At 34.8% G+C, this 207,586-nt stretch overlaps 5 protein-coding genes, 1 long non-coding RNA gene and 2 pseudogenes across 11 annotated transcripts; 2 read left to right on the top strand and 6 right to left on the bottom strand.

Moving 5' to 3' along the window:
- Positions 1-9,851: 9,851 nt before the first annotated feature.
- On the bottom strand, positions 9,852-30,759 carry LOC138336793 (methionine aminopeptidase 2-like). The gene is made up of 12 exons (XM_069286357.1): positions 30,580-30,759; positions 29,895-29,999; positions 29,414-29,473; positions 29,071-29,176; positions 22,914-23,019; positions 22,279-22,334; positions 16,427-16,608; positions 13,673-13,767; positions 13,260-13,356; positions 12,758-12,861; positions 12,136-12,251; positions 9,852-11,932 (listed from the first exon to the last, which is right to left on the bottom strand). Exons 1-12 carry the CDS (start codon positions 30,728-30,730, stop codon positions 11,680-11,682), a joined length of 1,431 nt encoding a protein of 476 aa, XP_069142458.1. The 5' UTR covers positions 30,731-30,759; the 3' UTR covers positions 9,852-11,679.
- Positions 30,760-30,944: 185 nt separating this feature from the next.
- LOC138336792 (protection of telomeres protein 1-like) lies at positions 30,945-59,866 on the top strand. Of its 2 annotated transcripts, none has more exons than XM_069286356.1 (18): positions 30,945-31,110; positions 35,907-36,067; positions 36,467-36,539; positions 36,941-37,029; positions 37,609-37,719; positions 38,428-38,532; positions 38,952-39,078; positions 41,852-41,997; positions 42,927-43,067; positions 44,969-45,088; positions 46,018-46,088; positions 46,281-46,416; positions 52,427-52,976; positions 53,669-53,834; positions 54,116-54,184; positions 54,967-55,034; positions 56,979-57,073; positions 59,345-59,866. In XM_069286356.1, exons 2-18 carry the CDS (start codon positions 35,951-35,953, stop codon positions 59,534-59,536), a joined length of 2,376 nt encoding a protein of 791 aa, XP_069142457.1. In that variant the 5' UTR covers positions 30,945-31,110; positions 35,907-35,950; the 3' UTR covers positions 59,537-59,866. The 2 variants fall into 2 exon arrangements, with proteins under 2 accessions (XP_069142457.1, XP_069142456.1); XM_069286355.1 differs by having other exon boundaries at positions 54,964-55,034.
- On the top strand, positions 49,660-51,738 carry LOC138336478 (uncharacterized; annotated as a pseudogene).
- Positions 59,867-79,766: 19,900 nt separating the features above from the next.
- On the bottom strand, positions 79,767-121,317 carry LOC138336790 (serine/threonine-protein kinase TBK1-like; annotated as a pseudogene).
- A 3,484-nt stretch (positions 121,318-124,801) lies between these two features.
- LOC138336789 (uncharacterized) lies at positions 124,802-167,909 on the bottom strand. 4 transcript variants are annotated; one of them, XR_011210469.1, is made up of 3 exons: positions 167,111-167,909; positions 127,862-127,968; positions 124,802-124,969 (listed from the first exon to the last, which is right to left on the bottom strand). It is a non-coding gene; the product is annotated as an uncharacterized lncRNA (long non-coding RNA). The 4 variants fall into 4 exon arrangements; XR_011210468.1 differs by lacking the exon at positions 167,111-167,909 and adding an exon at positions 146,494-146,833; XR_011210470.1 differs by lacking the exon at positions 167,111-167,909 and adding an exon at positions 142,349-143,027.
- Positions 167,910-194,978: 27,069 nt separating this feature from the next.
- Positions 194,979-195,404, bottom strand: LOC138305031 (uncharacterized). Its single transcript, XM_069245443.1, has one exon. It carries the CDS (start codon positions 195,402-195,404, stop codon positions 194,979-194,981), a length of 426 nt encoding a protein of 141 aa, XP_069101544.1.
- Positions 195,405-198,255: 2,851 nt separating this feature from the next.
- LOC138305030 (uncharacterized) lies at positions 198,256-198,681 on the bottom strand. The gene has a single exon (XM_069245442.1). It carries the CDS (start codon positions 198,679-198,681, stop codon positions 198,256-198,258), a length of 426 nt encoding a protein of 141 aa, XP_069101543.1.
- Positions 198,682-202,110: 3,429 nt separating this feature from the next.
- On the bottom strand, positions 202,111-206,081 carry LOC138304705 (uncharacterized). Of its 2 annotated transcripts, XM_069244936.1 has the most exons (4): positions 205,907-206,081; positions 205,762-205,864; positions 204,861-204,935; positions 202,111-202,616 (listed from the first exon to the last, which is right to left on the bottom strand). In XM_069244936.1, exons 1-4 carry the CDS (start codon positions 206,015-206,017, stop codon positions 202,132-202,134), a joined length of 774 nt encoding a protein of 257 aa, XP_069101037.1. In that variant the 5' UTR covers positions 206,018-206,081; the 3' UTR covers positions 202,111-202,131. The 2 variants fall into 2 exon arrangements, with proteins under 2 accessions (XP_069101037.1, XP_069101036.1); XM_069244935.1 differs by having other exon boundaries at positions 205,762-206,081.
- Positions 206,082-207,586: the final 1,505 nt, after the last annotated feature.

Here is a 207,586-nt window from a genome sequence, read left to right as displayed (position 1 = left end):
AAGGAACTACGATGTCGGCTTAAAATTACCATAGACAGTCTTCATCATCCCTTTTTCGTCTTCATTTTCTCGAATACATGTGTTGTCAATTTCGAGCAAAGAACTTTTCGGCCTTTTGTGAGAAATTCAAATGTATCAACCTATGTTTAAGCTATGATAAATGATAATTGAACCTGCATATTTTAAGTATTTTTTACTCGAATAGTTTATGATAAAAATAGTTGTGTATTAGCCATGCACTATGTAGGCAGTAGCTAAGCAGCATATAGCAAGAAGCCGTAAGATGATAAATGAGTACCAAACTTGACAAGTCAAATCCCCAAATTATATAACCAGTTTACAAGTGTTTGTTTTGAGATTTGTTTATTTCTATTGCATAATAAAATTGAGACAAAATCATGCATATCTAATTTTGAAATTGACTTGTGGTTTCCTCTATCCTGTCTGCATATGTCGTTATGTATCTGTTATGTAAAACCAGCAAATTTAAGAGTAAACCTTGAAACATAATTTTGTTTACACATCCTCTTTCCTATAATCAATACATAGTACTGGTACACATCTAATTGGCCAAATTATTAACTGTAATAAAAGCAAATGAAAACAAAGATATTTGTTTTCTTTTCTACAATATTTGCTGTTTTATTATAATGACATCACTTGTATACTGTATATACAGATATGAATTTGGTGAAAATAATTACAATTATACTTAAGCTTTATGCAACCTTATCAATTAAAAAAGTAACGTGTGTGAATGCAAGTTTTGAAAATTAGAAAGTACTCTGTGGGAATGTAAGTGCAAAGTGATATGTGAATGTAAGTGTATGGATGAATAAAAGTATTTCTTTCATACCTATGGATGTAATACTGGCTAGTCTAGGGCAATACACTCATGTCGCCTGAGGCTGTATTGCATGGCTACCCATGCAATAAAGCCTCGTGACGTCACGGCGTCAACAAAATTTCTACTTCCACGGTAAAACTTTAACATTTTTTTCACAAATTTGACTGGTTTAACTATAAAAGATGCAAACAATGGTTTTTTTGTTGAAAATATCACGTAATTTTTCATATATGGAAAATTGACTTCCAGTCATGAATTTCTTCGAATTTTTATCAAAATGGGGGATATTATTGTTGTAACATTGCAATAAAACGTCGAGGTATGAAAGAAAAATACTCTTTCATAAGTGGATATGAAGGATAGGGATATTCTACCCTCGGGATCACAAAATGTTGCAAAACCCTCGGCAAGCCTCGGGTTTTACTACATTTTGTGACCCTCGGGTAGAATATCCCTATCCTTCATATCCACATATGAAAGAGTCTTATAATATTTACTAAGTAAGAAAGTGTTGCATGTTAATGTAAATGTATGGATGGATAAAATGTTATACTTAAAAAAAATAGAAAGTGCTGTGGGTATGTGAATGCAAGTGTAATGACCAGAAAACAAAATCAAAGCAAGTAAGAGAGTGTTTTGTGTATGTATATTGATAATCTACAGCATGAGAAAGTGCTATGCATGAGTGTAAGGGTACATGTATGATTACACACGTGAGAAAGAGTAAATATATATGAAGTATGTATGATGATCATTGATCACAGCTATCTTGTGTACATTACAATGATTGATGAAAAAAAAACTGAATAAAATGTAAATAAAAAAACCGCATTGTTTACACATGTTTTATTCAAGTTACAAGGGTGTGAAGTAACAATGTGCCTAGCGGTTCAGTTGCCGATTCCCTTCTTTGAGATTGTGGTCAGTGGTCAATGGTGTCAATACACATTTGTTGGTTCCTACTTTGAGTGATGAGTTTGTTGTATATGTCTAGATTGGGACGACTGGTTCGCCCGTTGTCAGTATAATGTGACCGGGTGGGGTGTGTTGCTTGGTGTCTTCGGCGGTATGCTTCAGTGATATAGTACTATGAAAAGGGCAACAGTTCCACTATACAAGAAGACACAACATGAATATACCGCAGTCTTCCAAAACACACACCTCGCACAACATACACACAGCACATCACATACATGGGAGGCCGCCCTTACATGACCATAGCTGTTAATAGGACGTTAATTAATCAAACAAACAAACAAACAAAGTATATGTCTAGATTATTTTTCGGTCTCCACAAGACATCCATTTTTTTCTTTTACCGCAGATGGTTTTTGGTTCGCAAGGTATCTATCTTCGCTTCATTTTGCTCTAGGGAAATCACCCCGTATTTATTAAATCCCTCTGAAGATATCTAGACTACATCTGTATTCGTTTTATCGTCATGGGCAGACGTTGGCGATATTTTCTGAAAGTCTCGCGAAATAAAGAATTCACAAAATCGAATCTATTTAGAGTAATAAAAATCTAGTTAACAGAAAGAAAACATTTAGGGGACAGTGGTTCTTTGATGGCATTGATTTTAAACCAGACTTATAAAGTCGTCTTGGTCTGGACAACGTGTTGTTAAAAATCAAGATCATATTAGATATAATTATGGAGGAACAATATCATCAATATCATCAAGGTCAGACGTACGATAAGATTGCTATTTTGAGTAAAGCTCGATGTGTTGAGTGTTTCCTTAATGTTCGAGACTTCATTGTTATCCGATGGAGATTGTATAAGTGGAAATGAACAGATCTGTTGTTGTTTTTACAGCTGCCTCTTGATTCCAAGGCTAACTTGGTGTGATGTGGAAATATTACCCCGGTAAAAACAATATCTAGTTATCCTTAACTTCTACAGGAGCATCATCTGGTCAGGACGTTAGCATTGTTCCATAGAATTTTATGTTATCACAAACAGAGATACAACACATTAACAGAATATTCAAGTTTAGTTGAGAATGTCTTCCATTTAACTTAGAATTTAGTAACAAGTCTGATGTTAGCAATGTAACGAAACGAATTTCTGCCACAACAGTTTGGCGTTCTTGATTTACAAATCCCAAGGCATCACATTAAACTGTTTCGCGTATGATGCGACCGAGTTGCTTGATGTATAGTACTATAAAAAGGTCAAGGATTCCACTGTACAAGAAGACACAACACGAATATACCGCAGTCTCCCAAAACACGCACTGCGCACTTCATACACGCTACGCACCGCATGCACGGGAGACCGTCCTTATACGACCCTGGCTGTTAATAGGACGTAAATTTAAAAAAACCAAACAAACAATATTGCGTATTTTGCGTTAATGAAAATAATAATAAAATTTGTCCCCAATAGAAGTTGACACAAGACGGAACCAACTTCGAATTGGCGTTATACTGTGGTGGTAGGAGTAGCCAAAAAACTCGTGGTTGTTGTAAATGGTATTTGTTTCACTCGTTCGCGTGTTTACATTAGTCATATTATTCATTCGCAAAGATATATGATTTTTGTAACGTTTGGAAAAAAAATCGCTACTAATCATAGAGTTCTGCATGGATTGTAACCAAATTTGGCCACAAACATCCTTGGGGGAAGAGGGTAAATCCTATAAATCGCTACTTGTCCTAGAGTTCTGCATCGATTGTAACCAAATTTTGCCACAAACATCCTTGGGGGAAGGGGAACAGAACTTGTATAAATTTTGGCTCTGACTCCCGGGGGCAGGAGAGGCGGGGCCCAATAGAAGAAATAGAGGTAAATACTATAAATCGCTACTTGTCCTAGAGTTCTGCATGGAATCTAACCAAATTTGGCCAGAAACATCCTTTGGGGAAGGGGAACAGAACTTGTGTAAATTTTGGCTGTAACCCCACGGGGGCAGGAGGGGCGGGGCCCAATAGGGGAAATAGAGGTAAATCCTTTAAATCGCTACTTGTCAAAAAGTTCTGCATGGAATGTAACCAAATTTGGCCAGAAACATCCTTGGAGGAATAAGAACAGAGTTTGTATAAATTTTGGCTCTGACCCCCGGGGTCAGGAGGGACGGGGCCCAATAGGGGAAATAGAGGTTAATATCCTTGAAATCGCTACTAGTCATAAAGTTCTGCATAGAATGTAACCAAATTTGGCCAGAAACATCCTTGGAGGAATAAGAACAGAGTTTGTATACATTTTGGTTCTGACACCCCCCCCCCCCCCCGGGGGCAGGAGGGGCAGGACCCAATAGGGGAAATAGAGGTAAATCCTATAAATCGCTACTTGTCGTAGAGTTCTGCATGGATTGTAACCAAATTTGGCCTCAAACATCCTTTGGGGACGGGGAACAGAACTTATATAAATTTTGGCTCTGACCCCCGGGGGCAGGAGGGGCCCGGCCCAATAGGGGATGTAGAGGTAAATATTCAAATTCCTTCAGAAAAGAAACAATGAACATGTATTCAGAACATTACTTGGCATTACAAACCAGGTGAGCGATACAGGCACTCTGGGCCTCTTGTTCATATTACAGAGTTAGCTCCCTTGCGGGTAGGCATCGATTGTTGCGTCATTATTTTGTGAGCGCAATTCACGTCACTTTCTCCGAAAAATATGACGTTACACTCGCAAACACGTGACGTCACAATCAATATCTGCTCGCAAGAGCAGATAACAATGTAATTATATACAAATACAGGATATAAACATGTAATAACGTTGTGAAAGCTACACTGCTATAGCATGGTGACGTTGATATGCATATTTGCTCTAATTCATAGACGGATGACATATGTCTCTCTCTCTCTATACTTATATCACTAAATATCTCTGCCGTAGGTAAGTGTAGACAAAGGTCTGGGGTTCGTGCCTATCCTTGTCAGCTCGTCAAATGAAAGGTTGAAATGTCATTTTCAAGAGAACACAGTTAATGAGTCCTGACTATCCTTGATAAACTCGGTAAGGCTTAGGACAAACATTGACTCTAGTACGAATCAATATATGATGTAATCATGTTAAATAGTCACATAGCACCCGTTGCCTAATTTCTAAATCTATTGCTACAAGTTGCTTAAAGAGACAATTCACTCAGGCTAATTCTTTTATATAACTAAGAAGCAAAATATAGCATTATTGTATTGTTCTACATTTCTTATGAAACATATAACATAAAACATTGACAAATTCCACGACATTGTTAAGTATTTTAATTAATATCGTTGAAATATCAAATCGTTGATCAATACGATTAAACAGGTACAATACAGACGCTGTACCCATACCCGAGCCAAAGTCACGAACGTTAAACAAATAAACTACATAACCACTGACAAGGTGATAAATGATTTTAAGGCAAGATAATTCATCTAATAAGGTAAAAAAAACTACTGTCATAACGATTTGAGCAGTTCTAGACAAAAGTTGCATTACTCTACGAGCAAGGGACAGGGTTCGGCATACAAGAAGTTTGACCACAATGTGTAATGGCGGACAGCGAGCGAGTTTGAACATCTACACACATGTCACAACCATGGGCTTTTCAGGCATATCACAGTAAAACCGACTGATCTAATTTCCATAAGAACTGGGTTTTTTCCGATATATGTACAAATTTTAATGTTCTCTTAGACTGAAATGTCCCTTTAAATGTAGGCAAATGGTTAGTAAATCTATCATCAACATACTAGGAACATAGTTTTAATCATGGATAAGATTAAAAGTAGTAGCATACAGGGATGACCGGGCGGTGTGTACTGGTTTATGTCTTTGCTCTTACACGAAGACACAATACGAATATACCACAGCCTCCCAAAACATACACACAACACGTTGCTTACAGGGATGAACGTCCTTAAATGACCTTAGCTGTTAATTGGAATGTAAGGCTGATCAACGCAATATCATTTGGTCTGACTTGTCCGCTGTGTGTCTGTAACATTCTAGTTCTGCAAACGTGGAACGGGTTCTCTGAAATAATACATTTCATGACGAACCAATCGCGTTTTAAGCATGCAAAATCCAACATGTCGGATATCAACGATGCGCCATCCAGCGACTTATTTTTTGTCCGAACCGTTAAACCCAGTCTTAAACTCTTCAAACAACGGTTCGCCTGGCACGTCTGGCTTAAGGACTCCAATATGGCACTAATGATGACAGCCATAAAAACATCTTCGAATTCTGTTTTCAAAATGTGAATATAAATGAAAAACTGTTACACAACACACAACATCCTATTTCCTTGTTTTATGGAACCCACATTTGGGAATCATAATTGTTTAGTATGGCTCGAGACAGAACGCTGATGCTATGGTGCAATCATGTCCGCCATGTTGGATTATACATGCTTCAAATGTGGCTGATTCGACATGCAGTGTAGTGTATTTGTTTTGTAGTTAAGCAACGTTGAGCGAGCCTTTCTCTAGATAGATGATCGCTCCGTTGTTGTACATTGAACAAATATGTATTAACCTTTAAAACTTTATATTTGGGAACATATGGTTGAAATTCCCAATAGCTTTTGAAGTGCTCTAGGAAATTGTTAATCCAAGTCCATTGTTTATACACTAATTAAAAGTGTATCCCAAAACATAAAAATAATTAACTAGATGTTTGTCAAAATAATGTAATTAGCAATATTTTACCTAGTTATCAATGATTAGTTGCCTTTATAAAACTATGCTCATCTTAGTGGTAATAATGCAAATGTGTTTGGTTACATTAAACTAAACATTTCTATGATAACGGTATTAACACCTAAAGCAATTTCAAGTTCAACGGAACATTATCATCAGATACCAATTTATACCTTTGCAAAAATGCAACACGACAACGCCTAAAGCAAACACGGGGGCGTTAAGAATAGCCACATGGCATGCACTCTGTCAACAAAATTGAAACGGTGAGAGATAACTTCTGTTGTATATATATGATTTATTAAATATTTTTTTTGGTGACCAAATCATTCCTTAGCAACAAATCAAATATTTATTTGCATACCGTAGGATGAAACAAGTTGTGAATATGCATCATGCAGAGCTAGCTGATTAGGCTTATCACAGTTTGACGACAATTTTTTAAATCAAGACAAAATGATTTCTGGTAAATTATCTTCTTTTTTTTTTTTTTTTTTTTAATTTTAATTAAGTTCTGAAATATTCCATTCTCTACCTACTCGGCCATTATAGAGAAGATATACTCGCAGGTTTTGTAGGTAATGATAAATGCAAATTTCATTAATCATGCGACTAAATCATCTTTTTATATATAAACATTATTGGCTGGTCTAAAAAATCGTAATTAGATCTTCAATATGTTCAATAGATGTATTTGGTGAATTATGATTTATTAGTATATTCTAGTAGTTCTTGTGATCAATACATATCTGTAATTTTGTTGTTGATCCTACTGAGCAGAGAAATGTCTGTTTTGATGTCATAGGCTAGATTAAGTAGTAGATGTATACCGAAACTGACAGGTAATAAATTACACCTATGTTCCGCGTTCGACTTTCGCCCGAATATTTCAGCCAATCAGCGACGTTTTTGGGAGTAACCACCCATTTTCTTCTAACTCCGCTGGAATGTTACCCAGATAAACGTTACTGTCCCTACGTCTGGCGTTGTTTACCTAACCTACCTGTGTCCAAACCTACCGAGATCTATCTTATCAATATCGGGTTAATTTGGAAATTAAAATGTACTCTTCACACACCGGAGTAGGAATTGACGTCCTTCTCCTGTTGGTGAACAAACAGTGTACAGACATCGGAGCGACATCAATCGTAAACACTATGGTAACTAAAATACACGGTTCCACTTTAATTATACAACCGAAATTTTTCAGTCGGCTAGGAACAATCATTACATAAATCTTTATCTCATTTAAAGAAACTAGGTCTGTTGTAAGGAATCTCTACGTGACCAAATAAAAAACTCAACTTTATAACCTCCAATAAACAACCCCCCCCCCCCCCCCAAAAAAAAAAATATCAAATAAACCCACATATCGTGTTTTGATTTTTTATCTTAACACATTATTTAAAACATAACCGGGTTAATTTTAATACTTCAATGTTCTATCTACTTTTCTCTTTGAAATAAACATCAATCAATGGAACCCCTCGTCTCTGATTCAATGTCCCTGTTGACCTTTGTCTTTAAGGAAATCGTGATATGGAGAATAAGCTCTGGAATGTCGTACTGGTTATGACATGCATACACTATAAGTTGTATGATGTTTCGATACTGGAGCTCGAACTAACGGAGCGGTCACCATTCCAAGAGCAAGTTTCGCCCAACGTTAGCGTATCGCTTCAACTTGGCAGCTTGCAGGTTTACAACGTACGATAAAACAAGGTCTTTGAGCTTAAAGGGACAATTCACTCAGGCTAATTCTTTCAAATTACCAAGAAGCAAAATATGGCATAAATGTATTGTTCTACATTTCTTTTGAAACATTTAACATAAAATATTGACAAATTCCACGTCATTGTTTAGTATTTTAATTGATACCGTTGTCATTACAAATCGTTGATCAATAAGATTAATCAGGTACAATATGTACGCTGTACCCAAACCAGAGCGAAAATCACGCTCGTTAAACAAATGAACTACATAACCACTGAGGAGGTGTTAAAATGATTTTTTAGGCAAGACAATTCACCATATAAGGTGAACACACACTAATGCCAGAGCAATTTGAGCAGTTCTAGACAAAATTTGCATTACCCTACGAGCAAGGGACAGGGTTCGGCATACAAGATGTTCGACCACAATTTGTAATGGCGGACAGCGAGCGAGTTTGAACATTTCACACGCATTTTACTACCATGGGCTTTACTAGCATATCACAGTAAAACCGATTGATCTAATCTCCATTAGAACTGGGATTTTCCGATATATGTACAAATTTTAATGTTCTCTTAGACTGAATTGTCCCTTTAATGCCATTGGCTGCCATGATATTCCTTTTAATTTTTCTCAGTGTTGTTCTCCGTTCCACTGAAGTTTCATCATACCTGTGACAACTTTGTCCTAGTGTCTCCAGTATCTACCAAAAGCTTCACGTTAATATGTTGATTTCCTACATTTATACATACATACTCCGATTATTGCTGACTGCTTACCCCTACGCCTTCTTGTTCTAGCTCTTACTAGCCTATATAGCTAGCAACTCCATTTCCATTAAATTTCTTTTTGAGCTGAGGGCAGTCATTGTGAAAATGTCGTTTTGTGACACTTAAAAAACAGCGTAATATCAAGTTTGAATTCTTCCCATCTTGTCTTCTAAGTTCATATTGATTATTTTTCCTTCCAGATTGTAGTAGATTGATATCTGATTGCATCTTTTCCAACTTCTGTTGGGTATTGCTTAACATGGGTCCATCCCAGACTTCTCTACTGGATGTTTGGTACAGTGCCTTCAAGTACTTTCACTAAGATAGGCATGATCGTGGTATGAGTCTGTGCGTGTAACTTAGTCTATAAATGTATATTAGAGTTATACTATTAATTATTGGAGAAAATTACTAATGTATTAAAATGCATACATATTAAAGATGCTCCACCGCCGACAGAGCTTTAATGATATTCATCATTTGAACAATAATTGGTGTTTAATCGTGTATATATATATGTTTAATTACTACTATTTCTCAGAAAATACTGAAAAGGTCGGTTTCATATTTTTTTTGTAGGTTCCCCTAGGGACCTTTGTGCAAATGGCACTTTGGACCGATCGGTAGATATTGTATTTCTTGTATTTCTTCAAACACACAGGGTGTCTTTGATGCATTATCTTATAAATATATACAAAAGACATGATTTAAGCAAATTGTGTTGTGAGTCGATAATCGAAGGAATTGTTTTTCAATATTGTCAATAAATTGGTAATTAGTAAAATGACTTTGTTTTTGAGGATTGTGATGGAAGACTTGTTTTTTGAGAATTCACTACTGATGGTTAAAGGTGAAGGAACCACAATAACCCACACAAGGATGTGACCGTTTATTGGGAAGGTAAGCTAAAAATAATTCCATTCATTGTATGACTTTTTTTCTTTAATAATGAAGAACATGTATAAACAGAGGCAGACAGTATTTCTCTTCCGAGGAAAGTGATATCAAACACCAATATTGAACAGCAGCTCTGAGAAACTGTCATTTATTCTCTCTAACAGTCATTCTTCATAAAGTAATAATTTTTATTTCATAACAAGAACTACATGCATATGGGTTGCCTGTTCGCTTTGTCAACAAATCTTGTATTTGACAAAGCATACATGATGAATATGCTCTATTCAAATCAAAGAAATAACCATGACATTTCCAGAAGTTCCTTAAAGCTTTTCGTTCACAAAAAATCCTGAAAATGTTATTTACTAAATGTGTAATGGATTCAACTAGGCATATCACAATACTTCATTGATCCAAATGTGACAGCTATAGCTTTTATACTGGGTCAGAAACTGACCTTAAACTTTCCTTGACCAAAATGTGACTTTGGAATCCAATTGTTCTATTTAGTGTGATGAGCGTGTATACTCCATATAACATTACATCCATTTACCACGTCTGACGGGCCTACCTCTTATAACTTTTGTCAGGAACAAAGGTTGACAATGATATTGACTTAGTTTGAGAAAATCAATTGCAATGTATATATACTGCCTATGCTACTCTGTCACAGGCAACAAATTAAATACCAGGTAAATAATTCTTAAGGTAATAACATAAGGCAGGCTACCTTCAATGTAACACTCCAGATTTGGTTAAAACATTGGTTCAATACCTGAACAAATACCTGGTAAGCCAAGGCAGGACGATTATAAAGCTTACATTGGATAGGTGAAGAGATAATTGATGACAATATCAAATAAATTTTAAGTAATAAACCCACTGTCTATATGAGCTAGTGTTTCTGAGCTTGAATTTTTTTAAAAGTTTCAATACAATATGAAATTATTTTTAAAAAGCCACACCATTTGTCTTATAGCTAATAAACATTCAAATAAATCATCATTTTATAATTAATCTCATTCTGAAAGATCATATTTTCATAATTGATCTCTGAAATGTAAACAGAATAATATCATATGTAACAATACATACATAATTTACAATATTTCTTTTAATTTAGTCATTATTTTCAACAAGAAATTTTAATTTCACTGAATTACAAGTAAATATATTGATTACTTCATGATTAAGATTTACTTAAATAGTTTCACTAGGCACAACTCAAAAATTTTTCAGCACAAGTAATTTTCTGAACAAGAGTGAGACACCAAAATCCAATGCTATATCCTGAAGAATAACGGATCATTTGATACCGCGTAAAGGAAAGTTGTTATCCGAGGTAATTGCACTGACTACATAAAGTGTCCATTACACTGTAAATCGTGGTGTAGTCACCAAACATCTTTTTGAAGAAGGTTATCCGTCTTGTCCAAGTCAAATGAAGCAGAGGTCTGTTGAAACACTTCTTATTATGTATTTGCATATTTAGTATTGTTATTTGCCCTTGTGGGTAGGTATTGATTAGAACGTCATAAGTTTCAGAGAAAACAACATCATTTTCACCCAAAACTAATGACATCACACATTGGTACCTTCTTACAAGGGCAGATAACTCTGTAATATGTGAAGATGAAATAACACTTTTGAGAAATTGTGTAAGCAGGATCCCTACAAACGTACACAGTGGCTGCTTGATTTTCTTCATCTTGTAGCACTTTCCAGAAGTTGTATAACATTACTGGTCTGTTCTACCTCAACCCCAACATAAATCGGCCACAGCACTTTAAATCATTTCTGTCTTAGTTTAGTAGTCTGGTCCTCGACTAAGGATTTCCTTACATGTTGGCCTTAACAGTATCGTGTGTTCAAACTGGGCAGTGTAGCAGCCCTTAATGTCACACAATGGTGGGTAGGCATCAATGATACCAACGTCACAGAGGTTCTTAAGAGCTATCAGATACTTGGTCTCTCCTAGTCGGTCCAACCATCTACGACAAAAAGCTAACGTACTGAAATTCTGGTTGATCACATTTAACAGGTGCTTAGACTTCTGAACCCTGAAATTATAACAAAATAACATTGATAAGAATTTCAAAACATGATTCAGTTTAGGACTTACAGCCCTGGCTATACAAAATAAACTACTTCACAATGCTTTAAACTGTTCATACCAGGGAATTATTGAAAAATTAAGCTGATAAATAGAAATAGACACCTTTTGTATATATTTACTTTTGAAATGAATCATTCAGTTACAAACCTGAGAGGGACATGTCCAACTTCGAAGTTTTTCATGTAATGTGAAGTTTCCATGTCGTCGTGAACCATCCCCTTCCCTGTACTTCCAAATGTCTCTATTGCATAGAACTCCATCTCCTAAAATGCATAACATTGAATTCAATTATTTTTTTCCCATCTTACAAAATTACATGACCTGTTCATTTTAATTTATGATATATTTCATAGCAGTCTGGACCCAGCTGTTAAAAATGATTTAAGGCATATTTTAACGACAATTTTCAAATCAAGATTTTTTGTAATAGAAATTTTTCATTCTTTTTTTTGAGATTCTAAAAAAAACACTGTTTGTAACCTGCTAGCTGATTTAATTAGTGACGATAAAATTACAGGTTTTGCAGCAAATGAGAAATTAAAAATTTCACTAAGTGATTAATCTAATCATCACCTTTGGAATAATGCAGGTCCTGATGTTCGTTTACCATATCAATTTTTCACCACACTAGATTCCAGAATTTTAATTCGTTTATTGTTTCAATCTTTCCTTTCTATCAAAGTTCATTCATAAGCTTGAAACCAACAGTCCATCACACTGAATGACACCGTGACCAACACTGTAACTTTATCTTTTTCGTTTTACATACCTCCATTTTTGTTGCCTCTCCTCCTTTCACTATTGGTACTGTTTTGCCTGCATGTATTCTGTATGGTCCTATGGAATGGCCGTTTAGGTTTCTGATAGCTTTCACTGAAAAAGAAACAACGGAACGTGAATTAATTTGTTTTATTACATTTACATTCATATCAATAACAACAAAGTGTATCTTTTGTGTATGAATTAAGAGAACAGTTTTCAATTATAATGAATAAACAATGGAAAGTGTACGGTACAGCAAGAAATAGTCGTGTAGAAAATGTTTCATAGACTAATGTTTTCATCAACAAAATATTTCTATCAGTAAAATAATTTGAAAGCCTCAAACCATGAAAAGTAAGTATATTATACATAACCTTGCGGTGAAATATGGTAATTTTTTATGAAAAATATGAGTAAACATGTTATCAAGCCTCTTTAGTGGGTAATGAAGTAGATGGTACCTTTAAATAATTAAAACTATAGATACTTAATGACTGTATTATACCTACCCTGGTACGTCTTCCCATCCAAATCAACCTCGTAAGATTCCATCACCTCCTGGATTGACTCCCCAATATCACAGAGACGGACATCAATTCCAGCTTCCTATAGACAGATAACAGTAATCGTTTACTTATTATGACAGGTCACACAAGGGTGTCAATGCACAGTTAGGCTATTCACCTTGCTGGCCAGTATTTGATTCCAAGCTCAGAGGTGAACAGGTCATGGGTTACCTGCCCGATTACAGGTTTCCTCCCAACTTAAGACCTTTAGCATACTGACATCTGGCTGCAATCAGTGTAAAAAAATTTCATTTTATCTTTTAAAATGTTACTGAAATAATTTTTTTTTTAAATTCTAAAGAAGTAACAGCTAAATTGAAAAGTGGAAGGGAGAATGTTAAATAGGAAGTGAATACCTTTATTCCTGTGTTAGTTGCATCTTGTACAGCCTGTTTTAGCCGGTCATACTTGGGATTGAATGTGAGAGTGAAAGCACAGTCAATGATCCTCCCTATTGGAAACAGATATTTGAGAGACATCAACAGATTGAGACAAGATAAACAAAACAATATAATAAAATACTAATACTGTTATTATGTACATTTTTACTGATATAATCTTGTCTCTCTGCTGATAAACTGTAAGGTTCAAAGTAATATAGAACTGAAATTCACTGCTCTTTAGCAATGTGCCCCAACTTCTATTTGAAATTCATACAAGATGGGACAGATATGGATAACACTATCTAGAACGAATAATCATACCCTACCTCCACTCCGTTCCCGGCAGGGTATGAATTCCACCCCGTTGCCGCTAGTGTTGCAAGCCCCGATGTGATCCACATCGGGCACTTTGAGACTGATAAAAAATATATTTTTCGGGTATTATCCTTATGTAACTGTATTGTTCTGACAACTATGATCAATATTCAATTCACAAACCTTTCGATTATAATCTTTCATCAACTATTAGTGGTAAAATCGACGGCAAACACAACACATGTATAATTCTGTTCAAATACGCCGCCATGTTTGATTTACCGGAAACCGTGACGAAATGAAACAAATATGTTTAAAAGTTTTAAAAAGCCAACAAACTAAGAATAAATATGGTGAAACTGAACAAATGTAAGTATTATTAAGAATTAAGCAAAAAAGAATTTTTAAAGTTAATTTCTTTCGTAGTGAAAATTTGTAGGTCATTCCATATATGGTACTAGGTGCCATATTTGGAGCGCGAGACTTTCTTACGAGAAGCATCATGGCGGCCAAGTGAGCCGTGTCGGAGATGCGAGCCATTCAAAAGTGCTTCAAAACATAATTTTGACAAGGAGGTGGGTAAAGAAATAATCATTTTATGTTAAAAATGTTTGATATTGTTGAATTTAATTAAAAAATTACATGACACACATGAAATGCAACATTTTCACCGCTGGATGTTTTGCAACACTACGGGCAATGGGACGGAATCGTAGCTCTGACGACGACCATCTGTCAGAAATCTTCCGTCCGTCGTTCAGAGCTACGTCATCGCAGCTAAACACTATCATACTCCCTTATTGGTATAAACATTGACAGTCAAAACATACACTTTATAGCTTTATCTTTAAAACTGGAAATATAACAGATAAAATGGAAACCCTACATAGGGCATTTCTTTATGATTAAAACAAGAAATATTCAACTGTAACAATTCTGTCTTTGCATATTAGAGTTACTTCCCTTGTGTGTAAGTATCTATTGTGACATCACTAGGGATGTCACGGTTCATGTTTTTTCAGCTCGGTTCGGTTTCAACTTTTTTTGATCAGTTTTTCGGTTTTTTCGGTTCGGTTCAGGCAAATCTCAATTACACTTTTTAAGTCTATTTTCTATCAAAAGCAAGTTCTGCTTTAGATTTAAAGATGGTATATCACTTAAACAAATGGTTTTTTTTTTCTTTATCAAGATTTCACTTCTAATTAAAAACATATAATTTATTGCGCCCTGAAAAATAATCCACAGCACTATATCCTATATACATTGAAGTTCTAAAAGTGCATGCAGCAAAGAAATTCATTAATTATTCTATATCATTTTGTGTCTTAATTAGACATATAACACACGATTAAATACCAATTTTTGTTCAAATATTGAGTATCATTTATGATCTCTCAGCAGTGGAACATCTTTAAAAAAACATAATTGAACATTTTCTTATCTTTTTAACTCTTTCAGTACTATTGACACATTAATCAGTCACAGAGAGATATATGTCCTCGTATCCTTTATGATACATTATTTCGTCACTAAAACTTTTCTCGTATCCTTCATGACGCATTATTAATATTATGTGATGATTGACATGTGAAAATCGTAAGTTTTACCGCAAATCAATACATCGGTATTATCCCAGAAAAAGTGTTTTTAAAAAAGTATTATGCATTTGAATTATAATAGAGATAAAACATTATTACGTACCAGGTGCATGTTCAATCGTAAAATGGTTTAATTCACGGAATATTGGCCGACGGAAACGCGATTGTTTACAATCGGCAACACAATGGCGGCTTGATTTAGCTGCCGATATTCTGCGGGATTAATGTTATCGGAAAAATACATAATAAAAAATTATCAATTATAAAATATCAAACATTTAGTGAAATATATCATTTAGATATTATGTATGTGAAAAATCATGTCCGCAGACAGCAAATAACGATCTTCTGAATGACTGAACTTGCACACGTGTTACACATAAGCTTATATGTCGGTCAACAGGTGTATTTCTCGGGATTCTGACAAACAACTTCGCCGTATTTTCAATGAAATAATCTGCAATACAGTTTATACACGTAAATTACAGGTATTATAGGACAGTTATTTTTTTAATGAACCGAACCGAAACTTAGAATTATCGTACCGAACCGAACCGTACGGTTGAATTTTTCGGTTAACCGTATTTTCGGTTAACCGTGACACTCCTATCAGACGTTACTATTGTATAATTTACTCAATATGTTTACTTTAAAAAGTATGACATGATGCAAGCAAACACATGACAACACAATCAAATTCAATACCTTCTCACAAGGACAAATAACTCTGTAATCTGCAAATACAGAATCTATGAGTCATCAACAACCATAATAATATTCAAGTCATAATCATTAAGTCAGATTGCTGACTAACCGTTGATGTGTGTGCCGAAGTCAATCTTACACACATCGTCGTACTGTAGAACTGTCGGGTCGCCAGCGTTAGGAGTGTAATGGGCAGCACAGTGGTTGATAGAACAGCCGGTGGGGAAGGCCAGTCCTGCCTCCAAACCTTTCTCATTGATTAGCTTTCTTGCCATGTTTTCTAGTGTTTCGCTACAAAGAAATGATGTACACCAAATTACTACTAAAAGAAATGATGTACGTCAAATAAGAATTTATAAGCTTTCTATGATAGCTATTCAAATTAATTTGAGAAGTGATTTTGGTATAATTTTGCCGTATGTCAACATTTATGAGATAGCAGATATTATGAAATTCAATTTAAGAGAGCAACTAGACACACATGTACCAAATAACACACATACAAAATAAAGAGTTACCAGACACACACATACAAAATACAGAGTTACCAGACACACACATACAAAATAAAGAGTTACCAGACACACACATACAAAATACAGAGTTACCAGACACACACATACAAAATACAGAGTTACCAGACACACACATACAAAATAAAGAGTTACCAGACACACACATACAAAATAAAGAGTTACCAGACACACACATACAAAATACAGAGTTACCAGACACACACATACAAAATACAGAGTTACCAGACACACACATACAAAATAAAGAGTTACCAGACACACACATACAAAATAAAGAGTTACCAGACACACACATACAAAATAAAGAGTTACCAGACACACACATACAAAATAAAGAGTTACCAGACACACACATACAAAATACAGAGTTACCAGACACACACATACAAAATACAGAGTTACCAGACACACACATACAAAATACAGAGTTACCAGACACACACATACAAAATACAGAGTTACCAGACACACACATACAAAATACAAAGTTACCAGACACACACATACAAAATAAAGAGTTACCAGACACACACATACAAAATACAGAGTTATCAGACACACACATACAAAATAAAGAGTTACCAGACACACACATACAAAATAAAGAGTTACCAGACACACACATACAAAATACAGAGTTACCAGACACACACATACAAAATAAAGAGTTACCAGACACACACATACAAAATACAGAGTTACCAGACACACACATACAAAATACAGAGTTACCAGACACACACATACAAAATACAGAGTTACCAGACACACACATACAAAATAAAGAGTTACCAGACACACACATACAAAATACAGAGTTACCAGACACACATACAAAATACAGAATTACCAGACACACACATACAAAATAAAGAGTTACCAGACACACACATACAAAATACAGAGTTACCAGACACACACATACAAAATAAAGAGTTACCAGACACACACATACAAAATACAGAGTTACCAGACACACATACAAAATACAGAATTACCAGACACACACATACAAAATAAAGAGTTACCAGACACACACATACAAAATAAAGAGTTACCAGACACACACATACAAAATACAGAGTTACCAGACACACATACAAAATACAGAATTACCAGACACACACATACAAAATAAAGAGTTACCAGACACACACATACAAAATACAGAGTTACCAGACATACACATACAAAATACAGAGTTACCATACATACACATACAAAATATACAGAGTTACCAGACATACACATACAAAATACAGAGTTACCAGACACACACATACAAAATAAAGAGTTACCAGACACACACATACAAAATACAGAGTTACCAGACACACACATACAAAATAAAGAGTTACCAGACACACACATACAAAATACAGAGTTACCAGACACACACATACAAAATACAGAGTTACCAGACATACACATACAAAATACAGAGATACCAGACACACACATACAAAAAAAAAGAGTTACCAGACACACACATACAAAATACAGAGTTACCAGACACACACATACAAAATACAGAGTTACCAGACACACACATACAAAATAAAGAGTTACCAGACACACACATACAAAAAAAAGAGTTACCAGACACACAAATACAAAATACAGAGTTACCAGACACACACATACAAAATACAGAGTTACCAGACACACACATACAAAATACAGAGTTACCAGACATACACATACAAAATACAGAGTTACCAGACACACATACAAAATACAGAATTACCAGACACACACATACAAAAAAAAGAGTTACCAGACACACACATACAAAATAAAGAGTTACCAGACACACACATACAAAATACAGAGTTACCAGACACACACATACAAAATTACCAGACACACACATACAAAATACAGAGTTACCAGACACACATACAAAATACAGAGTTACCAGACACACACATACAAAATACAGAGTTACCAGACACACACATACAAAATACAAAGTTACCAGACACACACATACAAAATACAGAGTTACCAGACACACACATACAAAATACAGAGTTATCAGACACACACATACAAAATAAAGAGTTACCAGACACACACATACAAAATAAAGAGTTACCAGACACACACATACAAAATACAGAGTTACCAGACACACACATACAAAATAAAGAGTTACCAGACACACACATACAAAATACAGAGTTACCAGACACACACATACAAAATACAGAGTTACCAGACACACACATACAAAAACAGAGTTACCAGACACACACATACAAAATACAGAGTTACCAGACACACACATACAAAATAAAGAGTTACCAGACACACACATACAAAATACAGAGTTACCAGACACACATACAAAATACAGAATTACCAGACACACACATACAAAATAAAGAGTTACCAGACACACACATACAAAATACAGAGTTACCAGACACACACATACAAAATAAAGAGTTACCAGACACACACATACAAAATACAGAGTTACCAGACACACATACAAAATACAGAATTACCAGACACACACATACAAAATAAAGAGTTACCAGACACACACATACAAAATAAAGAGTTACCAGACACACACATACAAAATACAGAGTTACCAGACACACATACAAAATACAGAATTACCAGACACACACATACAAAATAAAGAGTTACCAGACACACACATACAAAATACAGAGTTACCAGACATACACATACAAAATACAGAGTTACCAGACATACACATACAACATACAGAGTTACCAGACATACACATACAAAATACAGAGTGACCAGACACACACATACAAAATAAAGAGTTACCAGACACACACATACAAAATACAGAGTTACCAGACACACACATACAAAATACAGAGTTACCAGACACACACATACAAAATAAAGAGTTACCAGACACACACATACAAAATAAAGAGTTACCAGACACACACATACAAAATAAAGAGTTACCAGACACACACATACAAAATAAAGAGTTACCAGACACACACATACAAAATACAGAGTTACCAGACACACACATACAAAATACAGAGTTACCAGACACACACATACAAAATAAAGAGTTACCAGACACACACATACAAAATACAGAGTTACCAGACACACACATACAAAATACAGAGTTACCAGACACACACATACAAAATACAGAGTTACCAGACACACACATACAAAATAAAGATTTACCAGACACTCACATACAAAAATAAAGAGTTACCAGACACACACATACAAAATAAAGAGTTACCAGACACACACATACAAAATACAGAGTTACCAGACACACATACAAAATACAGAATTACCAGACACACACATACAAAATAAAGAGTTACCAGACACACACATACAAAATACAGAGTTACCAGACATACACATACAAAATACAGAGTTACCAGACATACACATACAACATACAGAGTTACCAGACATACACATACAAAATACAGAGTGACCAGACACACACATACAAAATAAAGAGTTACCAGACACACACATACAAAATACAGAGTTACCAGACACACACATACAAAATAAAGAGTTACCAGACACACACATACAAAATACAGAGTTACCAGACACACACATACAAAATACAGAGTTACCAGACATACACATACAAAATAAAGAGTTACCAGACACACACATACAAAATAAAGAGTTACCAGACACACACATACAAAATACAGAGTTACCAGACACACACATACAAAATACAGAGTTACCAGACACACACATACAAAATAAAGAGTTACCAGACACACACATACAAAAAAAAAAGAGTTACCAGACACACACATACAAAATACAGAGTTACCAGACACACACATACAAAATACAGAGTTACCAGACACACACATACAAAATAAAGAGTTACCAGACACACACATACAAAATAAAGAGTTACCAGACAAACACATACAAAATACAGAGTTACCAGACACACACATACAAAATAAAGAGTTACCAGACACACACATACAAAATAAAGAGTTACCAGACATACACATACAAAATAAAGAGTTACCAGACACACACATACAAAATAAAGAGTTACCAGACACACACATACAAAATAAAGAGTTACCAGACACACACATACAAAATACAAAGTTACCAGACACACACATACAAAATACAGAATTACCAGACACACACATACAAAATACAAAGTTACCAGACACACACATACAAAATACAGAGTTACCAGACATACACATACAAAATACAGAGTTACCATACATACACATACAAAATACAGAGTTACCAGACATACACATACAAAATACAGAGTTACCAGACACACACATACAAAATAAAGAGTTACCAGACACACACACATACAAAATACAGAGTTACCAGACACACACATACAAAATACAGAGTTACCAGACACACACATACAAAATACAGAGTTACCAGACACACACATACAAAATACAGAGTTACCAGACATACACATACAAAATACAGAGTTACCAGACACACACATACAAAAAAAAAGAGTTACCAGACACACACATACAAAATACAGAGTTACCAGACACACACATACAAAATACAGAGTTACCAGACACACACATACAAAATAAAGAGTTACCAGACACACACATACAAAAAAAAGAGTTACCAGACACACACATACAAAATACAGAGTTACCAGACACACACATACAAAATACAGAGTTACCAGACACACACATACAAAATACAGAGTTACCAGACATACACATACAAAATACAGAGTTACCAGACACACACATACAAAATACAGAGTTACCAGACACACACATACAAAATACAGAGTTACCAGACACACACATACAAAATACATAGTTACCAGACACACATAAAAAATACAGAATTACCAGACACACACATACAAAATACCGAGTTACCAGACACACACATACAAAATACCGAGTTACCAGACACACACATACAAAATAAAGAGTTACCAGACACACACATACAAAATACAGAGTTACCAGACACACACACATACAAAATACAAAGTTACCAGACACACACATACAAAATACAGAGTTACCAGACACACACATACAAAATACAGAGTTACCAGACACACACATACAAAATACAGAGTTACCAGACACACACATACAAAATAAAGAGTTACCAGACACACACATACAAAATACAGAGTTACCAGACACACACATACAAAATACAGAGTTACCAGACACACACATACAAAATAAAGAGTTACCAGACACTCACATACAAAATACAGAGTTACCAGACACACACATACAAAATAAAGAGTTACCAGACACACACATACAAAATAAAGAGTTACCAGACACACACATACAAAATAAAGAGTTACCAGACACACACATACAAAATACAGAGTTACCAGACATACACAAAATAAAATTTGAGTTACCAGATGTGAATCATGGTCATTCCTGGCTTGATGTAGTTCTGCATATACATTCTAGTCTATAATACAAAGGGAGAGAATTTAAATAACATTGTTAAATGCATTTTTGCACCATTATTTGAATATAAATCATGGTGTACACTGATCACTATGAATTGAGATGTTGCCAGAGTGGATGACTAATACCACCCGCTGCACAAATTTAGTAATAACTCCATTAATAGGGGTCATTGTAGAACCCTATATAGTTTACTCAATTACATTTTATGTCAGGGTTATGTGTACCAAAAATCTGTTGAGTAGTTTAGGAGTTCGCCGGACAAAGTTGTGTCTACATACAGACAGACTGACGGACGGACAGATGGACGGAGGATCTGATTCCAGTATACCCCCTTAACTTCATTGTGAGGGGCATAATAATTACCACAGTATTGTTCAGTTTGTTAGGTTAACTATCCACGTTGTCAGCGTTATGTGTATATATCTCCCAGAACTATCATGAACAGGTGCTTTTCTATCTATTTTTTATTTATATTCATATTTTGAGTTAAATGCTTTAAATGAAACAATAATTTCATTTGTCCTTATAAGAACACATTAAAGTTAAATACACTTTAGGAATATTATTTAATGTCTACCTGTCGGTGTGCCTCAGCTGCCTGCCGTATCTCCTGATATATATCAGAGTTCGCACGATCAAGTGCCTTTTTCTCTTCGCTCGTAAATCGGTCTTTAGCAGTACGACTGAAACATTCAAATTTTTATAAAAAATAAATAAATAATATTTTACATTATCCAATTGTCAAATACTCCGACTACCACATACAATGGGATTCATTTTTTTAAAAACCTTTTTGAGTAACTTTATTTTTGTAATATTTCCAATCTCAGGGACAATAGTCTTATTTCAGTGGAAACTCTTATTAGCAGTTGAAAAATGAGGATAATGCGAGCAGGGGTGTAAAAATTTATTTCAAAGCACTAGCCCAGGGCTAGTAGACACCAAAATTTCACTAGCCCGGCCTAAAATATCTACTAGCCCAGCCCAAAATCAAAGTACTGAAAGTACTGAGAGCTTAAGGCAAGTGAAGAAATTTAATTTGCAGGTATTCAGATGAGTAGACATAAAAAACAAGTGTTAGCTACCCAAAAAGCTAAGAAGGCTACCATACAGTATTGTTTATTAGGAAGCAATGATAGAAAAGCTTGACAAATTGTTCTTTTCACAGTTACCTAGGGTAGCTGCCATAGTTCTTATTCTCATTTTTGAATAATGATAATTCAAATGCTTTCACATTCAATGTAAAAGATTATCAACTTCATGATATTCATGAAAGGGCCACTAGGCTACCTTTCCGAAACAAAAAAAATAAAAATCTTTTTATAACAATTATAATATAATAAATTGAAGTTTTGCCTTGTGGCGCAGAAATGGTCAACTAACCCATTGTAATTATGACGACGCCAGGAACATAATACAACCTGCGATATGAAACTTAACCTTTTATTTATTTCAATAAAGTTGTTCATAATGTGAAGAGGGCCTTTTCCTTATGCTAACAAGTTTTCCGTCAAATATACACTATACTGATATACATTTACATGTACTTGGACAAGTTGGTGAAATACATAGTATACAAGCATAACTTTTCGGTTAAAACTGTACTTTACTTTAGCGCATACAGATCCACAAATATCCCCTAAGTAAAGCCTAACTTTGTTTCAGCATCTCCCATGTAGCGACAGTTTTTACAAGTAGGTCATGGCCATCTAGCGTACAGTACCAGTTAGGCTATATCTAGATGCTCCACATGCTCCCGGCAATGTTTCTATTCAGTACGTGTAGCGACGCCTTATGTGATTTCTGAGAATAATGTCCAACAACCAGAAAAAAACATTCAGACTTCTCTGGGTTTATCTAATGATAATTTGTTTGCAATGATTTCCCCACTGTTACCCCTTACACACATGAAATCTTCAACAACAAGTAACCAATTTTTTGTTGGCCCTGCAGGTAGGGCGTTAGAATTGTACCTGCTGCCCTTATTGCATGATCGTAAAAGGTGACTAAATTTAGGATCTTATCTTTTCTATTCTTCCTAACTTACTTTATCTTTCCCAATGCCTCCATTGGCACCGCCTCACTTTTGGCCTTGAGATGAGCGTTCGCCCCTGTGAGGAAGGCTCTGGGTTCTGTCCCCTGGCCGAGACAGACCAAAGTCTATAAAAGTTGTAGTTTCCGCTCCTGCTTAGCGTTCAGCATAAGGGGGGGAGTGGGAGGACTGGTTTGCCCGTTGTCAGTATAATGTGACCGGGTGGGGTGTGTTGCTTGGTGTCTTCAGCGGCATGCTTCAGTGATATAGCACTATAAAAAGGGCAACAGTTCCACTATACAAGAAGACACAACATGAATTTACTGCAGTCTCCCAAAACACGCACCTCGCACAACATTCACGCAACACACTGCATACATAGGAGGCCATAGCTGTTAATAGGACGTTAATTAATCAAACAAACAACACACGTAAATCATTTGGGAAAGCCAATCAAAGTGTAGTGATAGGGAAGGCCACGCGCCCTGCGCCATACGCGCATTTGTTGGATAAATGACGCATCAAAAAACATACTTAGACATTTTGATTGATCATCGGTAAGATATTATGGTTTTTGAGACGGACCCCGGTTTCTAAACACGATGACGTAAGGTCTTTTTTTATTAGTTCCCCACCCGCTGATTTGTCAAATGTATACAGAGGTTATATGACATGTATTACAAACCACTAATGCATTGAAATATCGAGTTTTTATCATCGTTTTTTAAGAAAATGTAACTATTTATCGTGTTCTGCCTTCGAGTGTAAGCGTTTTTCATCTAAATAAGCGACTTGTCACGTGACACTCAGCAATGGTATAAGCGGTCCGATGTAAACAAAGATGTCATAACGCAAAATCTGATACTGTTCAGGGAGTTCCCTGCGTTAGAACCTAGATGTAAATCTGATACTGTACTTGCTGGTCGAAATCATCTATGAGAGATAATTTCCATTCTTTTCACTCAACAGCTTGAAAGCGACAGAGACAATTTCTTTAGCATCCCCCCGATGTGGTCGATCACATTCACGTAACTTTATCTGAAGAACACCTGAACAACGCAACCACGTGCATTACGCTAGTAATCTTCAACATCCCTTCCGTATTTGGAGACAGAAACAGTAAAATTCGTAAGCGTTCATTTCGTTTTGTTTCTACATTAAATAAATTGGTCTTTGGGTCGGTATATGAACTACATACCACTTATGTTTCTGATTTGGTATTTGACAAACAATGACGCATGAAGTGAACTAGGTAACATGTCTGTGTATTTCTGCTAACATACATATAATCAATGTTTTGTTTTACAACAAGAAAAAAAAAGTTTAATATTACTTCTAATTTTGAAGCAGTTTCTGGTTAAATTATCAGTTAACAAATTCATCTGCTAGCATTATTTACTTATTTGCTGAATCAACAGTACACTGACTAATGAGTGACTAATAAAACATTGATGATACATGCTGATGTTAATTTTTGTTTTCGCCTCAATATCCCTAGAAAATGTTGTTTTGGCGCATTGTCTGATCAAATGTCCCATCGAAATTTTATTTCAAGGGGACATAGTCGCATAGTAACAAATCTCCTTCCCTATCACTGAAGTGAACTGTGTTGAATTATGTTTATTCAAAAATACTTGAATAAAATAACATAGCATAACATAACAAAACATTATTTTTATTTTACTCTTTAATGATACATGTCCATCTGAACGTATGCTTTTTGATATGTTTTTACATACCGTAAATCTGTTCAATTGCAAATTTACTTGAAACCTGCAGTCCGCTAATTATGTCATGTTCATCATTAGATGTTTTGCAACACTACGGACAATTAGACAGAATTGTAACCCTAGATCTGACGACAAAGTTGTCTGGAGCTTTATATATCTGCCATTGCAGCTAGTTAATATATGCCCGGTATTATTTCACTGCTTCTTGATAATCTCAATTCTTCAACATTTTGAGTCTGCTGTGGATGGCTAGCAAATATTGGGTCCTGTTATTTTAGAATTTAACAAAATATGCAATAATTTCAATAAAAAGTTATAGAGTCCTCTAACATAAACTTAAAGAATTTTGTTAAGTTCAAGTCAGTTGTGGAGTCTTGCTTACAAGTAATTTGAGTTAATATGTTAGCATCATTTTTAATCTTTTTATTTTTAATTTTCATCAATATTTTAAGCTCATGTTTCCAGTTTTTAAACCAGAGATAATAATTGTCTTAATAAAATCTAGCCTTATTACACTTGTCTCTTAAACTCCATATATACACATGTATGTACATATGTACATGTACAAATGTATTGTGTATGCATGATTGTGTAACAGGAGAGGAGAAAATGTAGCGGCCAGACCGGGATTCAAACCCGGGACCCTCAGAACACTAGCCGAGTGCTCTACCGACTGAGCTACCTGGTCACTATACAAAATCCTACATACTGTTATGTTTTGTGATGTGACACTCCATTACCACGTACGGTATCAATATGGACAATTTGGCAAATTAAATCTGTTACACCTACTGAATTAAATGCATTAAATTGTATGTCATAAAATTAGAAAATAATGCTAGCAGTTAATTTTTGTCAACTTCGAATTTGAAAAGGAAACTGCCCCAAAATATAAAGTAATGTTCTTGTTCTTGTAATAAAATAAAACATCTATATCACATACGTTAGCAGAAATACACAGAGACACGTAAGTTCACTTCATGTGTAATTTATTTACTGTAGACAGGTATAAGCAAAACGAAATGAACACTTACGATTTTTGCTGTTTCTGTGTCCAAATACGAATGGAATGTTGTAGGCCTTGATTATTGCCACACGGGTCGTGTTGGGGAAGTACCCGGGTACCCGTCAAAATACACGTAGGAACCATGTGTAGGCTTCCCGGCCGGGCATCCGTCAAAATACTGACGAAACATACTGATACTGAGTGTTAGATGTCTGTGTAAACGTAAAATTCAGTAACAATAAGTACAAAATAGCACTCTTTTGTTCTATTTTACTCACAAAGGATGACACTTCATCTGCTAACGACATGTTCACAAGCAACATTGTTGCAATTCTTATTTCCCATGATCGGAGAAGTGATCATGAATGGCGCACATGTTTACTTTCACTATCGGTATGCTGTATATGACAACACCAGAGGCTATCCGAATGAAGACTACGTCACTCTTTTGTACTTCCTGTTGCGCATGTGCGGTAAACAACATCTGTCACGGACATTCTGGGCTCTGTCAGCTTGTTACACTACGATTGTATGATGTTACCGATTGATATTAAATTGATATACCAATGCCATTTGCAGTATTGGAGAATAAATCTCTCACATTTCATTATGATTACATTGAAATTTGCTCCATCTGAAGATCGCCCCAAACAACATCGGTAAATTGTACCACTAAGCTAACTCACGAAGTTGATACGTTCACATAGGAATACGTTCACATACTGTAGGAATACATGTCGAGTATCTAGGTACGGATCGGATACTTAAATTCGGATACACGAGGACAAAATTTAGTACCCATACCAACCCTACTTATACATACTTAAATCCTGTCAATTCCTTTATTTAGTGTTATCTAAACTAGAAGTTCATCATATATGCAAATGATTGGCGAGAATTTAGGTCATCGATCGCTATCATTCATGCAAATTATTCTCACTGTTTTCCATTAATAGACAATGATATTATAGCTTTGGACACATTTTTGAAACTATAACACTTAAGGAAATACTACAGATTTTTTTCATGCAATCATAATTACACCATGACAGCATATTTGCTTTAGAAAGCGGATTTTTTGGACCTGAGGTGTAGTACTTTTTCACGCTAGGTGGTGTCGTAGTCGAAAAGGCATTTCCAGTATTTCTGGTATCGCAGGCAATGACAATACGCTGTAAGGCTATATAGCCTTAAGCGTAAAAACAAAAATAGAAAATTTATAATAGGGCCAGTATTTTTTACACTGTATAAATTCAAATATTCTTTAATTGAGCGAGTTTTTTTTATTATTTGCATCTACTTTTTTTTATTTAAATTCAAATAAACATCAAGAAAATCTTTGATCTGTGATATTTCTAGAACATAATTTTTAGATTTTTTTTTAATCCTGAAACCGGAATCTGGATTCCCGACCTTTGACCCGGATATTAGAATAACCATGACAAATATGGCTGCTTGCTGCAGGAATGGCTTTGCTGTCGACTTTTTAAGGAATAGATTCCAGTTCTTTAACATCGTTTTTGTAACTACTAAAATTTACTGATCTGATAGCTGAGATGACTTATTTGATGGTTTGTATATTGTTTGTCTAGAACTTGAGTTGCAAATTACGTAACTTTCACATGAAATGCTATGCATCACTATATACACTGTGGTGATCGGGAGGTCTACAGTCGTCAACAAATTAGACAACATGATTCCAGATTAAGATTTAAAGAGAGATACGAATATTACATAGAATTGCAATGTTTTAAAGTGTTATTATGACTTAATATTGATGTTTTCGTTTTGAAATATCTTTGAAAAAAGTCACTAGCCCCAGGCTAGTATGGCTAAAATTTCCACTAGCCCAAGTTGAAAATTTGGTAGCCCCGGGCGTCGGGCTAGTGGATTTTTACACCCCTGGCAAGACTGCAAATTGAGGCTATACCAGTCTGTTGCTAGGTGACATCTTTTGAAAACTTACCCATCCTTAAGTGGTGGATATTCTGTCACTTCTCCCTCTGGATAGTTACCATCTGGGTATAGTTCAGATATTGGTATTGATGGCGGATCCGTCTGTTGTTTTCCTCCTAACGTTATTTAAAATACTCTTTAATATGGCAATTAAGGTATGTTTGATGTCTATATTGTTTGTTTTCTTCTTCATTTTGTTGAATATCTTTATAAAAACAACCTTAAATTGAATGCATTTATATGAAATTGTTACAATATCTTAAATTTCATGAAAAACAACGAGTTTGGTATTTCAGGCAAATAAGCCTAGTTTCACATATTGATGATTCACTACAGTTAGGATTCTATATTACCTTTCTTCTTCTTTTTCTTCTTCTTCTTTGAAGCAGATTCTCCAGCTGGTTGTCCCTCTCCTTTAAAAACCAATACCTAGACTTTATATATCAGTGTACACAAAAGGTCTGAAGAGCAGAGGTAAAGAAGCAACCTTTGACCTTGAAATTGCATCAACCTTTAGTGGCTAGAACTTCTTACATAGAGTGCTTGACATAAAAAAATCTTAATATACTTGGCTTTGTGATGTAAAATATTTAATACCCCTATGATCATTGTTAATGAGAGGATTTGAAGGTAAAACAAAATAAAACATGTGTTAAAAATGAAAGTTTATGTATTTGTGTGCTATACATGTTAATGTTTGGAAAATAAAGATTTGTATATTAAAACATTTTTTCTAATATCTCTTAATTAACAACTTTTAAAATTTTAACATTTCCATTGGATTATATAATATAGTAGTCTAGTTTTACCAATGATTAATCCCTGATTACAGACCTTCAGCAGCTTCACCATTGAGGGTTTGTCCCTCAAGCTTTTCTGTGATGTCATTAACAGACTTTGACGTCCCTCCTTCCTGCTCTATGTCTGGAGCCTCAGCATCTGTTATCAAAAACAACATGGCAATTACATATTGAAATCATATACATAAAACGTATCTGCTGAAAACAATGCCAAATGATTGCTGATGTTTCTATAGCTGTATTTATCACAGCCTTATACGCAATCAATACAGTTGTAATAGCCAAATAAGGACTCTCCAGGATCCATGTACCTGTCAATCACGATCTTGGATTAGATTATCTGTGGTACTATGCCAACAAGACATCTGTGTTTTTACATATGTTAGTCTGGCGTAGCTAATGTACAAAGTTATCAATATGCTAGTTTCATCACAGGATTCTTTCAAAGTCTTTTTATTGCAAGTACACTAACAGTGAAGGCTAGCATGTTTAAAAGCAAAATTAAGACCTTGTTAAATGCCTGTAATAACACATTGTTGCATTTATGTGATATATGTATAATTTTCAACGACAGTTAATGAAGCAGAGTGTCGATGAAGTCATTCGATAACACTTCACAGACTCACTGTAAAAGATTAAGCCTAATCATGATTCATGGTAGGTAAGCTAAAGAGTCTGGACATTGCACGTGTTACTGTGCATACAAGATCTTTCTGAACCTGTTTTTTTCTTTTTCTTCTTCTTTTTCTTCTTCTTCGGAGCGTCAGCTTGGTTATCCTCCTCTATAATGTCATCGTTATCGCCTGGCAAAGCAGCATGTTCCTGCTTTTCATTTTCGTTTTCTGCTACAGACACTTCAGCGTCAGCCATGCTGGTTTTTATAATCTCTAAGTAAACAAGTAGAAAAGTTAATGTAGTTGTTTCAATCAAGCATCGAATCTTACTTTATTGAAACCGTGTAAAATATGTTGAACGTAATAATAATTTCATAACTTTTGTTTCGAATAAAAAAAGATATACAACATTATATTTTTTTAGAGAGTACAGTATGGAACGGGAAAATGTTTGATTTTGCCGAAAGATGGTCAAGCGTCTCAGTGAAATAGAAAATGGCGCTACAGAGTGTATTTTTGTATGACGTTTCGTGGTGTAAAAGTGCTTCACATTTCAGCGATCGACCTACAGAATGTTGTAGCAGTGCTAAAATTATAGAAGTAGCCTAAATACTTCTTGTACATATGTAGAACCTGGTAAGCACTAAACAGTATCGGCATGATCTTGACATAACAGATTGACGGAATCCCATTTGAATTTCATTGACGCGAGATCTAGAGTTTTGTCTTATTTTGATGATTGTGTCTGCGGATTAGGCCTAAACACGACGTACTCTTTCTAACACTACCATATGGGCTTATATTTAACACTGTATCATTGGAGTATTCAGACAATGTACAGTCTCTTAGTCATTTCGGCCAAAATCAAGTTCGCCCTCCTACACAAAGGAGTAGGCATATTAAAAACATCTTGATATACAATACCGGTACGAGATCTTGCCCACATAAGAGTTTCATTGTGACAGCAAGGACCAAAGATTTGTTTTTAAGTACCATCCCAAAAATAAACGGTATTTTTTCAGTTTACCAAAAATAAACAAAAAACATCGCCCTTACCCCTTGTTGGAACTGGAAGTAAACATGACACACAATCTTGCGCAGTACACTCAGAAACATGTAAAAGGAGAGGGTTGGTGTGGCTTGTATAATATGAATTTAAGGCAAAGCCTCAGAAGAGCGCCGCTACATGCAAAAGATTATAACATCATAACTCTATATTGTCTATATTTTTCTACGAGATTAACTGAAAATTTTGCACTAGCCCAAGGGCTAGTAGCATCAATTTTTCACTAGCCCTGATCAGAAGTCTACTAGCCCTATTTTTTGTTTGTTTTTATATGTTCATTTTACTCGATCTGGATTTTTTTACAAACCTGTACAGAACAAGTACATGTCTAACAGTGTGTTAAATACCATTCCGCTAATAAAGATATTGCACCGATTGTTCACAGGTACCAGGTATTCATTTAGTAAAAAAATTCTTGAGTTAATATTGATAATGCAACAATGCCATCACGTGCAAAATACTTTAGATTTGAAATTATGGTTCTAATTTCACTCAGATATTTCCTTTAAAACTATCGTTATATAAAGAAAGATAACATAATCAGTATATCTATTAAAGTTTAACTTTAATATTAAAAGCTTAGCTGGAAAATGTAAAGTGAACAATCAGTATTTATTATCTGTTGTTTTCATTTTAAAGGTATGATGAATTTAGTAAATAGTACTGCTCAAGAAAATTCTGTAAAAAATCTTTAATTGAAATTACTGTTTTACTGAACACTTACTTATTTTCCCTAATTTTATGAGCATTGGAAATTTTTTTTTATCTAGTAACATTTGCATGATACATTCGTATTTGAATAAAATGATGTCAATTTGTTATTGAATTTCATATAGATTTATTTTAAGAACTACACAAAATTAATTTTACAATTTACTATAAAATATTTTGTAAATGATTATTAATTAGCACTGCTGATTTTCATTTACAAGTTTTCAATATATCATAAAAATATGCGAAAGATAAGATGAAAAATATGCAAAAATATTGTACCTATAATTATGAAACCTCTCTTAAAGTTATTTTGAAAAAAACCTCATTTACAAGTTTTCAATATATCATAAAAATATGCGAAAGATAAGATGAAAAATATGCAAAAATATTGTACCTATAATTATGAAACCTCTATTAAAGTTATTTTGAAAAACATTCAGTGGGCTTATTTGTGTCAGCTGTGTTAACTAAGCATACCTATGTATCTGCAAGTGTACATGACAACATTTTGCTGTGTATTTTAATTACTTCAAAATGATCCGCTATCCATCGCACAGCAGTAGTTCTTTCTGAATCCAACCCCCATATACTCAAATTTATAACACTAAAATGATAATGATGCTAGATAATAAAAATGTCACTTCATAATTGATTCTTGTCTAGAGTCAAGAAATCTGGATTTTCCCGTTCCCTGTCTGTCAGCAACCTCGGCAAACACATGGCCATCTGGGTCACTCAAGCGCTTAACTTTCATCAATTACATAACAAAACGTTTGATGCATCTAGATGAAGAATGTTATTTATGTTTGGGAACTACCTGTGGTATGCAACGATATTGTTTGCTTCAGTTTTGACGACACATTTACTGCTAGTCGAATTCTAAACGGCAATAAAAGGCTAAACTGCTGATTTACAACTAAAATTTCAATGTGAATATAGATTTTAACAGAAATTTTCACTAGCCCACGGGCTAGTAATGATCGTGAAGCCACTAGCCCTGACCTGAAAATCACTAGCCCCGGACGTCGGGCTAGTGGAATTGTACACCCCTGGTATATTTTTCTACGAGATTAACAATAAAATATTTCACTGATATGCAAATACTATCGATAGTTAGAAAGAATTCAAAATAATCCAAATGGAATAGTTCAATATACTTCAATCTTGTTTTTATCAGATGCAGAGAAAACTTGGCAACATGCCATGCTATCAAAATACGCGCGAATCTGTGCCGTAATCTTTGGTGTCAGGTTTTGTGACGTCACAGCTGACGGTGCCGTGCGCTTGAGAACATACACAGTATATCTTGGACAACTACATTTATCGCATTGTTCTTGTATATGTGTAAATTAAAACTACTTACAGTAATTTTAAAGCGTATACTGATAACACATTTATTCTAGTACAGAAATTTCAAATCTCGTCGTGTTGATAACGAGAATTAAAACATGGCTGCCTACATAGAGGCGCGAGACTTTTCCTGCGGGACACAATTTCAAAGTCCAAGGGGTACTGGAGTGTATTGGAATCTATATGCTCACACACGTGTTATGGTTAGTAGAGCTTAGCTCTACGCGGCCTTCTGCCGCGCAGAGAGCTGCGCTATTATAATGTTAAATACGGTCTCTGTCACTCATGCTTTATGCTTCTTTGGCTCAGTCAGTAGAGCCGTAGATTTCCACGTCGGAGACCCGGTTTCAATTCCTGGTCAGGGCACTCGACAGGATTGTGCATTTTCCCTGTTCTACATTGGCGCCCAACTAAATAACCCACGGTGGTGGTGTTGGTAAGGGTCTCGTGTTGTGCCTTCTGTTGCCTCCAGTTTTACTATGAGCTAGTCCAGGGGTGGAAATAACATCAGTGATAGTAACCCCTGGGCCCAGTTTCATTAACATTCCTTAACTGAAAATTCTCGTTGGGAAAGCATTACAAAAGTTAATAAAAAAACGATCGTATGTCTTCGAGGGGGAAGACTTCGAGAAAGGAGGGAGGAGTGTAGCGGGATTGGACTGGATAGATCATCAGTGACCAGGTAGCTCAGTCTGTAGAGCACTCGGCTAGTGTTCGGAAGGTTCCGGGTTTGAATTCCAGTCTGGCCGCTACATTTTCTCCTCTCATTTTACATATACATAAAGTATGTTTCTGGTACACTATATAATCCAATTTTATATATTATCATATATGGTATTCAACTTATTAAGCTGAATAGAATATTACATGATTTGTACCAAAATTCTTGATTTGGTGCAAGACCAAAAAAATAAGGTTATTTGTTTGCTCAAGGATTTATAAGTGAGAAGGATTCGTGACTGTCTCTTTACACTACTAAAAACCACACGAGATGCTTTTGAACCGGGAATAAAAACCATTTTTCTCTACAAATACTTGTCTTATCGAGTCAAACAAAACATCAATGTAAAGTTAATTTAATTTCACAACGTTTATAACTTGCTTTAAGGATGGAAGATTTAATAGAAATGTCTTAAACTACCATTAAAAAAATACGACAGCTCATGAAATGACCGCACGCTTCAGAAAGTAAGACGGTAACCCTCGCACCCCCATGCTACATCAAAGGCTGCGCAGGCGGATATCAAAGGAAATCGGTCGTCGCCTAACGTCACGGTCAGTGCACAAACACAAAAGTGCCTGCGCTGTCTTTGCCCAAAACCCAGTGTCGCTTTTGAGAAGTAACAGATTTTATAGATTAGGGCCGGTTGGGGTACCATATTTGTATGGCCCAGCCCCTATAAGCTTGCCATCTTACTTTCTAAAGCGAGCTGCCATTTCATGAACTATCATAATTTTTTCAATGTAAATTTAAGTTAAGACATTTCTTCTAAATCTTGTGTCCTTAAAATGACGTGAAAGTTATTAAGCTTTAAAGTCATTTGTATCAAACTGTATAAACAGAATTATTTATGTTTCTGACATAAAGAAATAGATCACTTCATTGTAGTGGATTATCATCACACTGACATAGATCACTTTCATACAGTGAATGTGTGTAGATGTGCATACAATTTTTGTGTGTAAAAATTTTGATTGTCATGGTAACCAGGTCACTATACACAGATTTTGTAAAATGTTTAGCTTTTAGATCAATTTTATGTAAACTTGGCCAATTGTTGTAACATTCAGACGTCTTTAATTTCACATATCACTTGACATATCACATGCAGATTGCTTCAAAAACATTAACAGTTGCCATGGAAATATCATGAAGTAATATTTGCATGCAGTTGCCTCTGTCTGGTCTCAAATATGGGGTAGAGATATAGAGGTGTACCATTTGCTTACACTTCATGTATATTATCATATATTGTTAATAGTTTTCTGATTATGTGGAATTAAAATTTTGCTTTCTTCTCATGCACAAGGAAATGTATCTTGATGGTTCATTTGGTAAGGTATCTCTTATATAGAATCATATACTCTCATTGCATACTATTATTAGCCAGCACCATCATTGTATGGTGGGTAAAATGGGTCCTCTGTCGGACGCCTTGATACTCAGAAGTATGCAGACGAATGAAAAAGTAGGGGAAACTATGTCTGCTACCTGGATAAATCTCAAAACCATACACCTCGTGCCTGTTGAGATTGTCTCTTCTGAATCTTTATCATATTCTGATATTAATTATGTTTTTAGGTGTTTTGCTGGTGAAAAATTTATGAGGACACCAATAAATAAGCATGGAAAAGTTACGGTGCAAGTTATGTGGTATCCATTTAAATATACCCACCAACCTGAAGAAGTTGAATATTAGAGATCTGAGACTGGATACAGACCCTAGCGTATGTTACATACAGGTAAAGTACAATGTAATATGTACATGTAGTGTTTACTCTGTTTTGTAGTATGGATACTGTTGTGCTACATATACCTTTACATAGGGAACCAAGCTCTTTCAATTGGTAATGTCCGGACATTTGAGGTAGGCTGAGAAGGTTCTTTAGATTTAAACAGTATACATCGTGTATCATCATCTGATCTCAAACAATCCGGCAAGCATACCTGGTAACATAACATCATGTATCTCAACATGACACATCCACTATGTTGCAATTTTAATCACATACTTTGTATTGACATGAAAAAAAAAAAAAAAGGAACGTACATTTGTATTACTAAGTAAAATTTGTGTTTTATCTGCTTTACAAAATTACAAAAAAGTGAATAGTGAATTTATTTTGCTTAATATTTTTTAGGGAAGAGTGAAGGAGAGATCTGAACTACAAAAAAACAAATGGTACGACTACATGAGGATCGCTTTAGAGGATGGTTAGTAATTTTGATATTAACACTATTCCGACGAACTTTACTTCTTGTGTTTGAAAATCCACATTACATAGTTACCTCCCTTGTGGTTGGTATCTATTGGGTCGCAGACATGTGGCATCACAATACCTACCCACAAGGGCAAATAGCTATGTAATATGCAAATGTAGAATATGGTGATCAGATCATCTTATAACATGTCATGTCAGATACAAAATTAAAATGTACTGTGAATAAAGGAAATACTATCAGCAACTTTTCGTTTTGATTTGTAATTTTAGTGACTGTAAATTCTGTTCTGTAATATCCCATTGGAATTCTTTTTATTGTAAACATAAATAAGTTATAAAAAAATTACTTATGATAAATTTTTTTATATGAATTTAATCTAACTTTTCTTTCAGAGAAAGATGACAGTACTGCAGGTCCTTTAATGTTACCTGTTTTTGTGACTGGATCCATCGCCAAGGAGATGGACATCCTACAAAAAGATGTAAGTATGTTATGTCGTTATACTTATACTACAGAGGGATGTAAGTAATTCATATCATCGTTTGTAAGTTTAAAGTGTTTGATACAACTATGTATTAAAAGTTTTGCATCTTCCTCTCCCCTCCCCTCCAAAAGAATGAAAATTGCCCTTTATAAGATAAAATGAAGTGGCCTAGCTCAGTGACACAAAATATGGTACTAGCATTTCTTGGAAAATGTATCGGCACAAAGCTATGCTTCAGTTAAAATTTTGAATATTGATTAAAGCAGTAGAAATCCAATCAAGGAACGGCTAATCATGTTTCCACTGTCATGTTTTAACTTCATTGTGCATCTCAACTTTGTGCCGGTTCCCAATATCTCGTGTGACAGTACAATATTTCTGCAATCTGTATCATGAATTCGAAATGTCAGAATGTCTCGCTGGATAGTAGAGAGAGTGGTAGGAAGAAAGTTACTTTTTAAGATACTGATACAGAGGTAAAATTAAATAATTTTTGTTAAACAAAGTGACATGGTTTTTGGTTTGATATCTTACATGCTCCCTGATTCTTATTGAGTTATCTCCCCTGTGTTGCAGTATATTCTGGTACTTAGCGGGTTTAAGGTAACAAAGAATCCTCGTATCAAACCGTCGTTGCATCCGTGTCAGGTCGTAGTGGATGAACAAATGAGCACCCCAAAAGTTTGGGTGAGTATATTCAATAAATTTGATTAAAACTTGTATCAATATTTCACAATTTTTGCTAGAGAATCTGACAACATCCTAATAAGGTCATTGCAGAGTCACATTTAAGTGATTTTTTGGATTAGCTAATCGCGTTATAACTTGTAGAATCTTCAAAGTACATTTTAGGGGAAGAAATCTGAATTGTGTATATTGTCAGTAAGAGTAACTGTGATGAAATGTCCTTTTCAGCTGATATTCTGCATTTGCATTACTGAGTTATCTGCCGTCGCAGATAGGTATTGATTGTAACGTCAGGTTTCTGTGAGCGTAACGTCATACTTTTTCAGAGAAAACAACTTGAATTTTACTTACAAAATAATGATGTCGCAATAGACACCTACCTGCAAGGGTTGCCTCAGGCAACTCTGTAATATGCAAAGATGGAATAATAGATGAAGAATATACATTTAAAGTGAAGTACAAGGGACATATAAAAGCCATCAGAACTTGACTGCTAATGGAATGTTGTGAGATCCTTTCTGAAACCAATTGAGAACTATGTTCAAGATTAAATATTTGAGGACATGGCAATCCTAAGTGATTTACTTCTCTGTTAGACAATTGTGCTGTTTTATAAATTACGCAGGAGAAGTGGAACAAAATTGTCGCATTATGGAGTTGGAATTACTGGTAAATAATACTGTCATATACATTGTATGAAAATTTCAGTACATAGAACCAGAGCCAGTTCTGATTGATTCCCAGGAACCGTCAAATTCTGATGTAGTGAATGGTCAAGGGTCTCCGGTTACAAAATCACCAAAGACAGACAAGGTAACATAGTTAATTACTTACTCTGGTGTCAAAAAGTTAAGGTAAAGTATGTTACTAGGGTCTGACATTAGGGGAAAAAGGATTGGGGTTGGAATCCAATAATCATTGTCTTTTGGTTTGCCAAGTTAATTAATGTTGATTGTAATATTGTATTGTTAACATGTAGGTTGAGGATCAGCATATAAAAAGCATTTTTTGATCTCAATATCCTGTATTTAACTTAACAAAATTTTTATTTGTTATTCTTTTTGTCTTAAAAGGTTTCCTATCTAGGACCATAATAAAGTCCATAGAGATCTATAGAGGTCTGATTAGGACTGTACGACTAGGCTTAAAATGGAAGAGATAAACAAAATATAAAAGCTGGAATATGTTGGCATAATAAGAACGTAATTATTTTTTCTCTCTTAAAACTACAGAGCCCCAAAAAAGATGCTACCAAGGAGTACACCTATTCACAGCTGAACTCCCTGATACCTAACACAGTAGTGGATGTTTATGGCGTTGTGAAATTCTTCAGGTCTCCCAGTAAGACCAGGGGACATGGTATGTATAGCAGCCAGGCATATCACTCTGGTACTGCTTTCATATTCCGGCCATGAAATGGGGTAGGGGGAGGGCATATTCTGTCTTTAGATACAGACCTGGGAACTTCTACAGATTGTTCATATTTAGTATGGATTTCATCAAAAAATTCGGACTATGCTTTGACAAAAAATTGCTATTGAGAGCAAAGACAAAATAAAAATATTTTATCTAGTTGTCTTTCTGTTGTGGTAGATGTAAAATCTACATGAAAAATATATAAATTGAAAGTTGGTGCGTCTGTTCATTTAAAATTATTTTGGCATAAAATTTCGCGATTTCTTGTCAATCTGCATTCCTTGAGCTGTTCTGTCGAGGTCACAAAAAAGTTTAGCAAAGCAAGCGTCTGTAGATATTACAGAATTATCTCCCTTGCAATTAGGTCTTGATTTTGATGTCATTTAAGCATTGATGTCACTATTTTTAGCCCACCATCATCAGATGGTGGGCTATTCAAATCGCCTTTCGTCCGTGGTCCGTCGTCCGTCCGTCCGTCCTTCCGTCCGTCCGTCCGTCCGTCCGTTAACAATTCTTGTTACCGCTAATTCTCAGAAAGTGCTGAAGGGATCTTTCTCAAATTTCATATGTAGGTTCCGCTAGGACTCTAGTTGTGCATATTGCATTTTGGGACCGATCGGTCAACAAGATGGCCGACAGGTGGCCATCTTGGATTTTGATAGTTAAAGTTTGTTACCGCTATTTCTCAAAAAGTGCTGAAGGGATCTTTCTCAAATTTTATGTACAGGTTTCCCTAGGACTCTAGTTGTGCATATTGCATTTTGGGACTGATCGGTCAACAAGATGGCCGACAGGCAGCCATCTTGGATTTTGATAGTTAAAGTTTGTTACCGCTATTTCTCAAAAAGTACTGCAGGGATATCTTTCTCAAATTTCATATATAGGTTCCCCTAGGGCCCTAGTTGTGCATATTGCATTTTGGGACCGATCGGTCAACAAGATGGCCAACAGGCGGCCATCTTGGATTTTGATAGTTAAAATTTGTTACCGCTATTTCTCAGAAAGTACTGAAGGGATCTTTCTCAAATTTCATATGTAGGTTCCCCTAGGACCCTTGTTGTGCATATTGCATTTTGGGACCGATCGGTCAACAAGATGGCCGACAGGCGGCCATCTTGGATTTTGATAGTTAAAGTTTGTTACCGCTATTTCTCAAAAAGTGCTGAAGGGATCTTTCTCAAATTTCATATACAGGTTCCCTTAGGACCCTAGTTGTGCATATTACATTTTGGGACCGATCGGTGAACAAGATGGCCGACAGGTGGCCATCTTGGATTTTGACAGTTAAAGTTTGTTACCGCTATTACTCAAAAAGTACTGAAGGGATCTTTCTCAAATTTCATATATAGGTTTCCCTAGGGCCCTAGTTGTGCATATTGCATTTTGGAACCGATCGGTCAAAAAGATGGCTTGGATTTTGATAGTTAAAGTTTGTTACCGCTATTTCTCAAAAAGTACTGAAGGTATCGTTTACAAATTTCATATGAAGGTTCCCCAAGGACCCTAGTTGTGCATATTGTTAATTGGGACCGATCGGTAAACAAGATGGTCGACCGACGGCCATATTGGATTTTGATTGTTAAAGTTTGTTACCGCTATTTCTCAGAAAGTACTGAAGGGATCTTTCTCAAATTTTATGTGTAGGTTCCCCTTGTACCCTAGTTGTGCATAGTACCTTTTAGGACTGATGCATAATGCCTTTCGGGACTGATCGGTAAACAAGATGGCCACCATCTTAGATTTCATTGTTGAAGTTTGTTACCACTATTTCTTAGAAAGTACTATAGCGATCTGTCTCAAATTTTATATGTCATGTGTTTGAAAAAGTTTGAAAAGCAGGGAAAAGATCCCTCTTTCCATTGTCAGACATAGATCTTTCTTTGGTGGGCGCCAAGATCCCTCTGGGATCTCTTGTTTTAACTTCATTGGGTTATGAAAGAAATTTTGTTTGCAAACTATGTGAATTCTTATTTCATAACCTGATGAAGTCAATGCTTATAATTGAATTTTCAGACTATTTGATAAAACAAAATTTGTTTAAACGTATGATTCCATTGATTTTCCAATGGATTAGTTTTTCTAAATTAATTTGCAACGTCAATGTCTCTATTGTGATGTCATGATAACATTGGGTGTTTTGCGACATTCTCAGATTTTTTCTTCATAGTATACGAAGAAAAAGAATCTACCAATCAAAAAGTCGGATTTAGTATGAAACAAATAAAAATTGATTATTACTTTGTGAGTGAAAACATGTTCTTTTCTCTAAAAAATATGCACCAAAAAAAGATACACCCATAAAATTATGACATAATAATCCGAGTTTAACCTTCAAGGGCAGATAACTCTGTAAAATGCTACAGATTAGTGTAACACATGTCTGTATCTTTAAGAAAAAAAAAACACATAAATAAAATAAAACAAAATTGAAGCAAAAATGAATGATAGACTGAAAACAATGAACTAGATTACTTCCTTAAATATATTTATATACTGTTGTATAAGTGTTTTCTGTATATCTACTTGTCCTAGATTATATTACGCTGGTGCCTATATATAATCGATGATGTTGACCTCTGTTTATATATAAACTGTTGTACAAGAGATTTCTGTATATCTATGGTATACTGGTGACTATATATAGTTGACTGTGTTGACCTCTGTTAAAACATAAACTGTTGTACAAGTGATTTCTTTATATTCTCTCATATCCTAGACTATAGTATGCTGGTGACCATTGTCGATCCAAGCGTGTGTCAGTCGGAGCCGAAGAAGAAGCTGAAGTGTCTGCTGTTCCATTGGGATGAATCCAAGTTACCCTTAGTAGATGTTGGAGATATCATTAGATTCCACAGGCTGAAGGTAGCACAAATACCAAAGTCATGTAAACATTATAACTCTTAAGGTAGCAAATATATTGTATTACATTTTTCACAGTCAAATATAAGGTTTTATGGTGAAAATATACATGTAAGTGGTATTTTCACTGCAGAGAAAATATCACTTTTGTTATGCTCACAAAAATACGACGTAATAATCGCAAAGGCAAATAACTTTGTAAAATACAATGGCGGAATAACCTTTTGCGGAACTAGTAGTGATGGTCTTCTGTAAATGGAAGCGAAAAAACAAATGGGGTAAATAGAATATTCCTTTTTTTCTTGATGAATACCAGTAATATTTCATCTTGTGAAGTGGAAACTTTAACATTTTTCTCTTGTGCGTCGCACTTGTGAAAAAGAAATATAACTGGTATTCATCAAGAAACAAGAAATATCCTCTATGTATATGTTGGAGATATCATTCAACTCCACAGGCTTAAGGTAGCAAAAATTCCAAAGTCATGTAAACAAATATCATATCTGAACACTGTAGCACAAATACCAAATCAGGTAGTACAATTACTAAAAGTCATGTAAACATTATAACATTACCTTAGAGTAGATATTTGATACCACAGGCTTAAGGTAGTATCACATCTTTATAAAGATCACAAATACCAAGCATACATTAATATTTACACTTCAGGTAGCAAAAAAAAAAAAAATAAAATACACAAACATGAACTGTCTTGACTAAGGTTGCAGACATACAAAACATCTACATCATCTGTAAACATTTTGGTTACATTGTTTCTTTAAAAAGACTATTGGACTTAATTTTGACCATTCCTCCTTTTTAGGAAGATAAACAACAGTGTTTGAGAAGGATTTGTTGTTTGAAAATATGTCAATTGGCTTCTGCCACATACATGAATGTTGAATTAAATATCATTCAATTTGTTTAAACAGATATGTACGTACAATGGTGACCTTCAGGGACAGAATTGTCCGGGATTTTCCTGGTTAACTGTAAGTGGAGTAGCTGGTGCTCCTATGGAGCCGAGAGCATCATCCAGCAATTTCACATTCACAGAGAAAGACAAACAGAAGGTGAATACTTCATCTAACATATGTTTAGTCCACTTTCTATTGTCAGTCGCTATTGTCTTTGTATTTAATTCTTGTGTCACATAGGTAAGGCAATGTGTTACCCTATTTCCGGTTATTTTTGGAGATCGAACTTTTCACGATTTGAACTAAAAAGAGAAAATGATGTAAATTTAAATGGTTTTGAAATTTTGCGATTCAACTGTAACAGTATATATAAATCATGAATTTTTCATGGATCAAATATTTGCAATCCATGAAAATATCAATCCCTGCAAAAATATCTGGATATACGGTTAGTATTATGAGCTTCATATTAAACTTCTATCTACATGAAATTTACTGGACTTTCTTACTTTGGATTCTTCTTACTGAAGTGTTATATTCAATACTTATAATAAAGGTCAATACTTATAAAGGTTAACATTTATAAAGGTTATACTTATAAAGGTTAATACTTATTAAGGTTAAAGTTGTATGGTCTATAACTTTCGCTCTTTTTGTCATAGTGAAAACCGTTAAAGTGTTATACATATTTTTCTCCATCTGTCTAAGTTTTAAACTTTCTAATTATACCACTTTTCATAAAGTTGCAGCACTGGAAGTATTTTTAATTATGAAAGTAAAAAATCTTTTTAATATGTACACGTGAAAAATAGGCCCGAAAGATGCCGAATCATTCCGAACTCTTCCGAACATCGTCGCAACAATCTTGAAGTAAAACGAGAGTTGTGAAACCAAGAGAAAATTTCAACAATTTTTCATAAACAAAACACGTGGTCGACCTCAGCAGACTCTATCTACAAAGAAAATAATGCTCGCAAATTACAATATTTGATACACACAATATTTTACGGCAATGTGTAAGTTGGATGTTTCAAATACTCAATCTGTGGACATATACCAGCATGATTTGCTCATATTAGCCAGAAGGAAAACATAAACAAACACATACGCGTACGCTAGTTACCTGGCTCACCACGTGCAGGCCGTGTTGAACGTCAGCCACGTGATACGATTCGGAATCCGACAAAACCCGAAGTCACTGAACATGGCGGTGATTGAAGGCCTTTATTCAAAACAAGGAATATATGATCCCTAGATTTCGGCTCTCTTATAGGCCGACATATGCTTTTGGAAAGCTAAATCATCAAATTACATGTCAATGTTTAAATATCAAATGTTTTAGTTACATATCGTTACAGTGAAATTAGCAGCAATATAACTTTAATACTTATAAGGTCAATACTTATAAAGGTTCATACTTATAAAGGTCAATACTTATAAAAGGTTCATACTTAAAAAGGTCAATAGGTCAATACTTATAAAGGTCAATACTTATAAAGGTTAATACTTATAAAGGTTAATACTTAAAAAGGTTAATATTTATGAAGGTCAATACTTAAATGTCAATACTTATAAAAGGTTAATACTTATAAAGGTTAATACTTATAAAGGTTCATACTTAAAAAGGTCAATACTTATAAAAGGTTCATACTTATAAAGGTCAATAGGTCAATACTTATAAAGGTTAATACTTATAAAGGTTAATACTTAAAAAGGTTAATACTTATAAAGGTTAATACTTATAAAGGTCATCAGTTTATCTTTCAATTTGTTTGAAATATATATTCTACACTACTACTTAATGAGGCAACTTTAATTTAATTTGCAAAATATTCCCCTTTTAATTGCTTTATGCAAATTATAGAAAACTGGTTATCTTGCAATAAAAACAAAGTTTTATTCAATGATAGAATGACTGAACCAAATTATACTTTTTGTGTTAATCTTCTTAAAAGATCAGCTCCTGATTGAATACCTACCTCTGGACTACGTCTGTTTAAAATACAATGAGGTTAATAAAAAATCACAATTGTTTTTAATTATAAAAAAAATTGTAGATTGAAGAATTAAGGACTTGGCAGAAAAATGATGAAATTCGGTTGAGCCAGGAAGACAGAATGAGAAACAAACATATTGAGGACATTCTCCCAGGGCTGTACTTTGATTTAACATGTCAGGTAAGTATCAATGGGAAACAGAAAATCAAAATAATGACCTAATAAGGGCACAGGATCTGGTGTATGACGTGGGACGTCATCCGGTAATCTGTCATTTTATGTACTAGTCTACACCTTATCCCAGGGAAAATGAGAATCATCTATCTATATTGTCAAATCTTTTGGTAACACCGTGGTAACAATCCAAGTTATTTGAATATGGAGTGAAAATATTTGTCGGGACCAACACAATACTTCAAATTTAAACAAGGTTTTCGATTTATACAAGTTTGAGGTAACAAAGTCCAACCTTATAAAGTTTTGTAACACACGAATTACCAAACATCCATCTTTTTACAAAACTATTTTAGTTTGTCTATAAATCCTCCAACCCCTATTTTACTTTTAGGTGTTGTCATAGCAATGTATAATACTGATTCCCATTAGAGAGTTTAATGCTTATAGTTGTGTTATTTACTCATTTTGGGGCATCTGCTTTAAAGTTATTTAACAATTAAAGGATTGTTAGATTACATTTATTAGAGATATAAATGCAATCTGGATGGGAGATAAATAGAATAGCGCCCATTAGGACAACAAAATCTCAATGTTTTTCAACACCTTTTCAGTTTACTTTCAAATATCCAGACATTTAAAAGATTTTCTATGATTTCATAACCAACAAGGTTCATTCAACAACAATGTCAATTTTTCCTGTGCGGACTAACAGTAAACAAGACTCACATTCATTCATATAGATATTACTACACCAAGTCTAAGCTGCATTTATTGGCTCATAATGCAGATCATGTTTATCATTAGAGTAATGGGAGTCTCTGTGGCAAAATGTAAATATATCGCCATAGACTCAGTTCAGTTCAGAGAGAAAAAATGTAAATATGATGTTGTGAATTGCACTTTTAACTTACAGCTGTATTCATTTCTTATAGGTTATATCCGTTCAAGTTGTGGATGACACCTGTGTGACATTCCGTGTATGGGATGGTACAAAAACTGTTTAGTGAGTATCATTTTTAACTAAAATTGCTGTGATTTAATGAAAATTGGTTTTTAAAGATGTTTTGGGCGACTAGTCATTTACTGCAGCAAAGGGTCAACTACGCAAAGGCAGGGCTCCTTGTGATCATACAGATGAAAGTTTGTTTTCAAGTTATTTTATAAGACTTTGCAGGTGTCATTTGTTTGTTTTCAGTACGATCAGAGAAATGGAAGCAGAACCCAACACCCACGTCAGAAGAACTGATGAACAATTGAACGCCAGAGCAAAGGACTGGGCTGTAGATGTGGCTCTTTATGATGACCACTGTCTCTCAGCAACTAAAATACAGGTAAGGTGGATATTTATATACATGTAAGTGGATACGGGTGAGATTTATATAAGGTAAGGTGGATACGAGTGAGATTTATATACAGGTAAGGTGGATACAGGTGAGATTTATATACAGGTAAGGTGGATACAGGTGATGTTAATATACAGGTAAGGTGGATACAGGTGAGGTTAATATACAGGTAAGATGGATACAGGTGAAGTTTATCATCCCCCGCCCAACTAAGTTGGCGGGGGATATACAAATGGGTTCCGTCCGTCTGTCCGTCCACCTGTCCGTCCGTACGAATGGTTTCCGGAGCATAACTCTAAAACCAGTAGAGATATTTCAACGAAACTTCATACACACATTGGTCATATGGTCTAGTAGTGCCTTTTGCTATTTTTAGGTTTTCATTTTTTGCATTTTTTCCGTAACCATGGAAACATTGCTGAAAATATCATATTTTTGTACCAGGTTCGTTTCCGGAGCATAACTCTAAAACCAGAAGAGATATTTCCACGAAACTTCATAGACACATTGGTCTTATGGTCTAGTAGTGCCTTTTGCTATTTTAAGGTTTTCTCTTTTTGTACTTTTTTCTGTAACCATGGAAACATTGCTGAAAATAGCAGATTTTTGTGTAAGAATCGTTTCCGGAGCACAACTCTAAAACCAGCAGAGATATTTCCATGAAACTTCATAGACACATTGTTCTTATGGTCTAGTAGTGCCTTTTGCTATTTTTAGGTTTTCATTTTTTGCACTTTTTCCGTAACCATGGAAACATTGCTGAAAATATCATATTTTTGTACCAGGTTCGTTTCCGCAGCATAACTGGAAAACCAGTTGAGATATATGCACGGAACTCCATAGGCACATTAGTCTTATGGTATAGTAGTGCCTTTTGCTATTTTAAGGTTTTCACTTTTTGTACTTTTTTCTGTAACCATGGAAACATTGCTGAAAATGGCAGATTTTTGTGTAAGAATCGTTTCCGGAGCACAACTCTAAAACCAGCAGAGATATTTCCATGAAACGTCATAGACACATTGTTCTTATGGTCTATTAGTGCCTTTTGCTATTTTTAGGTTTTCACTTTTTGCACTTTTTCCGTTACCATGGAAAAATTGCTGAAAATATCATGGTAAATGGTAAATGTTACTTTGCAAAACTCCACCCATCTTTATGTATGTAGTGTAATATAAATGTCAAGGCTGTATACCTGATTCAACAATTGCAGCCCCGCACTACTTGAATTATACTCCATCTTTCTTTAGCTCAACTTCCTTTTTCCTGTTTTTTTTTTCATGCACATAAGTCTCCACAATCAAACTTACTTCAGCTTTGATATCTCCATTGGCGGGGGATCTGAATGACTATGTCCTTGTATACAGGTAAGGTGGATACATGTGAGATTTATATACATGTAAGGTGGATACAGGTGAGATTTATATACAGGTAAGGTAGATACAGGTGAGATTTATATACAGGTAAGGTGGATACAGGTGAGGTTTATATACAGGTAAGATGGATATTGGTGAGATTAATATACAGGTAAGATGGATACAGGTGAGATTTATATACAGGTGAGATGGATAGAGGTGAGGTTAATATACAGGTAAGGTGGATACAGGTGATGTTAATATACAGGTAAGGTGGATACAGGTGAGGTTAATATACAGGTAAGATGGATACAGGTGAGATTTATATACAGGTGAGATGGATAGAGGTGACGTTTATATACAGGTAAGGTGGATACAGATGAGATTTATATACATGTAAGGTGGATACAGATGAGATTTATATACAGGTAAAGTGGATACAGGTGCAATTTATATACAGGTAAGGTGGATACAGGTGAGGTTTATATACAGGTAAGGTGGATAAAGGTGAGATTATATACATGTGGGATATACAGGTGAGATTGATATACAGGTGAGATGGATAGAGGTGAGGTTTATATACAGGTAAGGTGGATACAGATGAGATTTATATACATGTAAGGTGGATACAGATGAGATTTATATACAGGTAAGGTGAATAGAGGTGAGATTTATATACAGTTAAGGTGGATACAGTTGAGATTTATATACACTGTCAGGTAAGGTGGATACAGGTGAGGTTAATATACAGGTAAGGTGGATACAGGTGAGGTTAATATACAGGTAAGGTAGATACAGGTGAGATTTATATACAGGTAAGGTGGATACAGGTGAGGTTAATATACAGGTAAGGTGGATACAGGTGAGGTTAATATACAGGTAAGGTGGATACAGGTGAGGTTTATATACAGGTAAGGTGGATACAGGTGAGGTTTATATACAGGTAAGGTGGATACAGGTGAGGTTTATATACAGGTAAGGTGGATACAAGTGAGATTTATATACAGGTAAGGTGGATACTGGTGAGATTTATATACAGGTGAGATGGATAGAGGTGAGGTTTATATACAGGTAAGGTGGATACAGATGAGATTTATATACATGTAAGGTGGATACAGATGAGATTTATATACAGGTAAAGTGGATACAGGTGCAATTTATATACAGGTTAGGTGGATACAGGTGAGGTTTATATACAGGTAAGGTGGATAAAGGTGAGATTATATACATGTGGGATATACAGGTGAGATTGATATACAGGTATGATGGATACAGGTGAGATTTATAAAGGCGAGAAAGAACTCTGAAGTATTACACAGGTTAGATTAAACTTGAAATATGATAACACTAAAGATAAAGAGATTCTTTTTTGGATTATACGTTTGAAAGATATATAGCAATATATTTCCATTTTACTTTTATTTTCCCATTTAATCTATGTTAAACCAGATTGGCAGTATCAGGCTATGAACTCCAATCTGGTTATTCGTATGAATATTTATGTACAGTAACGTAAGTACTATAAACATAGCCTAGATTCTAGCACTGAATATTTTTTCTTACAAAATCAATATTTTTTAAACAACCAATATTATATAAATTCAATAATTATAAAAATCATAAAAACGATCTGTTTTTGTTATTTTAATTAGTAAGAGGTCCCTACAAAATTAACGAAAAAAATATATATTCTGTGGACTGCGTGTGTCGTCTACTGCAATTGCCATTGGTTCGATTCCCACTAAAAATGGATGAAACACTTCCTTTGGAGTCATTGACTCCTCTAGAATCTGGTACGGTCTGAAATTTTCACATTGAGCTACCAGAGGATATCTATTACAATGAACTTTCTGGTAGCGACGAGGAATTATTGCTAAATATGACATTTGAAGAGATTGAAGATTTAGCTGCAACCGACGCTTCCAACGCAACAATTACTACTTTGGACATCATGAGACTGGAGCATGAATTAACGCGACCAGCCCTGGAAGATTTGCCATGGCCAGAAACGCCAGTATTGCCAGAAAACAGACCTAGTAATACTGCTAAATCGACAAGGTTTCCAACTGTAACTGAAGAAGAAATAGACATTCTCTTTGACAATAGGCAGGCAACAAATACTAAGAAAAACACCACCTGGGGGATGAGAGTTTTTCAAGGTAAGTGCAATTGTAACAGCAAGGCCTAACATTATTGAAGTGTACAAAATACTGTGTAACTAGAACAAAATGTTAATTGAAACTAATGGACCACCTAATTGTTTATACAAGCAGTCACAATGTTCCAATTTTACACAGTACCAACTACGTACCTGACAATATATCGATAAGGCGAATAGATGGGCATGAAACTAACGACATGTTTACTTTATATTCAGATTGGAATACAGAGAGTAGGGGCGGGCCACTTGATATGGAAAGTGCAGGGGTGGAAGAGTTATCCACAGCCCTGAAAAAGTTTTACGCAGAGGCACGACCCAAACAAAAGACAACCAACCTGGTCAACAACTTTACCATAGAAATACTCTAATAAATATAAGAGGGGCAATAAATCGATATTTATCAGACATCCACCGCAACATCGATATCATCAGGGACAAGGAGTTTCGTCATGCATATGGAGTTCTTGACGGGCTGTTGAAAGAACGTGCTCGGCCCGGTAATCTAAAACCAACACAACATAAACCTGTGATCGAAAACTCAGACTAAGACAATTTCCACTTACCTGTCAAATGGTCCTAATAATCCAATAATCCTTAGACAAAACGTGTGGTATAATCTTAGTATCCATTTTGTAACGCATGGTATGGAATTCCACAACCAGTTGTCAACAGATTCTTTCACATTTAATGTTGACGAATCGTGTGGAAGAGAGTATGTCACACTCAATCACTCTGTGCAAGAAAAGGAATCATCAAGGGGGGGATAAAATCTTTCGAGGCCCCGACTGACAGACGAATGTACATTACTAATTCCGCAAGTTGTCTGGTAAAAATGCTGAAACTTTTGCTTTCGAAATGCGACACAACTGAAGGTCCATGTTCCCTATTCAATCAATTCAGAAAAAATGCTATGGAAAATCCGTCAACAAATATTACTTGGTACATGCGTAAGCCACTTCCCAAAAAAACACTTGGCACTTTTATGTCGGTGATTTGCAAGTCAGCTAGCATGACAAAAAATTATACACCACATTGCCTGAGAACCACTGCAATCCAATTCCTAAATGACCATGGTCATGAAGCAAGACACATCATGTTTTTATCGTCTCACAAATGTGAATTATCGTTGAAGTCATATACCAGAAACGTATCTACATCTCAAAAACAAGCCCTTAGCTCTACACTCGCAGCAATAACACTTCCCACAGAAGAACGATCCAAAATCATACCAAATGTCCCCGCGGCCGCAACTGTTCAGCGTGTTGATACACGTGATTACACCGTCACTGATGACCAGCTCGCAATCCCCTTACCGGATCAGACACCTCGTAACATCCCAGTTACAGTGTCACAGATAACATTCCAGTCAAATACAGCAATGATGTCTACCCCAGGGTTTTTCAGCAACGCCACATTCTATGGTTGTACCATAAACCTTACAAAGTAATCACGATTGTTTGCCTGCAGTACTGATCGTCGCACCGCGTCACTGACAATGCATACATGTACTTCCGCTCACAAATAGTGGACTAATATTTCATTCAGTGTTTTTGATGTCCGATTTTAAATCTATACAGCATGCTTGATAGTAACCGTAATTACGTGAAATTAAAGTAACAGTCTCACAGGTTTTGTTTGTTTGTTTTATACACTTTTTACGGGGGAACTATATCGCGAGGGTGAGGATATAGGCCATTCCATTTATTGAACTGGTGACGTCAATATACTACCACGGGCGGGAAATTCAAATGTTGCTGGAGTATAGTTTTATTTTTAATGTTCGGAATGGAAATATAAGTAAAAGAATATAAGTAAAAAACTGTTACCAGATGGGGCATACAGTTGATATGGGCGCCATTCCATTGATCTTCCACCCGGATTGGCTTCATATCAACTGTATGCCCCATCTGGTAACAGTTTATTGCTTAAATATACAGGCAAAGTCTTTATATGTGATAGAAAAGACTAGTGTAATGTACAAAGTTGATACTGCGGAGATTAATACAGAGAGAAGAGAAAATTCTAGCAAATACATTTATGATAAAGTACAGCTTACAGGGTTGGGGGAGGGACTCTAGCAATATATGAAATTGATAAGAGCAATATATGAAATTGATAAGACAACACATCTGATTATATTCCATATTGACATGTTCAAAAGTTATCTGCCCATGAGGGTATGTATGTATTAATTGTGACTTCACATGTTTGTGAACATTTTCAGAGTGTGAGTTTTACTCACAAAATAATGACTCCATAATTGATATCTCTACAAGGAAGATAACTCTGTAATATACAAAGATATATCATGTCGAAACATCCCAACACTTCCCGCATAAAGAATAGTTTACATCTCAACAGCACATAGAGGTCTTCTGTTTAGTTTGATTGCATTAGCTGAGCTTTAGACTAGTAAAGCCAGAGGTCCAGAGTTCTTCTGGATAAAAATATCATGATCTTGTAGATCTTCCTTTTATTTTCACAGCCTGGACAGTTCATCAAACTCAGCAATCTCCACTCACCTGTCTTAAAAACTGCTGCAGCTCGGGACAAGTCTGTCCTGCCAACTCTAGAACTGGTTATACATAGAGGTACCTCTTATGGGCGGGGCCTCAAAATTATGGCAGCAGATTCACAGGACATTTTAAAGTTGATTGACACTTTAGATAGTGTAGCTCCGCCTCCAGAGGTTTTGGATGCGGATACGTTTGAAGGATCAATGACAGAGGGGGACAGGAGTGGAGTTGGTCGACCAAATGTTCAGGAAAATAAGGTCGATAGTTCGTCACCGCGCAGCACAAACAACAGAAAAAGGACAAGAAAGGACAATGAGGAGGACCCACAGAATGACCTTGACAATGTCTCTGTGAGCAAACGAACTAGGTCAAGTTTAAGAGGAAAAAATGCAAATCAAAATTGTGACATTTCTGACATTACTTCCGACCAGTCTGCTTTGGAATTATCCTGTGACAGCTCTTGTAACCAACCAGCTTCTCAGGATATTGTTGACAGATGTATGTTACAAACAGAGACAGGTAAGGAGATTTCTCTTTACTGTTCATCAACTTAAGTTTATAGCTACTAAATTTTGTGGTATTTTGTTCCAAATCAATAGATGTCAGAGCTTTTTCACAGATTTAAAATTGAATTTTAATGCTGTTTAATATTTTTGTGGTAAGATACAAAGTTGCGGGTATAGAAACTTGATTTAGATTTATCGTTGTCTTTTACAAGTGATTTTTGCAAATATACCATGCTTTATCACATATTCCACATGATATCCTGTGAATTCACTGATGTAATATTTTGCATATATCACTTGTTAAATATAACATAGAGAGCTTTTCATTGACTGGAAATTTATTATGTTATGGTCATGGCTTGACATCAGTAAAAAATGATGTAACACTAGTTACTAATCATAAGGACATTCTGACAAAATGACAGCCTCTGCTGGATTTTTCCAACTCATTCTGACATTGGGATTCTTTGAAATGTAAATTGTTGTTATGTGATAGGAAATATCCTAAATTTGTGTTCATTTCATATGTGAGAGTTTATGAAACTCGTCTCGAAATTTATTTTTTCTTCCCAAGGCTCGCAAAAATAAAAATTTCATAGACTTGTTTCACAAAATATCATGAAATGAGCATGCATTTAATATCCTATATATTCTAGTAGTTAAAGTCTGAATTTGTAGTTTGATATTTGTAATCTCCCTTTCCAGTCGTGTTGAATCATCCTCATGTACAAGTAACCAACATCCAAGATATAGAATCTCATTCTGTTCCGTACAAGTTCCGAGTTCTGGGTCGGATAGAGGAGTATTTTCCGTGTCCTATCCAGACTCCGGAGGACCTGGTCAGACTCTATTGTTCCCAGTGTAACTGTCTGTAAGTACACTTTAACCTGTAGTGAAGTTTACAGAACTAGAGTTATGTAGGAAAGAAAATCACTATCAATAGCTTTTGAAAAAAATAGGCTAGGTAGATATGGATTTGATTCTCTTTAACAACAAGCTGAAATGCAATTTTCAACAAAAGTTTATATATCAAAATATAAAGGATTATTTAGATAAAGGTTGCATGTAACAATTTATATTGAATGTTTTAAATTCTTAGAATTTTAAACATACTTCGAAAATCTTGTAAATCTTCTTTATTTTTTTTTCTAGTTTGAATTTCAGTGACTCTTTACCAAAGCTGAATGGTGATTCTGACCATGAACCAACCTCTTCTACAAGGTCAGTTATCTTATCAAATAAATAGAACAAAATGATTTGAGAAATCTTGTTGCCTTGAGGTAATATTTTGCATACTGCTGGTTCTGGTAGATTGCCCACACTGGGCTAATTTCAGTATTAAATGATTATCTTCAGGTTATCAGCTATACATATTCAATACGGGGGTTTCGAGATCCCAAAACGACGTGGGTTAAGTACAAGTTATTGTCGATTAGTCCCACCATCCGGTGATTATGACGTCATCATTTGACGCGAGTTTCGTGACGTCATAATCACCAGAAGGTGGGACTAATCGACGGTAAAATGTACTTTGCCAACTTCGTTTTGGGATCTCGAAACCCTCGTATTAGGGTCACCCTTTTTGTAGAATTGCAGGATGCTTTAACATGATGAGAGAAATTCACAATTGATAGAATTGTACCTTCAATTCTTGATTGAAATTTAAAAATCTGTTCAACTATATTGCTTTATGTTTTGTAAATCATAGAGTTCATGTCATCCACAGATTTCATGAGTTCAGAAAAAAAAACCACCAACAACATTATTTCTTCAGACTCCTCGTTTCATGATCAAGTAGTCTACAGATGTTTTTAAATCATGTAGTCTGCAGGTTTTTTTTTGCAAGAAGCAGCTGGATTCAAATTCAATAATGTTTGAATGTTTTATTTTGTATTTAAGTAAGATTCTCAGAATACTTTGATTAGTTGACTGGGCTATCATTACTTGTTCGTTGTATCTATGAACTTGATAGCAATGTAAATGATTCCATTTGCCTCCAGTAGCAGCCAAAGTGCTTCATTGAAGATCAGCCATGTGGAGGCGGGAGTACATTACTACAAATGTCCAACCTGTAAGTATAAGTAAAAGTTTACTTACACATGCAGTCTGTCATTTTCCTTTAAGTTTAAGTTTTTGTAAGCTCCTTATTTCAAGCTAATTTAAATACAACCTTCCTCAACTCTAAAATAGCCATCTTGAATCATCCATTTTTTTATGAGATTATAAATGATAATTAAAAAAAAAACCCATATTCTTGGCTGCAGTGGCCATGTGGTTGTAACCCATACCGACAAATTCCACAAGTCATCCACTTCTGGGGCGTGAGTTTGAATCCCCATGTGAATCCCCATGTGGAGCAATATTAGCAGGCACAGACCACTGGTCGGTGGTTTTTTTGCTGGTACTCCAGCTTTCCTTGACTACCTAAACCTGGCACATCCTTAAATGACCCTGGCTGTGAGTAGGACTTAAAAGCAACAAAAAAGCACAATTCTTAAGTTATCCATTTCTTTAAAGACCCACTACTTTTTCGAAAGGGCTTTTAATTTTTAAAATATGAATGTAAAACTAGATCGATAATTTTATAGAGTTGCAAAAGTTATTTACTTCCCCATAATACTAGACTTCTTATCACAAATTCTGAACAATTTAATTTGAATAAATCAAATGTTAATTTTTATAACGCGGGTCGTCTTATGTTTCCCACGTCGTACTAATTACCGCATGTTAGTTGAATATCACTGCACCAGATGGCAAAACAGCGCAATGAATCTGAACTGTTAACATAGATCACGCAAGAAATCTTGCATTTGTTTGGTGTGGTAACCTCATCTTTGGCCATCCATATATATTTTTTTTATGTTATTATAATTACTAGTTTTTAAGAAACTTTTTTGTTTTGTTTCAGAAAGGTAGTGAGCCTTTAAAAGCTTATTTTGCTTTAATTTTTTTCAAATGGTCATTCCGAATTAAAGTTAATGACCAACATTATACACAACCTATACAACACCATGACAGATGAAGCTATGCTAACAATTATGCTGTTTACTTTACTCAGAATACAGCTGTGTTTTATTCCTATTTTCCCGCTTACATAATGTAGGTGTAGGTATATACAGTAGTATTTTGTTTGTGATTATATTTGTAGGCCAGACTGTGGACCTGAAGTATACATTCATGTTTGTGATTATATTTGTAGGCCAGACTGTGGACCTGAAGTATACATTCATGTTTGTGATTATATTTGTAGGCCAGACTGTGGACCTGAAGTATACATTCATGTTTGTGATTATATTTGTAGGCCAGAGTGTGGACCTGAAGTACACATTCATGTTTGTGATTATATTTGTAGGCCAGACTGTGGACCTGAAGTATACATTCATGTTTGTGATTATATTTGTAGGCCAGACTGTGGACCTGAAGTATACATTCATGTTTGTGATTATATTTGTAGGCCAGAGTGTGGACCTGAAGTACACATTCATGTTTGTGATTATATTTGTAGGCCAGAGTGTGGACCTGAAGTACACATTCATGTTTGTGATTATATTTGTAGGCCAGAGTGTGGACCTGAAGTATACATTCATGTTTGTGATTATATTTGTAGGCCAGACTGTGGACCTGAAGTACACATTCATGTTTGTGATTATATTTGTAGGCCAGACTGTGGACCTGAAGTACACATTCATGTTTGTGATTATATTTGTAGGCCAGACTGTGGACCTGAAGTACACATTCATGTTTGTGATTATATTTGTAGGCCAGACTGTGGACCTGAAGTACACATTCATGTTTGTGATTATATTTGTAGGCCAGACTGTGGACCTGAAGTACACATTCATGTTTGTGATTATATTTGTAGGCCAGACTGTGGACCTGAAGTACACATTCATGTTTGTGATTATATTTGTAGGCCAGACTGTGGACCTGAAGTACACATTCATGTTTGTGATTATATTTGTAGGCCAGACTGTGGACCTGAAGTATACATTCATGTTTGTGATTATATTTGTAGGCCAGACTGTGGACCTGAAGTACACATTCATGTTGAGGCTGTTAATTCGAGACAATACAGGATGGATTCAGGCTAATTTGTGGAAAGAAGAAGCAGTAAGTTTATATTGTAGATTACATATAAATCAGTAGTTAATGTAGAGGTTGTATTTATAGTTTCATTTGTAAAGAGGTTACGGTAATGTAAATTGATTCTAAAGGAAAAATACAAAAAACGAAAAAACTCTTTGCAGTGCAAGTCCTTAACAATATTTATTGGATGAGGTGCAAAATTATGTGCCTGGCATTACAGATTTCGTAAAAGGACAATAGAGAATATAGAATGGTTTAGTATCATAGAATGGTGTAGTATCATAGAATGGTTTAGTATCACAGAATGGTTTAGTAACATAGAATGGTTTATATCATTGAATGGTTTATATCATTGAATGGTTTTGTAACATAGAATGGTTTAGTATCAAAGAATGGTTTATATCATAGAATGGTTTAGTATCATAGAATGGTTTAGTATCATAGAATAGTTTATATCATAGAATGGTTTAGTATCATAGAATGGTTTAGTATCATAGAATGGTTTAGTATCATAGAATGGTTTAGTATCATAGAATGGTTTAGTATCATAGAATGGTTTAGTATCATAGAATGGTTTAGTATCATAGAATGGTTTAGTATCATAGAATGGTTTAGTATCATAGAATAGTTTATATCATAGAATGGTTTAGTATCGTAGAATGGTTTAGTATCATAGAATGGTTTAGTATCATAGAATGGTTTAGTAGAATGGTTTAGTATCATAGAATGGTTTAGTATCGTAATATGGTTTAGTATCATAGAATGGTTTAGTAGAATGGTTTAGTATCATAGAATGGTTTAGTATCGTAATATCGTTTAGTATCGTAGAATGGTTTAGTATCATAGAATGGTTTAGTATCCTAGAATGGTTAAGTATCGTAGAATGGTTTAGTATCGTAGAATGGTTTAGTATCATAGAATAGTTTAGTATCATAGAATGGTTTAGTATCATGGGTTAGTATCATAGAATGGTTTTGTATCATAGAATGGTTTAGTATCATAGAATGGTTTAGTATCATGGTTTAGTATCATAGAATGATTACGTATCATAGAATGGTTTAGTATCATGGGTTAGTATCATAGAATGGTTTTGTATCATAGAATGGTTTAGTATCATAGAATAGTTTAGTATCATAGATTGGTTTAGTAGAATGGTTTAGTATCGTAATATGGTTTAGTATCGTAGAATGGTTTAGTATCATAGAATGGTTTAGTATCATAGAATGGTTTAGTAGAATGGTTTACCGGTAGTATCATAGAATGGTTTAGTATCGTAATATGGTTTAGTATCGTAGAATGGTTTAGTATTATAGAATGGTTTAGTATCATAGAATGGTTTAGTATCATAGAATGGTTTAGTATCATAGATTGGTTTAGTAGAATGGTTTAGTATCGTAATATGGTTTAGTATCGTAGAATGGTTTAGTATCGTAGAATGGTTTAGTATCATAGAATGGTTTAGTATCATAGAATGGTTAAGTATCGTAGAATGGTTTAGTATCATAGAATGGTTTAGTATCGTAATATGGTTTAGTATCATAGAATGGTTTAGTATCGTAGAATGGTTTAGTATCATAGAATGGTTTAGTATCATAGAATGGTTTATCGTAGAATGGTTTAGTATCATAGAATGGTTTAGTATCGTAATATGGTTTAGTATCATAGAATGGTTTAGTATCGTAGAATGGTTTAGTATCATAGAATGGTTTAGTATCATAGAATGGTTTAGTATCGTAATATGGTTTAGTATCATAGAATGGTTTAGTATCGTAGAATGGTTTAGTATCATAAAATGGTTTAGTATCATAGAATGGTTAAGTATCGTAGAATGGTTTAGTATCGTAGAATGGTTTAGTATCATAGAATGGATTAGTATCATGGTTTAGTATTATAGAATGGTTTAGTATCATAGAATGGTTTAGTATCATGGTTTTGTATCATAGAATGGTTTAGTATTTTGAATATCAGTTCTGTTCACTATGAACGGACAACACAGGATGTTGTTATAGATGGCAAATCATATAGTTTTGTGTCGCATAGGTTTCATCATTTTATGTTACCAGTTCCTTAATTCATTTTTCCATGTATACTGTCTAACAGTGAATGTACCCGGTATGTGTTTTTATCAGCTTTCTTCTTGTGGTTGCTTAAAATAAGACATGTCATTTTTTCATAGGCTTATTTTGAAGTCTTGAAAAATTTATGCAAAAGTTTAAAACCACAAAATAGTAGAAATAGAAATATCATGAAGTTCAGCTCTTGTATCTTTTTCTATCATACCTGTGTCAATTTCAGGTGACATTTTTCAAAGACATTGATCCAAGAGATGTAGTATCCAGTCAGAAGATCTTTCGTGACGTCTGTGCCCAGTTAGACAAGATTTCCGTCCCTGTAAATGGAAAGAGACCGCTGGTTGAGTGTGGGGTGATGTCCTTCAGTGGTGGTAATGGAACGGGTTATAACATATTTGACACATGTGTCGCATAGCAAACAACATTGTTTAGTAGATACAATTAATGACAGAAATGCATTTGAATATGGACTTTTGACAACAATTTCTATAATAGTTGTGACCTTCAAACCTGTGACTTGTGAAAAGTTAAAGAATATGAAACTCTAATATTCTATTTCAATCTCATTACAGTACATAATTTATTATGAACTCTTTTTAATGTTTGACTCCAAATATTAAACAACTGCTGCATAGATCATATAGAGCCTTGGAAACCATCAGTGGACAACACATGGTGTGCAATAGGTTTATATTGTTATGTTAAATATTGGTTATTAAAGATTTTTTATCAATTGATTTTGAAATTTATTTGTTTATATTTCTTTTAATGACGTTGGAAGGGAAATAAATGAGCAAAGGATGTTTAGTAATGCATTCACGGTAATTAGCGCCCATGTCTCTTAAAAAATTGTAGCAATTGGGGTGCTTATGATGAAACCAAGATGTAAGTTGTACATATTTATAATGAATAATCTAAAAAAAAAAAAAAAAAATCAGTTTTGTTTAAACTCTTTCCGTACTCATGGCACATCAATGTCAGTCCAAGTAAACAAGAATAGACTTTCTTTTCTTTGAGATACATTATTCTGTCAGTTTATGCTCATCGTGTAACATGAATTTAATGTAATATGGGATGCGTTGTAAAAATTATAAGCATAAGACAGTTGTAAAACATGTTTAATCAATGAGATTGATATAACTTCAACTCCTTCTCCAGAAGTGGTGATGAACACTTGTAGGGGACGGGCGTGTGACTCTGAAAAGGTAAGTTACTTTCAAAATTAGTTTCTTTACAATCTACATCAATCAACTGTTTTTGGTGGAAAGACAGCCATTGTGTATCACCTCGGTGTAAGTGTGCTATGTTAGTCATCTTTGACAGCCATTGATATGAAATAGATTTGAGTTCATTGAACCCAGACTGACCTACTGGTACATACCATCAGGATGGGGATACAGCAGTTCCGGCTGGAAATCCAAGAAATACTGTCCCTTAAATAGTTAACAATCCCATCAAATGCCTTGGTAAATGGTATAAAGATAGCCTCAGAAAGCATTGATTATATCGGAGGGAAAAAGAAAAAGACTGGCTATGGACTATCTGGCAAGTTCAATGCCTGGATATTCCACCATGGCCTTCGGTTGACCTGGTTGGTGATGTTGTAAGAGACAAGTGTATAAACAGTAGAAGGCTTAGAAACGGCCATCAGCAGACAGTTTAGGCGTTTGTTTGGAGTACCACCATCTTTCTCCAGTGAAGGACTGTGTAATAGCTACAGCTACCAATCACCTCATCGTAGAGGAGTTCAGTCTGGGTAAGGCTGGACTCGACGTGACAGCTACCAATCACCTCATTGTAGAGGAGTTCAGTCTGGGTAAGGCTGGACTCGACATGACAGCTACCAATCACCTCATCGTAGAGGAGTTGAGTCTGGGTAAGGCTGGACTCGACATGACAGCTACCAATCACGTCATCGTAGAGGAGTTCAGTCTGGGTAAGGCTGGACTCGACATGACAGCTACCAATCACCTCATTGTAGAAGAGTTCATTCTGGGTAAGGCTGGACTCGACGTGACAGCTACCAATCACCTCATTGTAGAGGAGTTCATTCTGGGTAAGGCTGGACTCGACATGACAGCTACCAATCACCTCATCGTAGAAGAGTTCATTCTGGGTAAGGCTGGACTCGACATGACAGCTACCAATCACCTCATCGTAGAGGAGTTCATTCTGGGTAAGGCTGGACTCCACGTGACAGCTACCAATCACCTCATTGTAGAGGAGTTCATTTTGGGTAAGGCTGGACTCGACGTAACAGCTACCAATCACCTCATTGTAGAGTAGTTCATTCTGGGTAAGGCTGGATTCGACTTGACAGCTACCAATCACCTCATCGTAGAGGAGTTCATTCTGGGTAAGGCTGGACTCCACGTGACAGCTACCAATCACCTCATCGTAGAGGAGTTCAGTCTGGGTAAGGCTGGACTCGACGTAACAGCTACCAATCACCTCATTGTAGAGGAGTTCAGTCTAGGTAATTCTGGACTCGACGTGACAGCTACCAATCACCTCATCGTAGAAGAGTTCATTCTGGGTAAGGCTGGACTCAACGTAACAGCTACCAATCACCTCATCGTATAGGAGTTCAGTCTGGGTAAGGCTGGACTCGACATGACAGCTACCAATCACCTCATTGTAGAGGAGTTCATTCTGGGTAAGGCTGGACTCGACGTGACAGCTACCAATCACCTCATTGTAGAGGAGTTCATTCTGGGTAAGGCTGGACTCGACATGACAGCTACCAATCACCTCATCGTAGAGGAGTTCATTCTGGGTAAGGCTGGACTCGACATGACAGCTACCAATCACCTCATCGTAGAGGAGTTCATTCTGGGTAAGGCTGGACTCGACGTGACAGCTACCAATCACCTCATTGTAGAGGAGTTCATTCTGGGTAAGGGTGGACTCGACGTAACAGCTACCAATCACCTCATTGTAGAGTAGTTCATTCTGGGTAAGGCTGGATTCGACTTGACAGCTACCAATCACCTCATCATAGAGGAGTTCATTCTGGGTAAGGCTGGACTCGACGTGACAGCTACCAATCACCTCATTGTAGAGGAGTTCAGTCTGGGTAAGGCTGGACTCGACGTGACAGCTACCAATCACCTCATCGTAGAGGAGTTCAGTCTGGGTAAGGCTGGACTCGACGTAACAGCTACCAATCACCTCATTGTAGAGGAGTTCAGTCTGGGTAATTCTGGACTCGACGTGACAGCTACCAATCACCTCATCGTATAGGAGTTCATTCTGGGTAAGGCTGGACTCGACGTGACAGCTACCAATCACCTCATCGTAGAGGAGTTCATTCTGGGTAAGGCTGGACTCGACGTGACAGCTACCAATCACCTCATTGTAGAGGAGTTCAGTCTGGGTAAGGCTGGACTCGACGTGACAGCTACCAATCACCTCATCGTAGAGGAGTTCAGTCTGGGTAAGGCTGGACTCGACGTAACAGCTACCAATCACCTCATTGTAGAGGAGTTCAGTCTAGGTAATTCTGGACTCGACGTGACAGCTACCAATCACCTCATCGTAGAAGAGTTCATTCTGGGTAAGGCTGGACTCAACGTAACAGCTACCAATCACCTCATCGTATAGGAGTTCAGTCTGGGTAAGGCTGGACTCGACGTGACAGCTACCAATCACCTCATCGTAGAGGAGTTCATTCTGGGTAAGGCTGGACTCGACGTGACAGCTACCAATCACCTCATCGTAGAGGAGTTCATTCTGGGTAAGGCTGGACTCGACATGACAGCTACCAATCACCTCATCGTAGAGGAGTTCATTCTGGGTAAGGCTGGACTCGACATGACAGCTACCAATCACCTCATCGTAGAGGAGTTCATTCTGGGTAAGGCTGGACTCGACGTGACAGCTACCAATCACCTCATTGTAGAGGAGTTCATTCTGGGTAAGGGTGGACTCGACGTAACAGCTACCAATCACCTCATTGTAGAGTAGTTCATTCTGGGTAAGGCTGGATTCGACTTGACAGCTACCAATCACCTCATCATAGAGGAGTTCATTCTGGGTAAGGCTGGACTCGACGTGACAGCTACCAATCACCTCATTGTAGAGGAGTTCAGTCTGGGTAAGGCTGGACTCGACGTGACAGCTACCAATCACCTCATCGTAGAGGAGTTCAGTCTGGGTAAGGCTGGACTCGACGTAACAGCTACCAATCACCTCATTGTAGAGGAGTTCAGTCTGGGTAATTCTGGACTCGACGTGACAGCTACCAATCACCTCATCGTATAGGAGTTTATTTTGGGTAAGGCTGGACTCGACGTAACAGCTACCAATCACCTCATTGTAGAGGAGTTCATTCTGGGTAAGGCTGGACGCGACGTGACAGCTACCAATCACCTCATCATATAGGAGTTTATTCTGGGTAAGACTGGACTCGACGTGACAGCTACCCAATCACCTCATCGTATAGGAGTTCATTCTGGGTAAGGCTGGACTCGACGTGACAGCTACCAATCACCTCATCGTATAGGAGTTCAGTCTGGGTAAGGCTGGACTCGACTGACAGCTCCAATCGATCGTGGACAGCTGGACTCACGGACAGCTACCAATCACCTCATCGTATAGGAGTTCATTCTGGGCATGGCTGGACTCGACGTGACAGCTACCAATCACCTCATCGTAGAGGAGTTCATTCTGGGTAAGGCTGGACTCGACGTGACAGCTACCAATCACCTCATTGTAGAGGAGTTCAGTCTGGGTAAGGCTGGACTCAACGTAACAGCTACCAATCACCTCATCGTAGATGATGTTCATTCTGGGTAAGGCGTGGACGCGACGTGACAGCTACCAATCACCTCATCGTATAGGAGTTTATTTTGGGTAAGGCTGGACTCGACGTGACAGCTACCCAATCACCTCATCGTATAGGAGTTCAGTCTGGGTAAGGCTGGACTCGACGTGACAGCTACCAATCACCTCATCGTATAGGAGTTAATTCTGGGGGTCATTCCAAACATTTGTTCAACTATAAAATCCCACCTCCTAGACCTGCTACATAGAGAATACATAGTTAGTATCTTACAATACAAGGTTTATTTTGGTGCGAGACTTGGGAAAGCCGAGATGACGAGGCTCTGCCCAGTCATCTCGGTTTTCCGTGTCGAGCACCAAAATAAATCTTGTATTGTAAGATACTAACTGTGTATTCTGTTTATCTTGCAACAATCTTGACATTCAAAACACAGGGCCTCGTTATCCTGTGTTCAAAATGAAAGCAAATTGCCAGTTATTTACTTGGTTCCGCTCGAAGCGAGACGCTTCTTTGATGCGCAGTAAAAATTCATTCACTAGGCCACACCGAAGGAGAGTGTACTCCTTTTTACTACCGTGGGAAATATATAAGCGCATTCGCAAACAGTACTAGTATTTCTATTCAGTGTGCAATACCACTGAAACAATGTGAAAATACTGAAAAAAAAACAATATTTACTCACCAAAGAGTTACTTTACAGTACATACCTTTACCATGACCAAGAGAAGACGACACAGCCATACGAGATTTTCGATATCGTAAAAATGACGTCATTCCGGTGAATGTGACGTCACTTTTTTATCGGGACTGAATGACGTTTCATTCATCATAAGGTTAAAGTTCGGGGTCAAGTTAGAAAATGTTCTGTCAGATGTGGAACAAAAAAAAATCACGTGATCGTTTTGACGGATAAGGCATTTCGTATTGACAGAGCCATACGAGATTTTCGATATCGTAAAAATGACGTCATTCCGGTGAATGTGACGTCACTTTTTTATCGGGACTGAATGACGTTTCATTCATCTTAAGAATGTAGTCTCATGGTAAGGGAGACAGATCATGATTTTTTCATACAGACGCTTGAGTTATGACAGTGCCCCAAGCTCTTCAAGCATTTGAATGACCGCGATTTGATTAAAAACCCCTTTTCTGAAGTTTGAATTTATGAATAAATTATGTTATTATTTTTAAAAATAACAACAAAAATAATCCTATCAGTCTTAAATTGCAATTGTATGGTAAATATATATTGATTAAACATTGTTAATTATTTTAAAACTAAAACTATTGACATCTAGGCTATATTGGAACAGAAAATTCTGTAGTGAATGTATAAAAAGTATATATTATAGGGGAGATAACTCTATTGTGAATCCCATCTTTTTCAATGAAAAATGAAGGTTTTTTGGTTCTAAAAATGCTCTATCTTGACAAATTGTGGTTCAATTTTCTTGAAAATTGACTGATTAAAAGCAACTTTGTCACTTTTTAGTCTGTTATTTTTCTATAAAAATTGAACTTCACAATTTCGATTTATTTTCATTTTGGTGAGAATGTTTTAGGTGATTTACTTGCGTCTTTTTTACCTAATTTCCTCCAAAAATGATCACTAGAAATTAATTATGACGAGAAGTAAAGCATTTTTAAAAAAAAAAGGACTGATATATATCACGTCAATTAAACAATATATATATCGTAGAACATTTTGTTAATTAATTTCATTTACTGGGCGGATTTAGTACAGACTAATGCTGTTTTTTCATGTGCAGAATCTACTCAAAAATGGCAAATTTGAATATTTATTTAGAAAAAATAGATGGTTCAATTTCTTCGAAACTTTGACAGAAGATGCATAACAACATATTTACTTCATAAATCAAATATGAAAGATATTGAACGACAGGAAAATTTTGGGGGATGTGAGACTACCACCTTAAGGTTAAAGTTCGGGGTCAAGTTATAAAATGTTCCGTCAGATGTGAAAAAAAATTCACGTGATCGTTTTGACGGATAAGGCATTTCGTATTGACAGATACAGTAGTTATCCGTGAGTATGTGGGGCAGTTGCAGGATAAAAACGCAATGTCAGTGTTATCTAAAGCCTAATTTAAGATAAATCTTGTATTTGAAACATTAGTCAAATGGACCAGTTTTGGCCCTGCCCGCTTGGCCTCCATGTCAGCTTCAATATCTAAGGCCTAATTTTAGATTAATCTTGTATTTGAAAAATTAGTCAAATGGACCAGTTTTGGCCCTGCCCGCATGGCCTCCATGTCAGCTTCAACATTGAGCACAATTTCCTCTCTTCAAAATTCCAAATGTCCACCTAAACTTAAGTAGTCTCGATAAGAAATTGTCATCCCGACGAATCTTTAGGGATTCTTTTTTTATGAGCAAGGGTCGAAATGTGCTCCTGAAACGACATTCGAAATCGACTCGAAGTTGTCTAAGAATATTTGTTGCTTGTTGCTATTTTTGTATGAATTGATATATTTTTCTATCGTAGTCCGCCAGGTTATTCCATCATATAAAATAATCATCGTTATATATAGTTACTAAGTGCTAGGTCTAAACATTAGTAGATAATAATCATGTCGAAATTACTTAAATAGCGTCTAGTAATTTCAGTTTTGTGGTTTGCAGGTTTTCTTTCTAAATTTCATCATTGCAGCTACTAAGACGAAATGTCAACGTCATTTGTTTTCACCGTTTCAGTAGCATTTTCTTTTTAAAACTGATAATAAAACATTCAAATATTTTCCGTTATTGGACTTAACACTGTCATATAAATAAAACAGTCCATTCTGCGTGTCCAGAAGCATCAAATTTTGCATTATAGATTGCATAGGTATTTTTTCGATTTCTTTCGCGCTTCTTTGACTTGAAATTGCCACCTATTTGTTGATGAATGGTTTCTGATTTCTGTCGCATGTTTAATCATAAACAAAGTGGCAAATCCTTTGTGTAAACATATTTTAATGAAAGTACAGAGCAGTGAACATTGTATGATTACCAATAGATTTCCAGATAACAAAATAGAAGTATAATCCTTAATGTTAATGCAAATCACATTATTTTTTCAGAGTAAGTTATCCTGAGTGAATTTGCGATCCGCATTTTGGTCCTATTCTTCCTGCATACTGTACTGAATATCTTCTCATTATGCGCAATGAAAAGATATTCAGCAATTTGCAGCAAGAATACGACCTAAAGTCGGGACGCAAATTCACTCAGCAATTTTACTTTGGCAGGATAATTTACTTAAAAAAATAATGTGTTAAATACAATAGTTATGTTGATGTAAAACATTATTTTCATTTTGATTTTAATAATTTCAGGCACATTTTCGGTAAAAGTAATTTCCAAACATTTGGTTCTTTTCAAAAAAATGCTGTTATACAAAATACCAATTTTAGATTAATTTCATTGATCAGAGTTTTTCTAATTTTAACAATCACAGTATAAGCTTACGTCATTAGTTTTGACATCACAGATAACATTGATCACAAAAAACAATATGGATGACAGTTGGTTTAAAAACAATTTTGATAGTTGCGTGGACAAAATACGAAAACACAATAATTATCACAGTTGACCCTAAATTCTGATAAAACTGAAATTCTGAATTCCATTTATCTATACAATGTATGTGGAACAGATGGAAATGCAATTACACTACAATAAATTACTAACGATTCAAATGATAAAATGTCATTATCGGATTACAAAGTGTATTAAAATGTTATAATTATAGGTGAAAATGTTATCTAGAACTTATATTAATTCTAAATGGTATCAGTGCAGTTATTCATTCGAAATATAAAAAAAGAAATATAAATAAAATAGATAATTAATAATAATAATAAAACAGTATCAGGGTTACCTATTTTTGTCTCCTCTTGTGAATAATACATAGTATTCCTTTCCTTATTACCCGCACTTTACAAAGAATCGCTGAATCGCTGTGGTCGGATCGCTGTAAGCTAGTTCTAGCTTGTGAAGATCCGTCGTGGTCATTTAAAGTGTACACGGAATGGAAAATGATATTAAGATATGTTATTCTGTTTGACCTCCTGACAAGAATGTTGAAAACCGCATCAAAATCGGCCGCTTCAGTACCGAGATACCGCCCTCCGAAGTGTTCGATTTTACCTGTATATCAACTGCTAATCAGGGAATCGGCCGCTCACGCTGATTTGGGGAATAACCGGATGTGACGTCACGAGGACAACGGCAGTGAGGTGTTTGGTAGTGGGGTTATAGCACAAAGCCTGGACATATATGTATTCCTAAAATGGGGTTACGAGAATTTAACAGATATATATACAGTTTTTGACGATTTAATTATATATAAAATAGGAAATATTGTAACTGAAATCATGCTTAATACATAAGTAGATTAGCGGAAATTATAAGTTATTTATCTCTTATCTCTGTTTAAACAGCTTACTAAATTATCAAACCTGTGGAATATTCAATTTTCATAATGTCATATAAAAAGAGACGAATTCGAAAAATGATGGTCATATTATTATCAATTTCAATATGTTTCTGTATAAATAAAAATTCACTAGGCCTATGGATTTCATGAATCAGCATAACGAAAAGAAAAGTTGTTAAATGTATTTCTTAGTTCAATACACGTAGATATCATAGACATAAATTTGGAGGGGGAGTAAATAAAAAAAAATAAACCACTTGAGAAATTGAATTTAAAATACACAATTCATTTATAGCTGTAACAAGTCTATCTTCCTTTTATAGCTACATGTACATGAACATGTATGAGAACATGTGTTATTTTAACAATATTCAACAGTACAATTATTGGTCATATAGATTATCATTATTAGTATTATATAATTATCGATATTTACCAAAATTCACAAAGAATTGGATATCCAAAATCTAGCAACTACCAGAAATATCAAAATTCTGACATTGTGCATCATATTTGCATGGTTCTTTCTCGACATGCCATTTGTAAATAATTTTGTAGTTTCTGTTATAAAAATACATATGCATATAACTAGAAACATATATACGAGACAAATATATACATTGGTCATTCTGAAATATACAATTATGTATACATCTAGTGATTTATAAACTTGTTATATGTTATGTTCGAACGGTATATTTTACTGTAAACCAAGGATTTATAAGTGTAAACAAATATGACATTATACAACAATTAAATGATGGTCCATCGCTAACTTACCTGTGATCTTACTTTTGACACCTGACGTGAGCTAATCAACGAAGCGTGACAGGTCACTAAACACCTTTCTTACGTAATCTGGTTATTAGCCCGCTCATTAGTCTCGATTGACCACGCGTTTTAGTTACGGCAGTTTACAGGTATAGAGATAAACGCAGCACGACATTGGCTATTCGGAAGTACAGTTCTGATTTTGTTCTGTACTTGATATCTGCAACTTGGATTAGACATAGACATCTTCAGTCTTTTTTTCGTCTGACTCGTGCATGATTTATTTTTTTCAATTAAAGAAGCTAATAAATGAACTTGAGCGAAATATCAACAAGTCGTCGGATGTATTGTATGATATGAAATCTGAATGTATTTCGTCAAAAAAAATGGATCGATTTCAGATGCATTTACATATATGTAAAAAATTCTGTTTAGAATCATAACTTAATTCATATGGGTAGGTTATATGAAAAAGTCAGAAATTTGTAAAGCGGGTTTGACCAGTACAACGACCCGAGTCGGGTTTTGGATAGCATAGTCAAGAATCCTTTACATACTATTCATGTATATGTGGTTCCAAATACCGTAGGTTAACAACGTACGTGGATTATTTTACACATTATATTGTGTATAATAGTGCAGAAATCGCGCAGAAATGTTCATTTATCTACCAAGCGTATTCCAAACTCATATCTGTGATTGAGGATAATATTAAATAGGTATCGGACATGTACACAGGTACTTGTGTCTGTAAAAATCGATATTAACAAACAGATACTTTATATTAGATGGCAGACACAGAAAATTGCCACTCTATCTTATGCGAGTAGAGTAGGTCCCGTTGTCCTCGTGACGTCACAGGTCAGGGGTCCCGAATCGAGGTCAATAAAACAAAAACAAAAACATTTAGGTAAAATATTTTTAACAAGACCAACTATGAAAAATCTTTCTCAGACCGCCTAAGCAAGATATTTGCATTTTTATCACAAACCGAGACCAGAACCAGATATAGGAGCTATGACATCGCAGACGATCATTATTTCCCTTTTTCCACTCAGTCAGACGGAAAGAAACGAATTAAGGGAAATAACTCTGGTAGATCATAATACAGACGATGAGAAATACCGTGAAACAATACATGTGGCAAATAGATATCCCAATTGTATTGAAATGAAATGCGATTAAAACGTAAAAAATAATATTGGAGCAAATACAAGATATTCTTAAAGATTTCCAAAATATCATTCATAATGTTATCAATTTAGATAGATCTTTATTGTAATGAACCCTGTTCAGTATAATAATGATAATAAAACAGTATCAGGGTTGCCTATTTTGTCTCCTCTTGTGAATAATACATAGTATTCCTTTCCTTATTCCTTATTACCCGCACTTTACAAAGAAAAAAACAAAACAAAAACAAAAACATTTAGGTAAAATATTTTTAACAAGACCAACTACGAAAATAGTCCAGGTGCCAACCAGAAAACCCAAAAATATAGTTCGCATAAAATGTTTTTGCTGATTATGTTGCAGTAGGATGTGCTTAATCAGAATCCGAATGATGCCACCTTGGCATCTTTGGGGAATTGAAAATATTCAAGATGGCCGCCATGAACGTTCTCAAAAACGGTATAAGTCAAATAAATTAGAGTTAAATGTAACGTACTTGCAAAAGATAAGTTTTCTTTCTTAAATTTGCAAGATAGATGCATATTCTTTGATAGAAAATAAAATCCGATAAAAACTAATTTTCAGAATCAGTTATTTTACGTCATTATTTTGTCGAAAAATGAACAATATTACTTATATTGCGCAACGTTAAACATAATAGCATATTTAAGGACGATCATCCGGGAAAAAGATTTACTACATCACACAAACTGTTTACCACTTTTACAGACTTTTGTGTGTCTCCGCCAAGGGACCAAACCCAGAACCTTTCTCACAGGGACGAGTGCTCAACCGAAAGCCCAAAGTGAGGCGTTGTCAAGGGAGACATTAGAAGTCAGACGTCAGTTAGGAAGAAGATAAAAGATAAGATCATACACTTAGTCGCCTTTTACGATCATGAAATAGGTGCAGCAGGTACAATACTAAATACTAACACCCTACCTGCAGAACAAATTAACAAGGTAAGACTGAACATGTCATCTTACCAATAATTATAATAAGATTAGTTATATTGCTAAAAATCACATGAGGTTATTCCTATATCTTTCAAAATGACTACTGAATGGGTAATTCCATTTTGGGTAGAAGAAAATCTGTAAATATTAAAAGTGTTGGTTGGTTGATTACGTATAATGCCCTTTTCACAGAAAATGTCATTTTAAGAACGGTCTACCTTACATATGTTGCTTTGTTGGATGCCTTTGGTTCGGGTGGCTGTGATATGATCAAGAGTGCCTTTTTTAATGGTGGAAACATTTCAATGCATTCTCACTGAAACATGTTGCCAAATACACTGGGAGAACATCACAGTCGGTCATATATACTGACATCGGCTACATGTATAGTAGTCGTCTCGCTCTCTTTCTGTTGAATGCTCAGCAAGAGCAGAAACAATGTACATGTATATTCTGTAAAAAAAACATACTTATTGTAGCGCAAGGCGAACATCTGTAAATTATTATTTATCGTCGCGGATATAAAATAACGCAGTTCGATGGTTCAATACCGCTAAAATAAGTACGTTTACAGTAAAGAGACGTGTCTCGTGCAAGTAATAGTTCCCAGAGCCTTTCTAAACAGTCAACTCAAGGCGGCCAAAAGTGAGGTGGTGTCAAGGAAGACGTTAGGAAGAAAAGAATATATAAAAGCCCCAAAAGTCGCCTTTTATGATCATGTAATGGGCAAAAAGGTAGAATTAAAACGCTATAGACACCGAAACCAGCGAAATGTAAAATATTGTCTTAAACAAAACCACACAAAATACCAATCTACATGTAATAACTAATGAATCAAAGCAATTTTATCATACAATAACCGATTTGAAAATTAAGTTAATTAACTTATTAATTAAACATTAATTACAAGAGTTAACTTTATTATATTAAGAATTCTGTTCAATGACGGTATGACGAATATGTACACAAAATTTTATCGAAGAGCATAAAGAATTGATGATTTTATAGCAAGAATATCAAATTAGGATTGAAATATATCAATGCTGCAGTTTGTCAACCATCTTGTCCGCCATCTTGAATATTTCAATTTCCCCAATGATGCCACGGTGGCATCATCCAGTTTCTGATGGAGGACATGTTAAAGAACATTTCTGTGCAAAAACATTTTATGCGAACTACTTTTTTAGGTTGGGTGGAAAATCTCCATTTGGCACCTGGACTAAAAATCTTTCTCAGACCGCCTAAGCAAGATATTTACATTTTTATCACAAACCGAGACAAGAACCAGATATAGGAGCTATGACATCGCAGACTATCATTATTTCCTTTTTTCACTCCGTCAGACGGAAAGAAACGAATTAAGGGAAATAACTCTGGTAGATCATAATACAGACGATGAGAAATACCGTGAAACAATACATGTGGCAAATAGATATCCCAATTGTATTGAAATGAAATGCGATTAAAACGTAAAAATAAAGATTGAAGCAAATACAAGATATTCTTAAAGATTTCCAAAATATCATGCATAATGTTATCAATTTAGATAGATCTTTATTGTAATGGACCCTGGTCAGTATCTCATATTTTAACTTTGTTATCTGAATTCGTTCATTTTTGATATAGGAAATTCTCATAACGGAAATTCGAATTCTCAAATCCGAAATTCTAACTATCACATCGAAAAAAATCGATATTAGGATTTCCGATATCCGAATAAGAATAACGTTGTCGTATGATATGAATCTGCTTGCTTTTAGCTTCTCATTTCCCTGGTACTTTATAAACTTGTTATTCTTATTCATATTTTAAATTAAAGCGAATATATGTGGGTCAACTGGCACAACTATGCGACTAAGAGCTCAATACCAAGGGCATCTGGAACGAATTTACTAGCATTGAGAAAGGTAACAGACTTACAGTTGTTTTTCCATTCTTTATCAAGCTGCGGGGATATTACTATATGTCAACATTCTATGATTTAAAGTGCTTATGGCCCGTGTCATAGGGTAGATCGTATACATTTATGACGGCTACATTATTATAAGACTCTTTCATATGTGGATATAAAGGATAGGGATATTCTACCTGAGGGTCACAAAATGTTGTAAAACCCGAGGCTTGCCGAGGTTTTACAACATTTTGTGATCCCTCGGGTAGAACATCGCTATCCTTTATATCCACGTATGTAAGAGTATTTTTCTCTCATACCTCGACATTTTATTGCAATTTTACTACTATTTCTCTCCGCCATTTTGAAATAAATTCGAAAAAAAAAGCAACTGCAATTCAATTATTCTTCTTACATAAAAATTGCATGATATTTTCAACGCAAATTCTGTTGTTTGTATCTTTTAAAGTTAATCCACCCTAGTTTTTAAAAAAAAAATGTTTAAAATGGCACCTAGAAAATATTTATTTTATTGACGCTGTGACGTCACGCGGCTTTATTGCATGGGTAGCTATGCAATACAGCCTCAGACGACATGAGTATATTGCCCTAGACCAGCCAGTATTACACGAGTAGGTATGAGAGAAATATCTAGACACGTATATTTAATTCGCATTGTGTGTTCATATTTGACTGCCCTGCTAACGAAATATACTTTGATATTATAAATAAGTAATACTGATAATAAAATAGTATCGCACTTCAAATTATAGTATTCAACTGTGTACATATCTAATATAATTACATATTGCAAAGAACCCGTCATATAACAATGATTCCAAAGGAATAGGGTGTTATAACAAGATTTAAAATTTCTCCATAATGCAAACCAACTTATTTTCGCGTACGATCAATTTTTCCATAACTACGAAAATAAACCGCCGTAAAATGTTAAAAAAAAGATAAAGTAGAAGTAAAGATCTCGATCTGGACATCAAATCGTCATGAAAATAAGTAGGTTTATAGTAAATAATTTGAAAGACATGAAATATATAATAATATACCAGTGTTTTTATCAAACGTAACAATAACTATAATAACTCACAGCCTTGATTTAAACAATATATAATAATATATAACATAATTGTTAGCACCTTTCAACATCACTGGAAAAATAAATATCCAAAAAGAATATTAAAAGCACAGTGATTAAACAGCCCTGCATCAAGATCTTGACAATCAATAAATTGGTTTGCAATAAAACACGAAACCCGGTAATTCGAGTTTCATAAAAACTAATACTCCCTGTTATCTCAGGAGACTTCTACGCCAGTGCGTACTATACACCGTTTTAATTTCAACAAAAAGAAAATTTCCGTTAATGTTTTTACCAGTGCTGAATAGCATATTTGAGTCCACCTTGATTTATAATTGTCATTTAATCAAAGCGTCCCCAACGGATGACAATAATTTCAATAAAAAGGTATTTTCAGTTCAGTTTTTTCCATTGCTGAATAGCATAGTCCTTGATTTGTATTTCTGACCAACTGTAGCACATTTATTTACATGTGTACAGGGAAAGGCGAGGACAGATCAACACACTTATTTTAGCACAGTCAAATTTTAGTGCAAATGCGAAAACACTGTGAACTATGATTTATTAGCGCGGATAAAAAATAGCGCAATTCGATGGTACAATTCTGAAAATACCTTTTAACAAATTTTACCAATGTACATCAATTAGCGCTTCGAAGAAAATGCGAAACCCACTAAAATAAATACCGCAACGGTATTTCAATAAAAAAATTTCCCGCGCTGAATAGCCTTTTAGTGCAAACTTTAAATAGCGCTATAAAGATAGTGCGAAAATCTCTAAAATAAGTAAGTTGACATTATCACGGTACGTTAAACTCAGCAAGAGCCAATTTCGCAAAATCGAATGTCCTTAATATGTAAACTGTCGTAATGACAACCTACACCCAATATTGTTCAGTTATTCTATAAAACGTTTCTTGTTTTTAAAAGTACATACATAACCGAAAAGTTTTGAATATTTTAAATGCTAATGTAAAACGAGTTTGATAATGTTGTACAGTTACAAAGTTATTAGCTTACGTTAAGACTGCACGAATATTTGCAATAAACATTTATTTCTGATTCATAGGGGTCTTTAAATCTTCCTTCATTAAATCGCCTGGAGGTTAAAAACTCATGCAAACTGCACTTACCTTGTTGAAATATCTGTTACTTGAACATGTACTCATTTCGTGATCATAGTCGGTTTTAAAAATGTTGACGACGTGTTTGATAATATATATATAATGACGGTACATGATGCACAAATCTGTGTAATAGATGAAAACGGCTGATAAAAAGTTGAATAACTTTACTTTGATTGACAAATTTGAAATAACATGTTTGTGGAGTCTGCAGTCTGAATGACAAATGTACAATTAAACCGAGGAATATCCTATTTATAGAAAATATAGCGTCTACAAGATCGGCATGGGCAGGGATGTAATTTATTTCAGATAACATACCAATGCACAGAATATCAGAACAATACCATCATACCATTTTCTAACTGAAATGGTTCAGTAGGAATAGTTATATTTATGATCCTTTGAGGTTGTTTTATAGCACAGAACATGTGTTGCCCACCTGATTATCTTAAATACCTACAATGGACATGTTCTGAGAGAGGAAGATCTATTTTTTATAAACTTTTGAATGCTCTTAACTAAAAATGGACGTAGCCCTTTTAATTCAACAAGTGAACAAGTATTTTGGCAAATACGGCTTGATCCTCAAGTCCGTGGGTGCTAGCCTGGGTCACATTGTATACACTATATTTATTAAGTCATTTGAACTGAGGAAAGCTGTCTTGATAAATGTTTAAGCTGTGGTTTTGATCTACTGTGTGTTATGTACATGTATGTTTTGCTATCGATCCCTTTTGTATGGATGTAAGAAAGCAATAAAGTTGAATTGAATTGAATTTAAACGTCCTTGAAGGGGGAAATGAATTCGGCAAACGAGGCCTTTTAATAAATTGCTAGTTTCTCCCAAATTGTTTTCTTTCTTCAGCTCCAAATGTTTTCAAATAAGGCAAAAAGATTGAATAACAGGCAAAGCCTATATAAAGTATTGTAACTGATTTCAAACAAGGTATACCCTCTAAATGACACTCTCTGTGAAATGATTTAGACATTATACATGTACCGATAAAAACAAATTATTCTTTTCTTACATAAGATCCTATTAAGCCCCTCACCTCCGATCCTTTTAGAGACCTGTTGAACGAAAACTTCCAATTCTTGAATCAAAGAATGTTTTACTTTGTATCAGTATTTAACAGGTTGTTGTTTTGATACTTCCTCTATTAGGTGTATTTCCACTGCCTAAAGTAAATGCCAAAAAGAAAATTTCCTCCGCTTCATCAAAGGAAGCTTAAGAGAATTGATGTATTCCCATCGTCTTATTGTACATGTAATGACTTGTAACCATCTAGTGGATCAGCTGGCCTAGGACGACGCGCCAAGGACCAACCACACGGACTAGGTGACCAACCACAAGGACTAGGTGAGTAACATTGAAATACGACGCCATTATACCACAGCCTCCCAATAGAAATTCACACACGCCACACACTACATACTGCTTCGCCCATCCTTAAATGACCCCAGCTTTTAATAGACGTTGAACCCAATAAACCAAACCAATCTATTGATAAATTTACTGGTGGATTTTGTTGTTCCTTCTGTGACGTAGGAAACAAGAGAGGGACAATTACTGCCAGTCACTTTGTTTTGAGTACGGGGTAAACGTCTTTTTGACCCTCTACTTTTTGGCATCGAAATTATAAAATCCTAGGCTTTTCACAAAGCATAGAAATTTTACGTAAAATATCGTTTTTTTTTCACATAGAATTTTAACGTAAAATATCGGTATTTTTTTCTTAGAAATTTTACGTAAACTATCGGTATTTTTTCATATAGTAATTGTACGTAAATATCGGTATTTTTTCAGTAATTTTGTCAGTTCCTTATATGCCAAGATCGAAATTACTTCCATTTGTTTTTGGTACAAACAAGAAAAAAAAGAATGGCTATAGAAATCTACCCAAACGAACTCAACGTTTGCACAGTGGAGTTCAAAAGTGCAATATCAATGCGTCTATGACGTCACTGAAACTAATAACAGTTAATTTTTCTAAAAAAGGAAAGCCCAAGTCCATATGCTTTGTCATACCGACCTCCACGTGGCCATAAGAAAATTTTATCTAATATGTATATATGATTTCATGTACTAACAATACATTTTGATTTCCAACAATAGCATGTAACCATAGTAACGATAGTAGTGGAGAGTATAGATAGCATGTAACCATAGTAACGATAGTAGTGGAGAGTATAGATACTCATTGGAGTTATTTTAGCAAGAGTATAGCCTACAATACAAGCAATCTTGCTTCTAATAAATTTTATGTAAAAACGTATCATGAACATGAAAATGATGTAGATGCACGGGCATACCGGAGTCGACGGTAGCTACGCGCCCGACTCTTCACGATATGTAAAGCAAGCATTTGTGCTAAAACGGTCATATGCAATTTAGTTGTGAATGTGTATTCTATGATAAGGCGTGATATCGATATTCAAATTTACGTTGTCGTGCATATTGATACATTACATATACATTAGATGCGTTTGTAAGTTACTAACAAGAGGCCGAGAGGGTCTGTGTCGCTCACCAGGTTTATCATCAAATATATTGCAATTTGAAATAGCAAAATTGACCCCTTTGGCCCCACCATTTGTAAAATTTTGAATACTCACCTTATAAGGATGTTCTCATTGCAATACGAGTGCTATCAAATGTTTAGTTTTAGAGAAGTCGTTTATATGGAAATAGCCAAACTGATTCTTTTAACTCCGCCCTCAGGCCCATGGGGTCAGCCCCACCATTTGTACAGTTTTGAATCACCAACCCATGAGGATGTTACCAATGCAATATGAATGTTATCCAATGCTTAGTTTTATAGAATGAAAACAGCCACATTGATCCCTTTTGGCACCTCCCTTGAGGCTTCCCGAGGGGCCAGCCTAACCGTTTGTACAATTGTACAATTTTACCCCATAAAAATGCTACAAGTAAAATTTTGTTAAATTCGGACGGCGGTATTGTTAACGGATGGACATACGGTGAACGCCGCAGTATCACATAAACTAATCTTGGTCCCTCGGACCTGGTGAGCTAAAAATAAGAATCCCAGAGGGCCTGTATCTGGGGAATGCCAGAGCCAAAATTTATACAAACTCAATGGATGTTTCTGGTCAAATTTGGTTACACTCCACGTGGATCTCTGTAACTAGAAGCGATTTAAAGGATTTATCTCTATTTCCCCTATTGGGCCCCATCCCTCCTGCCGCTAGGAGGTCAATGTCAGAATTTATACAAATTTTATTCCCCTACCCCAAGGATGTTACTGGCCAAATTTGGTTATAATCCATGTAGAGCTTTATGACTAGTAGCGATTTAAAGGAAATGTTGACGGACGGACGACGGACGGACAGACGACGGACGCCGCGCCATGACATAACAATGGATCAACAATAAATGTGGATGTTGTTACTTATTACATTGGTGATGACAACGATGATGTCAACAAGGACTGTTGATAAATGATAACAGCTTTGGAGTATTTTGTGATATAATTTGTGCGAATGAAAGAAATAAGCGATCCCATAAATATCTTGGCGTCCACCGTTGAATGATTTGTCAGTCAGTGGAAAGGAATCTTTTTTACTGGTTCATTTCCCTACTTCCTTTGGGATAATTAATTCACAGGGGAACTTCTTACAAAGTCTGTGTAACACTTCAATTGCAAAATTCATATTGTACTGTATAGTTTCTATCATTTCGCTTAATTCGCGGATCCATGCAGATTTGCAAAATTTATCAAAATCATAGTTTCACGAAAGATCTCCTGTCGTAAGATTGACGCTTTAGAAAGGCTAAAAGATAATTCGCGAATAAAAACCCCCCACGAATAGGTTAACACAATAAATCGCAAAATTTTACATCCGCGAAATTGAACAACTATACAGCAGCATTTTTTTTTATATTTCAAAACGGATATGGAGAACTAAGAACCAAACAGACCCCATTAAATTTAATTTGATTTAATTTAATTCTTCAGTACATTAGAGAAAGTGCCGAAATATAATATCACTGCTTATTAACCATCTTGATTCCTGATAATAACACAATACAAATGGCAGAACTATAGAGAACAGGAGGATTTTACGTTGAAATTTGAGAGATACCTTCAGTAATGTTTGAAAAACGCGATAACAAACTTCAATTGTTGAAATCAAAGATGTCTGGTCCAAGGGCAACCTACATATGGAATTTTAGACAGATCGTACCAAACTTCTATCAATCAACTTGTTTTCGGTCCTATGAACTATGAGAACTATGGACAAATGTGAGCATAGTTTCTACAAATAGAAATAACATTACTGAACACGGACGGACGAAAGGCAATTTGAATATATGCATTCCATCATCTGAAGATGGCTGGATAAAAAGAATGAATGAGTGAATGAAGAATGACACAAGAGATAGTGATGTATGCAAGTTTAATGATTCTATCAGACTGAAGTATACGACAGCAATGCAGTATAATCAATACTACATATATCGAAATCTGCAATGAGGATCGTCAAACGCATAATTTGGTATTATAGTAATGCCTTGTCTGCTAACTATAATCATATTATTAATCACGCTGGACAACACAAATCGTTCTTCGTATTTGCTAATGGAAACTAAAATTGTTTACAAAATTCCCAGCCGTACACTTTTGACTAAAAAGGACTAAATATGATATACATGTATGTATGTTCTAACTGTAAACTTAAGATCAAATAGACAATTGACATTATAGTTTTGACACTGTCCGCGACACACACGTTAACTGTTTAATGGCCTTGTGTCCCTGCGGAATTATTTCACAGTGCAATCATTAACTTGTATACTTGCGAAGACACACGGGTATCAATATCCCCGTGTTCGCGCCGAGTTGACGCCGATTTGATAGCGCTTCACTACTTCAGCTGCTAATGAAAACATGTGTTTTAAACATATCACACAATGAAAAGTACAAATCTCTTTGCCACACTTTGTATCACATATACGTGAACTTCACACTTTTGAAATAACGCAAAAGCACGTTAGCAATGTAGTCGATATATATCTGAATGCATTTAGTCAACGTACAAACGTAAAATGCTGCCTTTATAATCAATATATATATATATGTAGATGTATCAATATGTCATAATAATTACGACGTTATGTACATGGGCATCTTCAATACTCAAGATGTGAAAATTGTTTCATTAACCATGGAGTTTTTGATAGACTACTCCTTATCGTTAAATTTTTTTTTTTTTTTTTTTTTTTTTTGCTTTTTCAGCTTCCTTTCCACAACGGAGAGGTGCGATACCCTGATATAAAAGACGTTAAGCTTAAGATGTCCACGTCATACTTAGCTTAGAATGATTATCTTTAACCCCGCAAATGATATTCAACAGGTGACAATCTAACATGAAAGAGAAGAGGTACATCTACCAAGGAAAATTTGAATGGGATGAATGGGAAACAATTAACTCTTTCGTAGCCGGTCCCGTGCCGTTTAATGTCGCGAAACGAGCTAGGCCAAATTAACACCCGTTATTGGTTTGGTTTATAAGACAGTGTCCTTTAAGGACGGTCGTCCGTGTGTGCAATTCTTTGTGATGTGTGAATGCATGTTTCGGGAGGCTGCGTTGTGTAACCTTGCGATTTGCCCTTTTATTAATGCTATCTCACTGCCGCAGAAGACACTGAACAAGCATACTTGTATATACTAAAAACTGGCAAACTAGTTATTGACCCGAAAAAAAGTAGTCCAATTCAACCAATGAATGAGCATAACCACATTATGACGTGGCTTTGATATACACTATGATGAACAGGTGTGTTATACGATAATGCGTTGTCTGAGCAAGACATTATACATTTGTTTTGGTAGTGTTTGTGACCATAACAATCGTCAAGTGGACACGATAGACTGACAGACGGCATCTCTGCTTGGACGATTAAGATTTTGTTGATAGAAAAAAATGGATATCCATGTAACGTTAACAATGCGTGAGCTGTTTGGTACGCTATGTGTTATGTTAGTTGATACTGTTTTGGGGGTGGAATAATAGAAATTATTGCCACAGGTAATAAAAGACATACATTAGCTTGAACATCACATTATTAGTATATATTATATAACTCAAACACTGCAAAACGGATACCAAATCCAACTATAAAACTGCCTCGACTATGATTCAAAGGTAAAATGTTCAAGTAACAGATTTTAAAGATAATGGAGGGGGGATTTTGATAAATCTCATAAATGAGGTATTATCAATATGCATTGTAAACCATAAAGGAACACAAATGTTAACATATTAAGGTTCATTCTTAATGCAGGTTATAATAAAAAAAAATACGGTAAAGATTAATGTTTTAGTATAGACTTCTAAGTATGACATAAAAACGATCATGCTTTTTACAAATTTTGTTGATATGGACAGCGTTTTACTTTCACCAGGCAATCTATCTATCCATGAAAATATCTTATTAATAATGATATGACAGTTCTAAATTGAAAAGAAACTCCATTATCTTAAGAAAATGATCTTGGATATTCAATAATGTTATTCTTTGATTATGCTTCTTTTATCTGCTCACATAAAAACTATAAATCGGTAATGACCATGAACAGAATTCCTGGAATCGTCATTATTATACTCTGTTTGAATGTGTAAGGAGGACATTCCGCGATTTCTCTACGTGAATAATAAACGTCATGTGTTTGCGAGCGTAACGTCATAATTTTTGGAGAAAACGACGTGAATTGCGCTCACAAAATAATGATGTCATAATGGATAAATTACTCGCAAGGGAACTAACTCTGTAATATGCAAAGACGGCATAATTGTGATTTTCTAATCGTAATAAGCCATACAGTCAAGTTGTCATAAATGCGATCTTCTTGTAATTTTTCATAATTATATTTTGGTTATTTTTCATTGTATTTTGCGGGCAATACAGGGAAATGTTATCATTCACAAATAAAAATATACTGCAATGTTAAACCAACAAAAGCAAACCACATCAAAAACATCTCCCCATAATATATTCCAATCGTACAAACCATCTTTTCATGTGAATAATAGAAAAAAAAATCAAACAAAATAAGATGAATCCATCGATGATAAACGAATAATTAGTACAATCTTTGATATTCCATCCAAATAATGTATAACATGAAATATCGGTTGTGTAGAAAGGTTTGTTGTTTTTATGGTTGATGTGAAACCCAATAATAAAAGCAACGAATTTAGTGTTTATATTTACAACAAATTACAACAATGTTGATATATATATATCATCGTCACTGTTGACTGTTACTCAATCGGCTAACCAAGAATATTTCTATTCACAAAATTATAAGAATGTGCTAAACCACGAAAGAATGTACATACAAATATTTCATGTTACACATTTACAGAAGGAATTACTATCTTAAATAATATTTGATCTATTGATAGTATTCTAGTATTTCTTTGATGACCAAACTTATTTCTTCTGACCAGTATAACCGTAATGAGGGTATGTTTTGGGTATTAGTTTGCACCTTTACACGGTCATCATTGTATCGCTTTATACGTAACATGTCATTGGATTCAAGGATATGATAAATGTGTTAAAGATACTACACTGCCGACGAATGGTAATTTTATCAGTTAAAACCAGAACATTCAAAATAGTATTTTTCTTCAGTAACACAAGTTACATATTATTATTACCGTCATTCAAAAGTCTGAGCTGCTTATTTTAATTCAGAATATTTTTTAAACAACTATTTACATCCCGAAAAAAAACCTTAGTCACTTTTATGGCATATATGGAATGAGAGGTACTGATTACATAGACGAAAATGCAAAATAAATTATTTTTAATGTATTTTTGTGTTAATGATATATTAACACGCTTCAATAGCAATTTTGGTCAAATGATATTGTCTTTAATCTATCGGCGATGGGGCATCATTAAACACATACTAGTAACCAAATGTTTTAGAAAGATGGTAACTTCAAAACCAATATGTAACATAACACCTAGTTATCGACATTTATATCTTAACTTATTCACCCCTATGAAATCATAATGGCCTGTTCGAGTCTTTGCACTAGAAGATTCTAAATAAGTTTTCTGGGGTGAATAAGTTTATTCTCGCATAGCAACCATACTAACATCACAATCACATATACTATATGCTATATTACTTTTCTAAGGCATATACTCCTCCAACACACGCAAACAAATATAACGTACATGAAAATGTGACTGTCTTACTAAGTGGTATTAAAGACGCTCAAGGGAACCTTAATTGTTTTTAAAGGTGTTGTGGTTAGGTTAATTGAAACTGTAGTGTATTACTAAATCCACAATCCACAACTGTAACTCAATGTAAGTTCTGTTTAGCTTTACTTTATAATGTTACTCTACCATTGTAACTTCTTATAAGTTCTTGAGTTTTAATTTTCTTCCTTAAAATTGTACATTATAAAAAGGTCGATACGATGTTCTCATTATAGAGATAACTATTTTTTAATAAGTATTTCCAATAGTTAGTTTTTGGAAAAGCTCAATGTGTTGATTGACAAGGAGATATTTGTCTTGGATTGTTTATCATTACAGATACAATTTCAATACCTTAATGGTAACTCAAAATTGAATGTCCTCATAAGGTACTGAAAATGTTAGCAACAATTTCCCAAATAATTGTACCTGATATAGCATGAAGTCAAATGTAAAATGCATGCGATTTCAAGCCATTTTTACATTGATCTAAGGAAAAACACGACAAGAAAACCACTTGAATTTTACATTTGACAATAAACATAATTAATACATACATTGTTATTCATATCAATAACCAAAAGTTGAGCCAATATTTTTGTTTTCAATCAAATAAAATCTTAGCTCAAATCTTGGCTATCATCAATAATATTGTCATAATATAAAATATAAATATCAAACCACAAATTGAAGGTATCCTGGAAACCCTCAGAAACACTATTTTTGGAACAACTGCGAAACCGTGTCAATACTAGCTTCACATAACAAGCCACTGAATCAAACCGAGACGAATCCTTGTTGGAACTTGAATTAGGCTGTTATAGCCGGTACACAAAGGCTGTAAGGTCAGTCGGCCTTACATTGAAGAAATGTTAAGACCATTAGCAAATGGAACACAAATGCATATAATAATGCAAGTACTTCAAATAAACACAATGTTGATAGATAATATCTTATGAACAAAAATGTAGGAATAATTTTATCTTTTCCCCTGAAAACACTTGAAATGCTGACACTTCTATTCACCTCCAGCTCATCTCTTCTCGGAATTAGCACCACACATGATCATGCGCATTTCTGTTGTGAACTTTACCGAAACCTTTTGATTTCCTCGATTTTCCAATAAACCTTATCCGATTTCCTTCATACCGTTTTTTCACATTTTCAAGTTTCTTCAGAATGAAATATGTATTCCATGATTAATGAAAAATGAATACATTCTAATGATTTTTCTGTTTCCAATTCTTTTTATGTTTAACGTTCATGAAAGTGCTTATTCTTTATATTCATGTATATCGTGATGAATCATTCTAAAGTTGGTTGCCGATGATTCTTATTAAGTTTGAAGTTTCTTATTATTACATATCATTTTATTATGTATATATAAATATTGTTTCAATTTGTTGGGTCTATTCATCACGGGTGATCTTAAACATAAACATACGCAGGAAAGTACGTATATTGTGTCCAAATCACATTTCCAATGAGAAATTTTAACTCAGGTTTCTACTATTCTTGTCTTGATTAGAAAGGATGAAGTACTATCATGTCAAAAGTTTGTTTTTATCGGATTTATGGTTCAGAAAATCGATGATGTTGCATGTTATGATGTTGTTGATGATGAAGAATGGCTTTAATCCAGACGAAGAAAAGATAGATCCTTTAATACACACCACGTTCAGCCACATTTACTTCGGTGAAAAAGTTACGTCACCGCTCTATGTATCCTGCAGCTTAAAACTGCTAAGCATCACACCACACAAGTCGCTGATGTCATGATCTGTCGAGCTCTTGGATTAGCTTCATTCTTGTCTGAGGAAACTTTCTCTGCTTACTAACATGCACTATATTTCCACATGGATCAACGTTCAAACACGCACAGATTTGATATCTTGATGATAAAGTATCTGTCTAAAGATTTTTATCATATTATTTCATATTTTATAGGTTGGTATAAAGAATATGGTCGAAATGATATCTAGGAAATTTACAACTGACAAGAATTATTCTCACAAAATTATAATGTCAGGAAATTAATATCAGCACGTCTGGTAAAGGGAATTTCACCAACTAGTGTTAATGTATATAATAGATTATCATTAAACCCAAGCAGTAGTCACATCAAGTGTCCCCTTTTCTTTTATAGTAAATCATTTTGCTTTGGACCATGAACAAATTCAACAAATTTAAAAACTTTGACTAAATTTCATTACGTTATAATGTATAAATTACATTACAGCGTGATGTATTCTTTTTTTTAATTAAATCTTTTCAGATTTTGGTATGAGTTATTATAAAAGAAAAATAACAATATATGTATGTAAACAAAATCCAAAATAAAAACTGAAGAAAATGGTTTATAAAAAAGTTGAACATTAATTCAGTGCGATTGACTGATGACTGTAAACTGGTATTGCTTTTTTTCTGTGACATCCTTTGTTTCCTGACAATGCATATGCTGTAGATGTAATCTTACACATTTATACTGGATCTGGATACTAAAATAGTTTTTCATCAAGCCACAAAATAAGGTAAGGTTAGAAGATTTTTTTGGTGGCACAAGTATTCAAAAGAAAAGATTCACTATTGTATGGTTAGTATGAGATGATTCAAAAAGGTCTCAAACTGTCAACCAAGAAGACAAGTGGTTCAGCTTATTTTCTTTCACAAAATAATATACAATCTAGTAATTCTTATGAAAGTTCTTACTAAACTTTACGAGATTAGACAGAAATACTTCATTAACAAGATATCTTCTGTGCTGTTTGAACATGATGATCTTGTGAGATACTTGTGAAAACAATGCGAAGAAGACATGATATTAGATCCTTATCTGTGATATCTGTGGTCCAGATTTTGTTGAATCAGCCATCGATCTGGTGACCCTTAGTAACCTTGTTACCATGAGTACAACAAGTTCCAACCTGGTGATGTCTCGGTAACATGTTCAGGTGTCACTACACGAGGCTTGGATGGGTGACTGAAATGTGACACCTTTCTGGTGAGGTGTTTCCATTTCAGAGGGACCAGGATCTTCATGCTGTCTAGCTTCCTTTCTGTTGATAAGAAAGACAAGATATAATTAGGACTTTCAGTAATGGTTGTTCTAGTAAAACATATGCCAAATGTGAGGTTTAGAGAGCACTCTAGTGATGCATGTGACATATTAATGGTTTTAAAGAACATGAAGATTCATTTCGAGTGTCACTTCTGAGAAGACATGTACCAATAATCGATTAGGCACTCCCATAATCGAGCAGTCAATACGAAAATTTACGTTGACGTAGATTGCTATCGTAACGTTTTTACAAATATTCTGATACATACGTTTCAACAAACACTCATGTTTCTTCTGTTCTTGTTTATCACTTTGCTTAATGTTGGCATTAAAGTGTGTCATACTCCTTAGTCAGTGCGTTGTTGGGAATATATGGCTATTCTAATCATTAGGAAAAAGCTATTCCCAGCACTATTTCTTATAGAGATATCAAGCCATATCCTTTCGACGGCCGGCAGGATTCGAACTTGACTCAATTTTGATAGTAGGTTATTACAAATGCCATCTATGAAAGCAATTTGCATCTAGATTTCGGTTTGATGCCATTTTCACGATGATAACAAACAGCACACACTACAAACAAGCAAAAACAGTCACCGGAAGTCCCCTAAAGGTCACCACGCACGGGTCATGGGTCATTTTTTTTTTTGGAAATCAGTGCTATTTTCCACTTCCTCTTCCCTTTCTCTTTATTTTCTCTAACTTTGATATCTCTTCTATCGTTTAAGACCATCTGCATGTCTGTATCTTGATAATTAAGCTCACAACGACAGGTTTCCGGGCACACACTAAAATCCGGATTTCAGACCTCAATTTTTGACTTATTTGGGCATGTTCAAAGGTGATTTGTGACGTCACTAATGCAATGACCGAATCGATATTGACATGCTAAATAGGGATGAACGTCTTCTTTTCCAAAAACTAGTATTTAGTTTTCAACGGTCTCAGTGGGGCTCCAGAAGGGTGCATGAAATGGGGCAAATGAATAATTACGCATAAATACGTTATGGCCGTCCAAAGGATATTGCCATGGTGACAGAGTAACATGTAGACCATAACACATTCATGACCTAACCATCCATATGAACAAATCTCATATATTTCTACTTTCCGGTATGGACATAAGTATTTATTTATTGTATTGCGAGTTTATGACTTCCTCTCATATGAACATATCTCTGAAGTTTAAACTACATATAGAGAGGAAATTTATTGCATAATACTTAGCTACCCTCACATGAAGTTTATACTTACAGATTGAGAAGAGATTTCATTATGTGATTTGATTCCTCAAGACTGGAACTGCTTTGTTCCATTAAAGCATCTATCTCTTTCCTTCCGTCGATCAGAGATTTCATGCTGAAAATGAAACATCACATATTGATCTAAATATGGGGTCAACACAGGGTGTTCAAAAGGTAGGTGACATATATAGATCATACATGTACATCGATGTAATAGGTACTTACAGTCAGAAAACCTTCCATAACATGGATTGTCTTATTCCAGGTGGCGTTTCCACAGCATGCAAACGCTCTGCTGATCCAAAAGGCTTTACATTCCATGAATTATTGATTCACGAACGGCTTTACTTTCATTAGTAAAAAATGCTGGGTCCAAAAGGTCATTCTAAATTACCCCTAAATTCCTCTCAATAAAATGAGTATAACCAACTCAGTCTACTAAGGGATTCAAGTTATGTAGACAATACTGCATATTGGTCCACACAATACACAATAAACACGGTTGTGGTCATGTGAGCTGAACCAGGACATGCACTTATTATCAAAAAGCATGTACATAACAGTTTCTATTTAGAATAACATCAAGTTTACAAATTGCTGTAGGTCAACTTTATTATGTCATGGTAATAGCTATTTTTCATCACAACATACTTGCTGAATCCATTCTTTTAAGTAAAACCGCAAGACAACAAAATCGGCATAGCTTCATTAATAAGTCAACATGACAAGAGAGCAAACCGATCATATTGCTATTCTAAAAATGAATTAAAATCTTTACAAAAAGAAGACAGTCTACCTGAATGAAACTTTCTCCAAGCTGAAGGTGCTGAAGGGAGTACCGGAAGACAAGGTGTCCATGGCAGGCAAGGCCATAGCTGATGATGAAGCATCTGAAGTTGCGTTTTTCAGGCTCCACTGTGTCATTTCTTTGGCTTCATCAGCTATCTTCTTGCATTCCATTTCCATCTACAAAAGTATATAATAACAGGTGAACAACCACCCTTAATATAAAACAATTCACCTTAATCCATTCACCCCAGATATTCCATAATGGACTGATCAAATCTTTCATTTAGAAGAGTCTAAATGTGTCTTCAGGGGTAAATGATTAATGGCAGGACATCCATTAATGGAATATTTATGGTAGAGTATGTAGCATTCCGTAAAGATACAATAATGAGAAATACAAGGTAGTGAAAAGGAATCTAAACAGTTTGAAGATGATAGATACATATTAGGACGAACATATTCCAAGATGGCCAAAATACAGTAAGTGACATGCAGTGAGAAATAAATTGATGGATGCTCAATGATAAATATACAAACGAATGTAAAGTAGGCTAATATATATGGAATGTAAATATGTGCAGATGAATGTAAAGTAGGCTAATATACATGCCATGTAAATGGCATCATGAAAGGCCAAATTTTATAAATACAAATTATTCACAAATACGTATATACTTTGGTTACAAAGTAGACTTTGAATAAATTTGATAATGTTGGAGATATAGTCTTGCAAAGCAACAATATAACAATCCTTTTAATTTTTTAAATAATACAACTGTGGTCTTTATAAATTAATGTAAATGATCTTATTTACATATTATGGAACTTTCCAAGTTATCAGAATAAGTATTTTAATTCACAAATAAAGTTGATTTATTTTTTATGACTAAACTCTGTGATTTCAAATAATAGAGAGATTCTTGTAAGATATCAAACTATGTCATCATGCAATAGGTTGATTCACAATACATGTACTAACCTTGCCTATCCTTTCACTCAGTTTTTTACGACATTCATTAACACTGCGGATGTTCTGATCAACTTTCTTTGTCCTCTGCAAGTTTTTCAGGAGTAAGCTGCAATTCAAACATTCATTTTTTTCATAACAAGTACTTTACCAATACACCATTCAATTTCTGACAACATGTAAAATGAATACAGTAAAATGTGGTTAAAACAAACCTCTGTGAACCAACGAAATTACAAGTACTTTATAAACATAGTTGATTATAATACACATACAATAATATTATAGGAACCTAGAAAAGGAATAAATATTACTACGTTATAACCATGAATTCATGGTATTAAGCAACAAACACAAACAGAAAGAAAGATATCACATAATAGAATATTATGAGAATACTTGCTGAGAAAAAGTTATCACGAAATTCTGGTTTTCAACATTGAAGATGGATGTCTAATGATTATGCTGGGTTCAAATGGGTCTAAAAATAAATAAATGGATAACAGGTGACCAATGGAAACCTACTAACCTGATCTGTTTGGTGGTGACGTCATATGTCTGTATGACATTGATACGACAATGACCATCAAGAATGGACAGAAGTCTTGCTGAATACTCTTGTGATTTCAACCTTTATGGGAGGAAACAATTAAGACAAGTTGTGAAGGAATGATTAAGAAGTTAACAAGTTTAAGAATCACCCTCAAATCTTTTATAATAATCAAAGAAAGCAATTTTCTGTCTTACACATACTGTTATGATTATGCAATGGAAATTGCTTGTATACAACTATAAGGTGTGAGAGAATCACAACCATTTTTCATGGGAGTCTTTTGGGTACATGTATTTACAAATTTACATAACAAGTTAAATCTGAAGTAAGTTCAAGTAACCTTCAAAATTCTTGATTTAAAGATGCTCCATCACCGACAGATCATATATGATATTCATCATTTGAACAATAATTGGTGTTTAATTGTGTATATATATACATAATTAACACAAAAAATAACATAAAATGATTTATTTCGCATTTGGTGCATGCACAATCATTACTTCATTTCATATAAGATATAGTGCCACGGAATTTTTTCAGGATGCAATTAATTATTTTTCATATTTTTAATTTGAAGAAAAATTAGAAGCTCAAACTTTTTAATGGTGGTAATGGTGTAAAGTTAGTAACTTTTGTAACTGAAGAAAAATACTAAAATTGTCTGCTCCTGTTTTTGATAGTGAAAAAATGCCATTTGTTAGCGGTGGAGCATCTTTAATGATGTTTTCTTTTTTTTTTTTGTAAATGATTGTGTTTTCTGCAACTGCCAGTAACTTGTTTTACAGCTATTTATGGTATATCTAATACAATGTCACTACTAGCAGCTTTTGTAATGCCCTATTTCATGTGAAATAACTTCTTGTTTGACAGCTGCTTTTGGTAAAGCTGAGTGAGATATCTTAAATACCTATACAGAACCTATACTTACTTCTGAGTGTCATGTATGAATTCTTCCTCTGTAGCAAGCGTCCTCTGCTTTCGGTGTTTTGTGAACATTGTCCAGATCTCTGTGAGAAGTGTTACCAAGTGACTACTCTTCTGTACACTGCAAATAAACCGTCAAAATGAATATCATGTTACATAATTTGATAGACTGCAGCATTATTAGTAGTATTTTTCACCCTAAAAACCGGTAATGCGACCTATACACCAGTGAGACTTATACGCGGACAAAATCCAAAACCAGCAGACGATTTGAAGAGAAGTAACTACTGGAAAAGACCATCATCGAAACGGAACAAACTGACGACGAAAAGACACGCAATATTCACACACATTCAATTCAATTAATAAAACTGTCTGTTCCTGTGATAAATAGTTGAAATTTGGAAAATATCTCTGTCTCTTAACGAAATCTGGATCAGATAGACAGGACGGGACTGACAATAACACTATGCCATCATTCCATTTTCAAAAGAGTTTGGTTGGTTGATTGATTAGATAACTATCTATTAACAGGGTCATTGAAAGGAGGCCTCCCATGTACGAGTAGAAAGGATAGAATTAATTCACCTTTTGCGATCATGCAATGGGGCCGCAGGTACCCTTTTAATGCCCTACTATGCCATCATTCCATTTTCAAAAGAGTTTGGTTGGTTGATTGATTAGATAACTATCTATTAACAGGGTCATTGAAAGGAGGCCTCCCATGTACAAGTAGAAAGGATAGAATTAATTCACCTTTTGCGATCATGCAATGGGGCAGCAGGTACCCTTTTAATGCCCTAACTGCAGGACAGAACCGGACCTGAGAGTTCAACTATAGCAATTATGAAATCAAAACAAATGTTGACAGAATTCCACTGAAATAGATAGACACCAGGTTTCATTATTAAGGGAAATCACCCATAGATTTTTTAGGAATGTTATCCAACCTTAATGGAGGTGTTTTGATTTGATTTTAGTCTAGGATGAGGTAGATCTCGAAATGGAATACATGTAGACCGAAAACTTTTTTGTCTGCAAAGTTACACCTACAGATTTATTCCTTATTCCTTTTGTTCATATTCATTATATTAATTCAACTAGGCGAAAGAAATGTTTACTGTATATGACTTATCTTCCTGTTTTCATGCCTAACTAAGTTTTTGCGATGAATTTATTTTGCAAGTTAGAGTCATTTGGTTTGACTGTACGCAAGATTGACAGTTTTTCATATTTATTAAATTTTTGATTCCTTCTTTGTCATGATTTACACGAAATAAGTTAAGTTTAAAACATTTTGCTATCAGGTGAATCTGGGGATGGGAGGAAGGAAAAAGATAAATCATCAGGTGTTAAAAAGATTGCTACTAACCAGTGATCATCTTCTGAACATCTGGCATAACTAAACATGGCATCTCTCTCATGTTCAGCCATTTTAGTCACAAGTACTTCCATGTATACCTTGACTTCATTGCAGCGATTTACTGCCTGTAAATATATAATAAAAATACTTTCAATAATTAAGTTTACCAGAATATGCAGAGGAATAGATTTTAAAATCATTTTTGTTTCCGTGTTACAGAAATACAAAGGGTAAAGTGAGGGTTCAAAGTATTTGGCAGAGGAACCTAGGAAATAAAAATTCTATGTTTCATCAGTATCATAATCATATCTAAGCATCACTGACTCAAAGTACACATTATAATAGTATGAATTCAATAGGACAGTTTATACTGAAATCTTAAATTTTCTCCCAATGTTTGATATACAATGTGTTGTACATTCAGTACCTTCTTTAAAACTTCTTTAGGGGATTCGTCATTTAGAACTTGTCTCAGTTTGATTTTGGCTTTTTTGAGCGTGGGACCATGGCTGTGGTTCTGTTCTATAACTTGTATAAGTTCATTCAAGCATGAATAACTGGCGAAGAATGTCTTCTGATGCATTTCATTTTCGTCTAAGTGTTCCGACATATCTGGAACACAGCTGTTGATCCGTTTGATGATTTGAAAAATGAAATCCCTGAGAGAAAAACGATATTGATAAATTAATGGAACTGTTAGCAAATCACAGACACTACATACACTCAAGCAATCTATTAATAACATTTCTAGCCCAAAGGCATATACCATCTTTACCATATATTAGTATTCTCCTGCGACGAAATAAACCTAAGAAAACTGAAATGCAGGAAATAAATTTAAAGATCCTTTTGCCAGACATATATCTATTTTTTGTTGTAAACAATACTCCATCTTCCAGTTAATGCCTGATAAAACCACAAGTAGTGTATTTCACCTAATAAGAGCCTAAGGCAGCAAATAAATGAAAAATGAAGGGGTGCTTATAGCAAGATATTAATCAATTTACAAAAAGAAATCAAATGAAGAAACCTACTCTGTTTTTGTTGTTTCAGTCTGTATTAAGTCAATGTAAGTGAAATTTGAGGCATCAGAAAGGGTGAGGGGCACTGCTTATACAGGGATGTTGGCACTTAATGGGTCAGATATGGTTAAATTACATCTCAACACAAGTTATAGTTTACCTCAGGTGTGTCTCTGCCTGCTCCATCAGTTCCTGTTGTTGGATGATGTTGGATATAGATTTGCTAATGAGGCATGCGATGGCACAGATCTTATGTAGATAGTGTGAGTCCTTATCTACTATCATATGTTCTGGCATGGATGGGAATGATGCTGTAATCAAATCAGTATTTTAAGTGTATCATTAATACATCATTACCTGTCTAAATTGTCAATGTTTCAGGTAAACGGTTAACTCGTAATCAACAGAACAGTGGAATCATAAGATCTTGTCAAACATGTCTATAAAGACCACTCAAGGGACCAAGTAAAAAACCCGGTCGGTCTATATACACAGGTCGAATTGTGTTGAAATTGACCATTTGGGGCTTTGGCAAAGTGTTTTTTTCTCTGTTTTGTTCTGATTTTTATGCAATCAAACATTTATATACATTTTTGACATCATTTGTCCTCTAATAGGAGGGCTTTCATTATACACTCATCACTTACAAATATTTTTTTCATCACACATTCTATAGTGGTCTTATTAAGCAGGCGGTCTTTATAGAGAGGTGACTGATAAGGCAGCATTGATTGTATTTGAGTTCAGTGTACTTTAACATTGGGTTGGGATCAACAGACATGGTCATTGAGGTACACCAGTTGGTGTTAATGTTTAATGCTATCTTATTTTATTTCTAAACCTGCTGGTATGTAGTGTAACAATCTAATATCAAAGTGAATAGTCAACCAAAGAACACCAGTCTAAATGTGTTCATTGGTCTTCCAAAAGTCCTTACATATCAAAACGACAGTAAAGTTCTGCTTATATTGTCCAGTTTTGACCATTAAAAATATGGAAAAACCCTGTGTAAATTTTGCATAGTTCTAAAATAACTCTTTGAAAGCGAGACTCTATGGAAATGTCATCACAGACATAGCCAGTCAGGAGGACGTTTTAGGATTCCTATAATGTAAATTAATTTCTTTGCATGCAGAACAATTTTGACTGGAAATTTGCTATCCTTTGATTGCATAAGATATTAACACCATTTTTACTGACTATAGCCTTCCTTTGTCCGACTATTCAGTTTAATGATAAGGTTATTAAATGAAGTTGAAAAAGGTAAGTTCATCCTATACTTTTTTTTCTGACTTTTATTAAAATTGAAAACTTTATAAAAACAAGAGGCCCATGGGCCTTAACGGTCACCTGAGTTAGAATATATAATGAAACAAATAATGAAATAAATTAAAGACATATAAACACTATATGCTGGGCCTTGAAGTTGGTCAGTGATTTATAAATTTGACTTTTTAGACTATGAAGAGTATTTGCTTCCATCAAGCTGTGAACTTAGAGGTATTTTTTGAAATTTTAATCATTTTGACCCTGTTTGGTCCTGCCCCTCTGGTCCCCCAAGGCGTCATCGAGGACGGATATGGATGTTAAAATGCTATATCTTAGGCTAATAATTCTAATCAAATTTGACTAATTTCCTACGAAAATTGGGCAAATAATGTTCACAAATATGTTAAATGTGTTTTCCCTATATAAACTATAGTAAACTTGACCCCCTCCCCAGGGGGAAACGTGAGACCCCAGGGTCATATAATTCACATTTTTTGTAAAGGACCTTAAGACCTTTCTATTTATGAAAAGTATTTGATTCTACCATTTCCAGAATTTCAGAAGAAGATTTTTGAAGTTTTAGCCTATTTGACCCTTTTTTAGCCCCGCCCCTCTGCCCCCAGGGGGTGGGCCAGGACCAATGTGTATATGATATTAAAATGCTATCTCAGACTAATAATTCTAACCAAGTTTGACTTGTTTCCAATGAAAATTGAGCAAAACATGCTCATAAATGTGTTTTCCCTATATAAACTATAGTAAACTTGACTCCCTCCCCAGGGGGGAAACGTGAGACCCCAGGGTCATATAATTCACAATTTTTGTAAAGGACCTTAAGACCTTTCTATTTATGAAAAGTATTTGATTCTACCATTTCCAGAATTTCAGAAGAAGATTTTTGAAGTTTTAGCCTATTTGACCCCTTTTGACCCCGCCCCTAAGGCCCCTGGGGGTCAGTCATAGAAAATTTGTTAATAGGATTAAATGGCCTTCTCATACTGATAATTCTGACAACATTTGACTCATTTCCTATTACAAATGACCAAATAATGCACAAAAATGTGTTTTCCCAATATAAACTATAGTAAACTTAACCCCCTCCCCAGGGGGAAACTAGAGACCCCAGGGTCATATAATTCACAATTTTTGTAAAGGACCTTAAGACCTTTCTATCTATGAAGAGTATTTGATTCTACCACATCTGTGAGTAGAGAAGAAGATTTTTGAAATTTTACTCAATTTTACCCCTTTTGGCCCCTCCCACAGCCCCCTGGGGGGTGGGGACCATATAATTCACAATTTTGATTGGCCTTATGCCTTGGAAGGTTTGTGCAAAATTTCATTGAAATTGCTTCAGCAGTTTTGGAGAAGAAGTCGAAAATGTAAATTGTTTACGGACATACGACGCACGACGGACGATGACGGACAAAAGGCGATTAGAATAGGTCACTTGAGACTTTTATTAAAATTGAAAACTTTATAAAAACCTGAAAGCAGTCATTCTGACTTCATCAATGATACAAAACATAAATAATGATTTAATTGTAACAGGTATTAATTGCTGCTGCATAATTTTGAACATTTCAAAAGGATATATTTACGTCAATTTACAAAAAAAATAACAAACATGGAATAATATTAACTTTGGAAAAAAAATTTCACATCAATCTCAAACAATTATTACTATTAAATACACTTACGTATTTCGGGGAGAGCTAGCTTCTGCCTGTCAACTCTTTCCCTACTGTAGAGGAATAATTGTCCCGTGAGGATCCTCTTTGGATATTCCTGGATCTCCATGGTTTGCTGGACTATTTCACTCAGTTCTCTGTTATCATACAGGATCAACTGTTCAACAGCAGGAATGTCTGTTTCTCTGGCTAAAACCTCTTGGAAACTGGCATATCTGGATTTTTTGTAATCAAAATGAAATATTTTAAACTGAATTTACATTGAAATAAAATTTGATATATTTTTGGTATAAGTTATCTCCCTTGTACCATCACCTGTTTTGAGCAACATTGCATTGGTACATTTATTTCCAGCCAAAATATTGATATAATATTTGATGAAAATGCAAGCATTAACAATCTTTGCTGACAATAACCCAAAAATAAAGACTTAAGTTAGGACACAGATATGAATTGCATTACAAATATTATCAAGTATACAAATCTTCAGTCTCTATTAGAGACTCTCTAATATGTAACATATATGTAACTATTAAAATAAAGACTCTTGTCCTGGTTACACATTTTCCTTTTATTGTTTTTGTAACCAGAATATCCCTTTCCAATATAGATGAAATAGTCAAATATCAAGATTTCAATTGCCATGGTTACCTGTCGTTTTTTCCAACATAAATCCGGAGGTTACAGCCCGAGTTACATTCAAACATCTTGATGATCTTCATGTTGTTTATATTGTTGACTGCATCGAAGAAAAGAACCGATCGAACGACCATCGTAACGCTAGCTTGCTCTCCATCAGGCCCGCTAGGATTGGCACTATCAGGTTCTTCAAACACCTGTCAACAACAAAAAAATAATAAATATTGTATTGAAGATGGTATTTCAGCAATTTGCAAAGAGAAAGGACAATTTTAATTCAAAGTCTTTCATTTCAGGGCAGCTTCAAATGTGAATTTTTAAAATTTTACCAACTTTCTGTGGCAAAAGTCATGCATGAGTATACATCACAGAGGTCTTATGTTTTTTTGTTTTTTAGTTTTTGTACATGTGTGGTATAAACAGTACACAATAATGACAGTATTCTGTCTGTAATATGAAGATATTGAACTCCCTGAGCGACTAAATTTATGTCTGTAATTATTACTAATACGTATATAATTATATTGAACTTTGAATTCCCGACCAACAATTTGAAGTGTCAGTCAGTGTTCTGTAAACCAGCAAGCTTTCTAAATTCTGAAATATTTATTTCAAAACATATTCGCGAAGACAAATATTGGCAAATTTAAAATTTGAATGAATCCCTATCAATATAAACTAACCAGGCCAACGTGAAGTATATGAGGGTATAAATGACACCCAAAATGTGAACATTATGATGTCACTTATGTTGACATGGTAATGTTAATTGATCACCGTCAAAATGTCTGTTCCAACTTGTGGAGTGTTTTCCTGTTCTAACAATTTTGATGCAGAGACCCCACTATGAGTTGATAATGTTAATATAAGCATTGAACTACCTTCCTCATTGGATGTATGGTTGATATATAGATGCCAGATCTAAATTCAAAACACTCATCTAGTTTAATATAGATTTATTAATTACCTATGTAATACTTATATGAATACCTTAGACACTTAAAGGCCCACTACCTTTCCGGAGCAAAATAATAAAGGTTTCTTAAAAAACATTAATAACAAAAGAAAATATATATCGATGGCTTAAGATGAGGTTACAACACCAAACATATGCAAAAATTCCTGTCTAATATACGATAACAGTGGAGATTCATTTCGCTGTTTTGCCGTCTGGCGCAGTGATAGTCAACTACCGTGCGGCATTTAGGACGACAGCGGGAAACATGAAACGACCCGCGTTATGAAAATTAACATTTTATTTATTCTAATTAAACAGTTCTGAAGGTGATGATAAGTGTGCTATAGTAAACGTATAGTTAATAACTTCCGCGACTCTACAAAATTATTGATCTCGTTTTACATTCCTATTTTAAAAATTAAAAGCCGTTTCAGAAAGGTAGTGGCCCTTTAATTTTCAATAGATTTTTATGTATTCTCAGTAGTTCCCTCTCTCCCTCATCACTCAACTGTCCAACTGTGGTATTAGCAATTACAACTTTCATTTTACATCAGGCATAATTTTGTACCTAAGAAAAAAAAACTGAAATGAGTTGGAGGACAATAAATAAACCCTCTGATAAATAATACATTATGGAATAATTCAAAGCAATTTATGACTTTTATATTTTATATTCCAATAATGAAAGCTGATTTCAGAACAGCATTGTAAATGAAAAATCTAAAAATATGTCCTACACCTATATCATAATGACCATCTGCACAGCAACACCTGTATATTTTATATTCCAATAATGAAAGCTGATTTCAGAACAGCATTGTAAATGAAAAATCTAAAAATATGTCCTACACCTATATTATAATGACCATCTGCACAGCAACACCTGTATAAATATATAATATTGTTATCAACACCTTTATGCTGAAGTATTAAAAAATTCATCTGTCTAGACTTTGTATTCTTTAAGTATCCTTTCATTATCAGCACCTGCATGGTACATCTGCCCTTACACGTGACGTCTTAGATACTGAATTCCATAAATAGTCTAGGGTTTTTCCCTAAACTTTAATTCTATATATAGTCCTTGGGTTTTCCCTAAAGCTGGCATGTTGCCAAGGAAACAGATATTGTCTATGAGAACCAAATGGAAATTCTCTAGCACAAACAGGGTATGTATATGCTCAACAACCAACTAAATAAAAAAAGACCTTCGAAATGGCCCCTGTGTATACAAGATTGAGCCCAGGATAGAATTTTAACCCGGCCGCTGATTGGCTGGCTAATTATGAATTTCAAAAGTAAAAATGTTTTCTGACAGTGTAATTATTCCTAGATAACCATAATATCAATTTGGAAATTCATATTGAGATTTAGGTTTTAAAATATCATGTTTTTGAAGAACTGTGTGTAGGTAAAAACAAATACAAACATATAATCTTTCAAGATATTTTAGATGCAAGATATATGCCTTTGATTTCAATAACTGTACATCCTTGGTAAATGGAGTTTGAGCAGAAGGTACCCAAACTACCGACAGGTATCATAGAGTTATATGCTACGACATGTAACAAGGTCACATGCTCTTCACCTCTGGGTAGAAAGTTCAAAACCCAATAGGTGGCATGCCACTTACAGATGTAGATTAAAGAACTCTGGCTTTCCTCATGATTCAGTACCAAAATCTTGATTATTTTACAATATTTAACACCTGTAAATGGGACATTAGAATTTTAATTTACTGCATGTAAAAACACTTTAACGTAGGTATGAGAATTGGATCTCTACCAAGAGAGCATGAACGGAACCTGGCCAAGATAGAGTGTGAGTCCAGGTCTCCAAATGTCGACGTTACCAGTGAATCTAGTCCATGGATACAAAGGTAAGTCGCAAAGTTTTAGAATAATATGTGTCACTGTGACTATGCATGCAGTTTATTTAGAATTGGCCAGTATGTTAATGGTACATATAACGTAGATTCAGGTAATTAGCACGGCTGTAAACGTGTGACATGTGCGTTTAACATCAGATGGGTACGATGACATGGGTGCGCGGTGCATGGTCTCCTCAGTTGTCAGAATTTAGTTCACAGAACTGTATGCATGTTCCAGTTTAGGTGAACCAGGAATTAGCGGTCAAATCAAGAAATTGGGGGGTCAGTCATCTCTGCCATATTGGAGTGCCGAGAGCCATAAAGGTATAAAACATAAGTTACAGCTTATACATTTGAAATTGGTAACATTAAGGGGAGACAATTACATTGTATTACATAATGTCTAGTTTGGGGTGTGGTATTTAGACCTGCCAGGTATCATTGGTGGGAGGGGGGGGGGGGGTGTGGTGGTGGGGGGTGGCGGGGGGAGTCATCTCAGGTAAGCTAATTTAACTAATTGTACTGATTAATTGTAATATTAGGGCTAATTAGTTTATTAAAAGTATGCATTTTATGTTATAATGATGTAAAATACCATTTTGTGAATATTTTTTTCCTTTAATGAAACATATTAATGGTGTTTCAGGGTCATTCAAGATTTCCGGAAATATGTGTTGGTTGCACAGATTCCAGTCATGGACAAAGACATGCATCTTTTGTGCTCATTACAGGTTTGATCTTTGTTTAATTTGTTTATTTTAAACAGAAAGGCTCTGGAACCATGTTCCTGGTAAATTTGAATATGTAAAAGGTTTGGTATATCTGGTTTTCTTCCAAAATCTTGACATTTTCTATATTATAGGGGTACCTGATTATGTAATGGATTATCTCCCCTTGGCTGGCGACTTTTCCTATTTTTTCATTATATTCAGAAAGTTTAATGATGTAACTAATAATTAACTTAAACAACATTAATACTATTTCAATATTTAATACATAATTTGCAATTAATCAACACAGTGTGTAAGTTCAACATTTCATGTTTTCAGAATTACTCTGCGGGTGACTGTCCGAAGGTGAAGCCCTGTCCTGGACAAACCACTTGACCGATTAAATTCATATTACAGATTTGACACACAGCCGAAATACACTTTACATCATAGGTGAGTATTAGAATTTTAATTTCTGCTATAGGGATCAACCAACTAAATAAAAAAAGACCTTCGAAATGGCCCCTGTGTATACAAGATTGAGCCCAGGATAGAATTTTAACCCGGCCGCTGATTGGCTGGCTAATTATGAATTTCAAAAGTAAAAATGTTTTCTGACAGGTAATTATTCCTAGATAACCATAATATCAATTTGGAAATTCATATTGAGATTTAGGTTCAAAATATCAATTTTGATAATGAATAGGTAAAAACATTAGAATTTCCGGATATTTTAGTGCAAAATGCGCCTGATTTCAATAAAGCTACCCTGGTTGGAGTTTGAGCAGAAGGACCCAAACTTTTTTTTTCTATCTAGTGTTATATGAGAACCTAGACTTTAATTATAGAACACAATACCTAACTAATATTTCTTTGTTTTAATAATACAGTACAAAACTTTAACAAAGTTTAACACTGTGGTCTATGTAAAATCATTTAGTTGGTTGCTCTCTATATGCTCAATTACTGTCAATTTCTTAATTGGAACCTGATTTTAAATTTACTTACGGTGATAAGACACAGGTTTTTGGAAGCTGCTTGGAGTATTCAATTGGACCCTCTGCTGTGCGCTGGATACCTGATATGACACCTGATTCCTTCTCTTTTGTGATACGATGCCTTTATGAAATTAAAAAAAAAAGATCATCTACTTGTATGTGAAGAATAAATAAGCAACATGTTAACAAATACTAGTCAACAGATCACAGAATGAATATCTATTTTGCTATAAGTTTTAAAATTCATGTTTAATTCGACAGAAGATCACTGTGTGTAAGATGTAAAACAAATACAAACATATAATCTTTCAAAGATTTTCTGATTCAAGATATATGTCTTTATTTGGGAAACTGTACATCTGTATTGCAGAATGTATTAAGTCTACCGACAGGTATCATCAAATGATTAAGGTGCTACGACATGTAACAAGTCACATGCTCTTCACCTCTGGGTTGAAAGTTCAAAACCCATATGTGGCAGCTGCCACTTACAGATCAAAGATCAGTAGATTTTCACCAAGAACTCTGGCTTTCCTCATGATCACTGTTCCAAATCTGATATTTACTTATATGACTTTGGCTGTAAATGGGACGTAAAGCCAAATAAACACTTTAACGTACATGGTATGAGAGTTGGATCTTCCACCATGAGGCATGAAAGGAAGTCGACCTGTTGCCACATGATAGAGTGTGACGCCCAGACTCCAAATGTCGACGTTACCAGTGAAGGTTTGACCATGATCTTTAAACTGTCTTCTTAACACTGCCTGATTGTACATGTCAGGGTCCTGTGGAAAACACATGGAGTATAAGAATGGGACTATTTCACTTACCACGTGATACCCGATAATGTTCGTACGGGACTAGTATTTCCAGTGGTGATGGAACATATTAAACTCTTTGTAATCTTCTTGCTGAAATGACGTAAGTGCCGTATATCATAATTTGATGTCATTCCATCAACAATAGAAACAATAGTCCGCACAAACGTTATCAGGTATCACATGGTACATAAATTAGTCCCATTACACGGATATTCAGTTCTAAGTCGATATTTGAAATTTTCTTTTTCAGAAATGACTATGCATGTATAGTGGACTCTTGATAATTGGAACGCTTCTAGTCCAGAAAACTCTCAGTTGGGATGGAAATGTTGGTGAACAAATAACTGTAATGTAATACATGTATTACGAACATAGAATTTGATTGTCCGAAAAATTTGTAATCCTAACAGTTAAGACTGATTATGAAGGTGTCCGGATTATCGAGGGTTTATTATATATAACAATTATAATTCTTTCCTAAATACAACTCAAACGCAAGTCGGGCTAAGGAAAGATGTTTATTGGAGATTTTACTGTATTTTTGCTGCCTGCATTGCGTTGCAGAAAAAAAATCCCTGAGTCATGCTGCACCAGTCTGCTCGATGAATGTACAACCATTATGCATACTTTGACATTCATTGGCCCATCGGATACATAAAATAACCAATGGTACAAGTGTACTGCATACTGATAATTAAAACAAGTTCCTGTCTGACACAAAAAATCTATAGCACCCAGAATTATATCTCTGAATCATTCATACAGGAATGTCATAATTCTGAAAAAATGTATACCGGTAGTTAGGATCAAAATTGAACAAACAAGGAACGTTTTGGTAACTATGGACAACATCCGGCTTCCTTGGAATGGAAATTTCAATCAAAGATACCAACATAGAACAGGCTTTCTAGGGATACCATATCAAAACATAATGATATATTTCAAACACTAGGTATCTATAGCACATTGAGCGCTAATAGTTTGTAAATTTAGTTCCTGGCCATAATGTGGATATTTTGTATGGTATAAGATCATGAAACAGTCTGGAGTCCCAAACAAATCTAGATTTAGAGTTAGACAATCAAAAATGATGTTACAAAATGTTACATCATATTTGATTGGCTAAGTCTATCAAATTGTTTCATGACCATGTACATTATGTACAAAACATACAGTTAACATGGATATAAGATAGGGTTTTTTAACATCATGATCAGGACAAATTATTGGTACATTGTATTTACATGTACATGTACTAAGCATTTAATGAGATATGCTTACAAAAGAACAACATTTTACTATTTTCATGGAGTACATTACGCACCAACTACCTAGTACTTTCTTCAAGTGTATAAGTAGGGGAGAAGGAGCTTAGCTTGGAATGTAATATAAGCTTAATCAAGACTTACAATTTAGCTTGGAATGTAATATCAAGACTTGCAGTTTTGTTACTGTAATAATACTATAAATAATATTCTGCATTATTATTATCAATGCTATTTTGCTATTACCACCGTACCTGTCTGACTGACAACTATTACAACAATGACAAACAGTTCAAAAATTTAAGATGGCGACCTCATTTAATAGATAAATGTTATCAAACGGATTGTCTACAAATATGATCCCCCCCACACTCTTTTGACCTTGACCAAGTGTGACCTTGGCGGTGGTTTCTTAGGTGATATATGGTGAGTGTCAAGAGTTAATGTTTAGATAAATATAGTTCATGTCAGTGACACTGATAAACCAGTTTGACCTTGTGCCTAATGCATGTATGGTACCATCCAACTGCATGTCTAGACATTACAGCACCACTTCACTGCTGTGTAATATCTTAATCACATGTGGCTGACACTGGTAATGCTGGTACCAGGTTGGGACTGATAGCTAATGTAGGTGGACTGCACCAGTAGACACTATAAAACTATAGGAAGTGTTCTCCCTTAAGGATTTTTTTCCTGTTGGTCCTAAGGACCGACTGACCCTAAAAGTTACTGGTCCTGACTGAAAATTACTGGTCCTAAGAAAGTTACAGTTCAACCTTGTAGATTATATAATTACTAGCAAAGTAATAATTTTACAAACAAAATATATCAACATACATGTATATCCGGATTAGCATGGTGTGTTCTCAACACCAGAATATCACAAAAAATTTGTTTTATACAGTTTCATTTTCAACCATTCTACAATTCCATTGCTATTTTTTTTGTTTTGTATATCCTCTATCTGGACCAAAAGTTGCCAGTCAAAGGACCAGCCCTTACATGAAAAAATTGCCTGGCTGACCATAAAGTTGCCTATCATGGGCAGACGGACAGGCGTTAATTTTGAACGCTGACTATAGGGATGGGTAATGTGTATTCAACCCACAGCAAATAGGAACTTAAAAGGAGAAAATCAAATGGCACTTAATACCGGGTTTCGAGATCCAATAACGACGTGGGTAAAGTACAATTTACCGTCGATTAGTCCCACCATCCGGTGATGATGGCGTCATCATGTGACGTGAGTTTCGTGACGTCATAATCAACAGAAGGTGGGACTAATCAACGGTAAATTGTAATATATATTGCACAATTTTTTTCTTCAAAAATTTATATATATACAGTATCATTTGGTAAACTGCCATTTGGTAAACTGCCCTTTTGAATACCCCCCCCCCCCCCCAGAAAACAGAAATAAATCCCTATCCCTTTTTCAAAAATACATAGTACAGTATTATAATCATAACCATCTAATTGTCACACAGGTTTTGGCCCTTTAGACTTTTTTCTACAGCATTTTATTTTTATACATTTCTATCAAATGTTATTATTGTAATTGTTGAAAATCACTTTTTCACATACTTTCAGATTATCAATTAAAACCATATTTTTTCAGAATTGAACAGACTTGATTTTCTATATGATTATTCAGAAATTCATTACCGTTTTTATACCTAAAACTTTATAAATTATAATTGCGCATTGTTTATAAAATACAGCTTACTCCCAAATCCCAATTGGTCTTTATCCTTTAATGATTAATTAGTGTGGTATGAAATTTGAGGTTACGTTGGCTTGGATACAGGAATGCTCCTTATTCCTTTACGGATTAATTAGTGTGGTATGAAATTGTTCACACATGATTTAAAAAATTCATTAATATTTACAAGATAACATCTACAAATTAAATTTAGAGGTTTTGTATTTGGAAATAGAAATAATTGTAAATGCATGAATAATTATTCAATGATTAAAAGATAATATCTTGCTTTAACTAATTCAAAGATCTGATCATCGGGATATTAAAAATAGATTTTACTCATTAACATATAGCATGACTTAGCAACACAATATACTGGTACATTATTACGAAATTCCCTCAAAGTTATCACATGATCACCTCACACACAGATCACGTTCTAAATAAATACAGGGTGCAGCGTTATACATTATCAACTCACATTAAAAATAGAATATAAGAAAAACCATGTTCTTCATGGCCTGTATTGCATAATAAAATCAGATAAATAATTGATTCAAATTTTAGACATGTAATTACAAAGTTATCTTAAGTGATACGTGATTGGTGTGCTATAACACTGTACAGTACGTGTTTTCGAGAAACCAATTACACTGTAACGATTTAAAGATATGTCTACATCTTGGCTAAATATCTGTCAATTATCTAATTCTAAAATCCGCTATATGTCTATAAATGTCTCAAAATTACAGCTAATTCAATATGATTACATGATTGATTACTTCATAGAAACTATAAAACATAATTCTCAACTTGCATGCTTGTTGTGTTTTTAACTTGGCAAATTAAATGTGTACATGTTTCTTCTGATTATATATATTTTGTTGATGTAAGATATCAAAAGCATCAATTTATTTTTCCTTCACCAGTCACTTACAGATCTTCATATCACTTTACCAGGAGTTGCTTAGGGAATATATATATGGGCACACTCATATACTGAACCATTTATATGGACGTTTGTCAGATCTCAATGGCACACTGTGCCAAAGAATAGATAGTGGTTAAGATGTCTTGACGACATATTACGGTACCATTAGCCTTCCACATCTGAGTTTGTATTATAATTGTTGCCTGGTCTGTGGGACAGTTTACGGGTAGTGCATGATCATAGTTCTGTCCTTTTTTCTCTCAGCACTCTGGCTTCCCCCACATTCTAAACCTGGTATGTCAAATGGTCCTGCTTATTTATAGGACTTTTAAATAAAACAAGAGGCCCAAGGGCCTTAACGGTCATCTGACTACCTTGGCAATAGCTGCATAGGAAATTAATTAGATATGGTGTCATGATTAAACAAGATGGCGGCTGTGGCAGCCATCTTGGATTTTGGATCGACATAAAATATAACACCACTTGGTCGGGACCCTGTCAGGATAATTTCATGCAAGTTTCAGCTAAATCACACCGGTAGAACTTGAGAAGTAGTTCAAAATTCAAGATTTTGGAATATTTGACTCTCCTGACCTTAAAAGTAGGTCAAGGTCATTAATTTCCACAACTTTGGTAGTCCTTTATCTCAGCATGCTACTGGCTAAATATGAATACCCGGGACTTTTCGGCTAATTAAAAGAAGTAGTTAAAAGATTTTTGCCTAATTGACCCTTGTGACCTTGAAAGAAGGTCAAGGTCATTCATTTTTATAATTATGGTAGTCCATTATCTCAGTAGTCGTTTAAAGAATTTAGCCTCGTTGACCCTTGTGACCTTGAACGTAGGTCAAGGTCATTCATTTTCACAACTTTGGTAGCCCTTCATCCCAGCATACTATAGACCAAATATGAGTACTCTGAACCTTTCAGTTAGTTAGAAGAAGTCACTCAAATATTTTAGCCTATTTGACCCCCTGTAACCTTGAAAGTAAGTCAAGGTCATTCATTTTCACAACTTTTGTAGCCCTTTATCCCAGCATGCTACAGACCAAATATGAGAACCCTGAACCTTTCGGTTAGTTAGAAGAAGTCATTCAAAATTTTTAGTCAATTTGACTCTTATGACCTTGAAAGTAGGTCAAGGTCATTCATTTTTACAACTTTGGTAGCCCTTTATCCCAGCATGCTACAGGCCAAATATGAGTACCCTGAACCTTTCGGTTTGTAAGAAGAAGTCGTTCAAATATTTTAGCCTATTTTTCCCCCTGTGACATTGAAAGTACGTCAAGGTCATTCATTTTCAAATCTTTTGTAGCCCTTCATCCCAGCATGCTACAGGCCAAATATGAGTACCCTGGACCTTTCGGTTAGTAAGAAGAAGTCATTCAAAGATTTTAGCCTATTTGACCCCTGTGACTTTGAAAGTAGGTCAAGGTCATTTATTTTCACAACTTTGATAGCCCTTCATCTCAGCATGCTACAGGCCAAATATGAGTACTTTGGGCCTTACGGGTATTGAGAAGAAGTAGTTTGAATGAAAAGTTTACGCACGGCGGACGGCGCACGACAACAGACGGTGCATGATGACAATAGGTCATCTGACCTGATTTCATTCGTCATTGACTCACCAGATATTCCTCTGTGCCATAGATTGAAGTGAATTCTTCTTCCTCGTCTACTTTCTTGGCAGCTCCAAAATCAGTCAGTTTGTAGATCGAGCTAAAAAATATAACAATAAGTTGAACTGCAACCCCATGACCATATACTGGAAAGATAATTTAAGGTATTGGTGATATCGTAATAATTTAAAATCTGTCAATCAGCAGTGTTACATAGATTTGTAAGTAGTAAACAGGTATCAAACAAAACAGAAAATTTATAAGACCTAAGTTTCTCCATATGAAACTAGTTCTGCCAGCAATCTGAGACTTTCTCACAAGGCAAATACTACTAAGGTCTTCATATATCTAAACTAAATTCATAAACCAAACTATATGTTACTTAATCACATCAAGACATATTCTCCATAACAGTAAACTGCCAAAAAGTTTTTAACTGAGGAGAACGAACTTCCAAAGACAGCAAAGAATAGGATAATGATTAACTCCATTTGAGCATCATTTAATTCTTTCTTCACAATAAATTTCCCATTACATGTATATTCAAATCTGGATGCTGCATAAATATTTATTTTGACCATGTAATTGTAAATTGTTTTAATGGTAGAGGAATAAAATGGTAAATCAAACAGAATTCATGACCATAAACAAAATGGCAATTTTGATGCACCTTTGCTTCAGATAACAATATCAAAATGAAATATTGATGCACGTTTTAGATCATTCATAAGATTATTCCTTAGTAAGTTTCAATGATTACACTAACCTTTTAAGCATGATTAAATTAAATAAATTAACACAACAACTACACATTTTGTCCAGCATTTTCTCAAAAACTTCCAGGGGTGAGACTAATATCTACCTCCGGAACAGAATCCGGAAAGAATGCAAAGTATGGAAAGTGATATACAATAGACATGGTGTTCTTTCAAGGTTTCTTAATTGGATTTACCGGTAGTTAAAGTCCTATAGTCTTTATCAAAGTCATACCATGGGTAGTAAAAAAGACTGCATTAAAATGTGAAATCAAGTCAGCGGAAAAAATAAGTCTGGTTTACACTTATGCCCTACCATGTGCAGAGCAGATGCTACTTCACACACATCCGGATATTACAAGATTTAATTAAAAGTATAAAATTGCATCCTGTTAACAAAGCAATTTTTGCTGATAAAAGAATTTCCTGGTATTGGTTTAAAAGGTTGGTCACTTGTTAACATATTGATAAGGCCATTTGTTCATTCTATCTTGCATAGATACTGCTTGATATAAATTTTGGTGGATGATATTTTCATTATTCCCCTGGAAAATGATAAGGTTAAAAATGTTACCTATAAAATAACAGGATGCCTATGCAAAACAGATTTTCCTCCATAGGTTCTGAAATTTCTCAATAAAATTTTATTTTAATCCTTAAAATGAAAAACAATCTTATAAGTTTTGACCAGTGAAAATATAGGATATACGTGGCATTATTTCAATACGTAGAATTCCAGTACAATGTGATTTTAAACTTTCAAACTGATTTTAATAAATTATTCAGACCTTTTACACTGAGAGCATATTTGACCTTTGACACTCATGAGGTCAAGGTCACTTTGACCTTAGTAACTGCAGTGAATCTCAGAATTACTTCATATCTCCAACTCTTTATCTGCATGATATGTACAGTACGCCATATGTTAACTACATGTATGTTGGTATACCTGGCATACATGGTAAAAAAAAAAATAGCATTAAACACAACCCACAATAGTATTGAATACTTTAATTTTTCGGTGAATACAATGCAAAATGAATTTTTAGATTTCAAGTTTTAACTAAAACTAACTTATAAAACATGTGTTAACAGGTCAAATGCAAACAAAGTTCTTTTCAATTTAGAGTTTCATTTTACAATGGTGTCACTGTGGATGCAATTCCGAATTTGCATATTACAGAGTTATCTACACTTGCGGGTAGGTATTGACTGTGACATAATGTGTTTGCGAGCGTAACGTCATACTTTTCGGAGAAAATGACGTGAATTGCGCTCACAAAATAATGACGTAACAATCAATACCTACCCGCAAGGGAGCTAACTCTGTAATATGCAAAGACGGAATACTCAAATACATCTCTTGTTATCTCCAAATACCACAGAAACAAGTGGGTCTTTATTATGTTTGAAGAGGAAGTTAGGGTACAATAGCCAGATCATTAAAACCATTCAGCATTTACTGAAATTCTAATTTAAAGGCCTAACTGATATTTAAAAAGAAAAAAAAAATGAAATTGTTATGAACAGCTGTATTTATACATCATTGATTACTAAAAGTTATATAGTTCCTCATGAAATTACATATAAGACTTCATCACAGCTGCACTATTATATTTTGTGAAATTTGATAAAAAAAATGGACCATGTGGTTTGGTTATCACAAAAAGTATTTTAATATCAGAGCATTGTTCAGGTTACTATGTAAATATTGTAATACAGATATACATTACAGGATATCAACTTTTAAATAGCCCACATGGATCTACTGCTGTTGTACATGCCCAGGCTAGTATTGGCTTATTGACATTTGAAGATTAAATGACAGGAAATGCACATTAAACAGGTTTATCTTTATTTAAACAGATCTTATTTAATTCTCAGAAATCTCTGTCTTCTTGGAAAAAGCAATAGTAAAAATTCCACTTTAAACACAGGAAACAGCACAAAATTCAACCACTGCCCTGTACACTAGTATATAGGGATAGAATGCAAACCATCATTTGTTCAGTATTTTCCTGTTGTTTCAGTGAATTTATATTATTCAGTGTTAATATATAATTTAAGTTGTACGGTCTATGACTTGCTCTTTTTTGTGATAGAAAAAGCATTTAAAGTATTCTATATATTTTTCTTTGCCTCTTGAAGTTTTAAACTTTCCATATTTACAGATTTATATAAAGTTAATATTCACAAAGAAATTAAATAATTAATATAAATATTGATTACCGGTACACATTTAAAATAGCTTGGAAGTCTCCAAGCTGTTCCGATCTATTCCGATCTGTATGGGTATTGCTAATGTTGGCCACATGATACGACTCCGGTTGTTTCGATCTATACAGGTATCATCAATGTCAGTCACATAAAAGTTTTTATTGTAAACATGACGTTGATCTGTGTCTGCTTTTAAAATGCATGACATCCCTTCCGTCTATCTGAATAATGTGTTGGTGCTTTTATGGATCTGAAGCATAATATTATATCATCCATATTCACATATTGTATGTTTTGCAGCAATTTGTTTAAGTGGAAATTACAGGAAATACAATTTAACTTTATCAGTCAGTAGAGAGTTACAATCAGATGATCCTTTTGCAGCGTTTAATTTATACGACCTTGGTATAATAAACTTAAAATGACGTCGCAATGTGAGGTAACAATACATTATGCTCTTGACATTGTTCGTATATTGTTTACATGCTGACAAATGAACTTGTGACTACTTGTCTAGACAAAGGCTGGACAAGTTGCGTAAATACCATAGTTACAAATAATAAACAATATGTGAGTACCACTGACTTAAAACAGCTTAAACTGGATCAAAGTTCTGTTTACACATGATCATACATGAAAATATCCTTAACACTTTCATATTAAAATATTAAAACTTATGTAGCTTTAAACTTTAAAATTGATATTTTTTATTTTCTAAATAAATATTTTTCAGTTCTAATCCTTGATTTAGGAGAGTCTAAATGTGTCTCCATGGGTGATCAGAAGAGTTAATTAGAGGAAGTGTCGTATTACTTTTCAGTCATTCTTCCTTACTACTGTACTATTTATATTCTGGTCTAAAAATGTCTTTCAATCAACATTAAAAAGGGTGCAGGAATGACCATGCTCACAGGAAATACCAGATCTAACACATTACTGTGGTATTTACCTATAGTATTTCTTTAAAAATTTCAAAGCAATTGGAATGATTTAAGATAAAATAAACAAAGTCTTGCACGAATTCCAAACCTATGTAACATCTCAAAGTTCTTTTGTGTAAGTTGCTTTGTGTAAGTTCCTTTGTGTTACATCAGTTTTTAAGTCACAATACCTTGGGATTGGGTTTTATTAGCTTAATGTAATAATAACAGCCATGGTCATGTAAGGACATGCCAGGTTTGTTGGTGGAAGAAAGCCGGAGTATCCAGAGAAATACCATCGACCAGCAGTCAGTACTGTACCTGGCAACTGCCCCACATCCCAGAGGTGAAAGGGCTTGTGGCAATATGTCTGGACATCTTAACCACTCTGCCATCACGGCTCGAGTTGTGTTGAGTCACAGAACATAATGAGGTACATAAACCTGCTATAGAAACCACTCCTGTACAAAGACCACCTGCTTAATAAGACCACTCTTTACAGGACCCAAATGACTTTTCACACCATTTTACCTGTGTACAAAGAACATTTGGCTATAATGACCATTTTCCCTTTGCTCCTTCAACCTTATAGACAGGTTTGATTGTCATATAATCTTTACACACTTTCCTTGCAGGTACATGATCAGCATATTGTACTATGTTACTACTATCTAAAGTTAATTACACAGATTATACATGTACTACAGGACCAACGATGTTTCTCCTAGAGAACCAATGTTACCATATTGAGAATGGAGAGTTTGCAGTTGGATAAATATGGTATAAATTGTATGACGATTTTGTAATGAAATATAATCACTGCATTTGTGTAGGGAGTGACAGTTGCAACAGTCTGTATACAGAATATAATCACTGCATTTAAATACGGAGTGACAGTGTCATTTCACAATGACATCTACTATTTCATGTTAGTATTTTAACTCTTAGAGCTCTATTAGCCATTTAACTACAAACACTCTGTACTAAATAGTTTTTAATCTGAACAAAGCATTTTTTTTTATTTCTGATATTTCAACCGTGATGGGCGACTGCAAGGAAGTACTAACACTTTAGACATCTTATTAGAAAAGAGCACAATTTGATACGTATACAACCACATAGACTTTGGTGCATATTGGTTGTTTTATAGACAGACCAGACACTTAATATAATCACTGCATTTAGATAGGGAGTGGAGGTGTCTTTTGTGTGATCCTGTCATACATTCTGTATACATGATATGTATATACCTATAGTTAGCAGTTAGATCTAATAGTGTGGTCTCGACTACATAATACTGTAGTATTTGTGGTTTTAAGGAACACACCCTTCATAATATAATGGACACTGGCATATGTCTCTTTATACTTTCACATATGTACAGTATATGAGAAATGTATGTTTTAGCAGAGTTAAAGACAAAAATGTGATAAGAACCAAAGACATTATAAATCCGCATTACACATATTACACAGTAAGTGTGATTATTACATGTTCTTACAGAATGTTAAATACATTAAAGCTATATAAACGTTTTACTCTGTATACCCCAAAGCTGATCCAATATTGTTATAACTCACACATCTGAATAAAACAATTATACTTGATTCAGAAAAATTCTTATTAACAAAGCTGGCAACAAAAGAATAAGAATTAAACAAATTACAATAGGAATATGAGATCACTACTGTATACCGTAATTAGCCTAAACAAAATGCTAAAAATTCTTTTACAACCCAGCTTTCTTTATCAAATAAAGGTTCTAACCCCACCTTTGTTATATTAGTGAAAAGTCCAGAGTCCAAACACAATTCATAATTGAGTGATTGCCTATTGAGACATATTTAACACACCCAAATAGCTTGACGTCAGTAGATAATCAATCAAATACAAAGTATGACGTCAAAAGATAATCAATCCTATCTTTTAAGTCGTTTGCGTTTGAGGTTGAACTGAAGTCCAGTTCCTAGAACCTAGCTGATATGACCTATAATGACCATAAACATTTTTTACCATTTCCTGACAAGAAATAGAGGTTACACAACGAGTAAGTAATGAGGATGCACAATATGTGTAGCTACCTATGACTTAATTTAGACAGAGTTTATTTATAGCCATGCATGCACTTACGTGTTTTAAAATCTAAATGTTTTTTGAGAGAAAGAGAGTACTCAATCTTTCAATTTTAGAATCAATGCATAAATTAAGATGAGAGCAACTAACTGTCTCAAATGATCCTTAAAACGTGACTTCAAAGGAAACCATTATTGGAATAATAATAGCCAGTTATCCGGTTCACTGTTCACACAGTTGGCATTTCCTGATGGCAGTAACTTAATTTCATGCATTTAACTTTTGAACTATACGTATACTAGGTATCAGCACGTATCCATGATAAAATCATACTTTGTACTTTGTAGAAGTCAGTCAACATGTTTTACGCCAACAATAGTTATCTTCCATATAAGCAACGTACAGCCTGGCTAGCCTTAACATAACCCGTCTATATCAGTAAAGCGTTTGATTTAAACAGCTTGGCTGAACATTCTGTTCAAACATTTTGGCAAAAAAGATTTACCAGAAATGTGAAAAACCCCATTCACGTAAGAAGCACATGGCTGTGTGATTCATCCTCAGTGTACAATTGTTACATCAATCTTGTGATCTTGAACCTTGAGATTTGGTAAGCCCAAGATGTTTATCCAATTGCCATTTTCCCATATATCCTTTAATTAGTAGTATAATGTATATGATGTATCACAATGACCTCCGTTTTCCCTACTGTTTCATGTTTGTAAGATATGTAACCTTACCAAGCGCAGATTGCATTATCAGTTTTATGAACTGCCAAGGGTATAACAATACTATAAGGTAAAGTATCCTTACCTGCCATCATCGTCAATGAATTTCATTATATTTCCAGGTTTTATATCACGATGTATGATTCCATTTTTGTTTGAGATAGTGCATGCCATGAGCTGGAAAATTACAAACCAGAATACATGTATTGCATTACTATAAAAAAAAACATTAGGGATGTCACACGGTTCATGTTTTTTTTTCAGCTCGGTTCGGTTTCAACTTTTTTTTGATCGGTTTTCGGTTTTTTTCGGTTCGGTTCAGGCAAATCTCAATTACACTTTTTTTAAGTCTATTTTCTATCAAAAGCAAGTTCTGCTTTCTAGATTTAACGAGATGGTATATCACTTAAACAAATGGTTTTTTTTTAATCAAGATTTCACTGCTAATTAAAAACATATAATTTATTGCGCCCTGAAAAATAATCCACAGCACTATATCCTATATACATTGAAGTTCTAAAAGTGCAATGCAGCAAAGAAATTCATTAATTATTCTATATCATTTTGTGTCTTAATTAGACATATAACACGATTAAATACCAATTTTTGTTCAAATATTGAGTATCATTTATGATCTCTCAGCAGTGGAACATCTTTAAAAAACATAATTGAACATTTTCTTATCTTTTTAACTCTTTCAGTACTATTGACACATTAATCAGTCTCACAGAGAGATATATGTCCTCCTATCCTTAAATGATACATTATTTTCGTCACTAAAACTTTTCTCGTATCCTTCATGACGCATTATTATGTGATGATTGACATGTGAAAATCGTAAGTTTTACCGCAAATCAATACATCGGTATTATCCCAGAAAAAGTGTTTTTAAAAAGTATTATTGCATTTGAATTATAATAGAGATAAACATTATTACGTACCAGGTGCATGTTCAATCGTAAAATGGTTTAATTTCACGAATATTGGCCGACGGAAAACGCGATGATTGTTTACGGGCAACACAATGGCGGCTTGATTTAGCTGCCGATATTCTGCGGGATTAATGTTATCGAAAAATACATAATAAAAAATTATCAATTATAAGATATCAAACATTTAGTGAAATATATCATTTAGATATTATGTATGTGAAAAATCATGTCCGCAGACAGCAAAAAACGATCTTCTGAATGACTGAACTTGCACACGTGTTTACACATATATGTCGGTCAACAGGTGTATTTCTCGGGATTCTGACAAACAACTTCGCCGTATTTTCAATGAAATAATCTGCAATACAGTTTATACACGTAAATTACAGGTATTATAGGACAGTTATTTTTTTAATGAACCGAACCGAAACTTAGAATTATCGTACCGAACCGAACCGTACGGTTGAATTTTTCGGTTTAACCGTATTTTCGGTTAACCGTGACACTCCTAAAAAACATATAACATTCCTTTCAAACAGAAAGGTACAGTCACTTAAAAGATTATTTTTTCTTTCATGTAGATCTGTATTCATTGAAAGCAACTACATGTATCAGGTAATCATGAATGCAACATTAAATTGACTTGACGAAAACGCTTCAAAAAGACTTCGAAGTACTGTACCCACACATACAATTATTGGATGACATATGAATTCAAAGGTTGCTGTTGTGACATTGGTTTTTTACCCATTTACTTAGCGAATTGTTGGCTTTGCATTTTAACAGAAATAATTGCATTTGTACTATAGCAATTAAATGGTTACCATTAAAATTACTTACCAATATCATTAAAGACTCGCAGAAATTCTTCTTCAGGAAATCCAAATGTATTGTCAGGTTTATCAAGTTGTGTATAGACACTTCCTGCACGACAGTACTCCATACCAAGTACGTGAACTCCTGAGGGCTGTAACATAAAACAATCCTGACACTCAACTAAAGACAAAATAATTTGGCCAAAGACTAGAGTATAACTGTTACAAAATTTAGCGAAAAATTCAATCTGTTTGGTTTTTATTCGTAATGCAAATATTAAAATTTGATAAAAAAAAACCCACCAGTTTTTAACAATTTAAAAAAATAAAGTAATGAACAAAATGATCTTGGCTGGAATTAAAACTTTTTGAAGGTATTTCTTGCATCAAAACTTGTATTAACTCTGATGGCTTATATCATTAAACCACCATGTGTTTTTTAGTTTTGCTACATACTTAATTAAAAAAATAGATGTTGTTGTGCATATATAGTAATTTATTAATCAGTGCCTGTTGTTTACTGAACGTTGGCCATTCTTCAAAATCATTGCTAGACCTTGATGCAAGTGATGAAAAAAACATAACTTTATCATGCATTATATAATTATATAGCTATATTCAATAAAAAAAAATATGACAAAAAAGGACAGAATATTTCATAAGCAGGACATAGTTTGATTTAATACCTATACAAAATAAAACTTTCTGAAAACTTACATCAACATCGATGCCAAAGATGCGTATGACATTTTTATGATTTAGACTTGTAACAATATCTAATTCTCTTCTTGGAACTGAGGAATGATGGAATGTGACACGATCATGAAATACCTTAACAGCACATCCTTCGCCATTATCCTGAAAATCCTGAAAACATTTCTATTTCAAAAAGAGATATTGATATTACCATGTGTTTTGAATGCCATTTTAAACCGAGTACATGTAAATTATATAATTCGTTTCGTATTGCTTTGTTGGGACCATGCCATAAATAGCAAAACACTGTTACTATATTACACATAATTTTGATATGACTTCATAATGTATCAATCTGCCGATTTGTCACATCAAAAATGGAATTTACAATGTCTTAAAGTTCCCTGCATCGATATGTAGCTTAAACATTTGATATTTGAACATGGACATGTAACTTGATGATTTAGTTTCCCAAAGCATATGTCGGCCTACAGTGTATAAGAGAGCCAAAATCTATGGATCACATAACATGGCGGCCGTAGCAGCCATCTTGGATATTGGATCGACCCGAAAAATAACAACACTTTTTCAGGACCATGTCAGAATCCTTTCATGCAAATTTCAGCTAAATTACACCAGTAGAAACTAAGAAGAAGTTCAAAATGTGTTTTCAAGATGGCGTCAATGGCCATCATCTTGGATTTCGGATCAACCCGAAAAATTACAACACTTTGTCAGGACCCAAAATACACTATGCACAACTAGGGCCCAAGGGGCACAAACATATGGAATTTGAGAATGATTCCTTCAGTACTTTCTGAGAATTAGCGGTAACAAACTTCAACCCAAAAAAATCTAAGAGGACGGCCTGGTGGCCATTTTGTTGACTCATTGGTCCCAAGATGTAAAATGCACAACTATCAAAAAAATAGAGTATAAGAATTGTTCACAGAGTGGGGTGGATTGACAAATAGCCAAGATCACCATTTAATGATGATGATGAGCTTTTAAATGATCCATTACATATCTACCAACCTTTTTAACAGCTTTGTGTACGACAGCCGTCGCCCCACGCCCCAGAATGTCTTCGGTGTTCCAAAGGTAGTGGTCTGAGGATTTCCATGTTACCGAGGTTTTTAACCCAGCACCATAGGACATCTAAATTATCAAGAGGCAAAGAGAACATGGTATATATATATGAGTATACAGTGAACCTGTAATAATCCGGATGCCGATAGTCCGGAAAACTTAGTCACAATCCGGAAATGTCAGTGAAAGGATTTCCTGTAACATTATTTATACTATATATATAAGGCCAGCTTCAGTTGTGTGTACAATACACTCTACCGCTTGACAGTGTGTGTTATCCTAGCGATGGCTACCAGATCATAAGCCACGGGCGTTTATCTTTTCACTTTGTTATGAGAACATGCAGTCATGTAACGGTGCATTAGTTTTCTATAGGAAAATTCAATTGGCTAAGAACACAGAATCAGCTAGTGCGGAAAACATTGTATTCTTAAGACGGTTTTAAGGCTTGGATTGAAAATGTCCCAGAATTATTAAGGCGTCCACTGTACGTACTTAATATAACGCGGGTTACAATTTAAGGCAAAGCAATGCATATTATCTTTTTGACATGAATTGGTGTGAAAAACAATTATTACAAAGGTTGTATTCTCATGCGTATAAATAATAGTAAAATTGGAAGACCTCAATATTGATTTAGCATTAGGAATGCTGGCTGTTGAACTTTAAAACACATACTTGATAATATGTACTCGCGTTGAATTATTAACGAGTTAATAAGAGATTTAATGAAAAGAAATAAAAATCTCGCCAATATACTATATGGTCATAGGCCGATGTTCTAGGTTGGGTATTACTTGTGAACCCCCCCCCCCCCACAACTAAACGAACCAATTTCTTTCTGAAGCCCTTACGACCCACATGATAACAGATAACTCGAGAGGCCAACACATTCACATATACAAGCTGGGACTGAACTTCGGTTTGGAACGTCAATCACAGATGGGGCCGCCAATCAGCTCGAATTTCACTATAGATTGAAAAATATGTCCATAACATTGACTCACTTTCAAGCCGAAAGAAGCTCAATGAGGCACTCAAAAATGACGCACAATGAGAACAACTATATACATATGAGGGAACAATATAATCCAATATATGGAGTTATTTCTACCGCATGAAATGATAAAGAAATCGCGGATTTTAATCTCTAACATTGGAAATTTTTTAAGAAAATATGTTTCAGTATTTGGCTTGATCGTCAGCAAAAAAATGTTTTGCCAACAGAAAACTAATTCATTTCTCTAATGCAGTTTTTTGACCTCTTCATCAATCTCAGTAAAATACAACTACCTACTCAACAGAAGAGATCCCAGAGGGATCGTTGGCATGGCTCACCAAAGAATGCATACTACTAGTGATCCTGCTCTAATGGCTTACAGACGGGATCTTTCTTCCCTGCACATTTCATAACTTGATTTACAATCACACGGACATTTAAAATTTGCGACAGATCGACTATAGTCAACTTTCTAAGACAATTAGTGGTAATCAAAACTATCCAACAAATGAGACTAATCTATGAGTGTGTCGTCGCCAAGTTGGCCATCTTGTTTACGCGATACTGTCCACCGAAAGCGCATTCTATGCATCAGCTCCTCAAAAGCGTACTAAAGCACTAACTAGGGTATCGAAACTAGGGAACCTACACATATAATACATGCGCGAAAGACAAGCATACGGATTCCTTTCAGTGCACAGTATCTGTCAGAAATAGTCGGTACTACTTAACCTTCTTAACAACTACAAATCAATCTACCCAATCTTGCGTCCTCACACCATTCGGCCATGCTTTGTTTACACGCGATATTCGGTCACCCAAATAACGCGATATGCAACAACAAGGGAGCCTAGAGGAGGATACCTACATATGAAATTTGAGAAAGAATCCCTTCAGTACTTCTTTGATCAGTAATAGAGCTGGATACACCACACGACACGCGATTAACTATCATACCAGTCCAAGATGGGCATTCCTGTTACAGTATCGGATCATATTCACGTTACATCTGACGGAATGGTCGGTCATACCTCTGCCGCGCCTGACACTCTAAGCACAACATCAGGCGTGTCCAACAGGGGAAACCGATCATATGAAGCGTTTGACAGACAAAATCACAACCTTCAGTACTTTTATGCGAGTTATAGGCGGGTAACATAAACATTAATACTATACAACATCTCAGATGCCTACCCTGTCAGCACCATCTTTGATGACCAGAATCACGGCACCATAAATGACGATATAGCATCAAACTAGGGCCTTAGAGGAACCCTGCATATGAAATTTGATGAAGATCCCTTCAGTACTTTTTGAGGAATTAGCGGTAACAAAACTCTTATCTATCAAAAAGCCACTTTAAGGCACGCCCTGTCGTCCATGCTTGCTATGACCGCATCGGGTCCTCCCCAAACTGCAATTCAACAGCAACTAACTAGGGGCTCTAGGGCAAACCTAATATAACGAACTTTGAGTAAAGAGTGCCCTTCTAGTACATATCTGAGAATACACCGCGGCTAAAACACACGCATTTGTTCTAAACCGAAAGGAACGGGACCGGACCGACAAGCCCACGATGGGACGCGAAAGTGGCGATTTGGACATCAGCCACACCACCATCAGATGGTGAGGCCTAAAAAAAACAAATGAGACGACAATGTATATAGCTCCGGTTATGACGTCAATCAAGATGGACCGCTCATCTGCCAGTTTTCACACTAACAATTGAAAAATAGTCATAGCATTAACATTTTTCAACCGAAGTAGACAAATGACGGTATCAAAATGATCATAAATGAGAACACGCAAATTCATTTCAGGACCGCAAAATGTTTCATATTTGGCTTGGACGCAGCAAAAATGTTTACCAACCGGCCTATCAACTACAGTATATTCAACAACAGGGTAAGAGGGAGGGTAAACACTGTCTACTATAAGATTTTAAAACTAGCATGTTTATTCTTATAACCTGCAGACACCACCGGAACTTTAAGAAATTATAAGGCATGTTTGGCATTTCTGCCTCGACTTCTTCTTTATGTCACCATCCTGCTCCTTACAATACCTGATCCAATTTAACTGAATATGAACAAAAGCAATATAAAAATGAACACAACGCTATCTTCTTTCACTATAAAAAATTGAAATCGCGGCGCTACTCTCTTGGAAGTCTTGCAACTGTAGTACAAAGGAAAGTTAAATTCTTTTCAAGTTTTGCCAATACAAGTCTTGAACTAAGGGGAATGAATTGACATGATGGTCCTCTGTCCCTTGTTAGGAAAAATTGAAACATGAGTACTAGCATTATTTCTTGTGAAAATGATTAGTGTGTGTACGAGCGAAGACAGGATCGAAGGATCTCACTTAGCGAGGTCCAATCTCACTCATGACTCTTGCACCTTACATTTATCGTGCAATCTGATCAAAAACATTGGGGGGCGCTCGATGATACTTCAATTCACGTTTATAACCACACAAATTACACACTATCCTTTCTGTTTGATGATTCCATCACCCGCAATTTTAACTTTCTTGAAAGCGGTATCTGCACTCATTACATGTAAGGTTGTATTTTTTTAAATGAAAATTTACGGAATTTCCTCTAAATCTTCCGTCCTTGAAGCAAAGATTAGACATCGTGGAATTTATTAAGCTTTGCATTGATATTTCATTTGACTCGATGATTTTTTTTATTTCCGGTTCATAGGCGTCTCGTGCGGCGTTTAGTAGGCTAGTGTAAAAAGAGTCACAGTGACAAATAAAAGTGTGTCCATAATAATAATTCAGTAAAATCGCAAGGGCCTGCTTCTGGTTTTGGAAAAAATGTTATAACGGACCCTTAGGAACCTACTACGTTCATTTGCCTATTTTTTTTTTCAAAACAAGAAGCAGACGCTTGTGTTAGAATGTAGCCAATAACATGAAACCTAAAAAAAATCACGTGTAATTTAGCATTGTAAACATTATTACGTCCATTGTCACAGAAATAACTCTGAAACAAAAATTGTAAGTAAAAGTGTTCATAAAAGTTTTGCTATAACCGTTTTCGTAAAATGTTTAACTTTCTCTTACTCTGAGGCCATCCAGATAATACCGGAAGTAAGGTTATAGTTATTAATAATGAAAGCGGATTCGGAAACCTTTTCCGGATTCGGAAACCGTTCGGAAATGGTTTCCGTTGGCATTTACTGAAGCTCGAAATAGGCATATAAAATTATTGTTATCTTCATACATATTAATGTTCTAGATTGGAAATGTAAACATGTGTTCATTTAGGGAGAAAATCATGTACAGTAGGTACTGAATAAAGGGGGCGGCCTTTTAGTTTCAGATGTTAGATCTACTGTATGTTTTCATCTAACGTCATAAAAATAACAAAACAAGATATGCCAGAGGGACACATTGGCGCCCACCAAAGCATGATCTATGCCAAATGAAAGATCAAGGATATAGGCTACATAATATATTTTCTCTATTTTTCAAACTTTGTCTATCAAAATCCAAGAAGGCGACCGGTCGGCGATCTTGTTGACCGATCGATCCCAAAACGCAATATGAAAAACTAAAGCACTAGATAGGGAAACTACAGTACTATCTGATAAATAGAGGTTACACAACGAGTGGTTGTTGGATATGGAATTTATTCCACACGAGTGAGTTATTTTTTAAAAGTTACAAAAGATACGAGCTTTAGCGAGTGTCTTTTGTAACTTTAAAAAAAAAGCAGCGATCACAGCATAGCATGACGTCACTCGATTATTGATGACGTTTGACACGACACTGAGAAAGACGTAGTTCGGTCAAAGTTCATCGTGTCAGCCAATCAGAATGTGTACATAGTTTAAACAAATTGTTAATCAACAGCTGCATCGTTTATTTGATACCCTGAGAGTTGAATAACACCGCCTATTGTGGTAGAAATAGCGGTAACAAACCTTAAATATCATAATCAAAGATGGAAAAAAAACTGTCGGCCATCTTGTTCACCGATTGGTCCCAAAAAAAAGAAATATTAACAACTACAATGTATATAGGATCCCACCCTCGATACTTCAGGAGTTCCGATCACTTACGATCTCTACACCCATGGACTATCTCATAGTAAAACTGAAGGCAGCTCAGAGGAAAAAATCTGAACCAATCACAGGCCAGCAAAGATTTCATTTGAAGACAACAGAGAGAGCGACGTTCTTTGAAACCTAAATATAATATAGACTAATTGATGCTGATCGATGACTTGCTTTGTCTGTCGGTTTTAGGGATCGCGGCGACAGAGTTGATAAGATACCCCGTCATATTACCACAAGTCTTTAACACCTGGGTAAAGTTCGAAACCGAATCCAATATGGGGGTAACTGACAGGTACTGAACGCAGGTACACATTTTGGCTTTGGGTATTCCGGTTTTCCTCTACAATCGTAACTTAACAGTCCTTATTAATCATATTTGATTTATCATATTTCTTTAATCAGTGCAGTAGGTTAATTCGAGCAGTTTAGTAACTACCGTTAAATTAATGATACAGGTACATGTATCAGCAAGAGATGACAAAAGTGACTTCAAGAGGATAGGTTCTAATTACATGTATTAGCAAAATGAAGTATACCGATAACTTTTCTATAATTGATGATATCATCACACTCTTTAAAGATGTCAGAAAGAAAGAAATTCGTTCCTTGGGATTACAAATCCTCTAGTGGAAGAATAGTAATCAAAGAGAGAGGGGAAAGTAAGTATTCCGCTATCGGCCATCGTAGAAGCTACATTTTTATATAGGCCTACTTACATCCATTTACGTATATACAAATTGTTGTACATTATGTGTAAAGTGTACACATTATCGGTAGTCATCCAACCGTATATATACGGTCTGTATAGCTATATTGTTCGATTTCAAAAGTTAGACGGAAGCCTTGTCATAAACAGTGACTGACTACGAATATGTTACAATATATGTTACATAACGTTTTATAAAATATTTTTCAGGCTCGTGTATGTAGTGTGTCAAAGTCCTATATGTTATACAGACAGGTTTAGTGTAGTTTCTCAATCGGCACCTAAAAACTTTGTGGGTAAGAATTAGATGATGTTAAAAATTCTAGATTATGTGACTTTCTCGTTTCGCTACCATTTCTATTTAAGTTAATTTATTATTCTACGTCACATACATACATTATATAGTACATGTCGTGCGTCATCAGAGTTAGTGCCCGCGGATAGAAACACCATCTTTCGACATGTATATATATATATGATTGATATATATTGATGGTATATATTGATATATAGTTCTAACCAAGTTTTTTACAGCTGTGCATCGTTATCTAAAATTCTTATGGGAAGATTTCTCAAAAAGAAAATAAATAGATTTATTACACAAAAAGTTTAAAATTAAACATAACCTGTAAAAACATTTCGCTTCAGTACAATATGCATTGTGTTATACGGATGACGGTACCACCATTTTGTCTAGTAACATTTAATTACAAAAGTATTTTATACATAACAAACCTTTATTTACATTAAAAAAAAACCCAACTGCGCACTAGTATTTACACCATAACATGTTTATCTGGTAGGCATTTCTAAGTCACAGGTCTGGGCTCTGGGATGGTCGTGTGTACCTCATGATCATGTACTTAGTTTCGTGGCGTTGCACATGTCTACCGGTGTAAGGTGTATAAGTGATCCGGGTCAAAAAAGGTGACCGGGGAAATCTTACCGGAACACCGTACTGAAAAATAAGCCAAGCCTTACTGTAGTTGATTACGATGAGGTTAATGTTATATTGGAAACGTGAAATGTGAACTGGGTATGCTTTGTGATAAGGCAAACTGTAGTCCATGGTTTAACTAATGTATCTTTGGTATCATAGATTCAAAAGTTACACGTAATTTTTGGGATCCAGTCATACTCGGCGTGAACCATATACTATCTAGAGCCGGATTAGGCACTTACCACACCGTAATTTAAACAGTAGATACTAAGTGGGAATTTGGGAACCGACATCGAACTAAAGCAATGACTAAAACATTGGTTATTGTTTGTATATTCACAAAAGCTAACAAGAAAGCAGGTATTTCAAGTGGATCGAATTCACAAAACCGTGACTATATTTCAGACATGGACATTTCCTTGCAGAACGTCTCTGCACACTAGTACTATGATCATTTTGCTGTCAAAGAACGAATATGCGTACCCGGACTACAATGCAAGACGACGCACTACTAGTATCGGTCTTAAAGTGTTTGAGTGGAGAATCCCATCCTCGATACTCCAGGGCTTCCGATCACTTACGATCTCTACACCCCTGGACTATCTCATAGTGAAATTGAAGGCAGCTCAGCGGAAAACATTTGACCAATCACAGGCTAGCAAAGATTTCCTTTGAAGACTACAGAGAGAGCGACGCCTAACATCTAAGCCACACAGTCAACCACAGTGTACCGTTATACGGCTCTTTTGATGTACATCAAATGACTAAATTACCTCTTCTATTCTGTTGCCTTCAGTTTTACTATGAGATAGTCCAGGGCTCGTATGCATAAAAATTCTTAGCTAAGATTTGACTTAAGCAGATTACTGCAACATTTGACATGTAAACCAATTTCTTAAAATGCCATTGAATTTCAGATGAGAGGTTTAATTCCAGAAAACTGTTAAAAATTTACCTTCATATTTTGATTATAAATACTTCAATATTAAATCAAACAATTAAGAAAATACTGAAGTATCTGCTAAGATTTTTTATGCATACGAGCCCAGGGGTGTAGAGATCGAAAGTGATCGGAACCCCTGGAGTATCGAGGATGGGAGAATCCCGACAAAAAAGATATAACAAAGCCATGTTTTAAAGGTCAATATAATGCTTTCTACCACAATAGGCGGTGTTATTCAACTCTCAAGGTATCAAATAAACGATGCAGCTGCTTATTAACAATTTATTTATACCACACGTGGTATAAACTCTGTACGCATTCTGATTGGCTGACACGATGAACTTTGACCGAACTACGTCTTTCTCGGTGTCGTGTCTTCATTTGTTAACGTCATCAATAATCGAGTGACGTCATGCTATGCTGTGATCGCTGCTTGGCGCCAAAACTGCTGTTGGATAGCGTACTTATCCTCGTCGTATTTTTATCGGCTAAAAACGGATAATTGTGGTATAAACAGGTTACACAACGAGTGGTTGTTGGATATGGAATTTATTCCACACTCGTAAGTTATTTTTTAAAAGTTACAAAAGACACTCGCTATAGCTCGTATCTTTTGTAACTTTTAAAAAAAACCTCACTCGTGTGGAATAAATTCCATATCCAACAGCCACTCGTTGTGTAACCTCTATAAATAATATTTCAAACACGTTTAATTCTCTTCGAGTGTCACTGATCTCTTCCAGCTTACAATTTGTAGCAATTCTTGGAAAGTAAGTATATAACCTCTATAAATCTGGTTACTGTGAATTTGGATATATTCGCCAGTGTTTAATTTCGCGATTGGTATTTGTAAACATTAAGCGATGTTATTATATTTCGTGATTTGTACGTGTGAACATTAAGTGATGTTATTATTTTTATGATTTGTACGGGCAAACATTAAGCGATGTTATTATTTTCGTGATTTGTACGTGTAAACATTAAGCGATGTTATTTTTATGATTTGTACGTGTAAAACATTAAGCGATATTATTATTTTCGTGATTTGTACGTGTAAACATTAAGCGATGTTATTATTTTCGTGATTTGTACGTGTAAACATTAAGCGATGTTATTATTTTCGTGATTTGTACGTGTAAACATTAAGCGATGTTATTTTTATGATTTGTACGTGTAAACATTAAGCGATGTTATTTTTATGATTTGTACGTGTAAACATTAAGCGATGTTATTATTTTTATGATTTGTACGTGTAAACATTAAGCGATGTTATTATTTTTATGATTTGTACGTGTAAACATTAAGCGATGTTATTATTTTTATGATTTGTACGTGTAAACATTAAGCGATGTTATTATTTTTATGATTTGTACGTGTAAACATTAAGCGATGTTATTATTTTCGTGATGTGTACGTGTTACCTTTGGTGATGTACTATTTTCGTGATTTGTACATGTAAACATTTAGTAATGTTATAATATTCGTGATTTGTAAGTGTAAACATTTTAAGCGTTGTTATCATTTTCTTAATTTGTACGTGTAAATATTTAGCGATGTTATCATTTTCATGTAAACATTCGGCGATGTTATTATTTTCGTGATTTGTACGTGTAAATATTTAGCGATATTATTATTTTTTATGATTTGAACGTGTAAACATTAAGAGATGTAAACATTTTCGTGATTTGTACATGTAAACATTTAGTGATGTTATTATTTTTGTGATTTGTACGGGTAAACATTTAGCGATTATATTATTTTCGTGGTTTTTACATGCGAAATTTCACAATGTTAATATTTTCGTGATTTGTACGTGTAAATATTTGGCGATGTTATTATTTTTCGTGATTTGCACGTGTAAACATTTACCGATGTTATTATTTTTGGGATGTGTACGTGTAAACTTATAGCGATGTTATTATTTTCGTGATTTTCCCGTGTAAACATTAAGCGATGTTGTTATTTACCTAGTTCCAACCTGAAAGATGTGTTAGTCTTCGTCTTGTTTTACATTTGCGTCGTTTTCTCTTCACGGTGGATAGTACCGGTCATCGCTCCAAATGGAAATTCGTTCCTAAAAACAATTATAATACATTGATTAATGTAAAGATAGAATTGATAGAGAATAAAACTTTTACATGTATATAGGAAATGAAAGTAACGTTCATATATAAACCATGTGACATAACTATTTAATATGCAAATGTATATATTGTCAGTGGTTTGTTTGGTCAATGGGATTAAAGTTTAACAACAAAATGTTGATAAGTATCGATCACCATAAAATGTTTGTTGGTTCACATACTTTCTTTTTGATACTGTGAAGTATATAATCTTTCTGGTGTCGATGTAATATTTATCCGCTTTCAATACAACACTTTCAATTGAACTGCTTTTTTCTGTATACCTCGATTATATAATTTTATCTCAAGGTACTTGTTCTGAAAATATCACTTTTTTCTCCATTGGTATAATATTGGGTTCACGGAAATTAACAAATTAATGATCGTCGACAATATTCCAAGACAAGATCCAATTTAACTGAAATAACTAAGTCAAAATTGTTTCAATTAATCAATTAGATATTTATTATTCATTTATGTGTCTTTGAACACAACCAAAAGTCATTCAAAAATTTTTTTTCACAAGACAGTATTCGCCGTTTTGTTTCCAAGCACTTTCACTCATAAAAAAACTAAATACCAAGATTTCATTTTTATATCGATTGTTTGCAAGGACGGGGGATGGACACTAGCTACAATTGTAGTAGTTTTATACAGTAGCCGTACTGTCCGTTATATGAAGTTGTCTGCTGATATCAGATGTGACAGGTATAAAATGTACTATGAATTAGAATTTACTATATTTATATTTCGAATACATATTGTGTGGTCTAGGGGTGATAAGAGTTATTCCCCCTCCTAGAAAATCTTTGTTGATACAGGTATTTATATAGGTTTTATAAATGATGTGGAACTGAAGGGATGTTTTTGTATTCTCTCTGAAGATGTAGAGAGTACAACATTTTTTATACCTTTCAACTGTACTACACATATAGGTCCTTGAGTCGCTAAGATAATCAACTAATACTTAAAAAAACAATTAAGAGAAGATTGCTCCATTCTAAAAATAACTCCAGGCGTGTTTGCTATTTCTTTCAGGAATAATGAAGATTGACAGGAGAAAAGGTAAATGACACATGCAAAATAATAAAGCTTATCAAAATTAACAATTAGAAATATATTATTGTACATTCTATTGTAACAGGTAATGAAAATAAATAATAATCCGCATAGCTTCTGAGCAAGAGACCGACCCTAGATATGACAACCAATGTTTTAAACGAATTTACATGCAGTACATGTTCCCTATTCGTCTTGAGTTTCATTATTGTTTTACATTTAAATGTCTATTTAGTCGCATTAGCTATATATAGGGTCATTCGTTTTAATTGCAATTGATTTTTTAATATTTTACTCTTTATAACACACAGGCACAAAAATTGCTGAAGCAATAACAAGTAGGCTGCGTTGTCTGATAATCACTTCGACAAGGATATATATGTATTACATTCGGGGAATACCCCGTAGAATTCCATGTTATTTTTAATCACGAAGTCATATCCGGTTAATTCTTAAAGACAAGTGCAAACCAATGCACGTTGTAACCTTGTGATTTAATTAAATGGATTGTTTTCAGTGAATGATACTAAGGTAAGAAGTTTTATACCATACAAATAAAGATTAATGCTACCGTGCACATTTAGGGCTCAGCTGAAGACTATTTTTTCATAGTCCTACTTCGAAAAAATAATCAATTCAAAAAGTTAAAAGACTGTTATAACCGATTGTGCGCTAGGATTTTAGGAAGCTGTTACTCAGCTCCCCCTATGTTTGTGTTAATGGGTCGATGGCGATTTCCAAGAGTGAACTACGTGCATTGTTCTTGAATTTGACTTTAAGTCAAAGTGGATTCAATGAAGAAAGACCCATTATTTAGGCCCCCAAAATTATGAAATGCATACTTATCTATATAGTCAATTAACATAATTAATAATATAACGACATAAAATATACATAGATATTTTCTCCACAAAGGTTTATTTATGAACTACGTACCATTGGCTAAATTTGATATGCTCAGACTACCTAACTCACTATATATTGTGTGCTTGGGGCGGTTTGACCTGTTATTCTAAACACGTTTTCATTGTCTATTGAAATCTGACACACGTATTTCCCCCGACTTATAGTAACGTCACACACACGCTTGCGTACATAATCTACAACGTTACATATGGGCAAGTATTAACATGAGATCACAATCTCCAAAATATCTTTCTCGGGTCGAACTTTCTAGACATGTTATAGATAATAAAGTACAATGAACGCGTTACTGGATATGTGATTTACAAGATTCCATGTACCATATCAGTTTTTCAATTCTACGAAATTTCAAGTTCTGACGGGTTTAATCGATGTGGATAGAGCTGAAATAAAACCGTTATCAAATCCAACCCGCAATAAAAAAAATCTAAATATTGATAATCACGTTTATAACCAGGTATTGGCTTTTTTAGTTTTTCCTTTTTTTCTTACAAGTAGTAAAAGACATTCTCAATAATATCTAATGCTTTAAATGTAGTCAAATAAATTCTATTTAAGTTATCGTTCAACTTTGAGGACAATAAAGAAACAATGATTCCGCATAGCATGTACTAAACGGTTTAAAATTCCATAATGAACACTTGAGCTATGAATTTTTTTTTTTTTTTTATAGTAGTATTAAGAAAAAGTATCTGCCAATCAGAAAGTCGGATTTATTATGAAAACAAACAAAACATTATTATTAAATAGACTCATGATATGAAGGCTGTTAGCATATTACATTACATTACATACTTTCTTAAAAAATAATTGTGGAAGATCTAAATTTGTGATGGATCCTTCTCGTAAATCTAAGCGAAATTTACTTTGCATTATAGTAAGTTAATAACAGAAAGTTGAGCATTTACATGTGACTGCCTATAGCAAGACAAGCTTTGTATCAATCTGTGGTGCTATGGACTTTTTGAAAATGTAATCAGTTTTCGTATTCACAGTATGTGAAAAATATCTAAATATAATATAAAGAAGTTATTGATAAATTGTACTATATCTATCAATTGCACATACCTCAATTACCCACGTGTTCAACACGCTGTGGCCATGTTAGGAAATGTGGGAGAACCCCATTGGCTATAAATATATGCCGAGATTAACTTTTTTTTCTGATACACGAGTTCTGACATGTAATTTACGCCTTCATTTTCTTTAATCTAATATACACGATATAAGATTAGACGATTACATGAAATATAATTATTTTTATGTCATGACGATGTGTATGGTTCCAATCGGACCAATAAAATTGTTTTTTCTTAAATAGATTATATTGATAAAATTTTGATTAATTGATCTTCTTTATTTTAATGTGATTTAAATTTCTGTTATCATCTTATAAAGTAAAAAGACGACGGTGTTTATTCTAGCATTTGTTGGCAGATACCACAAAAATCTCTTCAGTTTTATCCTTTGAAATACAAAGCCGTAACAAGTGTTACAAAATCACTATTTTTATTTAAATTGCAGATATGACAAAATAGCAGAGTGGGTTGATGTTATTGTACATAATTGATCAAGGATTGTCATTTTGTCGGCCAATTATCAGCTGACACTTTGTCTTGTCCGCACCTTGACCACGTGTCATCTTGGATCCAGCCTACTTTGGAAAGTCAAAGTCGCATTATATCATGAATGTTAACAACACGATATCATATGACCATTAGATGATGACATTGTCATTATATCATGTGATATTTTGTCATTGTATGATGCGATTTTGTATTAATTTGATGTAAAAATATATTGTATGATGCGATTTTGTATAATATGATGAAAAAATATCATGTTGCGATAGTACCATTATATGAAGTGATAAAGCATTATATGATGGGATATTGTCATTATTTTGTGGTGTTTTTTGTTTCTATATGATACGAATTACGATGTGATTTTGTCATTATTTGATGTATTTTTTATTATATGATTGGATTTCATCATTATGACATTAATTCGTCATTATAGTAAATCGATATTGTATGCTGACAATACATTATAGTCATCACTTTTCATTTACGCTATTTTTATTGTTACAAGATACGATCTACGACGGTTAAACGAGAAAAATACTCGTCTATTCTAGATCTAAAAACAGGCAATACAATTTACCGGCGTTTTTGAACGGAAGTGTATAGTATTTTTTAAATTTCGTAGTTGCGAGTCTGTATACTGGTACTCGGTCACTTGCTAAGACAAATGAAACAACGGATAGTGGATATTTTTTGCCAATTTTATTTATTCTATACGATTTTGCTGTAATCTAAAGTTATAAACGGCGTCATGGATAGCAATTTGAACTACCAGTGACTAATGAAGTTTTGAGTGTTAACCAGCATTAACATTTCAGACACTTTTCGTGAGTTGATCTGCTGTTCATCACCGAAGAATTGAGACACCCGCCTAATATTTTGCACTATTTTAAGGTATTCTGTCTGGCTTTCATCATTTCAAGCACCATCACATGTTTATAAATGAATCCAACAGTATAAAACACATAAATACATATTATGGACACAATATCTTTGACTTTTTGAAGTTGTAGGATGATCAGTTAAAATTGTATAGTCACTTGCATTGTTTTGAAACTGCGATGTATAGTTGCTTGCGAGGGCACTTGTATAGTCGCTTGTTATAAAGAGGAAATATATTCCGAGGACGTCTATAATGTTAAACATATTTGTAGTTACGAATAATACAGATATTTGGTGTTTTACTGACCCGTATACCATGCCTGTTTCGATTTATCCCGCTTCGATACTCACAAGGTACGATACAAAAAGCAACTAATGATTATACTATACACTTCCGTTCATACACTGTGCTTGTTGGATCTAGGAAACTGCAAATCCGGTCTCTCCTACCACCTCTTGCTACCGGATGCTGATGTCGGTGCACATGGGAAGGGAATATTATCCCGAATCGTTTTACTGGGCGTGGTCACGTGAGCCCTTCTCATTAGAATATTACGCTTTCTTATTATAATAAAATCGGAAAGCCATATAATGTCCAAATCACATTATATAAAGTCGTTAAGCATTATTCTCCATATCTTTTGGGGTTATGAAGTCATAGACAAAAACGGAAGGACATTCTTGAAAAAGTCTATGACTTCATATCCCCAAAAGATATTGAGAAAAAATGCTTATAATTTAATTCAGATAACTCACTCAGATACTAATTAGGCAATTAGATTTTTTTTTATTTTACTTACTTTTGAAATAAAACAAATTGAGGTTTGGCGCAGTGATATCTTATCCGATAATTCAGTTTGGCCAATGACTGTGCTGCTTACAAAATTCCCCGCGAAAACGTTCTGTATTTGTGACGTCATAATGCGTGACGTACAATTCTTTCGGTCTATGAAAAGTTAACCTCAAATATCAACCAATAGAAATGAGTGTAACATATGAAATTAAATTATTATCACATAATTACAAAGTCGTATCATATAATGCTTTATCGCTTCATATGGTATTATCGCGTAATGTAATAATTATTATAATATAATGACAAAATCACATCATATTATATCGTGTTGTGAGCATTAAGGATAAAAGGCAAATGATTAACTACTGCACTTTAAATTAATAAATATCATCCTAAGGCTATCCATGCTATCATTTGGTGTTTTTTTCAACAATAAAAAAAATATTACGAAAACATATTGGGGCTTTAAGCAGCAAACCTGGTGAAATTCTGAGCATAAATGACTACTAGATCTATCTAGTAACACAACTATGTGACTAAATGAAAATTAAATAATTGAACACATAAAACAGAATAATCAAAGTACTGAAAGTACTGAGACTTAAGCCTAAAAAAAATGTTATTCTGATTTGCATTGATAACATATGATAAATCTCAATGTACAACAGCATGGCCATCAATTGTTGTCAAATTGCAATGGTAAAGAATTTTTTTATATACTTTTTAGAGGTTATTTTCTATTTCCTTCTACTCAAAACAAAAAACATGCGTTATGCAATACAATAATCCAAAAACATTGCAATTCCTTAGATAAATAAATTTGATATTGGTGAACATCATATTATACACATCATGTGAATTCCCAGTTGGACAACTATAAATTCCAGGTAAAAGTGTTGTATTATAAATGCAAGCACTCTATCATAAACAAATAGCAAATCACAAAGTAGGGTATTTATCATATCCTTTAAAGTGAATAGTCGGGCAAAGAAAACCAGTCTAAATGTGTTCATTGGGCTTCCAAATGTTCTCACATATTAGAACGACAGTCAAGTTCTGCTTACGTTGCCCAGTTCTCACCATTGAAATAACTCTTTGAAAGCGAGGCTGCGTGGAAATGTAACCACGGACATAGTCAGTCGGGAGGACGTTTTAGGATTCCTATACTATAAATTAATTTCTTCGCATGCAGAGAGGTTTTGATGGGAGATTTTATTTTTCTATTCCATAAGAAATTATACCGGATACATTCACAGCATTTCAACCAACTTTAACTTTCCTTGCCCGACTGTTCACTTTAAATCCCTTTATGGCAATCTTTAATTTACTCTGACAACATCAATTGGATAGTATCCTATATATAACTTCTTCGTGCATATGCATATTATTTCTTTCATTCCTGCATATTTAATCGATATTGATTGAAAGGCTTTTTTGTATCATTAGCAATGTCCATAAAGCTAGAGCGCATCATGAAATTTGCCTCCCTCCAGTTGATATTCATATTGACTATGAATGCCAACTGAAAGCCAATGCTTATATTAATATTTACAACCTGAACTCATTCAAGGTATCTGTATTTTACACAATATCATAAGCCACCTATATTTCAAATTATTTTGTAAATGTTGCAAATATCAAAATACATTTTAATTTTCATGTATACTTTACAAGCCATCATTAGGTAATAGCTTATTTTTTAGGTATTTTATTTCAACATAAGTATGTTAATTTAACACTGTTTGTGTCCGTTTTTATCATAATGATGGAATTCAGTCTGTTTTATGAAAAATAGATCGTGGTTTTGATCTAAGAAGCATGCATTATGGGGAATAAACACAAAGAGTAAATTCTGCAATCATAATTTGAATAATAATAAGGTATCAAACATGAAACAGTGTCTCATTAAATTCAGTGATTTCATTTTTTTATTCATATATGTATGATTTTCATATGTATTTGAGGAAAAGGCAAAAAAGATGAATTCAAGGCCATTACATTAATCATAGAAATGATCATGCCACACAAGTATATATGGATTTCATGATTTTAGTGACACCTCCAAAGTTGAATCTTTGTTAAGCTAGCGAGATGCAAAACAACATATTTCATTTTGAACATTAGTTTACATAAATGTTAGAAGAAATGAAATTGTAAACCATAATTTGACTTCATGGTCTGAATGTATGTACTTGTTTCACTTATAACCATAGATGTAAATGCAATATTTTTTGCAATACTGCCACAAATGCTAATATAATAACAAGTGATTTTTAGTTTTAATTTATGTTGATTTTATGACATTACAATGCCAAGATACACTATTCTGTTTTTACAATTATCATTAAAGTAAAAAAAAAAAAAACATTCTAATGATAAATATATGACTAATTCATTATAAAAACATTAAGCTGTTAGGCAGATTTCTATTCCCCAGAAAACAGATGCTGTGTGTTATCAAGCTTAATTCAAAGCTTTGTGTATCTATCAGCAGTCTTATGACTGACTTTGATATCGATTATTTCAACAATATTCAACTGATCACAGAAAAACCATATATATGTTTATTTGACATTTAAATAAAAGAAAAGATTTTAAAATAAAGAAAGCAAAAGTCTTATATTCATAAAAAAAGTTTTTTGTACTACACTCTTGTGTTGCTCACTTATGTATGCAAATAAAACCATGCACACATATTGGCAGCCTTGTATTGTCTTTAACCTCAGGTCTGTTTTCAAAAGCATTATTTAATGTACACGGAAAGATAGTTTGATTAATTTTTTTTTAACTATAACTTTTAGGTCTATAAGACTTAGACAGCAAGATCAGTAGTTTAAGTAGTGAGGGAGTCAGCAAGATCAGTAGTGTGTATAGATTGTGTGGACAGCAGTTAGCTGGAAGGTAAGGTACTAGCCTAGCTGTGTATTAGGTGGCATTATACACATGCAGGCACAGAGGGAGTAGGAGGGGGGGGGGAATTGAGATGTAGTACACAGTATAGATCAACAGCATTTAAATTAGAGGAGAGGGGTGAGATGTAGTACACAGTATAGGTCAACGGCATTTAAATTAGCTGGTCAACGGCATTTAAATTAGCGTGTCATATGTCAACGGCATTTAAATTACTGAGTTGAAAGGTCACTGAAAGTAGTGCCTAAGACTCAAGCCATAAGTATGGCTTAAGTCAAAAATCTTCTTTATTTGTTCACTTTTTATAATTATTCAAAATTTGACCACATCATGCATCGAAATGGCGGATTGTTGTACACATTGTACAAAACGCGTCTAAGCAAAAGCGAGTGGTTTCCTTTAAACTAATATTTGGCTCAGAGTCATGATATTTTTGTCTCTTTGGTATGTGAGTACCGGTACTAAAGCAATACATTGAATGATATACTAAGATTCATACAATATTTCGCATTTAATCCTACTTATAAGTTCGGTCTGCGTGGATTTGTCAAATGTTTTGTTGCTTCAGATTAACATTGGTACTTGTATGATTAGTATAGAGTTTGAATCCGCCTTAATCTCTCAAAACATCTTAACATGTCTAGCAAAACATGTAGAGTAACATTAAATTGACATCAGCATAACATGTACGATCTTAATCTTAACCTAAGATTATTAGATTATTACATTTAGTTTCTTTTTACTTCAACTAGCCTCGTGAAGTTAGCACCGGATTCGGGATTCGAATGATAAACCCGGTGCCAGCACCTTATTTGTTATTCAAAGATGAACAGATAAATAACAATTACAAAACATGATAAACAGATCAAAACATAATTTCACAACCTTAAAAAAACTGATTACCTTGATAAATTGGTTTGCCAGCACCGTATTTGTTATTCAGAAAAACTTACATAGACCTCATTTCAAGACTTGGAAACTGTAAAACACCTCCTTTTTCGTTTTTCGTTATTCAGTTTGAATAACGATTCCGGTGCCAGCATCATATTCGTTATTTGGTTTTCAATTTTTGAATAACGAATCCGGTGCCAGCACCGTATTTGTTATTCAGAAAAACTTACATAGACCTCATTTCAAGACTTGGAAACTGTAAAACACCTCCTTTTTCGTTTTTCGTTATTCAGTTTTGAATAACGATTCCGGTGCCAGCATCATATTCGTTATTTGGTTTTCAATTTTGAATAACGAATCCGGTACCAGCACCTTATTCGCTCTTCATAAATGAACAAATAAAAACAATTTCAAAACATAAAAAAAAGTTTCTCCTACTGAGTCCCGTCCCTATGTCCCCAGGGGTCAGACCTAATTCGTTTATATAAAATATGATTGTCCTTCCCCAATGATGTTTCACACTAAAATATGAATGTAATCCACTCAAGGGTTAAGGAGGAGTAGGATTTTACAGAAAAAAATTTATCAAAGTTCACCTACTGGGCCCCGCCCCTCTATCCCCAGGGGTCGGATCTAACTCGTTAATATAAAACATGATTGTCCTTCCCAAATGATGTTTCACACCAGATATGATACTATCTTGTACGTACAAGATACTAACTTGTACGTACAAGATACTAACTTATACGTACAAGATACTAATTTGTACGTACAAGATAAATAAAATTTTGTAGTGGCCCTAATACGCCGCCGTTAAAAACATGTTCGAGACATGTGTATAAAACTTCGTATACATCTTATTAGCAATGTTACAAACAATTTACATAGAGTATAATCGGCATCGTTTGGTAGATGAAATAGTTGAATATAATGTGAACAAAATGTCGTGACATGGGGCTCGGTCCCTTTCTGACCTACATTATTTTGTATGATAGTAAGATGCACTGTCAGTGTCCGCTGATGTATCCATTCCCACGTCACGATAACGAAGAGGCACATGCCACAAGCGCGTTTGGGATGTGGCTGTGGAGGAATATTTATTTGGCCTTTATAATCTTGCAATGTACGAGGCACAGTAGTAACATTTGCTTCAGTTGATTCAGTTTGTACTGCTACATGAGTTTGTGGTGTATTCTTTCCTGTAACTACTGATCCCAATAGATAAGGTACAGGGCGAGGTTCACGAATACATGCCACTTTTAGACGGTTAATATGTACAGCTTCTGACTTCTGCCTGTGGCTGGATCCTACAGAATAACACTGTGGTCAAAATGAATATGGTCAACAACGAAGGGTCCAGAATAACGCATTTGTAGTTTCTGTTCTTGTCCTGTTGGGTGATCGAGAGAAACACTTTTGATAACCTAAGGTTATTCAATGAACTGTTTGCACGTTCTACCACTGATTGTTTTGATTGTTCAAGATTCTTAAGAATGCATTCGCGTAGTGTTTAGTTTGAGTGTAAACTGTTGCATATAAGTTCGCATGTCAGGGGGAGCATCCAAATCACAATGTGGGATGGGAAATTTGGACGATGACCATACACCACCTCAAATGGCGCAAATCCTAAACTTGAGTTGACACTATAATGTTCATGGCAAACACCGAAGAAGGGAGTTCATCCCAGTTCCTACGGGCGTCATCAACATAGGGTGTTAGGCGTTCCTCCAGCGATTTATGCATCCTTTCACATGCTCCGAGGCAATGATATCCTTTGTAACTTCAGCGATAAAAATCACACCCCTGACCCCAAGGACTGTTTTGCACACACCGTATTGAGTGAAAAGTTGATGCAAAACTGATGATACGGTCAAAGCACCCTCACTTGGTTATCGGCACGGCGTGCAAAAGTTTACTGAATATATCCGTTCGCATTGAATACAAAATTTGAGTTACATTTGTTGTATGTTGTCGAAGTGGTCCAAGTAAATCAACCTGTAAGACCTAAAAGGGGCGTAGACAGACATCTTTGTAATGTAGTTATGTTCTTTGATTCTGTCTAGTGCATCTTTTATCCCGCCACGTGCCCCCAGAGGCGAATCATGGTATAGTTCAAGACGGTCTTGATAGTAAGTCATACCTTTAGGTCGTTGTTACTTGGTCAACCGAAGCCTCCAACAAAAAACCGCCGAGACTGTTCTGCGATACAGGTAGTTCATCGGTTTTCAAATATTGTACAAGTGGCGATATATTTGGATCCACATCCTGAATAACACATATACTGGTACGACTCAGATCAAATGAGTCGAGGAAATCGTCAATATGTTCACGAGGAAGTCTATCCTCTAAGTCTCCGTCTGATGAAACGATGACCAACATAACTATCTTTTATTGTCTCTGTCACTGGTAACATGCGTGTCCAATTCACAGGATATAACATGAATGTCTTTTTCGTTAAATAACTGTACATCATGATTATCATTTGCTGAAGTGTCTCTATCACTAGTATCTTTGATATCCTATTGACTAGTAAAAGCGTCACGTTGAGCGTCCTCATAACTATCAGAGACACTGTCTAGTAGAAGCCCCGTGCGTTGCAATAGAAACACCATCTGAAGACACACGATACATAGTACACGGTGTAAAAAATTCACTGTTTGGAAGTAAGAGCATATTGTCAGGTAAGTGATACAAATACCAAAAGAAATGATGATAAAAGATAAGACTTCAATACATTGATAAAACAAAATGCTAAAATTGCAAACTGCAAAGTGCGATTATTTTTAAAGTTAATTTTACAAAGTTAAATATGAGAGCTCAAATTGAACTTTAACAATACTGTCAAACTCGTGATATTTACGTATATTATTAGTTATATAGTCAGTTACTGACCCCCTATAAAGGCATCTTAGAGGGTCAGTAAGATTTATAGGGGGCGAGGGCGTTGCCCGAGCCTCTTATACTTCTTACTGACCCTCTATGCCTTTATAGAGGGTCAGTAACTGACCATATAACGAATTTATCGCATCGAGGACCATTTATTTGTTTTATTAATTCTTTGTTTCCTATTTGTTTGGTCAAGAATCTGAAATCAAACTTAAATCATACTGGCGCGAAAGATAACAAACAATCGCCACTTTTAAAATAATTGGCCTAGGCTACATATTTATCTGTGTATTTCTTTCAAGAATTTTCAAATATACTGTATAAGGAACCTGCAGAAGAATAATGAATAATTCATAAATCAACAATAATTTCGACATTCCTACAGTAGGCCTACCTCAATACGACACCAGACCGTCTGAAAGCATCACAAACAAGAGTGACACAAACATCCATCTAACATTTTAAGTACAATCTCCTTGATCATCTGTGCATTTTCGCTGAGATAATCACTTAAAAGTTATGCCGATAAATTGATTGTAGAGTGAATATTGATCTGTAGGTACGAACACCTTCATTTGTTTATAATCACAGTCCAGAAAACGCTTGACTTTCGCCGCGTCATCAACTTTCAAACTGGCGTAGGGGAAGCAACTCGTATTTAAAAAAATGTATTTCATGTAATTTGAAGTATTAAAACGATTAAAGTTATTTTTACACAAAAATTAACCATTAATATATAGTTTTACGGTAATGAAGTGGTATATTTAGTTGAAGATAATGTGTTTAAATTTTGAAGCGAGGGCGAGAGCCGCCATATTGCACCATAATAAAATTTACTGACCCCCTATAAAGTGATAGGGGGTCACCACGTGACGGCTCTCCGCCAATCATTTGGGGACATTTCGGTCCGAGGTGCGATAAAATGCATTGATATGCGTACACATAGTCAAACCAGGAAGTCAAGTTGCGGTCTACCATTTCATGTCACAGCTACATTGTATATTTGTAATTATTACAAACTGTAGATGACTTCTTCAGACATATTTTCAACTAAACCTACCTGAAGTATTAAAGCAAAAACTAATACAGTGAATTAATTATGTGTTGCAGCAAATGCTTACACAGGCAAAAGTGCCACGCATGTAAATCATGCGTGGCACTTTTGCCTGTATACTCAGAGCGCGTCATGATTTTCAATAGATTACTGAAGAAAAACATGTCAAAATTTGCGCTCAGTTATGTACGAATGAAATGAAAATGTGTTTTTTAAAATGGCGGCCTAGATGTCATTCTTGGATTTCGGATCGACCCAAAAAAACAAACACTTTGTCGAACCATGCCATAATTATTTCAGGCAAGTTTCAGTCAAATTAGACTGAAAGAAAGTTTAACGGTTACGAACGGCGGACGAAACATGATGGCTATAGATCATCCTGACCTAAATGACTACATGGACTATCAATTTAAAAAATAAATAATATTGAAATACATTTGAGCTCTTTTTGTTGGATTAAATTTGATAACTTTGGTCTCCACAGCCAAACGGTTTTAAAAGCTATATATTTTGAGTGGGATCCGATGGATGAGCGAGCAATCTCTTTCGGATGAATGAAATGCTTTGTTATTCAAAATTTAAAAGTAGGATACAAAATAAGTTGCTTCTGATTGAAATACAATTTGCTGATTAACTTGAGTGTTTCTATTTTATTTTTGATTTATTTTATCTCATTCTAACGCCCTAACTTGCCCATATTTAAGCAATATTCCTTAATTTCAGAAAAATATGTTCATGTGCTTCCGCCATATATTTATTCCTGCTTTTTACCGATCTACTCCAACATGACAAAATACATTTCCAAGTACTTTATAGCGCTTTAAATTCACGTAGTCAATACTTTGCGTTTTTTGCGTAAGGAACATATTTGTGGGGGTTTAATTTCGCGGTGCACTTGCTCCAAATATTTCGCGGGCAACTTGTACATGTGGCTAAACACTGGTAAACACTGGCCAGATTTATATATAATTCTGACGGTAATTTCTACTTTCATTTCTAAAACAAAATCCCGATTGACTTCCGACGATTAACTTTCGGTTTTGCTCAGCAATGATATGTATCATGCACACACATTCGATGGAGAAATTAGAAAATTTTAGAAAGACTTTGAATAAATTTTTATGTTTGCAAAAATAAAATGTTTTTGCTTGTTATACAGCCACATTGTCGTATCTTGCGTCACATAACTTCAAACATTTTAATTGTAAGATGGATATATCATATACATTTTTATGTATAGATTAAATAAATAAAACTGCAAAGTACACGGATGAGTAAGTATACTTATGATCAGAGATCAAACAAACCTATGTTACAGACTGCTTTATGGTATAAATTCGACTTACCTTTGCAGCCTATCTGCTGGATTCAGTGGCGTAGGAAGATGAAACGTAATGGGGGGGCAAAGGTCCTCAATATTTCGTAATCCCCCCCCCCCTCGCGCGCCCCTCACCCACAGGAGATATACTTTTTCATGTATAATTACATATAATCCTACACATCTAATAGACAGTGGCTGCGCTACCTGGAAATAATGAACACACAAATAAGCGTGCGAGTTTGGGGGGTCTGTGGTATCCCCTGGAAAAAACATTACGATTTAGAATGACTGAGATGAGTTTTACAATGTATTTTGATGCTTTTTCGAGCGCCGAAGGCGCGAGATTTTGGTGTTTTGGGGGTCCGGGGTCTTCCCCGGGAAATTTTTTGACAATTTAGAACGGCTGAGATGAGTTTTACGTTGCATTTTTGTTGAATTTGCGAGCGCCGTAGGCGCGAGTTTTTTTTTTGTTGTTTTTTTTTGTGGGGTACGGGGGTCTCCCCTGAGAAAAAAATATTACGATTTAGTATTTTGACGATTTTAAAAGCATTCTTAACACGGCAATTTTTCGATTTAAAGTTACCTGCATTTAGAAATGATTATTGTGAGTGTCGTCTTATCATTATGCAACCCAGCTCGATCTGGACATACCGGATCCACACCATCGGCACATTGTTGTGTAACTCAAAATAATAATGATTTGATTGTCTTGCCAAGATATATAAAGAAATTCATTTTATTATTTTTTGAAATAGTATAATCCCTAATGGACGTTTTGAGTCTAGTTCGTGTGTATTGAATTTTCATTATTAAAGTTTTGAACATTACGCGCTTGAACATTTTAGGAAAAAGCGCCGCGCAGCGGAAAATTTTCAAAAATGAAGTATAAAAATGTGCAGGAGGACCCTTTTTTTCTTTCAAATGTGCAATTTTAGAAAATTTCACTCAGCGAAAATGGGGGGGCAAAAAAGACATGTTTGCCCCCCCATTCTGCGGAACGGGGGGGCAATTGCCCCCCCTGCCCCCCCGCTTCCTACGCCCCTGGGATTGTTTCTATGCGAATGATGCAATCATGATAATACTTTATATTAAACAAGAGGCCCATGGGCCTTAACGGTTATCTGACTCTTGGCACATTACAACACCTATAGTAGTTTCAAACAATTAAGCCAATACAAAAGAACTCTTTTATTAGAAGAAGTTCATGTTCTTATATATTTGATGAATTTAGACCATGAATGAAGGTCCCCCTGATCTCCACCATGCTACAAATCCAATATCCAGTCCCTAGGACTCTTGGTTATTTACAAGAAATTGTTTAAAGATTTAGCCTATTTTGACCCCTGACACCTTGAATGAAGATCCAGGTAATTCATTAGAACAAGCTTGGTAGCTTTTCAGCCCAGCATGCTACTTGCCCAATATCAGCATCCTGGGCCTTCTGGTGCTTGAGAAGTAGTCGTTTAAAGATCTTAGTCTATTTGACCCCTGTGACCTTAAAGAAGGTCAACGTGATTCATTTCAACGAACTTCAAAGCCCTTTATCCCAGCAGGCTGCAGCCCAATATTGGGTCTCTAGGCCTTTTGGTTATTTCGAGGAAGTCGTTTTAAAGGATTTTAGCCTATTTGACCTCTGTGACCTTGAATGAAGATCAAAGTCATTCATTTGAACAAACATGATAGCCCTTCATCCCTGCATGCCACAGGCCCAATATCAGGTCTCTGGCCTTCTGGTTCTTGAGAAGAAGTCGTTGAAAGATTTTAGCCTTTTTGATCATCGTGACCTTGAATGACGGTCAAGGTCATTCCTTTGAATAAACTTGGTAGCCCTTCATCCCAGCATGCTACAGGCCAAATATCAGTACCCTGTGGGCCTTTCGGTTATTGAGAAGAAGTCGTTTGAATGAAAAGTTTACGCACGGCGGACGGTGCACGACGACGGGCGGTGCATAATGACAATAGGTCATCCTCACACTTCGGGTCAGATGACCTAAATACTCGTTCTGTAGTTATCGACTTTGTCACTTAATGATCCTATAATTAGCTACACAAAACTTTTATTAAAAAAAACCAACCTTACATTCAGTTAATAGTGTGAAGAACTATGGCTCCACCGACAGAAAAAAAGCATGCTCCGTCAGCTGTGTGGCAAAGCCAAACCGACTACCTCCTTTTACATTGAGACTTAGTGCTGTTCCCTGGAATTCAACTATGATCAGCCATCCTAAATTAGTCTCTTGATCTCCAATCATATCCTATTCGTTTGTTTACATAAATTAACTATTGTGTGACTTCACATAGTGGGAGGATTTAAGTAAATATTTGAATTGAAAAGAGTAAAATTAGTGTTTAAAAAACCTTGCATAAAATTTCTACGAACAATAACAGTATTTTTTCTTCACCTATTTCCTTGTGACATCTCTTATTTATTGTTTTATTGCTTCTAATCTTATGGAAATCAGCAGATAAAGTTTTGATTTGATTGGTTTAACGCCCTATATATATAGTAGGTACGTGTCAGGTTTAGGAGATGGAGGAAAGCCGGAGTACCCGGAGAAAAAACGGCCTACGACCCAGATGTGGATGGCTTGTAATAATATGTCGAGACATCTAAACCGATTGATACCATTACCCTAATAAACACAATTCTAATACTGTCAGTACTTGTCAACAAATTTTACAATTACTCGTTCAAGTCTGAAATATTTGGTGCAGTAAGGATGAAAACATTACTTTTTTCTATGTATCAGAGTACTCAAAGTAACACTTTCATTTTCATTACTTTTTATTTATCCATTTTGTGTAAGCCATTACGCAACGACCATCGATTATTAGGTTTGGTGTTATTAGTTTAACGTCTTTTAACAGCCAGGGTCATTTAAGGATGTACCAAGTTTGATGGTGTATGAAAGCCGGAGTACCAGGAAGTCATGGCTTCCCAGGTACTGTATGCGGTGTTGCATGTATGAAGTGCGTGGTGCATGTTTTGGGAGACTGCAGAATATTCGTATTATGTCTTCTTGTATAGTGAAACTATTGTCCTTTTTATTTAAGGATTAACTTGAATATATTTTTTATGTTATGGAGATATAACACAAAAATCTGAGTGTACTCTCATCATAAACCGCGAAATATGAAAACGACAGCCAGGACAAAGTAAATCTGCGTCATCTTTTTTTTATTGGGCATTCATATATCTTTTTATTGGCTCATCCTTTATATATAAATTAAGACTAAAATAATTGATTGCATTAAAGCTATCTAACAAACAAGGAAGTATTCTACTACGTCGATTTTTTTCCGACTCTTTTCACCACACAGTAATTATATATCTCACAATGTTAACTGTAACTTCCGGGTTCCTTCTACTGATTTAAAGTATTGAACATAATATTTATCAAACACCATCAAACACTTACAATAACATGTACATAGTGTGTATGCTAAAATTTGTTTACATAATGAAAAAAAGTTAAAGGCCCACTACCTTTCAGAACGGCTTTTAATTTTTAAAATGGAAATGTAAAACGAGCTTGATAATTTTTATAGATTCGCAAAAGTTATCAACTTACCGGTAATGCTACACTTATCATCACCTTCTTCTGAACAATTTGATTTGAATAAATAAAATGTTATTTTTCATAACGCGGGTCGTCCTATGTTTCCCACCATCATCTAAATACCGCGCGGTAGTTGATTATCACTGCCCAGAAAGACAAAACAGCAAAGTGAAACCCAAAACTTATCATATATTACGCTGGATATCTTTCATAAGCTTCATGTTGTAACCTCTTCTTAGGCCATCGATATATATTTTCTTATGTTATCTATGAATTAAGAAACCGTTTAAATTGCTCCGGAAAGGTAGTGGGCATTTAATGACAAAAAGTAACTATATATGCATGATAATAGAAAAAAATGGTTGCTATTTTTTTTTTATTTATTTCAGAAGATTACTAAAAGAATCCCCCCTCCCAAAAAAAATCAACTTCAAAACTAGATAACTAGTTAAGATTACATTCGTTAAAGCCTAATGGAGATAGAATTATATGGAGTCATCATATGCATTATAGATGCAATTTTATCATTGGGAATATTGTGATGAAATAGCTTTAAAAATAGTTCTGATGATATAGGTAGAACTTGAGAAAATATAAAACTACTACTTACATGTTCGGCTTTACTCCGTGTATAGAAGAGGAAGTTTATGTTGTACTTATATGGAAATTCCATTTTACATCCTTGTTTTAAATTTATAGATATAGTGTTAATTGGTTGGTTGGGTTTCGTCCTTTATGTCGCCTTGTGATAGCGAGTATCATGCCACTTTATAGTGCCATAGTTCCACCAAAGACACAAACTACTCCAATGTATTTATAGATTGTACATTTTTGAACCAAAATGAAGAGTGCAGCCTATAATATAAGACGCTATAGCAAATAGACGTTAAGGATTGAGAGAAAGTTATCGTATCCTATGATGTCACGTTTAAAATTCCGCTCCCCATATATCCGAGACTCGAACTCACGAACTACGATACAAACATACCTGTGACTTATAGCCCTGCACCACAACCATTCCATTATGATATTCATTTCGGTTCGTTTATTTACTTTATACTATCGGGCCATGCTATAATACATGGTTACCAATAACATATACAGATCACCATTTGTGTTCATGGCGCGTATAACAACAAAACAAAAACAAAAATATCCTGCCAGGTAATTCAAAGCATTTATCACAACGACACAAAGTATATCAATAAGATTATTTTTTGTTTTGTAATACGTTTGTATGAATACCTATGTTACGGTATTTGAATCTTGACACCTTGACACTATTAGGCCATGGGCTAGGAGGGTCCCACATGCACCCCCCCCCCCCCACCTCCGAACCAATATTTTTCTGAACCCTTATGACCCACTGATCACAAATCCAAATGTTAACATTGCATAAGTTGGGATGAACTTCCGGTTATGACGTCATCAAGATGGCCGCCATCTAGAATTTCACTAAAAATTGAAAAATAGTCATAACATTAACATTTTTCAACCGAAGTAGACAAATGAGGTACCAAAATGACCACAATAGAACAACAAATACATATCAGGACCAAAAAAATCCAATATATGTAGTGATTTCTACGCAGGAAATGAAAAAATCGGATTTAAAGCTCAAAAATGGTGATTTTTCAGCAAATTTTTCATATTTTGTTTGACGCAGCAAAAATGTTTCCCAACAGCAATCTATTATTTCTAATAAGTTTTTTGACCACTTGTCAATCAGTTTAAGCAACAAAAACAACCAAAACCAATGTTAACATCGTATAAGTTCCGGTTATGACGTCATCAAGATGGCCACCATCTCGAATTTCACTGAAAAATGAAAAATAGTCATAACATTGGCATTTTTCAACTGAAGTAGATAAATGAGGTATCAAAATGACCACAATAGAACAACAAATACATGTCGTGACCAAATAAGCCAATATATGTAGTGATTTGAACGCAGGAAATGAAAAAAATAATATTTTAAGCTCAAAAATGGTAATTTTTCAGCATTTTTTTCATATTTGGCTTGACGCAGCAAAATTGTTTCCCAACAACAAATTGTTATTCACAATCAGTTATTTGAACTCTCTATCAATCTGTTAAAACAACAACAACAAAAATATATAGAAATGCAAAAAAAGAATTATTGTTATACCCTCAATTTGATAGATTAGCAGCGTCTCAAAAATAACACAACACCTACTGATAGCGTAACAAATGTAACCTAAGCTAAGCCTGTGTATCCATTAATATCATTAACAGTTCCCAAAGCGTTTGTGTCTTTGAAAATGAGCACATTCATTGTTTATTTCCTATGCATAGCATAAGCAAAATGCCATATGGTTACTACAATATCACTAATATGTCTTTCACTGGTTCTCAATGATAACCATTATCATTGTGCGTGCTTTCTCGCCTCACTGACCTATCCACTGAAGAGACGCGGCATATCTGGTAGCTGGTACATGCAGTCCGAATCAGAGTACTCGAGATATCAGTATTCAATTCGTCGAAATGTGACACTGCATAACCAGTGTTGTTCTAGCCTTTTATGACCCATCCATGACCAGAGTTCATATCAGGAACAACAGGTTCAGGGATGTGGGATCTCTTTCAGATTCTAACATATCGTACGTATATGCTGTTTCAGACTTCTCCGGCATAATGGAAATTACACCAGATGCACATTCTTCCAATGGTGGAATTGGTTCTCTTAAGCACATAACTCCATAATTCGTATGAAGTACTATTCATCAATCTTGTGGACCCTCGTGCAACCATAAATGGCACTGGTGATATCATCGAGGTCATTAATGAGGGCATAAATGTTAAATGTTTTTCATTGGTCTGACTTTTCCCACTCCCTTGAAGGTGCTGGTTGTGTCACATCTGGTGTATGCGCAAAGAGACCATTGAAGACTCTCCAGTAAAAAGTTCTCTAAAGTGCTTTCCAGAATTGGCAAAGAGAGAAACTTCACTGCAGACCTCATTTATGACCTCAAAGAATCCACCTGTGCCACCTATGGTCACTGAGGTTCACAAGAATTAGGAATTGTGCTTCATACGAATTAAGGAGAACCAACTCAACCCTCCACAGAATGTTGATCTGGTGTCTTTTCCATCATGCCGGGGAAGTCTGGAACATCATATACGATATGTGAATCTAGGTGAAACTAGGTTGGAAACAGGAAGAGCTCCCACATCCCTGAAGCCGATGTTTCTGATCTTAACTCTGACCATGGACAGTTGACAAGTTAGAACCACGATGCTAACCCGGTAATGTAATGTCACATCAGGTCACCGAGGTCGAAGACGACACTCTGGCGAGAAAGCACGCACAACGAAAATGATTAGCATTAAGAACTAGTGAAAGAAATATGTGACACTGTAGTAACCATCTTATATCTTGCGTTATACACAGGAAATAAACAATGGATGTGTTCATTCTAAAAGACACAATATGTTTCGAAAAGTGTCATGGTATTTACGGAACTTTAATTTGATACCCTATAGCTATTAGTTAGCGTTTTGCTGTAATAATTCAGTTTGAGAGGCTACTAGTCTACAAAATTTCGAACATGAAAATGGATTATTTTGAAGTCCCACTTAGATATTCAGCCAACTTTAAATTCAAATTTGTTAAGATATAAATCGTCAATAGCCAATGTTATATTCAGGAAATTCCAATACACCAGGAAACTGTAGTGTTAGCAGTTTGGAAAAAAATAACAATCATATGCCGCATCCAGTGATGTTTTGTAAACCAAATGATGGTATATAACAAATCTCTGTTGCATTTCTATATATTTTTGTTGTTGTTGTTTTAACAGATTGATAAGAGTTCAAATAACTGATTGTGAATAACAATTTGTTGTTGGGAAACAATTTTGCTGCGTCAAGCCAAATATGAAAAAAATGCTGAAAAATTACCATTTTTGAGCTTAAAATATTATTTTTTTCATTTCCTGCGTTCAAATCACTACATATATTGGCTTATTTGGTCACGACATGTATTTGTTGTTCTATTGTGGTCATTTTGATACTTCATTTGTCTACTTCAGTTGAAAAATGCCAATGTTATGACTATTTTTCATTTTTCAGTGAAATTCGAGATGGTGGCCATCTTGATGACGTCATAACCGGAACTTATACGATGTTAACATTGGTTTTGGTTGTTTTTGTTGCTTAAACTGATTGACAAGTGGTCAAAAAACTTATTAGAAATAATAGATTGCTGTTGGGAAACATTTTTGCTGCGTCAAACAAAATATGAAAAATTTGCTGAAAAATCACCATTTTTGAGCTTTAAATCCGATTTTTTCATTTCCTGCGTAGAAATCACTACATATATTGGATTTTTTGGTCCTGATATGTATTTGTTGTTCTATTGTAGTCATTTTGGTACCTCATTTGTCTACTTCAGTTGAAAAATGTTAATGTTATGACTATTTTTCAATTTTTAGTGAAATTCGAGATGGCGGCCATCTTGATGACGTCATAACCGGAAGTTCATCCCAACTTATGCAATGTTAACATTTGGATTTGTGATCAGTGGGTCATAAGGGTTCAGAAAAATATTGGTTCGGAGGTTTGGGGGGGGGGGGGTGCATGTGGGCCCCTCCTAACCCCATGGTTTTGTTTGCATGTGTCATTTCCGTGCATATTTCTGTCCACTTGGCAATTGGTGCTCTATAGTTCGTGACGCATATTACGATATTGTAAATAAAGACATATTAATATACTTCAGTAAAACGTGTCTACTTACTACATGTTAATAATGAACGTCTGCCTTCTAGTGTTATCTCCTCCTCACGGTGGAAAATGTCGACAATCTCTCTTTAATGACAAGTTCACCTAAAAAAACAATCAATTAAAACGTAATATTACTATTTTGTATAGAATAAAGAACACTTAAGGATGTATTCTTCTGAGGTTTCAGTCCCGTTGAAGTCTCGTTTCAACATAGATCAAAGAAGTTATGAGATTTTCAAATATAATTTATCAGTATCTGTAGCAAGTTGCCAGATGCAAATTTTGTCAAAAAATTATATTTCTATTTTCAGTAGATTTTTATACGGGGAATACAAGAAATGGCCCATTTGGTGGCCATTTTGAAATTGTGTCTTTTTTCGCTTCAACTAGAGCCACAGTTTTACCATTATTTACTGAAATTGTTTTTACTTAAATCATTACTGCGCCAGCATTTTTAGCTGTATTTAGCTAATTTTTGCTGCAAATCGTTACTAGGTTTGTAGTAATTAAAATATTGAGCATTAATATGTGAAACGATACTCTTTTGTGACTTTATTTTTAGATTTAATGGTAATTTGGGCACTTTTATTTTTTACTCTAAAATACTGAAAAATAACAAAAATTCAAATGGGGCAAAAAAGTAAGCACACGGACCCCCAATTTTTCTTCCTGATTTAGAAAGAACAACCGTTTCCCTATTGATATGCAAAATATCACAAAAGTTTAATACCAGAACTTTTTCTATAAAGGGTTAAATTTGGGTTAAATTTGGCAAAAATGGCTGAAAATGGTGCATTTTGTAGCACAAAATTAAGGGGTAGGGGTAGCATATGTTGTTATTCTGAGAAAAATACATATCAAACACCTCATTAGGAAATTATGGCTTTAATCTCTATCTTATATAGTCAAAACGGCAAAATTCCCATAAAATCCAATATTTTGTCAACTAGGTGTCTTTGAGTGACAAAAGCTCAAAAACGAGCACACGGACATATGTTTTTTCTTCCATTTTCTTTTATGGTATGAACTCCTTTTTCCAAAAATCTATATGGGAAAAAAAGTTTAATACAAGAAAATTTTGACTTCTCATAGGTGTACATCCTTAAATCTGTTTCCCACTGATATCAGCATTTGTCATCAAGGGGCAACAGAATATGAGTGCAGCCATAGTTGTGTTTTCCCCTATTTTGTATCCTTTTTGATTTTCTGAAACCAACCAGCCAGCATGGCGAAAAACACACTGTAGAAAATAGATAAAAGGTTGTCCTAAAAACAAACAAGAGGCCCAGAGGGAATGTTCTGAATACTGGTTCATTGTTTCTTTTCTGATGGAATTTAAATATTTACCTCTTATTCGCCTATTGGGCCCCACTCTTTCTGCTCCAGGGGGTCAAAGCCAAAATTTATACAAATTCTGTTACTCAAAGGAGGTTTTTGGGCCAAATTTGGTTACAATCCAAGCAGAGCTATATGACAAGTAGCGATTTAAAGTATTTGCCTCGATTTCCTTAATTGGGCCCCGCCCCTCTTGCCCCCAGGGGCTGAGCCAAAATTTACACAATTTCTGTTCCCCTTCCCCGGCCGGTCCAAGGATGTTTGTGACCAAATTTGGTTAGTATCCATGACGAACTGAAGTAGTGATTTAAAGGAGTTACTTCTATTTCCCTTATTGGGCCCCGGCCCTCTTGCCCCCAGGGGTTCAGCGCCAAAATTTAGTCCTGTTCCATTTCCCCAAGGATGTTTGTGGCCAAATTTGGTTACAATCCATGCAGAATCCTAGGACAAGTAGCGATTTATAGGATTTACCTCTATTTCCCCTATTGGGCCCCGCCCATCTTGCCCCCAAGGGGTCAGACCTTAACTTTATACAAGTTCTGTTCCCTTTCCCCCAAGGATGTTTGTGGCCAAATTTGGCTACAATCAATGCAGAATCCTAGGACAAGTAGCGATTTATAGGATTTACCTCTATTTCCCCTATTTGCCCCCGCCCATTTTGCTCCCAAGGGGTCAGAGCCAAATTTTTTACAAGTTCTGTTCCACTTCCACCAATAATGTTTATGGCCAAAATTGGTTACAATCCATGCAGAACTCTAGGACAAGTAGCGATTTATAGGATTTACCTCTATTTCCCCTATTGGGCCCCGCCCCTCCTGCCCCCAAGGGGTCAGAGCCAAAATTTACACAAGTTCTGTTCCCCTTCCTCCAAGGATGTTTGTGGCGAAATTTGGCTACAATCTATACGGAACTCTATGACTAACTAGTGATTTAAAGGAAATGTTGACGGACGGACGACGGACGACGGACGCCCGCCATGACTTAAGCTTACCGGCTCTTTGAGATAGGTGAGTTGAAAATGTTTCAGGTCCATTTATCTACAAAAACAAATCATTGCAGTGCAGTTGATCTGACTTATATATACTAGATATTGAGAGACGAAGTTTATTTTATAGATTTTATATTTTTGAATATTGTAAGAATCATTATTATATCTGTTGCACATTATTTATTGCTTTAATAGTTCCTAAAAAACATGTTTATGTTTTGTTTTTTTACGCTAGGGCCAAAAACCTACCAGTACGTGAACAAAATTCCAAATGGTCATCTGACAACCTTGGCACAAGTCGAAAATAAATAAATAGATTTAATTATTTTTTTTTACGATTTTTTAAGATGGTGGACATTTTGGATTTTGACAGACATGATCCCATCACAGCACAAATTTGCTTCAATATTTGTTTGCTTTAGCGCTAATGTAATAGCATGTCTATTTTTAATTCGGGAAATACCGGATGCTAAAAATAGGCATTTAGACAATATCATTTACGCATGCCTACAGACATGCGCTTTAATGACATACATTTGTAGCGGTTAGAAACTGAATATCAGGTAGGCTTAATTTCTTTACTCCAAAATTAATTTACTTTCTCTATGGGATTTGGAAGTAATTATAATGCATTTATATAAATATCCGCAGCATACTATTACATATACACCGGTGTCAGAGATTTAGATAGCATCTAACTATCTAAGTACTGAAAATAACCCCACAATGTATAGAATATATATATATAGAGCACTAAGGTGGAACATGGTCTTTATATGTATTCAGTAACATCAACAAACATTTATCTATTTGTGATTCTTTTTATTTACTTATGAATTATACACATTTCAATAACATTGTTACAGAGCTGAACAATTCAAGACTTTCCTGAGATAATGATATATTTCTGAATGAAGTAAAAATATCACTAGAATCACACAGGGCCACTTGCGGTACCAAATTGCTGTACTGAAAACAAGTTAGGCCTGGAGTCTGATAAAGCTTTGTTCAAATAAATTCCCCTTCTGGAATCCCCATGTGGGGAATTCCCGTGACAACACATGCGGTACTATTTTAGAAGAGTGTGTCATATCCGGTTTTGCTACGATCGGATCTCCTCATCGCTATTTATGGAGACCGTTGTCAAGCGAGCGAGGTGTTCCGATTGATTTAACGGAAAACCCTTTGACCTATAAATAGGTTAACATGACTTATTGTAATTAAAATAGCAAGGAAAACGTATTTGATAAAAAAGATAATAGATTATTCATTATACATGTACATTATATATGTTTACTATTTATTCATCAATATTCAACACTGCATTGGTTAACCACACCCAAACATGTAATTGATGTAGCTGTTACTGCTGCGTGTCAATCTAATTAAAATTAGACTTGTAATTCTGCTCCACTACGATACTCTACGTTACGCTTGTATTGGAGCGTAACGTAGAGTATCGTAGTGGAGCGGAATTACAAGTCTAATTTTAATTAGATTGTGCTGCGTGTACAATATTAGCTAATTAAACATCCAAATCAGGTTTAGCTGAACGGAATCCTCCCAAAGTACACGTAATAATATGACATGTGAAAAATGATTTAAAAAACATATTGATTACATTTATTAAAATTTTAAACCATCATTGTCAAAAGCATGCCAATTAAAGTTATATGTGGCATAACTTGGCGAAAATGTCGACGTTACTTTTTTCAAGTTTGATGAATTAAGCTATGACTGAAAATTATTCAAATGGACAACATTATAGTTACAAAAGTGACTTTATACACTGCTGTAAAATTCTTTTTTTTTTATACCTTAGTTATATTTGTTCAGATGGAAACATACTTGTACCTGCAGAAATCGTTGAACTAATTACCAATTGCTATGATAACATTATAAAAACGTGAAATGAAGAAATGAAATTAAAAACCTCAACTTTGTCATACGATCTGAACATACGCATAATGATATATTGATAACAATTTATTTTCAGCTCTTGTTTATTCTTGTAAAATTAAAGTAATATAATTGTAAGTAATGTTTTTTTTCCCTCAAAATTCTCTAGTTTTGGTGCCGAATAAGATATTTCTTTTTATAGTTTCCACATTTTCAAAGGGTATGGAACACGTGGCACAAGTAACGACACAATAACATACAGCATATAGGATGTCCATAGATATATATATAACCCGTATCTTATTCTCAGATCATATTATTACCAACTTCCTAGCCAAGGGTATTCAGTGCTTAGCCTGTTTCAAGGAGTGTTTCTACTGAATACCATTGGCTAGAAAGTTTCAAGCCGGGAGAGTATCGTACTGAGTACCCTTGACTTGCGGCGTTAATTATATAAACAATATCATGTTATTATACCTAGCCCTCCACCTCTTGGTAGCCGGATTTTGAAACCCGTGTAGGCAGCTGTGATATATTGACCACGTAGGTCGGTGGTTTATGCTGGATACTCCGTCTCTCCTCCGTCATACCTTAGCTGTTGATGGATAGGCGATTTCTATGTACTATTAAGCTAATTAAAATTTGATGTCCGTTATCTAGTATAATGAACATCGAATTTTAATTATATTGATACACAACTGTTTTGTTAAAACGCTGTCTTCTGTTTGTCTATCAAAATTTTGCCATCCCTACAGACAATCTAATTAATATTGATTGATCGATATCTACTACATATGGAGTTTACGGAGCAGATAATGAACTTTTAATTAGAAATTATGCCTTCTCAGTTTCGCACAGTTGGCCTAAAATGCTCAAAGTACATAATCTGACCGACAATACATTAGGGAAATAGATGTCACAGAGTTAACGATTTTCATTTTTTTTATCTCTTAAATTAAAACAAGATGGTTCAACACATCTTATTTGTACCAAATCCCCGAAACTTATTTATGAGAAAATAAAACATGTACAATCTTACTCCCATAATATGAGAGTCGACAGATCAGCCGATGACTTATCCGACGTTATCTTGCTTTACTATTAGGGAAGAACACGAGGTAATGTCTCAAACGTGCCTCGTCTTGCTATACATCTAATGTAAGCGACGCAAACACCACACGACTAGTGTATATCTTATCAAATAGTACGTTGTCCTCAAACACATTTTAATGAATTAGATCAAGGTAATCTTTCTTGAATAGACATGCATTTGTTTAGTTGGGGGTGTATAAATCTAAGTTCCAACATCTTAATTTTGGTACCATATTAATTAACTGTCAGTATCTTGTGTATATTATAATAATAATCATCTTAAGATGAATATATCTTCTGAGTGATTTCAATCCCGTTGAAGTCTCGTTTCGACAAAGATCAAAGAAATTATGAGATTTTCAAAATACAAGTTATCAATATCTGTAGCAAGTTGCCAGATGCAAAATTTGTCAAAAATTACATTTCTATTTCCAGTGGATTTTTTATATAGGGATTTTAAGAAATGGCCTATTTGGTGGCCATTTTGAAATTGTGTTTTACCATTTTATACTTAAATTGTTTTTACTTAAATCATCACTGCGCCAGCATTTTTAGCTGTATCGAGCTAAAGGTTTTGCCTGTAAATTTCTACTAGGTTCGTGGTAAAATTAAAATATTGAACCATTACTGCGTGAATAATGATACACTTTTGTCATTACTTTATTTTTTACATTTAATGTAATTATGAGCACAAGAAAATTTTGACTTACATAAGATGATATTAACATAAACGTGATTACGAAAAAAAACCCATATCTCTATTTCGAAGCTGCACTAGGCGGTAATCCTTATTGACATTATTCGGTTTTTTGATAGATGTGTCTCAAACGTCCGAATATGTTCCGAGTGTAACCTGTGCTTATATAAGTAAAATAATGAACAGAAAATAACAAGTACTCACCCGGGGATGCCATGAACGCATATGCCCGAGTGATTGCTAAATTTAACTTAGGGAAAACCATGACGAAATCGCATATATTATTTATCGGGAATATTCGGCGTTTTCCGTAAAACCAAAAAAACCAACGTGCATCTACATGCTTTGGACGAGTTCTAGAACTTTCCATCCACACCTAATTGTAATTAGAATTGCGAAGATTTTTTTAAAAAACGAAACAAAACAATCATTTTAAAATTTTAAATATTTTCACATGACAAATACACATGTATATTATATAACAATGGGAACCCCATACAAAGCATTTACATATATTATCTGTTTTAAAGATGTATAACAACATCAGTGAAACCCATGGGAAATATAATCACATTTGGCACTATTCATTATTTTAGTATTCAATTAAGTCGCTGATATAATGTACATATCTGTACGCCGCGCGGTAATGGTATGCCCAATTGTATGTACATTTGCACTACTTGATTATTCAAAACAAATAATCCGGTGTCCCCGTATTGAAACACCAATTTTCCTCGACATTAAGATTCTGAACATTTTCTTTTTTAAGTAAAATGTTCATGCCAAGATCAAGTAAAAACTATATTTCATTATTCATATTTCATCATTACAACCTATCATAATTTGAGTTACTTCCCTTCTGCCTGTAAGTATTATAAGCACGGAAGAGTTATTGATCTTATTTATCTCATACGTAAGGAAGAATAGGTAAATACTATATATATGTGTGTGTGTGTATATAGTTAATTCAATATGTGACTTCACATTTGATGTACGCCATGAACAATTGTATATAAGTTCTTTCCCTATGACCTAAACTATGCAACAATTTCAGGTTAAAAAAACCAACAACTTTCATTTGCATATAAGTTTAGCATATAGAGGATAATTGAAAAAAAATCAAATCAAATACATGTGCATATTTCATCTAATTTTGGGACCGATCGATCAACAAGATGGCCGACAGGCCGCCTTCTTGGATTTTGACAATTGAAGTTTGTTACCGCTATTTCTCAAACAGTACTGAAGGGAGCTGTCCCAAATTTCATGTGCATGGTCCCCTAGATCGCTGGTTATGCATATTGCATATCCGGACAGATTGGTGAACAAGATGGCCGTCAGGACGCCACCTTTTATTTTGATAATCGAAGATTGTTACCGCTCTGTCTCAGAAAGTACTGAAACGATCTGTCTCAAATTTCATGTGCAGGTTCCCCTAGAACTTTAGTTGTGCATATTGCATTTTGGGACCGATCGGTGAACAAGATGGCCAACAGGTAGCCATTATAGGTTTTGATAATTGTTTGTTACTGCTTTATATATTACAGAAAGTACTGAAGGGGTCTTTCTTAAATTTCAGATGTAGTATGTAATTCTTTGGTGGGCGCCAAGATCCCTCTGGGATCTCTTGTTAATTATTGTGTTTCTATGAAAATTGAGTAAATAAAGATGATAATTGTTTGATATCCTCTCCAGGGGAAAATCCGAGACCCTAGGGCCATGCAATTTTCTAGAGGGCTTTAAACACTTCCTGTCTATCCATCTATCGATCCTAGCACAGAATTAACAAATGCATCGTCACGATTTGAACCATCTCTGAGGTAAAATGTGGCAAAAGTCCTGACAGAAGTCGCAGCACGGAAAACCATAGACGTTGAGACACCATTTGTAGAATGGGATAATGGAACACACAAACGAGTAAGATCCTCCGTAATCCATCATGATATGGCTGATGATGACGCAGCATGAATAATCTTGCATTAGACAAACAGTCTATTACTAAGACACTTTGTCCTGATCAGTTCCAAATACTTGTCTAAAACCGTCAAAACGTCTGAAGTCAAATTCTCATATATATCTTCACTACCTGTATATCCAAAAATCTACCAACCCTGGCAGTCCTCAAAAGGTCCTTAAAAAGAATGTACAAATCAAATCAATGCTTTTCATGGTGGTAATATCAAGCACCGACAAAGTCTGTAAACGTTGAGCTGTCGTCAATGCCAGTTTCTGTGATAAGTCATTGAGAGTAGTGTAAGCACCGGTGATAAATTCTATAGAATAGTCAATACCTCGGACATAACTATATACACATATATCCAAATGTGCGGCCAATTTTCCTGTGCATTTACAATATTCTACTAGTGGGAAATAATTATAATTAAGTAAAGAGCCACAATATCAGAGGTTAAAAAAACAAGTATCTTTGAATCCAAAAACATTACAGTTCTTTACATATATTATTACTAGTATGTGTTTTAATAATAAGTATGGAGAACATATTAAGAATTGGATACGTCTTGAAACACTCAAAGATAAAAGATAGTCGTAAATCATCGTCTAAATCGGGTTTAAAAAACTCTCCATTTTGCCACGCCAAGTTATAAGCCTTTGCGGTACCTGTCGCCACGAGTGGGGTACACTTCGATAAACCGCTTCGGATACTCCTCGACGATGGAGAGCTCTCTGGCTGGAGATGACACATGCGGTCAAGTTCAATGTCCTGTAAAGATCATAGTAAAAGCCACTGTGAGGTAATGTGATAAAATTCCAAATACAATGTAGGTACTACAATAACTGACTCGATCATTTAAAACTTCACAAAGTAACCTTTGTATCAGAAAGAATGGAGGAAAACTATGACTGAAATCCCTCCCAAATGATAGTAAAATCATCAACATTCTCTGACATAGTGTCAACCCCCAAGACACAAATCAGTTCAACTTGTGATTTAATCTGGAGGCGAGCAAATCTTATCTAAAGTCCATTCTGTCTGCGACGAGAACGTCTGAGAGAGTGAATCAGCTCTTCGTAATACCAGGTTACCAGACAAAGGTGTTACGTTTATGACACCACAACCAGATGTCTCTGGTTAAATAGTTCAGTTAATCTGCAGTAATGTTAAAATTTTGAACCACAATATGAATGGACGACCATTCTTTACAGCAAGCATGCAGAGATAATCTTATAGTTTTAAATGTAAACGGAGGATAACTTATGTGTTCTGTAGTTTTCTGTAAGGACCAGAGACTATTCGTCTCATTTGTGGCTAGAACAACTCCAGGTCCCTCCAGTGAGGAATCAGTGACCTTGTGAGTTTACCATTGCACCAGAGTTTCTTGCCATCATATAACCTCTGTCTTAAGGATGTCCTAAAGGAATGGCTTTAAATGAAGAGAAAATTCTTTCTATGAGACTGCCAGTCCCTCTCACTGATCATGAGTTGATACAAATTCATGAAGACTTTATCTTCTGGTTAAACACAGTTCGATCGAAATAGTTATAGAACCCAGCTGATTTGTTTCGGTACTGTTATAGCCTTCTTATATAAATCTGAACACCTAGACTACTAGGAAAATGAATTTAAAAAACAAACGTTAGTGTCCATTCCACATTTCTCTCTTTGTGGCCCTTGTAAGTGAATCAGTAAAACTGATATTGCTCCATAACAATCATCACTACATACAGGTATAAACGTTTTTGTGAACACTCAGGGCACATGCCAAACCAAACGGAAGAGCACGCCACTCAACCATTATACTTTCCTAACTATGTCAGCAATAGGAATATTAAATAGGCATCTATTATGTCCACTGAGACGAAATAACAAAATTTCGGAACTGCTTGCATTTCTATTACTGTAATTAACGACAGGATGAAATTTACCATTTAAATTTCTTAAACTAAGAAAATATTGGACAGAAACTCACCATTCTCTACCCGATACTATTGCCCCTTTAGTTATCAAACCACAAACCTCAAAGTCTATCAACAATGGTCTTGTCTCAAAAAAGTCGGAATACGGCTACTTCAAGATCCCAAAACGAAGTGGGTAAAGTACGATAGTTCCATAGTCTGGTGATTATGACATCACAATAACTGGAAGGTGGTACTAATCGGCCTTAAATCGTACTTTACTCACGTCGTTTTGGGATCTTGAAACCGCCGTATTGGCCATATATAACTTACAAGCTATATGTGGTAACACTGAACCGCGGACAGAAACCACTCTTCATATGTAATACATTGTACCTGGCAATTCTATCCGGGCATGTAACACTCACATTTCGCGCTACTGGTCGACAAGTGTTTGGCTGCTCCCGTCTAGTTAGCCTCGTTATTTGGGTTGCTATGGTGGTTGTCTTTTCTCCATTATGTGACGTCTGAAGACTGGGATCTTCTGTAACCTCCTCGCTCTCACGGGCCTTGCAAGATTGTTTTAGGATGAACGGACACCACGATACCCGGAATTATATCTAACGCCAAAAGCTTGATCTCTCCTCTGAATACAACCATTTTCTCCATATTTTCACCAGTTACAGTTCCATATTGATAATTGTATCAGTATTACACAGTGGATACATTTGTTGATAAGACGAGGACGGACGAATATAACATAGAGCGTTTCACCGAAAACTCAAGGTGAACTTTACACAACAAAACCAGCCCATCAGGTTATACCTTCGTTATATCTTTCGAGTCAACATCGACATCCTTTCTTTCCAAATTTCTGAAGTTTAGAGACCAGTGTCAGAAAAGGGGATTACGGCACAAAACTCACGTGGCTTGTCACAAAAACGAGAAAATCCTGAAAAACACAAAAACTAGAAATGAAAAAAACTGATGTTGTGCCACAACAACGCGGTTGCAGTAAAAAGAAATACATAAATCGAAGCAAAATGACGAATCGCTTACTTAAAAAATATATAATTTTGGCTTAGAACTTACCTTCCAGACAAAAAGGGGTAGTAGGGGTGTCTTCGAAAGAAAAAAAGGTTTCATCTTCGGTGCGCGTACTTTAGTAAGCTAGCTCATTTGTATATTTTAGTCTAGTTATGCCTTCAATGCCATACAGTCAGGCTGTTGGGTGCATAGAGCTAAAAAGGCGCGACATTCTTTATATGAGCACACTTGGCAATTATGGCCTATGGACCTCTTGTTTGTAGATGGGAAAAACACATTGATGAAAGACAGCAATTCAGTATGTCAAGGTGAACGGTACAGTGGCATATTAGGATATGCATCATATTATTATTTTTTATTTGAATTCGAGCGTTCTAGTTATCACATCGAGCGCTTGACTAATCATATCGAGCACTCAACATTTTATCTCGACTGCTCAACATTTTATCTCGATTGCTCGACATTGTATGTCTGCTGGATTATTTCTATGCGAATGATGCAATCAAAGCTTAAAACGAATAACATTTTTATATCGCGATCCTATAATGAGCTACACAAAAAACAGGATTCAAAAATTAAAACAAAAGTAATCAATACGTTTACTTTGATATGGGCATCCAATTAAAGATGCTTTGTAATTTGATTTAACTATGAACACAAGTTTGCGATAAAGTCTATATGAATTAGCAAAAGAAATTAATTAATTGCCAGATCTTACTACAATGTAAACTAAAAATACAACCAACAATATTATGTAGAAAAACAGCGGGAAATAAGCTTATTTCTGTCGAATGTCCCGGCCAGGAATCGAACCCGGGTCTGTGGTGTGAGGATATATTGCTCCACCGACTGAGCTAAAGAAAAAAAAACATACTCCGTCAGCTAAGTGACAGAGACCGTATTCAACACAGTTCAGCGAAGTGACAGACCGTATTCAACACAGTTCAGCGAAGTAACAGAGACCGTATTCAACACAGTTCAATCAGATTGAACACTTAGAGCTTGTTCACTGAAATTCAACTATGGACAGTCATCCTGAATTAGCCTTTTGATCACCAACGTTACTTGTTTGTTTACATAAATGAACTCCTGTGTGATTTCACATAGTCGGATGAGTAAAAGATTTTATATGAAACAAAAAGAGTACATTATAAACTGAAAGCAGTAACATAAGCCAAATACCTAGCATGCACCATTACACATAACAAGAAATAGAGTGTGCATATTAGCAATATCTGCAGCAATGTAAATCGGACCATCAGATTCTTAAAACAGAACTTAAACATCAACTCCGAAAGCATCAAATCTAAGGCATACACTACACTAGTAAAACCAACAGTAGAATATGCAATCACTGTCTGGGACCCTTACCAACAGAAACATATCGACAGACCTGAAATGATGCAGCGACGTGCCGCCAGATATGCAACCAACACCTACAGAAGAACATCAAGTGTCAATACCATTCTAGACCGCCTAAGCTGTTCAAAACACACCACAATCTCATGAACACCATCTCCGACATACTCATTCTATTTGTCAAGAAAATTTCTTAGAAATTTAGAAATGTTTCAAGACATCTAAACCGCTCTACACTTTGGCCCAAGTAAACACCATTGTAATATTTTTAGTACTCGCCATTTTTCATTACTTTTTATTTATTCCTCTTGGGTCAGCCATTATGTAATGATTATCGATTAGGTTTGGTTTAATCAGTTTAACGTACTATTAAGAGCCAGGGTCATTTGAGGATGTACCAGGTTTGATGGTGTAGGAAAGCCGGAGTACACGGAGAACAACCTCCGACCAGTGGTCGTCACCCATCAACTTCCCCGTATGGGATTCAAACTCTTGACCCAAAGGTGGAGGGCTTGTGGTAAGATGACGCGACATCTTAACCACTCGGCCATCAAGGCCCAAGGGAAGAGGGATTATGGTAATATGTCGGGACATCTTAACCACTCGGCCATCATGGCCCAAGGGAAGAGGGATTGTGGTAATATGTCAACCTATTGTACATGTATGTTAGACATTTTAATTAATGACATTGGTATATATTTTTTTTTTTTTTTTTTTTTTTTTGTGATATTGGAGATAATTTGATTACTATGACAAAATGGTCACTCAATAATATAAAATTTACTGTCAGAGTCAATATACAAACTAAACAATCTATATGATAAACGTAAATACAAACAAAACAAATGTCTATTGTTCGGGAAAGCAACCATAAATCGGCATGACTTTTTCATACATTTATTGTTTATTTATTTATATGTTGTTTCATTTCTAGGAGCAAACGACTGCAAAGAGTTGACCTGATAGCTACAATCCAATGTAAAACTGGTAGATATTTGTTATATTGTTCTGTCCAATTTACTCGGAGCTGAGAACTCAATATATCAAACCATATTTTACCGTCATCCTTCAGTTTTCAAATCAACTGAATTATTACGTAGAAAAAAAATGCAAACAAAAAGCTTTTATTAAATTTTCAATAGATGCTCTGCTGACTGATTATCTTTATTGAATTGATTTCTGTTTTAGTCATATGTATTGTCATCTTTCTTTTTTCATGTATATGAATTGTGTTAATTTATATTCATGGTTCAGCTACAATATGAATCATACTTCATCCTGTCTGTGTTAACGTTCTTTGCCTTCCTTTCCGGCTGTAGTGTAATATAGATTTATGATTTATGTTATTTATATATGTTGTATTACATTTGAAATAAATTGATAAAAAAAGAAAACGCTTGAATAGTATGCCGTCATTAACATTTTGGTTTTGGTTTTACTGTATGAAGCTTTGTACATCGGATGCATAATTTATGCCGGAAACGAATTGAAAGCATGCGTAGGGTATTATTATTCGTTGTGGGGGTTTATTTGTTTTTTACTGTTGTACCGTCTCCATGGCTCTACCTTTTTTTTCACATTCTACCAATAGACTTTTATATTTGTATCATTGTAGTCATTCACGATATTCCAGCGCTTACTAGTACTGTGTGAATATGACGACAGTAAGAGTAATCCCTGGAATATTTGTTTGTTTGTTTGATTAACATAACGTCCTATTAATAGTCAGGGTCATGTAAGGACGGCCTCCCATGTATGCGGTGATGCATGTATGAAGTGCGTGGTGCGTGTTTTGGGAGACTGCAGAATATTCGTGTTGTATCTTCTTGTATCTAAAACTTCTGCAGGATTTAGGCCTCTCTGTTAAAAAGTCATTTCAACTGAGGAAAGCTGGCTTGATAAATGTTTAAGTTTTTGTTTTGATCTACTGTGTGTATGTGCATGTATGTTTTGCTATCGATCCCTTTTGTATGGATGTAAGGAAGCAATAAAGTTGAATTGAATTGAATTGAATTGTATAGTGGAACTATTGAAGCATGCCGCTGGAGACACTAAGCACCACAGCCCACCCGGTCACATTATACTGACAAAGTTAACGGGAGAACCAGTCGTCCTACTCCCTTAGGGCTGAGCGTGATTACATAGTAGTGAACGTGTAGCAACGTAGTGGACTGTGGCAATCTCTCTCATGGTTCATTGCGGCACCTCTTTCAAATCAGTTGACCGCTATGAATTCTGGGAGAGATTGAGACAGCGGTATCTTTCTGATAGCGGTGAACCATATAAACGTTATACAAATGTATATACTTGCACTACATGTACATCGGATATGGATATAAAATGACACTCCTGTACTATCATATCAAAACGACAGTCATTAGAAAGGAAAATACTGTTTTGGTAACTCTTCTATTGAGCATTCATATATTCTTTATAGGCTCATCCTTAAGATATAAAGAAAGACTAAATATTCAATTGCATTACAGCTACCAAACAAACAAGGACGTATTCATCATACAGTGATTAGATATCACACAGTGATATATGTATTATCAACTTCCGGGTTCTTTCTATTGACATATAGTATTCAACTCCAAACCGTCAATCAAACACAAGCATATAGTAGGTATGCTAACATTTGTTCACATAATGAAATCACCAAACTTACTTACAAAATCAACCCTATAACTTGATAACTAGTCAATAATGTAATCGTGTAATCGGTGAAGCCTAATGTAGATAGAATTATTTATGATTACTGTTTTGGTTACTGGAGTAATCTTTTGCATTCCAGATGTAACTAGTAAAAACACGTCTACATTTTATCTTTGGGAATAGTGTCATGAAATCGCTATAAAATAGTTCAAATAGTTCGAATTTGTATAGAACGAGAGTAAAAATAAACTACTACTCACATGTCTGGCTTTACTCCATGTATGTAATGGGAAGTGATGTATTAGTTTGGAAAACCCAAGTTCAGTATAACGATACATCCGTGTCATACAACATAATGCTTTCGTAAATATTTCTAAAGCCAATTTGTTGGTTCGCTCTTTATGTCTCTTTGTGATAGCGGGATTCTTGCCCATTTCATAGTCCTATTTCACTGAACTAGTCCACCAAAGACACCAAACACCACACACTACCTCAGTGTAAAAATGACGTGTGCCGCCTCCAAAGACACCAAACACCACACACTACCTCAGTGTAAAAATGACGTGTGCCGCCTGTAAGACACTATAGCAAATAGACGTCAAGGATTGAGAGAAAGTTATCGTATCCTATGATGTCACATTTAAAATTCCGCTCCCCATATATCCGAGACTCGAACTCACGAACTACGATACAAACATACCTGTGACTTATAGCCCTGCACCACAACCACATCCTCAACACATGTAAAGGTTGCTTCCATTAAGATATTCATTTCGGTTCGTTTATTTACTTTATACTATCAGACCATGATATGATACCATGCCACCATGACAAAGTAAACTACATGGATACCAATAACATATACAGATCACCATTTGTGTCCATGGCGCGTATAACAACAAAACAAAAACGAAAAAATATCATGCCAGGTAATTAAAAGCCTTATGACAACGACAGAAAGTTTATCAATAAGATTCAGTTTTGTTTTATAATACGTTGCATGAATACCTTTGTTACAGTATTTGAATCTTACAATATACTTCAGTATATGTATCCTTAATTTAAAGTTATTTTTAACTTCTATGTAATACCAATTATAGTAATTCTATGATTGAGATTATACGTGTGATTAGGAAATAACGACTATGGTTACATCAACAGTATAAGATTGGCTTTGTATATGCCATGTCCAAATTAATACCAGTGTTCAAATGCAAGCTTTTAAACTGTTAATTCTGTTTTGGCAACTACTAAAGGTATTTCCATGAGTGATGCAATATTGACTTAAAACTGTGATGGTGTTTTGTTTTGCAGATCATTATTCCTTTGTTATCGAGTAAAATTTCATATATTTATTTGCTTATTGACATATCAATACCCCAAGCCGAATGGGTGTTGAGATGATAGTTAGGGCAGGGCACTTCATAATTTATAATTAGTGAACGACACTCTCAATGGGCATAAGCACACATGTACTTCCACTGTCTTATCGAAGTTTATTTCAAGAATATTATATAACCTAAGTAGATGTATCTAATTTAGTTGTCGACATACCTGTTCAATGTACATGATGTATCCGGTACTTTCCTTTCTTCCTGGAAAACGCAGGATGGAAATCCACATTCCTATCCCGCCTCATTCCCAAATATTTATCAATAACTCTGGTATCAAAAGCCACATACTAGAACGTAATATATGTTTATATCTAAACGTCCCGAATGAAAAGTATATCCAATTGATAATTATTTCCTAATAAATAGCCATGTTATAAATGTATTGGTATCTCTCACAAAAACATCCTTTAGATTCGACCACGTCCATATATATATGCATATTCATACGCGGTGATGTGAGATGTAAATTTAAACTACGTCCGCTGAAAATACAGAGCTATTGAATATATAGAACATTAATGTAATTTTCATTTTAAAACTTTAAAACCATTGTTTACATAGATATGTTACCATAAAAATGTAGGTTAACAAAGATACGATTACCGTTGACCTCTATTTAAACCAGACATTTAAAATTAGTACGCTGGTACATGTGTATAAGTAAATGGTATGCCATCCGTGATTTTATCAATTAACCGCGATAACACCCTCATAAAAAATCAGCGTGCAATAATTAGCTTATAAAACAAACTTTGAATTGATAGACCTATATATATCCAATGTAATATCAAACAATTTGTCAATTTTTCGGGGAAATCTTTACCTTTATCAAGACAAAAAAAATAAACCAACAAGTGACCGACCGAAGAATTCGCTACCATAGTTGATCTACACCGTTTATACACAGATTTGTTTTTATTTATAATGTAAATGTTTCGTAACATGTGATTTTGTTTGTTATTTTTCATATTTTTTTAATTTGATATCGATTATTTTTATGCAAAAACAGCATGAACCCTTAATAACATACTCGAGGTCTTAATTATAGACGAATAAAAACTACGTGGTGTCAGCAATTAATAATAATGAAAAAAAATCCGTGATGAGATTCACTTGATTAGTTCATCTGTATTTTTTATTGATCAAACTATAATATAATATCAAATCACACGACTTTATTATATATGGAGGTAATTACCAAATAATGTATTTCCTGTGTCCACATTTTTCCTTTATCTATCATTATTGAATATTCATATTTTGTTTTTGAATGCAGATGACGTTATTAATAATATAATGACACTCTGGGAATTGACACTCGACTTTAATTGAGGAAAACCAACATCTGAAAAGCAAATGCTGTGAGAATCTAATTTGACCAAATGATGACATTACAATGCAGTAGTACGAAATCTAATGAATGCTATATTTAAATGACTGACCTTTTGGAAATTTTCATTTAATGGTAAAGTATCCATTCCACATGAATAGTTAACAAAAACATTCTTCGAAGGACACTCATTGGGCTATGTATATCACAAGTGTATATATTGACTATGTACTCCAGTCTATTTATAAGTGGTACTATTTTCAGATCCTATGTAACAAAAAAGTACATTAGAAGATATTTCATCATTCAACCGTATGTAGTGTCATATAGGCTAGGTAACCATTGTTAAGTCTACAGTACAATGCTGCTTGTTAATATATGCTTTTGGCATACAGTTCCATGCTCAAATCTTTATATAGTACAACTGTTTTAGCAAAAACGCAATCTAGGACGGCTCAGGGGTGATGCAATGCTTAGCAATATCGTTTCGCGTGTTGTCTAAAGACGTGGAAGACACCAAATATACTGTAATACATATATGTGTTTCGTGTATAAGATTCATTAAAACAATTTTCCGTTATCTGCCAATATCAACATTTACGACTCATGTACCTGGACTTTGAGAATGACGGTTAGACCATGTCTGTGTTCATGAGATACATGCATGAACTGATTTACCGAATGAAGTTTGTTTACTAAAAAATAAAGATAGTTAAGCATCTAAATTAAACGTTAACAAACCTGTTCAGTGTACATTTCGTAAGTCGTGGTCTCTGATTTCTTGGAATATTTAGGATGGAAATCTACATTGGATATAGCCTTGATCACACGAACGCCTACGAGAATATTTCGCCCACTGTCCTGTTCACAACATTAGAATGCAAGTTCACTTTCTTGGAAATATCAATTGATAGATTTTTCAAAGATGTTTTTATCTATTGTTATCTACATACATGTATAATCCCAATCTGTGATCACAAGAATGACGTGGCCGTATATTCATACGCCCTGATTCCCATGGCCCGCTAATTTAGATTACCTCGCAGTAAAATATAGTGCAATAATGCGGATAAAAACAATAATCTTTAAATTGGGTTCTAATTGTTATAGAATGGCTTATCACAAACATGAAATAAATAAGTAAATAAATAAATAAATAAATAGGGTACTTATTGTTATAGAATGGTTATCACAAATATGGTAAGTGAATATGATATATTCTATCAGAGTGATGACCAATGCGTAAACAGTATGTAGATTGTGTATATGTACCCGGACAATCCAAACATTTTGTAAGCGAATATTTGTATATATATATATATATATATAAATGTTCACCCCACCCCAACATTCTCCCTGCAAATTTGTCTATATCATGTATAAATTCCCTATTTGTTTACACCAAAATGCTACCTCTTATTTTACTTCAGATTTGATCATGGCGTATACATATTGCACTATAAGAGTAGAGAATCTAAGCTAACAATCAACAGGTGAATGATTTACACGCTATATATGGCATCATCATCGACAAATTGTAGTTTCCACAGGAGGATGGAATTAAATCAATTTCTTCCTGTAGCATTATCTCCTAGCCATGAGACGTTATTAAGTCTCATGATGTTGTAATAGATATGGTACAATTTACCAAAATATTTCCTAGTGAGCAGGAAATATATGCAGAATGATACATTTTTAGCTCACCTGGCCCGAAGGGCCGGTGAGCTTATGTCATGGCGCGGCGTCCGTCGTCCGTCAACATTTAATATAAATCGCTACTAGTCATAGAGTTCCGCATGGATTGTGACCAAATTTGGCCACAAACATCCTTGGGGAAAGGGGAACAGAACATATATAAATTTTGGCTCTGACCCCCCGGGGGCAGGAGGGGCGGGGTCCAATAGGGGTAATAGAGGTAAATCCTATAAATCGCTACTTGTCCTAGAGTTCTACATGGATTGTAACAAAATTTGGCCACAAACATCCTTGGGGGAAGGGGAACAGAATTTGTATAAATTTTGGCTCTGACCCCCCGGGGTCAGGAGGGGCGGGGCCCAATAGGGGAAATAGAGGTAGATCCTATAAATCACTACTTGTCCTAGAGTTCTGCATGGATTGTAACCAAATTTGTCCACAAACATCCTTGGGGGAAGGGGAACAGGATTTGTATAAATTTTAGCTCTAACCCCCCGGGGGCAGGAGGGGCGGAGCCCAATAGGGGAAATAGAGGTAAATCCTATAAATCGCTACTTGTCCTAGAGTTGTACATGGATTTAACCAAATTTGTCCACAAACATCCTTGGGGAAAGGAGAACAGAACATGTATAAATTTTGGCTCTGACCCCCCGGGGGCAGGAGGGGCGGGGTCCAATAGGGGTAATAGAGGTAAATCCTATAAATCGCTACTTGTCCTAGAGTTCTACATGGATTGTAACCAAATTTGGCCACAAACATCTTTGGGGGAAGGGGAACAGGATTTGTATAAATTCTAGCTCTAACCCCCCGGGGGCAGGAGGGGCGGAGCCCAATAGGGGAAATAGAGGTAAATCCTATAAATCGCTACTTGTCCTAGAGTTGTACATGGATTTAACCAAATTTGGCCACAAACATCTTTGGTGGAAGGGGAACAGGATTTGTATAAATTTTGGCTCTGACCCCCCGGGGGCAGGAGGGGCGGGGTCCAATAGGGGAAATAGAGGTAAATCCTATAAATCGCTACTTGTCCTAGAATTCTGCATGGATTGTCACCAAATTTGGCAACAAACATCCTCGGGGGAAGGGGAACAGGATTTGTATAAATTTTAGCTCTAACCCCCCGGGGGCAGGAGGGGCGGAGCCCAATAGGGGAAATAGAGGTAAATCCTATAAATCGCTACTTGTCCTAGAGTTGTACATGGATTTAACCAAATTTGGCCACAAACATCTTTGGTGGAAGGGGAACAGGATTTGTATAAATTTTGGCTCTGACCCCCCGGGGGCAGGAGGGGCGGGGTCCAATAGGGGAAATAGAGGTAAATCCTATAAATCGCTACTTGTCCTAGAATTCTGCATGGATTGTCACCAAATTTGGCAACAAACATCCTCGGGGGAAGGGGAACAGGACTTGTATAAATTTTGGCTCTGACCAAAGCAAGATTCAATCCTTATTCAATTTCATTTCACATTATAACGTGGTTATTAATTAATTGTATATAGATTTCTGCAGGTGTGTTTCCATCGAATCATATATAAGGCATAAAAACCGAGAATTTTACAATGCATATATGGCATAATACATGTTTGTCTGTCTGTCCCTTTGAATGATTTTCATAATTTAATCCATCAAACCTGATGGTTTTCAATAGACAAACGAAGAAAAATTAACAAGTTAAAATGTTCGTCCATTTACGACACAAACGTGAATCAGGGGCGGAGGGTTATGCCAGAACATCCTAACCACTAGGTATGTGTCATTGCAATGTGATTTAGTTCAGAGAACTTCTTAAAGTTGCTCTCAAACATCTTATTAAAATTCAAACAAGTTCTGAGTAAGCACACAGGCACACTGCACCAATTTATACTTTCGTTGTAAGGTGTGGCTCTATTTCTACAAATAGAAGTTATGATATTTGACAATGATTTCAGTGTGTAACAGAGGGTTTAAAATCTAGGGGCGTATCCGATTCAAACAAAATATATCAACACCCCCAGCGACCCAATGATAGTCTTCATGTCATTGCTTCTATCCTTAGAGCAGAATCATTTCAGGGTGCGTATTTTGACCGAAACGACTTTATTTTTTAAAACGTAAATGTTCATTTGAAACGATTTTGATAATTTGTAGAGTAATTACTTTCCCGTTACATTCTAAATAGATAAACAAATGCTAATTTGAACGCAGGTAGCCCCGGCGTCGCGATAAATACCGCACAGTCACCAAGCTATTCAGCTTTACAAACATTAAAAAATATGATATATTATAAATATCTAATATAATTTAAAGTGATAATCAACTTCATTTTTATTTTTATTGTAAACGCCTTCCACTTTTACAAAGCTCAATATGACTGTATGTCTGCCATTAATTTTTTTTTCCAAATTTCAAAATCGAACATGCATACTTAATTGTCGAATGAAACGGCACACTTAAAATAATAGTACTAAACTTTAGTTGTAAAAGTTCATAATAACAAGTGAGTGACCATACATTTCACATACATTTCCATTAAATGTTACTTAATTACCTACACCGTTCTTTAAAGGGACAATTCACTCAGGCTAATTATTTTACATAACCAAGAAGCAAAATATAGCATAAATGTATTGTTCTACATTTCTTATGAAACATATAACGTAAAACATTCGCGAATTCCTCGACATTGTTAAGTATTTTAATTAATATCGTTGAAATATCAAATCGTTGATCAATACGATTAAGCAGGTACAATATGGACGCTGTACCCATACCCGCGCCAAAGTCACGCACGTTAAACAAATGAACTACATGACCACTGAGAAGGTGATAAAATGATTTTTAGGCAAGACAATTTACCTAATAAGGTAAACACACTACTGTCAGAGCGATTTGAGCAGTTCTAGACAAAAGTTGCATTACTCTACGAGCAAGGGACAGGGTTCGGCTTACAAGAAGTTCGACCACAATGTGTAATGGCGGACAGCGAGCGAGTTTGAACATCAACACACATGTCACCACCATGGGCTTTTCAGGCATATCACATTAAAACCGACTGATCTAATTTCCATTAGAACTGGCTTTTATCGATATAAGTACAAATTTTAATGTTCTCTTAGACTGAATTGTCCCTTTAAGAATAAGAATCAATAATGGAAAAAGGATATATTTCAGTCTATGCCGTCTATGGATGGAAAGAAGGAACATGAATGGGAAAATGCTAGTCACATCTGTGACTGGCAGATAATAGTAGATTAATCTGAATGAAGCGAGTCGATTATTCTGTAGATTAAGTTATAGTATAGAAAAACAGAGGAGCGTAAAAAGATCATTAAAAAGTTTGGTAGAATGGCAATCCTGGGCCCAGTTTCACAAACATTGATAACATTAAGGAATTCCTTAACTTAGAATTCCCCATCGGAAAGCATTACAAATAAGACCTGCTAAATATAAAAATGGCTTATAATGTATATGTATAATGTCTATAATACTTCTCTATGGAGAATTTAAAGTAAAGGTATTAAATAAGTTTAAGGAATGTTAAAAAATGAGCCCCGATAGATTTCCAGGTGCTGTAAGAACAAGATCGGATAAAGGGAGGTAACCTCTAAAAAGATCGAAAAAACATTTCTGCCGTATTTAATGACCATTTGCCTAAACGCAACACTTTCTCTAAAATATTTATTTCGTGTAGCATTGATTTCTGTCTGGTTAAAAAAAGAATAATGTTTGTAGAATATATTTCACCATTTCTGGCTAATTTATCCGATTTATCCCAAGATTTTTTTTAAAGCAAACAGGGTATTTATCGAAATTGAAAGCAAAACAATTAACTGACATTTCTTGGAATGAATTGTACTCAATTTCTAAAAATCTTCTGAAAAGACATCTCGTATAATGGGACATGCAAGAATAGCGATGTTTCAAGTTTTTCCAAGTCAACTAATTACTAAGAGGTATACAATAATTTGTTCAATGTTTTTTCATCACATATCACATATCCATTTATTTTTGCTGACTTCTGTTTTTACTGTAATCCAGACAAAATAATACCTATATATATTGTAATAAATAAATAATAGTTTATATGATCGAATATTTTCGTATTCATATCAAAGATATATAAAAAATATCCGTAAAATTATCGCGCAGCTTAGAGAGTGAAAATGTCTAATACACTGAAAAACTTTCGATACCTTGTATGTCGCTTATACATGCCTGCAGGATCTGTAAATGAATGTATCTAACTGAAATCAAACTTTTTCGGAGAGACTTACCTTCCGCCAACTATTCTGCAGAGAAACATTATCACTATTACAATAGTTTTAAAAATAGAATTCCATGCAATACGTTTTCTTTCGCTTTCGAATGTTCACGTTTTTTTGGAAAGCGGTATACCAATCGACTACATTTCAGCCTCTGAAGTGGTACTTTTCTTGATTCAATATAGGTTTTCAAAATATCTGCTAAAAAATTATATCTTTGACATGTTTTTAAAATGATTTGAAATTGTGGATACAATCTTTAACTTGCCAAACCCAAAAACGTACCTTTTATCCTGTTTATTTTTATTTTTTGTTTGTTTTTGCTTTAAAATCAATTTGTACTATTGAAATTTGAAATCGCACCTTTAGTCACCTTTTACGATCATGCAATAGGGACAGCAGGTACAATTCTAACACCCTACCTGCAGGACATAGAAGTAAATTATTTCACATACATATGTAGCAAATATTGTAATTCCCAATGTAACAAAGGCTCACAGGGTCAAACGCAATCATTCAATGATAATAATAATTATAACAATACACTTTATTTAAACTTGATTACATGTTGAGCTCAGGAGCTCGTCTTTCACATGGTCAAGATAGATATAAAATATACAATACATACAACGTTACGGCCCTTGAAATTATTCAAATAAGAGTTATTCCTCCTTATATACATGTAGATATATTATAAGAATTATTCAGTCCATACTTTGTACAAGAGGAGTACCCACAATATTGTAAGATGAATTTAACCTACATATAGTTAGCATTATATAATGAACGACTTGTCAAAGTTTTGTTTATCTGCTCATAATTTGGCCATCGAACAGGCAGATATACGAGAGAACAAAGATTATGCCCTGGTTGCAGTTAAGATGAAGGAGATTAATTAATATCACTTTATCTTTAATCTGTATTAATTATCATGATTTCAAAATGAAATATGTAAAACCTTTTTATTCGCGTAACCTATCTATGTACAAGTTAGTAAATTGTTATGTTTCGAAAATATAAGTGATCTGCGTAAATTAGCAAAATATATATTTGAGGCCATGGAAATACGATCCCGCCTCCAATAATCTCAGTGCAATTATTGCAATATTGTATACTTAACATATACGTTGTGTAGCCTTTGTATAGTAAACAAACATTATTTCAGAACCACGTTTGAATTATAGGAAATGACTGCATCTATCCATACAACTCCGATATACAAATACAAATTTAGGCTTTTAATGTTTATTACAATTGTAACTTGTCTTTGATAATTTAAAAAGTAATTTTCATGTAATTGTATAAATATACGTATGTTATGTTTCATTATTCCAATAAGTTGTAAACTTATGGAAATAAAGAAGAAGAAGAAAGGAAAAAGAAGAAGAAGACGAAGAATCGTTCTATAACAGAACACTGCAAAGAGTATCCTACATCACGGATTGTACAATGCATTTAATCATCAATTACGTATTGTTTATCTACTCTACTGACAACAATGTATTTATTTTTATCACAGTTTGACAGATGTCATACAAATAAAAGTTATATAAATATACATTTGTAATTGTTGCATTTTTTGGCCGCAATATAAATTTTTATGGTATTGTAGTTTGTTTATTTGTGTAAATGACACGGAATGAGATTTTTATTGGCAAAGACGCAACATGAGTATTTTTACCAATACCATTGAAACGATAAGTAAGAAATACAATGGTTTGAAATATTAGAGTTATTGGTGATCGTAGTACTTTTTTGTCATTTTAAATAATTATTCTATTTGTTCATTATACTAAAATAAATAATTACACTTCTTGAGGATTGGTTAAAGTTTTATGTGCCGTGATTTCCATACTCACGAATCAAGATGAGCTTTTGATACGTTATTCATCACCAGAAGTTACCAACATTTTGAGAATTACAGTACGTTCAATTCACAGGTTTTAATTTTACAAGTACAAAAAAGGGCAGAAAATTACTTTTAGCAGTACTGCCAAAAACCGTTATTTGTACATCTATAGTGAAGCGAAATGAGTACCTACGGTCAGATCATGAAGCCAAATTGTGGTCTACCATTTCATTCTACATTTCTACAGTGTTATTAGTAATTATAAAGTGATTTCTGCAGGAAAGATACCATCTAAACACACACAAGGCATACAAAACAAGTTTACAGTCCATAATTTCTGTGTTGTAACTGACGCTTATAAGACATCTGAAGCCATTTCAATTATTTTCACGGCTTAATTCATCAAACCTTATGGTTTTTAATAGATAATGAAGAAAAATTGACATGCCATAATTTTCGCGAAGTTACTGTACATATAACTTCAACATATTTCATTTTTAAAAAGACAAAAGGGCAAACGTTATTACAACCTATAAAATCTCTCTTCTAAAATATAATGCCATACCAGAGACAATGGCCCTAAACAATATTGATACTAAATTAAAAAATTAAACGTTTCTAAACTGCACGTGTCTAAAAATAATTAAGTTTACAAGATCAGAATGTATCTCGCTACCACACAATAAAGTTTTCAAAACATCAATCTTCAACTTTCTTAAGTTATCAAAAATGATTTCTGCCATCCACATACATGAAAATATTGTACTACATGTGAAAATAATAACAGAAAATTAGACAATGGTAGGCACTTTCGCAAATATTATAAATCTACAATTTGGGCTGTTGGTGAGGTTTCCAAAAAAGAAGTCAAAATCAATTGGTTACACCAATGGATCAACTTTTTATGTACATTAGTATTTCTGTCAATGAAACTGACAAGTAATTGAGGTTTTGTTTAATCCTGGCGAAAATTAGGAATTGAAGTGATCCAAAACGTTATATTACCTATTTCATTTTATTGCCATCATCATAAAATCAAAGCTTCATAAACTTCATGAAGATAGGGTTATGATAGGAGCGGATGTCTGTGGAGTAGATTTTCTATCACCGGAACAATAAAACGTTTCTGAAGTTAAATAATCTTAATACGAGTTATTCTCCATTGTCTTCAGCGTTTTAACAAATTCTTCAACCAGACAATCGCCCAAATGAACGTTGAAAGGCAATGATTGTAAACTTATTATCAATTATGTTCCATTTTATCGCATATCCTTATGCAATATGTTTGCATATGTCACTAGTTTAATATAACCTGGAGCCTTTTCATTGGCTGGAATATCATTGTAAGTTCGAGAACTATTGCAACACATTTTTATGTCGATATTCTTCGAAATGTATTTTGTTATAGTTATGATATAAAAAGTATCTTAAAGGAGTAGTGTCAATTTTGGGCCCTGTGGTGGTCATGACCGATAAATAGTATTTTTAGTTTACAGATGACCAGAGGTGTGATATATGCTTAAAGTCAGGGTTGTAAGTTATAGGGGTTAAATAGGAGGGTCAATTTTCAGTTTTGATCAGTTTTGCTGGAACCAAATAATATTTTTAAATGATTCTTGATGAATTATCGTGCATTAATATATCGAAAATAAAACAAATGGTCAAATATAACTTACGGTCAAAAATATGTCATAGTGACCCAATTTTGTAAAATGCCAATTATGCTAAATTAAAGTCCATATTATGGTGCCTAATATACATGAGGAAAATGTCATATATCATATAACATTACATGAAGCAATATATTTACATATTACATACTGCATAGGCAAAGAATGTTATGAATGGGATGGGATTTGAGAGGTGGAGTAGTTTGGCTTTTATTTTTTGAAACTTTGAAATTTTTTAGTACTTTGAAATGTTTTGCTTATGCTTAGAGTTTGAAATGCTCACAAAAAATCAATATTGCATTTCAACATATAATAGCGAAGTATTTATATTGGTTTATCTACCCTTTGAACATAAGCAAAGCATTTATTGGTGTTAAACGTTTAAACAAATAAAACTCCCTCTCCCCCTCCCCGCTGCTCCCCTCCCCTATCCCATCCCATCCAAAAGATTATTTACCTAGGTAAATAATAAGCACATATATGGCTTAATGCAATTTAATTATCAATCTTGGACCCTTGTTGAGGTCGATATGGTGTTATAACGCCTTGGTTGTATCAAATACGTTCTCGATCATTATTTAAGATTATACCAAGGCGGTACAACACCATTGGACCGAATCAAAGGTCCTTCATTTTGATGTTAGATATAAATATCTGGTGTATATGTTATTATATATATGACGTCACCCTTAATAAATCCGAAATACCGAGTCGATATGATATATATCGAACCTCACTTGAGTATACATTAGCTTATGGAAATATAGGAAAGTCATAGCATATCTAATAATCTTATGATATATGACATTTTTCTCGGGTCTTTCATGGCAGCAGATGGACTTATTGCTTTGTGCATAAAATCAAGTCTCTGTGACATATATTTGACAGTAAGATGTATTTCCAATTTATCCTACTTTCGAAATATCAGTGCATAGTATACAGTTAAAGTATGGGGTTGAAGGATACTTGACCATTTCCCTCGACTTCGCCTCGGAAAATAAACACATCTCGGGAAACCCATCCTCAATACTCCAGGGGTTCCGATCACTTCTGATCTCTACACCCTTGAAATATCTCGTAATAAAACTGAAGGCAGCTCAAGGGAAACAATCTGAACCAATCACAGGCCTGCAAAGCTTTCCTTTGAAGACTACAGAGGGAGCGACGCCCAAATTCAAAGCCACACAGTCAGCCACAGTTTACCGTTACACGGCTCTTTTGATGTACATCAAAGGACTAAATTTCCTGTTTTGTTCTGTTGCCTCCTTTTTTACTATGAGATAGTCCAAGGGTGTAGAGATAATAAGTGATAGGAAAACCTGGAGCTTGTTCTATGCCTCAACCCCATACATTTGAAAGATATTGTCCTCATTACATATTTCACAAAGTTCTCACTTACTAGGTAAAAATGTTACGCCTGCAACGGATGGCGTGATCGGGAACAAGCCCCGCCAATCCCAAAAAGCTGATTGGCTCGACGGATGTACCCGAGTGAGGGTGTGCGCTAGTTCCTAAAGGTGTGCTCTTTCGAAAGACTATAGCACACAGCTGAGCGAGGTTTTTGGAAAAAAACAAGAAGCAAGTAAATTTAACCAAGTAACTCTTATATAGTGTAAAAAAGGTTTATTAATAAAACAAATTCATTCAAAATATAATTTGGTTCCAGCAAAATTTGACCAAATAGAAAATTGACCCTCCTGATTAACCCCTATAACTCAAAAGTGATCCCGACATGACCTTATTCGTATGCCATATCCTGATGACCCCACAGGAATATGTAAAAATATTACTAATCGGCCATGGCCAAAAGAGACCCAAATAAACACTCATCCAATGCGAGCAAATATTAAAACTTTGAGGCGAGTTTCATAAAATCTAATATCAAATGAACACACATTTATATATTATAGACTCAAGACAATTTGAATTGCTTATTCCAACCAATCATGATAAATATGTATAACGTATAGTATATATGGGACAAGGAAGTAATTCCAACCGTGTGGACAAAACAAAATCGTCAAATTTTCGAGGCGATCTGCCCCTTTATCAAGACATACAAAACGAACACGATTACATAATAGGATACGAACAGTAATGCGGGACAAAGCAGACAGATATTAAACTATATTAAACGTATAGTATACATGTACTCTTGCCCATTGTTCATTTACAGACTGTCGCAATCTTTATTTTAGTATACACTTAAGATATATTGATACATTACCATACACATGTTATGGGACATCACATGATATATGAATCAGTCCCATTGTTGCATTGTTGTCCCAGAATAGCTATGACCTTGTTAATACAGTATTCCTCGAACTATTGACCTGGTCTCCTGCTGTTCGAGTTACAGGGTTTTACTGTACGAACAATAGTACAGATATACCGATAGCATGGATAAACGATTAGGCTATAGTCATGATAAATATTTCATACGAAATTATATGAAACGGGTCTCATTTAAGCATTGATGTCACTATTTTTTAATTTCATCTGGGTATGAAAGAAACTGTGTGAAGCAGATTTTCAAAAAAGTTTACAGACAAAATTTATGACGTTACGCTCGTAAACCCATGACGTCACACGCAATACCTATTCGCAAGAGCGGATAACTCTTTAATGTGCAAATACGGAATACAAGTGACATTTGCAAAAATGTTATAAGAGTGAAGATGCTTGGATATTAACAGACGTAGGTATAATCCTCAATACTCTATGGGTGTTTATTCCGTCTTTGCATATTACAGAGTTAGCTCCCTTGCGGGTAGATATCGATTGTTACGTCTCATTATTTTGTGAGCGCAATTCACGTCGTTTTCTCCGAAACGTATGACGTTACGCTCCCAAACATATGACGTCACAATCAATACCTACCCACAAGTGCAGATATGCAAATTCGGAATGTGATCCAGCAGAAGATCCGTCACCACCGATACGGCGAATAAATACATGCACTAGGGTAGTCTATTGATCAGATTAGATCCCATGTAGCTGCATATTTTCGTGGTCAATATTTTCGTAATTTTATCTAAAAAGAGATTAAATAAGCGCTTTTTGCAATATGGTTTATTGGTATATATAATTCAACAATTTCGCGGATATAATATTTGTGTTCGTAGAAACGATGAATAAAATCCACGCGAAAATCTTTGCGAAATAATTATTTTAGGGTGTGTTTATCACAGTGGTAGTACCCATTTCAAATCCATTTATTGTCATCATAATAAAATAGAAATTCTACAATTTTAAGAATCAGTTATTATGCTAGGTCGCTTCAGTGCAACAAGTACATGTAAATGTTAGCATTGGTACTGCGTAGTTTGATATAACTGTAGATATATAAGGTTTTTCCACGAATTGATAATATCATCTCTGAACTCAAACCGAAAATATGACAAATCACCAAAACAAATGGAAATCCAAAATATAACTTCGGTTTTTATAACATGTGAGTATCATCATTTCCAAATTATAGTAATGTCAAAATGACATTTAAAAACGTCACAAAGCAAACATACCTTTCCGTGAAGATGTGTACATGTACCTGTGTCAAATTGACAAGTTCATCACCGCACTGTATATCTATCTATTATGACCCCATAGTTTTGTAGTGCCCATTCTGATAGGAATTACAGACTGGATGATTTTTGTCATCAAAGGATAGAAAATATCTTCTCTGTTCACATGCACATGTTTTCTGTTTATTTTGTCACTGGTAATTATCATTCAGAATTATAAGTTTTTTTTCCTGTTTTTTCTATACATTTCTCACTTGATTTTAATTTCGTTTTCAGTTATATTTCTACAAACCAATTTTAGATAATTGAACTGAAAGGATATGTTTTCATCCATTTTTGGCTTTTTGACAATCTACCTGTAGTCCTACTCCATTTACGATTGCTTATCGCGCAAAGGTGGATGTGGAAACAAAGTATAATGGCACACATACAAATCTATTTGCTTCTCTTGAACTTATAGATTCTGCACCTTCATAGAATTATGTTTATGAGTTGATAAATGTACATAACCTGGTATGTTCTCTTTTTGACAACATTCAATTACTTAATATAGATACCAAAGCTTTGCAGACAATCTTTACAGATACTAATCTGTATTACATATTAACTTTAATTTGGCTTCAGTACAGGTCCCTAGGTCCTTTTGTTTTAGCGCATTACTAGTGTTATCGTCAATATTACTACATATATTGCAATTTGCTTGTGGACAAATATTCCTTACTTGTGGAGGAGATCTTATAGCGATCAATGACAAAAGATTCTTTATTCTGTCATGTGGCGTTATTTCGTTAGTTGACATAAACATATTTAGTACATCACGTGACAGAATATTGGATTATTCTGATTGGCTACACACATGTGTACTACATATGTATATGTCCGAGGAAGCGAAGCCAGTATTAATTGACGTCATGTGATTCTATTATGACGTTAACTTATATTACACAACAAGACCAACCGAAAAGTTGAAGCTTAGAGAATAGCGGAGAGAATAAAAAGCTACTACACGGAATCCAATAAAGAATACATTGGCCAGTCTCTTAGCAGCAGGAGTGTGGGATGAGGCTCAAAAGTGCATCAATCAATCCTAATCTCACTCGATCAGGTGATAGATGTATTTATTTTAAGACTATACTCTAACCTGTTTTAATACCAATATAATTTTCTGACTTAGGAATCACAGCAAACCTACGATAGGCTATTCAGTCTATCAAGAATGTAGTCTAACAGATATAAAATCACAATTGACATGGATGTCTACCTTAAGCTGGCATGTAATAACGGTTCCAAGCTTACCTAGATGATAATAATACTGATTTGTGTGTGAAATGTCGTCTAAACAGAGGCACAGTTCCAAATACGGATCAAGTAAAGAATAGTTAGAAATTTTATTGGCACAGCTGTATAGAGATTAATCCGAGATCAATAAAATGGTATTTTAGAAATCATGCAACCTTCAAGCGTTACGTAGCAGTCCATGTTTACACATGGCACTACCCAATACTAAAATGGCTATGCACGTGTATGTCTCCTTTTGAAGGCATTGAAAGCCAGATATCAGACTTTAACCTTATGTTAGGCTCAGTCAACTCAAAATCAGGTACTCAGTCCATTTAGAATGGCGGCATTTTCTTGTGAAGTATACATAATTACGAATTTAACGTTTAATGGATTCCATGATCTAACATATGTAAGAGTTTTGCAGACAACCTTCATAATGCACACTAGCTAAACTCTGATATCCATATTTTAATTTGATTGAGGTTAGAACAAGAGAAACACGCATCATTGGCGATTTAATTAATGAGATGGAACAGGCATTTTGACGGTAATTGATGTTTCCATGACAACATTAGTGACGTCAAAACTAATGGCAATTATTGTACTATATTTATAATCAAATCAATGTTTATCTAGATAAAAAACCCAAATTTATTTTCATCTAAGGTTATAATTAAGCAATAGCACATCTTTTTTGGTGTAATCTATAGTTTATTACAGATGCCATAGCTTTGCAGACAATATTCTTAATGCGCGCTAGCAACATTAAAGATAGTGACGTCATAATGATAATGTATTGGATGTCAATTGTTCCACTTAGGCGTGGTTATACTATAGACTAATTGTGACAATTTGATGTAAATATACACAAAAACCATACAGAAGGCGGCTAGTGATAAACTGCTTCGCAATTCATTTTAGAATGAATTTAGAATTTTGTGTTTTATCTCCATTATACAAAGCGATGTCTATCAAGTAATATCATTACTTAAAGATGCTCCACCGCTGAAAAATGGAGCATCTTTAACTAACGAAATACGGATATTTACATCCCGTTTGTTATACATGCATTAGATATATTATACTCAAAGCTGGTGATTTTTCTTTACCCATTTGCCGTTAGTTTTTTTTTATAAACGCATGAATATTTATCCGTTAATAACACAACATGTGAATAAAATCTACTCCATAAGACTTACCTTTGTTTTCACCGATTAACACATGTCAGTTTTTACGAATTATTCTGAAGAAAATACAAGCACGTCACTTTTATACGAACATTTATTATCAAATAACAAGGTTGCATCGGACTCTAAAATAAAATTACAAAGAATGGTTCATTACTTTCATTTTCACCTTCAGTGTTTTCTGGAATATGGAGAAAACGGCAGCGTAGAAGAAGAATAAGACGAGGGAAAAATACTATTTCACAAAACATAGCAAATATTAAAAATTATCTCCAAATATTTAATGTACTAGAACTATTGTTGTTTTTCGTCATGTAACTCCTAAAATCACATTGAGTGCTCACGACAAAAAAGGTTAAAATCTCGGCTAATAGAACATCATTCGTTTGACCGCTTGAATATTATAAGCAAATAGTCCAATTGGCGATTCCTTACAGAAATAGTGAACGGAATATATATTGATCTTGCACTCTGTTGCATATTACACCCATGTCCAAGTGAAATCGCCTCTTGTCTAATAGATAATTGCGCTTTAGACAGCTCGATCGGATGTGTATAACACTAGTAAGACAGAGGTCCCTATTTCGATCACAGCGAAGGCATGCGCAGTACTGTTTGTTTGTTTTTAAATATAATAATGGGCTCCGTTACGGATATTATAAGTAATTACGAGTTTTGTTTTTATTCAATAATTTCTTTTAATCTAATATAACATGAAAAACAATTTTATGACAATTGATGGATCGATGCCTGATAACGTTAAGTGTTTGCTGTCTCTATATATATAACGACGCATATTGTGGTCACTGGCTGTCCATTGTTCGTTTACAGACTATCGTAATCTTTTATTATTACACTGTAGTAAGCAATACGTGTTGTTTTGTCATACTTGTAAAATGTAGGTTAAAGACTCTTATATTACAAACAACAATAGTACATGATGTCATTATTGTCAACAATAGTTCTGATCTAAGATATATCTTAAGGGTATTTTTTTAACGCACGGTGACCGACAAGAGACAGACAGAATGAGGTTAATCATATTTTGAGCCATGAGAAGTTATACCAGAATGCAAAATATATATGAAAGTAAAAGGTTACCAATCTACTTTTGTATCAAAAGAAACTTAAATCTTTGTAGCATTTGTTAATATAGCATAATGTATCTTTAAAGAATTTATAATCTAATATCGACATTAGCTGAAAATAAAGGCAATAGTTTATCATGTTTCTAATAAAGAACCGAAAGCCCTTCTGATATTTTGGAAACCCTTTATATCTCTATATGTGGAGATTGCATTGGTCATGTTACTTACTGCTACTATTCGTTTTGAAGACTCTCAATTTCAAAATATTTCAAAAATATCTTTTTCTAATCGAAATCAACTCAGATTCGCAGGAAATAAATGTAGAATGCGTTGCATGTAATAAGCCGGTAACATAATCCTTTTTCCTTCTACATGTGCCATGGATATTTGGCAACAGTGCTCATATCATATCTAGTCTAGATTTTTTCTATGTCAAATGTGTAAATTCGCTTTAAAACAATTTATTTAATACGAAGAACATATCAAAACGTTATTTTAAAAACCAAATATTGAATTATGAGTGCTAACACTGTTAATAATAAATCTAAACCTGATCAAAATCTAAATGTCCTCAATTATCAGTCATTTTCAACTGTGTAGATTCGCATAAAAGTACGTTCATTCATTTGGGATGATTTTAAGTTTACAAACTATGATTTTATTTGCTAGAGTTCTGCGTAAATGACATAGCGTATCGCCAATCCAATGTCATGTATCACCCGGGATATGCAATGTGCTGTGGTCAATTCACACAACTAATAACTTCTTATATTATAACACGATCGATATCATTGTATTCCGCCCGATTTTGTCACCATACAGTGAAGCCTGCCTTCTAATTAGTGACGGGGTCTTCCCCGAACACCAACTCTGGGTAGGGTTAAGGTGTGTTGATAGTTATAGTCTAACTCTGAATTGTTCTTAGTATAAGATCACAGGTAAATTTCAAGAAAATCAACACACCTGGTAGTTGATAAGCAAATCAGTAACTGTTAATTATTTCTAAGCTGCTGCAGAATGGTGTATAAAACTTCAGAAAAAATCATAGTTGCCATGCATGATATTTGAATTGTACGTTACATTATCAACTTTGTATTTTTATACTTAACTGTCTTTTTAATTAGTCTATACATTTTTGTGCTATTTCTCTGCTTTATAAGTGTAAATATCTAATAGAATTGTCGAATTACAGTTTCTAATTGATCAATACTTGACCGAGATATTTTTCAGTTTTCAAGGATGAGATTATTCCTTTTTAATTAAGTGGTTTTCCTCTGATTGGACAATATCTAGGAGAAACAAATAATGTCAGATATGATCTGAAACATCATTAAACTGTAAGGGGAGGGGTTTCTGTTATTAGTCAAGACATTTCCTCCCTTTGCTGTTAGGATGAATTTAATCTGTTTTCTGTGATAAAAGTAAGGCTTTTGATCGAGTATGGTATATAGGCGTATTCTACTTATTGAAAAAAATATGGAATTGTACGATTGGTTTGAAGTCTACTTATCTGACATAAAACAACGAGTAATCATGAACGAATATCAATCCAATGAAAAGCGATAAATGCTGGAGTACCACAAGGTTCAGCACTTGGTCATTTTCTTTTCATATTGTTTATAAATGACTAAACAGAAAAAAGTTCCCTCCATAAACAACTCACTTTGTATTCACCAGAGTTGGGGTTCGGGGAATGAGCCTTAGGGACCACCTCTGTATAAGACCACCTGCTTAATAAGACCATGTTAAAGATCACTTGACGATAGCGACAAAGTTTCTCTGTCCTTTGTCCCCTCATTGCTTCGTTTCACGCCGTCAGTGAAACGAAGGGACGTAACTCTCGTAGATCCGATTGCCTACCTCCTAGCCTATAATATCTCGCTCACTTTCATTAATGAATTTTATATGCAAGCTAATTTCATCAACTTCGTTTTGATTCTCGGGTTCATCATCTGACAAGCTAATTCATCTGTACTGTCATTTTGATAAATTATGATGCAACTGCCGACCACTTCGCTTTGACCCCAAATGTATCCTATAGTCATCACGATCTTAGAGCGATACATCCAAATGCTTAATACATGTACATGTATATATAAACTCCGAGGTAGACAAATACTAAACTCAACCAACAATATAAAATTAAAATACAACAACAACAAACAATAATTGAATACCAGCCAGATCTTGAAAGGTTTACTTTAAATTGGGTAAAAGCCAATCTGTGTCCTGGAGGTAAAGTTGAATACACGTGATTTAAGTATACATTCCCGCATTTCCAGACACTGACTAACATTATAAATATATCCTGGTGCATACCAGACAGATAGTAAATATCATATATCCTTTCTATGTGAGAGTGGATTATTAACTTTGATCTTCACTTTTCAATCTTAAAAGGTATATCCTGCAGCATTCTTTAGTAATGATTGTAGTAAAACTAATTAAAATAAAATTGACGAAATTAAATTCCATGACCAACATATATTATTACTTTACATGAAACTATTTTAATTCCCTGAGGCTCATTTTATCTATACACTTATAATATAAGGGCTATCTATATGATCACATTACGGATGAATCAGCATTATGTTAATGTTTTTTGGGTTTTTTTTCAGTTTATTGTACATATATCTATGTGATAGGATTATTCCTTTTATTTTCACGTGAATTAAATGTTACCATTTTCAAAAGGGATTTGAAGTAAAATAATAATTTGTTGTTAATTTGTAAATTCGGACCAGGAGCTATAAATGTTATTTTCATTACTGATATGTCATATTGAAGTTTGTAACAACAAAGTACGTATTTTTGTAAACTACACGTCACTTAACCAGTTGAAATTTTCGCGCCCCCCATACATGCCATATATGGTATCAACATCCGGGTCATAAGTTAAATGTAAATTTTCATTGGCCGATACTACAAACGTCATGTTAAAAGAAGAAAACAAAATTTAACGATCGGCGGATATTCCGCTTATCTTTACCTATTTATTTTTATGTAAAGTTTTTTTTCATGACTGATGAAAGATTATTATTATTAAATGATATTTTTTATCTATGCTTTTAAAGAAAATTTAATAAATGCGGTTACTTCAATAAAGTGAGCCAATGGTAGCTACTGTCGGATATTATATGGCAAATATCAATCCCAGTATTAGATATGCAAACAGAGCTTCATTCACAGCATAGGGAGATTTTATGATTGCAACCTGAATAAGCATAGAATATATAAATAAATGTTTTTTCTCGAGGTGTTCCAGCTTTCTTCCACCTCCAAAACATGGCATTTCCTTCAATGACACTAGTTGTTAGCAGGATGTAAGATTAAATAGACCAAACCAAATCATATTTCAAAGAAGAGATCGAGTTAAAGGTGTCACGATATAACACGTTATATGTAATTAAAATTTCATATGAAATGACCTTCTTATGTAAATAATTTATTACCATATAACATCTACGCGTATGTTACTGCACTGTGGTATACTCTGTGTGTCTAGGTACAAAATAATTTTGAATCACTTACAGGACGTTTTAAAAGCATGTTGAAGGCTGTTTGTATCAATGTATCCTTTGATCAGATTGATCTCATTAACTTACAACACAGTTTGATGAATGCTAGCTTTAAACTTGTGCAATATTTCAGTAAAATTGATTAGTTGAACAGTTGATGCTATATACTGTATTTATTTACCTGATGTGTCGTCAAGGACGATTTTTTTCTTTTTTGACATTTATTGATTATTACAGTAGGATCCCGATTAAGTTTTACGTCATATTTACTCATTGCTAATCAGCAGGGATTTTATTGTTTAATATAAATCAAATTAGCTTCAGTCAAGTTTGCATTCTGCAGATTATCAGAATTCAAAAGAAAAAGGTAATGCAATATATAGAATTTGGAGATGGATAAAATATACTCCAACAATGTTAGAGGTATAGCACGACGAGACACTTTTGGAACATTACGTCGTGTCTAACCTCTAACTTCCGATAGGCCATTTACCCGATGCTGAGGGTAACATTTTCAAAGTTTGGATTTTGACAATATAAAACGTTTATATCATATTTAAATCGTCATCAATGTCAAATACCTACCTCTTTTTCATAAATCAACAAGTTTTTTGACAAAATCAGCCGTAAAATCCATCTAAAACAAATATTTACATCTCCTAACGTAAACTTTCATGACCCAGACAAAACTTCATAATGAAAGCGATCCGCCCGGTAAATAGAAAAAACGAATTGCAAAGTCCCCAAAACGCTTGATCTGTCTTTACTTTTACTTGGATTCTGCCCGCTTAAATTCACGTTCCGTTTTTTGTAGTAACCAGCCGCCATATTTAAAACTAGGTCAAAATGTTACTGAAAGGATTCATCATATCCAATCCGCTAAAATACTATTTTATGAGGCCTCAAGTTATGGGTTTCCTATATAAATGGGATAATTAATACCTAAACTGTAAGTACACACCAATGTTATCACTGTTAGAGCTATAAAATATTGATATTATTGCACTTTTCGTTCCGACTTCAACTGACGTCGGAAGCTGCATCAAAGAAATGACCCTTCGGAAATGAGAGTCGACAGTCAGCAAAATAATGTCCGATAAAAAAACGGCTGACCAGTCGACTCTCATGTTATGGGAGTAGATAAAATAGGCTTTTTTGGCAATGAAATTGGTTGCAATTGAGATTCCTAAGAATCACTCACCGGGTAATACTGCAAACGTACTTATTTTTGGCGCAATCAAATTTTAACGTAATATTGATTTTGGGAAAATTACATGTACTACATTCGTAATAACTGTTGTACTAACATTGTACAGAAAATATTACTAGCATACCCATATTTTAGCGCAATATGTAATGCGAGAACAGCGCTAAATATGCATGTTTACAATTGCTAAATTATATGGGTACAATATAAATTTTATGACCGTGAATCGTAAAAAATAAAATCGTCGTGAAAAAACGCGAAATAAATTCACCGCGAAAATGTATAAATTTACAGCAAAAGACGACAAGTATAATTCTCATACAGAACATCTCATGCAACACTGATATTTCGAGAGCATTTAATTTTAAACATTTTGTGTCAATATGCGCACATCGCTTAAAAATAATAAAAGATATCAAAACTGAAGTTAGTCGAAATGGTGCTTCTTTCAATCACAGGGACCTGGCACGAAAATTTTTAACCGACAGTATACATATATTATTGTATACTGTTAGTTTAAAAAGATAGTGCCAGGTCCCTGTGCTTTCAATATTTGTATATCTTATATTCATAGAGCTATAAATAGCTATGACTCACACGTCAAATATATAGCACTCCTCTCTATAAAAACAAAGCATAATAAAGTCTGATATGTAAGATATGGTTAATACAACAAGCACTTAAAGGAATAGTAAATGATAGCAGTATAAAACGTTACATACCTTTGCAAGGAAACCACAAAATGATAATGTCTATCGTTTGGGTTTTCCAAGTCTAAATATAGACATGACGCAAATACCATTTGCTTGTATATTAAAAAGAAATACATAAAATTCAGACGATGCAAAACGTATTGCATCACAAAAACACTGAACCGTATAACTGCTAATTTTTGCGTGTCAAAACTTTTGCGATTTAGACGATGAAATTATATTGTGGCAGTTTTCAATTTTCGTTATCAGGCTTTATAGATACTCCACAGCCGACAGAGCATAAACGATACCCATCATTTGAACAATAATTGGTCGTTAATTGTGTATATATGTTGTATGTCTAATAAACACAAAAAACAACGTTGGTCAGCGTTGGACCATCTTTAAATTAATAGTGTGGTTTTTTCAAAGAAAAAAATCACATCATTCTTATTATTGTAAAATTGGCGTCTTGCGAGCGGTAAGGTAGTTCAAGAGATTGCAAAAATTATTAATATATGCAAGTGCATGAAGATACAGAAATAATTAGAAAACCATAGAAGATTAATTCTCCAACAAGGTACAATTTCGTTTGCGGCCGAAAAATACAGTAGGCTGCAGGATACATATATTCGTTCTATTCATGTACATACATGTTTAGTCAATGATGTATGTAAAGTATAATGAAAGCATCGTCAAAAAGACATACAATAGAATATTATATTTTGATCCACTTCGCAGTCTGTAAATTTTAAGAACGGCAAAGTAAGGCCTGACATTTAAATTAATTGTCCCTACTTATTTATTGTGCATCGTATTCGTATTTTATAACCAATATGAATATAAGGAAGACATGAATTATCCATAAATGTATTGTATAAACATGTTGTATTGTCTCGCGTCAGATTGTGTATTCATTTCCAGTACAGGTCGATGTAATTCGTATACAATCACATAATATTTACATATAAATTGTCTCTTTATGTAGATGTCAGTAAGGTAAGGAGGTCGTCACATTGATTCTACACATAAATATCACAAAGTCACCTTGAAAGACATGTTAATTCAACATTTGGTGACAAAGCGAATTTTCGTACTATGGTTTTGGAATTTCTAGTAACAGAGCCAAAACAATTATCATAAATGATAAGGTGTTTACGAAAGTCTTCCGCCTTTTCCATATTCCGTTTTTCTTATCATACACAAGCAAAAATGCCACACATGTAAATCATGCGTGGCATTTCTCATTTTTCAATTTCATGACTATGACACTTTTTCATATGTTTACATGGAGGATAGGGGTATTCCACCCGAGGGGTCATAAAATGTGGTAAAACTCCAGGCTTGCCAAGGTTGTACCACATTTTGTGGTCCAAAGAATGGAATATCCATTATCCTCCATGTATACATAATGAAAGAGCCTTTTTCTCCAATACCTTTCGGTCCTTCATTTTACTTCATTGTTTTAGATTTTTTTTTATTTCTTTTTTATATTTTTAATATAATGAATAAGATCATTTTGTTGTATTTTATCTTGGCGAATGTAAAATTCTCTAAAAATATTTCATGACCTAGCCGACTTTTTCCTGTACCCGATGAAACCGTACACGTATGCGTACATCCGCGAGATATCCAAAACGAAAGAACAATCAAAGAGAAAGGATTTATTTTATGTGTTATATATAGTTCCATTCTAAATATAACATTGTTGACACTTTGAAAAAATGTAGAGGTAAAGTTTACTTAAGTCAAAGGACAGCGTCATACGTGACGTCACGACTATCGTCGGGATTCCATTCAAATGTTAGCTGTCAAGGCTACTCCGAGTCGACCATGATCAGACTATGTTTTGGTTCTGGAGCTTGTTTTGTTATATAAACATTTCACAGTTGTTCATATGGGATCCGGCGAACAAGATTTTGATACGAGTGTTATTATACAGGATTGTATGTATTTAAACGTAATTCTTGTTTATATATATATATATACATGTATAGTAGCCACAAAAGAAAGTTGGTTTCTATAATGTCGTATCCTAGATCAGGCGATTAGAAACCTTACATGCACGATGACTGAATTGAAATAATGACCACGTGGTTGCATGAGCAATTGACAAGACTGAGTATAAAGACGATTAGGATAATTCTAAGGAGATTTACACAAACATCCCATGGTAATTCGCTTGATAATAGTCCATTGTAGTAATTTTTTAAGCATTGAATGTCTAACAGATGGCATTCATAGCCAATGTGAATGGCAACTGGAAAGAGCATAAATGAATTAATGAATAAAGAACATTATCGTCAAATACGGAATAGCCATTTGAACAGCCATCGCGTGATCGCTGGCACGACAATGTGACGTCACCGTGATAGCGAATGGCAGTGCATAGACTGATGAATGCCAACTGCTCTTGGTAAAGTTACATAGAAGAGCTCCAATGAAAGTGTAACTATATATCGACGGAAGCTGTACGTTGTACTAACCAGACAACTGTTATTAGATACATGCATTAAACGTAATGATATCGATGTGAATGGAGAGAAAAGTACTATACCTCTACAGCTATGGCAGGAACACCAACTTCGGACTAAATGACATTTCCATGTACATATACTGACTATTGGTTTTTCCATTTTCTATCATAACTAAATATAGTACTGATCTGAGTACATTTATATACATGACTAACATAATTTACTATGGAAATTAGGATCTACATATTTATAGATATATATTTTATAAAATCTATTCAGATTTTACATTAAAAAACGTAATCAACCACTTCGTTGAAAATAAATTCTGTTTTAAATAAATGAGTTATTGCTTTACTTCATACAGACAACACAGAAGAAAAAATGTTTTCCATGTAAGGAAGGTGTTCCACATTTAGTTTGGACGACATGAAACAATATCCATGCTCATCATCCGTGTCTCCTCCAAGAATCGCCTGTGGATGTTCTGTAAACATATCCGTATTGAGAGTCTGCTTTGTAGTCATGGATTCTTTCCTAATGCCTCCCTTGGCAACGCCTCACTTTTGGCCTTGAGTTGAGCGTTCGCCCCTGTGAGGAAGGCTCTGAGTTCTGTACCCTGGCCGAGACACACAAAAGTCTAAAAAAGTGGTAGTATCTGCTCCTGCTTAGCGCTCAGCATACTGGGAGTGGGACGACTGGTTCGCCCGTTGTGATATAGCACTATAAAAGGGGCAACAGCTCCACTATACAAGAAGACACAACATAAAAATACCGCAGTCTCCCAAAACACGCACCTCGCACAACATACACGCAACAAACCGCGTACATGGGAGGCCGTCCTTACATGACCATAGCTGTTAATAGGACATTAATTAATCAAACAAACAAGTAGTCATGGATACCGGACGCAAATTAAAAGTCACCGTGGTACACTTCTGTACATTCAAGGTAGCGGTGTTACAACCAAAATTGAAACAATATGTATCTGACAATTGACAATTGAAAGAGGGATCTTTTCGCTGCTTTTCAAACTTTAACTATCAAAATACAAGAAGATGGCCTGCCAACCATCTTGTTAACCGATTGGTGCAAAAAAATGCAATATATACAAACAACGGACCAAGAGGAATCAACATATGGAGTTTGAGAAAGATCCTTTCAGAACTTTCTGAGAAATAGTGGTAACAAACTACATTTATCTATATCAAAATCCAAAACGAATGTGGAGTACAACATGAGACGTGAGATTATTCAGTGATCAAACATGGTGATTTTCACATCATAAACATAAATAAAGATACAAAGTGAAATTTCAAAACTCTCAGCCAAAGGAAAGAAAATATGAATAGTAGAGCCCTGCAACTGGAAATTAAAATAATATACTAATGAAGTGACAGATTTTGGGTGAGCATGAAGCTTACTGAATGCTAGTAAGCAAGGATCAAAGTATTTCACGACGTTTGGTTCCGTTTATCCATATCTTCAATGATTTAAAGAGAGGCATGTAAAACAGTTGTTTAGAAGCATGATCCTTTCTGATGGAACACATATAAAATTGAGGATATAATCTACCATCCATGTACCTGCTAGTATGCATGGCATTGTTTACGATCGAACTCGTGTTCGAAAAAAATTTGAACCAGTTTAACATGCCATCGTAGGAATTGACGTAGAAAAAGGTGAGAATATTTCGTTCACTTGTGTTACAACAAATACGTGATTAGTAAGGGATGTACATCTAAGTAACAAGTTTTAGGCCAGTGCGAATAGTCTGTAATTGTAGTTATTACAATGGTCGATGTAGAATGTTTCTGTGGACACATCAGTTCATTAAATTTGAAAACTTTTCACTGATTGTGAGAATTAAATTTCAAAATAATTAATTCTATGTTTTTCCACGTTTCTTTTTCGAGATTACTGAATTTTTATTTTACATATGGAACAAAAAATTAATATTGAAAGTCGGTGATGTAGTACCTTTAAAGAACCTTTATTCCACCGATATTATTGCCATAATCGTCATTCCTAAAATCCCCAAAAGTTGTTAAAGGTAAGTTTTCAACGTTAAACAAAGCTAGATCAAACTAAATATTGTTCTCAAATAGACTTTTGACTAATTCAATTTACTAATGAATATGGAAATTATTGTCAAATTCATAAAGTACGATAATACATGCATATATATATCTCATCACAAGTATATATAACCTAGTATGATGTAAGAAAGTACATATGTTGAAAATCTTTTTTGTTTTTATTACTTTACTTCATACAGACAACACAAGAGAGAAACTTTCCGTCCTCGTACGGTGGGCATGGCAACGACCCACATTTAGATTTGACGCCATAGAAAAGTTTACCATTCTCATCGTGGTTACCCCCTCTTGGAATAGCTTGTGGATTCCCATCAACACATACGTACTGAGAGGCTGCCTCGTGGCCATGGTAACCGGCCGCTAAGTCACCGTGATACACTTCCGTCCACCCCGGGTAGCATTCCGTCCTACCCGGAATCATCAGAGAGACGGCGTATTGTGTAATGAGACATACGGCACAAGGCACATCCTCAGCATAGTTAGGCATACCAAACAGAGTGTTTGGTGCCTCGAACTCAGCTCCGTACATAAAACCGACATTTTCACCGTAGACCAAATCCTTGTGTGGTCCCCAGATTGGATCGTCAGGCATACATACACTTTGATACTTTAAAGAAATGTAGAGGTAAAGTTTACTTAAGTCAAAGGACTGCGTCATACGTGACGTCACGACTATCGTCAGAATTCCATCGACTGTCAAGGGTTCTCCGAGTCGCTTTCGATTATCATGATCAGACTATGTTTTGGTTCTGGAGCTTTTTTTGTTATATTAACATTTCAAAGTTGTTTATATGGGATCCAGCGTACAAGATTTTGATCCGAGTGTTCTGATACAGGATTGTATGTATTTAAACGTAATTCTTGTTGATATATATATAGTAGCCGCAAAAGAAAGTTGGTTTCTATAATTCCGTATCCTAGATCAGGCGATTAGAAACCTTACATGCACGATGACTGAATTGAACTAATAACCATGTGGTTGCATGAGTATTTTTTAGCATTGAACGTCTTACAGTTTGCATTCATAGCCAATGTAAATGGCAACTGGAAAGAGCCAAATTCCATGAAGTTGTGCGCTTCATGTTTAATTTTTAGCGCGCTTCATGGAATATGCCTCTGAGTGCCAACTGAATGAGTTTTAAAAGACGTTCAACGCTTATATTTACATTTGGTAATAATTTTATAATGAATTGCCGATAGATTTTGTATCGACAATGAATAAAGAACTCATTATCGTAAAGATTTAGCATAAAGACGATTAGGAAATTTACACAAATATCCTATGGTATTTTGCTCTATAATAGTCGATTGACTAGGCTATTTAAGCATAAATGAATTAATGAATAAAGAACATTATCGTCATTTATATACATGATTAACATAATTTACAATGGAAATTAGGATCTACATATTTATAAATATATATTTCATAAAAATCTATTCAGATTTTACATTAAAACACGTAATCAACCACTACGTTGAAAATAAATTCTGTTTTAAATAGATGAATTATTGCTTTACTTCATACAGACAACATAGAAGAGAAAATGTTTTCATCGTAAGGAAGGTGTTCCACATTTAGTTTGGACGACATGAAACAATTTCCATTCTCGTCGTCCGTGTCTCCTCCAAGAATCGCCTGTGGATGTTCCGTAAACATATCTGTATTGGGAGTCTGCTTTGTAGTCATGTATTGTTTCCTAATTCTTTCCTTGGCACCGTCTCAGTTTTGGCCTTGAATTGAGCGTTCGCCCCTGTGAGGAAGGCTCTGAGTTCTGTACCCTGGCCGAGACACACAAAAGTCTAAAAAAAGTGGTAGTATCTGCTCCTGCTTAGCGCTCAGCATACTGGGAGTGGGACGACTGGTTCGCCCGTTGTGATATAGCACTATAAAAAGGGCAACAGCTCCACTATACAAGAAGACACAACATAAAAATACCGCAGTCTCCCAAAACACGCACCTCGCACAACATATACGCAACAAACCGCGTACATGGGAGGCCGTCCTTACATGACCATAGCTGTTAATAGGACGTTAATTAATCAAACAAACAAGTAGTCATGGATACCGGACGCAAATTAAAAGTCACCGTGGTACACTTCTGTACATTCAAGGTAGCGGTGTTACAACCAAAATTGAAACAATATGTATCTGACAATTGACAATTGAAAGAGGAATCTTTTCGCTGCTTTTCAAACTTTAACTATCAAAATACAAGAAGATGGCCTGCAAACCATCTTGTTAACCGATTGGTGCAAAAAAATGCAATATATACAAACAACGGACCAAGAGGAATCAACATATGGAGTTTGAGAAAGATCCTTTCAGAACTTTCTGAGAAATAGTGGTAACAAACTACATTTATCTATATCAAAATCCAAAACGAATGTGGAGTACAACATGAGACGTGAGATTATTCAGTGATCAAACATGGTGATTTTCACATCATAAACATAAATAAAGATACAAAGTGAAATTTCAAAACTCTCAGCTAAAGGAAAGAAAATATGAATAGTAGAACCCTGCAACTGGAAATTAAAATCATATACTAATTAAGTGACAGATTTTGGGTGAGCATGAAGCTTACTGAATGCTAGTAAGTAAGGAGCAAAGTATTTCACGACGTTTGGTTCCGTTTATCCATATCTTCAATGATTTAAAGAGAGGCATGTAAAACAGTTGTTTAGAAGCATGATCCTTTCTGATGGAACACATATAAAATTGAGGATATAATCTACCATTCATGTACCTGCTAGTATGCATGGCATTGTTTACGATCGAACTTGTGTTCGAAAAAATTTGAACCAGTTTAACATGCCATCGTAGGAATTGACGTAGAAAAAGGTGAGAATATTTCGTTCACTTGTGTTACAACAAATACGTGATTAGTAAGGGATGTACATCTAAGTAACAAGTTTTAGGCCAGTGCGAATAGTCTGTAATTGTAGTTATTACAATGGTCGATGTAGAATGTTTCTGCGGACACATCAGTTCATTCAATTTGAAAACTTTTCACTGATTGTGAGAATTAATTTTCAAAATAATTATTTCTATGCTTTTCCAAGTTTCTTATTCGAGATAACTGAATCTTTATTTTACATATTGAACAAAAAATTAATGGCCAGACCAACTTTCCTTTCTTATAATTGAAAGTCGGTGTTGTAGTACCTTTAAAGAACCTTTATTCCACCGATATTATTGCCATAATCGTCATTCCTAAAATCCCCAAAAGTTGTTGAAGGTACGTTAAACAAAGCTAGATCAAACTAAATATTGTTCTCAAATAGACTTTTGACTAATTCAATTTACTAATGAATATGGAAATTATTGTAAAATTCATAAAGTACGATAATACATGCATATATATCTCATCACAAGTATATATAACCTAGTATGATGTAAGAAAGTACATATGTTGAAAATCTTTTTTGTTTTTATTACTTTACTTCATACAGACAACACAAGAGAGAAACTTTCCGTCCTCGTACGGTGGGCATGGCAACGACCCACATTTAGATTTGACGCCATAGAAAAGTTTACCATTCTCATCGTGGTTACCCCCTCTTGGAATAGCTTGTGGATTCCCATCAACACATACGTACTGAGAGGCTGCCTCGTGGCCATGGTAACCGGCCGCTAAGTCACCGTGATACACTTCCGTCCACCCCGGGTAGCATTCCGTCCTACCCGGAATCATCAGAGAGACGGCGTATTGTGTGACGAGACAGACGGCACAAGGTACATCCTCAGCATCGTTAGGCATACCAAACAGAGTGTTTGGTTCCTCGTACTCAGCTCCGTACAAATAACCGACAGATTCACCAGTGACCAAATCCTTGTGTGGTCCCCAGATTGGATCGTCAGGCATACATACACTTTGATACTTTAAAGAAATGTAGAGGTAAAGTTTACTTAAGTCAAAGGACTGCGTCATACGTGACGTCACGACTATCGTCAGAATTCCATCGACTGTCAAGGGTTCTCCGAGTCGCTTTCGATCATCATGATCAGACTATGTTTTGGTTCTGGAGCTTTTTTGTTATATTAACATTTCAAAGTTGTTTATATGGGATATTATCCAGCGAACAAGATTTTGATCCGAGTGTTCTGATACAGGATTGTATGTATTTAAACGTAATTCTTGTTGATGTATATATAGTAGCCGCAAAAGAAAGTTGGTTTCTATAATTCCGTATCCTAGATCAGGCGATTAGAAACCTTACATGCACGATGACTGAATTGAACTAATAACCATGTGGTTGCATGAGTATTTTTTAGCATTGAACGTCTTACAGTTTGCATTCATAGCCAATGTAAATGGCAACTGGAAAGAGCCAAATTCCATGAAGTTGTGCGCTTCATGTTTAATTTTTAGCGCGCTTCATGGAATATGCCTCTGAGTGCCAACTGAATGAGTTTTAAAAGACGTTCAACGCTTATATTTACATTTGGTAATAATTTTATGATAAATTGCCGATAGATTTTGTATCGACAATGAATAAAGAACTCATTATCGTAAAGATTTAGCATAAAGACGATTAGGAAATTTACACAAACATCCTATGGTATTTTGCTCTAAAATAGTCGATTGACTAGGCTATTTAAGCATAAATGAATTAATGAATAAAGAACATTATCGTCAAATACGGAATATATAGCCATTTGAACAGCCATCGCGTGATCGCTGGCACGACAATGTGACGTCATCGTGATAGTGACGTCATAATTAGCGGATGGCAGTGCATAGACTAATGAATGCCAACTGCTCTTGGTAATGTTACATAGAAGAGCTGCAATGAAAGTGTAACTATGTATCGACGGAAGCTGTACGTTGTACTAACCAGACAACTGTTATTAGATACATGCATTAAACGTTATGATATCGATGTGAATGGAGGAAAAGTACCATACCTCTACAGTTATGGCAGGAACACCAACTTCGGACTTACTGGCATTTCCATCTACATATACAGACTATTGGTTTTTTCCATTTTCTATCATAACTAAATATAGTGATGATCAGAATACATTTATATACATGCTTAACATAATTTACTATGGAAATTAGGATCTACATATTTATAAATATATATTTCATAAAATCTATTCAGATTTTACATTAAAACACGTAATGAGCCACTTCGTTGAAAATCAATTCTGTTTTAAGTAGATGAATTATTGCTTTACTTCATACAGACAACATAGAAGAGAAAATGTTTTCCTCGTAAGGAAGGTGTTCCACATTTAGATTGGACGACATGAAACAATATCCATGCTCATCATCCGTGTCTCCTCCAAGAATCGCCTGTGGATGTTCCTTAAACATATCCGTATTGAGAGTCTGCTTTGTAGTCATGTATTCTTTCCTAATTCTTTCCTTGGCACCGTCTCAGTTTTGGCCTTAAATTTAGCGTTCGCCCCTGTGAGAAAGGCTCTGAGTTCTGTACCCTGGCCGAGACACACAAAAGTCTAAAAAAAGTGGTAGTATCTGCTCCTGCTTAGCGCTCAGCATACTGGGAGTGGGACGACTGGTTCGCCCGTTGTGATATAGCACTATAAAAAGGGCAACAGCTCCACTATACAAGAAGACACAACATAAAAATACCGCAGTCTCCCAAAACACGCACCTCGCACAACATACACGCAACAAACCGCGTACATGGGAGGCCGTCCTTACATGACCATAGCTGTTAATAGGACGTTAATTAATCAAACAAACAAGTAGTCATGGATACCGGACGCAAATTAAAAGTCATCGTGGTAGACTTCTGTACATTCAAGGTAGCGGTGTTACAACCAAAATTGAAACAATCTGTATCTGGCAATGGACAATGGAAAGAGGGATCTTTTCGTTGCTTTTCAAACTTCAACTATCAAACTACAAGATGATGGCCTGCCAACCATCTTATTGACCGATTGGTGCAAAAAATGCAATACATTGTATGTAAAAACAGTGGACCAAGAGGAACCAACATATGGAGTTTGAGAAAGATCCTTTCAGTACTTTCTGAGAAATAGTGGTAACAAACTTCAACTACATTTATATATATCAAAATCCAAAACTAATGTGGGGTACAACCTGAGACGTGAGATTATTCAGTGATCAAACAAGGTGATTTTCACATCATAAACATAAAATAAAGATACAAAGTGAAATTGCAAAACTCTCAGCCAAAGGGAAAAAAATATGAATAGTAGAGCCCTGCAACTGGAAATTAAAATCATATACTACGTGACAGAGTTTGGTTGAGCATGAAGCATACTGAATGCTAGTAAGCAAGGAGCAAAGAATTTCACGACGTTTGGTTCCGTTTTTTCATATCTTCAATGATTTAAAGAGAGGCATGTAAAACAGTTGTTTAGAAGCATGATCCTTTCTGATGGAACACATATAAACTTGAGGATATAATCTACCATTCATGTACCTGCTGGTATGCATGGCATTGTCTACGATCGAACTTGTGTTCGAAAAAATTTGAACCAGTTTAACATGTCATCGTAGGAATTGACGTAGAAAAATCTATTTCAACTTAAATTCGTCATAAGGTGAGAATATTTCGTTCACTTGTGTTACAACAAATACGTATAAGTAAGGCATGTACATCTAAGTAACAAGTTTAAGCCAGTGCGAATAGTCCGTAATTGTAGTTATTACAATGGTCGATGTAGAATGTTTCTGCGGACACATCAGTTCATTCAATTTTAAAACTTTTCACTGATTGTGAGAATTAAATTTCAAAATAATCAACTCTATGCTTTTCCACGTTCTTCTTTTTTTTCGAGATTACTGAATTTTTATTTTACATAAGGAACAAAAAATTAATGGTCAGACCAACTTTCCTTTCTTATAATTGAAAGTCGGTGATATAGTACCTTTAAAGACACTTTATTCCACCGATATTATTAACTCTATGCTTTTCCACGTTCTTCTTTTTTTTTCGAGATTACTGAATTTTTATTTTACATAGGGAACAAAAAATTAATGGTCAGACCAACTTTCCTTTCTTATAATTGAAAGTCGGTGTTGTAGTACCTTTAAAGACCCTTTATTCCACTGATATTATTGCCGTAATCGTCATTCCTAAAATCCCCAAAAGTTGTTGGAGGTAAGTTTTCAACGTTAAACAAAGCTAGATCAAACTAAACATTGTTCTCAAATAGACTTTTGACTAATTCAATTTACTCATGAATATGGAAATTATTGTTAAATTCATAAAGTACGATAATACATGTATATATATATCTCATCACAAGTATATATAACCTAGTATGATGTAAGAAAGTACATAAGTTGAAAATCTTTTTTGTTTTTATTACTTTACTTCATACAGACAACACAAGAGAGAAACTTTCCGTCCTCGTACGGTGGGCATGGCAACGACCCACATTTAGATTTGACGCCATAGAAAAGTTTACCATTCTCATCGTGATTACCCCCTCTAGGAATAGCTTGTGGATTCCCATCAACACATACGTACTGAGAGGCTGCTGGGTGACCATGGTAACCGGCCGCTAAGTCACCGTGATACACTTCCGTCCACCCCGGGTAGCATTCTGTCCTACCCGGAATCATCAGAGAGACGGCGTATTGTGTAATGAGACATACGGCACAAGGCACATCCTCAGCATCGTTAGGCATACCAAACAGAGTGTTTGGTTCCTCGTACTCAGCTCCGTACATATAACCGACAGATTCACCGGTGATCAAAACATCCTTGTGTGGTCCCCAGATTGGATTGTCAGGCATACATACATAATCTGCTGCTGCTCCAGTGTGGTAAAAGTACGATCCGCCTGCAGTACCTGGATATGGGTAAACCATATATACACAAACTGGTTAAGCGTAAATCATTTTTAATTATTGATGTAAGTAGCTTCACCACAGATACTTGATCACATGTACAAGTTTCCTTTAAGTTATGATTTGTTTAAAATTGGCCAAAACATACAAAAACTTTTTATTATTCCTGTAATTATATATCTCCGTTTCATCAAATACATAGTATTAAACCATACATTTGTCGAACAGGTGTTCGGCCATTGAGGCATTTTTCAAACGTTCATTTTTGTGCAATACATTTTTTTCAACTTGAAATTGCTATCAAAAACCATTTTCATAAAAGTTGCTGAAAATAATGGTAATTAAATGTCATCGACAAGCATTGTTTGTCACAGTTTGAGACCAGACATTTTAACTGTGAATGATCGATCGTGACCAACCTCGGATAAGTCGAATACCTTAGGCAGGTTTTCCACGAATTATTGACCTGGTCTCAGGATCATGAAACAGACTTAAGTCCAAAGCTGTCTTTATTTTAAACTTAACCAATCAAAGATGATGTTACAAACGTTGAACACATGATTGGCTAAGTCTAAACTTCAGTCTAATATTTTGATTCTGGGGCCTATTCCCCTGCTGTTCGAGTTATGGGGGTTTTACTGTTTTAAATTATCTAATATGATAATATTATATGGTATATGATGGTAACATTTCTGAATATCCATGAAGATATGATGATGATGATATTGATTATAATGTTGATGATAAATCATGATGATATGAGGGGGACGACGACGACGGTAATGGTGATCATTTTTGTCATTGCATATGTTTTTTAATATAAATTTAATTGATAACATATATCATGTTGATATTTAGTATAAAATGTAATATGATATATGATGGTAATATTTCTGAAGATCTGTGAAGATATGTGGTGATGATGGTGATGATCGTTCATGTTGATGATTATGATCCTGATGAATCATGATAATATGATAATGATGAACATGATGATGATAAATGATGATATGATGGTGACTACGACGATAATGATGATGATGATGATCATCATCGTAATGATGATAAGTGGATATTGAATTATTATGAATGATGTGAGTGGGTTTTTACAATTTTTATTTGTGCTATTTATATGTAAAATTACAAAAAAAATATGATATTTAGGTTTACAGTTGAGTAAAATGAGAAGACACGCTCAGATATTGAAGAAAGTTGCGGTCTTTTTCTTTTAATTTCACATCTTACAATGATATCAGTAATTGTAAAGAGACTTCTTGAGAAAGGTTTTCATTTTAATATACATGAAACACTAAAACAAGAAGTAATACTGTTGCAAATACTTTTAAAGTATCTTATACGTTTATCAGTGCCTTAGAATGTGTTGTTTTGTGTTTTTGTAATCACAAACATTTACAAGAAAATTGCCTCGGTCTCTCCGCATAAAATCTTGACTAAAGCCAAGTAAGATGTTACTGAGACCAACTGTAAAGTTTCGAAAAAAAAAATTAATGTGGCCCACAATAAATACAAACCGACGTTCACGGAAACTCTCGATTTCTGGAAAATATCACGAGACCCGATCGATACAAGTTATATGCCTATATAAGAAACGATCGTCTTCGCACGTGAAAAACAGAAACAAACATGTTAACGGCTGTAGAAAATGTGCAGGCCTATACACAGGGACCTGACACGAATTTCTAACCAACAGTGTATAATATGTATTATATGATCAATTATTTCTCTTTAAGGTAAGATATGCGTCACTGATATGTAGAGCCCGTTTATTAAAAAAAATCACTTGTATTAAAAAAATATGTCTGTTTTTCTGTACCTTCATACCCTTGATATGTAACACACACACACATATATATACTGTTGGTTAGAAATTTGTGTCAGGTCCCTATGGGCCTATATATGAAACGCTTCAATTGCGACTGTTTCAAGATGGCAGATATGTTTATAAAAAGAATTTTGACCGTTCGATATCATAGGTTTATCTACACGGAATGATGTCATAAAACACGCCTTTCATCTTTATTCTAGGTCATTGGTACACTATTCGATCATTGTATATGTTTGTGATTAAATTTTTTTTACGTATATTGGGCATTTAATTCATCAAAACTTGTGAGCTTTAATAGATTACAGAAGAATAAAATAGTCTATCCTCGCTATCGTAATTATGTAATAATCATTTATTCAAAGATATGATATATATAGATCTATATACTGTATTCCATTACCTGAGTAGACCTTGGTTGTTATGTTGGCCGGACAGTCATTTCTACCCCACCTTGTAATAACGGCTCCCTTCGCACCTATAAGGGCGAGTAAAACGAAAGAAATGTTTTTTTATAACTATTCAGTTTTTCATATGGAATGCACATCACACAATCATTTCCTTATTATCATTCTCACTACTACTATCCTCACCCTCCTCTTAATCATCAACCATACATACAAAATACTATCTTCATACAAAATACTACCTTACAAAATACTATTTTCATACAGAATACTACCTTACAAAATACTATCTTCATAGAAAATACTATCTTCATCCTCAACACTTTCATTACATTCATCTAATGGATTATATCTACAAAGCACGTTCATCATCCGAATTCATTCACTCTGCAATCGCTTTTATCTTCAACCATTCAATAACTCGTCTCTAATATCATTATGATCTTCAGATCCAAACATCACTTTTATCTACCTTTACTCATATCTTAAATTTCCACAAATATCTTACTTCAATAATGTAAATGATTAAATGAAAATTTAAGTTATAATAAGAGGAAGTTACTCATCACTAATAATTTTTTAATAAGTTTATAGATAGATATATGAAATAAATACATATGTATTGCACTTTTAATAGGAAAGAAAAAAAAGCAAGAAAGGGTAAAAAAAGGTAAGAAGAAAAGAAGAGATAGGAATAAGAGGGGAAAACAGAGGGGCGGCTAGCCAAGTTTTTTTTTTTTGCTTTTGTCTTTATTTTTGTTTTCTTTGTGTTAAATAAGAAAGAATTTGTTGTCAGGATGAACTACTCTGAACTGGAACAAGAAAATTATATAATGATTGAAAGGGTCATTGGATTTTTTTCTCACCAAAAAAAATCTGCAAGTCGGTAAGTCTCACCTTGAGCGTCATACTTGACTTGGAGCTCGGCAAGTTTGGTATTTTGGATGTCGTACTTGGCCTTAAGGTCGCTGAGTTCAGTATTTTGAGTGTTGTACTTGACCTTAAGGTCGCTGAGTTCAGTATTTTGAGTGTTGTACTTGACTTGTATCTCCTGAAGTTCTGACTGGAATCTGGTGAGTTCCTGTTGTATGAACTGTGGATCACTAAGAAGGATTCTCATCTGAACCAGACGTACAGGAAAGAACAGCAACATTAACCACTAATAACCAGGGATAAAACATGTCGGAATAATACGGTAAATAAGCTTACATGTTGTGCCTTATCTTTTGCAAGGTCCTCGCAATGTCAGGCAGGTTTGGTCATAGATAAAAATGTCTGAACTTTTAGATAACGTCTTACTTATGGTCAGTAGATACATAAAATTGAGATACAAATATAGGTATGGCAAGGACATTAGACTTGATCCAGATCAAAGCACGGAATTTCCATATTATTTAAGTATGAACAAAAAAACAACAACACGTATTTTTTGTATGCTCTCAAAATGACGTTCACGTGTTTGAACACTTTCCTACTTTTCTCTTTTTCCACAACATTTGATACAGCCTAAGTGAATTCGAATCCTATATGGGGCAGTTGCCAGGTACTGGTCGCTGGTTTCTCTCCGGATACTCCGGTTTTCCTCCACCAACAACCCTGGTACGTCCTTACATTATCCTAACTTAGGACGTTAAACTAATAAAACCATAATTGCTAATAAGTAGCTTTTGAATTTTTTTATTAAAGAAATCAGTGACTGTCAAAGACAACTATAACGCTTTAAACACTTACCTAGAAGAGGAAGATACAAATGTCGTTCGTACATGATTGAGTTCTGCCAAAGGATCTCGACAAATCGATGGATACCATTTGAAATCAGCGATAGATGGTTAGTCAGAAGTAACAAAACGCGCTTTTGGAATTTCAATTGAAGTATTTCCCATTCGATTGACATTTGTGTGTTACCTTGAATACATCGGAATCTTCCAATGCTGGCCAGATTCATCATCGGGTGGATGGTCCTCCTTCCTCAGACGTTTCGGCGCTTGATCCACGACGTCTCCAGAGGTGCGTCGACTGGGGAGATCAATCCCAGTCAGAAACTGACCGGCTCTTGCTGCTGCCTCGATGTCACTGCAGCATGTTGTCTTGTTGTTGCTACAGCTTAATTCTTCCTGCTGCATCACGTCTGTATAGTGATGTCCTCTGACTCGTCACCGTGTGTGTCTAGCACTATTGCTGGTGACCGCTCCATCTCTCGTCCCTCTTTCTCCGAATACAGCCTGATGCCGCCTCTGCCCGTCTGCTCACTGCTCCCACCGACTTCTTCCTTTCTGCTCCTACCACGCCCAACAAAGTTCTCCACAGTGACTGGCTGAAGAACCCTCGACATCTGACCTCCACTGGAAGGCACCATGTCCCCAAACCCTGTTCCTGGCAATCCTCCACGAGTTGCTGGTATTTCAGCCTTTTCCTCTCGTGTGCCTCTTCAATCCTGTCCTCCCATGGTACTGTGAGTTCCATCATAAGGACCTGCTTGGAGTTCCGGGACCACAACACAATGTCTGGGCGAAGGGGTGTTGACACAACTTCCTCTGGAAATCACATGTGTTGGTGGATGTCAGCCCTCATCTCTCATTCTACTGCCGTTGCTAGTATCCCACCTCCCTCCACGCTGCTCTTTCCCTTCGCACCTGCCTTCACAAAGTTGGTGAACTTTGGTCCCTTCGTGAATGCCCTCTTCTTCCTTCTGGCACTGTCAAGCTTGCAGCTATCTCTTTGA

The sequence above is a fragment of the Argopecten irradians genome, chromosome 12, assembly GCF_041381155.1.
Source record: "Argopecten irradians isolate NY chromosome 12, Ai_NY, whole genome shotgun sequence".
Taxonomy (NCBI): Eukaryota; Metazoa; Mollusca; class Bivalvia; order Pectinida; family Pectinidae; genus Argopecten; species Argopecten irradians.
The sequence above is the reverse complement of the archived record's forward strand: the minus strand, read 5'-3'. Positions and strand labels throughout refer to the sequence as shown.

What these genes read in the sequence shown, in the direction of transcription:
- LOC138336793 (XM_069286357.1), bottom strand. Translation starts at nt 30,730, where the DNA reads ATGGCTGACGCTGAAGTGTCTGTAGCAGAAAACGAAAATGAAAAGCAG. An exon ending in CTTCGGCACACACATCAACG is followed by an intron (nt 13,768 to 16,426) that starts GTTAGTCAGCAA and finishes TGTTTCCAATAG; the next exon opens with GGAGGATCATTGACTGTGCT. An exon ending in GAGAGGCAACAAAAATGGAG is followed by an intron (nt 12,252 to 12,757) that starts GTATGTAAAACG and finishes TATGCATTTTAG; the next exon opens with GAGATGGAGTTCTATGCAAT.
- LOC138336792 (XM_069286355.1), top strand. Translation starts at nt 35,951, where the DNA reads ATGGAAAAGTTACGGTGCAAGTTATGTGGTATCCATTTAAATATACCC. An exon ending in GAGGATCGCTTTAGAGGATG is followed by an intron (nt 36,540 to 36,940) that starts GTTAGTAATTTT and finishes CTTTTCTTTCAG; the next exon opens with AGAAAGATGACAGTACTGCA. An exon ending in AATCACCAAAGACAGACAAG is followed by an intron (nt 38,533 to 38,951) that starts GTAACATAGTTA and finishes TTAAAACTACAG; the next exon opens with AGCCCCAAAAAAGATGCTAC.
- LOC138305031 (XM_069245443.1), bottom strand. Translation starts at nt 195,404, where the DNA reads ATGCCTGACGATCCAATCTGGGGACCACACAAGGATTTGGTCTACGGT.
- LOC138305030 (XM_069245442.1), bottom strand. Translation starts at nt 198,681, where the DNA reads ATGCCTGACGATCCAATCTGGGGACCACACAAGGATTTGGTCACTGGT.
- LOC138304705 (XM_069244935.1), bottom strand. Translation starts at nt 206,017, where the DNA reads ATGTTGCTGTTCTTTCCTGTACGTCTGGTTCAGATGAGAATCCTTCTT. An exon ending in AGTCAAGTATGACGCTCAAG is followed by an intron (nt 204,936 to 205,761) that starts GTGAGACTTACC and finishes TCGCCCTTATAG; the next exon opens with GTGCGAAGGGAGCCGTTATT. An exon ending in AACAACCAAGGTCTACTCAG is followed by an intron (nt 202,617 to 204,860) that starts GTAATGGAATAC and finishes ACCCATATCCAG; the next exon opens with GTACTGCAGGCGGATCGTAC.